This window comes from Pinus tabuliformis, chromosome 8 (assembly GCF_031772625.1).
Source record: "Pinus tabuliformis cultivar Carrire ecotype Pingquan chromosome 8, CPIR1, whole genome shotgun sequence".
Classification (NCBI taxonomy): Eukaryota; Viridiplantae; Streptophyta; class Pinopsida; order Pinales; family Pinaceae; genus Pinus; species Pinus tabuliformis.
In genome coordinates this window covers 160011863-160300220 of record NC_142294.1, presented here as the reverse complement: position 1 = coordinate 160300220, position 288358 = coordinate 160011863, and the positions used below count along the sequence as shown (strand labels likewise).

Sequence of the window (288358 nt, the reverse complement as noted above, 5' to 3'; positions counted from 1 at the left end):
GATGACGTGGTAGGACTCTTCAGCGAATGGGGAAGCGCCAAGTGGCAGGTCGCCATTGGCCCCCGCATTTCGCAAATCGCATATCGGAGGCAGGTCGGCGTTAAAGAATCATCCCTAGAGCAAGCCAGGGTGGCGATGCGATTATCGCAGAATGGAAGTGTTACAAAATCGGCCCCCAACGTATCGAGTTGCGATGTGATATCGCAGATGGCAGCGTACTGGGTTGCAATGCGATATCGTAATCGCACATTGTAGACTCTCGTACATATATATATATATATATATATATATATATATATATATATATATATATATATATATATATATATATATATATATATATATATTACCTCTGATTCTCGCCGATTGCGATTTGCAATAGAGCTGTCGGAACCGTCGTCTTAATCGTCGGACCTAACCACCTTGCTTGTGACCACTCAGTCTTAACCGCGAGATTGATGAGGAAGTTGGCGTGACCGACAATTTCGGCAGATGAATTTAACTAGAAGTTAGCCAGATTTGGAGGAGGAAATTGTGGAAAGACTGGCAGAAGTCATAACTAAGGCAGTTTTCGACCAAATGAGGAGGAAAAAGAGGCTAGGGTACCATTTTTGAGTATTTTGGACTCATTGGAGCAGGATTCAGGAGCATTGGAAAATTGTACACACATCTTTTTACACTTTTGAGCATAATAGAGAGGCCTAAGCCATTGGAAGCTGGACCAAGGAGACGTAGCCCAGGAGGGGTGAACTCCTTTATCATGTTCTTGTTGTAATGTGTTTTTGATGATGTTCTATACATGTTTATGTTATTGTTCAGTCTCTTATTTATGTTAAATTGCTCATAAAATTAACATAAAAACTCATCATTTCACTTGCAAAAATTCATGAATCCTTAAGAACAATGAAAGCATTTTGTTTCTAATATCAGGAGTATCTTAGCACAACAATCTAATATTCTAAATCAGATCACTAGGTGTGGGGAGTTTTGCTACTGCAATACCCAGTGTCCTCTCGAAAAGAAGGACAAGCAGGACCAAGCAGTAGCACATGCTGAGATAAATAGGTTGTCCTCTAGGTTAGAGGAAGACTTTGCAATGATGGTAGCCATACTTCCAGGATTGAGGTGGGCGACATGGAGTTGTAACCCCAGAGAGCTATAGAGATTGGGCAGGGTCCTTAAGGAGTCCACCTTATGGATCACTACCTGGCTATGGGGGACCACAGTATTCAGTAACAGGATGGGCTAGTGGTAGTTGATGCAGTCAGTACCAGAGTGACAATTAGCAGTTAGATGCTAAGGAGAGTAGTGCAGTGTTGACAGCAGAGCAGGTGGCTCAGTGTAGAGTTGGTAGCAATGCAGATTCTTCAGTGACAGTGTAGATGTTAGTAGTAGTCAGAGACTCGAGAGACATATGCATCATACTGAACATAATTGATTTAGTATTTTGGATGCTTCTTAGTTGCAGATGCAGTTGCAACAGCAACAGATGAGAAGGATTTGTAGAGCTAGCAACAATATGGTAGTGCTAGCAACACCACAGATGCAATATCAGAGTTGCGCAGTGGTTGGAGGGCAGTATGGCCAAACATCAGTAGCGTTAGTGTGTTTGAATTATTGTTGAACTATTGAGAAAACCTAAAGTGTGTGAGAAATTGATGAAGAGGTGAAATGTTGATTATGTAACAACAATCCTTATTGCATGTGTGAAGACATAATTATTTTGTTATAAAGATAATATATATTGATTAATAGAATGAATATGAATGACATTACAATAACCCTCGTGATGGTTTACTTATAGCATTGATTAGTCACGAGGTGAAAGGGTGCATACCCCTTGACATTTTTTAATCAATTAATTCATTATAATTTATGTTTATAATAGATTCACTAATTTTTTTTGCATGGTGGGCATAGGCCTAGACCACACCAGTTGTGTTTTTAAAAAAATCCCAGGACAATAGTTTGTTGTTAGTAACCAACCAAAAATATATTTTTCAATTGAGCTAGAATGAATCTTCCACAACTACTTCCACCACCCTTAGGTCTCGTCATTGAAAGAATATTTACACCACACTTATAATCCACTTTCGTTGTGTGGTCACCATTGGTCGCAATTTTTTTACCATATAAGAGAATCTTCGTCATAATCATGGAGAATGTTATAGCTTGAAGCCACTCAATTTACATATGCCTTACATTCCTCTACTAGATGACCCTCTAGCCTCGACAACCTAAGAGATTTCTAGCCTACTCGGCCAAAATTCTAAGGGACTAGAGCCTTTGCATTGACCAAAACATAGATGTCACCATTGTTCAGGGCCCTTCTGAGGTTAGGGAGAAACTTGAAGAGTTCCTTGGCTCTCGTCTAAGGATATTCCCCAGTTTTGATACTATTACCATTTTGAAATTTCCAAACCACCCAATTGCCAATGAGAGGAAAATATTCTACCAAATACTTCCATACTACTGACCCTTTTGAAGATTTTTTTGGGGTTCTAAACCAATATACAAGTGGGAGGTGTTTCAAATACTTAGTTTTCATAACATGACCCCATAGGAGCTCGTTTTGAGAAATTCTCCAAAGGCTTCTAGCTGCCAAAGCTTTAGCAAAGAGGAAAGTATTCTTTAAGCCCCAACCACCTCGAGGTTTAGGGGAAGAAATCTTGTCTCATCTTGCAAGTGGAATAGCAGAGTCCCTAAATTCACTCCATATGAAATGAAAACTCACTTTCTTGATCTTAGTGAGTATAGTTTTTTGAATGGCTGTGATGGAAATCCAATAGAGAATGATGCTCTCCAAGATTGATTTTAAAATAATCATCCTACCCCCTTGCGGAAAAAAATTGATTAACCCACAAAGTAATGTGAGCTTCCACCTTTTTAAAAACCAAGTCCAATTTGAAATCCTTTAACCATTCAACTTTAAGTAAAATCCAAAATATTTAAAAACCATATCCAAATATATTTGGGGAAAGGGAAAGTAATCCTCCAATGGATCTGGGCATGGCTCTGGAAAACTAGAGTGTGATAAGCAAGACTTTTCCTGGTTGATTTTCATACATGTGGCTATGCAAAAATGAGTTGAAGTAAATTTAATGATTTAATGTCCTTTAAAGATCCAGCTATGAAACATAATACATTATCCATAAGGAGAATGTGTGTAATAACCTCATTGGAAGTGGCATCAACTCCAAAGGAGAAGTTGATCCTTTTTTCAAGGCCAGTGAGTTTGCTAAGGGATTTTGTAGTTATCTAAAACAAGAGTGAGTATAGAGTGTTGAAATTGTAACTAGGTTCGATCTTCATAATAATGATATTGTAAAAAGTCAAAAAGAACATATTTGAGTAAAAAGAAAAAGATATTTTTATCATATCCCATTTGAACATTCAAAAGAAATAAATTTATATGTATGTTTTATGTCTCCAAGTTGACCAAGTCGGCCCTCCAGAAGTCAAGTCAGCTCAGCTAGTATTCACACCTATTCAACCTCATGAAGTGACTATTAATAAGAGTTATTCATCCTCCTCCAAAATCATATCGTCTAAGCATACAATAACAAAGGCTTTGAGGCTTCTAATGTCTATAATACACAAGCGATCTAAGAATCTTTGTCTATGTCAATTTTAAGGCTGTATTTTCTGTGATACAAATTTCTGATGTTATATTTCTTTGTGATGTTGTGAGTTCCTGTGGCCCCTTTCCCTGTGATGATGTGATTTCTTGTGGTACCTTTCCCTATGATGATGCAAGCTGCCCATGGCACGTATCTCTTTGTGACATGTGAGCTACTTATGGCACTGCACTTTTGTAGTGTCCGAGTTTTCTATAGCACTACACTCTTGTGATATTTGAGCTATCTATGGCACTATGCTTATGAACTAATATGAAGTTTCTAATGCTTTCTATCTTTGTGACATGGCTTCTAAGGACAAGCATGTATAAATAGATTGGTTGACAAAAACATGGCAAAGTTTGAAGGGTTGACTTGGCACTTGGATCACTAGTTAGTTTGACTTGAATTTCTCTTGATGACAAAAGTTCTATAAAGAAAGGATTGATGGGTTTTCCCCTTGTGGGTTTTTCCCTAGCCTCTGGCCTAATTTCTGGTGTCTCTTGTCTCTTGTGCACTGTGATCTCTATTTGAATGAGTTATATGTTAATGTGTAATTGTTTGATGACATGACTAAATGAAGTCAAAACTAAGAGAAAACTTATATATCAGTCACAAGTAATTATCATGTTTAGAAATTATAGTTTACAAACAAATTTTAACATGGTATCAGAGTTATGGATTGAAGGGCAATTTTATCCTTTTTTATTTGAATTATCTCTATGATAAAATGAAGAAGTACAGGAAGTCAAAGGGCTAGAAGATAATATTTTCGTCCCAGCTCCATCAATTTGAAGAAATCTTGTGAAGTCTAGAAAAAAGATCCCAAAGTTTATTATAGAATTTCAAAATTCTCAAGCTAAGATTCATCTTTGTATTGATCTAAATTATATATGTAAAGTATGATCCAACTTCTCTGTGGTGACCAAGCTAAGCCTATTATATCTACAATGATTTGAAATAAGCTTTGAATTGCATTATCTCTCTGTGGCATCCAAGATAAAATCTCTGAAATTTCTCAGTTTTGAAGTCTTTTAATTCCTCTATGTGATTGAAGCAAAATGATTCCAAGCTTTTGTGGGGCAGTGACATGACTATGCCTCCCCTTGAATCAAAGCCAGGTCTACATGACTATGATCCCTGTGTGTAAAACCAAGTCCCTGTAGTAGATTGAAGATTTGTAGTTGATATTTGAAGTGGCGTTGTTGTATCTCAGTATTGTTTAAGCACAATTCTACTCGTTCCTAAACAGGTCTAAGCTCTCTCATCCTATAGAATGGTCAAATTTGAGAACGTTATACGAATTATGTAGAACAAACACATGGAATCCAAATTATGGCAGAAGATATGTGATGTGCAAATAACCATAGAAGTATTTCTTCTCACAAAAATGAAAATACCAGATCTAAAGTCTGAAGTTTGTATCTCTAAAGCAAAAGGCGTAATCTGAAGCAAATTATCTTGTTCATGTTCTTGCTGACAAATGTATACCAAAGGCCTATACCTATTTCTCATTGGAAGACATGTACCTCCTATGCTTGTGAATATTTGTATCACTTGTTTATGTGAATGTTTAAATCCTTATTTCACACGATGGACTGTGACACTTGTGCAAAAGTATGTAACTCTTGTTCATGAAAAGGACTGAAACTACTATTTGTGGATAATATGAAGATCTATGGGACCTTCTACTATGATTTATTTGAGGATAAAAAAGAGGTCGATGTTCAGATTAAAAGGAAATCTTAAGGAAAAAATTGAAGAGTTGACTTGAGCTACCATGATGAGAAGTTTGAATTTGTTGTGAGCATATATCTTTGTATTAGCCCAAGGAAGTTATAATATGGCACCATACTCAAAGGGGAAAATGGAGAACAAGTAATATTGAAATAATGCTTCTTAAGAGGTACGTACAATTTTCTGTTTGTATATCTCAAGAACTAGGATAACATAAACTAAGCATAGATCTATGTTATAAGTCCATTTCAAAGCTCCCTTGCATTCAATATCCACTATAAGCTAAGGTGTATGCTCTTAGAAGACTCATCAATCACAATTCTAGAAGGAATCACATTTAAATGTTATGGACATCTAATATAGTATGAGGTTATGTATCCTCTCTCGAGGACAAAAACATAGTCAAAATTAATAAGGTGTTCTCCTCACGAGTATTCAAACCTATACATATGAAAGTTAAGTTTATTTTTATCAATGTTAGAACGAAACTTCAAAGCTTGTCAATGGCATTTCTAGGGTTTGTAAATAACATATTAGTATACATGTAGAACTTGCAATTTGAATGTTGACAGGTCTTGAAGAATTTGATATTCAAGCATCTAGGGTTTGTGAACCCTAACAAAATTCTGAACTAAGAAAGCCCTAGGACTAATTGTTTCCACTGAAAAAAGAAGCCCTAGCTCTTGAGAATGATAGAAATGACATCATGTCGATGTGAGGATAAGGATGATTATAAGGAGTACAAGATTAAGAGGGAGTTGATTCTCTTCTCAAAAGATAAGTACTCTACATCTCCTTTATTCGATTAATGTTGTTTTTATAGTCTTATCTTTGGATAGTCTTTTCTCTATACACCTTGCTTAATTGTATTTGTTCTTCCATAGCCTCCTAATAAAGTTTGCAAGACAATGATAAGAGTTATCTAGGCTTTTATAACAAAAGAAAGAAATGGAAGAACGTAGCAAAGCACGAGGAATTTCTTGAATTATGGAAGAATGTGAATGAAGAAAGAAGAGAGAAGTTTGAAGTATGCATTAGAGAAGTCAAATCTAGAATGCACCAAATGGCAACATGAAAGCAAGAAGGTTCTCCTGGTGAGAGTGAGAGGATCATACTAAGATGATTTCGTCAGCTAGAAGAGTTACCCTAGATTTGAATGAGCCCCATGATTAAATAAGACCTTGTATTTGGGGAAAGAATGACGCATGAATCAAAGGAAGAAACACTGACTTTGGAGGAAGTTGGAATCAAAATTTGACATGAAGGATCTTACACTACAACTTGGGACTTGAGCATACATCAATTGGGTTTGCCGTGTTGATAATGAGTAGAGATACTATTGATGGTTGGGATCTAGTGTGACTTCTTGGAAGAGCATGAAGCAGGATTTTGTTGCACCGTGAAGGTAAAAGATCTAGAAGTTTGTACAATTAGTTGTGAAGCAATTTGGCTCTATAAGTAATACCCTATAAATATTGTCAGAGAACCTGGTTTTTTATGGAAGGTTGCAACACTTTATGATTTTAGAATATGGTGCAGATATGAGCTGAGAAACTACAACAGATATCTACAGATGAACAAGTAGCTTATGTAAGGGAAGTGTGAATACTTCTGAGAAAAGCTTGGGTTTGTGGATAACTCTTCCCATATTGAGAGGGAGTGAGAATGGACACTTAGTTCTCCATGTGTCATGTATTGTGACCATGACTAACAGTCGTAAGTCAAGTACATGGACATGGATAGGGAGAATAGTGGATTGGAAAAGCATCTTGGACAAAAATTGTATTGTGGCTAGGATTAACAGTCGTAATTCAAGTACATGAACTTGATTAAAGAATGGTCCGGTGGACTGACATTTCCTTATGCTTAGGAGGAAATGGTCTGGTGGAGGACATACTCTGGTGAACCTAGGTGACGTTTGTTCCTCGAAGAGGTGGTGTGGTGTCCTACTAAATACCTCCCAACACTGTGCTTTGATTTAGTTGAGAGATAGAGCTTACTTGTTAAGGCCTTAGTAATTCGACAATGCTTGTTATGATGATGTTATCATAAATGATGCTTATCAATATGGATCATTTCTTATATGAATATTTCAACTTGAGAATATCCCAATGAGTCGTTATGAATACCTCCCTAGTTAAGAGGGAGTGTTGAAATTGTAACTAGGTTCGGTCTTTATAATAATGACCTTGTAAAAAGTAAAAAAGAATGTATTTGAGTCAAAATAAAAGTATATTTTTATCATGTCCCATTTAGACATTCAAATGAAAGAAAATTGAATTTTTATAAGTATGTTTCATGTCTCCAAGTTGACCAAGTCGACCCTCGAGGAGTCAAGTGGGCTCATCTAGTATCCACACCTATTTGACCTCATGAAGCTATATTTCTCTGTGATGATGAGAGATCTTGTGGCACCTTTCCCTGTGACGATGCGAGTTCTTGTGGCACCTTTCCATGTGATGATGTGAGCTTCCTATGACACTTATCTATCTATGACATGCGAGCTACTTATGGCACTGCACTTTTGTCCTATCTGAGCTTTTTGTAGCACTACACTCTTGTGATAGTTGAGTTATCTATGGCACTACATTCTGAAGTAATGTGAAGTTCTAAGGCTTTATATCTCTTTGATGTGGCTTCTAAGGATAGGCATGTATAAACAAATTGGTTGAAAAAAACATGGGAGAGTTTGGAGGGTTGACTTGGCAGTTGGATCACTGGTTAGTTTGACTTGGATTTCTCTTGATGACAAAGATTATATAAAGAAAGGATTGATGGGTTTTCCCTTTGTGGGTTTTACCATGGCCTCTGGCCTAATTTTTGTTGTCTCTTCTACACTATGATCTCTATTTGAATGACTAAAGTGTTAATGTGTAGGTGCTTGATGACATAACTAAATGACGTAAACACTAAGAGAAAACTTATCTATTGGTCACAAGTAATTATCATGTTCGAAAATTATAGTTTACAAATGAATTTCCACATAGAGGTCATCCCTGCCTCAACCCCCATATGGCTCTAAAGAAACAAGAAGGAGCCCCATTTATCATGATAGAAAATAATATTGATTGGAGGCATCCCATAGTCCAATTTACTACCGGAAGCTCAAAACCCATTTTTAACAAAAATAATCTTAAAGAAGTCTAGCTAACCATGTCATATGCTTTGGACAAGTTAATCTTGAACACTATTGATGACTTCTTGGATACCTTACAACATGAATAGTTTCTCGAGTGATGGCCACCACATCATAAATTTGTCATCACAGTTGAAAGTCAATTTTTTGTTCAGAAGCGCCTTCACCTAGCATTGGCTTCAAATAAATAGCAATGGTCTTCACAATACTTTTGTAAATCACATTGGAGCATGATATGGGTCTAAAATCGACAAATGAGCTTCCATATTTTTTCTTCATAATAAGAGTAATGTGAGTCTTATTAAGGGCGCCTAGGACTTTTCTGGTGCTCTGATATTCTCTAATCGTCATCAAAATATTAGATTTGATCAAATCATAAAAGCTAGTGTAAAATCGTATTGACCAACCAGCTGGCCCTAGGGTTTTGTCTTTTTACATAGGGGGAATGGCATATTAGACCTCTGCTTCAATTTTTTTTTTCTAGTTAAGACTAACCTAAGTACCCACGGGGGATTTGAACCGGTGACCTATCGCAAGGAGTGCCTTAACAGCGCACCCATTCACCGTCAATCCAAAGCCCCGTGGGCAGACCTCTGCTTCAATTACCTCTACCATCATAATCAAATTCATTTCTCCTCATATCACAGAGGGGAAAGGTTTACAACTTCCAAGATCTTTTGTATGGGGGCAACATGTAGGTTCCTTAAACATTATTTTGAAATACTCTACTCCTTCCTCCACCATATCAAAGAAAGAGTGTAGTAAATCTCCATTACTCAATTGTATATGCAAGATAGTGTTTAGATTCTTCCTACAGTTTGCATACTCGTGGAATAAATTCATTTGTTGTCACCTTCGTTTATCTAGATAGCTCATCTTTAAATTACCATTTCAACTCCTCATTTTTCGGCATAGGTTTACCTGGCATCTTCCACACTGTGGAGCTAATTGATATTTGAGGCTTCTACGGAGGCTAAGGCTTTCTCTGGATAAAATACTACAATCTTCTCTTCATTATCCTTTAGGGTTTCTGTAGATCTGGCGTTGGGTATTTTTGCCCAATTTTTCAACATTGCATGCCTTCTTGTAATGTTGTTTGCAAATTACATCATAAATGGAAGGGAGGAGGTTGGAGAGGGTGGTCTAGAATAGTTCCACCTCTCATCAAATGACATCTATAGAAAATAAGTCTTGGTTGAATTTGAAAGCAGACCGAGGCTTTGGGCTACCCTTATTGACATGAAGAAGCATTGGAAGATGATAAGATAGATCCCCTTAGATACCCATGACTTCAAAGTGTAACTTCCTATCATTGACCAAAAAAAAGGTCCAATATTTTGGCCACCACCTCTTCTTTAGTGTAGAAGTTTCTCCAAGTGAGCACTAGCTTAATTGGTTTAAGATTAAGAAATTGTTTTTTTCAAAGAAGGATTTAAAGAAGACGAAGTGGATCTAACTTGGACATAGCACCCCCACTTCAGCACCCCCACTTCACTATGTGGCAAAGTAAAATTCAAATTTCCTTTAACGATAGGAAAAGATGCATATAACACATATGAATCATCCAATTTTTCCAAGAAATAAGAATAAGGCCCATATACATTCAATATATTGAAATGAGAACCTGTGCTTTTTTGTTTGTGTAACAATGGTAGAAGATTGAGCAATTGGGGATGACAAAGTGGATTAAGTGAGCTAGTCCACGTGACATGCCATCTGCATCCAACGAAGTAAAGGACCACTCTTTTAGCTTCGACTAGAAAAGAAGAACTCGCTTCATTTCTTTCCACCAATAACGTACTCATGGAGTTCCTTCCTTAATCCAATGTGCCACTCGGCTGTCGGCCTTGCCGCCATGGAAGCCACGTCTGGAGACCATCTCTGAACCGCACAGCCCGCTTGGCGACTCATAAATATCTAGGAAGATCTTGTGCACTCAGATAATCTGCAACGCAATTTGTATCTATTTACTCAACATTTTATTGTGCTAGAATGCAAGAGATTTTGTTTGTATTTATTCATCATATTTTGTAATATTGTGAAATCGAACATCTATAACTATCATACATTCAAATCTTTAATCCAAGAAGTGGAAGCTACCAATGGTGCACATGTTTTTGTCGGAATTAAACTTTAGTTTGCAAATTTTTGTATAAGTATTGTACCCTATGTCGTTTTTTCAAATAAAGAGTTACTTTACAATCCCTTTGTCAAGGGAAATTTATATATTTATTTTTCAATAAAATATATAACTCTTTTAAATATTCTATACTTCTCTATGGCGAAGCATATTTTAACAATGGAAACTAAACAATTTAACCATGGAAATTAGATTAATTAGCTAACCTTTAGGGTTGTTTTGACCAATTCTATTATACTGATTGAGTTTTGAAAATTGAATTTTGTTTGAAAATCTCTTAATTTAAAAAAATATTCATTTAGTATTGAGAAAAAATATATATATATAATTTCTATAATTTAAAGTGAAGTTGAATATTTAGTTGTTTTTGTTGTTATTTTCACTCAATTGGCAGGAAAAATATTTTACACATTACCTAAATGTTTAAGGATATGATAAGAAAATGGGAAAAATAATTATCTAATTTATTTTTAATATAAATTGCATTTTTATTTATAACGAAAAAAATCTTTAATTTTATAATATAAAAATTATATTTTTATATTATAAATAAATTTTAGATAATTTTCTTAAAAACTTATCATAATTTAATTGTAAAATTGGCTATGAGGAAAACAATTATTAGGTGTTAAAACCAGGGCTTTAAACATTTTTACTGGACAGGTTTATATTTATGCATAATGCTTTTGATATTAGGTTATAATATTTTCCCTTACCTCAAACGAAAAAAAGTTTTAGATAAATTAAAATTTAATTTTAGTTCAAATTTCAATGCCACAACCTACTAGATGTTTTCCACCACACCTAGTATATTAAAACATAAGGAGAAAAAATATTTAATAATTCTTCTACCACCTTTATAAGCTCTCGCTGAACTGTTTCTAGTCCATATAAAATATAAAAAATCTAAATCCATATATATATATATATATATATATAAAAGATAAATTTCATGAAATTTTAATTAATCTGAAGACTTTGAATATTGTGTAAAAAAAAATATTATTAATTGTTTTTAAGTTTTGATTTATAACCATATCAATTATTAATGAAACTTTCAACATATTTGCTTAAGTATTTAACTTTTAAATATGCGGAATAAATATTAATGATGATGATTATTAATGTCCACTAAGACCAATGCGCTCTATTAAACCTTAAGAAGAAGAAGAATTTATTGTAATCCTTGAGAATCTTATTTCTATGCTCAAAAAGAAGGGAAAGAAGCGCACCAAGATCACTATAGTTTGTTTGACTTAACAAGTCAATAAGATTGGAAGTGTGATAGATGTTAGGGACATGAGAGCGGATGTGAGTAAGGACCGAACAATCTAAAAGAAAGTGATTTTCATCCTCCACCCTCTTAATATTGCAAAGCTGACAAATTCTATCATCCCAAGGAGTATTGAGAGTAGACCATTGCCCAATTTCACTTCGAAGCTCATGAGAATTAGTTCTAATCTTAGCGATGTTCTTCTCTTTCTTCAAGCTAGTCAAAACAAAAAGATAATTCTGGTTCTCAAGGGTGGGGTTGATCACCTTCTTATAATATCTAAGCTTCCTTTTACCCTCCAGCTCCTTATCATCCCATAAAAAATAAAGGAATTTTTTTTAAAATTAAAATATTGTGAAATTATTTGTGCCATGTCTTTAAGCCTTATCACAATAATGTATTTTTAAATATATTTATTATTTACATATGTATATGCTATATTATTATGATAATGTATAAAAGAAAATATTAGTCTTTAAGTGCGACTTTTTGGAGTTTTCGACGGATTTATGGCCGAAATTTGACAGAAAAATTGTGTCGAAAACTTGATTTGTGTTGTTTAAACTGGTTCTTTTTTGTTGTATTTATGGATTTAGCATCCTCAAACACCCCTGGGGTACTTCGATTGTGAAGAGTTTTCCTGTCAAATTTGTGATTCAATGAATCCCTGCCAGATTTTAAACAAATTAAATCGGAGAATAGACCAGAAAACTTTCCAAAAAGTCTCACTTAAAGACTACTCATAAAACTATAAGTTTCGTGACATTTTAATTAATTTCAAGATTTTGAATATCTTGTAAAAAAATTATTATTAATTGTTTAAAAGATTTTATTATTAATCATCTTGATTATTAATGAGGCATTTAGTATATATTCTTAAGTAGTTAAATTAGAAATATGAAGAATGAAAAATTAAATTAAAAAATAGTGGAGTGTACTCCCAATCATCCACCAAGTTAGATCACAAATTGATGTATGAGACCCCTTTGTTTATGGGATAAGTGACCTATCTCCGTTCAAGGTGTATCACAAATATCATTTCAATCAAATAGACTAAAAATAATATGCACTATGTGCACACAATTCATGTATACAAATAAACAGTGACATGCCACCACGTGGCTCTTGTTACATATTCTAAACTTTGAATTTGATCAAATTCAATGAAGATTATGCCATGAATAAAACTATTACAAAGTACAATACAACTATTTTAGTAACTATGACCATTTTCATATCTATAATATAAGTTCCTTAAAATTTAGTTACTAATAATACAAATAACTTAATATATTACAATTGTAAGAAAATTGTAAGTTGGGAGATTCAATTGGCATGGAACTAAGCTATTTTTCAGGAAAAATATTCAAATCCTGGTCATGTGGTAGCTCAGTCTTTGGCTATCATTGACCTCGTTTTTATGAGGATCCCTGTCAGAGGACCCGAATTATCATACCTGAAGAAGTAGACAAATCTTATTCATGGGCTTCCTCTGATAATGTTGCTGAAATAGGGGGTGATTGTGGGGAGGAGCAATATTTCTTTAGAGTGAAAATCATTCTTTCAAGCTTCAAAATCGTTTGGGTCGTGGCTCAAACAATTACATATAGTTGTTAAGCTTCAACACTCAAGATACGCACGTATACGTTTTAGTTGTTTAAGCTTGTTAAAATTAGATGTTGAATTGATAAGGCCCTAGAGGCTTGTCTTTATTAGTTTATTTTTGGTTTTTTGTCTCATGCAAACGGTCCTTATTATGTACCTAATATCAGATCTTGATCTATATAGGCACACAAGTTTGTTGACATGGTTCATTTTGTTGGATGGTTGTCATAAAACAATCCTTTTTTAAATGCACAGTAGTCCATCTACATCATGTAATTTTCACTTTTCTTTAATGAAAATTATGATTTTTCCTTTGGAAATATATATATCTCACGTTTCTATATATAGAAATGTTCTTATTTTTAAGTATATCTTCATTAACGATATAGATTCATGTTAATCTCAAATCTATCGAGCGCCAAGAAAGATCAAATCTCCTTAGATGCAGACCTTTTCTTAGAGTGCAAAACTTGGTCCTTCTCAACATTTGATAGATTTTGGGTTAACATGGATCTATTATGGTTATATTATATATATATATATATATATATATATATATATATATATATATATATATATATACACAGACACACACACACACACACATACACACACACGTGCACGCATTATTTGTCAAACTCCATGTTAAGTATGAAAGGAATTACACATCTCCTTCATATTGCACTAAACATTAATGAAATGTTTTAACCATTTTTTTTATTTGCTTTATATAACGTATATAGTCTCTCTCTTTCTCTCTAGATAGATATTTACATTTTATTTTTTTGTTATTGATAAATTTTTTAAATGTCACATGCCAACCCCATATTAAGCATGAAGGAACTATAAATCCTCCTCATTCCATGCATTAGAATGCACTTATAAATGGAATAAGAAATCTCTTTCTTGCTCTCCCCCCTCTCCCTGTTTATAAAAATATATATTTGATATTGATTTTTTATTTATTTAAGGTGCATATTGAATATTTCATTTATAAGCCTCATTAGAATTTTTAATAAATTGCAAATCTCCATCAAAATGGAAAATTAAAATATAAGATTACGTTACTTGACATTGGATATTGATATATTTTATTTAACACAATACATTTCAACTTAACATAAAACAAAATACACATCTTCTTCATAGTGAACATGTTAATTCCATATTGAATAACAAAGGAATTAGACATGTCCTTTGTATAAAAAAGTAGAAAGCAATTTTTCACATGAAGAAACCCGACATGGAGTAGCTCTTAGGTGTACATAGTCCTGCCCAAGATTGGACCATGAGACCTGTGGGGACCAAACCTTCCCAACTAATGATTGGACCACATCCTTGGGACTAATAAAAAAGTAGAAAGCAATTATACATAAAGTTATAAACTTTTTTCTTTCACTTACTATATATCTTAGTATCAATATTATTTTTATTAGGTCTCACCTCCATAACAAGTAATAAAGGAATTACACATATCCCTCATATTAAAGAAGTATAAAACAATTATAAATGAAATTACAAATATTTTACTTTCAATTACTTTATCTCTATATAAAGTTGTTGTATAGTTAAGGTGGAAAGTGAAGTATTCTATTTATGGTTGAAAGATTATGTTGTTATTACTATTTTTTAATTTGTTAATATTATCATTATTTGGCACTGTTGGAAATATTAAGAGGGGTAGTGAATCAACATTTCACATCAATGAGTTAATTTTGAACTTACAGAGTATTAAATACCATTAGTATCAAATCAAAACATAAGTCGACATCACATCACATGAACACTACAAAAGAAATTTTTAGGTGGAAACCACTCTAGGAGAAAAACCATTGAATGGTTTCTAATATATATGATGAGTACAATAATTTATCAACACCAATTGAAGGGAATCTCCAATGTCCTAGTACTTAATTAGAAAAACATTATGTTTTATCAGGAAGCCCTGACTCTTTGAAACGATGCTCCAACACCCTTGTTTTACCAACTCCAGCTGGAAGGATGATCCAACGCCCTGGTTTATCAACTCCAACTGGAACAATGCTATAATACCCAACAAGGAACAATTTGTTGCCCTAACTCCACCCTGTCACCCTGAAGGATCCTTAGGCTCCAACCTTAAGGAGACTTCACTCTCTGCCTTACACCACCTTTCCACCATAAAATTGAAAGTTAGAAAAATAAATGTGGGCTCACGTACCAGGGATAACGACTCACTCACAATGATATACAAATAAAACTTTATTGTTGCCTCTGTTAATATATATAGCTAGTGGTCAATGTGTCACTACTCATGTAAACAAATATATGCAATGGGTGTTCTAGTCAACAACATTTGTCAACCTATCAAGTTGTTATCGTCCAAGGCCTTTAGAGATCAAATTTCAAGACTGCTTCTCGTATACTCTTGTAGGTCTTATATCCAAAATCTTACCTCAATAATCAACTTAAGTATTTTAAATACAAATTGAACAATTTACATACCTCAAATTAAGTCTATTATTTGCCACTAATTTATTCACATTTTGTCAAGACATTTTCCCTTGGAGATGCTCCAAATAGATGCTCAACAAGCCATAATACAGGATTTATACAGGTTTCACCTTAGCCCTTAACAATGCCAAAACAGATCTTTACTTCTGCTTCAAATTGCACTGCATTTTAAACCAGCCCTTGAGTTAAACTAAACAAGCCTCAAAAGGTCAAATCTTTGCCCTCAAATGATCTTTAAATTCAGCCTTAATCTTCTGTAGTTAAATCTAACTTGACTTTGGTGCTGCTTTTGGCCCTAATTTGTATAAATATAAGCTTGAGTTGCCCACAAACTTACGGTCTTAACATACCATAATTAGCAGTCTTCTCCTATAGTCTACCAAAGTAAAGAACAAGGTATTTCCACGCGGTCTGAGAATATTGAAGTGTCTTGAAACATACCTCAGAAATTTAGTGCAAGATGGTCCTCAAAATGGGCCTCGGGAAGGCCGCAAATAGGCCTTAGAAATGGTGTGAAATTTTCTTCAGTTCGGGCCTTAGAAGTCTGAAAAACGAGTCTTAGAAGGGGCTTCTGTTTAGGCCTTAGCAAGGCCAAAATTTGTGCCTCAAGGAGGCCAAATTATGCTACAAATAGGCTGAAAACTTCTCAGTAATGTGCATCAAGTACCTTCACACACAACTTTTGAATTAGCCCTCAAAAACAATCTTTTCCAATGAAACACAAAACAAAGAAGATAAAATAATAAGCCCAAAACACCCTCAAAACTCATCATTCTTCCTTAGATATGTGAGTTTCCCTAGCCTTAGAGAAAATAAGATAAACTTACTTGAGATAAGCATGATAATTGGTTGCCTTTTAAGTGGAACCGAAGCCCATGTTTATACTTGAAAGAGGGGATCAAGAAGGGGGACTACTTGCCCATAAATCCATGGAGTTGACCTGACTTCACATAAGAATTTAACTCAATAAATTCATTTTTTGTAGGCTGACCTTATTTTCTTATGAAGTTGATTTCAAATTGAATATTTTCACTTATGGAGGGCCAACTTCGTTAACATAATTTATCCAAGTTTCTCTTAAATATTAATCCCAATTTTTTTACCAATTCTAAAGGTCTTTGTTATCATTAAATTTGGCACCATGACCACACTTTTAGGGCTTCATTTTGAGATGGAGTATCTCCTCAATCGTGAGGATTTACGTGGCGTGCCCACTACTGTTGGAAATAGCATGACGAAAACTATCAACCTATGATGGTCTTCGTGTCAAACCCCTTCTTGGGCTAAGGTGATCGTAAGAGTTGTTTATAATATATAACATACAAATAACCATTATATTATATAGCATACAAATAGTCATGCATTCACATAATTGTGATATACTTCAATTTTGTTTATGGTGAAAGTATACTCACATATTAAGATGTTAAATATGAACAAGCTTGACTTCGTTGAAAAAATCTTATTTAATTTTCTTGTGACCTGTTGTGCAATTATAAATGGCTATGACTGATGTATGGAAAAAGGAAAACTTTGGCTACTCGTGTACCCAATAAGGGGAAACGTGGCCTAAAACACTAACTGCACCGCCAATCATAAGTTTGGAAAACACCATAGTTGTTGAAACTTAAAATTTATGCATGTTGAGAGTGGCATAAAGATAAGAATGAACAGTGTTCTTCATTTCACAGTCAAAGAAAGTACTTGGTTGGTATACATACAATTTCATTGCAACATGCATATGTGCACGCCAATTTTGTGATATGTACATAGAAATTAGTTAGCCTGTGGAAACAATTATTTCTTTTAATGTTTATTAAAAGTCAAGCTTGTTTCATATTTCACATCTAAATATGTGTGTATACATTCACATTAACATAATTGAAGTATATCACAATTTTGTGCATGCATGACTATTTGTATGTTATATATTATAAACAAATCTTATGATCACCTCAACCCTAGAAGGAGTTTGTTACAATCTTGCTAGCAAACTCATGATCACGTGCCCTAACAAGGGTGGAGAAAGTGAGGCTTCTTTTGGATGTTGCTTGGATTGACATCAATGACAACCAATATTTAAAAGGGACAATATCTCCCTCACACTGGGATGGAGAGTGTCTCTCAACACAATTTTTTTTTTTAAGTTTTTATATGTTTAATATGTTATTTTTTTCTAAAGGAAAAAAATCGTAATTTTATGTCAACTTTTGAAAAAAAGGAACAAAGTTACATTTTGTACATGTTATCGCCATTCAATAAGAGTAACCTTTTGGCTTATATGCATATGAAAAATTGAAAATATAAAAGAAAACTGAGAAGTGTGATATTAATCACTTAACTTCTCTTTATTTCCCTTTTTTCTCTAGACCTTTTGTTGTCCCATTGAGTTGGGTTCAACTGGGACCATTGTCAATTCACTCACGGTCATTTCTAATGGATGTTCTTTGTTTGAATATGAACTTTCCGAAACATGAAATCTCTTTGTGCACATCGTCCCATCCTCTTTGTGTGCCACATTTTTCTATTATTATGGTTCAAGATCACTTCTGATTCTATACCATTGTGTTTGTGGGTTTCATTGTCATTATGGGCCTAAGTACCTCCTTCGTCTTGGTTTGGAGGGTTCTCTATGATTTCCCCTTCTTCTTCCTTCGTGAGGTACAAATCAAAAGTTTGCCATCCCTTTCTTTTGCGGGCCTGCCACTTTTTCATTTTTAGGTTCTTTTTTGCCTAAGCGCATGTGTCCTACAATGTCGGGTTTCGTAGCAAAATTGGCATCTAAATGTCGTATTTTCATAATCCATTAGTTGGGTCCACTAGAGTTTTTTATGTTCCAATTGAATGCGATCAGGTAAGCCTTTACTTATATCTATTTCTACACATATTCTAGCGAATATAACTAACCATTTCTTTGTTCTCTCGAAGTCTATCTTTCTAATGACCCCTGGGTGTTTCCAATTTCCTTAAGGACCTTGTGATGCCAGAAAGGAAGGGGAAGATTTGGTAGCTTCACCCATATTGGCATTGTTGAGACCACCATTTTTGTGGCATCAAAATCTAATCAAGGGGTAATGAAGAGCCCCGCACTTCCCCAAAACTAGAGCCCTTCATTCAATACTCTCTCCAAATCTTCCTAAGTATCGAGTTAAACAATGAACAAAAAATACCTTTTGAGCATAGGTATATGGCATAGTTATTTGTCCAATTTGTTAAAACCCATTGATGTAGAGGATCAAACATGGGCCAAAAACCATTATACTTGTAAATCACTATCCTAGATTGAAGTAGAGAAAAATGTTGACTTACCTATGTTAGGTTTACCTCCATGGTAGACACTTATTGTTATTGTTCAATGATATAATGTCTAGGATTGTATTATGGCAAATATGATGGATTAGGGCCTTTACCCTGCATCATGTCCTTGTAGGAGGCTGAGCCTCTTGGGTTCCTAGATCCTGAGGCACCCCCATGAAACCTGAATATCAAGATAATGGTAGAGTTTCTAACAATTTCATAATCCTTCAGCTGGGTAGAATCCTTCAACTATCTCCCTTTACGAAGAAGTCACTACATGGCTACAATAACCCCCAGTCGATTCTCAACAATCCGCTTTAATTCTGCCCCAAATTGGTCTAGAGACCTAGATTTGGATCATGTTTTCACTAAGGGTCTTGATAAGAATTTGAAAGCCTACCATTTGAAATGGATCTTCAAGGCCCCCTACTAACCCTGACAAAAATGAATCATGGGGCTTCTCAGTTAGTTTTACTCTAATTTGAGTAGATTGAAGTTGAAATGGTAGGCACCAGAGGTAATCTAGCTGAAAGTTCAAACATACTTTCTAGAGATGCAGTAGAATGAAAGTTGAACCCATGAAGGACAAGGAAAACCCAAGCATGGGGATGGAGAAAAACAAGAAAATCAAAGGGTAATGCCCCTGTCTTGGCAACATGAGACGACCCCCTCGAATCCAAATGAACACATGCCACAAACTCATAAAAAAATAAAAGAAGGGGATTGAAGAAAAGTGGACTATGTCACCCATCACTCTGCAGAAATCCCTCCACACCCAATCCACCTTACGATACCATTGTTAATTGCCATTAACACCATAGGGAGAGAGGAGGAGGTTGTCACACCTTGCAAACTTTGTGAGGCCCCAAGCACATCAAATTGATAAGATATGGTGGTTACTAATACAAATCATTATTATTTAAATTCATTTTCAACTAATATGCTTATTATGATTTTTTAATCAAATAAATTGTTTGCGATTTTATTAATAAAAACAAAATTAAACCAATTGAAATGAATAGATTTATTATTTTTTAATTTTTATTTCTCTTTTTATTAAGCCCAAATTATTTTCTATTATGATTTTTTTTTTATATGCTTTATTTTATAGACCACTCCAACTTTTTTTGCCACATCGAATTTTAGAGCTCCTTCCTCACAATAAAGATATAAAAACTTATTAAATTTAATTAATAAACATATAATAAAAAATAAGAATATATGGGTGGCATGTGGGGGAGGGGTACTCTATGACCGCGAGGAGGACAAAGTGTTCATGTATTTATGGGGTCTTTTTCATATGAAAATAAATTAAGCAGAGATATATTTTGTTAGTCGATGAACACCATGCGAACGCTCTTACTATGGGAGATTCTCTCCTAATCGTCCATCATTTGGTCGAAGACTCCCTCCCATAGGAGAAATCTAAGGAAAACATCATGAAAAGAATTAGGAAATTTGTGGAAGATATCCCATCCAAAGCATATTTCCATGTCCTAAGGGATTTCAACGGAGAAGCAAACAAGTATGTTAACGAGGGGTGTAGATTGAAGATAGATGAATTAAAGATTAATGGCTAAAACAGGCCTGTTATAATTCCCTAAAGGGTGATGAAGTCTACTTAAAAAGTATTCCTAGATGATTTATCTATTGTAATTTATTTATTTATATTTTGTTGGGGTAGTTTTCTAAGGTAGTCACCTACAAAACCCTCTTTTTGTTGCTTAGATATGGTCTCCTCAAGAAAAGCATGTACTCTTATTGGAAAGGAGAAAACAAATGGAAAATTTCAATGAATTCGCTTTGTAATGCCCAGTGTATTTAAAGCAAACTAGGAGCAAAATTATATATTACAAATACTCTTTCAGTAAAAAAAAAATTAATATTTCTATACACAAAGATGTTATGTGTGTGTGTGTGTTAGGTATTAATTAATATTCATTTTAAATTATAAAACGTGCCAAAGAAAAACGTTTACATATATATATATATATATATATATATATTGCCAACTAGTCTCAACTTGTCTTGTGGGAAATTGGATCTATTGACCATTGCAAATTTTTAACAACATAAAAAATTGCATTGTCACAAAGGAGTTTATATCAAAATCAAGGCATAAAACTAAAATTAAATGCGTCAAAAAACTAAGATCCAAATGAGTTCACAGGGGTTGGATCTCAATAAAATTAAAAATAAGAATATTTATATTTAGATGTGAAAATTATATGAATAAATAATCACTCATAGACATGTCTATTTTGGAATAAGTCTTCGAGAAAATTAATTATATGTGCTTGGAGATTTCCACAGTTTTTCATGTTGATAATATTTTATGGGATTAGAACTGTGCAGAAGATTAGTCCGTCTAACATTTCTAGTGGACACTCCACCCGTCCAACATTTCTAGAGGACACTCCACCCATTATTTGGGACCAAAAAGCTAAAATACGACTGAGTGAGTGACAAAGAGTTCATTAAAAGATAAGGTTATAGTATCTATTATATGAAACTAATAAACTAATTAAGATTAAGAGAGAGAGAAAATTAAATGAATAATTATAAAAATGAATATAACCGAAACTAAATGGGAAAATAAATGAATTAAAATAATAATTTAAAATAATTAGGTGTAAAGAATTAATAACCAAAGGAGGGATAGGGGAAAAGGCAAGGTGAGGGGGAGGGGGGTGTGAGGAACAAAGAGAGAATAAAGGCCAGGGAAATTTAATTAGGAAGGGGGTTCGACAATAGATCAACATAATCTTAGGAAAGGAGGAAATTGGGGGGAGGGCAAGAAAGAGAAAGTAAAACAGGGTAGAATTACAAAAAGAAATTAATAAGTGGTCCGATGGATAATAGGCTTCCAGGATTGGCTTAGCTTATAGCCATCTTCCATATTAAAGTTGTTTTTGATATTTTGAGCCCATAATTAATTCGATGGGAAGCAAAAATGCACACAAAAACAAGAAATTGAATTCATATAGTGACACAACATATATGTGGTAAAAACCTATAAGTGTGTCAAGGAAACCTCCACAGGGCAAGGGATTGGAATTCTTTATTATTCAAGGTCAACATTGACTCTCCAATATAATAGGCCTCTCATGATACAACATTTTAATAGGAAGACACCATTTGAAAATTTCCTATCGTTATACAATTTTCTCATTAAGGTAAAAAAAAAACATTTACAAAATCTTTTAAATTGTTGTCATTCTTACAAATATCCACCTTAAAAACAATTTCCCTAATCCCTTTCCCATGCCCATTCATCATATTTTCTGCAAGCCAAGAGAAGCCAAACACCACCGTGACTTCTCTAAAACCAATTTGCCAAAACCTTTTTGAGAGCTACTTCGCCGCCATTAATTACATGTCTTACAAAATGATACTTTACATCAATATGTTTAGTCTTGTTGTGATAATCTGGATCATTAGCCAAATGAATAGCACTCTGACTGTCACATAATACATTCACTTTCTCTTTCATCCTTCCAAGCTCACCCAGAGGACCCTTCAACCATATTTCCTCTTTACAAGCATGTGAAGTAGCTATATATTTTGTCGTAGTAATGGACAAAGCAATTGTTTCCTAAAACTTTGACATCCAACTAATCCCTCCACCTGCAAGAGTAAAGACATATCTAGTAGTAGATCTCCTCTTCTCCAAGTCACCAACATAATTAGAATCAACATATCTGCAAACTGAATCATTGTAACCACTAAAGACGATACAATGGTCACTTGTGCATCTCAAATATCAAAGAACCCATTTCATTGTTTTCCAATGCTCTTTTCTTGGATTTTCGATGAACTTGCTAACAACTCCAACTACATGTGAAATTTTAGGTCTTATAGACACCATCACATGCCTTAAGTTTCCTACTGCATTTTCATGCAATACACGAGACATGTACTCCTTTTCTTCATAAGTACTAAGAGTTAAACCCGAAGAAAGCCTAAAATGTGAAGCTAAAGGAACATTAACAAGTTTCACATTGTTCATACTGAATTTTGCAAGTATTTTCTCCACATACTTTTGCCAAGATAACCAACGCTTTCCATTTTTCCTGTCTATGTGTATCTCCATGCCCAAGATCTATTTTGCATCTCCAAGATCCTTCATATCGAACGTCCTAGCAAGTTGAACCTTTAACCTATTGATCTCTTCCATGCTTTTGCTTGTAATAAGCATATCCTCAACATACAAAACCAAGATCATGAATATGCCATTGAAAATTTTAAAATACACAAAATGATCATATTCACTTCTAGTGAAGTAATGGCTCACCATGATGGAATAAAACTTCTTGTACCATTGTCAGGATGATTGTCTTAGGCCATACAATGATTTCCTTAGCTTGCAAATTAATCTCCTATTGTGACCTTGTACAAAACCTTATGGTTGTTCCATGTAGATCTCCTCATCCAAATATCCATGAAGAAAAGTTGTTTTAACATGTTGTTCTAACTCAAGGTCAAATAATGCAGTTAGTGCTAACATCGTACAAATAGAAACAAGTTTTATAGCTGGCAAAAAAATATCATGAAAGTCAATAGCTTCTATTTGAGAGTACCCTTTTGTTATCATCCTTGCCTTATATATTTCAATATTTCCATCAACATTTCTCTTCAATTTGAAGACCCATTTACATCTGAAAACACTCTACAAGATCCCAAGTTTTGTTCTTGGCTAAGGAATCGATTTCCTCGTCTATAACCTTCTTTCATTTTTCACTAAACACATCATTCATTGCTTCGTGATAACAAGAAGGTTCCCCGTCCTCAGTAATCAAAGCAACATATGAAGCATAATCCCCATACCTGGTGGGTGCTCTTCTTTACCTTGTAAACCACCCAAGAGTGATTGGTTGATGAACTTCTACACTTTCCTTTATATCTTCTTCACCTTTTTCTTTAGAAGTTTCTTCTTCCTTCTGACTTTCCGAGAAAGGTTGAGTCTCCAACTAAATTTTTTGATTCCACAATACCTAATCTTGTTCAACTTTTTCAACATATTCTTTTAGATGAGAATATTCATCAAACATTTTGTGTCTATTGATTATGATCTTATGCATAGGAGGATCCCACAACCTGTATCCTTTCACAACATTGTCATACCTAATAAAGACATAATGTTTTGTTTTTGGGTCTAACTTAGAATGATGATTCTTTGGAATAAGAGCATAGGCATTACATCTAAAAATTATTAAGTATGAATAATCACAAGACTAACTCAGCAAGCCCCAAGGGATAGCTCAATTGGTCGAGTTCTCGTTGCTAAGTACCTTGCCAATTAGGAGGTCATGGGGTCAAATCTCCTCAATGCCCTTGGGGTTAGGCCCAACTAGATAAGTCGACGGGTAGATCCCTTTGAGTGGATTTGCCTGGATTATTACCGTTGGATGTAGTAGAGACTCATTGACCATGAACCAAAGTTGAAAAAAAACAAGACTAACTAAACCCAACTTCTTCAGGAATTTTACAATTAATAGCAACTGAAGGTGATTTATTCACCAAATAACAAGTAGTGGATAATGCTTCTGCCCACAACTCCTACAAATTACCATTGTTGATCATGCTCTTGGCTCTTTCCATAAGAGTGATCCGAATTGGATCCATAAAGAACTGTCAAAGAACCATGATTGTACCAGGTCGGGACAAATCTCTAAAGAATTCCAAAACAGCGATCAAAAACACCCCTGAACCAGTGGCAATGGCAGCCAGCATGGAACGAGGAGGACGTCGGTCAAAGCGCGCTGACCGAGGCCCATGGAGATTACAAAGGACGCTGAATTAGCCCCTGGGAGCCCCGGATCAGGAAGATAAGGAGGTTTTTGATGCGCGATCGCTGGGCAAACAGGACCAAAATGGGGGAAGCCCGAGCACACGGACGCATGGCGAACTGGAGAACCATGGGCGGAAATGGCAAAAAACACTAAACGTGCAAAGGCGAGACCCGCACTCTGGAAACCAGTGGTATTGATCGAGGCACCCTCAAACGGTAAGAGGTTTTGGATGAGAGCGGAGCGATTCCATACATCGATCGATGCGTGGCAAGTAGAGGTGAGAGAAAACAACCGTTGATCGCGCGCTATCGGTCAAGCAAGTCAACCGCGTGGGACGTGCGCATGAAGTTGGATTTGGGGGACCCAGATCGGATGGCTAAGATCACGCCTGATGGAGGAAGTGGAATCAATGAAGGAATATGCCACGTTTTAGAAGGATTTGGAATCCGTTTGACTGCCACGGTGGAGGAAAGACTTCATCCACGATGCAACTGAAGAAACGAACCAATGAAGCAGGATGGCGCCGTTTAGAGGAGGACATGTGGCCACTCCCTGAGCGTTCATGATGACGCCAAACAGGGAACTCCAAGCACGGTTGCAGAAGGTGAATCGACAAAGGCAGCAGAGGAACTGACAGGCATGAGAACGAATGGCTAAAATCCATGAACAGAGACAGAATACACAATTTAGTTAGTTTTTGGAGTCAGTCAGAGTGAACCCCGAGAGGAGGACTGAACACTGAGAGACAGAAACCAGAGAAGAAGGCAGTAAAGCAAAAGCAGAAAGAGACAGAGGGCCAAGCTGACTAGCAGCAGCATCAAGCACCAGAGAGCTTGAGAGATTCAAGCCACCCCATAGAGGAATATGTCCGGACTAAGCACCACATTTGGCTCTTTCCACTGTAGACCAGAAGGTCACAGAGCTGGTAGGAAGAAGAAGAGTCTGTGTACTCCAGTGGCTTGGGGAATCCAAGAACCACCCTGCCAAGAAAACCTGCTTCAAGAGAACTCACATTGAGTCCTTGCATTGTAATTATCTGCTTAAAGACACAATAAAACAAGGCCACCACTGAAATCTGGACCGGAGACGTAACCCTGGAGAATAGGGTGAACTCCTTATTAAAATTCTTGTGTCTTTATGTTTGCTTACTGTATTTCTCTGTTGTCTTTCCATTTAAATGTCTGTGTATTGGCAATCTGATCGATCCGTTGCTTAAATAACACAGAACACACACTAGCACATGAGTCTGTAATACCTTTGTTTAATAAATCTTCAATTGATGTCACTCATAGGGTGATTATCAGATCAAAGAGTCATGTTCATGCTATCGAAATTCAGATGGATGATAGAATTTATTATCATGGTAATTAGTTGTGACTCATATGCACTCTTTTCTTACTATTTACTTGTTTAAATATGTCATCAATCAATTACACATTAGAAAAATATAGAGAACATAATGCACAAGAGAAAAGAGACATAAAAAATTAGGCTCCAAGCCAGGGCAAAACCCCACAAGGGGAAAACCCAACAATAATCCTTCTCTTATAAAATCATATCAGATTGAGATATCCAAGACCATGACCAAGACTAGAATCGCCACCAAAACTCAAAGTCCAGTCCTCCTCTAATTCACCCCTAAAGTCAAAGTCAACATAGGTCAAACTGGTCAACTTCCTAAAATCTCGGCCTTGAAATTTTGAGTCGACAATAGAGGGGCCGAAAATATGTTTGTAGCTGCCTCAGAAAGTCATCCTCATTCATAAAAATTATCCTCAACATGTGCTAGTTTCTCTCTCCTTTAATTCAACTTCTTTTCTCCTTTTGTTCAGAAAATGCTTGTTGTATTGTGCTTGATTGATGCTCCAAATAGGTTGAACTGCCTTCTCTCTCTCTCTCTCTCTATGAAAATTTCTTTTTCTTTTCTTTCAAAAGTCCAATTGGGACTTGACTAGTTTGCATTTTCCTTTTGACTCATAAAAATTTCTTTTTGGATCTGTAAGCATGAAGAACATGCTTTGACCAAAAATAAAATAATAATAATGAATATAATAAATATGTCAAAGATAAAAATTACATTTTATTACATTATGAAGACGAAAACTGGTTACATTTTCAACACTCCCTCTTAACTAGGGAAGTATTCGTAATGACACAATATGATATTATCAAGTTGAAATATTCATATAAGAAAGGATTTGGATTAACAAGCATCAATGATGATTTTCATTCTCATAGCCAACATTGTCAAAATATTGAGGCCTTGACAAGTACATTCTATCTCTCTGCTAGATCATAGCACAATGTTGGAAGGCATAAATTTGGACACCACTGCCTCTCAAGGCACATACCCCAACTAAGTGTTCACCAAGGTATGTCCTCACAAAACCATTTCCTAATCCACTGTCACAATTATTGACACTAGGAAATGTCGGTCCTCAGGACTATTCTCATCTTAGATCAATGTACTTGACTTATGGCAGTTATTCCTAGTCACAATACAAATCCTCAAAGAATATTGGTCTGAGATGCATATCCAATCCACCATTCTCCCTACCAGTTTTCATGCACTATTCTTACGGTTGTTAGTCCTAACCATAGTACGTGACACATGGAGAACACAGTGTCCACTCTCATTCCCTTTCAACCAAGGAGGATATCCTCGCTCCCTCTCAACCAAGGAGGATATCCTCACTCCCTCTCAACCAGGGAGGAGATATACACAAGCCTAAGCTTGTATAAAAAATACTCATCCTTTTCCATGAAAGGGAACTTCATCAATACATCGACTACCTATTCTTCTGTGGACATATTTTCTATCTTCTTGGCTCCTATATACATCATACTCTCGAATCATAAAGCAATTCAACCTTCCTGGTTCTCTAACAATCTTCACGGAACTTTGATCAATATAATTAAATCCCACGTGCCATCAAATAGTTCATCAAACACCTTATGGAGTCAAACTTCTTCACAATTGATTGTAAAATCCTTCACATATTCTATCTCTGCATTGCAACAGAATTCTGCTTCACGCTCTTCCAAGAAATCATATAAGCTCCCAATCATCAATAGTATCTCTATCAAAATCAACCCAATCGATTGCCATAAATATGTCACCTGTCCTTTTAGTCATCAACTTCTTTGTCAAACTTCAAGTAGTATTATATCCATCCAAGATATTAAGGCTCCTCTTTCCAATTGAGGTACGTGAACTTCTTCCCTTTTATTAAGTCTCACTTTTATGTTTCCATCGACTTCTTTGATGCAAATTTCAAACTATTCTCTCCTTCTTCATTTACATCAATTAAGATTCAGATAAATCTTCGTGCTTTGTTATGATAATTATTCCATCTACTAACAAAGCTTAGATAGTTCTTGATATGACTTGCAAACTTTATTAGAAGACCATGAAAGAACAAATATCATAGCAATGATTAGTAATCAAGGAAAGGAGATGTGGAATACTTATCCTTTGAGGAGAGACAAACCCCACTTAATCTTGGACCTATTCATTAATCTTGTCCTTACATCAACATTATGCCATCCATGTCATTCTTGAGAGATAGGGTTTTCTTTTTACAACGGAAACGATTAGTAAGGGTTTTTGTTCCTAAGGTCTTTTTTCCTAATTCAAACCTATGTTAGGGTTTATAAACCCTGGATTCTCCAAAATCTTCAAGATATGCCATTTAAGAATTGCAAATTCTACATGTATACTAATGATTTAGTTGCAAAACCCAACAGATGTTGTTGTGAATCTTTCTATGAGATGGATATTATTTCATTCATTGATCACAAAAACCTAGTCTTCATATGCAAGGAAAGAATATGAATGCTAGCATATCAATTAAGTCATAATTTCTAATGTTTTTATGCAAACCCTTTTATAGTATGTCACTACCTTTCAAAAGATCATTAGCTTACTCTTTATGTTAATTCCTATATATGACTTCACCATTACCTAGAATGCTTGATATCATGTGCAATATACTTGTCATAGGTCATTTGCACGTGAACAAAATTGATGCCACCATTACCTAGAAGGCTTGATATCACGTGCAATATACTTGTCATAGGTCATTTGCACGTGAACAAAATTGATGCTTACCTCTTTAATTTTACAAGTCCATCCTTTCAAAGATCTAATCCTTTGCAACATAAATCGTCCTTTTCCAACACAAGTGCCTCAAATATTCAGCCATCGAACTAGGAAATGAACCATAAATTTATCCTTTGTAATGTCCTTTATTATTATTTTTGGATATAACTCGAATCACAAAATTTGTATACATACAGTTCACAAAAATATTATGAAGGGGAGGTTTAAACTCTGCATATACTTAAGATTCTTTAAAACATTCCTTTTAGACTTCATAGACAAGTAAACTCCATTCGAAAAAAAATTATTTATTTTATACATGAGTGGGGAATCATGGATATTTCATAAGCTTGTGTTATAGACTTCCTATGCCTTTACAGTCCCCCTGACAAGGAGATATAACATTGCTTCTTAAATTGATAATTCAACTCCTCGATAATTTGAATATGTTGATGGGTTGGAATGCTCTGCCAATAGCAAGGGGATCTCCCTGGTGTAGAATCCCAATTAGACTCTACACTATTTGGTTTAGGAGTCCCATTAAGTTTGTAGCCCTGATTGTAATTACGTTGGTTGAGATTCGCTTTGGACAAAAAGGAACTAACGTTAGAGAACAAAAAAAGCTTTAACAAATGCAAGTAAGCAATTTATGGAAAATCAACACATAAGACACTGTGAATAGCAACAACATACTATTAAGACGTGAATCTCAAAAGAAGTAGTGTTAGCAAATATTAAAATGAAACCCATGCATGTTACAAAGATAATTTATTAATCATGAAAAAGTTCATGATCAATTACATCGTGAAAGCATAAGTAAGCACACAATCCCACAATGGTACAATGCTTAGATAGATAAAAGAATTTATTCACATAAATGCAAAGTAAACACATCATATATCGTCCATTCACCGCAAGAGAAATCCCATATTGCTTGATGACACATGAAATAATTGCACACTAGGGATTATAAAGCTTGAAATGTTAAGATGAAATATCCATAACACCATCACATGAGAAGTCCATCAAATCCATGAGTGGAAACATGAAATCACTTCTTGCATTTACCAAAATATCTATTAGTTCTCAAACAATATGCACATATTTGTAGAAAATTAGGTGACCTTTTGTATACCCCTATGACTTTTGAGTTACCCCATGACCTTTCACATTCCCATGTGACTCTCTACTCTATCCTAGTTTCTATTCTAGAGTGTCATACTAGGTGAAATAAATAAATCATCCTACTCTACTAATCTAGTTATAGAGAGATTTGAGATATCTAGATACAATTCTTGTACAAGATATGTGTGCCAAAGTTTGTACCCCTTTACGACATTGATAACTTTATGTTGTTGCTTGTCTCCATGTCTGTGAAGACATTCTAGGGCATCTGGCAATAGAGTGTTCTTCTGCACCTTTATTTGATTTGATAGGGTCATGAGCTTAGCGTATATCCTAACATGCTCCACCACATATTCGGCAATTGTTTCCTTTGTAATCTATAAGTTCTCCATGATAACATCTTGTTTAAAAGGATTTAAAAATTCATAGATTTCTTGTTGAACTTATTCTTGTGCCTTCATTTCTCCAACCAATCCAATAGAAGGGACTTTATTCACCTCAATTAAAGATTATAGCCCACTCAACAACTATTTGTATGAGGCTAACACTTTGTCTAAGTCCTTTGTTAACTTGTCACATGAATGGACCTTGATGTGAAGTATAATTTTATCATCTTCTGCAGTTATCCAGTCTTTTCGTGGGAGTGCTTCTAGTGCATCTGAATAATGAGTGGTCCACTCATGTATATTATCAATAATTGTTGTGGCTTGTTTGAGAATTGTTCCCTTTTCTTTAGATTCTACCTGTATGGTTGGAAATGTTGGTATAGTCTGATGTAGCTTCATCATTTCTTGGTAGACCCTAGCCATAACACCCTCGAATGTTGCCACTTCCTCTTGAATGGATGCTTGCAATTCTTTGATGCTTGAATGATTCATACACAAGGCTTGATTCTCACTTTGTACTAGTGCAACTCTTTGTTCACAAGCAACAAGCTTGGCCTGTAGATCAGCGACCTGTTTGTTCAATCTATTCACGTTCATCTTTGTTGCGGTCACAAAGGCAGTTCTAGCTGAAGCAATCATATTGGGGTTCATGATGGTATTTATGACAATCTTCTTCCCTCTGACCAATGATATAGGGTTAGATAGGTTCTTTGCATAACACTTTATCCTTTCTTGCATTATTTTGCATTGTATTTGGTTGAATGTTAGCCTTGTGATATCCAACACTTCCTCTTCTTCTTCTTGTGGGATGCCCAATTCTTGTAGAGGAAAATTCCCACTAGTAATTGGAGTGGAAGGAGGATTGTCCAACAAAGGCAAATCTTATTGCATCTCAGACCCTTATAGTTGTTGATCATCTATTGTTTTTCCATGTTGCTCTCTGAGTAGATCTTGTTCAATTTGTTTAGAAAGAGCCTCCTGTTGTCTTTTGGCCTTCTCTTCTTCTTCTTCTTTCATGTCTTCTTCGGCCTTTCTTCTTTGTTCTTCCTCAATTTTTCTTTTTAATTCTTCTTGTTCTAACTTCTTCCTCATTTCTTCCTCTTCTTGTTTCTTATTTTGTTCCGCTTCCTGTTCTCTTATCTCTTCCACCATTTTCCTAAGCTACTCTTCCTCTTCCAAATTCCTCTTCTTTTCCTCATCTTGTTGTTTCTTCAGAAGTTCTTCCTCTTGTTTCCTTTAGTATTCATCTTCTTACTTGTGTTGTTCTTCCTCCTTTTTTCTCTTCATTTCTTGTTTTCTTCAAGCTATCACAATGTTCCTTTCTTCTAAGTTTTCCCTTTCATCACCTTCTTCTTGTTGATCCTTTGGGTTTCCTTGTTTGTCTGGTCCTTGATTGGTTTCCTTTTGTTGGTCACCCTTTTTTCTTTTCTTTCCAATTCTTGTTTAGTTTTCTTTTTTTTCTTTTGAGCAAAGTTCTTTAGTCTTCAAGATCTATTCCTTCTATGTCCTTTCCATCTGATTGTTCACTTTCTTCCACTCATTGTTCATTCAAAACCAATGTCCTAGAAGCATTATAGAAGTTCTTGACCTTATATTCTTCGTCTCCTTTACAATGTCAATAAGACCATCCAAAGCCAACTACTTTGCAATGTGTTGTTGCAATACCTCTTGGGTCATACTTTCGGACACTCAAATCAATGAAAAAGAAGCCTTTTATTTCATCAACTTTTGCCTCTGCTTCTTTGAAATTTTCAAGGGAGTATGCTCCAATTGTTAAAGGAAACACAAGTCGCGGTCCTTTTTTTCCCTTTGACAATGTTTTGCATAACCCACACTGACTTCTTGCAAGAGCACTCTTTATGTCACTATCGTTGGGAGAGCATGAGGAGGCTTGTATGTGAAAAAAACCCTAATTTATGTCACCTCCCTAATAGGGAACCAATCTTCCACCTCGATGAGGGTATTATGGGCTCGCTCTAACATACAAGGCAAGCCATGACAAAAGAGTGCCTGATATATAGGACCAATAAAAGATTTTGTAGTAGTTTCAAATGAAGCATTATAACTTGGGTTCCAAAAACACTTATAGTAAATATGTACTGGCTTCGGTACCTCTGGGGTCCATTTCAAACTCCATCGTTTGAATTGACTCTTTTTACAAATTGCGTCAAGAATATAAGATGCCATGTAAAATTATGATGGTCTACCCCTTTCTAGATCCTTAGCCGCATGAATGTTTGTCTTGAGTGGAGGTGCCTTATGCTTGCCCAATTGAAAATGGTCCCTTTGGTGGAAATTGTGTGCATCAGAGGTATCCATGATCCAAGGAAGGTATCTATATCGACTCTCCCGTACAATATGTTCATCATAACAACTATCAATTGATAAACTTTTCTAAGGCCTTCTGTCTTATAGATTTGATCTGCCTTAACCCTGAACTTGGTGGGTTCCTGCCACCATGATTTAAATATATATTTGGTGTCTTTGGTAGTTTCATTAAAAAAATCAGTCCTCTAGTGTTGAAATCTATTCCCATTCAAGTACCTTGTAATAACTAGCAATATCGGCAGCAACGAAAGATGCCAAAATCTCTCCATTATGCCTCATGATTGCCTAATGACTCTCATCTGCACATTGCAATATCCAATCAATGGTTTCGACATATGGGAATACCAATGGGTGTGCAACCACCTTATGCAACCAATATCTTTTAACATTGATATATACTCTAAAATATTTATTTGTCTTTAGGGATGTCCTAGTTGGAAAACTCTGAATAAATTTCCCACCAAGTTAGCTTTGTCTTCTTATTGATATTGCAAGCAGTGACTCCATAAATTGGCAAGGTGGGTGGGTTGTCTACGACTCTTATATGTTACTTTCTACTTTGGTTGAACCCTTGCTCGAACCCTTGCAAGAACTCTTCATCACCGATGGTGCCATCTCTCCAGAGAAGGATGAAATGTTGATGCATTCCATATTGATGTCCCCAGACATTTCAAAAAAAGTGTTCCCAAGACAAAGATGTTAACGTGAATAGGCACTGACTAAAAATAAAATGTCACTTTAAAATTTTTCGAGTGTCGAGGTAAAGGGTTTCTCTAGGTCACAATTCAACTTGTAAAGGAGGTTGCAATTTTTAAAATTAGGACAGGTCACAAGGTCGCTTCTCAGGGAAAGTCGCAAGAAAGGAGAGGAGTCAGAGTACGGGGTATAGGTCACCAGGTCAAAAATATTAGGAGGTCACATGAACTACCAATCATTTGAGTTGCAACTTTGTGGCTTAGTGCCTCAAGGAAATAACTAGGGTGTGTGGTCACAAGGTAGTTGGCGTTGTAAGGATGGTAGACCGTCTCTGATGCGACTATGAAATTTTGCAACCAAGAAGTGGGTTTGGTTCATAAATCGTGAATGGTAGTGAGGTTTTAGGGTCGCAAAGATTACTCAATATAGAGATGCAACCCTACAAGATTTTTGGGCTCACGACTTATGTTCAAGATTCCATAGGATTTATGCGAGTATGTGAAAGAAGAAAGGCTACTTTGACTGATAATATACTTGACGGTTGCACTATGGTTCGAATGGGTGACTGCTTTTGTTGTACTTGCAATTTGCGACTTGGGAAAATGAATACCATTAAGTGGTAGAGCCCTATGAGGGAGATTCATACTCCTAAGGGGCGACAAGGGAAATTCAGGGCTCCAATGCAACTGTTTCAGCATGTGAATGATTTGGAAAACGCCAAATCGGCATGCCTAGAATTTGGAGAAGTGAATGCTATGCAGGGTGCAAGTTTCTTTAAATCCATTGATAAGATGACATAATATGAGGGCACGGGTAAGTTGGCATGGCTGAAGAGGATGGACATTAGTTCAAGTGGGGAGAAAGGGAGAGCGTAAGGATGATGAGGGCATATAGATTTCGAGCGAGGACAACCAAAATGAAGATGTGATTGTGACCACAACGACGAGGTTTTGAAGGCTTTGGGAAGGGAAAGGTACAGGGCCAGGGCATGGAGGGAATGGATAAGTGGCATAGTTAGAAAAAGATAATGATTAGAGGGTAGGAGAAGAGTCACTTACTGGAGGAGAGATCATGCGCACACCAAGTTTCTAGAGGGTGCTCACTCCAGGGCTTGGAATCAAAAAAGGTGAGAGTCAAATGAAGAGGGGAATATTATATATAAAAAGGTCGCACATGTAAGGGAGAGTCGCAAGGGGATAGTGTGTTAAGGTTGCAAGGTTGCACTTCAGGAGAGGTCACATGAAGTGAATCAAAATATGTTGCGACCTAGTGACCTATAAAGTGGCATGGGATTGGTCTAGGCAATCACAAGGTCGCAACTTAGGAGGGGTCACGAATGTTGCATGGTTGCTTCCATTGTGATCATGCAACCGAGCGACCAAAAGATACGAAATTGTAGAGAGTGAGGTCACATGAGAAGGAAGGTCGTAAAGTCGCAATGACAATTATCTTAGGGAATTTCTACCTAGCAATTTCGAGCAATAGAGGCATTAGAACAAGGTCGCAATTCACAACATTAGGTTAGTCTAGTGTCTCTCAGTGAGGCTAACGACCTAGAGGAAAAATCTAGCCTAGGTCTAGTAGGTTAGGATTTCCTCAAGTCCCAAAGATACCTAGAGATGCAAGAGAGCATGAAACCCTAGGATGTCGTAGACAAAGGTCAACAAGTTTAGCATGGGGGGGTTCTCCAAAATTTGAAATGGGTCAAATTTTGGGTTGTTGTAGCTGCTACAACAAAATCTTCACCATACAAAGTCTTGACCTATAACTCTAGAGATGATGCATTACATATCACAACAAGATGACATGTCTAAGATATGTTAACTCTTTTTCTTTGTATATAAGCCCCGTCCTTTGCACATATCATGGATATGACAAACTCTTTTACATATAAATGTGGCAATCTCTGTTTTATGCATATATTATAGATTAACATTCCTCAAGTTCCAAAGTATAATCATAGAACAATCATTCCTCAAGACTTCACATATAGTCATAGAAGACGCATATAGGAACTTGTATCAGCATGAAGAGAAACTCACATTACATAGACCATTGAAGCTTCTAGTATTGTAGACAATAGGTTCTTGAAATCCTCATTTTTCCATAGAGACAAAACTTCAGATCTTTCGCTTTTCATAGATATAGTTTTCGATAAACCTTGTATCGTTGCTTCTTGATATAATCATGGATGCCTTAAATCTTCAAAAACATGTTGCCACAATAGGCTTTGGATGTCTTTTCACAAGGAAGGAGTTTTAAAACTTCGCTTACATTAAATTTCTGGATGGACTTTGATCTCACAAACTAGAAGAAGAGATAGATCAACAACTTCAAAATAAGACTCTTCGAGGGGGTAACCTCCTTTACATTACACAAATGAACAATTCTTTTATGATACAAATGAAAAGACCTAATTTATATATATAGGAGTATAAGGGATCACAATATAATTAGAGTCGACATAACAATAATATTGTAAGTGCACAACAATAACAATAGTGGGCTTCTATGGGGCACACTAATAACAAAATGGGGACTACATGGGCACAACAATACAATAAGGGGGGTGCAATAATAATAGTAAGGGGCTACACTAGTAGTATAGGGACCTAACATGCCCCTCTCCTCCAAAAAAGTGTTGTCCTCAACGCTTGAGTAGACATGGACGCTTCTGTATAAAATTCTCATTCTCCCATGTGGAATCTTTAGCGGGTAAGCTCTTCCACTTGATGAGATACTCTGAAATTGATCGATTTCATAGCTGTGGGGTTCTTGATTCCGTGACTATTTCAAGTTCCAATATGATTTTTCCTTCATCGTCAAGTTCCAACAATTTTGTTTGAACTAGGAACTTGTCACCTCTAACCTTCTTTAAGCATGAAACATTCAAAACTAGGTGCACTCGGGAAGATGGGGGAAGCTCCAATTTGTATGCCATAGTACCAATGTTTTGCGGCACCTTGTAAGGACCATAGTACTTTGGTGATAATTTGTTATCCTTCTTAGCTTGCTTGAGAGACATTTGTTTGTATGGTTGTAGCTATAAAAATACCCAGTCGCCTACATCAAAACTTCTTTCATTGCGTTGTTGATCTGCATGTTGTTTCATTCGATTCTACACCCAATTGAGGTTATCCTTTAAGAGTTCGAGAACTTGTTGTTTATGCTCGATGTGATCTTCCACTGCTTGAACCTTATAATTTTCTCTTAAAGATGATGTGGTGGATAGTGGATGATATCCATAAAGTGGCAATAAATTACAAGATATGGTCAGATTCATTTCTTCTTTCTCTGGGGTTGGTTCCTAGTGTATATCCTCTTCTTTTGACATTTCTTGATCCTTTTCTTCCTCCTCTTTCACAATCTTTGTAAAATAATTTCTTCTCAAAACACTTATGACCTTTAGTGTATTTGCTATCACAACTATAACAAATCCCTTTTGATCTTTTTTCCTCCAACTGTTGTGGTGTCAACCTTGTAGTTTATGGAGGGCTAGGAGCAGCAACACTTCCGTCTTTATAGCTGTGGTGGTAGACTTCCTTGTTGCCATAATTTTGCTTTCCACATTTTTGGGCACCCTGGATGCCTTCTCCAATGAATCAGGTTCCCAAAGGTGAACCTCGTGTTGGATGTTATCCTTTAAAGTCCCTATGAAGAAATCAAACCTATGCTCCTCTAGAATATCATTTACCCTTATATTCAATTTTTGGAAGTCCTCAATGTGCTCTACCATTAAACCCTTTTGTTTGAGATTTATTAATTGGCTAAAGAAGGTGTTGCTCTTTGTATCCTCATAATGTGCTATCATTTCCTCCATAAAAATGGACCAAGTGAAAATTTGTTTACGAGAGCAAAGTCATTGATACCATACAAACTGATTGGTTCTAAATACAAAGTTTCAATATGTACCTTTTGTGTGTTTTGCACATTATGGAGATCAAAATATTGTTCCATCTGTAGTATCTAGGTTATGAGATCTTTGCCATCAAACTTCCTCATATCGATCTTTGGAATATTTTGGGTCTTCAATCCAACGTTAGGTTCTATGAAATCACGATTAACATTTCTTTTGTTCTCATCATACATTTCCTTTACTACCTTTCTGCCATTAGGAAGCCTTTCTTGTAGCGACTTTGGTCCACCTTCCTTCAAACCTTCCATGTCTTTCTTCAAATATTCCATGTTGCCATTCAATTTTTATTCTATACCATTTATCTTATTGATCATATCTTCGATCACATTCTTCAAATCGTCCCTCTAATTTTTCTTACTAGGTGTTTCTATTTTCTTGATTCGAGTCATTCTTTTTCTTGCTTTTAGGAGCTCAATCTTGAATCTATTATATCTCTGTAATTTTGGATCTCCAAGGTGTAAAATTTCATCCCGTGGTACCTATCTGAGTCCTCTTTCCAAACCCACAAGTTTAATCGAGATTGGATTCTCCAAGAAAGAGTTACACCCAATCTCCTACGATGACATGATTATAGACAGGTTTAGTATAGCGAACTTGGACGATGTGACACGTGTCACTGTTTCGACCTTCGGCCCTGAAAACGATACCCAACAAACTACAACCCGTCCTCTTTCTGTCACTTTTTATGAAATTTGAATCTGATGCTCAGAGAGAACGTTATGATGATTTTCCCAATGTCACCTATTTGAGATAAAATTTTGGAGCTTGCAGAAATCCTAACTTCCTCAATCCATATATCCGAAAATATAGTGACACAATATATGAAATTCGGTCAAAATGTTCATAAAGATTTCGAATCAAATGGGTTTTGATTTCAACATCTGAAGCTTTGTAGAAAAAACGTTATGGAAAAAATGTTGCGATGTCTCGTTTGAAGCAGCGAAACCCTAGAATCCAAAGGTCTGATACCAAATGTTATGGAACCAGCTCACAAAATAGAATAAGAGATAGATCAAAGACTTCAAAATAAGCCTCTTTGAGGAGGAAATGTCCTTTACATTGCACAAATGAACAATTTTTCGATGATACAAATGACAAGACCTCTTTTTATATATAGGAGTCTAAGGGGTCACAATATAATCAGAGTCGACATAACAATAATATTATAAGGGCACAAGAATAACAATAGTGGGCTTCTATGGGGAACAATAATAACAATATGGGGACTACATGGGCACAACGATACAATAAGGGGGTTTCACTAATAACAATAAGGGGTTACACTAGTAGTGTAGGGACTTAACAGTCTTATAAAGTCGTCCTTCAACCTTGAGCAAGATTAAGCTAGAACAAATGGCTAAGAGGCTTCAAACTCTGCTATTTACTCTTCGCCTTCCTTCGTGAATCACATGGAACTAGATGTATAAGATTGGATATTCTACTAATCACCAACATAGTAAAATTGGGTTTCCACAAAATTCTTATCTTTGTTATACCACAAAGAATTTGGACTATTGTGACACACATTTTCGATCTTTTATCACACCACAAATAATTTAGATTACTTCCAAAGCATCACTAGAAATTTAGGCTGCTTCATAGATTTGTATCTTTTTCAAAGTATCACCACAAGCTACTACAAATTCAAACTGCTCCTTCTTATGCTTTGATTTCGAATTTATCCCTACTTAGGGTTACTTCATTAGTGCTCATGTCTTCACCATAACTCTGATACCATGTTGAAATTCAGATAGATGACATAATTTCTTATCATGGTAATTACTTGTGATTGTTATGCATTCTTTTATTAGTATTTACTTTTTAGTTATGTCATCAATCAATTACACATTAGCAAAATATAGAGAACATAATTAACAAGAGACACCAGAAACTAGGCTTGAAGCCAGGGGAAAACCCAACAATAATCCTTCTCTTATAGAATCATGATTAAAATGAGATATCCAAGACCAATACCAAGACCAAGACCAAGACCAAGACCAAGACTAAGGCCAAGACCAAGACCATAACTGCCACCAAAACTCCAATTCTAACTCTCCTCAAAGTCACCTCCAAAGTCAAAGTTAACATAGGTCAAACTAGTCAACTTCCTAAAATCTCAGTCCTGAAATTTTGCCTACAAGAGGGGCTGAAAAAAATGTTTGTAGCTATCTTACAAACTCGTCCTCATTCACAAAATTTATCCTTAACATGTGCTAGTTTCTCTCTCCTTTAATTCAACTTCTTTTCTCCTTTTGTTGTTTCAAAAAATGCTTGTTGTATTGCGCTTGATTAATGCTCCAAATAGGTCGAATTGCCATATCTCTCTCTCTCTCTCTCTCTCTCTCTCTCTCTCTCTATATATATATATATATATATATATATATATATATATATATATATATATATATATATATATATATATATATATATATATATATATATATATATATATATATATATATATATATATCCAAGAGGTCGAATGGGTGGCTCTTGGAGGCCCAGGCTGAGTTGTTCCCAAGGAGGGTTGACTTGACAATTTTGATGGACTTTGAATTAATATAAAAATTATTTTTCTTATCTTTCAAAAGTCCAAATGGGACTTAACTCAAATACATTTTCCTTTTGTCCCACAATTAATTCTTTTTTTACTCTTTTGTGAAAATTCCAACACCAGAATCCTATTGCAGCTACTGATGTTATCTCTTTTATTTGTTAATTTAATTAAACAAATTACTTGTTGTGTGCTACGACAAATATCGAAATCAATACACTGCAACCTTCACAAACAAATCTTGCGGAAGAAATAAAAACGATGGAAGAAATAGATGCACACACACAAAATACACGTTATTTTTGGACTAAGTCCCTTGAAAAACCCAACTCGAGAAAACTGGTTCAACAGTTCAGGGTTTTAATATTATGCAGCGATGAAAATTTGAGTACAACACATGGATGCTTAAACCAGCAATCTAAATAGAGAAATAACTGGCAATAATAACTAGTGAGAAAAATTTCTCACTCCACAGGTGATCCCACATTGGCCTCAACTTGAATTGAGTTGCTCCTTGCTTCCTCTGCGTAGTCATTGTGTCAGCCTACGCAATTACTGCATCCCACAAGCTTGGAATCTCTCACTACTTCGAACTCACTGAATCACTTCCGGCAACACACAACTACTACTCTGGAAATCAATTTCTCAGCAAAATCGAATTTTGCAAGTGTATTCTCCAAGCCCCATCGACGTTCTTCTTATAACCCTCTGTTGAGATTTCAAGAACGACGATGAAATCTTAATCGATGGCTAGGATTAACTAGAAATTGATCCATGTACTTTTCTAGAACATTCTCACCATAACTTAATTACTTTTGATTAATTAGTCATATTCCCTAAGTTTAGACTTAGGAAATATTTAAAAAATGACTAATAATCTAATTAAATCGTCTCTAGGTGGAATTTCCAAAAATGATTTATGGTTTTGGATATCTCATGCATTCTAGCCTTTGCAAAAAATTTCGTAGCTAGAACACATCTGATGCTACAAAAACTAACACTCCCTCTTAGCGAGGAATGTGTTCTAGTGTTGCTGCCCCTGTAGCACCACCCTGTCTCTGCATAATCTCCTGTCATGCTACTGATTTCTGGCCATACTACCCACCAACCACTACACAACTCTGATATACGCAGCATATGTGCTGTTGTCGACCTTGCCAACTCTGCATCTGCACTGCAACTCCTTCTCATCTGTTGTTGCTGCAACTACAACATCTGGAACGAGAAAACATCCAAAATACTAAATCAACTATGAGAAGTATAATACATTTGTCACTCGAGTCTCTGACTGCTTTTAGTATCTATGTTATCACTAAGGTATTTGCGCTGCTACTGAATACGCACTGTGCCAACTACACTACTGCCAATTATGCACCATGCTCCCCAACATCTCACATGCAACTAGACTCTGCATTTGTCACTCTCGCATCTGACTGCATCTATTGCCACTGATCCATCATGCTACTGAAATATTGTGGGCGCCCGTAGCAAGGTTTTGATTCAAGAGGTGGATCTCCTCAAGAATCCTACCCATTTGTAGCACTTTGAGGCTACAAAACCAAATCACCCCATTTCACTCCTGGGGTATGTCAACAAACATGGAGAAGTCTTCCTCCAGCCTGGAGGAAAGCCTATTGATCTCTGTTGATGTTGCCTGTTGGTCCTCCTTCTCCTCCTTGTCCTTCGTCCTGAGAGGACACTGGGTGTTGCAATGGCTAAGCTCACCACATTTGAAACACTTGACCTTTTATATTTCCTTCTTCTTTTTCCTCTTCTCCCCCTGTCCTTGACTGGGACCCTTCGATGTGAGGGCCACATTCTCCTCCTCCTTCACCTGCTTCGACTCACTGTTGCTGCCACCAATGGAGCTCTTCACTAAGTCTCGCCTGAACTCCTCCTGCTGCAAATCGACCCACATACTGTCTCACCTTGGCAAGGTTTCTCTACCCAAAATTATCTGGATGAATACTTGCCACCCCTCGAAAACATTGTTGAGCGCCAATCGTATTAGCTCTGTGGCTTGAGGTGTTGCTCCAATAGTTGACAGTTGATCTCGGATCTCCTGAATTCTGGTGAGGTAGGAGTCTATGCGTTCCCCTTTCTACATGCTAATGCATCTCAAATTTTCCTCCAAGTACATCTTCCACTGCTTGTAAGTGCCTTGGTATAGCATGGAAAGTGTATCCCACATCTCCTTAGTCGTTCCTTGGCTTGTTATGTGTGATACAATGTTATCTTGAACACTGTCAAGAATCAACCTCTTTTCCCTCACCATCTCCTTTCGGTATTCCTTCAGCTGATCTGCATTCGTGGGGATAGATATCACTGCATCTATGAATTGCTTCAGGCCATATTCATCGAGAAAGAAGGACATCCTTGCCTTTCAAATGACATAGTTGGAAGCACCGTCCAACCTATCCTGACCTTGTAGTCTGAAAATGGCCATTTCAGCAAAATAAGTTGAAATCCTCTTCTTCTCTTTTGCTTAACTATTGCTAAGCTCTACACTCTCCGTGCTGGAGTGATAAATCTACTCACACTGACTGTTAATCAGCAAGAGAAAAATGAACTTCTGAAGCTAGAAGTTCCCCGAGGAAAATTTCCCTCATTGTGTGCTCTTTCTTCCTCTTGACGTTATTTTGCACTAGAAACTGCTACAAATACTACATTTAGCTAGAGATCTGCTCTGCAAGGAAAATATTGATTGCTCCCTCTGCCTTTGGTAATCCTCGAACTGGAGAAATCTGATTTCTCTGTCTCTCTCTTAGAGAAATATATTTTTCTTCAAGAAATTGACCCTCCTAGCCAAGAAAATGTGCTACCTCTGAGGGTTTCGAACTGCTACTTACACAGGGCTACAAAATTCCTTTTCTCTTCTGCTACTGAGCTCTCTGACTTACAAATTGCACTATGATTCCATGTGAAAATTCCAATACTCGAATCCTATTGCAACAACTGATGTTATTTCTTCTAATTATTTGTTGTGTGTTACGACAAATATCAAAACAAATACACATCAATCTTCACAAAACAAATACTGCAGAAGAAATAAAAACGATGGAAGAAATAGACGCACACATGTAAAATACATCGTTATTTTTGGGCTAAGTCCCTGGAAAAACCCAACTCGGGAAAATTGATGCAACAATTGAGTGTTTTAATATTATACAGTAGTGAAAATCTGTGGACAAACTATGGATGCTTAAACTAACAATCCAAATAGAGAAATAATTGGAAATTAACTAGTGAGAAAAATTTCTCACTCCAGAGGTGATCCCACACTGACCTCAGCTCGAATTGAGTTGCTCCTTGCTCCCTCTGCGCCATCATTGCTTTAGCCTATGCAGTTACTGCATCCCATAAGCTCAGAACTGCATCTCCTCTCACTGCCTCATCAACTGTTGTTTGGGAAACTGATACTCTTTGCCTTTAGACCCTCTGCTCAGCTTCTGGCTTAGGATCTCGACTTCTCCCCAGCTAAACGGAAATCTCCCCAAAAGGGCTTTGCGCTGCCTCTTTGCAATGTACTCACTGGAACTGGAAAATCTTCCTCTGACTTCACTATCTCTGCCCCTCCCTCACTGCTTCGACCTCACTGCATCACTTTTGGCACTGCTACTCTACAAATTAATTTCTCAACAAAATCAAACTCTCCAAGTGTGTTCTCCAAGCCCCATCGATTTTCTTCTTATAACCCTCTGTTGAGACTTCAATGACCACGATTAAATCTTAATCGATGGCTAGGATTAACTAGAAATCGATCCATGTACTTTTCTAGAACATTCTCACCATGACTTAATTAATTCTGGTTAATTAGTCATATTTCCTAAGTTTAGACTTAGGAAACTTAGGAAATATTAAAAAAACGACTAATAATCTAATTAATTCGTCTCTAGGTGGAATTTCTAGAAACGATTTATGGGTTTTGGAGATCTCATGCATTCTAGCCTCTCCACAAAATTTCGTGGCTAGAACACATCCGATGCTACACAAATTAACATCTTTGACTCTATTAGCATGAAGAACATGCTTTGACCAAAAATAAAATAATAATAATGAATATAATAAATATGTCTATAATCAAAATTACATTTTATTACATTATGAAGACCGACACTAATTACATTTTCAACACATACACTCAACAACACCATTTTGTCGAGGAGTATAGACAATGGTTTTATGCCTAACGATCATTTCATTCTTGTAGTACTATTCAAAGTCTAAGGAAGTAAATTCATCACCATTGTCAGTGCTTAAATATTCAATTGTATTGCATGCTTTCTTTTCTACCATAATTGTACATTGTTTAAAAGCATTAAATACACCATCCTTTCTTTCTAACATATAAACCTAAACTTTCTTGGAGTAATCATCAATACAAGTTACAAACACATGATGCACCTCCATAAGACACTATAAGAGATGGTCCCTTGAGATCAGAATGGATATAACCTAAAACTACTTTACTATTATGACTACCAACATAAAATTTTTGTCTACATTGTTTTCCTTATACACACTGTTTGCAAAATCCAAACTCAAAGATTTGAAATTAGGAAGTAGTTCTCGATTCATCAGTACCTGAAGGCCCTTCTTGCTCACGTGACCCATTTGTTGATGCCATAAGCGAGTAACATCTTTTGTTTCCTTAGATACAATCATTGCCTCATTTACCCGAGTACTTCCTTTAAGTTTGTAAAGGTTTTCGATCTTCTCTTCCTTCATAACAACCAAAGCGCCCTTTGAAACTCTTAAAACTCCACATTGACCTATAAATTTGTAACCAATGTAATACTCCCAAAGAAATCAACTTCTTCTTCAACTTAGGTACATTTCTAACATCAATCAATGCTATTATCGTTCCATCATACATTTGTATTCTAATATTTCCCACCCCAACAATTAGACAAGATAAATTATTACCCATAAACATAGGACTACCATTCATAACTTGTTATAAAGTGAACTAGTTTATGTGTGAACTCATGTGATGAGAAGCGCCAAAATCTAACAACTAATCTTCAAAATGCTGAGAAACATTGCACATAGACAAAGCTTCATCTGTCATACCTCATTCAATAAACAAAACATCATCTATCATACCTGACTCGATTTGATTTTCCTTATTCTTTGGGGTTTCACCAAATTCTTGTCCTTTCCAACATTCCTTCTTGAGATGCCCTGGTTTGTTGCATAACCAACATTTGGCTTTACACTTCTTGCCTCTTGATTTTGATTTGGAAGAACTTCTTGATTCCCTCCTTTCTCCTTGGATCGACCTCTGGCTACCATAACTTTTGCCGTGAAAGTTTCAATGCTATACTTCCTCTGTACTTCTTCAGATAACAAAACTCCCAAAATGCATCAAACTCTAGAGATTGAACTATGCTCAAACTGATAAAAGTCACAATATGGTCCCAAGACTTGGGCAATGAACACAACAATATAATAACATTATCTTCTTCTTCAAAATTGACCTCTATACTGGTCAAATTGCAAATAAGGATATCAAATACATTTAAGTGGTTTGCAATCTTATTACCCTCCTTCATCTGTAGGCTATACAACTGTCTCTTGAAGTAAATCCTGTTGGTTAGAGACTTGGTCATGTATAAAGTCTCCAATTTACTTCACAGACCTACTGTTGAGGTTTCTTCAACAATGTTGAAGAGAACATCATCGGCCAGGGACAACCTAATGGTACTAAGAGCTCTTGCATCTAACTCCTCCCATTCCAAACCTTTCATGCCAACATATCTCTTTCATACCCCATCTAAAGCTTTATTCAACCCTTGTTGCACCAACAAATCCCATACCTTCATCTTCCACAATGCAAAATTATTTTTACTGGTGAATTTCTCCACCTCAAACCCGACGTTAATCATTTTTGCCATTTTCCTTCTACATGGGATCCTTTAATAATTGAAAAAAAAAATTACTGGGTTCATTCAAAGTTATGAAATGAATATTTCAACTAGGATTATTTATTGTTTATTTAAAAGTTATTGCTTCTTTGTTTTGAGTTTTTTCACTAGGCTTATTATTTTTTTAATAAATAAAAAATTTATGTTTCCCTTTTCCAGAGTACCCAAACGATGTTGTTTTCTTTTCTTCAAGCAAAAAAACCTTACTACTTTTTGAGGAACCCAAAATTCGTTCATAGAAAGTTATTCATAATCAATTTGTCTTCCATAACAAATTCTTCATAGATTATTCATTGTTTGAAAGAAACTCTGCTCGGGTGTTAAGTAAAAATTACTTGACTAGAGTTTATGGGGAGACTTTGCAGGTCCTTCATAATGCACATGAGCCAGGCTCATTTCTTCAACTAAAAATGTGAAGGTATGTGTTGCCTTACATACTTCACTACACCATCTCTTTCACGCGAAGTAACCTTTCTATCATGTGGACAATTCATGGCTTTCATGGCTACGAGGCTTCTGCCTTCCCTCACTTCGTGGTTCTGTTTTCAGTGGCTGTTAGCCCGCCTTCTTACTAGTTGCAAATTTCCTTCACTGGCTCAATAAAAACATGGGTTCTGATTTCTTATGCAGTTTGGGCTTCAATTTATTATGCAATGGGTCCAAACCGAAAAAATCCAAGTAGTGTCGATGAATTTCCTTGGCGGCTAGAGAAAATGACAATGACCTTTCTTTGCTCACTATCTGACGACGACTAGGGCTTCACATGTTTTTTTTTCGTCACACTAACTTCCCTTCACAGATGATGAAAACTTCAATCTTGTTATTTATCTCATGACCGCATTGTTCTAATACCACTTGTTGGTATTTTGAGCATGTAATCAATTAAATAGGAAGGAAAAATGCACACAAAAACAAGAAACTGATTTCATACAATAACATAATATATATGTGGTAAAACCATGAGAGTGTGTCAAGAAAACTTCGACTGGGCAGGGGATTGGAATGCTTTGTTTTTCAAGGTCAACAATGACTCTCCAATACAATAGGCCTCTCAAGTTACATCATTTTAATATATGACAACATTACAAAAATTCCTAACGTTATACAATCACATGTTAAAGTAGAAAATACATTTACAAAATCTTTTAAATTGTTGTCAATCTTAAGAGTTATTTGAGTGCTTGTCGATCTTGAGAGCTTCCATGATGATACACAAATTATTAAAAGGAATAGTAGATGCTAGGATTTGAGAGCTTCCATGATGATACACAAATTATAAAAAGGAACAGTAGATGCTAGGATTTTAAATTGGTTAAAGCACATAAAGTGCTTGGAATTGAAAGAGTGCTCAACGATGGTAGACTTTGATAGTCGATGATGTATTGTATCTTCCGATAGACATGCCTATTATAGAATAGGGCATCTAAAATTTTAATTTAGTTATTAATAATTATTAGGTGGATGGTATAACTTCAATATATTCACGTTGAGATTATCTCAAAAGTAGTTATGCCCTTTTTGTCATTTTAGCTAAATGGATTAATTGAAAAAATGTTATATGAACATGTGCGATATGAACATGAGTATGAGTTGTGATTTTTGAGATGATATTAGTAATCCATTGTATTGGCCCATGGTATTGTGACAATAATAATAATAATGTAAACATGTTATATGAACATGCGCCATATAGACATGAGTTGTGGTCTTTGAGATAGTATTAACAATTTATTGTGTCGGCCTAATAATAATAATAATTTAGTTAATTTTATTGTTTTTAAAAATTTTGGCAATATAAGATGTATCAAAAAGTAAGTGTTTGATGAACATTAACTATTTAATTTATATGATTGTGACATGAATTATTAATTAACTATTTAATTTATATGATTGTGACATGAATTATTAATTAACATGATTGTGACATGAATTATTAATTAACTATTTAATTTATATGATTGTGACATAAATTATTAAGAATCAAAATAGATTTATATAAACTATAAATCTACCGAAAATCCAAAAAAAAATTAAATCTCTAAAAATATAATCTTTCCCAGGTTTTACGCTCAAAATAAAATTTATATTTTTGAATTTTTTTTATATGTCTCCATTGTTTGGCAAATCCGAAATTAAACAAATTTAGAGTAAATAATTTTTTAAGTGACAACAAAGATTCCAAATATATCAAATTATTATTGCCATTAAATTACAAAGTTAACTAGTATAATGTTGATAGTTTATTAACAACTAACGGTGCTTTTCAAATTTTACTGTAGGTTCAGCTTCCACATGTAGTAAAAAACTTTTACCATTTTTGGCGACTGATTTTTAACCGAGCCTGCAGGGGTTAACTTTTGGACCCTGTTTTGATTATTTTCCTATGCGCTGATCAAATCCAAAAGTCAGATCACAGATAGACCAATAAAGAGGAGGGAAAAACGAAGTGCGCAGCACAAGGCCCGCCGCGAAGCAGGAGGAGAAGGTGTAAGAACACAGTTTTACAGGGCTGTTCGAAGCTTCTATTGGAGCTGTTGTTATCGACAATCATACTGGTACGTAAAGAGCTATGTTTTCATTATTTTCACTTACTTTTAGCATGATTTTATTATGATTACCATCTTATTTATTTATTCTTTTCCATGGCGCCGGGGGTTTGAGCACTTGTTTTTTGCCCCATTGAATTCGTCTGTTTTGTTTAATCTCTGTATGTTCTCTCTTCAAAAGCGTGATATTTTCTCTCCCCACGCTTCTTGTTCTGTAATTTATGATTTTTTCTGTTTGCGTGGTCTCTTTCGTGGAATTTGTACCTGTTACAGAAAAATGCTTGGATCTCAAGGAATTCATGTCAGTTATAAAATAATTTGGATAAATTTTCACGTCATTAGGCCCTATCCTATATAAAAACATTGCTCTGCATATTAGTTTTCTTTTTGTTTTAAGAAATGAGCTCATCGTATCAGGAAAATTAGAATATAAACATAACACAAGCTGGCCAATATAGGAGAAAAAATTCAAAAGGGAAACAGTAAAAGGGCTTTCAGGTATCTGTGACATTAAACACTCCTAGTAAATAAACCATAGAATCTAAGTTGGACTGCCAACAGAATAGGGGAAAATGGAAACTATCAGATATGCTTCATGAATACTGGAAGTGTCAAGCACCCAGCACCTATCAATAGGTGGGATACTGTTCATCACTGTAATGGCAAATGCCGTGTCTGGCCAGACTCAAAGGTCATGATGGCCCCGCTGTTTCACAGGGGTGAACATACCACACTTTGAGGGGAACCGTTGCTTGACCAGTCTGTCAAGATTCCCTGCTGGTAGGGGAATCAAACACTGGTATCACCAACCTTGGTTGACCAACATGTCAATGCCCCCTGCTAGTGGAAAAATATCTGGAAAAATTTGGAAACATCGGCAAAAGGGGAAAACCCCAAAAAACAATAAATTATATTTTCACGTTGTTAAACAGGCAATTATGGTAACAGTACACGATAGCGAGAATAGAAGCCTAGTGGAAGGCTTAAATCTTTAGTGAACTAATTAATGTATTAACGGCCCCATTAGCAAGCTGCTAAAGCTGGGCAATATACAAAGCACGGCAAAACTTCGAGCATAAGAGCGTTGAGGAAACAGTTCGGATACTGCCAGGCAATAAATCACAAACAAATTACCCCACAACTGCCCATGGATATAAATCATGAAGAGACTACAAGTACAGACCAAAACTGCTGCCACAGGAAAGATTGGAAGCTGGCTGAGAAAGGCAGCCCTATCATGGCACATGGAGCACAAACAAATTACCCCACAACTGCCCATGGATATAAATCATGAAGAGACTACAAGTACAGACCAAAACTACTGCCACAGGAAAGATTGGAAGCTGGCTGAGAAAGGCAGCCCTATCATGGCACATGGAGCACAGCTTAGATGAACTTCATACTGGCCAATTTCAACTTCTTACTCGCATTGCCAAAATTGGGTCAATTAACTTGGAGGTAACCTTCCATAATCTCAAAACTCTGGCTGTTGTAATCACTATTGCCAACACAGATCCCATGGAGACGTCGATCTCATACTCACCCAAAAGTTAAAACATTCGTTGGAAGGGTTGTTCCCATGCTAACCTAGATGGATGGCATTACTTCCCTTTTCATGCAGTGATGTAGGGGACAAAGAAGCCGTCTTCCAGAAAATGCAAAGAGCCACATTGTGCTCTCCAAACCAATGTTGTGAAAAGCGCGATCGGGATTAAATCGGCGCGGGGAACGAATCAGAAAAAATCGGGAAAAAATCGGAAAAAAGCGGGAAAAAATTGTTTGGTACAAAAATATTCATTTTTTTTTTTTTTTTTTTTTTTTTTTTTTCAATTTTTTTAATATCTAAACCATCTACAACATAAAATAAATACAGTGACACATAAATATGATTAAAAAACTAATATATAAGATGTTCTATATCATTTCTAGCGCTAAAATCACACATAACATTGAATCATGTCCTGAATAGTAAGTCCTGACTCCTGAGTCCCAACTCAGCCTCAAAATATCAACAAAAAATATGATAATGTATCTCATCATGTCATAATGTCATATACAATAAAATGAAAGTCTAATCCTATTGATTTCCTCTGCCCCTCTTGCGAGAAAATGCTACAACTTTCCCTTTCCCTCTAGATATAGACGCTGGTGCCCGTGCTGGTGGAAATGGCAGTGGAGTCTGATGTGCTCTAGAAGCTGAAGAACTAGAAGTAGGAGCTATAGGAGGTAGACCACGTCCTCTACTGGTGGCAGTGGTAGCTCGGGTAGGCGGTGTCACCTCCTCCTCCTGCTCCTGCTCCTCCTCCTCCTCCACCTGCTCCTCCGCCTGCTCCTCCTCCCCCTCCCCCTCCACTACATCCTGCACTAACCGATCATCAGTAGAATCCATGAGAGGCCTCTCGGCCTCAACCCTCCATGCAGCAGTGGTGTCAATCCCATCCAATGAAATGGCATCCACATCAGGTGTCCTCTCAAGTTGCCTCACCCACAATCGAAGATTGTAGTAGACGTAGACCATGTCATTAAGTCGCTGGGACTCCAACCTGTACAAAGATCATGAAATAATAATTAATAATTAATATTATAAAAAAATATTGTTTAATGAATTCAAAAATTTATTTGGAAATTTGCAATATTTTAAATGTTTAAGTGTTAACCTGTTGCGCTTCTTGTTGTGTATTTTTTCAAATACACTCCAGTTGCGCTCACATCCTGAGGCGCTGCATGTTTGGCTGAGGATGCGAATGGCAAGCTTTTGCAAAAGGGGTACCCTGCCACCATACATTTTCCACCATGCATCTACAACAAAATTACAAATAAAATTTTAAATAAACATAAGAAAAAAATGGAATTTGAAGAGACAATGAAATTTGAAACAAAGTTACAAACTAAAAAATACGTGGCATTTTAATCGTCCTATCAGTGATGGCCATCTCAAAGCCAAATGTGCCACCTGCCATCTTATATGTCTCAATTTGTTTAGAGATCTCTATATGTTGTTCTGGAGATCGCACCATCTTCTGGACACATGATAAGAATCCATCCATGATCTCAGCATCAAAATCAAACCCACATGCATAAGAAAATGCAGGGTTCAGGAAAAGCCCAGCAGCATGAATGGGACGATGGGGTGTGTTGTTCCATCGCTCATCAATCACTCCCCATAGAAGGAGTTGTTTCTGAAACCCATCATCTCCCTTATCATCATAGTAGGCCCGGATGGCTTCTTTGGCCCTGTCCATGGCTTCATACAAATAGCCCATTGTAGGCTTCTCACCATCAACCAACCGAAGAACCTTTACCAAAGGTTCAGTAACGGCGCACACCTCCTGCACTCCCGCCCAGAAGTCTTCTTGGTATGAAACTAGTCTGCATACGGCCTCTCCTTCTGGTTTGTGGCTCATTGACAAAGCACGCCACTCCTCTGAAAGAAACATTCTCTTCACATCCCACATAGAATTCAAGAGGGATTGAAGAGATATGAAACTTGTGGCAAACCATGTAATGGCGGGGCGCACCAACTCTTTGTTGTTGGTGAATCTTCTCATCAAGCTAAGCACAGATGTATGATTATATATAAATTTTGTGATGCTTTTTGATGAGTCAACAATATCTTTGACAAAGGGAATTTTCCCTATGTCCTCTAACATCAAATCAATACAATGGGCAACACAAGGTGTCCAAAATAAAGTAGGATGCCTGTCCATAAGCATTCTACCAGCAGCAACATAATTTGCAGCATTGTCCGTTATGACTTGGACAACATGTTGTTCACCCACCTCCAAAATAAACACATCTAGCAAATCACATAAAGTTCTTGCATCTTTGATTTGATGAGATGCATCAACAGATTTGATAAACATAGTCCCCTTGGGACAACTAACCAAGAAGTTTATAAGGGTTCTCCCCTTTTGGTTAGTCCAACCATCTGACATAACAGTGCATCCTGTTTGTGCCCATGATGCCCTAAAATCCTCCAATCTTTGGGTGCAGTCACGCTTTTCATTTTGAAGAATCCGGCCTCTGAAATCATGATAAGAAGGGATTTTGTACCCCGGGCCAACACTGGCAATAACATCAACAGTAGGTTGGAAAAATGGATTATTCCTTACAATGCTGAAAGGAATATCACTCCAGAGGAGAAATTTTGCCATCAACCTGTCAGCTTGTTCTTTATCAGTTCTTTTTAGCATTGAACCGATAGATGGTTGTGAACCAGGTGTGGTTCGAGGAACAAAAAATGATGATGCAGCTACCGGATTGACTGATGCTGCAGTAGAACCAATGCCACTTGGCCCACTTCATTCAACTGACCTTTTTAGTTGCCTTTTGAGTTCTTCTTTGGCCTCTCTAGTGTGCTCTAATTCTTCCAATGCTCTCATGGCTCTTTGGATAATTTCAGGATTTGTATTTATACAGGGCCCCACATCATGTCCAGGGATTTGTGCAAGGTGAAACTTCAACCTGTACACCCCCCCGTATATCTCCTTTCCACACAACTTGCAACTCAAGTTTTGTCTATCATTCGGAGCTTTAGGTTCACCATATTCCCAGAAAGGATCCAATTTCCTTGGCATGTTTGTTTTTGAACTTTGAATTTGCAAACTTGAAGTCTTGAATGGTGTTTTGGTGTAGTTGTGAACCTATGGGAAAATAAGGATTACGATTACAATTTAGCATTTACAAAATTACAAGTTACAAATTTACAAATTACAATTTAGTATTTTAATTTTTAATTTTTACATTGATGATTGTACAATGAAAATCCAAGTTACCCATAACCCAACCTAAAACAACCATTCCAAAGTTCAAAGTTTCAAACACAAATTACCCAACCATTCCAGAATCCAAACCCAAGTTACCCAACCAAATGGCAAATGCCAAAAACAATGAAAAAAACATAAACAATGTTTAAAAAAATGAGAAAAAAATGGTTCCCATAGTCATACCAAGTTACCCATCCCAAATCAATAAAGAAATACAATTTTTTTTTTTAAACAAAAGAAAAATGGTGCCCATACCAAGTTTCCCAACCAAAAACAATGAAAAACATACAAAAATAATGTTTTTAAACAATGAAAACAAAAAAAATTAATCCTCATACCGTTTCTATGGAGAAATCGGTGGTCTTATCTTGATTTTCTCCTCTAAGCACTTAGATTTGGCTGAAAACCCTCTTCAATGGTCTCCAAGAGCTCCTCCTCCCTCCACGCACGCGACTGTCCAAATGACCAAATGAAAAACCAAAAAAAAGTTTATAAAATCGTGCTGCCCCGAGCCCCCACGATTTTTTTTCGAAAAAATCGCGATTTTTTGAAAAAAAGCGCGATTTTTTTTTCAGTAAAAATTGGCAAAAAAAAGTAGCCGATTTTTCGTATAAAAATCGCGATTTGATCGGCAAGCTGAAAAAATCGCGATTTTTTCATTAAATCGCGATTTAATCGCGCTTTTCACAACACTGGTTTCAGGACATCGCGTTTAAGACCCTGCCAGGAGAACCTCTCCCTAACGATACAGTATGTCTTGAGGAAACCTGGGTGCCCTGCTAGTGGAGAATCATGGGTTGCTTGCATGATCCTCTCCTTCAGCTGAGATCCTAGCACTAAATAAATCTGGTCCTTGTAATAGATCACATCGTCCATCACCCGGAATCGGTCATCTCGGTGCATGCCGTCCAAAATGTCATTGGCCTGCCTATCCTTGGAGTACTCAACCAATAGTTGAGCCTTCCAATCCTGTGTGACATCCATCAAAGATAGAGCTGTGGGTCTCCTGGAGAGGGCATCAACTACCACGTTGTGCTTTCCCTTCACATACTCTATCTCAAAATCGTAAGCCTGGAGCTTACTCACCCATTTCTGCTGCCTCTCCTCTAAGGACTGTTGCTCAAGGAGGAAGCGAAGACTATTGTGATCCGTCTTCACTTTGAATCGGTTGCCCACCAAATACTGTCTGAATTTGGCCAATGCATGCATCACTGCCAACATCTCCTTGTCGTACACAGAGTACAACCGCTCGTGAGGCTGCAATTTCCTGCTCTCAAACGCAATAGGATGGCCCCCCTGTGTCAGAATGGCCCCAATCCCTTCATTGGACGCATCGCACTCCAGCACAAATGGCCGTGTGAAATCCAGCAAGGCTAAGACCGAACAACTGCTCATGACCCTCTTGAGGCGCGTGAATGCCTCCTCTGCCACCTGCGTCCACCCAAAAGCTCCCCTCTTTGTCAAATCTGTAAGAGGTGCCGCAAGCTGTGAGAACCCTCTCACAAATCTCCTGTAATACATACAAATGCCCAGGAAACCCCTCAACTCCATCATGTTCCTAGGTGTGGGCCAATCTAGAATTGCCCGAATCTTCTCCTGATGCACCTTTACTCCATCCTCCCCAATCACATGCCCTAAGTACAACATCTCTGTTAGCCCGAACTCACATTTGGACAACTTCGCATACAACTGCTGCTCCTCAAGTATGCGGAGCACCTCCTCCAAATGCTGAAGATGCTCCTCCCATGTTCTCTTATAAATGAGTATGCTGTCGAAGAAGACTAGGACAAAACGTCTCAGTTGTTTACAAAACACGAGATTCATACAAGACTGGAATGTGGCCGGGGCGTTTGTTAGCCCAAAGGGCATCACCAATAACTCAAAGAGTCCATAATGGCAGCGAAAGGTAGTCTTCGGGATATCCTACTCCCTCATGCGAATTTGGCGGTACCCTGAGCGTAGATCTATCTTAGAGAAGTATTTAGCTGCCCTAAGCTTATCCATCAACTCATCTATGTGCGGAATGGGTTACCTGTTCTTCAAGGTCTTTTTATTGCGAGCCCGATAGTCTATTCCCATGCGCAGCGTCCCATCTTTCTTCACCAGCACCACAAAAGAAGCAAATGGACTCGAGCTAGGCCTGATGTGTCCCAACCTCAACAACTCCTGAATGGCCCACTCTATCTCATCCTTATAGGCCTTTGGGTGCCTATAAGGGGTGGTGATGACTGCGTTCACCCCCTCCTCTAGCTCAATGGTGTGCTCAAACCCCCGGTCTGGTGGTCTACCTGGTGGGACATCCCCAAAAACCCCTTGGTGCTTCTCCAACAGGGCTAGTATATCTGGATGTGTGACCTGTGTCTTTGTCCCCAACTCTAAAATCCGTAGCTCAACTACCCACTCCACATCTCCATGGCGCAGATCTGCCTCCATCCGGTGGGCTGAAACTGTCTGAGGGGGATAAGAGTGCATGCCCCTCAGTATTATCGGCTTCCCATCTGGACCCTGGAACTCCATCTCGAGTTTCTGCCAATCAGTCGTGACCTTCCCCAACACATACAACCACTGGACACCCAACACCACATTGGTGTCTGGGACATCAACCACAAAGAAATGGTCAGTGAGTGAGTAGTTCCCCATCTTCAAGGTCAACTCGGGCACATACTTGGTACACTGCATGGTCCGGTCTCCGGGTACCAAAACTGAGAACCCCTCAAATGTAGCTGTCTGGATGCCCCTACACTCCACCATTTGGGCATCAATAAAATTGTGGGTGGCCCCACTATCAACCAGGACTGACACACGTTGCCCCTGTACAATCCCCTTGATTTGGAGTGTCAAATACTTTGGTACATCCCGAAGTGAAGCAAGGACTCCCCCGGTTGGGGCAAACGACCCTCTTCTAGGTGGTGGTGGTGGTGGCCCTCCTACTGATGCCCCCCCTCATCTCCCGACTCCTCTTGTGCCTTGGCCTCCTCCTCCTTAGGCTCACTGTCCGAAAACACCTCGATGAAATGGGCTTTGCCGTTGGTACACTTGTGCCCTGGTGCCCAAGGCTCCTGGCTCGTGAAGCACAACCTCCTCCTGAGGTCCCTCCGGGTGTCATTGTCCAGCTGGCTACGTCCTCCATCTCTCTGTGGTGGCCTCACATCTCTGTTCCCCGACGAAGCTGTGGGTCTTGTGGGGACAAAAGCCTAGTTCTTGGGCATTGTGTCAATCATGTCCTGGGTTCTAGAAATGGCATCTTGTAGTGATGCGGGCTTGTAAGTTTTGACCTAGCCACACAGAGGCTCAACAAACCCCGCCACAAACAACATGATCAACCGTGCCTTCGAAATATCTGTCACCATCACTGCAAGTCTCTGGAACTCTGTAATGTAGACCTCTGCGCTGCCAGTCTGTCTCAAGTGGGCCAGCTCCCGGAAGTGTAGCTCCGGGTCCTTCCTTTCAAACCTCTCCAACAATCTCCTGGTGAACTCCGTATAAGTGGTGATGTGAAGGTGCCCCAACGTGATCAACCCATGATACCACCACTCTTGGGCATCACCCTCCAAGTGAAGGGTGGCAAAGCGTATGGCATCAGGTTCCCTCATGGGATCAGGTGAAAGTATGTATCGAGTTTTTGGATCCATGCCCTAGCTGAGCTCTTTACTGACCCATCGAAATTTGGGAGCGTGATCTTCCCCGATAGTTTCTGCACATCTTTGTTGGATGCTCCTCCTCTATAGTGGTCTCCAGCCTTAGTAGTGTTTCTCTCCTTGAGGTGAATGTACTCTCCAAAAGACATCACCCTCTTGATTTGACCATCCAACCTTTCGTACTCATCAATTCCTGATGCGACAAAATGCACCAAATCCGCAACTGGGTCCGACTCTCTCTCTAGCTCAGCCTCCTCCATGAAATGAGGCATTGTGGGGCGGTCAACTTGCCCATGCTGTGGGGTGTGTGGAGGCTGATAGGTACCACTGTCTCCTCCCGCTCTGGAACCCCCTTCACCTTGAGGTTCTCCCTCTGGCCTTCCACTCATCTTCAAGCCCATCACCTACTGCATCATATCCATTATCAACTGCCCTTGCCTCATCATCTGTTGGTTGGCCCTCAGTAGCTCCTCTAAGACCTGGTTCGTGTTCCTCTATCTGGGCTGCTCATTCTCCTCCTAGTTCTCCATCCGGCCTCTGATGTTATCCACTTCGGTGTCTGAAAATGGGTCTGGCCCCTCTTCTCTACCTCGACCCTTGCCTCTACCTCTACCACAACCTCTCTGGAAAACCAGTCCCTGGTATCTTGGTGGCATCACTAGTTGTTGTTCCCCACTCTAGCCAAGAACGTGCTCTGATACCACTGTAATTTTCCAAAGTAGAAATTTACAGAGATAACAAAGACATGCAACAATTACAACACATAAATTTACTTAGTAAACACACATGTAAACAAAAATTTGCTCGGAACACCAAATTGGCCAATTTTTATTAATTATAACTGTTGGAGTACAATATGAGATGGAAGGAGTGCACCTGGGCTTGCACAAGGCAAGCTACAAGCCTCAGGTGGATGATAAAATAGTGCCTAGCTGCTGTAATCTTTGTTGCCTCCAAAATATTGCGCTGTCCCCTGAAAATTGCTCTTTTGGCTGACTTCTAGCTTTGATTTACCCCCTCAAAACAACCCATAAATTTCTGTAACTTTGGGGATGTACTCCTCTCCAAAAACCCAGAAAGGGTTTTGCCTGGTTTTGACTTGCCAATTTCGACCCCTTGGGGATTGGCCCTCCTCCAACGTTGGTGCTCACTGCCTGCAGCTGAAACTGCTGTAACTTGCTGCTATAAGACTGCAAACCATCCCAAATCAGACTCCCAATAATCTCTCCGCAACCTAGCTCCCAAATCCTCCTGCTAAACCTCCAACCAAGATGTCCCTCTCTAGTGACTGCGCAGTCCAGAGTGGGGATGACGCAGTCCCTCCAACCTGCAATTCGAACTAGGTGTATGGCTGGCTCTACTGCTGCAAATTCTCCTCCAAAAGATGACAATTTGATGTGGGCAATGGAAGCCCTCCTAGGGTGGCACTCGAAGTCCACCGAAGAGGGGTGAGCTTCACTCCTTGGGAAGCTCTTGTGCTGAACAACACTCTGTAGCTTAGCTAAACAACCAAAGCAACAATGAAATTCTTCAAATGATCAAAAAGCCCCAAATGCTGCTCACTTCATCTTATTTATGCTTGCTCCCTTGGGCCCCACGTGGGTCCCCATCAAATATTTCGAACCCCACTTAGGAAATTCGAATTGCTTGCATGGGATGCATATTTTTGGGTGGGTGAGTGGCTCCCACAATCCACTAAAAGCACATTGACCCCCTTTTCCTAAGGTTTCCCCACGTATTTGCCTAAAGCCAAAAATATCAAAATTGCCAAAATTGATTTTCTCCTCACCTTGGGAAAATTATTAGGAAGGGACATAACACATTTGTCCAAAAAAATATTTACATGCGAGTTTTCACAACACAAATAACATCATGATGCACATACAATAATGAAGTTCTAAAAAATTAATATGAACAAGGCCATAACTGTCCCCAACAAAGCGAGGCACCTGTGTTTAGCAATGTTATCAGAACGGACCGCTCCTCGAATTAGTAGACCCCCCGGATTGAGAACCATTGAGAATGAGATGGAAACTGTTAAGAAAACTGGACCAAAAAACTGCTCAACCAAAATCGTATAAAATATTTAAATTTAAAACCATATAAATGCAAGTAAGCAAAAGTTCTCATTTATAGACATGCAAGGGTGCAAATAACCAAAATAACACCGAGTGCAATCCATATTTGAACAGAAAATACATTAAAAAACAAGACCTAGATGGCCTCTAGCATCCAAAAAAATGGTGCTGCAACGAATACCTACATATCATCAAAATCTTTGCTTATAATGAGATCTTTGTCATCAATATCACAAAAGTGATGGGTACATTTTTAGTAGGATCATGATAGATGAGTTCAACAAACAATGCCACTAACATCAAGGCGCATAGAGGAATTGGTGCTTTTGATTAAATGCTAGTTTGATCCACCGAAGAGGGGTGAGCTTCACTCCTTGGGAAGCTCTTGTGCTAAACAACACTCCGTAGCTACAACCAAAGCAATAGTGAAATGCTTCAAATGATCGAAAAGCCCCAAATGCTGCTCACTTCATCTTATTTATGCTTGCTCCCTTGGGCCCCACGTGGGTCCCCATCAAATATTTCGAACCCCACTTAGGAAATTCGAATTGCCTTCATGGGGTGCATATTTTTGGGTGGGTGAGTGGCCCCCACAATCCACTAAAAGCACATCGACCCCCTTTTCCTAAGTTTTCCCCACATATTTGCCTAAAGCCAAAAATATCAAAATTGCCAAAATTGATTTTCTCCTCACCTTGGGAAAATTATTAGGAAGGGACATGACACATTTGTCCAAAAAATTATTTATATGCAAGTTTTCACAACACAAATAACATCATGATGCACATACAATAATGAAGTTTGAAAAAATTAATATGAACAAGTCCATAACCATCCCCAACAAAGCGAGGCACCTGTGTATAGCAATGTTATCAAAATAGACCACTTCTCGAACTAGTAGACTCCCCGAATTGAGAACCGATCAGAGTCAGACGGAAACTGGTAAGAAAACTGGACCAAAAAACCGCTCAACCAAAATCGCATAAAATATTTAAATTTTAAAACCACATATATTCATGTTCATCCATATTTATCGAAGTTTAAATACAAGTAAGCAAAAGTTCTCATTTATAGAGCATGCAAGGGTGCAAATAACCAAAATAACACCGAGTGCAATCCATATTTGAACCGAAAATACATAAAAAGACAAGATCTAGATGGCCTCTAGCATCCAAAAAAAATGATGCTATATCATCAAAATCTTTGCTATATCATCAAAAATCTTTGCTTATATTGATATCTTTGTCATCAATATCACCATCTAAGGATTAAAATAAGATAAAAAATGCTTAGCATGTCAATTCAAGATTTTGTTTGAGTGATGGGTACATTTTTAGTAGGATCATGATAGGGGAGTTCAACAAACAATGCCACTAACATCAAGGTGCATAGAGGAATTGGTGCTCTTGATCAAACGCTAGTTCGATCCACCGAAGAGGGGTGAGCTTCACTCCTTGGGAAGCTCTTGTGCTGCAACACTTTGTAGCTTAGCTAAACAACCAAAGCAATAATGAAGTTCTTCCAATGATCAAAAAGCCTCAAATGCTGCTCACTTCATCTTATTTATGCTTGTTCCCTTGGGCCCCACGTGGGTCCCCATCAAATATTTCGAACTCCACTTAGGAAATTCGAATGCCTGCATGGGGTGCATATTTTTGGGTGGGTGAGTGGCCCCCACAATCCACTTAAAGCACATCGACCCCCTTTTCCTAAGTTTTCCCCACATATTTGCCTAAAGCCAAAAATATCAAAATTGCCAAAATTGATTTTCTCCTCACCTTGGGAAAATTATTAGGAAGGGACATGACACATTTGTCCAAAAAATTATTTACATGCGAGTTTTCACAACACAAATAACATCATGATGCACATACAATAACGAAGTTTGAAAAAATTAATATGAACAAGGCCATAACCATACCCAACAAAGTGAGGCACCTTTGTACAGCAATGTTATCAGAACGGACCGCTTCTCGAACTTGTAGACCCCCGGATTGAGAACCGATCAGAACCAGACGGAAACCGGTAAGAAAACTGGACCAAAAAACCGCTCAACCAAAATCGCATAAAATATTTAAATTTTAAAACCACATATATTCATGTGTATCCATATTTATCGAAACCATTTAAATACAAGTAAGCAAAAGTTCTCATTTATAGAGCATGCAAGGGTGAAAATAACCAAAATAACACCAAGTGCAATCCATATTTGAACCGAAAATACATAAAAAAACAAGACCTAGATGGCCTCTAGCATCCAAAAAAAAATGATGCTACAACGAATACCTACATATCATCGAAATCTTTGCTTATATTGGGATCTTTGTCATCAATATCACCATCTAAGCATTAAAATAAGATAAAAAATGCTTAGCATGTCAATTCAAGATTTTGTTTGAGTGATGGGTACATTTTTAGTAGGATCATGATAGAGGAGTTCAACAAACAATGCCACTAACATCAAGGTGCATAGAGGAATTGGTGCTCTTGATTAAACGCTAGTTTGATACCCTCATATAGGGCAAAATCCAATGGAAACATTGCAATCTCCCCAATCCTGAAATTCTGAAAAACTGTTAAGTCTATTGGATTTTGAGTGAGATCTAAGATTCTACTTTCTCCATATGAAATCTAATGAGGTTGGAACCACTCTCAAACATCTTGAGTCAGTTCATGGTAATGTTAAAAATTTAAGTAAAATGATGAAAATGAAAGATAAAAGGGAATGTCACTTTTACCATGAATTGCACAGCAATAGTAGGGCCATAGGCTTGAATATTAAACACCTATTGTGGACTAGTGCCCAGCCAAGACAAAAAATAAAACAAAAAAAACAAAACAGGTCCCACCTGATGCGTTCTACGTGGCTTTACTGAACCAGTATCGAACCGGCAAAAAATGGTTCAATCACTGGTTTTAACCGATTTTTGCCTCAAAACGGTTGGACTGGCTGGTTCAGATCAGTTCCATCCAGTCATGATAACACTGGTGTATAGTAGAGAAAATATACATGCTATTATAGATTATGTTGCAAATGTGACATTGTCCACATAGTATCTCATTGAATCTGTTTCCCTAAGACCTGTTCTTTAGAGAAGCAATAACAATATGATGTGTTAGTGGCAAGGAGTGGCCATCTTGGCATGTTAGAAGAAAAAGGCTAAGGAAGGATTCCCAATTTGTACCTCAACCAACCAAGAGAAGACCAATGCCTTATTTGGGGTCAAAGGATGGGGTGGAGGAGTTAATTATCATGTGCCCTACTGATTTTGAGTGTAAATTTGCATCAAAAACTTAAAACCAACAAAATGATACACTTAAAGGTACAATATATAGCATATAAATAGTCAAAATGAGTGAATAGAAAATATTTTAACCAATTCTAAAGTTATTTCCGAGTTTAGAGCAGTGGTTAGTGGGGTTGTAGAACAAATATGCTCACTGCCTTTTAACTGTAGACTGCAAAATTTGTAGTGAAGTATAGGGACAACAATCAAATTCCCCTTGAAAGACCACCCAATAAGTGCCAAGGCACTCTAAATCGAAGGTCTATGGGTAGTGAGGTCAAAAAGGGTTAGATTGATCTCAATGGATAACTTCCGAGCCTTTGAACAATCGAAAATCACAATTTCTAGCAAGCTGGAAATTGACTTTCTGACGTTTTATGATCCAATCCCTCTGGGTACTATGCTTGGAAAATTTCCAGCCAGGAATTTATTTAAGGAACAGCTGAAAATACTTATTATTTGGCTCTATAATAGCAGGATAAACAATGTATTTGCATTATAGAACCAAAGCGTGAAGTCCCAAGTTAAGATACTTACCTTTAGAGTGTTGGCAACCTCCAAAAGTTTGCAGATCTGATGTATAATAGTTAGAAAAAATGCAGATATGCAAGATAAAAACTTGATAGTGTAAAATATATATGCAATAATGACTCAAACTCAATGTATCATACCTTTGTTAAGCTCTAATTTCTTTTCAATAACCCAAGGTAAATGGACTTGCTTTCTTATGATAGAACTCTGAGAAATCAATAAGCAAATTAATTTAAAGTAAAATAGATAATAAAAGATTCTGGCTTTTAATAAATAAAATTGTTGCTGTACTTTCTCACCTTATGCGAGAACAAAATTACCGCACAAGCTGGGTTGTGAAACACACTTGCTTTAAAGTTAGCCTTGAACTTGATTAGGGAAGTAAGATTCTTTGAATAGAAATTGGCCCCACTTTTGACTTACAATGATGTCTACCTTTCAGATCCAATTAGGAGCGGCCCCTAGTGTGGCATTCTCTTATCTTTGGTTTATTATATGATGAAATACAAACCTTTCTCGCGGTTGAAACTCCCTACTTGAATAATCCAACCTTTGTCTTAATGACCCACCTACAACAAAGAAATAAAGTGGGCTGGCACCCTAGTTTATCTCCTCCACATGGCTATGTGCCTCCTTAATGGATCAATCCTCCAATTTTTATGTAATCTTACTCGATGAAAATGATTTTAGATTTAGCCTGGTTTCCACAATTAGCCAAGAAAAAGTAAGATAGTAAAATCCAACCCACACAGGGTAAAATAAAACATTGGCATTGATTTCACATAACAACAACTCTAGAGGAGAGATTTATAAAATTTTCTAACAGCTAGATAATGGCACTAGTTAACGGCTAGTTGGATGAATCCATTAGAAAATAATATTTATTAGTCATCCACATTCAAAAGCTTGGTAAATTTATTAAAATATTACATTATATTCATGAATTTGCCCATTAAAGTGGTTGAATTGACACAAATTTCCCTTGGAGGTCCATATTCCCTTTGATTACGTCCCTAGAAGACTAAAGATAAAGAATAATAAACTTTGGAGGCCCAATGCCCCACTTGAAAACATGATTCTGTCCTTTTAGTATTCAATATGGTTGAATAGAAGACTCTCGACTTTCTAACGCTACATTTTTGTCCACTCATTAACTTCTTCGTCGTATAACACCCCAATGTTCCATTTGGCTGTCCATAATGATGAGTTTGAAGCTCTAATGGTTAGTTGACTTGACCATTAATGAATAGTAAACTTGATTTCACCATCTTTTTGCTTGATCTCCAACGCCTTGGTGAATTTGATGATTTTGCCATTGGGTTTCCTGTAACCTGCCTTGATTTCACTTGGTCTTGCTCTAATTTTTCATATGATGCCTTGTGTTGCTGCATCATCATTGCAACTAGGACATCATCATGGCTTTGTGCTAGATATCTGTTATGTAAAAAATTAGTTTATTTTAGGTTATTGTTTAATTTTAGGTTTAGTTAGATGAAAGGGCACGATCATAAGATCATGCCCTTTCCCAAAGGGTGCCCATGGCGGTATATAAGCCAGGCAACCCATTGTAAATCATCATCATCTATCTATTCATCATTTTTAATAAAATATTTATATTTATATATTATGCGTATCAAGGTTTTTCCGCTTCATTGGTATCAGAGCGGTCGAATCCCACACCTGTGGTTTCCACCTGTGTTTCTCCCACACTATCCTCCTACCATTACGCGTATTCTTCCACCTCTTCCCTGTGCCGTCGTTCCACTACCTCCTCTCCACCGTGCTCCACTGCTTATCGTTCCCCACTGTTGTCGTCAACCCAGCATCAAAAAAAATACGCAAATGCTGTGGTGGATTCGCTGTTGGATTCATTGCTCGACACAGACAGCTGCCCCCAGTCCCCCGTCCGTCTTATCCGCTGCCCACAGCCACCACTGCGCTACGTCCATCCGCTGCTCAAACCATCGCACCATTCTTCCGCTCGTCCCTGTCTCTGCCACCCTCTTTGTCGTTAACCGTTTTTTCTTCCACCAATCGCACTGCCCCAACCACCGTCATCCATCAATCCACTTCGCTCGCCGGCTATGTTACGACTTCCGCTAAATCGACGGCTGCCAGCTCTGTGTTACGGTAATAGTCGATACAATTTTTTTAAAAATCAAAAGGGTTTATCGACGTGCTGCAAGCCTGCGGTGTTACGGTAATATTCGGTATTTTTTTTATAGTCAAGGGGTTACGCCAATAGACGTGCCGATTAAAAGTTAAATGATATATATATAAAAAAAAATTATAACGTGATTTGGTTATATATATATCATATTTTAATTATATATATTATATATATAATTTAATTAAAAGTTATATAATTTATAACTTTAAATTTTATATATATATAATAATTAATAATTATAAATTATAATTATTATAATTTATAATTAAAAAAATATTAATTAAATTAAATTATTAAAGTAATTTAATTTAATTTAAAATATATATATATATATAATAATTAATTAAATTAAATTATTAAATTAATTTAATTTAATTATTTAAAAAAAAAAAGAAAGAGAAGGGAAGAAAAAATATTTTAGCTGGCAAATAAATACACGCCTTCGCAAACCTGCTCAATGTCGACAATGACAATGGCGGATTTCCAGAAAAGGTTGTTGGATGCAGAGCAAAAGATAAATAACAACCACAACGAGGTCAGTAAAAGATTAAATGAAGTCGAGAGCAAGCTTGGGGAGCAAGCGGACAAAATAAAAAATCTTGAAGATACGACAAATCGAATAGAGATAAAAATGGAAAGTCAACACGTCCAAACAGAAGTAAACTTCAAAGAGGTCTTAACAATGCTAAAAGTTCTGTGTAAAAGGTCGAATTGTACGCTCGAACAACTACTGAAAGAAGGTGAAGAGAATCAAGAACACGTCTCGTCGGATTCAACTAAGTCAACAGACTCTCATGACAAGGTTGAATCCCCAAAAAAATCAGCGACACACCACCACGAAGCAAGTAACACTGCCTTTACAAACAAGCAACTTTGGGATACCCTTACTAATCAACACCCTCTTTTTGCTCAACCATTAGCCACATACCAGAAGAGGGCAAAGGTTCGAGATGCCTAAATTCGATGGAAACGAAAAAAAACAATGTTGCATGGATAAATAAAGCAGAAGAATACTTTGAGATATATGACATCACTGACGATGACGAAAAGCTCAGACATGCATCCATGAAAATGGAGGGAGAAGCATATAACTGGTATATGTGGTGGAAAAAGACAACACATGTCATTAGCTGGAGGAAATTTAAAGATGCATTCTTCAAAAGATTCCAAGGTGTAAAGGAAGAAGAGTTCTTTTCAAAACTCATCAAACTACGACAAAAAGGAAGTGTCGATGAATACACTCAAGAATGGGAGACCTTAGTAACACGAGTACCTGGGTTATCAGAATCTCGTCTAATTCAGTCATACATCTTGGGACTCAAAACCTATTTACAAGCAGAACTTGAGATGCATGATATTACATCTATAGAAGAAGCAAGACGAAAAGCAAAAACAGCCGAAAAGAAATCCGAACCAATATTTTGGTCAACAGCGGAAAAAGCTTATGTAAGACGAAGGATACCCCAGTATGCAGACTCAAATAATACAAGATATGTTCCGCCACATCGTCGTGAAGATGAAAAATCTAATGTGGAAATGCAAAGGATAAAAGAGGGTAAATGTAAACGCTGTGGTGAGAAATGGGACCCCAAACATAGATGTGCTAAAGGAAAAGAACCAAAGAACCTATATAGTTGTGAAGCAACCAATGATTCAAACAGTGAAGATTATGACGTAGAAGACACAGAAGACGCCCCAGAATTCTCACCAGAACTAGATGATGGAAGTATTCCACAAGTATCATTATCAGCTATGACAGGTATATCACAACCTCAGACTTTAAAGTTAAAAGGACACATAAAAAAGAACAACATAGTGGTTCTCGTCGACTCTGGAAGCACACACAATTTTTTAGATGCAACAGTGGCAAAGAGACTCAATATCTTTTCGTTTCCCTTACCAAACATGAAAGTGATGGTAGCTAATGGTAAGAAGATTGAAAAGGTAGGGAAATGCCATAAGGTCAATTTGCAGATTCAAGACTTTAATCTAGAGTCTCCATTCTTCACGGTACCGTTAGGAGGAGTAGATGTAGTCTTAGGTATCCAATGGTTACGAACTTTAGGTACTTATGCCGCCAACCATCAAGTACAATTTATAAAATTCAAATGGGGAGGTCAGAAGTACAAGCTACATGGATTCCAAGCACCAGAAAATCAAGTTGTATCATCATCTCAGATGAGGAAACTAACTCGAAAAGGAGCACCTGCTTATGTAGTACAATGTCACCAGTTAGAGATGTTATCTGCAAATATGACCAGAGAAGAGTCACCAAAGATACAAGATATGATTAGGAAGCATGAAAAAGTATTTCAAGACCTACCTATGAAGATGCCACCTAATAGGGAAATTGAGCATACAATAGAAGTCAAGGAAGAGTCAGACCCTATCAACATCAAGCCATACCGATATCCACATCACCAAAGAACGGAATTAGAGAGATTAATCCAAGACCTTTTAAAGTGTGCGACCTTGATCATCTTAGAATATCTGATCAAGTGGAAGGACTTACCCGAAGAAGACGCCTTATGGGAGAATGAATCATTCTTCAACAACATCCGTCGTTACTTATGCTTTGAGGACAAAGCATTCTTTCGAGAGGAAGGCAATGTTATGTAAAAAATTAGTTTATTTTAGGTTATTGTTTAATTTTAGGTTTAGTTATATGAAAGGGCACGATCATAAGATCATGCCCTTTCCCAAAGGGTGCCCATGGCGGTATATAAGCCAGGCAACCCATTGTAAATCATCATCATCTATCTATTCATCATTTTTAATAAAATATTTATATTTATATATTCTGCGTATCAAGGTTTTTCCGCTTCAATATCTAATGCCTTGAAGAACTTGAAAAATCTGAGACATGGGTTTTTTTACTCTTTTCTTGTAGACCACTTTTGACATAATGCGTGTCCAAAACTTTTCAACACCGCCTCTCTTCTGCCACTTGGAAACTTGTACCTATTGACCAACTTTGACCAGCCATATCCCGACAATGCCTTCATTGTTTGGAAAAATTCAACGTGGCATGTCATCCTCTCATCAAACTGAACGATATTGGACCAAGTTGACTTTTTTATTTATGGGACCACTTGCATTGGGAAATGTGAACTGCCTCGGGAAATATCAAAAGTTGACTTTGTGAGACTGCCATGTATGAGAACTATTTGAGGAATATTGCACCAAGGCCAAGGCCACATATAGACTCAATAAACACAATGTGAAAATTTCTAGCACGAAATTCTACTACAGTAATTGATTTATTTCTCCTACTTATTTTCCACAATAAGTTATTTACAAAACCCTTCAGTAAACATTAAAATAAATTCTACTACAGTTATCACATAATAGCATAGAGAAAAAAAAACAATGATATACAAGCACAAGAATCAATCACATCAACACAATTAATTTTGGACAATTGTCCCTTGAAAAACCCAATGCGGGAAAAGTGGTGCAGCAGATGAGGGTCTATTTATTAATCTTCAACCACAATTTCTTTACAAAGAAAGATTCTATAGAATACTGAGACACTTATGAGAGAAAGACCTGAGACAAATTTTCTCCTCCTCCTGGAGAAGTTCTGACACCCTGGAGACCCTCTACTCTCCTCTACGTCACTTCTGCGTGAGCCCGCATCTCCAGCTGCGCTGTCTCACTGATCTTCCCTCTGCGTTGTCTCTCAGATGCTCCACGTCACCTCTTCCTTAGTCTCTGACTGATGCTGATACCCTCCTCTTCCTCCACCTTGCTACTCTCCCTCTGAAATCGAATTTCTTCTTCTTGAGAATCGATTTTCCTCGGGTTACTGAGTATTTGCTCGGTGTGTCTCCAACTCACTCTTAAGTCTTCTCTTATACTTTTCTTGTTGATGAATTAACGACTGAGATTAAGTCCCTAATCAATGGCTAAGATTAAAGTAGACTTGATCCTCGTCTCTTAGAAGCTTCTCACCCATATCTTTATTAATAACCATTAATATTTTTATTTTCCTAAGTTTAGACTTAGGAACCCTATTAAAAATATTAATTATTTTAATAACTCATCATCCGGGTGGAATTTCTCCAAATGATTTCTGGGTCTTGGAGATCTCATGAATTTTAGCCTCTCCACAAAATTTCAGAGCTAGATTACATCCGATGCTACCCAAAATCAACACTCCCTTTTAGCGAGGAATGTGTTCTAGCAATGCCTCCCAATAGAAGCATCACACTGATCCACGTCATCGGTCCTCTGCGCTGCTGATGCTCGGCCTACTACCCCTCATCTACTGCGCTGCTGATGCTCGACCTGCTACTCCTCATCTACTGCGCTCCTGCACCCTATACTGCTGCCCATGACACTAAAACTATCACTGCTACATCTGTACTGCAGCTCCCTCTGAATATGCTGCATCATGCTGCCCATAGCACTGCCACTACTAACTGCTGCACTGCAACTCCCTATACTATCCGCTTCTGCTACTGAAACGGATTCTTAACCATCCCCATCTTCTCCCTGAAATAAACAAACTTTGTTCTTCCTAGAGCCTTGGTGAGAATGTCTGCCACCTGTTCTCCTGTCGGGGTGTACCTCAACTGTACGACCCCTCGTTGGACACAGTCTCTGATAAAGTGACACCTGATGTCAATGTGCTTTGACCGATCATGAAAAACTGGATTCTTAGAGAGCTTGATGCAACTCTGATTATCACACAAAATATTGGTCGCTTCCATCCTTCTCCTGAATAGATTCACAAGCAATTTCCTAAGCCATATGGCTTCACACGAAGCTGTGCTAGTTGCCATATATTCAGCTTCAGCTGAGCTCAGAGCTACAGATTTTTGTTTCCTACTACACCAGGAGGTCATTCCTGATCCAATGTTGAAACAGTACCTAGTGGTACTTTTCCGATCTACTGAACTTCCAGCCCAATCTGCGTCAATGAACCCACTCAGCTTGATGTCATTGCCTTGGGTGTACATTAGTCCATGCTTGACTGTTCCTCATATATATTTGAGAACATGCTTGGCTGCTACCCAGTGTGGCCTCTTTGGTTCCATCATGAACTCACTGAGGGTGTTAATAATGTAACAAATGTCTGGCTTGGTATTGACTAGATATGTCAGGGACCTTATGAGTTGCCTGTACAAGGTGGGATCGACTTCTTTATCCTCGGATCCATAAATCTTCTTCCGGTTGGTAATCATTGGAGTAGCCATAGGTCTACAGTCTTGCATTCTGAACCTTTTCAAAATCTCTGTAGCATATCTCCCTTGTCCAAGGAAAATCCCACCCTTCTGCTGCCAAACTTCCAACCCCAGGAAATAATGCATTCGTCCCAAATCCTTCATGTCGAATTTTGTAGCTAGGTTTTCCTTGCAATCTTTGATGAGCCTGTCAAAAAAGATCATCCACATATAACACTAGGATTAGAGGCTCATTCTCTACAACCAGATAGTAGAGGTTAGGATTTGCGTCACTCTTGACGAATCCCATCTTTTGCAAGTAACCATCAATTCGACTGTACCATGCTCTAGGTGCCTGTTTAAGCCCATACAAGGCTTTCTTCAACCTGCATACATGAGATTTCTTCTCATGTGTCTCAAAACCCTCTGGTTGTTCAATGTATACTTCTTCTATCACCCTGTTCAAGAACGTTGTCTTGACATCCATCCGGTGAATCTCCCACCCCATCTATGCTGCAAGGGATATCACAGATCTAATAGAAGTATACCTGGCTACTGGGGTGAAGGTTTCTTCATAGTCTATCCTTCCTTCTGAGCATACCCCTTAGCCACAAACCTGGTTTTGTATTTTTCCACACTGCCATCTGCAGCGTATTTGACTTCGTAGATCCATCTCGAACCTACAACTGACTTGTCTTAAGGCCTAGGTACTACTTCCCAGACATCATTGGCCATTATGGAACTGTATTCCTCCACCATAGCATCTACCCATACTTGATTCTGAACGACCTCCTGAAAACTAGAGGGTTCTCCAACTTGAGCCACTAAGGCTTGGTATCTTTCTGGCTGTCTACACTCCCTTTTCTCGTTCCTAGGCATACCGACGAAATCCTTTGCATCTCGTAGTATCTGTCGAAGTTCCCGGCTTGTTCTTCAACTGGTAGTGGGTATATCTATCTCCTCCTCCTCTTCCTGAGACTCCACCTGTTGTGATACCTCTGGAGTTTTGCCTTTAGGAGAAATATTGGTGCTAGTTTCTACTGGTCGAAGTGGCTGGACCAATGGATCATCCTTTGACTACTCTTCGGAAGGCATTTCTGGGATTTCCTGAAAGCTTTGCCTCCATGAAATTTACATCCCGGTCGAATTATGATCTTCCTATTCCCCGAAGATAGACTCTATATGCCTTAGCATTCTCGCTATATCCCACAAGATATCCTTTCTCTGCAGTCTGATCCAATTTCTTCCTCTTTTCTTCGGGTATATGGCAGTATGCCAAACTCCCAAATATCTTGAAATGACTCACCTCAGGCTTCTTACTGGTGAAGACACTCTCCGGCATAATCTTACTTAATGCCCCGGGGGAGTCCTATTCTGGACATAAACAACCGTGCTGCATGCTTCTGCCTATAGAAACTTGGGTGTATCCTGATCGTACAACATCGCCTTGGCTGCTTCAACAATAGTCCTGTTCTTCCTTTCTACTACATTCTGCTCTGGATCATAGGGAGCTGTCCACTCTCTTCTAATGCCTTCCCTTGCGCAAAAGTCAGTGAAGTCCTTGTTGATGTATTCTCCACCATTGTCTGAGTGCAATATATTTATCCTCTTTCCTTTTAGATTCTCAACTAGAGCTTTGAACTCTTTGAATCGACCAAAAACCTCATCCTTGGTTATTAAAAAGTAGACCCAAGTCTATTTGGAATGGTCATCAATGAAGGTGACGAAATATTTGGCACCTCCAAGAGCTTTTGTTGACATGGGTCCGCAGATATTTGAGTGTATCAATCTGAGAACACTCTTAGCCCTATTGTTACTTCTAGAAATTGCCGCTTTGGCGTAGTTGCCTAGTGCGCACCCTTTGCATACATCATCTCGTTTGGTACTCAACTTTAGAACTCCTGTTACTGTTCTTCCGCAAAGTCTTAGAGCCCCATGGTGTAAGTATCCCATCCTCTTGTGCCATAGTTCATTCAAATATTTTTCCCCATTGTTGCCTATCAGTGCCATTGGAGATTCTAGCTGTAATTTATACAATTTGTTACTTTTGACTACAATCTGGGCCTTCGTTTTCCAAGTCGAGTGTTTGACATATACTTTCTCCTTAATGAAGAAAACATCATAGCCCTTGTTTTGAAGCTGAGATACAGAGAGTAAGTTCATCCCCAATCCTGGCACATGCAGCACATTGGTTGCTCGAAGCCGATCCCCTGCTTCTGTTTGAAAGACTATAGTACCTCTTCCTATGAGGGTACATTTTGACTTATTTCCCATGGTGATCTGGAAGTTCATCCTTTCTTCTTGATAATTCAAAAAACATTCTCGTATTCCTGTCATGTGCCAGGAAGCTCCACTATCTATATGGAAAACCTCATAGGAGGCAAAACTTGCTAAGCAAGCGACTTCTTCCAGTCTGGAAGCTAACATAGAATAATCATGATTCGTGTTCTTCGTGCTTTCTTCTTTCTATGGAGATCTGCGTGAGTCCTTTTGAGTTGATGCCCCGACATCATGCCCTTGACTCATAGCAGATTCTTTAGTCCTGTTGCCCGATCTCTGCTTTGATACCACATGAAAAATTTTAACACAAAATTCTACTGCAGTAACTGATTTATTTCTCCTACTTATTTTCCACAATAGGTTATTTACAAAACCCGCCAGTAAACATTAAAATAAATTCTACTGCAGTTATCACATAATAGCATAGAGAAAAATAACAGTGATATACAAGCACAAGAATCAATCACACCAACACAGTTATTTTTGGATAGTTGTCCCTGGAAAAACCCAATGCTGGAAAACCGATGTAGCAGATGAGGGTCTATTTATTAATCTTCAACAACAATCTCTTTACAAAGAAAGATTCTACAAAATACTAAGACACTTATGAGAGAAACACCTGAGACAATTTTTCTCCTCCTCCTGGAGAAGTTCTGACACCTTGGAGACCCTCTACTCTGCTCTGTGTCACTTTTGTGTCAACCTGCGTGGGGACTTCGTCTCCAGCTACGCTGTCTCACTGATCTTCGTTCTGAACTGTCTCACAGATGCTTTGCGTCACCTCTTCCTTAGTTTTTGATTGATGCTGATACCCTCCTCTTCATCCACCCTGCTACTCTCCCTCTGAAATCAAACTTCTTCTCCTTGAGAATCAATTTCCCTCAGGTTATTGAGTATTTGCCTGGTGTGTCTCCAATTGACTCTTAAGTCTTCTCTTATACTTTTCTTGTCGATGAATCAACGACCGAGATTAAGTCCCTAATCAACGGCTAAGATTAAAATAGGCTTGATCCTCGTCTCTTAGAAGCTTCTCACCCATATCTTTATTAATACCCATTAATATTTTTATTTTTCTAAGTTTACCCAGGAACCCCATTTAAAATATTAATTATTTTAATAACTCATCATTCGGGTGGAATTTCTCCAAACGATTTCTGGGTCTTGGAGATTTCATGAATTTTAGCCCCTCCACAAAATTTCGGAGCTAGATCACATTTGGTGCTACCCAAAATTAACACACAACCATGCGGTAAGACGTAGGTGCACCCTGATGTGGGTTGAACTGGTCCATGCACTGGTGATCACCTCTATAAAAGCAAGCTTCTTTAAAACCTCCTCAATTAAGTGTAGAAATTTGCTTTGCTAGCTGGCAACCCTTCCTAGTTTCAAGTTTTTTAGCATATTTGTTTAATGTCCTCACCCCAAATAGTTAGGAGATATATACAACATTTAAAGCTAATTCATTCGAAACATTAAAGACTATTTCTTCTACACTTCTTTTCAGTTGATATGTAAGAAAATGCAAGCAAACAAAATCAGCAAAATCAGAAACCTTTACACAGTGATTTGGTGTAATGACCCTGGAAAAACCCACAAGGGAAAAACCAGTGAAAGGAGGATTTTACTACTTCTACTTCACTGAGTAATTTACACAAGAAGTAATATTTAAAGGTACTTATCTCCCCTATAAAATCTTCTCCAGTCTTCCTTGAGATTTGTGCCAAAGCTTCAACACTAAATCTGGAAGGTTGAACCACTGTTCCAGTCTTCTAGCATTCTGCACCATTGTTAAATCACTGGACAGATATTGACTGATATACAGAAGTATCCTCCTTGCAAATGCTTTCCAAAATTGAAGCAGACTATCCTTAAAATTCTGTTTTGGTTTGTGTGTAGGAAGTCATTGACAAACTCCCTACAAATGCGGTCCAAAATCTGAACTGTGACAGGAAAAAAAAGATGGTTCGAAGAACTCTTTTTTCTTAACATGAAATACGCTGAGACTCACTCTCAGCTACCCCATAGATCAGCGCAGGTTTAGGCGTAGAATGTTGGCCTACAAAACTCCTCAAATCTTGGCCTGGAACCTCCTTAAATTTTGGCTTAGAAACAATCACAGATTTCTTGGACTGTGTGTTGTACAGTAAGCTGGAAACTCAGGTTTTTGGAGCCTTCTTGCTATTCAAGCTCTCTTTCTCAGATCTGCAATCTCAACCTCCTCGCCTTCTCTCAAAGCTCAATAATGAATGGAGAATACTCTTCCTTTTCCCTTTTTGTCTCCTAAAGTGAGGAGAACCTTAACCCTTGAAATCAAGGGCTAAGATTAAATCTTAGTCCATGAGATCAAGTCCTCCACTTGACCCCCTCCCTCGTGTCTTCCCCCTCAATTAATGAGCCTCCTAGTATATTTGAATGTTTTGTACCATGTGCATTTTTTCTCTCATAAAGTCATTTTTAAAACATAAAAGTCACTTTAATACTATAAAGTGTACTATGTACTTTTCTCATAAAGTCACTTTATAACACTTGTGACTTCAATATATTAAAGTAGATAGTACATCACCCATAAATAGTAACTATGCTTCATGACATTAATAAAACTCATAATGCCCCTAGACAAAAAGTCATTAAAATGCCTTCTTAGGCCAAAATGATAAATGCACTAGGAAACACCTTTTTGGTACCCTTATTTTCAATAGTAAGTCCATATCCAAGGTCCTCCAATCCTAGCTAGGATGAAAGGAGTCAAAGATGAAGCCAAAGGGATTGGCTGTGGTCTGACCAAACACAAGTTCTAGGACACCTAACACTAGGCCTCACATGGTTGTTACAAGGTTTTAACTTATGACCTTGGGCTTATGGTGGCAATGAATGCACTTAAATCGACAAATTAATATAAGATGCACAAAATTTATTAGGGGTCGCAATTGAAAATCTCATAAAAAATTCCAAAATACGATGGCTATAATTAATAAGAATGAGAAACAATGATAAGGAGGAAGCATCGAAGATAACTAATGATCATAGAGAAATCATTGACCAACTTATTGAAAGGTTACATGAGGGAACAATGAAATCCTTGACATACCAAAAATCACTAGCAAAACCAAACTCGTCGAACTCAAGTCACCATAGAAATTGAGAAAGCATTGGTTATCTAAATAAAATCAAATTCAAAAGGCCTAAATATGATGGAGAAGACAATAGAAAGCCTATCAAGTGTCAGTTGGGTATCTTGGGTGGTTAAGTGGAATGATTGTTATCCTCTCCACCTAGGTTCAATTCCCAAAAATGACATGTTGATCTCATAATGAGTATATTGTTGTAATGGCTTGGATCCTTGTTATTGATTGGCCTTCTGCCCTAAAGAATTTAGGGTTTAGCCTTGGTAACATCCTTGAAATGAGGGGAAGTACTTGGGGGTTTTCCCCAGGACTTATAACCGAGGAGGAAAAAGAAAAAAAGGAGAAGAAAGGCCATCATGTGAATTAATAAGATCAAGGGAATTTTTTCTATAAACTCACTTGTAAATGAATTAGAAAATATATCAATTGCATCCTTACACTTTAGAAGGTGGTCCTTAAGATTTGTTCACTTAGTGGTCAAATAAAACTAGAGGTTTCTCATTAAATTGCCAACTATTTATATAATATTTTCTTAAGAGGTTTCACAATGATGAAGAAGATGACACTTTTACCAAGTTTACCCTTTTACACCAAATGGGCAGTTTATGATTATGACCATTAATGGGAAGTTCTAGGGACTGGATTTCTCGATCTTATGAATGATCCATTGCTAAAGAGGTATAATGCAGGATTAAAACCTTGCATACGTCATTGATCTTAGGCTTTCAAGACTTTAGAAATTGGTCGAAGCTAGAGCATAACAAAGATGATCGAATGGAAGGTCCTTAGTCAACAAAGGGTAGCCTTTGAACCATCATAAACGAGACCCAATTTTAGTCCACAAAGCCATTACAATGATACTAAATATTCACCTTTTAGAAAGAGACAAAAAAATGAAAACAATATTCACAAATGTGGTAACATATGGATTCCAGGACATCAATGTGAAGAAAAGTCTCTACGTTGTTTGAGAATAGTGGATGGAAAGAAGTAGAAATCTTAGACCTAGGAAATGAAATCACTATTAGGTACAATTTATATATGATTATGATGAAGCAATGCCAAAAAGTTACTTGGCGTCAATGTCATGTACCCAACATAATATGAATGAATAAATTGTTAAATGAAAAGAAGAAACAAAAGAATTGACTACAAAATGTATTCCACCTCATCTAAGGACTGTTGATAAGACCTAGGACCCAAGAAAATAGGAAAGCAAATTTACAATTTCACTTGCAACCATGATAGGAAAATTACAACCTAAGATCCTGAAGCTCAAAAGAATAATAAAGAAAAAGAGGGTAACAATAATAGTAGATTCAAATAGTACTCATAACTATGTAGCATCAATTGAACCTTTTTGTATACTTCACCAAGGACCTCACAGTTACAATCCTTGATAGACAAGATGTCAAAGGACTAGGAAGATATCATAAACTCTATGTACACTACAAGATTTAGAACTACAAATAGGGCTCTACGTGTTACCACTTAAGGAGATGGATATGGTAGTAGGCATTGAATGTTTGATTCAATTGGGCACTTATACCACCAACCTCCAAGAATAATTCATGAAATTTAATTGGTAGGAATATAATTATATATTAATTGGGGTTGGAAGTTCCTTAGAAGAAAAGTGATTTACATCTAATAAAAAGGGAAAAGAAACATATATGGACATGTAATAATGACGTAAAAGAAAACCAGAAAAATAATTCAAAAATTCTAACCTTAATATGAGAAGAAAGTATTATACCAAGAAGCATTGAGGTTTAACCTAAAGCATTTACGTCAAAAGAGAAGAATATGATGCACACACTACAATGGAGCATTTTCAATACTCAAATTAAGAACCAAGATAAACTTGTACAACCAAACAAAGATGTTGCTGTTGAGAAAACATGCTCAATTAATCTTTTAAGGGGCTGAGATGTAATAAACGTATTAATAATAAATAATAATAATAGTAATAATAATAATAAGGTTAAAGAAACATCAAGAGTCACACACCCCTTCACCTTGTGATTAGTCAATGTATGTTTATACATTGTCGCTAGGCTCATTGTAATCATCATTCATTATTCAATCTTTATTACATATTGCAGATACATCTTTGTCAATTTCATAATAAACAATCACTGTTTATTATAGTTACCTAGGTGCTTCAATGGATGGGAGCTAAATCCCTATATGGTCTTCCCATCAACAATTTTTGAAAAATTCTCAAATTGTAAAATATTGAAGTTTTCTAAGTAGGGAGGGTAAAGCGAATTTTTTTTTCATGTTAACAAGGGGTCTTATAGTAGTAACAATCAATAAATTTATGTTTAGGAATGATTAATTTGATGCCACATAAAAGGTTTATTTGAGACTTGTGATCTATTATTACAAAATCTAGCACCTGGTGCAAAGCCTCTCTATGACATATGTGACCTAGACAATGCACAACACACGAGTGTTGCCTCAACAACTACTTCGCTGTCTTTAGTGAATGACATAATCTGACATTAGGGAGGCTTTTCTAATAGGGCTTAGGGATCAAGTAAACCAAGGATCTTAAGCAAAGTGAACCTTGAGGATCCCACAATAAAATTATCCACTAGATTAGTTTATGACAAACTAGGGTTTGTAGTGGATTAATGAGTAAAGTCAATGCTCAAGTTCAAGGGGGCTATGGGTTAATCTAAAGCCTAGGGTTTAGCCTAAGGAGTCTCAAAGAGGTTACCCGAACACATGAAACCAAAAGAAAACTCAAGGCTGCTATAAACTAGGATTTTAGGGTAGTAATTTGCAACAAAACTAAAGTTTTTATATATTTTTTAACCGGAAAGAGTAGGAGATGTATATTAATCCGCACCCGTATGCGGCCAAAAACCGGGATATTTACAAAATAGTGTAGAGCCACCAGAGGGCCTCTAAAGTTACATTTTGTTCTACCCAACCCAGATTTTTCTTTCCCAAAATTACAAAATTCTCCCTTGAAACTTGCCGATAGCTATAAATCCTGCAGAACTGGTTCAACAAATATTTACATGTGTAATTTGACATCAAAAGCTGGCAAAAAAGGCAGAAGGAACTGGTTACTCCTCCATTGGCGCTGGGTTGTTAAGATCTATTAGAGTGTTTTCTTCCTCTGCCTTCGGGCTTTTCTCTATCAGCTTAAGTTGTAGTTGCTCAATTTGCAAACGCAGAGCGTCATCTTCGTCTTCCAACTTATGAATTCGATCGTTTTTCTCTAGCTGCTGCTCCTGCATTGCCACAGTATCTTGTTGCCGATGGATGCACCTTTGCATAATTGCCAGCCCTTCCTTGATTTCCACGTGTTCTTTGTCACATTGACCACAAGCTTGATGGTGCCTCCCACGATCCAACACACTGCGCCCAGGCATGCGGTCCCACTGAGGCCGACGACAACCCCATGAACTCGACATCGAGCCCTTCTCCTCAGGAATGCTCACCATGTCCATGATGACAACGAGGGGGAGACACGAACAACTGTTCAAGGAGAGAAAGAGAACAACCGACCTGAAATTGAACCAGACACACTTCTGAAAGACTGCAATTTCTAACTCAGAAGGACCACTGACCGTGACAAGCAACTTGACAGACACTTTCTTGCCAGAAATGCCTGTGTTGCCACCCTCTGAAACACCCAGATTCTTCACACGACGACCCTCTGAAGCCACTGTGCTATATACCACGACTATGCGAATAACACTGACTTTGTCATTACATAGGCAACTCAAAATCCCCAGACTCTGCCACTGGGCCCTTAAGAACTCCCCCAGGATAGAAGCAAACTAGCTCATGAGACGAGAGATCTTACCGTTACTGCTCATTATAAAGAGGATGATGGACTGAATTCTGATGCAGAGTTGATGCGAGGTACTCATTTTGCTGAAATCCCAATGTTCGACCTTAATTCCTCTGCTCAATGAAACGTCCATCAACTTGTCCCTCACCAACATCCCTCGCGCGAACTAACCTCCCCAGACCAGAAGGATTAAATGCTCCTCACACTCCCCTTTATTTCGCATGGTTTCTACTCGGTTTTGCCGACTGCTGCAACTGGTACAAGGAGAAAAAACTAGGGATCTCACGCCGAGACTTATCCAATGTCCAAGTGTTGTACGAGCCAGAGGACAACAACCACGCTGCATCAGGTGCCAATCTTCTTGAGAGCCACTAGTCAGGAGGATGGGCCAGGGGAAATGAATGGCGATGGGACAGGGACGAGGAGAAAAGGGATGGGTGGCAACCTTGGTGGCCAGGGGGGAGGGATGGGGGATGGGGTGGAAGGGAGGGAGAATGAAGGGGAGGGGAGGAGAGGCGTGTTGTCCTATAGAGTGTCGAAGCACCGCGACAACGCTCAGACGGGGGCTGTCACCCTGATCCCCGATCTCTCCGTTTAAGCCATCTCCCTAGGCTAAGTGGGGTAGGCCCTTTGGGATAAAGGAAGACCAACTAGGAAACAGCTGGGTTGGGAGACACAACGAGGCAAACAAGCACTTGAAGATTTTAATGATGGATAACTTGATGGATTTAAATGATTAAATCAGATAGAGTAAATGCCAAAACAAGACACAACCACAAGATATAAATAATTTTAGACCAGTGCCTTCATTAATAAAACAAGCTATCCAGATCGATTTTCAATATGTAATGAAAAAGTGATGATAATCCACAAATGCCCAAAAAAGGTTCCAGATTTAAAACAATTATCGTTAATGACCAAGATCTAGAATTAATAAATTTTTTCCAACAGTCAATATAGCTTAAAACATTTATCGTAATTTGACCATAGGAAAATCATGCATTTAATGACCAAAGGAACTTTAAATTTACATTTAAAATTATTCCTTAGGCAATAATGCTTAATGGTAACTCAAAAATTTAAAATCTTTTAAGGTGATGGAAAAACGAATTAAAAGGGCTAAAAATAAAATTTTTAATGGGCCATAGGCCACATTTAATTTTTTCAAACATTAAAGCGTAAATTCCTTTTGCTTAGTTTTCAATAACCAAAATTTTTATATCGTTTTTTAAATGTTTAGGATTTTTTTATAAATTTTTTAGATTTTTCAATGATTTTTTTAAATTTTATAAATTTTTGTATTTTTTATTTTTTAATGTTTTAAATGATTATTTAACAAAACTAAATTTATAAACCTAAAATTTAAAATCTATCTAAAACTTTAGACTAAATCCTAAACTAAATGAAATAAAAAATAGAACTAATGAAATAAAAAATAGAACTAACACCTGACCATATATATATAACAAAAATGAAATTCCATAAAATCTAAATCCTAAATAAAAATCAAAATAAAACAAATGAAGAGGAAACTTAAATCTGACCCTTTTTATTATATATTTTTTTATTTAAAAGAAATCAAACTAGAATGAAATCTAACCAAATTAAAATAAAATAAACATCAAACCTAAAATCTAAACTTCAAAAATTCTAACTTACCCTTCTAAACTAAAGAACATAAACAACAAACCGAAATAAATCTAAACTATTACCATACGTGAACTCAAATTAAAAAGTCTAACCCTAATGGTAAACATAAACAAATGAAACATAAAAAAAAAATAGAAAATGCTGATTCCTTATTGTTTCAGGTTAGACGGCAGCAGAGGAAGTCAATGGGCAGGAAGATGGAGCTCGACGGACAGGCAAGAAGGTTTTCGAAAAGCCTTTTGGATGCAGGTTTGCGTGAGAGCTCAATGGCGGCACTGTTTGGAGATGGTTGCGTGGAGGAGAGGAAGATGCTTGGACGCGCAGGGGAGGAGGCAACGTAAAATTTTTTTAGATTTTCCTTGCAGATTATAGTGTGGGAAGGAGAATGCATGTATGGAGGCGGATTTGCCTGTGGTTTTGCAGGGTCAGGAGTTTGCTGCGGATAAGATGAAGGGCGAACAGAGAAATAGGCGCAATAAGGAGCCACGGGAGGGAGGCTTGTGTGGAGCTGGTGCGATGGCTGCGGATTGACTGTGTATGGAGATGCCGCAGAGGAGAGGTGGGCAGCACGCTACGTGAGGTTTTTGCAGGCTTTGCAGCCAGTGTTGAAGGCTGTGGGAGCTGCGGAAAGTGTGGAGAGAAATAGTGGCGTAAGGAGAAGGTTGAGGTTGCCAGAATGCGTGCTTTTGACGGTGAACGCTGCGTGGGAGGGTAGAAGTGAAGAACGAGGGGTATGGCAGCGTGAGGATATGCGTAGAAGTGTTGCGGATTTTTTGTAGGTTGAAGACAACAAGGAATGGCTAGAGAAAGAGAGCTATGGACAACAACATATGGAGGGGAGAGACTGCGAGGCAACCTGCAAGGTGCACCAACTACAATAGATGGATGGCGTGCAGATCAGGCGAGAGGGTTTTGAGTGGGAGACGCAGAATTGGTGTGGCAACAACACAAGACTGGCCAGTGGGAGAAAGCTGCGTGGAGGTGAGGCAACAATCCCACAGCCTGCCTAAAAAAAATTCAATATATATATATATATATATGACACGTAGGATTCGGGATTCGTGGTGTCGGATTCGGGACACGCTGACCCCCGGAACAGGACACGTTATATATTATTTTATTAAAATATATATATATATATATATATAATATATTTAAAAATATATATGTATATATATATATATATATATATATATCTATATATATATATTAAAAATTAGATATTATCATATTTCTTACACAAATTTTAATTAATGATACAAATTTATTGATTTCAAACATAGATCTTGAGTCTTCATCTATAGCTATGCCTATTACTAATTAGCATGCATAGTACATACAAAATTCAAATAAATGTCAGTGGTACTGGTCACATAAATGATAAATTTATTAAAAATTTAAATCATGATTCATAATTCATAACTGAAAGACAACTTAGAACTACAAGATAGTAAGATAAACACACTGACAACTGTAGTTTTCTCATTAAGTCATCAAATCAAAATCTGTTACATAGGTAGTGTTGCTGCAATGCCAATGGCAAATAGAAATAGAAAATATAAAACAACTATAGGTATACAAGCCTCAAGGCGTCCATCAACATCAGAATCAGCATCACTGTCCCCACCGTCATGGTCCCCACTGCTCTCCTCTGCATCCTCCTCCTCCCCTGTATCCATAGTTGCCTCTGCATCTGCTGGTATGGAGGTTGACCCCTCTAAGTCATCAAATCTAACAGGCTCAAGCACTGGATCACTGAGATCCATGTTGGCCAATGCCAACTCAACAGTGGTATCGAGACCCATATCATCAGGAAAGACATCCCACATCTTTGTCTTTCCCCTCAACCACTCTTCCCTCTGCCTGTAAATAAGACGAAGGTTGGTGTGCACATACACCATTGGACTGTTCAAGCCTGCTCTTCTTCACATTATGCAAATTCCCATATGTGCTCCAATTCCTCTCGCAACAAGAGGATGAAGTCACCTGAGAGAGGAGCCTCATGGCTAACTGCTGAAGAGGAGGGCTTGTTGCCCCATGATTTGCCCACCAAGAATAGGGCTTCTTAACCCCCCTGTCTCTAATCACATCATAACCTCCAAGTCGACCAGTGCTAGTGGAAAACTCTGCAAAGGCATCCTACACCTCAGCAAGCAATGCACTATCCTGATAAATCCGCCTCAATGCCTCTTTCCTCCCCTGTGAGATTTCACCATCCATGTGAGGAGGGAATCTGCGGGAAGGTCCACCATTCAGCCACTCATGGCTGTAGTATTTGGGGTTCAATGATTGAGCCAAACAATGTAAAGGTGTACAATTCTTGTCCCATCTGCAGACAAGAATATCATGTATGGTATCGCAGAAGGCCTCTGGTGATGTCTCATACTGGGGGCACTCACTCTGTAGAATAATGCTCCTCACATACTCAATCATGGAATCCCATCCCTCATAAACCTCTCCTAGGATGGGTTTGTCTGTATCTGCAACTCGAAGCAAAGAGATGATAGGGTCCATGATCCGAATAATTAGATCTACCCTCTCCCACCAAGCATCATCTAGTACCGTGTCCTTCACTCTTTTAGAGGCTGCCTGATCTGTCTTTCTCCAAAAAGACCAAAACTCAGAAATAACCATGGACCCAAGAGCAGTCTTGACCTCCCTCAACCTATTCAGCATCATGAATGAAGATGCAAACCTTGTATCAGCAATCTTCAACAATGATAGATTGCTGTACTCCTTGTAGATAGTGAGGGCATTTGTATGATTTTGCACAAAGTTACGGATATGTCTTGCATCCTCAATAATGCTTCCAATCCAAAGCACATCAGAAGCAATGGATTTCAGTGCTAAGTTCAATGAATGGACAATGCAAGGTGTCCAAAACACTTGTGGATATTTAGCTTCCACAATCATGCCAGCCGCCTTGCAAACAGGTGCATTATCTGTAATGATTTGCACATAAGATTCAACACCTACATCTTCAACAACTTTAATAAATAACTCACCCATAAATTGTGCATCCTTGTATTCGTCAAGTGTATCCACTGCTTTCAGGAAAACTGGACCATTCAAGGAAGACACCATGAAGTTGATGATTGGGTGTCGTGCTAGATCTGTCCATCCATCAGAAACAATGCTAACCCCAGATGTTGGCCATGATGCCATAATAGGCTCAAGCATTTTTTGCACCTCTTTTTTTGCCTTCGTCAACAATGTGGTTCTCAGCTTCTCTGACCCAGGAGGCACATAACCTGCTGGAGCCCCTTGAGTTAGAGCTCGACACATCTCAACAAATAAAGGTGAACGTGCAACATTAAATGATATGAAGTTTTGATAAAAGAAGAAGGCAATGGTGAGATCAAGCTCTTCCCGTCTCTCTTTTTGGAAAATCCTGTCCATTGGACCAAGTGATCTTCTTTTTATTGCTTGTCCCCCAGTAGAAGTAGAACTCTCAAATGGAAATTTGGTGGTGGCTTTCCTCAAAAATGGAAGGGGGTCTTCATTCTTGCCCTTGGGTGTTTTTGATTTTGAAGCCAGTGCCACATGTTCCATACCAACATTGGCCTCCTTTTCCAATTCTTTTCTCTTTTGTGAAGTAATAGCTCTACAAGATCCAATCCCACAACCAGGTATAGCCAACAAATGTGATTTCACACGGTAATATGTGCTTTTGAAAGAAATGTTACAAAAGTTGCATTTCCATTGCACATTGCCTCCTCCCTTTCCCTTGTTGTTTGGCCCATCCTCTCTTGTGACATATTTCCACAATGGATATTTATCATTGTCTTTAAGTCCTCTTCCCTCAACATTACTTGCAATAGACTCTGATGATATTGGGGGAGGAAGGGCATCTCTACCCATGACATTCTTGCCGTTCCTTTGCCCCCTAACTGCTGCCTTTGATTGAGCCATGAACACTGTTACCTCAACCTCTAAAAAAAATGAACACACTGCTGTAAAAATTTAAAAATGCAAAAAAAATGAACAAGAATAAACACTAATTTGAATTGTAATTTGTTACCATTACCAATTTATTGCATAGATGATGTGCAACTGAGTTTTCAGTGGCACATTTCATCAAACAATTTATAAACACACTGCTGTAGGTGCTCTTCTTGTATTTATTTCAAATTTCAATGTATTACACTGACAACACTTAATGAAAACATAGAAAAAAATTGCAAGCACATAATTACATGTCTTAAGTTGGTAACTGCAGCCCTGTTATTTATAGACAAGAAGGCAGCTTCACCATAGATGTTGAATTCAAAGATATCACTCACAGACTTCATTACTTAGCTAGAAAGTTGCAACCATGATCTCGATGATAACAGGTGTCTCAAGGCCTAATGAAAAAGTACATTAGGTGTAACTCCATTTTGTTAATGAGGCAGATTAAGTGCAGAATCCAGATAACACGTTTAGAGAACAAAACGATAACAGGTCTAGAACAGAAGTTTTGAAGGGTGTGAACTGCTATGAGGGAACACATGTTCTCATTTTTGAATTTCATGAAACACCATCCAAAATGATTCTATCTTGTCAAATTGTGCAATGACTAGAACAATAAACTGTAAAACCTTACCACGCTTGAAAATCACCCCAATGTATGCATAGAGAGTCGAGACTTTAGATGCAAACTAGACTAAGAAAATCTAAAAATTAGCGTGCAAGCCCACAGTGCAGGAAGAGGAACCTTGATGGAAATTATGCCATATAATATACACTCAGTGGTGTCAGAGGATTGAAGTTCCTCTTACAAAGGGACGAGTTGCATACAAAATAGAAGGCCGAGTTTTTTCCCTTCCTCTGGCCGAGTTCACACCATAAAGAGGCTGAGTTTGTGACCATAAGGAGGGCCACATTCTTCCTGTGTATAGCTGGGTGAACGCACTTCAGTATGGGACTGAGTTGAAGAGTTGCCTAGTGTATTTGGATGCAGAACAAGGAGACACATTTCTGTGCATAATGTCAGTCCATTGTCTCACTATTTTTTGATCTGCGTGGGTTCTGAAGAGCCAGTATAACCACTGATACAAAGAGATAGGACGCTGGAGCCTTCATTGCTGGTAAAACTCAGAGATTTGGGTTCATTCAAAGGACCGTGTTATAATTTATAAACTCACTGCGTTATCTGGTGGACCACTTACCTCAGACCTGGTGGACTGTGGATGTTTGGTGGTTGATTCTCCTTGCTGAGAGTCTGCTCCTCGCTGCAACAGCACAATCCCTTGCCAACTGACTTGCAAAATGAGCCGTCAACCGAGCAGACACGCCCCTTTAACCTAGCAGCTGGAAACGAGTCCCAAAAACAGGACACGTCCCAAAAATCGCGACACGCACTGCAAATTCGGGACACGTTATAGGACACGACGTGTCATGAAGTTTGGACACGAATCCGCAGAGAATCGTGTCGGATTCGCTGGATTCGTGATTCGACAGGGCTTTTGGACGAATCCGGTATCTTATATATATATATATATATATATATATTTTGTTTGTCTCTGTAAAATGAAAGCCCAGGCAGTAGCAGAAAGATGGACCAGAAAACCCTTCAAATTCTCCAATAAATTTTAAATCAGATTTGTCTAATGAAAACCCCGAAAAAATTTCAAGATCTGTACTTGCAAAAATGCCCAGACAAAATATACAATAATGAAACCTTAAAAACCCTAACTAAATAATTATAGTATTCACAGTTTGAAAGCTCTAAATAGCCAGATTTGTCAGTATGCCACAGAAATATTTTCAAAATTTTAAGGTCTATATGAGGTGCTTCAGAAAACCCTTCATGCATCCGCAACAAAAATTCTAATGATAAGCCCAGGATCAAAACCAACTGGGTTCTTTAGAAAACGCAATTCGGGAGTTGGCTGGTTCAACCGAGAACTTCCCCGAACGCCCGGTAAACTCGAAATCAAGGATATCATGCACAACTTAATTCAACAATTAACAGAGGGAGAAAACAATACTAAAATCCAGATCTAATGGAGATACCTGCCATCATATTCAGAAATTTAACTACCATTCAAACCCTAGTGACTAAACAAGATACCTGTGTTTAAAATCACTCTTCATAAAGTTATCATCAATGGTTGAAATTAAAATCATGCACAGAAATAAAACATCTTACAACATTTCCTGAAGAGTAACACCAACAAGATTTCAACCCCAAAGTCTTTCTTTATTGCACATGAAAAATGACTACAAGAGAGCTTTCTTTAGCACAAGACACCCAGGTCGAATGATCTCAAATGACAACTGACACCCTATTTGAAGAAAAATTTCCCAACGGCTAATTCGAGTGATCCTTGTCAAAGCAATCTTGACCATTGATGAGGATCAAAAAATCTTTTAATCTCATCTATCAAAATTAAAATAATGAGGAAATTCGAAATTATCATTTCCTCAAAATTTTGACTTTTGACTTAACCCAAGGGACTAAGGGCCTAAAGTTTAGCAAAATAATCATTTAACCTTAGTCCCTGGACCTCTTAAAATTTAATTCTTTAAAGGACCCTCGAACATAAGTATTGGGAAAATTACTTAGGACCTGGGACTTATGAGGGGATAAATGATTTTTCTAACCCTCAAGACACTTTACATCATGATTTTTATATTTTTACATCTCAAGGGGGAAAACCCATTTGACATAGACCCTCATAGACTATCCAGTTCTGCGACACAATATAATCTAGCAGATCAAGCAATTTGTAATAAAATAATCTAACCAAATATTTAAGATTATTCCCAAATCACTTTTACATGGACTCGACTTAGCACACTAGGACTCCCCTAAGATTCTAATGACAAAATCCATTCCGACTTTGGGGTTAGGTTGAAGGAGAACTTTGCTGACCATGGGTCGTTGAGACAAAAGACCTTTTGGAACGTAGATCATCACTAGAAAATTAGATTTACCTAGGTAATTACATACATGACACGGATTTGCTAAGATTATTTACAATTTACACATGCAGACTGGGTTTACAAAATAACATGATCAAGCTGATGATGATAGTCGAATGGCATGGACTCGTCGATCAAGCGCTATCCCTTTTGCGAAAAAGGGGGTGTACTGCTATGGGTAGTTGACGCGTAGTGGTCAACAAGGCGAAAGGGAAGAAGGGGGGAGTAGGGGAGAACAAGAGACAATCTAGGAGAGGTGGGGTAGTAAATTTTTGACCAATTGCTACTATTAAAATACTTGATCCTTCGAGAAGCACACTCAACTGTCAATATATTGAGATTCATAACTACTATTAGGGAATTCTAATCGAACCCACAATGCCATTCACTTTGTTGCTTTACTCATTCATCTGACAAACCATATTGGCTTGTTTGTCGGCGTCCTTATTGTTACTTCTTAGAATATGGAAAAAATTAACTCGATCAAAGAGAGGGATCATGCCTGGGGATCTCTTGATGATCTGGTTCAAATTGATGTTTTGAGCGGTTGAGTTGTAATTCATATGCTTTATGATCAACATGGAATCCCATAGAATTTGCATATCCTTCATGCCCTTGTTTTGGGCCAGAGAAAGCCCTAGGAACAACCCCAGGGCGTCAACTTGATTATTGGTTTTCATTCCTAGGCCCCATGCATATTTATTTTCTATGATTCCTTCGGGATTAATGAGAACCCCTCCCCCTCCTGCCACCCGAAACAAAACTCAAGTTTACAACAACAAATTTAGCTGTAAAAAATTTATAAAAATTAGGTGGAATAAGGCTAGATTTAAGATCAAATTAGGGATAGTTTACAACAAATTTTGATGGTTAGAATAACATATAACAAAAAATAAAAAATGAAATCAACTCTTGAAAATCTATGAAAAATGCATGAAAAAATTTAAATTAGCTCCTCTATTGTAGTTTTAAACAAACCCTATCTCTAAACATACATTAACAAGTCATTAAATGCTAGGAACACAAGATTTTGCGAGAATATAACCCTAATTTACCATGAAATAATATAATTTTTTTTAGGGGTTCAAATAAAATTCCACCAAGGATAAATACTAGTGCCTTATTAATCTAGGGCGAATGGAGTTTGTTAATTTTTCATCAATTGTTCTATGCTGCAACTATTACTTCAACGATATCCAATAACATCCAATTTTACAATTTCCACTTCTTTAATTTAACCAATGACAGTAGAGCAATAGTAGATAGAACAATTATTCCAATGCACAATGAAAGACAACTAAGAGACAAGAGACACAATATTTGGTTGATGACTAAGGAAAAACGCCACTAGGGGGTGAACCCTTGCAAACCTTCTTATATTAGATTGTCTTCAAATGTTCAACAGAGAGAGTACATCATCAAGAGTCAAAGAAAAACTTTGACTATCCAATATCCAATGTCAATATTCAATATCCAAATATGCCAAACAACTATTCAAATTAGAGACAAAGGAGAGAGATGAAGTGAACAATAATAAAATCTGAGTCTTCTGTAAATCTATTTCGTCAACAGTAGTCAAAAACAAGAAAGTCAGCCCTAACTAGTCAAGTCAACAACAGTCACATCATGGACAAATATGCTTTGATTTAATTTGGTTAAAGCCCAGTAAATGCGGCCTCTTTTGCTGGTCAAGGATTAGTCAAAACAACTCCAAAAACTTTGGTCAAACTTGGTCAGAAGAGAGAGAAAATGTACAACTCTCTTTTGTGGTCAAACCTATAGTCAACAACAATCAAACTCCTCAAAATGCCTCGGTCTTAGTGCCCAAAATGCGGCCTGATGGGACAAACCTTCTCTAAGAAAATCGAAGTCAAAAGGCTCCTTTTGACCCTTGGTCAATGCTAGTCAAACATCAATTGCAGAAAAGTCAACATAGGTCAAAGGTGGTCTAGCTGCTTCAGAATTTCGTCCTTCATTCTTTACTGAATTCGACCTCCTTGATCAGATCCAAAACCCAAGAAAACCAAGCCAAACCAAATGCCCAATCATCAAAAGTCAAAGATACCAAAGGGAGAAGTCAAAGATGCCTCCAAACCCTCGCACATGTGAAGAAGAACAGGTTGCTCCAGATCTGTATGAACCAACCAAATGAAGAGAGAGAGGAATGTGAGTTGTGTGATGTCCAAATGAGGCATGAGGGCACTTATATTTATATGCAACTTGAGGGGTGCCATTTTGTCCATGGGATGTGTCATTTGACCCAAGGCTAACCTTGACAATTTTGAATTTGTGGGCTTGACCTCAAAAATCCATTTTTCCTTCTTTGATTTGAGTGAACTTTAGGTCAATTTTGGTCCTCTTGAAGAGAAGAATTCAATGCAATGATTGTCTCCATTAAATGAGTTGTCCAAAGTGGAATTTGACCCTAGTTGCATAATTTAACAAAGTTTATGGTGCAAACTAATCTAGGGTTTCTTTAGGAGCAATTATAATTTCAAACAAACGAGGGCAAAGAAATTGACTCACCCTAGGTTTTGCAATTTAGGTTTTCAAATTTTCAGATGATTAAGGGAAAGAAAAACCTATCTTCATTCCTCAAATACTTGGAGGAAAGGGTTAGCTAAACAAGGGATAATGAAACAAATACCAAATAAATTAACCTAGCACAAGAACATACATCCAATGGAATGCCATACCAAAATAAAGCAAATAAGCCAACTTGCTTCATCATGCAACATACAAGATCCACCATAAACATTCATGCAAACATATCACATCACATTCCGGATCCACCGAAGAAAAGTCGCTCTATTAAGTCTCCATTTCGCACTAGAGAGAAGATATCCAATGTTCCACCGAGTTTCTAGAACTGGGAAACATGACAGCATGGATACGCACAAGGGTGACGTATAAAAGAAACCCCAAAATTTAGGGAAATTTCGAGGAAATGGTCGGACGTCAGAGTCATAAAAATTACAAAATTATTAAAAATTTAATATATAAAAATAAAAAATAAAATCCCAATAATATGTCAATAATTAAGTTAGTAAATAGTAAATCTTAATAATTATGAAATGTACATCTAAATATGATTATCATTTCGTATTAGACTATTATGAATCATAATTATCATTTGACTTTTCTGCAACTATTAATGTAAAATTGTAAATCTAAAGGTGAATTACTAAATTGCATCCATCATTTGACGTTATGCAATGTTCCATCTAAATTCATCATTTGGCAATGCACATTAATATTATGCAAGGTACATCTAAATTAAATTAATCATTTGACAATTCAAATTACACAATGCACATTGAAAGTAAATTCATCATATGACAATGACATTATGTTGAAGTCTAAAATAACCATAGAATACTAAACTAAAAGTAAACATAGAAAGTAGTGAAATACTAGTAAATTTCTCAAAAAGTACTAAATAATAAATCACAGCTCCAATCTGGTGGCTCCAAGTCACAAAATGAAAATCACAGCTCCAAGTGACAAAATGAAAATCGCAACTCCAAATATCTCAAGCCCCCAGTCGATGTTAAATCTGAATCACAATTGTAGATGGAAAATGTTGAGCGACGACAACAGGAGAATCTCGGGCGACAAGGTGAAATGTCGAGCGATGGTAGAAGGAAAATGTCGGGTGGCAAGGTAAAATCGTAGGGTTAATGAGAAATGTGAATGATTATGTTTTAAAGTTTTAATTTATCCTTTAGTTTTTGTTTTCATTTTTTTTTTTTTCAATTATATTAAATTTTGTAATTTTTTATGTTTTTAATTGTTATTAGCAAAAATATTTGGGGGGATGCGAGGGGGCGTTTTTCGTCACTAGGAAAAATCTCCCCCGAGTTTCCTTAAAAAGGGGACTTGAGGAAATGTTTCCCCATCTCGGGAGCCCGGGGGAGCGAGGAAGCGTGTCCCCCACCTTGGGGGGCATGTTCCTGTGGAACACTGAAGATATCATTGAATGAGCAAGTGTAATAATCCAAGTATGACAATGATCCAAGGGAAATTGACTCCCCTCTATTTATATGAGGGTAGCCAAGTCAATTTACCATAAAATAGGCTAAAAAACACTAAAAGATAATTAAATCCATGATATAAGGTGGATAGGTCACAAGCTGACCCCAGATAGCCAAATCGATGAAATGACATAAAACTAAGCCTCAATTATCCCACACATGTGAGTCTAATGTCCTCCACAGCTGATGTAATTATCAAAAGGGAATGTCTCTCCATGAAAAGGTGCATAAAAAAACTTAAGGGGTATGTCTTATTCCCTAATTCATTTATCTCCATCAAAATGAGGTGCCTTATCACCAAAATAGCCCAACAATGCCCATGTCATCCTCAACAAGGGCGTCATCATCAAAAGAAGGACTAGGATGAGGTCCTTGTCATCAAGGTAGGGGGTGCATATACCACTCCAAAGGAGTCCCAAGTGATCAACGCCATCAATCATCTTCGAGCAAAGTGCAACGTCCATCAAGAAGAATGATATCCTGGGGGCGTGCAGTCAACTCAGGGGCACAACATCTCTCAAATCAATGACTTAACTCTAATACTTAGTGTCCAAGGCCTTGGGGTTGGAGGACGGTCACATTATCAACACAAAGTCATCATCCAAGTCAATGCCAAGGCTCCAATATCCTCTATAAGGGGTTTTGTGTCATCATGGAATGGGGCTAGAAATGCCCTACAATGTGTTGGAGAAGCATCATTTGTCCCTCAAGGGATTCAAATGAATGCTTTAGAATCGAATTGATCGACCCCGAAACTAGGAACCAAAGGAAAATTAGACAAAATACCAGTCGACTAAAAAATAACATAAAATATTTAACTTTGAAAGAAAAACATATATATTCATGTGCAAACCATTTATACACAAATATGCAAAAGTGCTTATTTATGTAGTAAGTAAGAGTGCATATAACCAAAATAACACTTAGTGCAATACATTTTTAAACCAAAAATACAACAAAGAGGCTCTAGATTGTCTTTAGTGTCAAAAAAAATTCATGCTACAACAAATATCTACATATCATCAAAATCATTGCCTATATTGGTATTCTCATCATCAATATCACCCTCTACGCATTAAAAAAAGATAGAAGAAGCTTCACATGTCAAATTGAGATTTTGTTTGAGTGATGGGTACATTTTTACTAGCGTCATGATAGAGAAGTTGAACAACTAATGCCACTAACATCAACGTATGCAGAGCTTTTGGTGCTCTTGATTAAATTCTATTTCCATACCCTCATACATGATAATCCAATGGAAATGTTGCAATCCCCCCAATCCTGAAATCCTAAACATTGTTAAGTTTGCTGGATTTTGAGTGGGGATCTAAATTTCTACTTTCTTCATATGAATCCATGAGGTCATAAACACTCTCAAACATATTGAGTCAATTAATGGTAATGTTAAAAATTTAAGATAAATGATGAAAATTCTCCATTACTTGTCATTTTCATCCTTTTACATTAAGAATTTAACATTACCATTAATTACATAACATTAGTAGGGCCCTAGGGTTGAATATTAGGGTGCCCCACACATAAATTATTGTTTTCTTTACAAAAAGTTGCATTTGGAGGGTCCTTGGTTGCATTGTATAGAATCGGTCGATTCCATACAAAACCGGCTAATTCAGTGAAAAAAGGCTTGTTAGGTATTGAACTGGCTGATTTTGTACCGAACCGACCATTACCAGTTTCATTTGCTTAGTCAGGTCAAATTGGGGCTAAAAAACGACAAGACCGGCCCATTCAACTGGTTGACAACATTGATTTACACTGCCCCTATAAGATTCATCTAGCACATACTTAGGGAATCAAGTGACATCAACATCATGGGTACAAGAACTATAAAAGCATCAAGGTGGGCCATCTTCAATGCCAAAGCCCTCAAAGTAATTCACACAAGCATCATTTTTAAATGTCCAACTAGCTTATGATTGTGTACGTGCTACCTCACATAAATATGGGAGAGTTATCATATGACCTTCTTAGATGCTTCCAACACTAAGGGGAGGAATAGTTCCTAGGTGGACTATTTTAAATGATAGGTGTAATTAATAGGTGTCATGTCTTGGGTTTTACTTCATGAAAGGTGTCATATTCTTATACTAGGTTATAAAAAACTATTTTCCATGAGCACCTTTGTAGAGGGAGCGCTTAATTGCTCGAGTTACCTTATCTCACCTTTCTTTTTCCAAGCCCCAATACTTGCATTTTTATTTCTTGCTTTGATGTAGCTTGTTTGACGAGCTCTATGACCAACAACTTACGATGTGATTAATCCAAAAGACATTATCAAAATAATAATCATCATAAAATCCCCCTTTAATAATGGACAATTTATTGCTTCATCAGGGTTGAGATGTTTATAGAGATTTCCTTTTACTTTGACATGTGATATGCATTGATATTCTTGAGGATGAGTGGCTATATAAGTGGGGGTAGAGCACAAGCTAAAACTGGCTTTTACTTGCTTTATATCCCTTGCCATTCTTTTGCATTTTAACACTTGGCTCATGGTCTTTCTTTTCTTACAACTGCATCAACCTCAGGTATATTCAACCCTTTCTTCTTATAGGACAAGGCCAACATTGAACCAGTTTGAGTGATTTGACAACAATCAATCAAAAGATGGGATAACAGATATAGGGGAATGATGACAAGTGTTAAGTATGAATTACATGGAGCGCTACCACCATCGGAGCCTCCTATTGTGCCCCTCCTAGACAGTGAAAGAAAAGACCCCAAGGAAGGTCACATTGGACTAGGGATACATGATAACAACCAAGGGGAAGTACGGGAACAAGCACATAGCCAATAGCGGTATATAATACAATTCAACTTGTGTTCCATACTAAAATAACTTAAACATTAAATGAAAACACTTGAATGCAAAAATAGTTAAAATATCTCAAAATAGATGATCCACCTTTATTGGATTAGTACGCTGAATAAATGAATATATTGACCGGATCATGGATGAGAGGCATTTGAGGTTGGCTAGTTGTGGATCATGGCAGGGCTGCTCTTTGGCAAGTTGCAATGTGGGAGAATTTTTTTTCCTATGCTTACCCATGTATCTGGATGGGTAACACAATCAATGCAGTATAATATTAAATGTTGATGTTAGAGGTTAGTTGGTTTGATATAATTATGTGTCATGTGCAGAATCATGGAATGTGAGTGATGTGATGATGCAACTCCATTGATAAATATTTTACATTCCTTCTCCATCATTGTTATTCATAAAAGTGTGTGCCGTATCTCGTACAATAACTAGAAAATGTAAATCCCATATGATTATCAATTTGCTAATGTGCAAACTTATGTTAGTTACCAAACCTTAATATAAGGAAACCGACTCAGCTACATCACTGTTATAATGACTAATTTGCATGAAGTACATTAAGACTATACTCCAATTCTCCTTATCAATTGTTCTTTCTATCTCAACCTTTCAAGTATTACCTTTTCCGGCCCCATCATATTCATGCAGAGGCATCTTGGTGGGATTTTAAGCACTTCAAATTACAAAACAAGGGGCTAGTGCCTAAAATTCCCAAGGGGGGAGTCCAAAGCCCTTAATTTGTGATTGCGATTCTTTTATGTTATATAGCCTTGTTAAGTCTCGTGAACTAAATATCAACTTCCCTGAAACTTGCAACAACCTGAGAATACTCTATATGAAGAAAATACACTTTAGTCGCTTTTTAGCATTTTTGTGAAAGGGAAAAATGTTGAGCTATTGTATCTCAATACCAAATGGGTTTTGTCTAAAATAGATACAGTTCGTTTTTCGTGAAATAAACATCTCTAATGACTTCCTTTTTCTCTTCTGTCTACCATTCTTCCCTCCAATGATAGGTGAGCTGCAAATATAGAACCACACTAGAAAGCCGTGTTGTTGAAGTTAGCTTTCACACATGTTGTAATAGCTGTAGTAGCTGTAAAGAGTGGAAGAAGGTAATGCAACATAATAAAATTAGAATAGAAACAAATAATCTACAATGACTAATTTGATGGCTTATGTTTTAATCCAGTGTGGAAAAAGTTGCGATTAAATTGGCAAAGCCTGATTTTTTGGACTAGCTGATTTAATCGGCTGATTTTTTGGCGATTTTTTCCTAGTTGAAAAAGTCGGGATTAAATTGAGAGTTTTTCCAAAAAATCGTGAGTAAGGTAGTTTTTTTAACGACTTTTTAACTTTTTTTTTGAAAAAGTCGGGATTTTATCAAAAAAGTGGGGATAAAATCAGGAGTTTTTCCAAAAAATCGTGAGTGAGGTAGTTCTTGTAACGACTTTTTTAAATTTTCGTAAAAATGAATATTTTTGTATTTTTTTTTAATCTTGCGGACTTTTTCAAAAACCTTCTGACTTTAACAATTTTTTCAATTTCTAGACCCTTGCCGATTTAATGCTGATTTCGACTTTTTCCACATTGGTAAATACTCTAATAAATGTCTTTTTCTTATGACATGTTCCTATTATAGGTCTTCACCTAAGTTACCGGATCTGGCAGGGGGAGGGCCAAGATCCCCGGATTCGCGGATCCGGATCCGCCAAAATACGCAGAAAATACGGCATGCAGGGGGATCATTGAAATTAGGAAACGGATCCTTGTCAACTGAAATGGATCACAAGCCTTGAAATGGATGTTTGGAGTTAAATTGAAATTCTGTAGTGGCTGTATGGTAGCCAGACATGTTTTCTTGTTTCATGAAAAAATCCAGTGCTCTATGCTTTCTCGATCATTTGTCATGCCGGCAGAAACAATTACGGGAACTCTCATGAGCCATTTTAATTTTGATTTAATCGATTCTTTTCAAGATATAATTTTATTCCATTGATACGAATTTTGATGGGTTGGTATGGCGTTTTTTTCAATTTTATACTAAAAGTTCAAAAAAATAACAAAACAGTGAAATTTTGTTGGAACTCCGAAAGTGAAGAGGTAAAGCACTCTAATAGGGGATAATTTCTAGTGTTCCACGGGGGCTCGCCCCCCCCAGGGTTCTAGTTTCCTAGCTCCCCCGCGGTCCGGGGACTTGGGGACGAGAAGGGGTCGTTTCCCCACGCTCCCAAAAAATAGGGTACGCAGGGGGACGTGCCAAGGGGTCGTTTCCTTGTGTTGAGGGGTCGTTTCCGAAAAAGGGGTCGTGAGGGGTCGTGGGGGGTCTAGGGGGGTCGAGGGGGGACGTGGGGAGTCGAGGGGCCCAATTTTTTTAAATAAACTTTTGTTTATAATTAAAATTTAACATTAGTTTTAATACTTTAGGGTTTAAATTCGTTTTTTTATAAATTTAATTAATTATTCGCCTTGGCCCCTCACTCCATTCGCAAGACGTTCCTATTTCCTCTCCAGCAAAGAGGAATTGGTCCACATGTAGCTTCATCCACTCTATCAACTTTCAAGAGGGACAAGCTTACCTCTAAAAGAGCGGAGAAGTTAGTTGTTGTGCACAGTGCCGTACGTCTTGAGCATAGGAAGACACCTGAGTCTTTGAAGGGACCAACAACATGATGGGATGTTGATCCAGAGGATGATGCACAGGTAGATATGGAGGAGAGACTTGATGAGAGACAGATGGGGCTGGTTGGTGTGCCACTGAGCATGTTTGAGAATGCTAGCGATTCAGATTCAGATGGTGATATATGGTTGATCCTGATTTATTCATGCAACAGTTGGATGTAGAGACTAGCAAGGCATTACCTTGAGGCTTGAGCAAAATTATGCTTGTTTATCTTTTGATATGTTGATGTTCTTACGTTATTTATAAAATTTTGACTCTTGATGTATCAGACTTGACTTTAGTCTTTTATAATTCTATAAAATTTTGACTCTTGATGTATGATGTATCAGACTTGACTTTTATAATTTTATGTCAATATTCACTGTTCAGTAGTCAATGTTCATAGTAGGAAGTGGAATGTCAATATGGTTTAAACTTTAATCATAATGTATGATGTATGATTATAAATTAGAATTTTAAATTTATATGATATTAGATAATGATATTCATGTCAATGATCATGCTTTGCAGCTTTTCAATTCAAACCCAATTGTCATAGTAGACTCAATTTATAAATTATATTTTATATTTATAAGTTTTTAAGACCCTGACGTCCCCCCACGTTTCCTAAAAATTGGTGGGGAGTTTTTGCATAGGCCGCTCCCGCGTATCCTCGCTCCCTCGCCCCCTCATCCCGGAACCTTGGTGGAACATTGATAATTTCTGTACTCCGAAAGGTAAGTGGATATGAAGTCCGAAAGTGAAGTGGTAAAGCACCGCGATAGGGAGGTGTACCAAAATAGAGATAGTGAAGGGGTATGAACTGCGATAGGGAAGTGGTTCTTATTCCTTCTCTATTTTCTGTATTGCTCTTCTTACTAGCCAGGGTCCCATCCTACCCCTGGTCAAGTAGATAGAATAACCAGAACGAGAGTGATCGTGGCTGCCAGAACACCTTCCGGACGAGCATTCGTTCCATCGGCTGGGCATGCTTTCATTTTCTTATCCTGGTCTCCGTGGTAACTAAGCTGTGATGATACATACTACATATAAGAACCAAGTTATAATTTTATTCCAATTGATACGAATTTTGACGGGTTGGTATGGCGTTTTTTTCAATTTTAAACTAAAATTTCAAAAAAATAATAAAACAGTGAAATTTTGTTGGAATTCATGAAGACTTACCCAAAATATAAAGAAAATCAAATCCATTAACTTAACACGTGATGTAAACCAATAGGCAATAAGCTGATAAAAATAAAATTACAATTTTATTACAACATTATATTTTATATATTAAATACAGTAATTATAAATATTTCATTACAATGAAAATATATATTATGTTTATAAAATATTTGTTTTTACACACATATCATTTAAATTAATTATTTTTCTTTTGTTTTGTGGGATAAACACCCACAAATTGAGATATCTTAGTAGATATATCTTACTTTATGGATTACTTAGAAAGTAGTAAAATGTGGGTTTTTTTGGAAATTTTTAATTTTCATTTAAATTACTCAATCTTTGAGTTTTAATTTTATGTAGTAGTCTAATTGTTTAATTGTTTTATATTTTCAATATATTTTGGTGAATTTTTTTGTTTAAATTTTGATAAAATTTTGTTGGAATTGTTAATTTGATTTGTCACTTTTATAGAGTATTAGTGTTTCATAGATTTTATGGGATTGAACTTATTTAGACATTTAGAAAAGCATTTTAAACCGAAATATACCTCTAACCAAAAAAATATTTTATCTAATTCTAACCAAATTTTTAAAACATATAATAATTAAACAATACATAATTTTATTGAGGGAGTATGCATCATTTCAGTGTTTCAGTCTTCATATTTATAATATATTTAATGGTTTCAGTTCCAAAAGTGTTTGATGGTTTCAGGGAGTATTTGATTTTTGAACTCTAAAGTGTTTTTTTTTTGAAATATTATTATATATATATTTTTTGTACTTGACGTATCCTTGCCGTATTTGGATCCTGGATTTTCAAAAAACTAGAGGATCCAAATCTGTATCCGTATCCAAATCCAAATCCTGGTAACTTAGGTCTTCACATATGTTTTATCTTTTGTCCAGGTTTCATGCAATGCAAGCAATGACTGGTGCCCAGAAAGGGTTCACATTTTCTCCTCCTCATGGTGAGTTGTTGTAAATGTCTGATCTCCTTATGTATGATATTTTTGTAACAGATTCAAATTTAACTTGAATTGTAAGTTTTTGTTCTCTGCTATACTTGCAGTTATTCGGCACAGAGCTGAACAACTAGAGATGGATGAAACTAAAAAATTACAGCTTGTTCCATCATCTTTAAGTTTTCTTGGGGATCTATTTGATGAAGTCTATACCATGCTTCAACCAAGTATACAAGATTATGAAGCACGGCAAGCATTGATTACTTTTGTTGACAAAATTGTAAAGCTAAAGATTCATGGTAAGGTCATAACTTTGTAAATTCATTTCAGTGTTTTGTCTTTAAATGATTTGAAACTGCAAGCTTAGACTATATAAGTAAAATAGAGAACAAAAGGCATTCTTCCAAAAACATATAAACCCTTGCCAGAATTGAAAGAAGGATAAGTAAAGCTTCTTGAGCTTAACAAAGTGCCTATTGTTGAAACACTGTCCACAAGAGTGAAAATGAAAAAAATCAAATCGAGAGATTATGGAAAGTCAAATCTATGTCTTTAATTTGGGTTAGGGTTAGCAGGGGTGTTATTTATTTATTTCGTATCTGAAAATTGGTCCTCTTCAACCATGCTAATATTTGGAGCACATCCACCAAGTTTTGAATGTGAGTGATCATTGCCTTAAGTGCCCCAACTAACTGCTTGACAACAATTTGATGGATGGTGTGCTTTTTAATTTTAAATGTGTAAAATTCCCTTTTTCTAAAGTGATTTTGTGGCTACAGTCGTACCTTTGTTAAAACTGTAGCTAGGTTGTGTCTTTCAATAGGCCGTATGTCCAGGCATGTAGAAGGTATCTTGAAAACTTACTTATTCCAGCATTTTTTAATTTCTTTTTAAGTCTAAACCTAAGAAGATGATAATTAATTTAATTAATTATTATTGACTTTGTAACTCAGATTTCTAAAGTTTATAATTTTGGAAATTAATATTTCTTTTTTGGTCTGATCAAAACATAGTGATAGTGATTTTTTCTTTAAAGATCTCAAGGAGAAAATAGGGTTATGAGAGAAATTATAAATTGCTGGAATGAGTGGGTGAAGGACGAGATTTGCAGATCACATTGAGTGAGAGAGAAGCGGGCTGATTTGGTTGAGAAGAAGGAACATCGAGTGATTGAGGAGAGAGGGCCGATTTCGCAGAGAGAGGTGCTATATTCAGGTCATCATCTGCTGAAGAGGGGCCGTGTTCAGGCTGTCATCTATTGAAGAGAGGGGCCGTGCCCAAGCCGAGTTTGTAGGAGAGAGAGGTTGAGTCTTTAGGGCCAAGTTCTTTGCTGGAGGAGCGGCCGTGTCCTGGGTTGAGTTCGCTTAAGAGAAAGGGGTCATACCGTTGCAGAGGGAGAGGCTGTTCGCTGGGCCTGTAATGTTCCCAATTTTTGTGAGCGCAAAATTCACTAAGGAGTTCTGCCAATTTTTGGTGAAAAGCGGAAATTATTATTTTAATGAAGAATGGCAGCAAAGTAATATTTTATTGGGAAAGGGAGGCAAAGTATTATTTTAATGGAGAATGGTGGCAAATTAATATTTTATTGGAGGATGGAGGAAAATTATTATTTTATTGGAGAATGGCAGCAAAATAATATTTTATTGAGAAAGGAGGCAAATGATTATTTTATTTAAAATGGTGGCAAAAAGTCTCCTAGTGGAAAATGGGCCCCACCAATAAAATAATAGGGAAAAAGGAGAATCTAGAAGCTACAAGGAGGCTCAATGGAGAATTATAAATAGAGGAGGGACTCAATTGCAAATCATTCTATTTTATCATCTCTATTCGACATTTGAGAAGAAGCTCAAGTAAGTTTCAAACTAAACTCATTAGCTAATTTCGATGGACTTCGAGTGCCACCCTAGTTAGCTCTTTGGGAAGATTACTTCAGATCTTCCATTGTGTTAATGCAGAGATCTAATTATCATTGTTTGCAGGAGGCTCCGACATTGCGATTCCAATTTGATTGCATGCCTATATATCTTCTCCAAGGGCCAAGTTCACTTCCACAATAGGGCCGAGCACCAAAGGTTTTGGATAATCATTTACCAAGGCCGGACTTGCATCCAACTTCTCCTCAGATCAATAGGGCCGAGAAGGATTGGCTAGGGCCGAGTTGCTCAAACCAAAGGAGAAATCTTGCTTATAATCTTCAGATTTCATTACGCCTAGATATCACGAAGTGCCAAGGGGAGATTTGCATTTCTCTTGAGCCTAGATCGAGTTCTTCTCTAGCAGGGCCGAATGTATTTTCTTCTAAAGAGGCCGAGTTCCCAGAATTGAAGATCAATTCTTCAAGAGTCTTGTCAAGACCGCATACACCATTATTGTTGTTTGATTTCTATGCTATATCAGATTGCATTCTCCTCCATTCTATATTGACTTTCCTAAACTCAGAACTAAATTTGTCTTCACTTGAGGAGGTTGCCTTTCATAAAAAGGAGAAACATCAACAGTTAGCAGCAGAATTGAGTTTTTGCCTTGAACCGAATCCATTTCTACCATAAGTCCAGTGCTGTAACAGCTTGTTAAAGGAGGCCAAGTTGTTCCCTGTACATCCAAATTATCAGATTAACAAATCTGGTTCCCTTATCAGTTTAGAGCTTGTTCATATCAGCTTGGAGCTTGGAGCATCTAGTGTTGATTTTCTTATGCTGATATGACTGATATTACGGAGGTTATTCATTGGAGACAATCAGGTTCCACTGTTCTATTTGTATATTGTGATCTTAAATGTAAATCAGAAATCCATGGCTTATGCTTTAGTTTGTTGGGGTCTGAACCTTGTATCAGCATTGTACACATTTTGGGTTTAACATAAGTCTATCCAAGTCATCTACATCAGGTTCCATTACCTTGTTGTTCACTGTATATAATATTTGGCAAGCTGATAACAAGTCTGTTTACTTAAGATTTCTCTTCATTTATTCTTGTATCAGCATCGAATATCATTTCTGAGTGCCATATGGTGATTTTGTTGCTGGTTTGAAGCTGGGTTTCCGTAGTAGTGCCATTGCATGTTTATCTTCAAGATAAACAAACAAAATTACACAGTATGCTCATGACTTGTTTGACAAAACACCTCACCTAAAGACTCATTGAGAAAAAAATTTAAGTGCAAATTGGGAATTTTCCAGTTGGGAACATTACAGGGCCATACTATGCAGAGGAGAGTGGCTATTTTCTAGGGCTGTTCGTGGCTGTAAATTCTTGGGAACTGCTGATGTAATGTTTTCCTGATTTATTCTCTGAAGACTAATTAAATCCCTCTTCGCTGGATTTTCCCCACACTGGGCTTTTCCAGGGTAAAGCTGTGTAAAGGTTTATGTGCTTTGATTTCTTATTTCTGCTGTGCATAATTTGTTAGAAGCTCATCTGTGTTAATTTTGTGTAGATTTTAGATCTAAAATTTTCTGAGTTTTCAGTAAAAATAAATTTCTGGGTATAAAAATTTACTGGCACTTTAATCGTTTGGATGGGCTTAGAGAAACTAACAACCCTCCCAGGCTAAGTTACACGAAATGGGGAAACGGGTACGAGTTTCCAAAACAGGCACGGGTATGAAATGTGACCCCCCCAAATTTTGGAAACGGGGAAACGCTATATATATATATATATATATATATATATATATTAGGACATTTAAGAAATATGTGCAATCATAAAGCATATATGATACATTTTAATTTATTACATTATGATTAAATTGTCAATTGTCAATGCATAAACTATAAGTCTCTAAATTTACATCACATTTACTCGTGAATGATCACATAATGAAAATAGCAATATCCAAAATCAACCACGAGAAATTTCTAATTTCTTGTCTCGTGCTTGATTGGGAGTCTCCTCCTACATAGTCGAACGAACTTAGTGCTCTTGATTAAATACAAGTTCCATACCCTAGTATCCTACGTGCTCTTGATTATTGGGAGTCTCCCCTGCATAGAGGGCTTGGTTCTCTTGATTAAATACAAGTTCCATACCCTAGTACATGACAAAATCCAATGGAAACATTGCAATCCCCCCAATCCTTAAATCCTGAAAAACAGATAAGTCTGCTAGATTTTGAGTGAGATCTAAAATTCTACTTTCTCCATATGAAATCCGATGAGGGCGAAACCACTCTCAAACATCCCGAGTCATTTCATGGTAATGTTAAGAATTTAACATTACCATGAACTGCATATCAACACTAGGGCCATAGGCTTGAACATTAGGCTGCCCCACTAAAAAAAATCCTCTTTTTTATAACTTGAGAGGCATCTAGAAGATATTTTAGTCGCCCAATAAAAAATTAGAAGCGAAAAAATAAAAATAAAATACAAGAAAAAATTATAAGAGGAAACTCCGTCGTATGGCCTGGAAACGCGTTTCCGGCCGTACTGGCCACGTTTCCTCCTTGAGGAAAGGGCCAGTATGGCCGGAAACGCGTTTCCAGGTCGTATGGTACGAGTTTCCTCGTTTCCGTTTCTTTTCCGACCGGAAACGGACCCTTCTCCAACGTTTCCTGCAACTTAGCTCCCAAGGATGTCTCCCAAAATTGGTGGGTGTGTTTCATGCCTGTTTTTGGTGTAGCCAAGGCAGGACATCCAAACTTTTAGGTATTGGTCCTTGGCTACTGTTATCACCCTGAATCTTGTTTGCTGAAATTATCACAAAGGACGCTGGGTAACTCCAGGAAAAGAGCCAATCTCACATCACTTGTTTCTTCTTGCTCTGGGTTGGTGCTTTGCCAACCACATGGTGGGGTGGCTGCTTCATTGCTGATTCAAGGTGTCAAGCATGGTTCTTGGGAGTAAGGATGACATCATATCAATGGATAATAACTGCTGTTCTGCACTAAATAAATCTAAAATCTACATGTACAGTATCAGGATGGCAAGCTAAAAATATTAAATTATAATTGTAGATCATAGTAGTCACAAATAGACAATAACCTCTCCTTGTTTCTGCAATAAAAGTTGCAGATCAGAAAAGTAAATACTCCAAAAAGTCGAGGAAAACACATTAAAACAATGAAAATTCAAATATATGTGAAAGTGCAAACTCAAAATTATCTTCAATATAAACTACAGATCTACAAGATAAATTAGCTGAAATTGATAAGAAAGCAAACATAGTGACACTTATAATAATGATAATCTATTAAATAACTAAAGATCACATGTCTATTCATGTATGTGATGAAAATTCAAATCTGTATGGTCGGATCTATAAAATTGGGCATGTCGGCCCCTCTAAAAGACCCCTCCATTACTATATATATGGCTCGGATTTCTCCATGAAAAGTATTAATTAATCAAGCACACATCTTTCGTTTATTTGAGATTCTGAGGCCCAACATTGTCACACCAATTTGTGAGAGAAGGCCAAATTTTAAGAACTTTCATCTCTGATCTATTCATTGGAAGGACAGATGTATGGAGAATTGTCTGAGGGTCAAATCTCAGTTTTTATGTTTAATCTTGATTGGGTTTGAGAGAATTTCAAACGAGCAGATTTATATTATGTTTCTTTGAGTATGGTTTGTGTTTTGATAACTGTTCATGATTTGATATTCTTGGCACTTGCAGAAGACCAAGTTCGGTCTTTGATCATTTGTTTAACACAGGGCGAGCATTCATTAAACATGTTTCGCTATTCTGGTTTTGAGGACATATGCTATGAATGATGAGCATCTCCAAAATTTGACACGTAACGCGATTGGCTCCCATAGACTCATCGATGAGCGATTCGTTACTATGATTCCTGTGGTGCTTCGATGAGTTGGAAAACTCATTGGAATAATTGAATGGACCTTTTGCTTATGGCTCTGGTTCAATGAATATTTCTATTGGAAGCTATTGAAGCAATGATACAATGTTTCGATTGTGACTTGTGAGACTGTTCGCAGTGGATCGGAGGTGATAGTTTGTAATTATCCATAGCATGTCACTGGCATTGATTCACGTTATTTTTGTAAATGAGACCCCAAGAGAGCTAAAATAATGAGCGAGACCCGTGGAACCCAGTGCATTGCTTCCGGCTGAAATGTGATCCTTGTTGAATTACCGAAATATAGATGTGTGGTAACAGGCATGCGCACTTTCCTTAGCAACCGAAGGTTTCAACGAATTGATTCTGGTTCAAGTTCCGTGTCAAAAAGTTTCTGGTTACTTGTATTTATTCTAGCTCGAAGGAAGTTCTGAGTTGTCTGTGGTTTCGAAGTTCATCTACAGTTTCATAATTTGACTCATAACCTTGAATGGCTTCATGGCTACATAGATTGATGGAGTTTCAAGCTGTCACAAATGATTAATACACAGGATCGGTACACCGTGGGTTGATGTACGTAGACTCTGGTTGACAATTGATGTGATGCAACATATTGAAAATAAAAGGTTGGATGTGGACCATGAGTCTCACCCCTTTTGATGACTTGTTCTTAACAAAGCTAAGCCAAGAATACGATGCAACAAGTCACTATATTCAACGCAGTGGCAAGGCATGTGCATACTGTGTCTATGGTTACAGGTTCAATTTCTCAATGGACAAAAGGCTAGTCTATTTTTTAATTTTCGGTCAAAATTCATTTTTTTAGTATGTAGGTTTTCACAGTTATAATTGTGGGTGAAGTGTTCACTTGAAATGTTGGGCACCTCAATGATACTACACAGTTTTCCAGAAGAAGCTCACATCAACATAAAAACCATTTTGTCGAACAATTTTTAAATTTCGGTGGTTGGGGTTGGAATTCGATAACTTATTGAAGTGCTCCCCGAAAAGGACAAATTGCAGAGCATCAAATCTCATATATAGTTTATTATGGTGATTTTTGATTTCTGGAGTCATTATTACCCAAATTGAGATCCAGCAGAAGCTCCATGATCAGGGTTCTCAGGAGGATGAATTAAAAGGCCTGAAAAGTTTTTTTGACACATATTTAATGACTAGAATTTCCATTGCATGATCTTGAGGGTTTATGAGCAGGCAGTAGTGGCATTGATAGTTCGTGGCACTCTTCATATCAAGCATCTTGAGGTATGAGACATATTGTTTCAAGTAGCTGAGGCAAGAATTTGTTAGGAGCAGATCTTATATATAATCAGGGACATAATCAAATTGTTTTTGATCATTCTATAGTAGAGCTAATGACCACTTGTTGCTGAATCATTCTAGAGGGTTTACCTTGTAAAATTGCCTTGCATTTTATTACTATACATGGTGATTGATTGAACACGTGTTGTGAAGTTGTCTTGATGACATGCCATTGATCAGAGATTCTGTTGGCTATATAGTACTACCATTGTCATATGATGTTGTCAGGATTCAATGAAGTGTTGAGCAGTTGGAGTATTTTGTATCATTGCTGGTCAGATTGCTACCAAGAAGTTGCTAGGTTTTTTAGTTCATATGCTGCTGACCATTGCTGATGAGAATATTGTTGAGCAAGGCTGTTACCTAGGGTTTGAACTTTGATACTGGAGTTGAGCAGAGTTGTTGAATGAGTGTGCCGAACAGAGAGATATTGAACAAGATTGATCTTGGATGCTGGTCAGAGTGGGATTTGCTGCTAGGGTTTGATCTTTCTAGTGAGTAGAGAGCTGGTGCCAGTATTGCAGATTGACGAGTCAATAGGTTGTTTTAAAGTTGTTTATGTTTATATCTGTTGAAAAATGTAACTAGGTTTGGTCTTCATAATTGTACTTGAGTCAATTGTATTTCATGTAAAAGGAAAGGAAAAGAAAAGAAAATTTATTATTTTTCTAGACAAGGCATGCATTTCATGCCCCTAGGTTTATTGAGTCAGTAAGAAAAATGATCATGAGTCAAAGTCCCATTGGGACTTCGTAAAAGAAAAAGAGAAGTATTTTATTTATGTTAAACAGAGTCAAATTATCCCCAAGACCAAGTCGCCCCTCTAGATGGTCAAGTCAGCTCATGCAATGGATGTGTCCTTTCGCATGTTGAAACGTTTATATATTGGTATACGTCCTCCAAGTTTGGCAAGCAATTTCAGTGCTCCTTCTATGATGAGTTCCGCGGTAGAAATGCGAAGTTCAAAGGCTAATTTCTGTGAAGAAGTGCGAGCTTCCTAAATCTGAGATGATGCAAACTTTTTTGTGGATGACATGCGAAGTTGCAGAGACATAAATGCGAGTTTTCTGTGGAAGAAAAGCGAGCTCCTCCTGTGGTATGAAGGAATGATGAACCTGCTTTTCAGAGTTTCTCTCATGGACAAAATTATGACATCTAGTGGACACAATGGAGAGTTGACCTGGTTCTTGTGGGACATTGGTTTTTGGTCTTGGATATCTTACTTTGATCAGATTCTAGAAGATGAGAATTTATTTTCTGGGTTTTATCCTTGGGAAGGGGTTTTGCCTTGGCTTGGAGCCTATATCTTGTGTTCATTATTCTTTTGTGATCTTCATGATGTATGGATTTGGTAATTGTTTGATGAAGAAACATAATATACAGTAAAAAGAAGCTAATAACATTCACAAGTAATTATCATTGAGAGAAATCACCTTAATGCTAAGCTTCCAGACTTCTCAACATGGTTTCAGAGCTTAGGTTTGAAGTAGGAGGCTTGAAGATCACTCTCTTGGCTTTGGAATCCAAGTTTTGTGCATTCCTGTAGGTGTTGGATAAACTCTGTTATAATGTCTCTGAATGTTGAACGAGGTTCTGGGCATGTCAAGAAACTTTACCTTTGTTAAGAAGACCCTGATCTGGCTCGGATTAATGTACAATGGTTCGATCACGTCCTTGCAACTCTGATTGCTCACTAGAAATGAAACTCGCATTACTAGATCCTGAGATGACTTGTATATATGATCTTGCTGGCACTGAGGTGGCTCATATTATGTACAATGATTCACTCTTATAATCTGTAGGGATCTCACACTATCTAGTAGCACACTGTAACTATATGTGACATGATCTTGGATATGAATCATGTGACTCACCCTATGTTATAGTTCATAATTCTGTGGCTCACATATGGCCGTTTCTGAGGCTCGCTTGACAGAGATAGCATAGCTGTGATCATCATGACTTTGTGGATCTTGATAGACAGTGATTCACACATACTACGCTGGTTTGCATTACTCTGTGGTTTGTTCACATACACTGTGGCATATATATTGTTTATCCCGTAGATAATAGCACACTCTAATCATTGGACAATGATCTTTTCATGATTAGTATGAACAGTGAGTCTATGACAAATGGCTCTGTGATTACTCTCTGTGATGACTCATATACAGTTATAGTGGCATTTGTATACTCCTCTGAAGCATTGTCAAATACTCGCATAACAGTGACTCTGTGTCTTGCACTACAGTCCCTCGCTCTGAAGTGGCTCGCTCTTGCCTATACAAAAGCTCGCATCTTGTTTTTATTTGTGGATTTGTGGACTGAATAAACTTGCACTATGTGGATCGGAAAATACATAGGCTTGCACTCCATTACAGTGGTGACACAATGATTCTCATTAACACAGTGACAATCTTACTCCTTCTACTATATCTCTGTGGTAACTTGACACACATCTCAAAAGCTCTCTATTTCAGTATAAACAATGTGAAGGATCGCTTGACTGCAGCTCATGACTTGTTCTTACAATGGCTCTGGTTTGCATCTTTAATGGTGTCACTATACTCTGCATTATACTGTGGCATTGGGTTCGATAACATGTGGTGGCATAGTCTCATATGGCAGTGACAAAGACCCTTGTATATGATGACCTTAACTCTACAGTGAATATACATTGGGCTGTGGTTTGTAGACAGGCAACTGGACATTGCCAAATTACTCAGTGGCTCGGTATCCAACGTGGCTTAATGATAAACTTTGTGGCACACTATATATTCGATGACTTGCAGAGGTTCTCTCATATACATATTAATCTCACTCTGTGGTGAATATTGATCATAGATGAAATTACAGTCTTCAAACATGACTTGGTCAGGCACAATAATGCGACTAATGATTTCATGAATTACAAAAACTTGTTTTGGTATTAGCTGGAGCTTGATACACCTGCTATTTAAGGAGTAGAATGTATGACAGGGGCATCAATTTAACAGTTGAAGTCACAACTTGTGTCTTGCATATGATTTAGGTATAGTTCAAGTTCTGACTGTATGCAAAGCAAAGTCTGAGAGTGGAAATTGCAGAACTGGCAGAGGATACCATATGTAGCAATAATCTCTTGTGGAGAATGAGAAGTATAACAAACTCTCTATCGTGATCTCTAAGCTTGTATCAATAGTAGAAATGACAATAAAATTGAAACACAACTACAATGTTTTGAATTATGAAGATGAAGACTTTAAGAAGCATGTTTTTGAAGAAGGCATATTGTGGCATAAATCTATGACAAGAAGTGAAGGACAAAATGTTTTGAAAACTAAATGAAGTTCGAATGACTCTTTCAAGAAGCTCCCCGTAATCAAAGAAATCAAAGGTACATATAATTCATGATCACTTGCAATCTAAATAAGTAGTGATGCTATGACAATGATACATAGTCCCAATATATGAGGTTAGGGTTTTGCAATTCCTTTATGGTAGGTCTTGATGACTATGGAGTTGCTAGGGTTCTAGGATCTTGGTATTTAGGGTTTTTGAACCCTAGATTGAATTAACCCTAGGAGCAAAAACCCTGACCCTAATTAATTGTTCCTTCTAAGGAAACCCTAGCTCTTGGAAAATGTCATCTAGCATAATCTAGGGTATGCATTAAAACCCTAGCAAGAATTGGAACAAGATAAAGCCTAGGGGTTGAAGGCAAAACCCGAGGACTTGGTGTTTCCGGCGAAAGTAAAAACCCTAATAAGGGTTAGGTCAAGGAATATCTAGGGTTTGTAACTAGAACCCTAGAAGTACATTTTTGAGTAATCATGGAAACCCTAGATTGATAGAATTGACATCATGCTCGTCTTTGTATATTTTGCTTGGTTGTACTTGCTAGTGAGAATTGCAGGCACATAATGAAGGTTGTCAAAATTGTGAAAGCAAGATGAGAAGGATGGAAGAACAAAGCAAAGCAAGACTTGTGCTTGATGATGACTTCTTGATAATGATGAGCATGATGGAAAGAGGGAGTTGTAAGGACCCTGATGGATATGATATTAAAGCTTCCAGCTAATGAGTTCATTCTAGAAACACATTGATGATTGAAAGCATGTTGACTTCAGAGGGAGCAAGTAACAGAATTTGACATGACACTTTGACTAGAGGATATTATAATTTGGCAACTTTGATATTGATGATCTGCTAAGTAACCTGACACGTGGTTTCGGGATTTGTTGGATACAGGGATTCGAATGTCGGATTCAGACACATTGACCCCCTGGAACATGACACATTCGGATACGTTATGTTAAAATTTTTATATTTCTTACACAAATTCTCATTCATGATACAAATTCATTGATTTCAAACATAGATCTTCATCTAGATGTAATTTTAACTGTTTACAAAGTAAGTTAGTAACATTATAGCATGCATAGTACATACAAAATTCAAATACATGTCACATAAATGATAAATCAATGAATCATAAATTCTAAATTCATAAATGATAAATCATAATACATATTCAATTAATCAATGATCCAGTAGGAGAAAGACAAGATAGTAAGATAAAGACACTGACAGCTGTAGTTTTCTCATTAAGTCATCAAAATCAAAATGTGTTACATAGGTAGTGAAATGCCAATGGCAAATAGAAATAGAAAATACAAAACAACTACAAGTATACAAGCCTCAAGGCAATAGGTAGCTCATGACTCATGAGTCATCAATCCTCATAGTCATCATCAAAATCAGCATCACTGTCCTCATCATCATGGTCACCACTGCTCTCCTCTGCATCCTCCTCCTCCCCTGTATCCAAAGTTGTCTCTGCATCTGCTGATGTGGAGGATGACCCCTCTATAGTATCACCATCATCAAATCTAATAGGCTCTAGCACTGGATAATTGAGATCCATGTTGGCCAATGCCAACTCAACACTGCTGCCCATACCCATATCATCAGGAAAGACATCCCACATCTTTGTCTTTCCCTTCAACCACTCTTCCCTCTGCCTGTAAATAAGACGAAGGTTGGTGTGCACATACACCTTTGTCTCTACCCTGCACTGCTCAAGCATGCTCTTCTTAACACTATACAAATTCCCATATGTGCTCCAATTCCTCTCGCAACAAGAGGATGAAGTCACCTGAGAGAGGAGCCTCATGGCTAACTGCTGTAGAGGAGGGCTTGTTGCCCCATGATTTGCCCACCAAGAATAGGGCTTCTTAGCCCCCCTGTCTCTAATCACATCATATCCTGCAAATCGACCAGTGCTAGTGGAAAACTCTGCAAAGGCATCCTCCACCTCATCAAGCAATGCTCTATCCTGAAAAACCCGCCTGAATGCATCTTTCCTCCCCTGTGAGATTTCACCATCCATGTGAGGAGGGAATCTGCAGGAAGGTCCACCATTCAACCACTCATGGCTGTAGTATTTTGGGTTCAATGAGTGAGCCAAACAATGTAAAGGTGTGTAATTCCTATCCCATCCGCTGACAAGAATATCCTGTATAGTACCACAGAAGGCCTCTGGTGATGTCTCATACTCGAGGCACTCACTCTATAGAATAATGCTCCTCACAGACTCAATCATGGAATCCCATCCCTCGTAAACCTCTCCTAGGATGGGTTTGTCTGTATCTGCAAATTGAAGCAAAGAAATGATAGGGTCCATGACCTGAATAATTAGATCTACCCTCTCCCACCAAGCATCATCTAGCACTGTGTCCTTCACTCTTTTAGAGGCTACTTGATCTGTCTTTCTCCAAAAAGACCAAAACTCTGAAATAACCATGGTCCCAAGAGCGGTCTTGACCTCCCTCAACCTCTTCAACATGATGAATGAAGAGGCAAACCGTGTATCCGCAATCTTCAATGATGATAGATTGATGTACTTCTTGTAGATAGTGAGGGCATTTGTATGATTTTGTACAAAGTTACGGATATGTCATGCATCCTCAATAATGTTACCAATCCAAAGCACATTAGAAGCAATGGATTTCAGTGCTAAGTCCAATGAATGGACAATGCAAGGTGTCCAAAACACTTGTGGATATTTAGCTTCCACAATCATGCCAGCAGCCTTGCAAACAGGTGCATTATCTGTAATGATTTGCATTCAAGAACAAAACCTACATCTTCAATAACTTTAATAAACAACTCACCCGTATATTGTGCATCCTTGTATTCTCCAAGTGTATCCACTGCTTTCAAGAAACTGGACCATTCAAGGAAGACACCATGAAGTTTATGAGTGGGTGTCGCGCTGGATCTGTCCATCCATCAGAAACAATGCTAACCCTAGATGTTGGCCACGATGCTTTAATAGGCTCAAGAATTTTTTGCACCTCTTTTTTTGCATTCATCAACAATGTGGTTCTAAGCTTCTCTGAACCAGGAGGCACATACCATGATGGAGCCCCGTGAGTTAGAGCTCGACACATCTCAATGAATAGAGGTGAGCGTGCAACATTAAAGTATATGAAGTTTTGATAGAAAAAAAGGTAATGGTGAGATCAAGCTCTTTCCGTTTCTCTTTTTGAAAAATCTTGTCCACTGGACCAAGTGAAATTGCCTTTCTTTTTGTTGTTTGTCCCCCAGTAGAACTCTCAAATGGAAATTTGTTGCTGCCTTTCCTCAAAATGGAAGGGGGTCATCATTCTTGGTTTTTTTTTTTACTTTGCAGCCACATTTGCCATACCAACAGTGAGCTCTTTTTCCATTTCTTTCCTCTTTTGTAAAGGAACTTGTGTACAAGCTCCAACTCCACAACCAGGTAAAGCCAACAAATGGCCTTTCACACGAAAATATGTGCTTGTGAAAGTACTGTGGCAAAAGTTGCATCTCCAATTCACATTGCCTCCTCCCTTCACCTTGCTTCTTGGCCCATCCTCTCTTTGACATACTTCCATAAGGGATATTTCTCAATGTTACCTTTAGGAGGAAGTCTTCCCTCAACATTACTTGCAGCAGACTTTGATGAAGTTGGGGAAGGAGGGGCATCTCCAATGGGGACATTCTTCCCCTCCCTTTGCCCCCTACCTGCTGCCCTTGATTGAGCCATGAATATTGTAAAAAAATAAACAAAACATGCACAAATTTGTAAAATAAATGCATATACAAACTGCTGTAATACAAATGCAAAAAAATAGAGAGGAAATGCACTTACCTCCAAACCCTTGGCTCCTTGCTCCAAACTCCTCACAGCAAACCCACAGCTCACCTATTGCAAAAAAAATGACAGCAAATGATGCAAATAAGAGGCATTTCCACCCTTTTATGGCCACGCAGGTCCCAGTTTGCCAGATTCGTTTCTGGATTTCAGGACACGATGTGTCCGATCGGGACATGATCCGGATTCGATCATGTCCCAATCGGACACGACGTGTCACGAAATCTAGACACGATTTAGGTCGAATCGTATTTGATTCGACGGATTCGGACACATGGCCCTCTAAGAGCAAATCCGGTTTCAGAGATGATCTGCATGGGATATGACTTGGCTCCCTAGTTGGACATATTGCAAAAACATGTGAAAAGGCTGGAAGGAGAGCTTGCTTGATGATGTTGTACTGAAAGGTTCTTGATTTGATTTGAAAGCACATGAATTGAGTGAGCAACATTCTTTATGAATTGGAAGAGCTTGAAAACAGAATTGACATTTGGAAAACTGATGCGACTTATTGATGAATATGAAGCAAAACTCTGTTATGAAATTGGCATGTGCTAGCGACTGTGAGAAGTGTTGCAAATACAGAGAGTGGGGTGAATCAGTATTTCCTTAATTTTACAACGGGTTAATTAATATTTAAACATTCAGAGCATTAAAACAAACATAAGAACCATCATCACATCAATGAACATTACACAAGAGTTTCGTCTCAACCAAATGCTATGTTATGTATGATGTACATACAAATTTACCAGATAAATCTGGAAGGAAGTAAAAGACTCCTTAAGGGTTTTACCAGCAAGCTGGAAGGAAGCAAATGCTTCCTGAATGGTTTGGGCTCCTGTACCAGGGATAATGGCCCAACTACAATCAGGCTGCAGCCTTTGCTGCTGCACCTTGCTGCCACTGCTGCTGCTGCTTCCACTGATTCCACTTTTGCCACTGCCTCACTCTTGCCACTGATCTACTACTGATCTATTGCTCCCCCTGCTCCCACTGTCCACTGCTGTCACTACTTCCCACTGTTGTCAACTGCTGCTACTACCACTGCTCACTCATCTGTCCTCTGCTACCTTTGCTGCTGCCATTGCTTCCACTGCTGTCACTGCTCTACTCACTGCTGACACTGTCCACTACTGCCACTATTGCAATTGCTTCCACTATTCTTGTACTTCACTACTGCCACCGTATTATTGTCATTATCACTGTCATAGTCTCCAAGTCACTGACACAGTTCATCACTGTCATGAGATCACCGCCATCCATTTACTGCTATATCAAGGGTCACTGTTATGTTCACTGTTAGAGGGGTCTGCCAACACTCAGTCAAGTCTTCCATATATTGTCAAGACATCCACACAAAGTCACCAGGTTAATGTTGTCATCAAAATCACTACTGCTGTCATCAAGAGCACTGTCTCACTGTTATTGCAACAATAATTCATTGTGATCATAAGTCCTGTAGAGTGTCATGCGTTGTCATTCATCATACTATCATTAGGTAAGTTCATTGCTATGTTATTAGTAGTTACAACCATATGTCAATGTTTCATACTATTATGCATAAGTATCTCATTGCCATGCTAGCATTTCAAGGATGTTGACTCCTGTCATGTTATCTTATAGGCCACTGTTAAATATGAAGAACATTGTCATATAATGCTTGAACAACATAAAAAATTTCCAACAACAGATGAGCGCAAGCAACTTCTATATTCTACATATGCAAGACATTAATCCCTGTAACAACAATATTAACCATAAATATTAAAAACCATTCAACAAATGTTTGGGAAACTTTGTCCCAGGTTCAAAAATCAAGCTATCTACTGGACAACTCAACACGCAGGTCTGCACAATACTTTGTCATAGGTCTCATGCACAAACAATCATCGACATCCTCATTAACTGTCAACTTCAGCCCATACAATGTTTCAATAAAACAGAGTTCCAACAAGTCTTCTCATTAGGGGCAATGTTGTGACTTCATGTCATAAACTATCATAAAACTTCAGGATCACTGTCATATAGGAGGCTACATCAAGTTGCACTATCATATATCAAGGTTCTTTGTCAGGATCAAGGTGAGACCCTCAGAACTCACTGTCAGATGCCAATGTTGCTACCATCAACTGTTATACATAGAGGTTCCTGCCTTGACTCAATTTGCTGCCACGCAAGAGTACTATCTTAGAATGCTCAGAAATTCAACATTAGATTGCTTGCCAGGAGATATCAAGGTAACAGTCTCATGACCTTCATTACTGCTCCAGGTTTTACCTCAATTCATGCCACAAACTTTTGAGGGACTTTACCATTCACCAAAAAGCTTTGAACTAGGTCAAGATACTGTTGAGGGTTGCAGGTATATGTATGATTACTAATGCACAAGAGAATAAGTGCGTATAGAGAATGCAAACCACTAAGACTGTGATGCCAATTAATATGGTTAACAAAGATACAATGCGAGCCTGAAATAAATTTTCTTTATAGCATACTACATGAACTAGATTATCTTCAATAGGATGCACACACCAATTTCAGGGTATCGTTGAAGTTACATACTAGGAGCAACCCAATTAGGAGATCGAAACAATAAAAAGGCTTCACTAATTTCTTTGTTGTTGGATTTATTGCTTTAGAGATTCTGTCTTGAAGAGGTCTACAATTTAGTTCAACAAATAATTTTTTTTAGAGTGCAATGACCAAAGCATTTCTTGCACAAAATTATAACTAGAATGAAACCCTTTTGCTTGCAAAAAAAAATGCAACGAAATTCCCAAGCAAGATCCGAAGAAGATGGGCCGTAGGGGTTATAGTGTTTCAGAGAACAAGGCTGAAACTTCTATTGAGGATCAAACCAGTGTTTTACGAAACGGCCGTACCGAAACGGAAACGGCCGTTTCGTTCCGTTTCATAAAAAAATTTGCTGACCCGGCCTTTGACCCGGCTCGGCTGGCCGAGTCAGCTATGACTCGGCCGAGTCAGCCAATGACTCGGCCGGGTCATAGCTGACCCGGTCAACTCGGCCGGGTCCCGTCAAAAAACGGCCGTTTCGTTCAGGTGCGGCTGGGCAGCGTAATTACCAAAAATAAAACACTTTTTTGCTGATTTTTGGCTGAGTTAGTTAGGGTTTGTGGACCTGAAAGGGTTATTGTGATTTGTTTAATGCTTTTGGGGTCCATTTCCCCCTCCCAAACTCTATTTAAGACAGCCAAATGCTCTCATTTCACTTGAATGAAAATCTTTAAAATTATGTTTAAAATATTTAAAATTATGTTTTTTTATAAAAAAAATAAATATTTAATGTATTTTTTACAACGACCGAGTCATTGAAATCGAGCCGGCCGAGTCATTGCCGTTTCCGAGTCCGAGTCCGAGTCGATCCTCGGCCGAGTCCGAATCCGAGTCCGTTTTGTAAAACACTGGATCAAACCCTCATGATGAAATAACAAGACATAAGTTTAAAAGTCATGAATTAGGGCTACGCTAGATAAGTACTAGACAAAAAAACCTTTGAGGGCCGCAAATGCTCAACATACTGCTTTAGAACTACATGCAAGAAAATTCAACAAAGCCGCTTTCAAGAATGCAAATTATAATATATATCCCCAAATTCCCAGTAGTTCGATCTCAGTGGAATCTTATAGTCACAGGCAAATCAGAGCCAAGATCGCTTCATTTGATTTTCTTTAGATATGCGCGGGCCGCAGAGGTAAGAAACTTCATGAGTACATAAGATAAGATAAGATAATTTTATTAATGTCCAACAAATGACCATAATAGGTCAACGAGACTGTTGGTTACACTGATTACATCATGCAAGTCGGTGGACCAAGCGGTCCCCTTTAAAATTTCTTTAAAAAGCAGGAAATACATCTAAAATGTAAATGAAGAAGCAAGAAGCTCATGGCTTCGGAGCAAGGGAGAGGAAGGAGAAGAAAAAGAAAAAGGGGGGGAGTCCCTTGACTGGACCCTACTCCTAACATCCGAGGTCGAGTTTGTAGTCAATTTGCTCATCAACTCAAGATTGTAGTCAATTGAGCAAATTTTCTCAGTACATTGGAGAAACCTAAGTGCATTTATATACTTGATGGGCCTTCATAAAATGTAGCTGACATGACTTGAGGAGGAAAGTATTTTTGAGATTTAAATTAATTGTAGGGAAAAATATTTTATTTAAAATTCAATGTTGGAGCCATAATATTTGAGGTCGACTTCAAATTTGGACCATATATCCTAAATAAATTTGATAATTAATCTTTACCCTTCCAACATTTCAAATTTGGACCATTAATTAGTTTAATAATTAAACTTATCCATCTTTGCCACATCGTTCAACCAATGATATGATGCCACCTCAACATCATGGGGTTTTGGACGACTGGTTGGGTAAACCAAGTTTGATTGGGCATATCTCACAAATCGTGAGGGCCCACGAGATGATCCACATACCACCAGAATCGACCCGACGAGGAGAATCCAATGGTGAGAGTCTTTGAGGCAAATTCATTGATTAGCCGCTTCAAAATTCCAATCGAAGGTGAGGTATGAACATCGTCCAAAGAATCTAAACCCTAGGGCTAAGGTATCATCACTACATCTTCTACATCCTCTCATTCATGACATTGTTCAACTAATGATATGATGCCACCTCAACATCATGGCGTTTTGGACGACTGGTTGGGTAAACCAAGTTTGATTGGGCATATCTCACAAATCGTGAGGGCCCACGAGATGATCCACATACCACCAGAATCGACCCGATGAGGAGAATCCAATGGTGAGGGTCTTTGAGGCAAATTCATTGATTCACCGCTTCAAAATTCCAATCGAAGGTGGGGTATGAGCATCGTCCAAAGAATCCAAACCCTAGGGCTAAGGTTTCATCACTACATCCTCTACATCCTCTCATCCATGACAACTAGCATATCAAGGACATCAATGACGACATCTTGCACCTATTGCATTCGCTTTCACATCCTGCACTTGCTCGACATTCGACATCTGCTCAACATCTTGCAACTGCTGAACATCCTTTGTTAAAATTTGGGTACCAGAGGACAAGTGGTTCCCTAAGGCTTTGATCTTTGGCCTAGGGAAAAGTGTCCAAATTTATTTTTTTACTTTTCTCCTAAAGTGACTTTATAAGTGGTAAAGTCAATTTAATTTAAAAGTGACTTTATAAGTGGTAAAGTTACATTCTAATTTAAAAGTGACTTTATAAGTGGTAAAGTTACATTCTACTTTAAAGGTGACTTTATTAAAGTGAATGAAGAATTAGAAAGTGAAAAAGTGACTATGGAAATAAAAGGCTAAGTGGGTCTTTATTTAAGTGGGTGAGTTAAAAAATAGAAAGTGAGAATTAAATGCACATTTATTCTCATCCCTAGATCTAAATGAATCTCAACCATTAGATCTTAGGGTAACCCAAAAGGTCATTTAGAGAATAAAAGGAGAAGAGAAGAGGAAAAGATCAATTCATTCTTTCATGAGCATTTGAGAGAAAGAGAAGAGAGAGCAAGGAGAAAATTTCTGAGCAGTGAGGAAGTGAAGGAGAGCAACAAGAAGACATTTCAGCAAATCTGGGCAATAGCATTTATTGGCACGCATCCCAAGGAAAAATCGTACAGCAGGAGAAAGGCACAGAAATCGAGGAAGAGGGATAGCAAGTTCTAGGCACATTTTTCAAGGTTGGCCGTACAACATTTAATGTTGTTTTATTGCTGTAAAAATTTCTGTTTTGGCTATTTGCTAATTGGCACGATTTTCGAGGTGGAGTTCAAGCACGAAAATCGAGATAAGTTGTAATTTGTGGTTGCTGGAATTTTTACTGTGTATTTCAGTTTCTTTGTAAAATCATTTTCAGAAATAAAGAAGAGCTCTCAAACTGGTTTTCCCCAAGAGTTGTAGGGGGTTTTTCTAGGGTCACATTGACCAAAAATCACTGTGTTATTTTCTGTGTGTGGCTGTCATAATTTTGTTGTGTTTTATTTCTACAATTTTAGCAGTTGTGAAATTTCTAAATTTATGTTTTTAGAAAAATATTATCATTTCCAGATTTTAGAATTTTTATCATGCTTGGATTCAAAACTAAATGCATGGAGTGATAAGGAAAACTGATAACTGGAGTGGGAGTTGAAATTTCTTCATCCTTCACCTGCTGACCGCTTTGACATCAATGCCAACATACTCAACAAGAAGTTTGGGTCCTTGGAGAGAATGAAATATTGCTTGAAGTTTGTCAAGATTCAAGAAACTTGTGATTTGATATGGTAAGACGCTGTTAGGAGCCAAGAAAACCCTGTCAAGGAATGTAAAAGAATGTTTTGATATGATGATGCAAAGGAAATGAGGAGCTCTACAACTACTATTAAAGATCTCCATGGAAGCGGAAGTAGTTGATGTATTGATGAAGTATGAGACAAGCTCAGACTTGTGGTTGTGTCTCCCTAGTTGAGAGGGAGCTATTCCTTGATTGAGAGGGAATGAGGATATCCTCCCTCGTTGAGAGGGAATGAGGATACTCTTTTATCATGTGTCATGCACTGGGCCAGGATTGATAACCATACGTCTAGTGAAGGGCATGTTAGGGAGAATGGAGGATTGAATAAACATTTGGGACTAGTACTTCTTGAGGATTGGGAATCCAAGATAGGAAGTAGTCCCATGGACCGACACTCCTTGAGGATTGGACAGGGTGTCCAAGACAAGAGTGGAAGGATCGATATTCTTTGAGGATTGGGAATCCAAGGTAAGAATAGTCCTGGAAGGACATACTTGGTGAACATCCATATGGGGTATGTGCCTTGAGAGGCTATGGTGGTGTACATGGGTATGCCTCCTAGCATTGTGCTCTAATCTTGTGGAGAGTTGGAGCTTGTTAGTCAAAGCCTTGCTATGTTGGTATGTTGACAATGCTGGTTGTGATGTTGATGCTTAAAGATGGCTTATCAATTCGACTCTTCGTATGAGAATATTTCAATTTTAGAGTATCCTTGTACCGGTTGCGGAATTATGAATTCCTAGTAGTTAAGAGGGATGGTTGAAAAATGTAACTAGGTTTGGTCTTCATAATTGTACTTGAGTCAATTTGTATTTCATTTTAAAGAAAAAGAAAAGAAGAGAAAGACAACTTTATTATTTTTTCTAGACAAGGCATGCATTTCATGCCCCTAGGTTCATTTAGTCATTAAGAAAAGTTGTCATTAGTCAAAGTCCCATTTGGACTTCCTAAAAGAAAAAGAGAGAAGAATTTTATCTATGTTAAACTATGCTGCATGGGTTCCCGAACCTGGGGGTGGGGTTCTCGAACCCGTCCCAGGTTCTCGTCCCCAAGTACCGGATTTGGGTTCGGGTGCTTCTGAGAAGAACCCATAAGAACCAGGTTCTTCTATGAAGAACCGAGTTCTTCATTAAAAAAAATTGGGTTCTTTTGTCTTGACGGGTATGGAGAACCCTGATGATGGGTACTTGGAACCCCAAAATCAAGTTCTTTGGGGTTCATTTTAGTTTTTATATTTTATTTTTTAATTAATTTAATGGGCTTCCCCTAATATTCTAGGTAGCTAGTTCTTCATCTTGTGAGAGGAATTGGAGTACTTATGCCTTTATCCATTTAGTAAAGAGAAATATGTTGGGTTCAAAGAAGGCGGAGAACTTAGTGTACGTTCATAGCACACTTTGTCTCATATCTCGAAAAGACCCTGGATACGAGGGTCCTTTCAAGAGATGGGACCAATACACAAACGATGCTATGTGTGTGGATGAGGAGATACAACCAGATGGCCTTATTGAGCTACCTCCAATTGCCATGGATGAGCAAGAGCCTCAAGATGAGAGTGATCCCTACCTGGAGAGCATGCTAATTGAAGATCTGAGTGATGTTGATGACATCGCTTGAGGAAGCCATTGTTCACTATTAGATACTTTTATTTTAGTATACTAAAATTTCCCAGTTCTTGTTTGGAGATGCCTTAAGACAAATTTTGAATGTAGTATGATGATGGACATATATCATGATTCTTATTAATATCTAAACTCCAATTTGCACTTGATATCTAACTAGAAATTTTGAAATTTCATTGTGAATGTTGAATGTTCAATGATGTGCATGTTTAAATATTTAAAATTTAAATCATAAATATTTTAGTTTTCTTGTTTAAAGTTGAAAAATATACAAATTCATATATATTATAATTTATAAAATATAATATTTATATTATATATATATATATATATATATATATTATAATATACCCCCGACAAACCCACGCACCCTGTTTCGAAAAATGACGTACCCGTCCCCGTCCCCACACTCGTACTCGTCCCCGAACCCACGTTTCTTGGAAACATAGATGTTAAAAAGAGTCAAATTATCCCCAAGACTAGCTTGGTCCTCCAGATGATCAAGTTGGCTTACCCAACGGATGTGTCTTTTCGCATGTTGAAACAACTATATATTGGGCATACGTCCTCCAAATTTGACAAGCAATTTCGATGCTCCTTTTGTTATCAGTTATGCCGTAGAAATGTGAAGTTTAAAGGCAAATTTCTATGAAGAAGTACGAGCTTCCTAAATCTAAGATGATGCAAGTTTTTCTGTGGATGACATGTGAAGTTGCAGAGACATAGATGTGAGTGTTCTGTGGAAGAAAAGTGATCTCCTCTTGTGGTATGAAGGAATGATGAACCTACTTTTCAAAGTTTCTCTTGTGGACAAAATTATGACATCTAGTGGACATAATGGAGGATTGACTCGGTGCTTGTGGGACATTGGTTTTTGGTCTTGGATATCTTACTTTGATCTGATTCTATAAGAAGAGAATTTATTTTCTAGGTTTTCCCCTTGGGAAGTGGTTTTGCCTTAGCTTGGAGCCTATCTCTTGTGTTCATCCATGATGTATGGATTTGGTAATTGTTTGATGAACATAATATATAGTAAAAAGAAGCTAATAACATTCACAAACAATTATCATTGAAAGATAAATCACCTTAATGCTAAGCCTCCAGATTTCTCAACAATGTTGAGCACAGGTGGATCCAGTTTTAAAATTGTGAAATGTGGTCCATTTTGGTGAATTGAAGGTCGGAGCCTTTGGGGCAAGTGGTGGCTTGCTGAGTAGGGTTGCATGGTGGTGCAAGGCGGAGATTGGAGTCCCCTTCAAGTCAGAGCCTGAGAACATTTCATGGTGGTAGGGTGTTGTTAGGGCAGGTTGGAGCCTCCTAGTTGTTGTTGGAAAATATTGAAGTTGGAGCTTTCTGTTGATGTAATCATTAAAGACCGATATTAAAAGATTTCGGTCGTTTTTCTCCTAGAAGGGTTTCCACCTAAAAATATCTTGTGTACTATCTTTGATGTTGTGCATTGTTGAATGGTGTTGTTGATTTATGTTTTGATCTAATGCTAATGATAATTAATGCTCTATGAAGTTAAAATTAACTAATTGAAGTGAAATATTGATAAACCTCCATCTCAGTATCTCCAACAAACAACACATGCTTTTGTAATCATATTTCAACCATTTTATATATTCAAGACATTATAGATATTGAATTGAATTCAAGAATTTTAATGACGTCTGCGAGACCAAAACGGTTTAAGCGCCCCAGATATCCAACCAAAAAAATGTTGATTTTGGGTAGCATCGGATGTGATCTAGCTCCGAAATTTTGTGGAGTGGCTAATATTCATGAAATCTCAAAGACCCAGAAACCGTTTCGAGAAATTCCACCCGGATGATGAGTTATTAGAATAATTAATATTTTTAATGGGGTTCTTAAGTCTAAACTAAGGGAAATAAAAAAAATATCAATGGATATTAATAAAGATATGGTTGAGAAGCTTCTAGGAGACGAGATCAAGTCTGTTTTAATCTTAGCCGTTGATTAAGGACTTAATCTCGACTGTTGATGCATCAACAGGAAAAGTATAAGAGAAGACTTGAGAGTCAGTTGGAGGACACATTGGGCAAATATTCAGTGACCTGAGGGAAATCGATTCTCAAGGAGAAGTAGTTCAATTTCAGAGGGAGAGTAGTAGGGTGAAGGATGAGGAGGGTATCAACATCATTAGAGACCGAGGAAGAGGTGATGCAAAGCATCTGTGAGACAATGCAGAGGGAAGAGTAGTGAGACAACACAACTGGAGACACAGTTCTCATGCAGGTTGACGCAGAAGAGACACAAAGGTGATGCAGAGGAGGGAAGAGGGTCTCCAGGGTGTCAGAACTTCTCCAGGAGGAGGAGAAAAATTATCTTAGGTGTTTTCTCTTAGAAGTGTCTTAGCATTCTGTAGAATCTTTCTGTGTAAAGATATTGTTGCTGAAGATTAATAAATAAACCCTCATTTGCTGCACCAGTTTTGCCGCATTGGGTTTTTCCGGCGATAATTGTCCAAAAATAACTGTGTTGATGTGATTGATTCTTGTGCTTGTATATCATTGTTATTTTTATCTATGCTATTAGGTGATAACTACAGTAGAATTTATTTTAATGTTTACTAAAAGGTTTTGTAAATAACTTATTGTTGAAAATAAGTAGGAGAAATAAATCAGTTACTGTAGTAGAATTTCGTGTTAGAAATTTTCACATGGTATCGGAGCAAAGTTCGAGCAACAGGATTAAAGAATTTGCTATGAGTCAGGAGCATGATGTCGGGCATCAACTCAGAGGGACTCACGCAGATCTCTAGAGAAAGAAGAGAGCACGAAGAACATGGATCATGATTATTCTATGTTAGCTTCCAGACTGGAAGAAGAAGTCGCTTGCCTAGCGAGTTCTGCCTCCTCTGAGGTTTGGTATATAGATATAGGAGCTTCCTGGCATATGACAGGAATACGAGAATGTTTTTCGAATTATTAGGAAGAAATGATGAACTTCCAGATCACCATGGGGTCAAAATGTACGCTTGTCGGAAGAGGCACTGTAGTCTTTCAAACAGAAGCAAGGGATCGACTTCGAGCAACCAATGCGCTGCATGTGCCAGGATTGGGGATGAACTTACTCTTTGTATCTCAGCTTCAAAACAAGGGCTATGATGTTTTCTTCATTAAGGAGAAAGTATATGTCAAACACCCGAGTTGGAAAAAGAAGGCCCAGATAGGAGGAAAAAGTAACAGGCTGTATAAACTACAACTAGAATCTCCAATGGCACTGATAGGCAGCAGTGGGGAAAAAGATTTGAATGAACTATGGCATAGGTGGATGGGTCACTTACACCATGGGGCTCTAAGAATTCTCGGAAGAACAATAACAGGAGTTCCAGAGTTGGGCACCAAACGAGATGATGTATGTAGAGGGTGCGTGTAGCATAAAAACTATGCTGAAGCACAAAAACTGATAGCTTGAAAATTTGAATGTAAAATACACACAGGTATTTGTAATAATAATTTATTATTATATATATAATTGTACAAGATGATATACGATGATTTGAATGTTACAATGAGGCCCTACTTTTATACCTCAACAGGTGACCTTTCGTGAATGGGCATGTCTTTTAGACATGCCTGTTCACTTAATTGATGACTTATTTAACCTAACCAATATTTAATTATTTAATATTTATTTTTATTTTATTTATTTAATTGTTATGAATTATATTCATAACATAACCTCTTTCATCAGAAGCTTTGTCCTTAAAGCTATATTGCTGGCAATTGTCTTTGCGGTGGTTGTCGTCTTGGCATATGTGAGGCAGAAGGTCTCTTGTGGCTCAACGTCTATAATTCGCTAATAACTCTATTTTTGAGTCCAAGGTTGTCTTCTTTTGTTCCCGTCTCTCTTTTCTTCCTTTTTTTATAATAATAATAATAATAATTTTTTTTTAATAAGTTCAATTTTTTTTTTAATAACTCAATTTTTTTTTTGATTTATTATTATTAATTTTTTTTTAAATAATAATTTTTTTTAATATGTGTAAATAATTTATATATCAATTTTATAAGAACATGGAGATTCAAAAGAGGATGAGCTATTCAACCGACATGGGTTTCGGGTGTCTAGACATAAAATGGAGAAGGGTTATTGAGGGTTAACAAAATGGAAGTTGGGTGCGTGGAGAGTGGCTACGTTGTGGTGGCGGGACGAATGGCAGCAAGATGTGTTTAGGTTAGGGGTAACGGAAGTCGATACAGCAGATAGTTGACGACAGTGGTTAACAGTAAACGTGACCAATAGGTGATGAGCCACAACATAGGAAGCATGTAGCGATCGTTGAAGCGGTTTCGGCTCATCCCATTTTTTTTTCCGTCCTTTGCCATTTGACAGTAAGCGTAGAGAAATCCATTGCAGAAAACAAGCCTGTTGTTGAAGTCATACTCAACAAAGTGGCTTTAAATGACTTGGCATACCCACTAAACCGTTTGACCCGCGATTTGCAGCGTTTGACCTTCGATCGATGAACGACCTTGACCACAGTGTATTCTGTGATATTACTGCACCATTTAAATTCTACAAACCGCATGCTATGTGAAATGATGCTAGTAAATCGTAAACCGCTGTCGGCCTTTTGACTATGAAGACGCTTGACAGCAGGGGCAACATAAAACCGGTGGGATGCCGTCGCTGAAAGATAAATCATAGCCGACCTTGGAGATAACTGTGGAGTGAAGGTCACTCGCCATGAGCTGAACCTCGTCCACCTAAAATCTGACTTACAGGCAGTGAAATTTAGCGTTGGCAGAGTTTTGAATCTTCTCACGACTGGGGTCTTTGACAGTGAAAACCCTACCCCAATTTTCAACCTAATCAATGGAGTGTCTTTCATTCTTAAAATTGCTTCCCTCTTTCTACCTGACAGACATTCGTAGCAATTTCCTGAATATACCATCGATATCACCAAGAACATATATCATGATTTTGTTAAAAGTATCGCTGTTTATAATTGTCAAAATTGAAAAAGAGTTGTATCTTCCTCCATCCCCATAGTGACATATAGTTCTAAAAGCTTGCAGGAGACAACAGAGAGATTGTATGTTGTGTCTCTCCTTTTTTTTCTTGACACCCAACATTAACATGAGAAGCCATGAGGACCTTTTTTGATGAAGGCTTCAAACTTTTGTTTCTTTTTAGAATCCCTAATATATGTATGATTGAACTGAAGAAGTTCCTTTTCATGTTCCTTTAAAATTTTCAAAGATTTAGGAACCTTCTGTTTAAGTATCTCTAACTATTTTCTGTGCTCATCAATCTTTGACTGCAGTGCCTTATCTTGATAGGCATTACCAACATCATCTTCTTCTTTTGAATTATCTTCCACAACTTTAGTTCTAAATATATCTGAGAAGTCCTCTTCCTCCAAAGGTAGACCATCACTTTTTGACACTGTGTCCTTAATGGGGGTATCATCTTCAGTGCTTTGTTCTTCCATCTTAACCTCTGTCACAACTGCAACATCTTTGACCTTACCTTATGAAATTTTGGTTCGAAAACCTCCTGCAGGTTCCTTCTCCTGCTTACAATCAGGGGAGGACTTAGTTTTATCAAACATATCGACATTGTCTTCCTTTGCATAACTTTTCTTTAGACATGCTGAAACTTCTGCACATGAGTTTTCTAAATGCTGAAATACTCCTTGAATTTTATTAAAATTTTCCATGGATTCAAGACGTGAATGTAATGGCATATTGTGTGGCGAACTGCGTTCAAAGACTTGATGATTATATCGTGTGCCATGGCTCTGATACCACTGTAGCATAAAAACTATGCTGAAGCACAAACACTGATAGCTTGAAAATTTGAATGTAAAACACACACAGGTATTTGTAATAATAATTTATTATTATATATATAATTGCATAAGATGATATAAGGTGATTTGAATGTTACAATGAGGCCCTGCTTTTATACCTCAGCAGGTGACCTTTCGTGAATGGGCATGTCTTTTAGACATGCCTATTCACTTAATTAATGACTTATTTAACCTAACCAATATTTAATTATTTAATATTTATTTTTATTTTATTTGCTTAATTATTATGAATTATATTCATAACAGTGCGCACTAGGCAAGTATGCCAAAGCAACATTTTCTAGAAGTAACAATAGGGCTAAGAGTGTTCTGGGATTGATACACTCACATATCTGCGGACCCATGTCCACAAAAGCTCTTAGTGGTGCCGAATACTTCGTCACCTTCATTGATGACCATTCCAGAAAGACTTGGATCTACTTTCTAAAAACCAAGGATGAGGTTTTTGGTCGATTCAAAGAGTTCAAGGCTTTAGTTGAGAATTTGACAGGAAAGAGGATAAAGATATTGCACTCAGACAATGGTGGAGAATACATCGACAAGGACTACACTGATTTTTGTGCAAGGGAAAGCATCAGAAGAGAGTGGACAACTCTTTATAATCCTGAACAGAATGGAGTAGCAGAAAGGAAGAACATGAGTATTGTTGACGCAACCAGGGCAATGTTGTATGATTAGGATATGCCCAAGTTTCTATGGGTAGAAGCATGCAACACGACCGTTTATGTCCAGAACAAGACTCCTCACAGGGAATTAGGTAAGATTACTCCGGAAAGTGTCTTTGCTGAGAAGAAGCCCGAAGTGAGTCATTTCAGGATATTCGAGAGTTTGGCATATTGCCATATACCCGAAGAAAACAAATTGGATTAGACTGTGGAGAAAGGATATCTTGTGGGATATAGTGAGAATGCTAAGACATATAAAATCCATCTTTCGGGGAATAGGAAGATCGTAATTCGAAGGGATGAAAAGCTCATGGAAGACAGAGCTTTTAGGAAATCCCGAAAAATGCCTTCCGAAGAGTAGTGAAAGGCTGATCCATTGGTCCAGCCACTTCGACTAGCAGAAACGAGCACCAATAATTCTCCTAAAGGCACAACTCTAGAGTTATCACAACAGGTGGGGTATCAGGAAGAGGAGGAGCAGGTAGACATACCCACTACCAGTGGAAGAACGAGCCAGGAACTTCGACAAATACTACAAGATGCAGAGGATTTCGTCGGTGCGCTCAGGAGCAAGAAAAGGGAGCGTAGACAGCTAGACAAGTACCAAGCTTTGGTGGCTCAGATTGGGGAACCCTCTAGTTTTCAGGAGGTCGTTCAGCATCAAGTATGGGTAGGATGCTATGGTGGAGGAATACAGTTCCATAACGGTCAATGATTTCTGGGAAGTGGTACCTAGGCCTCAGGACAGGTCAATTGTAGGTTCGAGATGGCTCTACAAAGTCAAATACGCTGCAGATGGCAGTGTGGAAAAATACAAAGCCAGGTTTGCGGCGAAGGGGTATGCTCAGAAGGAAGGGATAGACTATGAAGAAACCTTTGCCCCAGTATCCAGGTATACTTCTATTAGATCCGTGATATCCCTTGCAGCACAAATGGGGTGGGAGATTCACTGGATGGAAGAGGGTTTTGAGACACATGAGAAGAAATCTCATGTATGCAGGTTGAAAAAAGCCTTGTATGGGCTTAAACAGGCACCTAGAGCATGGTATGGTTGAATTGATGGTTACTTGCAGAAGATGGGATCATCAAGAGTGACGCAGATCCTAACCTCTACTATCTGATTGTAGAGAATGAGCCTCCAATCTTGGTGTTATATGTGGATGATCTTTTTCTGACAGGCTCATCCAAGCTCATCAAAGATTGCAAGGAAGGCCTAGCTACAAAATTCGACATGAAGGATTTGGGACAAATGCATTATTTCCTGGGGTTGGAAGTTTGGCAGTAGAAGGATGGGGTTTTCCTTGCACAAGGGAGATATGCTACAGAGATTCTGAAAAGGTTCAGAATGCAGGACTGTAGACCTATGGCTACTCCAATGATTACCAACTGGAAGAAGATTGATGCATCCGAAGACAAAGAAGTCGATCCTACCTTGTACAGGTAGCTCATTGGGTCCCTGATGTATTTGGTCAATACTAGGCCAGACATTTGTTACGTTGTCAACACCCTCACTCAGTTCATGGTGGAACCAAAGAGAGCGCACTGGGCAAATGCCAAGCATGTTCTCAGATATATACGAGGAACAGTCGAGTATGGACTAATTTACACTCAAGTCAATGACATCAGGTTGAGTGCATTCACTGACGTAGATTGGGTTGGAAGTTCAGTAGATCGTAAAAGTACCACTGGGTACTGTTTCAACATTGGATCAGGAATGACCTCCTGGTGTAGTAGGAAACATAAATTTGTAGCTCTGAGATTAGTTGAAGTTGAATATATGGTAGCTAGCACAACTTTGTGTGAAGCCATATGGTTTAGGAAATTGCTTATGAATCTATTCAGGAGAAGGATTGAAGCAACCAATATTTGGTGTGATAATCAGAGTTGCATCAAGCTCTCTGAGAATCCAATTTTTCATGATCGGTCGAAGCATATTGACATCAGGTGTCACTTTATCAGAGATTGTGTCTGAGGGGTTGTATAGTTGAGGTACACCTCGACAGGAGAACAAGTGGCAGACATTCTCACCAAGGCTCTAGGAAGAACAAAGTTTGTTTATTTCAGGGAGAAGATGGGGATGGTTAAGAATCCGTTTCAGCAGCAGAAGCGGATAGTATAGGGAGTTGCAGTCCTATGGGAAACATGATGCAGCATATTCAGAAGGAGTTGCAGTATAGATGTAGCAGTGACAACTGCAGTGTCATGGGCAACTGTACAGGGTGTAGCATTGCAGTAGATGAGGGGCAATAGGTCGAGGATCAGCAGCGTAGAGGACTGATGACGTGGATCAGTGTGATGCTTCTATTGGGAGGCATTGCTAGAACCCATTCCTCGCTATGAGAGAGTGTTGATTTTGGGTAGCATTAGATGTGATCTCCAGGGGAGAGGTGGGGTGATCTAGTATTGTAGTTCGAAATAACTACAGATGGGCATGATCCTTGAGGGATCCACCCCTTGGGTCAATACCTTGCTACGGGAGCCCATATAAAATGCAGCAGGATGGACCAGTGTCAGTTGGTGCAGAGGAATTCCAGAGTGACAGTTGTAGTGGCTAGGAGCGCCAAAGACTGAGCAGCGCAGAGCAGAGTTGGCAGCAATGCAGTTGGCACAGTGCCGAGTCAGAAGCAACGTAGAGACTTCAGAGGGTTAGCATAGATACTAGCAGCAGTCAGAACTCCAACAACAGATGCATCACGTTGAACACCTATGGTTTAGTATTTTGGATGTTTTTTTGTTGCAATAACAACAAAATTGCAGTGCAGATGCAGTTGGCAGCAACATGCAAAGTCAACAGAAGCACAAATACATCATTTGCATAGTAGTTGGTGGGCACTGATGTCAGACATCAGCATTGCAAAGGGAGATGTTACAGAGTCAGGGTGATGCTTCAGCAATTTGCATTAGCAGAGCACATTCCTCGCTAAGAGGGAGTTTTGATTTCTGTTAGCATCATATGTGCTCTAAGCCTCAAAATTTGCAGGGAGGCTAGGACACATGTATTCTAGAATACCCAGAAATCGTTTTGGGAAATTCCAAATTTTATTAAAATAAATAATTATTTTTAATGGATGCCTAAGACTAAACTTAGGAAATTAAAAGAATTTCAATTAAATGATATTAATAAAGCTAGGTGTGAATATGAGCCAATATGATCTGAGCCATTGATTAGAATTTAATCTGGGTTGTTGATTACTCAACGAGAAGATTATAAGGACTTCGATGGGCATTTGGAAGGCACATCGAGTGGGATCAAGAGATCGATTTCTCAAGAGAGCAGTGCAGAGCAGCTAGAGAGATCATCGAGGATATTCTTGTAGTGAGGGGCAGGGATAGTTTTTTGGAGGAAGTTTTTCTGATTTAGAGAGTGTAAGGCAGAGAGGGAATAGAGGGCTAAGAGTAGTTTGGAGAGGCAGCTCAGTGCCACGCAGAGGCAACATAGAGCTTCAGAGGGAGTTCACATTTTTGTTGGGGAACAGTCGGGATCTAGTGCCGGAGCCGGGGTGTGAGACTGGGAGGCTAGAGGGCCAAAGTTTCCAGCTAGCAGGAGATCAAGAGGAGGTGCAGTGCAGTCCCAACAGTAGTGATGCAGTGACTGTGCAGAGGCTCATGTCTAGTGCAGATCAGTGCCAAATTTTCCAGTGACAGCGTGAGATCATCTCACTATCTTATCGAGTTAGATCTCTATATAGGATTGCCAGTTTGGGCATCCGAATAATTATATTCACAAACTACTGCATAATAATACAAACCGTCAGCTGCTGCACCGATTTTTCCCGCATTGCGTTTTTCCGGGGACATTTTTCCAAAAACAACGGTGTTACTTGTGTGTGTTATTTCTTCTTGCTCAGTGCTTGTTTCCGCATATAATTTAGTTAGTGAAGATTGCAGTCGTATTTACTTCGATATTTACTGTGTAACACAGTAAATAACTTGCATGAATTAACAAGTAGGAGAAGTAATATCAGTTTGCTGCAACAGGGAATTTGGGTCTCCAAATTTTCACCCTAGAAGCAATTCAAACATATATAGTTCTACAATGCATTTAACGACTTTAGAACTCATATGTTAGACTTCCCCTAGAATTTAGTACAATATCCTAGATTTCATACATAAGTCAACAATTAAAACCAATCATAACTAAAATTTAGATTTCAACAATCTTACACAAATCTCAAAATATCACATCGTCATCATATATTAGAGTTTGAACTTCTATTAAGGTTTAGTTACAAAACCCTAGAATTCATAAACACTATCATCCTAGAGAATCAAACTTTGACTAGGGCTTAGTTCCAAACCCTAGGACTTATGATCATCAATAATTTGGTCAACACATCTATTTAGGATTCCATCATCATGCACACACATATCATAACATGTGTTAGTCAAACCTAATGACACAAATAAAAGTTAGACATATAACAAACTTGATCAGACTAGGGTTTGAGCGAACAATTACACATATACCTAGGACTTCTAGGACATTATCTAAGATAAGGGTCTTGCTTATACTCCTTACCAAACCCTGATGATCTAGGGTTTCAATACATGACATAACAAACCCTATTTTGCTAAAACTTCAAACCTTTGAGATTTTAGTCATCACCATTCAACCTTAACAAGTTAGGGCTTTTCATAACCATACCAGAACCCCAAACATGACATGATTAAAGCATCAAATATTTTCTTTAGACTTTATCAATGAACCTCAGTAGGCTAGGGTTTCACACATTATCATCGACATACCCTTAAGTTAGGGTTTTTCACAGAGAACCTTTCTAGGGTTCACAAGCGTAATCAAAGATATGAGGAGGGTAGATTTTTCTAATGATGAATCACCTAATCAAGAATCTTTAAGATTCAAGAAAGCTAGACACAATGATGTTAGTAATGTTGAGAAATCTAGGGCATAAATAGTTAGGTTATTTCTCAACTTATGATAATTGCTTGTGATAGTCTTTTTACTTCTTGATTACAATCTTCTCTTCTTGAGTTATTATTGTGTTCCTTTCATCAAGATAATCACCAAATCATGAACAATAAAGAGACAAGAGACACAGTATATAGGCTTGTCAGCCAGGGCCAAAACCTCTCACTCTTTGAGAGGAAAACCCAAACTAAATTCTTATTATCTTCAATTGACGAATACCAAGGCCATGACAAAGACCCTTAACACTAGGGCCCTCCCAAGACCAAGTCACTAGCCTCCTCTTCAATGCTGCTCTTCCTCTTCCTCTTCCTCTTCTCAACTTCCTTCAGTAGGTCTGCAACGCGACAACATAAACCCTAGATGACTTTTGCTCCTTGGATAGTCTCCTTAAGAGGGAGACTCCTTTCACTTCCTTACTCGGCTTCCTTGAGCGAAGCCTTTTCTCAAACTCGATCACCCTTGTATGACTGCAAATCTTTGGTCTATCCTTGCCAACTTCCGACCTGCAATTTGTTGCATGTGTGAGGGTATTCTGGCCCAAAAACAATCCTCTAATGATGACCCTCTCCTTTGCTATCCTTCCTTCCTTCCTCGTTGGCTTTAAGGCTCTTTCCAAGATGATTTGTAGACTTGATGTTGGAGACTTGCTTCACTAGATTGATTACCTTCAAATGAAGCCGAGCGCTGCTATATATACTTGTTTGTCCATGTGCATTAGACCAACATGATCTCTTGAAGTAGGCCGACTTTACCTTTCTAGAATAATCCTTCCTTTGTAGGCTGACTTGATGAGGGTTAGTGACAAGGTCTTGGTGGGTTACTTACAAAGATAAATATGACTCTTTACAATGTGTAACATGCCTTCATTTCATGACAATGACTCTTTAGACTTTTATGACTAGATGACAATATTCCTAAGGGCTCTCAATGGGAGCCTTAACTAAAAATAAAATCTCTTGCTCATGAAACCCATGATGCAAGCATTACAATAATTTTATTTTTCTTATTTTCATCTATTACATAAAATCATAATTACATGTCATTATGAATACCAAACCTAATTACACTATTCAACAAGTAATAGTCTGTCAAGAATGAATATGAAGAGAGCAAAAAACTTGTAGTTCAAAACATACCTTTTTGTTTCTTAACAAACCTTGCAATTCCAATGCTTTGTTTTGTGAGGTCTTCTTTCATAATCCTTGAGTCTTCAACAAGTTTTTCCTAAACAAGGAAAATATGAATAGAAATGTGATTAGCATTTAATGCAAACAAAACTAGATAAGTAAGGAAAACTAAAAATGAAAAGGTAATAAGATACTTATCTTTGGAGGTTGGTGAGGGATCCCTCCAAGCTCGAGGGATACCTAAAACAAATCAAAAATGCTTTTCCAAAAATATGTTAAACTTACAAATACTAGAAATGAAACAATAAAATCATTGAGGCTTAGATCAAAGGACTTAGTAGTGTAAGTCCCTTATATCCAGTTCTTTGGGTTTATTCTTCTTTGGAGATCCTTCTTCAACAACATTAGCTTGGTCTCTATTTCTTTTCTTGTTCTTTGGATTGTCAGGACAATCACTTCTATAGTGACCCATTTTGTGACATTGGTAGCATTCTATTTTGGACATATAGCCTTCCTTCTTGGCCCTTTTGACTTCTTGAAGTTTCCTTTCTTGTGAGAAGCGGAGTATGCATTTGAAACCTTTTCTTCTTCATTGTTGGATACTAATGAGATTCTCATTTCTTCTTGGTTGCAAGCATTCCATAATTGCTCGAAGGTAGGAGCTTCTTTCCAGTTGTTGAGACTTGAAGCAAAAGAACTCCAAGTAGGTGGCAATCCCAATAATGCAGTAATTACTAGCTCCTTTTTCGGTACAATTTCATCTATGGCTTGAAGTTCATCTCTAATTCTAGATATCCTTACAAAGAAGGAAGCCATAGTGTCATCCTTTGTCATTTTTGTAGTCCTTAATTCATTCTTCAGACTTGCTACTTGACCGATGTTCTTGATAGTGAACAATTTGGATAAGGCTTCATACATTTCTTGAGCATGGTCTATATTGGAAATGTATGGGACAAGATTGTCCTTTATGCTTTCTACCATTAGTGTCATAGCTAATATTTTTGACTCTCTAAACTTCACTTTATCGACATCACTGGATTCTTCGGTAGGTTTCTTCACAATTCCTTTGACCAAATCCAAGACCTTGTTCTTTTCAAGAATGAGGTCAATTCTCTTCTTCCATGCCTTGTAATTTGATGCTCCTTCTAATTTGTTCTCTCTTTACTGTGTTAGACATTGTCCTTGAAGATAGTGAGCTTCTTCCCTTATAAGAGCTCCTTATATGATCCCTTAAGTATGCTTTACACTCCTTCTAGTAGATTCTCTAAACTACCTTTTTCCTTCTTCATCTTAGCTTTGATACCATATTAGAAAATCAGAAAGGCAAAAATATTTTCTTATATAGATAATTACTTGTGATTATTTTATCTTTATGTTCTTCTTTTATCTTTTAGTTCATCAAGCAATTACCAAAACAATAGCAAAAGGACAACAGATGTAGGCGGACAACCAAGGCAAAACCCCTATCTAGGGGAAAACCTAGTCAACAATTCTTCCTTCAATAGTTTCTCGAGATAATCCAAGACTCTTGACCTAGACATAGACTTCTTCCACACCAAGTCATCCCTCAATCCTTCTTGTTGATGATAACCCTTCAATTGCAACTTCGACCTAGTAGCATCAACTTGTAGTAGCAGCTTCGACCTAGCAACAGGCAACAACAGTGGCAGCATCAGTTTCTACTAGACAAAGGAAAACTTTGATCTCCTTAGATACTCCTCCTGAGTGAGAGATAGATGGCCCAAAATTTTGATTTTGATGCCTTCTTCCTTCCTCCAAAATTTCACTCTTTTTCAGCCCCTTTCTAGCTCTTCTTCAACTTCGCATTTCCCATCATCTTCCTTTTGGATATCGAACTATGAGAGAGAGAGTGAATTGCTCCAAATGAATTCAAAATGCGTTGGATATATAGCGTTCCAGTGAGGTCGAATTGTCCTTGTTGAAGTCGACTTGATCTCCTTGAGGCCGACTTGGTGTGGAGGGGACAAATAATATATTTGACTCAATATTAATTTTTTGACATGGTTCAAAGGCCCAAAAGGGTCTCTTTTAATGGAAAATTACTCTAATGAGTCGGAATAAATCCTAGAAGTCCTCAATTGGGACTTTGATCTAAAACAAGATGACCCAAGCATGAAACCCATGCTTTAATAAGTCATAATGATAATAATAAAAGTATTTTCTTCATTCTTTTAAAAAATACATTTTATTGCGACTCAAATACATTTATGAAGACTGAAACTAGTTACATTTTTCAACAAGAAGTTGTGATGATGAATTTTTCAAAATGAAGTGTGACATTATGTATTTATACAAGTCAAACGAGTTTGAATTTTGACCAGTGGCACACCATTTTATGGTGGGGCCAACTTGCCCTCTTTTGAACCTACATGATGCCCAAAAAATAAAATTTTAATTTTAATTTTCACAATTCGAGGTTGACTTAGGTGACCTCTTGGCATGTGGGATTACCTCCCAATGCTACACAAAAAAATCAACACTCCCTCTTAGCGAGGAAGGTATTCTCCTTGGCTGCAACATATTTCCCCATAGTTGAAATTTCTCCTTCATAAGAAAAGCTCATGAGCTTGCTATGTAGATGCATGTCTATACATCATTCCATCTTGGAGTATGGAATTGAGTGTCCTAGGCCATTTACCCCTGCCCAAATCAGCGTGGCCTAGCCAAAGTCCTTTATGGCTTCTCAGATAAATATATCAATCTCCTTTGGTCAAATTAACATGACCCAACCAAGTATGTCTTACTTCTTAGGAGAGTATCTGCCCTTAGACCATTCACCCCTAACTAAATGGCCCAACCAATGTTCTTTGTGGCTTCTCAGTTGTATTACATTTATCTCCTCTTGTCAATTCAACATGACCCAACCAAGTCCTTTTGGCTTCTGAGGAGAAGATCTGTCCAATCTGTATTGCCTTGGGCCATTCACCCCTAGTCAAATTAGTATGACCTAGCCAAGTCATTTTGGCTTCTTAATTGAATGTAGCCATCTCCCCTTGGTCAAAACAATGTAACCCAACCAAGTCCTAGCATCCTGAGGAGATGGTCTGCCCGATTCTGCAAAGACATCAACACTCCCTTTCAACGAGGGAGACATTCTAAATCATGCCAAGCTTGTCTCTAAAGTGTACAAACTTCGCTCTAGATAGAGGCTTGGTGAGAATGTCCACAATTCGCTCACCTGTGGATATGTACTGGAGCTCTATTGCTCCTTTATGCACCATGTCTCAGATGAAGTGATATTTGATCTACGTCTGATAAAAACGTCTTGCAAGTAGCTTTTCAAGCCACATTGCTTCCTAATTTGCAACACTGGCTGCGATATACTTTGTCCTTGCTGTACTGAGTGCGAATGAAATCTGTTTCGTGCTAAACCAGGATAGGTGAATGTTTCCATGCTACCTTGGTCAAATCAACATGACCCAACCAAGTCATTTTGGCATCTCAGGAGATGGTCTCCCGGATCCTGCAAAGACATCAATGCTCCCTCTCAATGAGGGAGACATTTTGTGTCATGCCAAGCTTGTCTCTGAAGTATGCAAACTTCACTCTAGACAGAAGCTTGGTGTTCATGCCCGCAATTTGCTCATCTGTGGATATGTACTGGAGCTCCACTGCTCCTCTTTGCACCATGTCGTGAATGAAGTGATATTTGCTCTCTGTCTGATCAAAAAGTGCTGCAAGTAGCTTCTAAAGCCACACTGCTTTTGATTTGCAGCACTGGCTGCGATATGCTTTGCCTTTGCTGTACTGAGTGCAACAAAAGTCTGCTTCTTGCTAATAAAGATAGCTGATCTCAAGGTAAAGCAACACCCCCAAGGTGCTTTTTCTGTCCTCTGCACTCTCGACTCAATCTAAATCCGTATATCCCTGCAACTTCACTTCACCACCCAAGACATATCTCAAACCATATCCAACTGTAGCATGCAAGTACCTCGACGCATGTGTTGCCACACCTAATGTGTTTGCCTCAACTCAACCATATACTAGCTTAGGGTGTTCACTACAAAGCAAATATCTGGCTTGGTTTTAACTAGGTACATCAAGGATCCAATCAACTACTTGTACATCGTGGGGTCCACCAAATTTGAATATGAAACATAATCATTCATCTTCTTCAAATTTGTCACTATAGGTGACCCATGGACTTGTAGTCCATCATATCGAATCTCCTCAAGATCTGGACAATGTAATTCCTTCATCAGATCTCTGCCGCACCTCTAGTCCAAGAAATAATGCATCAGGGCAAGATCCTTCATCTCAAACTCTGAGGCCAATTGCCTATGACACTAAAGCATATCCATTTAGGCTGCTTCCTCTGTAACATAAGCAAGTCCTTTTGTCTGATATGGTCCCTTCATAGAAGGCATACAACTCCTAGAGATCTCCTATCTTGAGCATCTAACAAATTCATGACATCCTCTGGGAAGGTTGCTCCTTCTGCCCGACTGTCTACTCCCTTGGAATTGAAAGCTCTTCTGGTCATCTAGCACGGTCTTGGATGTTTTGACAATTTGTACAATCCTCCCTCTCAAACATCAATCACTCTTGTTGAGTCTATCTTCGAGCCCAGGGATCTGACCATCTGGTGGCTGGAGCAAAAATATTCTCGTAGTCCACTCCCTATTTTTGGGAGAACCCTCTTGTCTCAAACCTTGTCGGGTACTTCTCGATGCTTCCATCTACTGCATGAGTCATTGCTTTGGACTGCTCTACAATTTTTCCTTTCTGCAAAAACTCTGCTTAGGAGGCCATGGAAGAAAAAATAGAACCAAGCAAAAAATACAAGGAGAAAAGGTTGATTTAAAAAATAAAGATAATAACAATAATCAAGAAAAAATATGAAGTACTTATCTCTTGATTAAGGAAGAAAATTGCTGAGTATTGTTAAATTTCTTCTGACAAATCTCAGAAACTTGTCATGTGCTTGCCACCCACAACCAGTGGGTGGCCCCTATAGGAGAAATTTTATCCCAGATGTGTCTTCAACTGGTAATCATTAGCCCCTTGTAGCCGCTTGATAGCTCGATGTGCCACTATTCTTCGCCACTTGAGCTAGGCATTGTGTGCCCTCGCACATTTGTTATGATCGTATGTTTGAAGGTGGGCCTTCCAACCACGAAGGTATGACTTTTCATTATGTAATTAGGTGTTTAAGCTTGCTTTTCTTGGGCCCATTTGAACATGGATTAGTGGGGGGATTTGGCAGAAAGAATGGGCTTAGACTATACTCTTGTTCCCTTGCCTCAACTTGGGGGGTTAATCTTGTATCCTAGTCTCATGGGATCTCCTCTACTAGCCATTAAATTTAGGAGTGGCACTACATGGGAAACCCTAATTTTGGTTGCATGGTCTCGCTTCCCGATACCATATATCTCACTCCCCTCTCCTCATTACAAACCCTTTTCACATTTCCCCATCTTGGTCCACATTTGTCCATTGAGTCCACAAGGTGTTAGCCTCCCCTTCCCCTTGTCCACACTTTAGGTCGGACTTGGAACGATGCCTCAGGGGTTGATGCAGCTAAAAAGAAAGATAAAAGCATAATTCGGCCACTTACAACATGAAATGTACCATAAAATGCAAAAAATTGTCGAGACATACAAATTTAGCGTGTGGGCAAAATCCAAGTATGAGCTCTACCCCCTATCACTATGGTCATCACCATGGTTCCTAGGGCCCCTATGAGTGCCCCTTACATCATTTTGGAACTCATGATTGTCCCTACCCCTGGTGGGCGATGAATTGCCCAACCTTAAGGGGTTAATTATTGTTACGTCATACACATCATGCTCTCATCCCTTGGAGGCCCGAATAGTAAAAGGAAGAAAAATAAATAAAAGACAAAAGGCATATGAAGAAGGGTGGAAAAACGAAGGTCGGGGGTAACTCATGCACCACAATTGCTCCCTCCTACATTCATACACCCAAGGTGTGGGCTTCGCTCATCATAACCACCCTTTTACCATGGCATGTGGCTTGTAGCCTTCCCTCTTGCCTCCATTCCATTCCATCCTTATATCACATGACACTTGCCATTTGACGGATGTACCATGGACCTCTCACTCCATTAGAGGTTGAAACCACCTAATAGGGTCCTTCATTAACCTCTCTTGTTGATCAAGATAACATATGTACATCTTAAAGCCCATTTGTAAGGGCATGCCACTATGAAGTGTCGACTTCTGCCCTTGATTGCCAAGCTTATTTACGCAATTGCACTAATGATTAATTGTACTGGAAGGTGAGGAGACACATTATATCTTGTACAAGATTGTAGGTGGGTCTTCATCTTTGACATGGTCTCCCTATATGGGGTCCAAGCCCTCTATGTTTAAGAATCTAGGGCAAACAAAATTAAGATGATTCTTCTTATCATGATAACAATTTGTGAAGTATTTAAGCAATTTATGTTAGCTTGATCTTTCATTCATTATTAATGTGTGTTTTTACTTCATCAAATTGCTACCAAAACCAAAAGAGACAAGAACACAAATATTTGGCTTTCTGCCAGAGCCAAAACCTCTCCCTCTTGGAGAGGAAAACCCACGCAAAATTCTTCTTATAGAGATTTGTTAAAATTGGCAACTAGGGACAAACTCCATGTGGGTCATCTTATTAATGGAAGCTGATATTTTTGTTGGATCCCTCTCATCGAGAGGTGTAGGATTGATCTAAAGATCATTTGATTGTGATAAGTATTCATGGAGATATGGATTTATTTGTGTTGTGGGACAATTCGTCAAGGTCGGCCAGCAACCAAATATACCCCACTTGTGCTCAAAGTTTTACTATAAAAGGAGGAGGTATTCAAGTCATTTATACACACACTCTTCTTGTGATCTCTTCCTCTCCATGTCTTTGGGTTTTGGTGGGAGGAGAGATACTAAGAGTATACACTGGCCTAAGTCTTATGATGCCGTAGTCACAATAAGGAGGATGCCCTAGCAACAACCTAGCTGCAGTTAAAGGAGGAACATCTAGACGCAGTCAAAAGAGAAGGCTCTACGCAGATCTAAGGAGCAACAAGAGGAGGATTCTAGCTGCACCATTTAAGGGTTCCCTAGGCCGCAGTCAATGAGGGTACTTATGCAGCAAGAGGAGGCACTTATACGCAGTAAAGGAAATACCTTAATCCGTAGTTGAGGGTGACACTTATTCACAGAAAGGAGGTCTCTTGGCCATACTTGAAGAGGCCCTAATCAACAACAAATGAAGGCCTGAAACAACTGCCACAAGAGGCTTCTATCTGGCCCTAATCCACAGTTAGGAAAGGTCCTAATCTGTTGTCCAAGAAGCACTTATATACTATCCAGGAGGAGCATTAATATGCTATGAAAGAAGCCCTCAAACCATAGTTAGAAGAGCCCTTATCACAACATTAAAAGGAACCCTTAGACGCAGCAAGGTAGAGATATCTAGCCGCAGAAAAAGGAGGTATCTAATCGTAGTTTGATGTATGATCTATCAACTATCCAAAGGAGCTTCAATACGATGCAAAGGAGGTCAACTAAGGAAGCCCCAACACATCAAGAAGAAGCATGATCAGATTGCTGTAGGTGACAGCTCATTGTTGTAGATGACAATAATGTGATGGAGGTTGTTCCAGGTATGAGACTGTTTGTAGAAGTGAAAGCCACAGTCATAAGAGGAAACAGTGTGATGATGAAGTCTGCCCTCAGACTTAGATCATGTTAGCGCTTGAATTTGGCCTCAGGCTGAAAAAGACAAAATCCAAGGCAACATCAAACCACTTAGCCTCGTAGCTAGCCCTACGGGGACAGGAGAGGGCTCTCTCCGGGTCTATCTCGGCAAAAGGTCTTCAAAGGGCTGAGATGACCAATAGAGAACACTGATTTTAGGCTAGTAAACTAATAGGGAAAGTTTGATTTTAAGTTTTTAGAGTTTTGTTGGAAAACTGAGCACAACAATTTTGGGTGCGGAGATGAGACACAGTTTTTGCAGAGGTCTTTTTGGGGCAAGGTAGGAGATTGTCTTGATGCCTTTGAATTAAGTGAATGGGTAGGAATGACCGGTGAGGAGCTAAAGAGAGCAAGAAACTTTCGAGAGTTCTCTTTAGACAGATGAAAACATAGATATTAAGCAAACTTAAAGGCAGAGCATAGAAACCATGAATTCTACCTTAACACTTCATTTACTTAATGTGCAGAAAGAGAAGTAGGAAAATGATACACATAACACACTTACAAGTACATGAGAGAAGCACACCATCAACACAAAACACCACAGGAATCCCAAATAGTGTTGCAAAACCCTGGTCTTTCCTTTGCCAAAATTGCAGAGATACAAAGAGTAATACAGTCTAAGCTTATCCCTCAAGAGTCCAACCATGAAAATGACTAAGAAAATACATAATATAGGCAAGCTAACACACTTCCTTGCCTCTAGGGGTCGAGCTCATCATCCTAGGAGCTGTTTCAACCAATTCTAAACTGAGCACTACAATCTAGGCAATCAAAACAACTTGCCTCTATAAGTTAGGAAACCAATTCATTCATTAATTTTTTTGCCATTTTATGAATGAATCTTCTAGAATAGGTAAAAAGTGGCATGTCAATCATGAAATTACATCAAATACATCAAGGAGGATGAAAAATCCAACCAAAAAGTCAAAACTAGTCACTGCTGCGTTTTCCTGTGCTGAAGATGCAAATCTGGCAAATTTTCCCAACGCGTAGCGCGCCATTTCTCAACGCGTAGCGCGCCTTTCAGGCCACTTTTGAGGCACTTCCCGGCATCCAAATGAGGCACAAGTGGGCTTGCTGGAAAGGTCTGGATGTCTACTCTCCAGCCCAAGTGGAATTTCTCAATTTGGTGGCCATTTGCCCCTCCAAAATTGCAATCTCCCAAGACTGCTTCCTGTGTGTCCAAAAAGTGGTAGAAGGTCATTTTTTGCTTGTTTTTTGACCTTTTGGGACTCAAATCTCCATGAAACTTCTTGGCAGTGGCTGAGCAAGTGTATTTTGCCATGACAAATCCAAAAATGCTGAGTTTTCTTGAAATGGACCTCCCCAACTTAAGGGCAGCGCGCGACGCGCTACGCGTTGAGGGCAAAAACCTGTGTTTGGCACAAAAAAGTTAAAATTGACCAAAATTGCTCAAAATTTCCTGAAATTTGAGCTGGAGGTGTGTCATTGAGCACCATGCTCCCTCAAGGTGGCTTCAGCCAAAATTTGAAGTGGATCGGGCCTTTTCCTCCGTTTTAGTGCCTTAGCCAAGCGTGCTTTAAGTACCTTCATTTTTGCTTTGCACACATGTATGTGGGCCCAATAATGGTTATTCATGTGGCGGAGCATGTCTTTGTCCCTGTTTGCCTTTGCTATCAACCTCTCTAAATGTGTGTTCACCTGAATGAGCATAGAGCTTTGCTCCTTAGGTGTCAAATCACCGGGTCTCTTGCGAGCCAAATTCCGGTCTTCTTGGATCCTCCACAACTCATCAAGAGTGTGTTCATCCTCTAATTGCTTGTTGCGCTGCTCTAAGTAGGTGATTGTCCAATTTTCCATCTCCAACTTTTGCTGCAACAAGTCATTTTTAGCCCTTAGTTGCTGGATGATCTCCTTTGGCTCTAGGCTAGGAGAATTGATATCAAGGTCAACAACATCTATGTCTGGATCACCTGATGGCCCCTCATCAATATTGGGCTGCTTGCCTTTCTCTTGTACCTGTGCTGCTGTCGATAGCGAGGCCCCTTCCACCTGATGTGGAGATAACACTCGCTGTGCTGATGAAGAAGGCGAGACCCCTTCCACCTGATGTGGAGATAATACTCGCCGTGCAAATGCAAATAAGGCCCTGTGGCCTCTCTGATATGTAACATAAGGGGGAGTGCTGACATGCTCTGGCTCAGGAATATCAAACTGCTGTGAAGGCCCTCCCTCATCATGGACAACCTCGGGAGGTGGCTGTGGCACCATGAAGAAGTCGCGAGAAATGAAATCCTCCCAAGCAATACCCTGCTGTGCCAACTGATGCATCAACACGATCTCGATCAATGCATAATGATATATACTTTTGAGCTGCTGTGCGAGATTCTTCCTTTGCACTACGGGCACCATCTTCTCTATATTTCGGCACATGAAAAATGGAATGTTCATCATTCGTACCCGGGTGGTTTGCATCAACAAACGGATATGGTACGAATATAAACGTGAAAATCTGCCCTCACGAGTGAAATAACGCATAATGAGCCTCATCAAGGGTGCATACTCATCCCTTAGGAATCTGAAAGGAAAAACAACAGTAAGGTGCCTCATGCATCTGGGTTTGATGTATGGTTGATAATGAAATTTGTCCAGTAGCTTGTGCTTGGTCCATTCTTCCCCAACATTTGGTATCCCGGTAGCTTGAGCAACCATTTCAGGTGATAAGGTGAAATCCACTCCTGCAAGGTTCACATGGCCATTGTGCAAATGTAGGACAAACAAGCGGACCAGCTCTCTATGGTGTTGAATTTGTGAGATCCTCTCACAATATCCAAAGCATGATTGATATCGAAAACATGACATTGCAAGTGGACAAGCTTGCAAATGAGCCAATGAAGTGGGCTCCTCTCTAACATGCCGACCACCCTTACCACCCTTATGATGCCTCCCTGGCACTTCTACTTCTGGTGTTGAATCACTGTCATAGCTCTGCTCATAATCTGATTCGGTTTCTGACATGGTTATGAAGGCAAGATGACTGAAATATATTGCTGACTTGGCACCCAATTAACTGCTTTTTGACTTTTTCAAATGCTGCCACCAAGGGGACATAAATACAAGGGAACTGTTAGGGATAGGGGAACATGTGGGAATTAGGGAGAATAAACACAAAGAAGGAATTTAGGGAAGACAAGCATGGGAAATTACAAAATTGTGGGATTTTAAAGTGTAGTAGGGTTTAGGAATTAAGTATGCTTTTAGGAATTTTAAAGAGGAGAATGATGAAATTTCAAGGGAAAATTTGAGGGAGAAAGATGATGAAAATGAGGGAAAAGGGATTTACAAATGGGCAACCTTGGACAGCAAGAGCAATTTGAAACCCTAGTGCCATTGAAACTTTAAATTTTCCATAACAAGGGAGGGTTTTGATTTATCATTCACATAGCATTTGAACATATTAATTCTCTTTTCAATTTGCAAAACCAAATTTAGGCATAGAGGAGAAGCCTACCTGCACTTTGCCTGAGAGAAAAATCGTTTTGATGACTTGCTGGCAGTTTTTTGAGCTGAATCCCCAACGCGTAGCGCGCCCTGCCCAACGCGTAGCGCGCCTCTGACGCGTAGCGCACTTGTAAAATAACACTGGAAAAGTCTGCCTGACGCGTAGCGCGCCCCTGACGCGTAGCGCGCCTCTCCTGACGCGTAGCGCGCCCCTGAAACTGCTCGACTTGCTCAAGAACTCCTCAAATCGACTTTGCAAGGATTCACTTAGCTTGTAAATGGAAAATGAGTTGTAAATGAGGAGTGATGTGCTTTTATAGTTTTCCTTTTGATTTTTACTTGCCCAAAACCCACTTTGTAATGTTTTGAGTGTTGACACTTTTTGAATTAATTGGCTCTGACCTTTGATTTCTTTTCTTTGAAAAATTGGTTGAAATGATGATTTCTTCTGAAATTTTTGCAGGGATAGCTTCTAGGATGCTTTGGCAAAGGAGACCAAGGCTGCACTTCGACATTTGAAGAATTTGAAATTTTGAGAATTTTTACAAAAATGAGATAATGACCTTGTTTTCAAAAACAGAGTTTTTGAGAACAAGGTGAAAATTTAGCTGTACAATGATAAGAATTTTTGAAATAATATTCAATGAAGGACATCCCTCTGGCCTACTGGTCCTTTATGACCTCTCAAGACAAAAATGGACTCAACCCTAGACCTAAGACCTTAAAACCTAAAGCAAGATGAATGACCCTTTGAGGATTTTATTTACTTGAACAAACCTGAACCAACAGTGCCAAACAAGAGGGGAATAACGACACCAACTCCCTCCACCAGGATTATGGCATGCCTAACGGAATGCAACATGATCACACTGATGGGACACCTAATCATGAAATGCAAAGAGCTTTGATCTCTGGTGGAGGGCTACTAGACCGACTCTAACAGATCAGACCTAGTAGGACTTGTTTCATATGCAGATTGGGAACTGATATACTGATGCATTTATAACTGTTTTGAGCTCTTGTACTTCTCTGTTGCTATGTGCTAGGCCACAAGCCATAGCACCATAGCAAAGGTTTCTTTGGGGCTGCTCTCTCTTAAGTTTGTTTTGAAGATCATATAGGAAGCGTTAGACAACCTCAGATATCCTCATCAAATTAGCAAGCTTATACATGGGTCAGCGGCAAGCATGAAGAATCATGGACAACAACAAGTACAGTGCAAGAAGTACATTGGGACAGTAGTAAGCATGGTGCAACAATGGCACTATGTACAACAATGATAAACACTGGGACAACAACTGCATGAGGTCCAACATTGTGATGATGGGTGCAACATGGTGCAACACAGTGAGTTGCAGCACATGGACGAGATGCATCACAATGATAGGTGAAGGAGTCACCTTGGAGAATCAGTTGAAGTAGCATGTCTTCAACTGATCTCATGTAGAGATGATCTATTCTCTTATCTAGAAAGTCAAAGTGTTGACTTCTGTTGTAAATGTACTATCTCTCTCTCTCTTTGCTGAACTTTTGAAGAACATAGAAGAAGAATTGATCAAGGGTTTCCCCACATTGGGGTTTGTCCTTGGCTAGTGCCACACCTTGTGTCCTCTTGTCTTGGCTTGGCTTCTGTGATTTATGTTTATGTTCTATCTGCTGTTTACTTTAATGCTGATGTGATTGCTAATCTAGAAATGATATTGAGCTAACTATGAAAATTGAAATAAATTGCTCTAAGCATAGAACATACCTAAACTTAACATGGTATCAGAGCTGAGGTGAAGACAATGCCCAAGCAAGAGTGAAAGAGCAATCACTAAAGACAGTTGGGAAAGGACAAAAGGATCAATGGATTCCTCATCCCTCTTCAAATTCACTAAGGGTGAAGTCGAAGTAGAGACAATTATCTGAACGGCGCAGTGGAAGCTTCTGATGGCCTTAAGATCACTTCATTGGGAAGACCGGATGGAAGGATGGAAGGAAAGGTAGATAACTAGTTCAACCATTATGCGAAGAAGTGTCTGAATGGTAGGGACACATCACTTGATGATGATAACAATCATTCCAGGGACATCTTCAATGGTCAGAGGAATGACAAGTAATGCAGGTCATCAAGGAAATTACTGACTCTTCAGAGAAAGCAAGAAATCCCAGGTATGAATAATCAAATGTTGTTTTTGATAAGATAAAGAAGTGCTATCTTGTATTGGCCCTCTCCTTCAGATTCTTTGGGAATCTGGCTTATTGATTGCAGTGCTTCAAGGCACTCCATCGAATAGAAGGGCGCTCTCTCTCTAATTTGGTAGAGATGGAAACATTTGTGGGATTATACTTGCAGCCGATGCCACCTCTCCTGGAAAGGGTGTTACCTCTTAATTGAATGAGGGAACTTGATTCATTTACAAGAATCTCTTTTGTGTACCTGATTGCAAAAAGAACCTAGTGTCCATTTCGGCAATGGAAGTCAAAAGGTTTCAGGGTGGCATTCATCGTTGGAAAGGTACGTGTTTGAAAATAGAATTTTCTAAGATGCTTTTACTCATGGGTTAAGGGTTGGAAATTTGTATCAAGTTGCAGGATGGTCCATTGGGGATCATGTCAATTGACATATCGCATCTATAGCATTGGAGGTCTATGAGTTAGATTGTGACAGGGATGCCTGAAAGTACATGTCTAAGTTGTACCGAAGGAAAATCTTACAAGGGGACCATTCCCCTCATATAGCATGTCCACAGGTTTGGAACAACCTGAGGAGGTTTGAGATTCATGATCGGAAATCTCATGTGTGGCGGTGGAAGAAAGCCCTCTATGGCTTGAAGCAAAACACCCCAGGCATAGTATGAGAGGATTGATAGCTGTCTGATGAAGCTGAGATTCACTAGGAGTGAAACCGATCCAAACCATTACCCGAAGGTTGTGGATGATAGACCTCTCATACCAACATCTTATGAGGACGACCTATTTCTGACAGGTGCAGACCCTCTCATTTGCAGAAGTAAGAGGGAGTTGGATTCCAGAGGTGGAATGATAGACTGCAAACCTGTGACTACCTCGAGGATCTTAACTTAGTTATATGGTAGTGATGTCGAACCGGATTTGGGAAATGTCTCTAAGTTTCATAGACTCATTCGCGTTGATGTTCATGGTGAACTTCAGTCCGAACATATGTTTTGCAGTTAGCATGGTGAGCTCATATTTGGTTGAGCCTCACTGGATTGGTGCCAAGAATCTTCTGAGATATCTTGGGGGCACAATCTCTCATGGATTGAGATACACTGCCAGAAATATGAAACTGCATGATTATTCGAATGCTGACTGGGCAGGGAGTGTGGAGGATCACTAGAGCACTTCTCAGTGCCGGTTCTCTTTGGATTCTGCTTTGATATCATGGATGAGCAGGAAGCAAAAGTTGGTTGCCATAAGCACCACCGAGATTGAATACATAGCTATGAGTATGATCTTGTGTGAAGTTTCCTGGTTGTGGAAGCTCATTAGTGAGCTATTTGTACACATGTTGAATACCACTATGATTCGTTGTGACAACCAGGGGGGATTCGATTATTGAGGGATCCTGTGTTCGATGATTGCTCCAACAGATAGACATTAGATACTGCCTTATCTGGGATATGGTAGGTCGATTGAGTGAGGAGGCTCCATCGCATTGAGATTGATGTACAGGGCGTAGACATTTTGTCAAAGCCTCGGGGAAAGGTCGAATCTGTGACTTTCCCGAACGACTTGGATTCGTTGAGAGATCCTCTTATGAGGGTTGAGTATGATGTATTGAGCTCTGGGAGCTCCAGGGGGTGTGGGGTACTTCTTGGAGTGACATGTGACCACAGGGTGACTCACTATCCCCTGGTGGTGCACTATGTACAAGGTAAAAGGTTCAACCTTCCCCTGTGACACCCAGTGGCGACTGTGGAACAAGATGATTAATTCTGGGCCAGGATGATTAGTTCTCCATGGCGACTGTGGAACAAGATGATTAGTTCTCTTGTGGGCCAGGATGATTCATTCTTCGTGGCGACTATGGAACACCATGATTAGTTCTCTTGTGGGCTAGGACGATTAGTTCTCTGTGGCATCCATTGGACATGATGATTCATTCTCCTGTGGACAGGATGATTAGTTCTCCTATCGAGGCATCTTACCCATGCAGTCTGGGACTCATGGGAAGTACCTCTCATATGATCAATGAGCAGGGAAATGAGGTTAGGGACCATAGTAGTACTATCGATGGACGCATCGTTGTATCTACGTACTCCCTATGCTAGGATGACCTCCATTGATCTGGAATCAATGGAACTGATCTGGGATCAGTATGAGTGGTTTGAGACACTCTTGTGATATTGATTTGGGATCAATAAAACTGACTTCGGGTTAGTAAGAGTGATGTGACACACTCTCTTCAGATGAAATTGACGTCGGGTCAGTAGAGAATGGTATGAGAAATTCTCGATCAATTCTTCTCCTTCATGGTTCAGCAGAGCAGAGCAAAGCAAAGCAGAGCTTAGCAGAGCAGAGCAGTGCAGGGCACTGATGGCAGAGATAGTACAGTGAGACATATGGATCAGCAGATGGAGTTCTCCCTAGTTGAGAGGGAGTGTTAAAATTGGCAACTAGGGCCAAACTCCATGTGGGTCATCTTATTAATGGAAGCTGATATTTTTCTTGGATCCCTCTCATCGAGAGGTGTAGGATTGATCTAAAGATCATCCGATTCCGATAAGTATTCATGGAGATATGAACTTATTTTTGTTATGGGACAATTCGTCAAGGTCAGCCAGCAACCAAATATACCCCACTTGTGCTCAAAGTTTTATTATAAAAGGAGGAGGTCTTCAAGTCATTTATACACACACTCTTCTTGTGATCTCTTCCTCTCCACATGTCTTTGGGTTTTGGTGGGAGGAGAGATACTAAGAGTATACGCTGGCCTAAGTCTTATGATGCCCTAGTCGCAGTAAGGAGGATGCCCTAGCAGCAGTCTAGCCGCAGTTAAAGGAGGAACATCTAGACGCAGTCAAAAGAGAAGGCTGTACGCAGATCTAAGGAACAACAAGAGGAGGTTTCTAGCTGCACCATTTAAGGGTTCCCTAGGCCGCAATGAATGAGGGTATTTATGCAGCAAGAGGAGGCACGCATATGCAGTAAAGGAAAGACCTTAATCCGTAGTTGAGGGTGACACTTATTCACTGAAAGGAGGTCTCTTAGCCGCAGTTGAAGAGGCCCTAATCAACAGAAAATGAAGGCCTAAAACAACTGCCACAAGAGGCTTCTATCTGGCCCTAATCCACAGTTAGGAAAGGTCCTAATCTGCTGTCCAAGAAGCACTTATATGTTGTCCAGGAGGAGCATTAATACGCTGTTAAAGAAGACCTCAAACCATAGTTAGAAGAGCCCTTATCACAACATTAAAAGGAACCCTTAGACGCAACAAGGATAGAGATATCTAGTCGCAGAAAAAGGAGGTATCTAACCGCAGTTTGGTGTATGATCTACCAGCTATCCAAAGGAGCTTCAATACGCTGCAAAGGAGGTCAACTAAGGAAGCCCCAGCACATCAAGAAGAAGCATGATCAGATTGCTGTAGGTTGTTCCAGGTATGAGACTGTTTGTAGAAGTGAAAGCCACAGTCATTAGAGGAAACAATGTGATGATGAAGTCTGCCCTCAGACTTAGATCAGACCTAGTAGGACTGGTTTCATATGCAGATTGGGAACTGATATACTGATGCATTTATAACCGTTTTGAGGTCTTGTACTTTTGTGTTGCTATGTGCTAGGCCACAGGCCATAGCACCACAACAAAGGTTTCTTTGGGGTTGCTCTCTCTTAAGTCTGTTTTGAAGATCATATAGGAAGCATTGGACAACCTCAGATATCCTCATCAGATCAGCAAGCTTATACATGGGTTAGCGGCAAGCATGAAGAATCATGGACAACAGTAGCATGGTAAAGCATGGACAACAGCAAGTATAGTGCAACAAGCACATTGGGACAACAATAAGCATGGTGCAATAGTGGCACTATGTACAACAATGATAAACACTGGGACAATAGTTGCATGAGGTCCAACATTGTGATGATGGGTCCAACATGGTGCAACACGGTGAGCTGCAGCACATGGACGAGATGCAACACAATGATAGGTGAAGGAGTCACCTTGGAGAATTAGTTGAAGCAACATGTCTTCAACTGATCTCGTGTAGAGATGATCTATTCTCCTATCTAGAAAGTCAAAGTGTTGACTTCTGTTGTAAATGTACTATCTCTCTCTCTCTCTGCTGAACTATTGAAGAACATAGAAGAAGAATTGATCAAGGGTTTCCCCACATTGGGGTTTGTCCCTGGCTAGCGCCACACCTTGTGTCCTCTTGTCTTGGCTTGTCTTCTGTGATTTATGTTTATGTTCTATCTGCAGTTTACTTTAATGCTGATGTGATTGCTAATCTGGAAAAGATATTGAGCTAACTATGAAAATTGAAATAAATTGCTCTAAGCATAGAACATACCTAAATTTAACAAGATTCCATTGACGAATACCAATACCATGACTCGACACATTTTGCCTCTCCAAGACCAAGAAATCAATCCTCTTCCTTTCACACTATTGAGATCATCATGATTGCTGCACGATTGAAGCTGTCACTAAGATCTTCTAATGTCTGCTCCATGATTGATCTTTGATATTGCCACCGAGGTGATCTTTGCACCATTCATCAAGATTATGATATTTCATAACAAGATCATGACAACATCTAGAGTTGATGTGTTACATCATGTGATCATGAGATTGTTTATCCTTGTCATCTTTGTCACAACTCCCTTCTTTATGACAAGGCTGTAACTATCATGGTTTCTTACTACTCCCTTTGAGTATACCGAGACTGTAGCTCTTGACTTGATTGTCACTGCTTAGATTGTATTAGACACAGTCATCACTAAAATTCTCTTCAATGTGATTATATGTCGAGACTGAGATAATACCTTCAAGATCACTATGAGTTCTATTAGGCTGTGACAGTGAGGACAACAAGGATTCTGAAGCTTACATTGATTGCTCATGAAGTAGATCCACCAAGATCTACTTTCTATCTAGGCCGAGAATACATGTATATCAGATATATATATGACGAGGTGGATTCATTCACATGTATGTCGTAAGGGAGATCTCTGCTCCATCTTCCATTCGAGATTCATCTTCAGGTATGCCGAGATAAGATATAGCCTAGATCTTAAGTCAATGCGAAGTTTGCCAAGACTGCTCCTTGTCATGCGAGGTTGGTCTATCTTTGATGCTGAGATTGTCATCATGAAGATCAAGTCTATGCCGAGAATGTGTTGAGCCTAGACTTCAACTCATTGCTGCGTTCTCATCCGAAGTTATTTCTGCTCCATACAACCGAGATCATGACTGCACCTAAACCCCAAACGAGGTGCAGTCAAACCCTACTGCGGCTCTGCTCCTATATGCAAAATTTCAGAGTCATACAGAAATTTCCTTGTGTCATTTGCGCTGACCCTTCGTGGGTATTTATAGTAGTGTGTGCTCTTAATTTGAGCTGACTTGAACATATGAATTGACATGTCTTTATGCCAAGCCGACATGACTTCCATTTAATTCATTTTTGGACCCGAAATTAGGATTCCTTTGATGTTTTGCTTGCAGACTTCGGTAGGCTTGCTTTTGAGGTATTGATCTTGGTCTTGGACGGTTGTTACACAACTTTGAGGACATGAATACATTTACATAAACTCTTGAAGAGTTTCTATACACATGACATGACTATTTGACATATAAATAAATCCTAAAGACATCAAGAAGAAGTCTTTCACCTAGTGACACTTGTTGCTCATGAAACCCATGTAGCAAGGCATAAAAATAATTTATTTCCTTTTATTATATCGTTTACAAAGATCTTGTTACTATGAAGATCGAACCTAGTCACACTTTCATCAACACTCCCTCTTAACTAGGGAGGTATTCATAATGGTACTTGGTCATTCTCAATCTGAAGAATTTCTCATAAGAAGAATCAAATTTGCAATCCATTTGTTATAGCATCATTTCAACCAACATTGTTTCCATGTAGCAAGACCTTGACTAACAACTCTATCTCTCAAATAGATAAGAGCACACAATGTTGGCGAGGCCAATGATTGATAGACACACATCATCATTGTCTCTCTTAGGGTCATACCCACTCGGGTGTTCTTCGAGTATGCCCTACTAAGACTATTCTCATCTTGGGTTCCTAACCCTCAAGAATAACGATCCTCTTGCCCACTCTTGTCTTGGATGCCTTACCACATCCTCAAAGAGTGTCGGATGCCAGATGATTACACAATCTTCCATTCTTTCTTCCAAACTAAAGACAAGAATGTCGTGTCTAACTCTTCCTTTTAACTAGGGATGAGTTACAAGTTTCTCTTCACTCGGAAACTTGCTCGAGTTCCTTTTACTTATAGGAACCTCCCAGAGCTCCCTCTTACCCAGGGACTCTATCATCAGTACTTTATAGGGTCTTCTAGTTGACTGACGATCCAAGACTTCGATGTCATCAATTTCTTCACGTGTAGGGTTCAGCCATCCATCACTTTCCTCCGTCATGTCATTCCTTCTTTCCCGGAAAGTATCCTCCTTGGCTTTGCATTTGGGGCTTCCTTCATAAGGCCATCTATCTTCACCCTTTTCTTCAACGGTGATTTACAAGGTACATAGTTGTGACATCCTTCACAACTCTCCTTACCTTGGCCCTGCACACATACCCAGTCTTTTCCAAGAGGTCAGACATCAAAAACAAATCACATGTTACCTTTTGGTGATGGCCTTCTATTAATGACATCTTCTTGTAGGCATCAACATCTTGCATACGTGTTGACACATCTCCCAACGATATCTGTTGTCAAGGGTCTTCATCTTTTCAGACTTCTATCAAAGTCTTCACATCTTTCTGGGAGATTTCCTGGTCAAGTCTTCCTGATCTTCTGGATGTTGATTGCCTTCATCAAGGTTGCATACTTCACGATCTCTTTCATCCTCACATCTTTCATTCCTAGGAGCTCTCAGAGTTCTTCAATTGTAGTCAACTACCTCATACTTCATATGAGGACATATTATGTTGATTTCATCTAGTTAGACTTATGTCTTTCTGCATCCTTTCAGAGGAGGAGATCCTTTCCCTTTTGATCATTCTCGATCCATTTTACTTGCAACCATATATCATGACATTACAACATCAAATACAAATACAAGCATACATACCTCATTTTTCCTTCAGGCTACTTTCAGCAGCTTTCTTGATTGAACAGATCTTCAATCTCTTGGTCTGCTTCATCATGTCATCAGTCCTTCATCTCATGATTTCCATAAGTTGGAAATCCTGATGAAACATTTGCTGCCTTCCCGGACTAGGAGATCCTCCGCTGAAATTTCCATCAGAGATCCTTCAGGATCTAGTATGTCCCCATCTGGCAAATGTTTCCTTTGTCCTGGATGACTTCTTCCTTTCCTTTGATATTCAATGAGATTCTCAAGAGCTATGTTCTTCTTGATTCTCATACAAGCTCTTGTTTCCATGATGCCACGATGCATCTTCTTACCATGATCATATCTGCAAAGACTTCTGATAGGATCCTTTTGAGAGGGACACCATCTCACTCATAATGGAGATCTACTATTCCCTCTTTCCCTGATCCCTTTCTTCAGCTTCCTCCATCCTTCCGGTGATATGAGCTTTTCTTCCATAGTACTATTCTGTCTTGTCAACTTTCCTTTACTTATCTGCACTTATTTGAGTCCTATCAGCTTGTCTTTCTCTATCTAACATAGAGACCACAAACTGTTGATCGAGGTAACCTCCTTGTCCATGGACATTTGTTACCTTGCTTATCAATATCAATATCAATGATGTTTATTTCATCATTATTCCCAGATCTCGTAACTGAGATCTCATGAAGATGTTTCTTCATTCTTCTTTACTGTATTTCAGATAGTATATCCTCTAGCATTTCATGTATCCTTCTTATGTCTCCTTTCTTACTTTATAGAACCTTAAGAGCTCTCATGACTTCAAAGGAGACCTTAATGTACTGACTTCATTTTTTTTATAAGGATTCTGTCAATCCTACTGCAAGAACTTTTGATGACCCATCTAACCCATAGATCTTCTTGCAATGATGAAGTCAATGAACCAAACTTGATTATAGAATGAAAAGATACTTACTTGATATGTGAAGATGAGATCTTCACCTTGATCATTTGATGCTTCCTCCGGATAGGATCCTTGTTGAGGCTTATCTTCAAGTCTTCAAATTAATTGACTTGAATATCTGATCCTTGCAGCATTGACTTGAGGTTGCTTGCCATGATGTAGAGATCCATCAATTAGTGTTATTATGACTGTGGCAACGAACACCTTCATTCTACATCGAGTACTGTCCATACAATTCATGTTGTAGATGATCTGCTTCTTTGAGTAGGAATCCGAGTTGTTCTCTATTGAAAGGATCAATCATTGTAATGTTGAGGTCATGCCATGATGTGGATTGTGGGAGTCATCAAGGCTGCTGCTATGCATCTTGAGATCTGACTATTTCATCCTCTGATTAATGTCTTTTAAGACCTTTGTTACGAATAAAATATATATAAATAATAATATAATATAAGTAACGAGGATAATTGTAATAATTGTTAGTTAATTAGTAATTAGGTTGAAGAGGCATGTCTAAATGAGACATGACTCTCCATGAAGAGACACTTGCTTGACATATAAGCAAGCCTTTCGTTCTCATTGTAATTCATCATTCTTATTTTTATTCATCTATTTAATATAATATTTGTATCCTCATGGATATCTTGATATTCTAAGTCTTTTGGAGTAATTACTTTATAGAAGGAACTTTGTTCGCTTCATGTGGTATTAGAGCAGTTCGGTCCTCTAGGTTGTTTCACTGTTGCACAAAGCTCGTTCTCCGATCCAAGTCTTTGGCTATCGACTCTTCGTCAAATTTATTGCTGCTGCAGTTCAAGTGTTCCGCTAAATATTTGGGGTTTCTCCATCTCGCTACCAGGCCTTTGGCTATATATATATATATATATATATATATCTATATATATATATATATATATATATAACAAAAATAATAATAAAGATTATTAATTAAAAAAAGTCATATAAAAAAAAAGAGATTAAAAAAATATAGAAAAAAATCAAATTAAAAAAAAAAGAAAATAAAAAATAAAATAAAATAAGTGCATAATAAAGATAAGAGGGAATCTTTCCAAGTATATTTAAACTTTTTACGTGGAGAAGCCCGTGGTTTTAAAAACAACCCATGGTAATTGCCCATGGTATTTTAAAAAGTAAAAAAAAACAAAAAACAAAAGGAATACGTTTTACTTTTTATGTGGAGAACATTTTAATGGAGGTTTTAAAAACAACCCATGGTAATAGCCCATGGTATTTTAACATCGTGACCGTGTCATATGAAAAGACGTGACCTTTATATTTATTAAGTGGGGTGACATTAAAAATTTATCAAGGGAGTAATTAAGTATATAAAAAAAGGGACCAATTTATTATTAAAAAAAAGAAGTGAAACTATTACTATTATAGGATAATAAAGTTATTTTGGAAAGGAGTCTTAATATAAAGAAAGACATACATATAGAGAGGGAAACAATATAAAGGAGTATTTAAAAAAAAATATTCAAGTTTTTAACAAGCCACATTAAAGGAGAATATTTGAAGTAAAAAAGTGATTAAAAAAATATTTATTATTCAAGAAGAAAAATGGAGTCTAATACAGAAATGAAGACCAAAAGATTCCCAAAAACCTTACCCAGAGATGGTAAAGCACTATTTAACATTAAAGGAAATTTAGCAGGAAAATATGTTATTATTTCTATTTCTCCGGCAGAAGATGCAAATTATATAACACCCAAAATCGCAAACCAACTAGTGATCCCAGAGTCGAATATAACTGAAAAATTAGACTTTTTTCGCAATAAAAAATATGACATAGCCAATTTACAGTTAAACATTGAAGATTATACTTTTGTATCGCAATTCTCAGTTCACGCCCTATGGAACAATCAAGGTGACATTATTGTCCTGGATGGAAACGGTAGGATCTGTCATCTTAAATACGAAGAAAAAGTTTTTAACATTTTCTTACAAGAAGAAGAAAATAACACTCCAAGATGTTACACTGAAACCAAATTTAGTAACGCTAGAAGATATCTCAGATATTTCAAAAGTAATTTCTCAAGAAGGTAAAAAAGTATTACAAAATATGCAAAAAGAAATTGACAAAATCACTGTTGACAAAAATGAAGAAGTTTCCCGACTTAAAAACCATAGTGAAAATTTCCCGACACAAATTAAGAAACTTAAGAAGAATAAGAAGTCATTAGAAAACTAGGTACAACAACTTATCAAGAAGGAAGCATCAAATGTAGGAATTCAAGTTCATGACAAAACAACAAATATCGATTCAGTGAATGTCACAACTCAGGAAGAAGACAAGCAAGTTGAAGAAAAGACGCGCTTGGATGTTGCAGTTCAGACAATGGGCATCCCAAGTGAATGTTCCATAACCAATTCAACATCTTCACTAAAGGAAATCTAAAAACTTTATGCCGGCATCTGAATCACGAGAGTAGACAAATCAACCAAGCTACATATCAGGACCATTCAAACCGTAGACAACAAATTAATGTTTCAGAGAATAATAACATAACAACAATCCAGTCTTTTGCTAACGAGTCATTACAAAATTCCAGTGATCAGAATACTATACAGAAGATTAATTTAGGATGGTCTGATCCCTTCTCAGTGCGACAATTTTGTTTGTCACTTAGAAGATCATATCAGCTTGTATCGACGAAGATGACCGTTCTGAAACAGAAAGACATTCGAGGCCGAAAAAGAGATCAAACCTTTTCATCGACAAGCTTTGAGGACAAAGCTTTTTGAGGAAGAAGGCAATGTTACGAATAATATATATATAAATAATAATATAATATAAGTAACGAGGATAATTGTAATAATTGTTAGTTAATTAGTAATTAGGTTGAAGAGGCATGTCTAAATGAGACATGACTCTCCATGAAGAGACACTTGCCTGATATATAAGCAAGCCTCTCGTTCTCATTGTAATTCATCATTCTTATTTTTATTCATCTATTTAATATAATATTTGTATCCTCATGGATATCTTGATATTCCAAGTCTTTTGGAGTAATTAATTTATAGAAGGAACTTTGTTCACTTCAACCCTTTTCTGTAGACATGATGATGTAGACTGCCCCTTAGATCTAGGTCTTGTTCCTTTAGCTAATTTGCTGCCTTGACCTCTAAATGTCTCTTTTCTGCCCCTTTCCTTGGCTGCTAAACCAACCCTCTAATACCATGTTGAAGAATCTAGGGCAAACAGAATGAAGATGATTCTTCTTATCATGATAACAATTTGTGAAGTATTTAAGCAATTTATATTAGCTTGATATTTCATTCATTATTAGTGTGTGTTTTCACTTCATCAAACTGCTACCAAAACTAAAAGTGACAAGAACACAAATATTTGGCATTCTGCCAAGGCCAAACCTCTACCTCTTGGAGAGGAAAACCCACACAAAATTCTTCTTATAGAGATTCCATTGACGAATACCAAGACCATGACTCTTGACACATTTTGCCTCTCCAAGACCAAGAAATCAATCCTCTTCCTTTCACACTGCTGAGATCATCATGATTGCTGCACCATTGAAGCTGTCACTGAGATCTTCTAATATCTGCTCCATGACTGATCTTTGATATTGCCACCGAGGTGATCTCTGCACCATTCATCAAGATTATGATCTTTCATAACAAGATCATGACAACATCTAGAGTTGATGTGTTACATCATGAGATCATGAGACTGTTTATCCTTGTCATCATTATCACAGCTCCCTTCTTTATGACAAGGCTGTAACTATCATGGTTTCTTATTACCAAGACTGCAGCTCTTGACTTGATTGTCACTACTTAGATTGCAGTAGACACAGTCATCACTGAAATTCTCTTCAACGTGATTATATGCCGAGACTGAGATAATACCTTCAGGATCACTGTGATTTCTATTAGGCCGTGACAGTAAGGACAACAAGGATTCTGAAGTTTACATTGATTGCTCATGAAGTAGATCCACCGAGATCTACTTTCCATCTAGGCCGAGAATACATGTATATCAGATATATATATGATGAGGCAGATTCATTCACATGTATGTCGTAAGGGAGATCTCTGCTCCATCTTCCATGCGAGATTCATCTTCAGGTATGTCGAGATAAGATATAGCCTAGATCTTAAGTCAATGCGAAGTCTGCCAAGACTGCTCCTTGTCATGCAAGGTCAGTCTATCTTTGATGCCGAGATTGTCATCATGAAGATCAGGTCTATGCCGAGAATGTGTTGAGCCCAGACTTCAACTCACTGCTGCATTCTCATTCGAAGTTATTTCTGCTCCATACAAGCAAGATCATGACAGCGAAATTTCAGAGGCATACGAAATTTTCCTTGTGTCATTTGTGCTGACCCTTCGTGGGTATTTATAGTAGTGTGTGCTCTTAATTTGAGCCGACTTGAACTTATGAATCGACATGTCTTTATGCCAAGCCGACATGACTTCCATTTAATTCATTTTTGGAGCCGACATTAGGATTCCTTTGATGTTTTGCTTGCAGACATCGGTAGGCTTGCTTTTGAGGTATTCATCTTGGTCTTGGAGGGCTGTTACACAACTTTGAGGACATGAATACATTTACATAAACTCATGAAGAGTTTCTATACACATGACATGACTCTTTGACATATAAATAAATCCTAAAGACATCAAGAAGAAGTCTTTCACCTAGTGACACTTCTTGCTCATGAAACCCATGTAGCAAGGCATAAAAATAATTTATTTCCTTTTATTACATTGTTTACAAAGATCATGTTATTATGAAGACTGAACCTAGTTATAATTTCTTCAACACTCTAGAGGGTCAGAATCGCACTTGTAGGGTGAGCTTTGAGAGCCATGGGCCTCCACCATTGCAGAGCATTGATTGCCACACCATGGGCCTCTTCAACACTCACATTGGTTGTTCGTGTGTCAGCCATACAGAGATGATGATGCACTTGGACCACGTTGCCTAGCACATATTGACACCCAACACTTGGAAGCTGATCCAGAGCCTAGATGAGGTTTTGTCTCACTCGGAGAGACATAAGAGGGCACGTGTCATCTTCTAGTCCTCATTGATGGAGCATCGACATGATTTTGAGGCATTTGGAGACCCATGAGACCCATTTGGAGATGTTTGGTAGCATTTGGAGTGCATCCTCCTCCTTACCATCATGTTTGAGGCCCTCGGGCCTCACCCTCATTCTTGGCACATGAGGCCTCAACTCTAGCATTGGAGTGCACTTTGCATTAATTACATGGGTTAAAGAGTAATTAAATAACAATTAATGTTAAAGCTATCTTGGTTGGCTTGTAACCAAGTGTTTGTTACATCGTTTTAACACTTTAGGGGCTTCCTCATTAGGAAATTTGAATTCATTAGGATCATATAAATAAGCGAGAGTACTAGGCTGAAGATGTATGTCGCACAAAGTTGATCAATAGGCCAAATATCAAAGTGATACACAACTGATCAAGAGGATCATAGGACCAGATATCTAATCACAGAGATGTCACAAGCCAGTCCTGAAAGTCTGTGCTAACAAGCTGATCAAAAGGGCCAAATATCTTGCCACAGAGATGTCACTAGACAGTCCTGAAAGACGCCGAAGGTTTGTGTTAATGAACTGATCAAAAGGGCCGACTATCTAGCCACAGAGATGTCACTGACTCACTAGATAGTCCTGAAAGAGGCAAAAATGCCTCAGAAAAGCTTCAGTGAAGAGCCATAACCAAAGCATAAAAATAAACCCAAAAACCTTCCTTCAATCCTTGACCTCCTATTCAGCTTGGCATGACTACACAAGGCCGCAGATAACCTCAGAGATATATCAGTCTGTTTTTGCAAGTTAGATCGAATGAGGGCCAAACGAGCTATATTTGTACTTGTTGAAGATGCTTCTAGAAGGGGCCAGCTGACTTGACAAAGGAGGGATCTGACCTCAATTTAAATTTTCAAATTTGGAGCCAAAAATAATTCTTCTTGGAGGCCGACTTGACTACTTGGAGGCCAAATTTAACTAGGAGACCCAAAATAATTTAATTAAATTGATCTTGACCATTTAGTAAGCAAAAATGATTAGGATAAGCCCATCATTAATTAATTTTGAAATAAAATTGCCACCATGCTAAGGCTGCTTGTAGAGTCATCTTTGGGGTTTTTAGCCACAAATGGAGCTTCAACTTTCAAAGAGGCATATGTCCTCAATCATAAGGAGTTGTGAGACGTGCCACTTATCGTTAGAATCAGCATGACGAGGGCCATCAAATGAAGACGATCTTGAGCCCAAGAACCTTGACCTTCCTTGTCATTTTTGTCATTGAAAGTGGGGCTTCTTCTGGCTGCTGCTTGAGTTGACATCAATGACAACCAGATTTCAACATTATGTACTTCTATTATATGAGTACCATTGATCCCTGGCAGGCTTCTCCACGTTGAACATTATAAAAACACAACTTTTCTGGTATTTTTTATGATGGTATGAACGCTTGTTCATTGTCAATAGGAAAGATTGTAGGATTATGATTCAGTTTTGCACTTTCTGTTTTATTTTAAGTTACACTTGTATTCTAATTGGCCAATGCAGGGTATTACAATTTTCTTAGTCAGTATTCTACAATTGTGATTGAGTAGTTCGATTTACAGCTGATAATTTGTGTAAAAAACTTTTATCTTAAAGGTTCTTATTTTTCTTTCAATGTTTTTGTTCAGGTAGCAGCGTTAGCAGTTCTGGACCCTCTGTAAGGGCATTTGGTTCGTTTACAATGGATTTATTTACGGCAGAAAGTGACTTGGACTTATCTGTAAGTCTTGGTCATACTGGGAATGCTTTCCCGAGAGAAAATAAAATTCAAGCTCTCAAGAAGTTGGTAAAGGGACTTTATGGTCTTCAAGGTAGTAAGGGATCTGTTTTCCGATTTTTGTGTTGTCTATCTGTTCTTTAGTGTGCTTTTGACAATGTTAGTTGAACCTTAGTATTGCTATGTAGCACATTGCTTATTTTTTTGACATCTTATTCAGGATTTATAAGTGTTATTGTTGTGCTACAAGATTAGCCTTTAGGGATTTGCCTTTCAATCTTGATTTTTTTCACAAGGAAGAAGAAAATTATATTAATTACAGTAAAATTACAAAATCTCGTATATTGCCAAGAACACATACATGCAGAAAACATGACTCATGAGTCTTGAAAGTCTTTGCACTACAACTAATAGATGCTACGCATTATACGAACAGCAGGAATACTTAAAACTAAGTACCATTTCTTAGTCTTAAACTATGAGAAAACCCACCTATAAAGTCTTTTAAAGCAATGGCTATTTTAATTCTTAAATAAACCAAGTTTTCCTCAAAGCGAACAACCTTGATTCTCGTTCCTACCCTAAGAATCTCCCCTCTAGTGCCTAAGCCTCTTTTCGCCATATTCAAGGAGTCAGATAAAATCTCTGAAGTCCTCATGAAAAAGAACGTTAAAACCATTTTCAGACCCTAAACTACTCATAGTTACATTTTTGATAATGTTTGGTAGAAATCTGTCCCTTTCCTTCAGAAAGGTGTATCGGAGATCCATTATCCCTGTGGGGTTTCATACATATGCCAAATGCAGAAATTTCTGTGTTGTTTGACCTTCAATGCAATACAGAAATTTCCACCTTTTTCCTAGGGGTTTCCTGAATATTATCCATGTGAATTCAGCCTTATGGCTATTATGAAGTATAAATAAAACAGTGGACAGTATTTCAACTCTTAACAACCCCAAAAATTTTAGTACTAGACAGAAATTTCATCTTTTCTCCAATGAGTTCCCCAAATCCTTGCCATGTGAATTTTCATCCTTAGTGCCTGTTATCCCTTCTTCTAGCAGGGGTAGCTATGGCAAATTTTTTGACTTGCATTTGGTGAACAAAGCTGGATACAAACAGGATGGGTTCAAATAACGTTGGCTGGCTGCTGAACTATGCTTAATTTTCTGTAAGTATTGCAATCAAATCCACAATCCAAAGCTCTTCAGCAAATTTTACAGCTGGAAGTTCCAGTTTTTAGAAGAGTCTGTGGCATCTGATTGTGAGCTGGAAGAGTGTCTGTGTTGCCTTTGCTGAAGGCACTTGGTAAAGTTGGGCTGGGCTATTCACAGTTTTGGATTTATTTCACAATTCTCTTTGGAGTCAAACCATGCACAGTATACAAAAGTATCTTGGCTTCAAACAAAAGGGTTTCGGTTTGGCATTGGATCTGTATGATAACCAATTGGGAGCTATTGACCACTGGAGTGGCACCTGATGATTATATGAAGACTCCATGCCCAAGGATGATTCAGAGGACACTTGTACCATTAGATATCATCAGTCAACATAGTTTTTTAACTCTACCTCTATTTCTCATCATCTTTTTTGTACCCAGATTCCACACCCTGCATGGAATTGTAATAAGTGGTACTAGTAATGATGAGTTTTGAGTATGTAACAAGCCAAGAATGTTGGGACTCGATCAACAAATGAGTACACCTTGGAGTGTTTTTTTTATCTAGTTAATTATCCTTTCTTTTTTGGAGGCAGATAATTTTCTGGGTTTTTTCACTCACTTTTTACGCCAAAGCCAAGGTGACGGTTTGAAGGTTGAGCCCCAAACACATCTTAGTGTCTAGAGTCTATGTATATTACCATATTAGATCGCACAAAATATTTCGTGGAATTTGGTTAGGTCTAGGTAGTCATTTTTTAATTTGTTAGATTTCCCGCAGGTCAAAAACTGCAAATAAAATCGTACTTGTAATGTAATAAGTGATGTCTAGAAAAGTTGTATGGGGTATGAGTAATGAAATTTACACTTCTTACCCTCAACTTTCTACTATGACACACTTTGATGGGTTAAAATGTGTTTTGAACCCTCAAAACCCTCTTTTCCTAAGTGTAGTGGGAAATCTCGAAATTAATTGAGCTAGAAATTAAATAAATGGAGAAAAACAAATATCCACACATGTTAAATGTTGTGGAAATGAGGTGGAAAATTGTGGGGGAGTTAAAGTGAAGTCCCAAGGTGATGTGGACTCCTAAAATCAAGGAAGTGACATGTGCTCAAATAAAATCGAATTTTTTGCATTAAAGGAGAAAGTTGTTTACTTGGAAATTCGAATTTATGAAGTTAATGCATATTTGGGAGGATTTGGGGGAATATTTGGTGGAGATTTTTGTGGTAAATTGTCTCCACATCGGTTACCCATATACATTTGTCATTTTATCATAAAATTCGAATTTGGCACGTAAGGGAAGAAGAAAATGATGTCCACTTGCCAGAATTCGATTTTTACACTTGGCATTGGAGCTCCATTCAACAAATTCGAATTTCTCTTTGGGATTATCACCTCATGCCACTTGTTTAATTACTTCTACATTGGGATTGGCTTTAATGCCATTTTTCATTGTCATTCTTCATTGGAATTTGCTCCCAACTCTCTATATAATAGAGCCATGGGTTTTCATATTGTATCATGTAATAAGCTATTGGGCTTGAGGAAACTTTGTCATTTTGTACTTGCATACTTTCTTAATATAATCAAGACTTTGGGGCTATCTGACTGGTGTTCTCTTGGCGTTATGAGGTGATGTCTTTTCATACTACTGTTATTGTGTTTAATTTCTTTCACATGTTGAATTAATATTAGTTTATGCTTGTCATCTTGCTTGGATTGATGTGTGCAAGCTATCTTGCACATATCATTGATTTAGAGTAGTATTCTAGGGATAAACTTGCCAATTCATTTTAGGAGGAATGCTTGGTTTATTAAATTTATTCATTATATTGCTCTAATCTTTTGCAAACTAATACGTGTTCAAGACTTCAAGTGTGTAGGAAAGATATTTTGTATTGTGTGTAGGGATACATTTGAAAGTTGAAGAAATCTCAATTAGATCAACTCACTCCTGGAGTCACAACGATCCAAGACTCGGCCATTTTTTCGCTCCAAGTTTTCCATCCAACGAAGAGCAAAAGAGAGTTTTCTTAGTCTATAACTATTTGATCATCTATTTAAAATTCAAAATACTTCTTTGGTTCTAGTTATTTCAAAGTTATATCTTCTATTCAAGAGTCATTTCTAATTCTAGGCAAGTATGGGGGTTCATTCCCATTACTTGAGCTAGTACTTTGTAAATTAAATTCTAAGTTTAGTTTTGGTTTCCTTTTCCTAATTTCACACCGACAATAGGTATTTTTTTGTGTGTTTTGCAGCCCATAGGCTTGAGCATTGGGCAACAAGGAGTTTGAGAGAAGCTTTGGAAAACTACTCACTTGTGTGTATGTAGGACCCCCTTATGCCGCCCAAAGACTGATTTCTAGGGAGGCCATAAACACTTGGGAGAGAGTTGCAAACTCATCTAGACCGTGGGCCTTTTGAGCCTTGTGAATCTTTTTTGGAGAGTTTTTTCCATCTTCAAGTTTGTTGTTGCTATATTTTTTGGCGAGAGAGTCTAGCTTTGTTAGAGTCTCATTTTTGTAAAGATCTCTCTCGTATTGTGGGCTGCCCTCTTAAAGGCATTTTTACCCTCGTTAAGCGCTAATAAAAGATAATAAAAAAATTGTTGGAGGGAGCTTGGGATTTTTCCCATGGCATCCCCCTTCCTCATTTAGAGGAGGGATTCATGTGGGTGGCTTAATCTTGTTTTTAGTTTTTTTTAGCTTTCTAGTTTTAAATTTCATATTGTGCATGCTTAAAATCAACACATTTCACTCCACTTGCAAATTTTACTAATCTTATATTTAAATTCCCACATGCATATGCTCTCAAGTTTTGCAAACTATTTCTTTTTGAAGCATTTGCATTTGCATTAGTTAAATTTGAGGAATTAACACAATTTGCACTTCATCTAGGCATTTTAGTAAAGGAAGGCCCCAAGCCTCATTAAAACTTACCTCCAACTTAGGTTGGTTGAATAGACTTTTAGGGACCCTCTACCTCTACTGACTTCTCATTGTGAGATCCAAACATTTGGGCGACGATGAGGTCTGAGGACTAGAGTTCAATTGTAACGTGGACTTAGCACTAATTAATAAAATGAAGCAAGAACAACATTTCATCACATTTGCTTTGGTTTAAAGTCTCACATGCAAATCTTATTTCAAGAGGCACTTTGGATGCAAGCATTGTAATCTCTTTTAATTTTGCAACAAGTTTAATTTTCTTGTACTTGGAAATTGACTCATCTTTTGGTTTAATTGCATATTGTCATGAATGGTTGATTTCACTTTCAAGTACTATTATTTTGGGTTGCAAACTTAATTGCATGTTGTCATCTTGGTCTAACATTTGAGTTCTTTTTGTATCCTTTTGAGCAAGATAGTTTCCATGCTTTGATTTGTAGACTTATTCATCTTGAAAGCATTTATAATATCTTGTGCTAACAATTTATTGTTTCACTTTTCAGGATTATTTTGGCTTTCCATTTGAAAGCATTTCACTTCATTTTAAGCAAATACAATTTCATTTCTTAAAGAGCAATACTTTGAAGGCATTGGTTGTTTGTATTTTATGCTTATCTTATGTATTTATGGTTATTGCTCATATTAGTTTTGCTTATAAATCTTAAAGAAATAATCTATTTAACTCTAACAATTCTCCTAAAAACTCACATCTTTTTAACTTAACTTTTCATTAGGGACCAACCTCCTTAGCTAACCTAGGAGATAGCTCAAACGGAGAGAGTCAGGATTAGTGTGACTACCCCTTCTCTGACTCCCCTGCCGCTGACCACACCTTGTGGGGTTAAAGGCTTTTCTCACTGACTTGTAGGTAGGTGTAGTCGGCAGGGTCAACAGGAGCAAGTGTTCTCCTTTCGATTTGCAAATGTTCTGTATCTGTGTCTCGGCTTGAAGTGTTAAATCTGTTTAGGAATTACTTGATAGATTTCTGCACTTGCTATATCTCTATAGTTGTAGAAGGATGCAAATTATTTCAAATCTTGAACGTGGAGGATTGTGCTGTTACTAGCAGAACAAGTAGGAGCATTGGTCACAATGCCTCTGGAGTCTCAGCTTATGAAATTATCAATAGGTTGCCCAGTCATAACAAATGAATCTGTAAGTACTGAGACATTACAGCTACATAGAGCTCATTGCCTAAGGTTGGATTGCAGTAATTATATGTGATGGAAAGAATGAAAGGGCATCGTTAGTTGTCGGCTAGCATTTTTCCTATGTAAAACTCTGCAATTATTTTGCAGCAGTCGTGAGAGCAACAGTTGCAGAAGACCTTGTAGATGGATATCGAGAAACAGGCCCTAAGGAGCTCCGTCAAACGTTAGTGAAATATGTGGGAAATAATATGTTGTTTCCTGAATATTCACCTCTTGTGCTAGAAAAGTTTATATGTAATTGATTGGAAGAACTAGCTCCAGTTTCTCATTCTCGCTCACAGAGTCGTGACTTTCATCTTTCTTCAATTGCACCCCAGACTCTACGTCTAAAGAACACACGTCAAAAAAATCTTGGGAGAATGTTTATTCAAAATGTGTCCCTTTTTGGTTATGATTTATGGTTTTGATTGAAATTTCTCATGTCTTTACGTGGGTCCAGTACACATATTCCCACCATATCCCTAGGTTTTTTCCGTGTTTCTCTCTAAATTTGTTACCTCAGGAAAACTTAAAACCAGTCCGATGATGAATTATGGCATGATTCTCACTAAAATCCGGTGGACGAATAGAGTTTCACATAGAATTCTAATTTGCTCATATTTTCACTATGTTTCAAGGATTTTGGGGACCTCTGACTCGATCAAAACCATAGTTTTCAAAAACCGTTTTAAAAAACCGGTTACCGGTCTAACCGCCGGTTAGCAAGGCCGCCGGTCTAGACCGGCCAAAAAACCGGTTGGAAGGCCCCCTTCGCCCAGTTTTTGCCCTAATCGGTGAAAAACCGACCGGTTTAGGACGGAACCGGCCGGTTTTTATCAAACCGGCTGGTTCCGTCCTAAACCGGCCGGTTTTAGGCATGCTCCATGACAAAGTCCAAGAACTTGAAAGACAGATGATCAACAGTCAAACCTCCTGTTCTGATAGTACCATTTCAGTGGCTATGCGAGTAGGTTATCCCATTTACATCCAATCTACATCTCCAGGGTATTTAATTTGGATTATCCTCCTGAAATCACCAGCATTCCAATAGATTTTATAGTTCTCATTTTACTACAACAGAGATTCACCAATTCTCTCGTTTAACAAAATAGCACACCATAAAATAAGACAGGGAAGCAGGTCTTTAAGAGAGGGTTGGTTGTGCCCTTTACCTTCTATAATTCATGAATTGGTTTACTTTGCCCCTATATTTAGGTATCAGTAAGGCTTAAATTTCCCATCTATTTAGTTATTAGTAATAATTCCTGATCATCTAATTTCCAAAGGTTTCTGATCAGTAAAGTTTGACCTATGAAGTGAAATTTTAGGAGGGGATCGGTTGCTTCCTTTATCTTCTATAGTTCATGAAACGGCTTACTTTGCCCATGTATACAATTATCAGTAATAATCCCACTCCTCTGATTTTCCAAAGGCTTCTGATCAGTAAATTTTCGCCTATTATTCAAGTACAAGAAAATGGACCACTTTCACTAGCATGCCTTTGGAGAAAGCACATTGTGGTAAAGGGAGTTCTATCACAGTGGAAATGAGACCAAGTACTTCTTCAGTTGAAACTTGAGAAATCAAAGGTCCTCCCTTGAAAAGGTCAAATCTTTTGCAGCAGGCCAAAGACATAAAGGACATGTTGGATTGAAGATTGATGCCATATGCATTTACTACTATGAACACTTAGGTTCTGAAATCTAATGCTAAGGCCTGAATAATGAAGATCATTATTTGCACAAAATGTTGCTACAATGATTTGGAAGCAGTGATGGACTTCATCACATGAGCAAAGGCTCTAGGGTTTTGACATTTGGGTGTGAAAAAGGAACTTGTGAAATTGGAAGGACTGTAGGCCAATGGCCTCATAGCTTGCACCATTGTTTTTGGACTTTATAGGCCATTTAGAGCCTCATTTCTTATGTATTTTGCTATTTTGTCGATGATATGTATTGCACTCGGTGCCATTTTGATATATTCACCTTTACATGGTATATAAATGAGCAAACTTTGCATATTTTGTCTCTATTGGCTTGGAATCATGGTTTTACATCTTAAAAATAGTTTTGTTTCATTAAAAATTAATTATTTAATGTTTTTTAAAACCGGTTCGTTTAGACCAAACCAGTCCCGGTTAGACCGGTTCTGGTCGGTAAACCGGTTCATTAGGTGGACCGGTCCGGTCACCGTTCCGGTTTTAAAAACTATGATCAAAACCATGAGAGTTTATTTTGTTGGATTTCGGCGAGGGTTTTGAAGGATTTTGAGCGTAGTTCGAGTTTGGATCAAACCTCGAGTTCGGTTGGGTCCAAGAGGGCTGCGTTTTGGCGGATTTCTTTTTTCAAAAGTTGTCAGTCGTGGTTATGGCTGGTCGGACCAGCGGAAGCTAGGGCCGAAGATTGTGCCGTTGCATGCTTTATTGCATTCGACAAAGGACATACCCCACTAGTTGTTTTCTAGAAGGGTGGCACTATTCTTGATATTCTAGATTGCTTCATTTGAGGTCAATGGACTCGTAGAAAAGATTGGGTGCATGGTGGAATTAAGATAAGCAGTAGTTGGACAAGCAGAAACAATGATAGTGGTTCGTCATGGCTACGTTGGAGGTTGTGGCTATGATGACATCAATAACCATGGCAACCGTGACTATGGCAACAACATTTTGAAAGAGTCGACGGTGATGGTCTTGCTATGTTAGTGGCTTGTTTGCATAAATTGAATGAGTAGCCACTGGATAGGTCGCGGTTATAATGGATTTCAGCGTGGCTTTCTATATGAAGAATACAACTCCAACATTTGTCATAGGAGATGGTGAATGTCGTCCGCTTGGTAGCCACAAGGTAAATGTGAAGAGGGTCAGTACATGACACATAGAGTTAAATTCCATGTCAAAGATAAATTAATTTGTTCCTTGAGCTTTCATGCCTAAACACCAGGTTATTATATTATTTTCTTGTGAGTGAGCCCTTGTCAAACTAGACGTTAATGCCTTTGGGTCAAGTCCTTGGTATGGATGTGGTCAAACAGAGTGCAATGTGATCTCCAACAAAAAGAGTACATTGGAGCTAACATTCCGTGGAGAGCAAAGATTCTTATTGCTTAATTAAGAACTAACTCACATCAACTTTGGTGTGAAACAGGACGGTGGAAGAGGCCTAAAGAAGCTTTGGAAGAATGGGTGTGTACTTTTTGCACTTCTGGGGCAGTGGAATCGAAAAAGCATTTCATTTTGGAATGTGATGCTTTCAGAGACATTAGGGATAGTTATGGCAGTATGTTAGCATCAATTCCTTGGCATTGTCTTTTCAGTGAGGGGACTGTTAGAAGGTTGGGTCAGCTCATCATCAATTTGTGTAAGGAAAGGATTGAATTGCAAAAGGCAAAAAACAGGGAGGCTGGTAGTTCCATAGACTATTTTTAGTCTTGTGGACGTTAAAATATCATTCATTCATTCATTCATATATTGAAGGTGGTCAAATTAATCAAGGAATCATTGGTGATGAGTAATGATTTATGGGCCTTTTTCCTTATTTTGAAAACATCTTTATGGGTTATTTCTAGAAGTGGTTAGATGTGACTAGATCTAATGTGTTAGCTTCATAATAATAATATTTTAATGTAAAGCAGTTACAACCTCCTTCTATAAAGAGATGCACTTTCCTCATTTGTAATCATGGTTGGATTGTGAGAGCATTCATCTCTTTGAATGTTAGTGAAGACATCTTTTGAGTATATTTTGTTAAGGGTTTTTCCTAATGTGGTTTAAGTGGTTTTCTCTCTCTTGATATATTTCTTGATGCATATTCTTCTAATCATTCTTGGTAACTAATAATATTATGCTAAGGCTAACAATTTCTGCCATTGATGAGCTGAAATGCTACATGGAAGGAGTCAACGTGGGGAGTACCCTGCTTGAGTTTCTTTTCTTGCAAGTGGGTCGATCCAAGCAACCAAACAGTCTCTAGAGAGGAGCTTCAAATTGTGTAGGATTTTGTATTTCGCTGCACACAAAGATCGAGTGTTGGTGACATCAGTCAGAAGTAAGGCCACTCCTATGCATATCAAAAAGTTATGAGGAAGCTTAAGAAACTGTGGGGGCAATTTCTATCCTAGATCAAATTGACTGCCTTGAATTTAGCTAGCGAAATTGATCTAAGATGATCTAATTTAGCCATTTGGTTCACCTTGACTCCATCACCCATCATCTTGGCATTGATCTTCAACTCTTTCCATCATCTTCCTATGTCCTATATAGAAAACCCAAACCCCGTTTCACTAAGGCTATTTATGGCATTACCTTGCACTCTTCTGTCCAAGCCCTAATGATCCTAATATGGGAGCCTCCCTCGGAGCCGGAACGAGAGCCAGCCAAAAGAGAGGTAAAGTAGGTTGTTGAGGTGACAATGGATGACTCACTGAGGTTCCATTGGGATTGTGCAGTGTGGTTTGGAACTTTTATCATTTGAATGCACAATTTGAGCGATAACAGGGCAGCTATAAAATATAAATAAAACAACAACAACAATGGACAATATTTCACCTCTTAACAACCACAATCCATTAGGCAATGCTAAAATTTAAATACTAGGTTTGATTTATTTTACCATCAATTATTTATACTCAGAAAATTAACATATTACGCAAATAAAATTATGAATTGTTGAAAATATATACTCAAGTATTTCTTAATTCACAAATAAAATACAGTGGAGAAATCATAAAAGAATTCGTCACAAGAACATTAGAAATTTGACCCAAATTGGTTTTTCTTCACTTATATTAAATCTGGAAAATGTTGGGTTTTTGACCCATAGAAAATTACTTAGAGAAATAGCAGCTGAAGGGGAACCTGTAACTCAACTCCTTGGAAATTATGGCTGCTTGGAAACTCAAATGTTGAATTGGAATCGACCTTAAGACAAACTCGACCTCCTTGGAGTAATCTTGGCCCTCTCTTCTTGATCATGGCCTCTCCGGCAATCGTACGATTTGCGCACCTATCAAATTGGCCTAAGGGAATAACTCAACCTCCACAACAAATCGACCCCTTAGCTTGGTCCTTCTCTTCTTGCTCGACTTGCCTTGAATTTATTTGGAAATCCCTCCCAACAATTCCTTGTCAATCTTCTTCAATCAATTAAAGCTTCTCACCCTCTTGTTGAGAAAATCGCTTTCTCAATGTGCATAATGGCGTCTTCACCTCTCCATTAGATTCACTTTATCGTTTCATTAAGCAAATAATTCCTAACGCTAATCTAAATGGGTAGGATTAGATCCTAAGCCTCTCTTGAGATCAATGGCTGAGATTAAATCCAAGTCACTTAATTAATTTTATTGTTTATCCTTAAAACTTTTGCTTAATAGTTCACAATATTTTTTTTTGTTAATTAAGGTCTTCTATTAAATCATAAACACCGACTTATAGAGATCATTGCTTTGCTTGCTCTCTGTTAGGGTCTGCCACAAGGGAGACCAGACCAATGACAGTGGAGGCGACTTATTGGTTTTTTGTTCTTTCAAAATACTCAATAATATAGATTCAGTGTTAGCTATCCTATGTTATAGACATTGTCTAGAAGGCTTATCAGAATTATTACATATCATCTGCTAGGTGTAGCTGTGTATCCATCTAACTACGAAAATGAAAGAAAGTTTCTGAAACTAAATCATAAGCCAAGAAAACTGGGCAAGCATCATTTACGAGAGGATGTTACTAGGCCAGGTCTTGTGCACTTGAGCCCACTAGAGTTTGGTGACCACATTGAAGATGACCCTCGATATCTACTAGATGGGCTTCGAGGCTGACGAAACAAGAGCGTTGGTGAAGTTGGACCCTGTGGGTTTCGTTGTGGCATGCAATTATCTCATTGCGATCCTCATAATTTCCTTTGAGGGCATGACCCAAAAGTCTCTTCATTTGCTAATGAATATTGATGGAGTTAAAGTGTTGACTTCGCCATGCCTTGGTGTGGCAAGGGTTGGGGACCCAACTAGCAACTTCAATTTGGTTTCAAAGTTTGAGTAGGCTTAGTGGTCATTGGTGGTTAAAGCTTCATATTGTTGAATTTTTGGTGGGTTAGCAGAATGTAAAATTGCGGCAACAAATCGGATTGGGTTTGAGCTTGGTGCAAGCTCGAAGAGCCTCGATCCCCAGACCCTTGGTGAGAACGCATCCTCTGTTGTGGCATGGTATTTGAGAACAAACAAGAAATGGAGTTGGTGAACTTGTAGGGCTGGTGCGGAAACCAAGAACAACTAAATGAGAACAATGTTGTGTAGAAAATGAGAAACTGCGCGTACCACTGGCTGTGGCGATAAAACGACAACTGGGGGAGCAGCTCAAGGGGGAAGCTTTGGACGTGAGAGTAAGCCAAAACACACCAGGGATTCTCAAGGCCACCAAGACGCCTCGTATACCAAACACAAAATTCCACCATGCAGAGAGAACTAGACTAGAAAATTTGTAGAAGTTGGTGATAGGAGATATCAACCACTTGGCTAGTGTCCCGCTGGGCTTTGTGTTGCTATAACTGCAACTCTCCCCATTATTGGACGACTATTTTCTTGGAGTGTCTTCCTTTGCCACTGCTCAAGTGACCCAGGTTCTAGACTTTGCCAAAGGATGGACGCTGTAGGGGTCCAAGCTAGGGGGACATGGGCCTTCACTCACCAACTTACTAGAAAATCCAACACAACAAGGGAAATATCCCACTTGCAGTTGGGAATGAATGGTGGTGTAGCAAAAAAGGTTGGAGTGATATTGGCCATGGTGAGAAAGTGTCGAGGATGTGCAGTGTACCATCCTAATGTTCTTGAAAGCCGAGGTTGGTGGCATGTGTGTGTGCATGGGGGGAAATGGCCATGCCATCCCATGCTCTTTAACGCTGGGAGAAGTGGCAGGGTGGCGGGTTTCCTTACCCCTTTCCACCGGCTCACTTTTCCATGTGACCATTGGGGAAATAGTCCACAATATTCAATAACTCTAATTATTGTACTTTTCCTAAGGTTAACCTTAGGAAAGAAATAATGAAGTCACTTACTCCAACAAGAAAGCATCTAAAGAGGCAATCATACTTCTTCTACATGCCAAGATACCAAACTATTGTAGAATACCTTTCATAGCTAGAAAACATCAACAAGTAATTCAATAGAAAATATATCAAAGCATGCCAAAAAGTTTCAGCCCTCTAGGGCAACTTATGATGTATAATAAACCAAATCAGAAATTTACTTATGAGAGTTGTAAATGCATCAACAAACTTGCCCTATCGTCTTCAATATAAATGTTAATTCACTTAACAGTTGTCATCTTAACTAATGTAAAATCAGCAAGAGATACAAGTGATGGAAAAGCCATGAACAAATAGATGATTGAAAATCAAACTTGCAATTAAGAAGTATTGAACAGCTGGAAACTTGATTGATATGTGTAGAGATGAAGTTGATGTGCATACCAAAGTGTTATTTCAAGGCTAATACAATCGTCTAGCATTCTAAAACCCTAGGTAAGGAAAACAATGAAAACCTTAGCTCACAGCAAGGAGCTCCAACAAAAATGTTGATTTGGGGTAGCATCGGATGTGCTCTAGCCATGAAAACTGGTGGAGAGGCTAAAGCACATGAGATCTCCAAGACCCAGAAATGGTTTGGGCAGATTCTACTCGGTTTGGGAGATAATAAAATAATTAATATTTTTAATGGAGTTCCTGAGTCTAAACTTAGGAAAAATAAAATATTAATGGGTATTAATATAAAACTGAGTTAGAAGGTTCAAAAGGATAACGATCACGCCAAATCTAATCTTAGCCGTTGATTATAGATTTAATCTCAGCCGTTGAAGGACCAACAAGAAAAGTATAAGAGAAGGCTTGAGGGTCAGTTGGAGAACACACTAGAATGATCAGTCATTCGATTTACTAGAGCGGGGTTTGCTAAGTAAAGTCGAATCAGTGATCAGTTTGCAACGAGGGGCAGTGAGTACGAGACAGAGAGGCAGGGATAGTGCTGAGAGACCAGTGCAGAGGCAGAGAGGCAGACGCAGAAGCCAGAGCAGACCATGCAGAGGCTAGCTGGGACAACGCAGAGGCCAGAGGGCCTATATCATCCACTGCAGAGGACAGCAGGAGTGATGCAGAAGGCCGTAGAGGCTGTGCAGTGCCTCAGAGGGCTGACACAGAGGGTTTTGAGGCTGATGCAGAGGGTTTTCAGGCTGATGCAGAGGCCAGGAGGGCTGACGCAGTGCTTCAGTTGTGCTGGAGAGGGTTTCATGGGGCAGATTTTATGAATATCTTTTTCCGTATAGAGAGGTATTATTGCCGGTTATTTTTCTCTGTCGGGTGAGCGAGTTTGGCACCTAGTTGTACTCAAGGATAGATTGCATAATAAAATAAACCCTCAGAATTGCTGCACCGGTTTTCCAGCATTGGGTTTTCCTGGGGATGAGTTGTCCAAAAATAACAGTGTCACTTGTGTGTTTTCTATTATGTTGATCTGTAGATGGTTGAGGCTGTATTGTGTTTATTTCGATGTTTATATGTTTATAATTAATGAGTACGAGAAATAAAGCAGAAGAATACAGATAAACTTTATAACGGGTAATACTTAGAAATTTCAACAAAAAATGTATGACAAAATCATTTGCTCCAAGGCGATATGTCTCTTCCTCTTCAAATACAACCTAGGTTTCATCTCAAAACCCTAATTTCCAAGTCTCCAAGGGTTGAAACCATAACCCTAGTATTTAGAATGTTTAAGAAGCTTCAATAAACCCTAGCAACTCGAAGATGAGAGATAAATTACAAATGAAGAAATAGGAGAGATAGGAAGACTAGTGTGCTCCTACTGTTCACATCTCTAACACAAGATGAATAAGAACGAATACCATAAAACTATCATCTCCAATATCTCCTATGGTTTCCTCATGAAACTTCGTGTCTCACTCACAAAAGACAAGCAAAAGGAGATGAGTGAAATGATTATGATGAGAAATGACTCTCTCCTCATTGTATATATGAGAGGTGAAGGAGGCCAACAATATATATGTGGGCCTCTGCCCTTACAAGTGTTGAAAAATGTAACTAGGTTCGGTCTTCATAAAATGTATTTGTTACAATGACTTATTAAAGCATGGGTCTCATGCTTGGGTCACCATTTTATTAGTCAAAGATGAACTATGTGACCTCCACAACAAGTCGACCTCAAGTGTTGATCTGGGGTAGCATCGGATGTGCTCTAGCCACGAAATTTGGTGGAGAGGTTAGGGCACATGAGATCTCCAATACCTAGAAAGGGCTTGGGCTGATTCTAAACAGTTTGGGAGATATTAATAATTAATATTTTTAATGGAGTCCTTAAATCTAAACTTAGGGAAATTAAAATATTAATATGAATTAATATAAAACTGTGTTAGAATGGTCCAAAAGACATGGATCAAGCCAGATCTAATCTTAGCCGTCGATTAGGGACTTAATCTCGGCCGTTGATTTGTCAACGAGAAAAGTATAAGAGGAGGCTTGAGGGTCACTTGGAGAACACACCAGAGTGATCAGTAATTCTATTCTCTAGAGCGGGGTTTGCTAAGAGATATAGAATCAGTGATCAATTGCAGCAAGGGGCAGTGAGTACGAGGCAAAGAGGCAGGGACAGTGCCAAGAGACCAGCGCAGAAACAGAGAGAGGCAGACATAGAAGCCAGCAGGGATGATGCTGAGCTTCAGATTGTGTTGGAGAGGGATTTCGTGGAGCAGGCTTTTCGAATACCTGTTTTCGAAGAGAGGTATTGCTGCCGAATTTTTTATCTCTGTCAGATTAGCCAGTTTGGCACCCAGTGTACTCAGAAAAGAGCTGCTTAATAATAAAACTCTTAGATAGCTTCATCGGTTTTACCGCATTGGGTTTTTCCGGGGACATTAGTCCAAAAATAACGGTGTCATTTGTGTGCTTGTTTCTGTTTCCTTCAGTTGATGATCTGTAATGTGTTGAGGATGCACTTGTATTTATTTTTAGTATTTACATAGTAAATAACTTGTTAATTAATAGAACAAGTAGGTAGGAATAAATCTATAAAGTGCATGGAGGGTTTCTAACTGCTAGACTTAGAAACTTCAACATGGTATCAAAGCATGGTTGCAGACCACAGGAGAACTGAGGACATCAGCAGAGCAGAGCAGCAACAACAAAAAACAGCTATCCCAAGTGACAAAAGTTGTTCTTAGCAGCAAAGAAGCAAGGAAGGGGTGAGACAGTGCTGGTGTCATCAAGTTCGAGCCAAAAAGAGGTTGCGTAGAGGCTGAAGGAGGCAAGGACAAGCTCACGTAGAGCCACACAGAAGCCAAGAGGGCTGACGCAGTTGGTTGAGAGAGCTAGTTTGCCAGTGCTGGGACTGTGCAGAGCCTAGTAGCTCTCACCTTTAGGGTGCTGGTGTTTAGGAGGCTGTGGGTAAGTTGCAGAGTGGAGCTGGTGGGGTACTGTAGTCAGAACAGTACCTAACAGGGCAAGGCCAAGGAGGAGGGAGTTGCTACTGAGGGTTTCTAGCCGAGAAATCCAGATCAGTGGTGCAGTTGCACAGACGATCAGAGTAGGGGGCATCTCGACATCGACAGAAGGGTTTCCAGGAGGGAAATCAAGGCTCAGAGGGAGTCAAATTGAGAACTTCCAGGAGGGAAGTAGAAGAGCAACATGGCACTACACGGAGTAAGAGACTAGGACAAACTGGACGGAGCCTCAAACTTCGCAGTTTGGAAGGCCAAAATCTTATCCGTACTTGACAGAAATCGTGTCAAGCACTTCGCCTTGAGGACGATAGCAATCCCAGTTGACCCAGCTGATAACGACAAGTACGAGGAGGCAATGGCGAGGGCCAAGAGCATCATCCTTAACGGGATCAAGGACCATGTAGTACCACACATTGCCGAGAAGGAAATGACAAATGAGATGTGGGAGGCCCTAAAGAAATTGTACCAACATACTTCTATGCAGAGAAGGATGTTACTAGAAAATCAGTTGCGGTCATACCAGATGAAGAAGGGAGAACCGATCGACACCTTCCTCGGTCGACTGAATGAGATTCGGGATCAGCTGACTTCCATAGGGGCCACGCCGGATCAAGAATTGATGGTGAGAACAACCTTGAATGCAGTCTCAGATCACTGGGAGGTATTTGTCCAAAGTATACTGGGTAGAGCGACCCTTCCACATTGGGAGGAAATGTGGGCGACTCTTCGCCAAGAAGAGATCAGAAGGCTAAGCAAGATGGGAAGCAACGGCAAGGGGATTAGAGTCAAGCAGGAGGAGGAGGATGTTGCCCTAGCATTTGAGGGAGAGCAAAAGAAATGGAAGAAGAAGGACCTCTCCAAGATCAAATGCTTCCATTGTGGGGAGCTGGGGCATTATGCGACCCAGTGTCCAAGGAAGAAGAACAAGGGAGAGGCCTTCGAGACCAAGGCAGCGCCAGCAAGGGCAAAGAAGGAAGTGGAGACAGACGATGGCTGTGCCATGAGTTCACACACGCCACTTGAGCGGAAGTGGGGAGACATCGAGCTGTAGTCAGACGGACTATAGGCAATGAGGGGCATGATCCTTGAGGTACCCAAGCTATTGGATTATACCTTGCTATGGGAGCCTCGAAGAGGAGTAGCAGGATTGGCAGATGTGGTTAGAGACAGATGCGGATGAAGCGGCAGAGAGAGCTACAATGCATAATTCCCAGGACAACGTGAGGCTAGCAGACTGCAACAGTGTGAGAGGCACGAGAGTGTTGCACCAGTGCAGGATCGCACAGAGAGTTGTGCAACAGTGCGAGATGCAAGGAGTTGTTGCAACAGCGCAGAGGTCAGAGAGGGAGCACTTGTCAGTGGCAGAAGGAGCTTCAGCATCAGGAGTACCCTTGGTATTGCATCCGAAGTATTGAACCCAGGTTTTGGGTCCCTAGTATTGGTTTTCTATGGTTTTGGACCATGGTTTGAGTAAGGCCTAAGATTATAAAAAGGAGGAGATCATTTGGCAAAGGTATTGACTTAAGGATTGAATATCTTATGAAGAGCAAGATCTGGAATACTGGTGATCGGTTTATGGTGCATAGCTGAATCTGAATCAAGGAGGAACCTAAGCACAAGAAGACGGATAAGTTCTATTGATGGGTCAAAACTCAAGTCTTGAATAGTAGTATCTTTGTGTGATTTTGATTTGTTATATTTGGCGCATGACTTGATCTATAAATCTGATAATCTGGGTATAACTGATGTTTGAATATTTGAAAGAGTGAATTATCTTTTATAGATCTGTACACAGGTTCGACACATCAGAGGCGCGCATACACGCTATCAAAACAACGTATATGCTGGTTGTCCTTAATACAGAAGCGTATGCACGCAGGTTTCTGCATATTGAAGTAGCGTACGTCTCTTGAAATATGTTTTATCTACTTTTGTTTATTGCTACAGTGTTCTGGGTTCAGAATTGGTGTCTGGTTACTGTTGCTATTTTCTGGGTACATCATTCGGAGAAGTGATTATTTGATTCAGTCTGTTTGGTGCAAAGGAGATTGGTTGATGCCGATATACTTGATGTTTGATTGATGTTATGCATGGATCCAGTCTGAAAATTTATGAAACGTGGTCTCTGGAAGAAAAGAAAAGGTTGTAGCCTTCTGTAGGTCAACACCTATGTACTAGTACCTCAGCTTGTATAAGAGCTAAGGGGGTTGTAGCTCCCTTCCAGGAGAAGCTGGAGAACAAGAGAATGTTGTAGCCTTCTGCAGGTAGAAGCCTTTGTACTAGTATAACACTGCACCAGTATAGATCCATTGTAAAAAGAAGTTTCTAATTGAAAGAAGATAGAGACGAATTGCAGCAGGTGGTTTTCACCCACATTAGGTTTCCACTTTATATCTTGTGTTCTTGTGTGTGACTGTCTGATCTGTTTTTACTATTTCTGGTTACTGTTTATATGGTTCTGACACACGGATTAATGATCAACATCAAAAGAATAAATTAAATTTCAAGTCTGCAAGTTATACGCAAATTTCCTTAACTGTAGTTGCCTATATACGCTGTTTTCACTAACTGAAGTAGCGTATGCAAATCTGATTGTAAAATGAAAAATAATTGACCTGATAATACTGATTCACCCCCCTCTCAGTATTATTTCCAACACAAATAAATAAAAGAGGCCAACATAATTCACAAGTAATTATCAAGAAAGAGAAATCTAACTCTAATTCTACTAGCATTAATTTCTCAACATGGTATCGGAGCTAAGGTCAAAGAAGATTGAAGATCACTTCGTTGGCTTGAAGGAAAATGATTACTCCCTCTATGATAAGAATGGGATTCAATACTATAGGAAGCTGTATCAAGAAGATCTTCTACTACTTATTCAACAAAGCCAAAAGTCAAGGGTTCTTGGCTGCACTTACAAGTTCACTTAATGATGCTAATGCATGGATTATTGATATGTAATGACCCATCATTAATATTGAGAGCACAAGAATATTAGCATGCATATGATGCATGCATATGATAGCTACATATGCATGTATTGCATGCACCGCACTAGTAACTATATTCTAAATTAACTAAAAATATTAAATACTCCTTCAAATTCTGTAGTCGCATTCACCCATCAGGACACATATTACTTAATGCATCATGATTAATGAGCAATTACCAATGATATTAAGTTAAATAGTATAAAGTAAAAGGGTTATAAAAGAAATAGATGTAAAAAATAAGTGAATTCTTAAAAAAAACGGTTATATAATTATCTATCCTAGAATTTTAATAAAGTATATTAATAAATTATTAAAAAGATAAATTAAACCAAAATAAAGTTCCTATGTGTGAACTTAAGAGATTTTAATTAAACAAATAAAATCTTTTATCAGGACAAAAACACACATGTCAATATATCTTTAAGAGAAAGATAAGACTCACGTTATATTCAAGAGGTGTCATTGAGAAAGGAAGCGGTGGGCTCGCTGGTAGAGAGAGCGACCATCGCCAAGGAACAGTACATAAGGAGAGGCCGAAGCTGAAGACGGGGAGGGGAGAAACAGGAGGAAAATTTGTACACAGAGTTTATCATCAGGAACAATTGAGCCTTGCTTGTTCTGAGGTTTCTGGGCACGAGGGAACAGTCTGCTTCAATTGAGAAGCTTACTGGACTGAGTATCGAGGTTATTGCTCAGTTTGGCTGGGTGGTTTTGGTCTTTTGGTAACAAAAGCGGGAGCAACTTGAGGCATCATCAATCGCAGGAATACAGGTAGATACTCTCATCAATTCTGTCAGTTAGATTTGTAAAATTTTATGAAATTTTATCACAGGTTCATGATGATTTTAATAATTCCTTTACTGTCTTTACAATGGCTGTTAAATTTTTTACAGTCCTTACACTAAATTCTGTATAGCCCTTACATGATAGTGAAGCATCTAGGCATATAACATAGAAGAGTAAACAACTTCACACTCTATCAAAGGAATCATCTTCTCATACAGTGGAATTGGGAGACAAAAAAAGCCATGCTATTAGAGGCTTGGGATCAACATCATTGAAACTGGAGAATGGAGCTAATGTGAAGGAGGAGGAAAAAGACAGTTTAAGAATCTATTGAAAGGAATCTAAGGAACCTCTAGAAGTTGATTAAGGATCATATAAGAGACCTTATAAGGAAAGAAGCTTAATATCTTCAAGGACAATGTCTAACACAATAACGAGAGAGAACAAATTAGAAGGAGAATCCAATTACAATGCTTGGAAGAAGAGGATAGATATATCCTCGAAAAGAATAAAGTCTTGGACTTGGTAAAAGGAAAATGCGAAGAATTCTACAAAATCAAGAAGTCTAAAGGGCCAAAAAAGAAGAAACAAGGATCAAGCAAACTTTGCCAAAGAAGTTTCACCAAAGAATAACATGATGGAAGGACCTAAATTCGGGGACCTATTTGCTAGGAACTCCCAGGGACTCTATCCCTTGCATGACCTTCTACTCTAAGTATCCCTCAAGCTTGGAGGGATCCCTTACCAAACTTCCAAAAGATAAGTATCTTATTACCTTTTCATTTTTAGTATTTCTTACTTATCTAAGTTTGTTTGCATTAAATACTAATCACATTTATATTCATATTTTCCTTGTTTAGGAGACTTGCTGAATACTCTAGGAACATGAAAGAAGGCTTCGCAAGACAAAGCATTGGAATTACAAGGTTTGTTAAGAAACAAAGGAAAACCTTGTTGAATACTCAAGGAACATGAAAGAAGGCTTCACAAGACAAAGCATTGGAACTACAAGGTTTGTTAAGAATCAAAGGTATGTCTTAAACTATAAGTTTTTGCTCTCTTCATGATATTCATTCTTGATAAACTATTACTAGCATCATTGTGTCTAGCTCTCCTGAATCATAAAGATTCTTGATTAGGTGATTCATCATTAGATAAATCTACCCTCCTCATATCTTTGATTACACTTGTGGAACCCTAGAAAGGTTCTTCGTGAAAAACCCTAACTTAAGGGTATATCGATGATAATGTGTGGAACCCTAGCCTACTTAGGGTTATTGTTGAGGTCAAAAAAAATCTCTGATGCTTTGATGATGTAATTTTTGGGGTTTTGGTAAGAGTATGGAAACCCTAACTTGTTAGGGTTGAATGGTAATGTCTGAAATCCTGAACCTTTAAAGTATTGGTAATTTAGGGTTTTCTATGTTTTGTGTTGAAACCATAGATCATTAGGGTTTGGTAGGGTGTATAAGCAAGACCTTTACTTTAGATAATTAACCTAGGAATGAAATCCTAGGTATATGTGTGTTTGTTTGATCGAAGCCCTAGTCCGATTGATATTTGTGTCTTTGGGTTTGACTAACACATGTTATGATATGCTTGTGCATGATGATGGAATCCTAGATGTATGTTTTGTGTTGAAACCATAGATCATTAGGGTTTGGTAGGGTGTATAAGCAAGACCTTTACTTTAGATAATTAACCTAGGAATGAAATCCTAGGTATATGTGTGTTTGTTTGATCGAAGCCCTAGTCCGATTGATATTTGTGTCTTTGGGTTTGACTAACACATGTTATGATATGCTTGTGCATGATGATGGAATCCTAGATGTATGAGTTGACCTAATTGTTGATGGTCATGAGTCCTAGGGTTTGGAACTAAGCCCTAGTCGAAGTTTGATTCTTTAGGATGATAGTATTTGTGAATTATAGGGTTTTGTAGCTAAACCTTAGTATATGTTTTGACAAATCTGGGATTTATGAAATGTTGATAAAAACCTGAAATTGTATTGTGATCAGTTTGATTATTGAAAATTAGTAAATGAAAATCTAGGGTTTACATCAAACGCTATTTGAAGCTAGTCATGTTGTTGATTGAATCTCATGTATGAAATCAAGGGTTTGTATGAGATCCTAGTAGGAAGTCTAACATATGAATTCTGAAAGTTGTTAGATGCATCATCTACCTCATGCATCATCTACTTAGAGATGATCTATGCTCTTATTTAGATAAGTCAAAGTGTTGACTTGTGTTGTATATGTACTATCTCTCTCTCTCTCTTTGCTGAACTATTGAAGAACATATAAGAAGAATTGATCAAGGGTTTCCCACGTTAGGGTTTGTCCCTAGCTAGCGCCACATATTGTGTCCTCTTGTCTTCGCTTGTCTTCTGCGATTTATGTTTATGTTCTATTTGCAATTTACTATTATGCTGATGTGATTGTTAATCTGGTAAAGATATTGAGCTAACCGTGAAAATTGAAATAAGTTGCTCTAAGCATAGAACATATCTAAACTTAATAGGAGTCAAGTGCATAAGATGGAAGAAAGCTTTGGATCAACATTAAAGTCAAAACACACTTATATTACAATGATTCCCTCACTAAACTAACTCATATGAGCTGATTTAATGAGTGGAAAAGTTGGGGATTAAACCCAACACTTAGCCTTCAATGCTATATAGAATCACTACTTGCACAAATAGGAAAATAAAGTATTTTTTGATTTTAGAGATGGAAAGAAGCACGGGCTCGTGAAACCCCCTTTCAATTTCGTTTGATGAGTCTTTGAGAGCAAGCTTGCTTGAGAGGGAGTTCTTACAATCTTCGCCTTGGGAGGGAGTTCATTCAACCGAGAACTTACCCCACGCTCAAATTTCTTTCCAACACAAAAAATTATATTTACACACTTAAAGGAAATGTTAGCATCACAAGGGACTAGATTAAGCAATGAGAGAAGAGGTTGGATGTTCAATCGAGAACATTCTAATGCTCTTCAATGTAGATCATCTCTCTAAGTCAATGATCAATGTAAGATAGCTTACACAAATTAATCCACAAATATGGCAAATGAGCTAACAATTTTGAATTTAAGGAGTGTAGAACATGAAGAACATAAATGGAACAATATTACCTCAAAGGAAGAAGAACAACATCACATCAAATGTAAACCCCCAAAGGCTTTTTATTATTTGAGTAAGAATTTCAACATAATAACCATAAGGACAAACGTCCAAGCATCGTCAACAATGAGAGCTGGGTTACATTTATAGAGAATTGGAAGGAAATCCCAATGTAGAAGAGAAATGCCAAGTGCCCAAGAAGCAAATCGAACCCTCCAAGTCTTACGCTGCTAAGACAAGTGTGAGATTAAGGGAATCGCTTTACTGGTGTTGAAAATTGATAACTAAAAAATGTTTCCAACGATCCCAACCCGGTTTTAATTTCACCTTATCACTCCCATTCAATTAAATGCCCTTTCCCATAAACATACATTCAACATATAGAATTTTGGAAATGAAAATTTCAGATTAAAACACATAGGACTGTTAACACATGCTGAAAATAAATATGGACATAAACATACCAGCAACACACATAAAAATACATAGATTTTTGGTCAACTTAGACCCAGGAAAAGAAGGAAATCCCAATGTAGAAGAGAAATGCAAAGTGCCCAAGAAGCAAATCGAACCCTCCAAGTCTTACGCTGCTAAGACAAGTGTGAGATTAAGGGAATCGCTTTACTGGTGTTGAAATTTGATAACTAAAAAATGTTTCCAACGATCCCAACCCGGTTTTAATTTCACCTTATCACTCCCATTCAATTAAATGCCCTTTCCCATAAACATACATTCAACATATAGAATTTTGGAAATGAAAATTTCAGATTAAAACACATAGGACTGTTAACACATGCTGAAAATAAATATGGACATAAACATACCAGCAACACACATAAAAATACATAGATTTTTGGTCAACTTAGACCCAGGAAAAGCCCCTTCAATTTTCTCCGGGTAAAACCTGTTAGAGAGCTCTTCAAGGTTATTTATCTTACAAGTTCATGAAAAATACATTTGTAGACAAAACAAAACAACAAAATACAACTTATCTCTTCAGCCCAAAAATCCTTGAAAACTGTGCCCACTTTGCCTCGATTTCCTTGCCCAATTGAAGCTAAAGATATGTAATGTATGGATACGATTGTACAGACTATACGGATTTCTGTACCGCTGTATGAATTGTACGGATTTTTTTTCAAAAACTTCTCGCGAATGGTGTGCAACGCACAACATTCAATGCTGTTTGTACGGTACTTTTTGCCGTCTTCTAAACATTGATTTCCATGCCCAGCTTTGCCCAGATATCACTTCTTCAACTTGCTGCAACAAATTTCTCCTTTAGAACTTTTCTCCAGCTCTTAGCCTCCTTTCTCCAATTTACTCATGAAGAATCAATGCAATCTCTCTTTTCTTTTCCCACTTTTTTTTTTCCTTAAATGACTTTTGGGCAACCCTAAGATCTAATGGCTCAGATTCATTTACATCAAGGGATGAGAATAAATGTTGTGCATTTAATTCTCACTTTCTATTTTTAAACTCACCCATTAAATAAAGTACCCACATTGTACTTTATTTCTAAAGTCACTTTTCACTTTATAATTTAACATTGACTTTACCACTTATAAAGTCACTTTCACTTTATAAAATCACACTTATGAAAATAATTATTTTGGACACTTTCCCTAGGTAGAGACTAACCCATGGGAAACAACTTGCGCAAGGTACGTCAAAAATCAATAGCTGGTAGGCATCTCCAACTAGCTGTGCATTCTTCCTGTTCTGGCCAACGTATTCCCTTTCTTCATGTGCAAATTTTTGGTGGCTGCCAAGTGTGAAATGCATTGGGTTAGAGGAAGCAAATATCCCATGCAAATTTCCAACCAAAATCTCATGTATGTGACACCTATCGCAAGTGCTAATGAACTCCCAAGAAGACTGTGCAGGTTGGACTTGCGTATCCTCTAATTTTGCCTGCGTTGATTGTATGGTGGAGACATACTCCACAAAAGTCTCAATTAAATCTTCCACGTGATCCTTAATAATGCATTGATCTCCCTTTGCTGTTGCGTGGAATCCTTGCTGGGCATGTGCGTATTTCCTTGGAGCTATACGCTGTTCCTTTGTTGACTTATGTGTAGACCATGGAGAGTGAGGTGGGGTCCATTCTGCACTCACTAACTTTATCCCATATTTTAATTTCTTCACATTTGAATTAATCAAAGTTGAAATTTTTTCCATACGTGATGTCTCATGAACTTGACGTGATGCCTTGTTGACTTAGCACTTGTAACCTTTGACTTGTGGGCCTTAGGTGGATGCCACATCACCTTTGGCTTCTCCTTAAACTTCCTTGTCATTTGCTTGACTCCTTTTGATATTGGAAAAAAATAATAATTTTTTCCAATATTTTTTTTTTTTGAATTTTTTCTCACTTTTGCCACTAACATTAGGAAAAGCGGCTTTTGAGGGGATATAATTTGTTTTTTAACTCTCAAAGTCTGGGGCTCTCATGATGAATTTCGAGTAGTCACACGCCCCAAACATTTCCTAGGACCACTTATTTACATCATTGCATAGAAATTAATTAAAAAATCCCGTTTTGCTTGAAATTTTTAATTATTAAAAAATCCTACTTAGATTTCGTCAAATCTGTGAAATTTCAGAGATGACCTAGCATGGTAATATACATTGACCGTAGACACTAAGATGGACCTAAGGCATGATCTTGAAGCCCTCGCCCCGGCTTTGGGGTATGCGGTGAGTGAAAAAACCAAAAAAAATATTTGTCGTTGAAAACTAGGAGTAATTAACCAAGTAAAAAAACACTCCAATGTGTACTCACTTGCTGATCGAGTTTCAAACATCCTAGGTCTGTTACATAGCTTAATTCATCATGCTAGTGCCATTTATTACAATATCTATTGTTACAATATCCCTGCAGGTCGAATAATTTGAGGATTGAGAGAAGATAGAGAAGATAGAAAGGGGTTGGAAGGCCCTGCAAACGTTTGAACTCTGAAAAATTTGACATAGTTTTTGTCATGGGCTATGGAGTCTTCACAAATATTGCTAAGTGCAATCTAGTAGTCACATGAATCTCCTCAAGGATGTTGGGTTTCCGTCCAACTCACAATAGTAAACCTGAGGGTTTCCATCATGGGGCTTAGCTGACGCTGCAAACTCTATTCTCCAACCCTCACTACAACAATGATCAACCAAACGAAGATATCCCCAAATGGCCTGCTCCTCCTCCTTTATAGATTTGATAGATTCTTTTAGAAGCCTTTATTTTATTATTGATCTTTTCCTCCATTTAGATCTTTTCCCTCCTTTTATTTAATTAACTAATTAAAGTCACTTCTTAATCTGGGAAAATGGTAAATTAGCCACCATCCTTTCTCTGGCCACTGAAATCCACTTTTCACCATTCCATCTTATAGATCTTCTTGTTCTGGTTCCAACAAGCTATTACAGTAAGGTGTTTTGTTAAATATACCTCCTTGGAATGACACCTTAAGCACAATTAATTTAAACAGGCTCAACAATAACCCCATTTTATGGGAATTATCGGAATGCAACAAAACCAGAAGGGAATTGTGTGAAGCTGATCCAGATGATGAAATATGCCAAGCGAATGCCATTGGGCCCCATAAAATTCCTCAAAACCCCTCAGGGACCCCTTATGACATGCTCCCTGTCTTGTGACCGGCCCATCACATACCTTGGAAATCCATCTTAGCTGTGCTATAGAGAAAACTGAAAATGTGGATATTACATATTTGCTAGGTACATTTGGTAGGTAACAGAAGGCAATGTTAAGAACATAAATATATCAAATAATATAAATAAATTACTCATAATTATATAGTAATTAGTATTAAGAAAGGACATGTCTAAAAGGATATGATTATTAATGGAAAGGCACTCCGCCTAAGTATATATATGGAGCCCTCATTTGTAGATCATATTTTCGTACATTATTCTTTATATATTATTTCTAAGTGGATTTCTTTAGTATTTTGCAAATATTTTGAATAGTTTATTATTTGATTATCACAGAACATTGATGTATTTGCTGGAATGTTGTTCCAATGTGTCTGTGCATTCGTCCCATCCACAAAACATCTCTTTTGGGTCTTGCATGCCCAGTGCCTCTACACACACAAAGTTATTAATTTAGGTGATTTATAAACGGATATAACTTATGTTCTGTGCTTTTCCTTTTACTTATATATATTAATTTATATTTTATAATATTGTATATTAATTTATATACTATATTGATATTTTATAATATTGACTTAATTTTGTATGTTGATTTGTAGTTTAAATCTAATAGATTTAATATTTTTTTTTGACTTTAACGGTTATGTTTTTTATTGAATGGCGGCAAAACAGCTACCGCGTGCTAGTTACATTGAAAAGGATCCTCAAAATTCTTGACCCTCAGAATTCTTGTTACCTGGTGAATCCATGGACCTGCTTTGTTTCTTAAACGTCTTTTAGGGAAAAAACGCCGAGTCTCTGCCTGAAAGTTCTGGACATCATTAAAGGAGCGATTTTCCACACAATCAATGGCTGTTACCTGTTGCCCCTGGGAGATTGCAGAAATTTGAGATGCTGACCTCTAACTCGGCTGCCAGTGAGACAGTTCGGAACTGAGTTTCTTCAATCTGGCAAATGAAATGTCGATTTCCCTCTCTAATCATCAATCACATGTATTCCTCAGGACATTTTTGAAGAATTGTAATGCAATTTCCTTGGGCAAACAACTTGCTGTCTCTGACTATTTAATCTGATGCTTTATGAGTCTCGATGTTTAGATCAGCTTGCTCTAATACTTGAATCAAAATTCCCTTTGCAGAAGACCGGACGGTGGAGCCGATGGAGATGGAACAAACAGTCATAAGATCCTCTTTCTAGATTTATTCTAAGTTCTGGAAAGGAATGCGTTGCTAACAGACTCAACAAGCTTGAGAGTTGACAGGCAGAGGAAGGATCCGAATTTTGCTGCCATTCTTGGCTTTCTTCCGACAAGTGGATGGGGAACCAGAAAAAGACTCTTTTAGTTCTTCCAGAAGCTCACCTGTACCGTGCATTCAACCAAACAGACACGCAACGTCCAAGACAGAGCAGGATTCTGCTGGAAACAGAGCATAAGAGTCTGCTAGATACAGAGATTCCAAAGTAACAAACTTATCATGAATTCCTGCCCTTGGAGCTTGGTATAGTTGAAACCTGGAAGCTAGAACAGCAAAACCTGATGGGAATCCAAGATTGTTGTCTCAGAAGCTGATCCCATAAACATCAAATATCAATTTCCTAGGAAAGCCTATTGAGGGATGAAACAGAGAGAATCAACCGAGATGACTGAAAGGGTTCTTTGGCTTTGGGCTGAGCCTAGAATCTGGAATCAGTCTTGGATTGTCGGATTACAAAATTGATTGAACAGGGAGCCCTTATTTCAGATAGGAAAGGAGGATCGAGCTGGAGATTTAAGGAATGGAGCAAGAAGATTCTGTTGAGTTAATTACCAGGGATCTTCGGGAACAGAGGACACCAAGGTTGGCCTCAGTATCAGCTTGGGAGTTGAGGTTCCTTAAGATATGAAAGAAGGATATTTTGTTAAATTTGGGCAGCAGAAGTCTGATTTTCCTGATGATGGAGGCTAACTGAACCTGGTGAGAGTTCTTAGGACGAAGCATGGCCTGGATGATGAGTCTTGAGTCCCCGAAGACTGAGAGAGAAAGGATATTTCTTTTGATCGCCTGTGTCAGCCCTTGCCACAATGCCAGAGCCTCCGCTCTATTGTTAGTTTCAGTTCCTAGACCCCAATGGAATCTCAGTTCCGGAAAGCCTCCAGGGCTCAATAGAACTCCCCCACTGCCAGCAACCCCAGGGTTTCCTTTAGAAGCCCCATCGAAGAATAAACAGTGATCTTCCAAGGCCGATCTCCACTTGATAAACTCTTGTTCTTCCAGCCTAATCTCCCAACTGGAATGAACGGGAATAGATTGAGGGGGCCTTTCCTTCAACTTTGGAACTAATTCTTTGAACCAATTCTCTTCTTCTATGAGCAGTCTCGTTTCGTTCCTTGATGAAGTGTTGGCTTCCAGTGCCTCGCCCAACAATGCTTTTATTTTAGAGATAACTCTTATTGTAGTGCAACTTTCTTCTCGAAAAATTCTGTTGTTTCTTTCCAACCATAATTTCCAGCAAATAAACTTAGGGATCCACATCCAGCTGGTTTTAAGGAGACTTTTATTTTTAAGGCAGAAGGGAGATAAGCTGGCCCAAGTTCTGAACAGGGCAGGGATGTTGTCTGGAAGAGCAAGGATAGAGGGCTCTAACAGCAGCACTCCCCTCCAGACTTCTTGAGCAAAGGGGCATAGCAGCAACAGGTGATTGGTAGTTTCTTCATCAGACCTACAGAGGGGACATCTGGAAGGTCCTTCCATTCCTCTTCTTCTCAAGTTATCTCTGGTGAGGATGCTTTGGTGTGCCACGGTCCAACAGAAGAAGTCTATTTTTGGGAGAGCTGGAAAGTCCCATATAAATTTCCATTGGGCCGGATTTGGAGGAACATGAGGAACAGCCGTAATTCTTTTATAACCTTCAGAAACAGTATATTGGCCAGAGATGAACCCCCAGCCTCTTTTGTCTTTGGCAGTGGCCTTTGAAGGAGATTTTCCTTGGAGCATATCTAGAAGTAAAGAGGCTTCCCCCTGCAGCATTATGGGGACCTCCCCCAGATTCCACCCATCCCAGGTTCTATCAGGAGCTTCTTTCCAGTTCGAAATGTCCCACAATGTGTGCAGATTGCGAGACTGAAGCCAATCTTTGATGTTTGCAAGACCATTCACATGCTTCATTGGCTGGTCACCCAAGATCGGATCATCCCAGATATTGATTTTCCTTCCATTACCAGGGATCCAATATAGGTGTTGGCTGAATTGCTCCCTAGCAGCATTGCAAAGATTAAATATTGGTGAACCTTTTAGAGTTCTTGGAGGTTTATCCAGGCATCTCAAACGCTGCCCATGGAAGTATTTCTTCCAAATGACTCTTTTACTCCAGCTAGTATTTCCAGAGACTAAATTCCAAAGGATCTTGGATCCCAAAGCAAGGTTTTGAGCAGCCAAATTGCGCAGCTGGAGGCCTCCTTCCTGAAAGGGACTCTTGAGGATTTCCCAGCTCACTAAATGGATTCTTCTATCATTGTTGTTCCCACCTTCCCACAGAAATCTTCTCAACAGGCTATCTAACTTACTAAGAAAGGTTTTTGGGGCAAGGAGGATTGAGTTTTGGAATAGAGGCATGCTTATTAGGACCGATTTCATGAGGATGACTTTCCCTGCATTGTTCAGCCATGAGGCACCCCAGGCTTGGATTCTATTCTTTATTTTGTCAAGCAGAGGCAGCCAGTGAGCAACTTTAGGCTTAGTTTTGAAGATTGGGATCCCGAGATATTTAAATGACTCCCAATTTCGGATTCCTTCCATTTCTAAAAGTCTTGCTATGTCAGACAGTTCTTTAGTCGAGCAATTCCAGCCATAGATAGAGCATTTTCTATAATTGATTTTGCTGCCCGAGATCAGCCTGTAAATGTCCAGTTCCCTCTTGAAATGTCTGGCAGAAATCAAGCTGGCTCCTCCAAGCAGCAGAGTGTCGTCAGCAAATTGGGCATGATTAATGTCTTTCACCTTGTGAGTAGTTCTGAGGCCAGGCAGTGTTTGAATTTGCTGATTATGATCTAGTTGGAAACTTAACACCGAGGCTTGGACAGCATATAGGAGCGGAGACAACGGGCATCCCTGTCTCAGGCCCCTAGAAGCTTGGAAGAAATCAGTAGAACGGCCATTAACCAAAGGCGCAATCCAAGGCGAGGCAATACAGGCTTTCACCCAGTTGATGAAGTTTGTTGAAAAGCCTAGCTTCTTCATCACGGCAAACAGAAATTCATGTCTCACCCTGTCAAATGCGTTAGCCAAGTCGAGCTTAATCACCATGCCTTTCTCCTTTCTTTGGCAACTAGAGTGGACTGCTTCTTGGACCAGCACAATGTTATCCAAAATCTTTCTGCCTTTTATGAAACCGCCTTGATTTTCAGGGATGATGTCTGGCAAGATGTTTTTCAGCCTGTTGGCTATTATTTTGGAGACCAACTTATAGCTGGAATTGCACAAAGATATTGGCCTAAATCTACTAAAGTCAGAGGCGCCTTTCTCTTTTGGGATCAGAGCTAGGAAGGCTGAGTTGATGCCACCACCTATCTTTACACAATTCTGGGATTTTCTGACCATCCTCAGTAGATCTTTTTTGATTATTGACCAGCAAGTCAAAAAGAACCTGACAGAGAACCCATCTGGCCCTGGGGCTTTATCAGGCTCCATGTTGTTCAGTGCCTCCTCAAGCTCTTCCATACTAATCGGAGCTGTCAGCATATCATTGTCCGAGTCCTTGACACAATTGGGTATTAAATTGATCGGATAAGAGTGGGGATCAATAGCTGGTTCTTCAGGAGCCGAATACAGATCTTGGAAGAAGGAGTATGCAGCTCTCTTGATGCCTTCGAAATCCTTAATCACTGTATTTTGGTGTTGAATCTCTGAGACTGATTTGAAGTTCTTTCGGGCTTCCGCTTGCTTATGAAAGAAGCTGGTGTTCTTATCGCCGGATTTCAGCCAGAGAATCCTAGACTTCTGCCGCCAAAATTCTTCCTCCTCCCTGCTAGATCTATGAACCTCTTTTTGGAGCTCGACTTCTTTTAGTAGCATACTTGGAGAAACAGGATTATGCTCCATTTCTAGTTGATGAGCAGCAAGCCTATTTATATTTTCTTTTCTTTTGGATGTTGGGGTTTGCAGTCTTTTAGCCCAGTCTTTAAGATTTCTTTTTAGAACCCTGATTTTCTCTTCCCACACAAAGAAAGGAGAACCATGGACGGGCCTATTCCAAGAGTCGGAGACCACATCTTGAAAGCCTTCTTGCTGGATCCACAGAGGGCTGAACCGAAAAGGGATGGGGCCAAGATTGCAATCAAGGGAAAGCTCGAGAAGAATGGGCTTATGATCAGAGGTGAGATTTGGGAGAATTTTAGAGGATGCCATAAGACCGCTGGTTAGGAAAGAAGAGTGGACAAGAAATCTGTCTAGACGGGCAGCAATATGGTTGGGGGCTGTTCTTTTGTTGGACCAAGTGAATTTTCCTGAAGAAGGTTTAATGTCCTCCAGGTCCCAGCCCAGCATTATGTCTTCAACCCATTCTCTGGCAGGATCCCTGACAATGGAACCTCCCTTTTTCTCATTAATATCAAGGGTGACATTAAGGTCACCTGCAATTATGATATTCTCGGGGTTTTGCTCTAAAAGAAATGAATGAAGCGAGTTCCAGCAGATTTTTTTCTCACTTGGCAAAACAGGAGCATACACATTAAACATACTTACTTGCTGACCAGAATCCTTGTGGAGTAGCTGAGTGAAGAGCCAGTGAGCGCTGCTTTTTTCTTGCATAAAGTCATATATGGTGCTGTTCCAGAAGGTGGCTATTCCACCAGAGGCACCTCTTGCACTAACCGCTTTTCCATGACCTTTGTTCCAAAAAACTTTACTAGAATGGAGGAGAGAAAGATCCTCCAACTTTGTCTCCTGGATGAGGAGGATTTCAGGCGAGTATATTCTCACTAAATCTTTCAGGGCTTCCTCTTTCGACCTGCTGCCTAAACCTCTGCAGTTCCAGGAGACGTATTTCATTATTTACTTTTGTGGGGAGAGGAGGCTCCCATTGGAGCCTTGTTGCTTTTGCGCCCAGATCTGGTATTCATCATTGATTTGAGAGTTTTTTGGGATCCCTGGAGGACATCTTTGTAAGTTTCTTCCTCTCTCTGTTTCTTCTTTGATTTCCGCCCTCTAGTCGTCTTGATTGGAGTGGCTAACGAATTGTCAGATTCAGAATCTCTCTCTTCTGAATCGCCTTCAGAGTCTGAGGCTAGACTAATGTGTTCTTCATTGCCTTCATTTCCTCTCTGACATTCCTCGGGTGAGGGAACTGTTGATTCTGCTTCATTTGTTTTTCCTTTTTTCTCCATATTTCCGGTTTCTTCTTGGTTCTCCTTATCATCCATCTTTTCTCCAGAGGGAGATCCGTCTTTAGAAGCAGCAGCGGCTTTTGGATTGGTGTGGGGCTTTCCCGATGGGGCGGTAGTTTTCTGTCCGGGAGGCTTTGGAATAGCCTTTCCCTTTCTGATTTCTTTCCATCCTTCTTCTTCAACTGTGTTCCCTGTTGGGGCTTTTGGGCAGTTTCTCTGGAAGTGTCCATGCTCATGACAGGTTCGACATTTGAAAGGCAGCTGCTCGTAGTCCAATTTCTGGTAGTGCTGCCATTCTCCAACTTTGAGTTTAATCGCTTCTGGAAGCCCGGCTTCCAGATCGACTTCTACGCAGATTCTAGCACAAGTATATTGGCCCTTGTGATCAGCTTTGTCAATGAATCGACCCAGCCCATTACCAATCTTCTGCAGAGATTGATAGCTCCAACAGTGAAGAGGGAGATTGGGTAAACGAACCCAGACCGGCGCCTCCTTGGGGACATCAACGGATGGATCAAAATCAGGACTCCATTTATTGAGATACAGTCCCTGATTTCCCATAAAGTACGGCCCGTTTCTGAAAACCAGGTCGCGATCTTCCTTGGTGGTAAATTCAAAGATGAAATAGCCTCGCCCTACAGCATAACAAATCACATTATTTTCCAGCTGCGGTCTCCAGTTTCGTTGTATCCAATCGTCCGTGGTCTTAGTGGACGGCCATCGGCCCATAAACTGCCCTACCAGGCCTCTGTCAGACAACGCAAGAGCGATTTTAATCGATTGCTCCTCTGGGAGTGCTATCTCTGGTATTTCGTCGAGCTTTTTAATGAATTTCGGCACTTCAACGTGCTGATGCTTCTTCCCTTTCTGCGATAACAGTCTTCTGAAGGCATCTGCAGTGGATAATGGAGGGGTGGGAGCGGACTCCCCACCCCCGGGACCGCTCATGGCAGCGTCCAAGAGCTTGGCGGCGGCAAACCTACAGTCGGCTTCAGAACAGCAGCGCGCGTGGCAGAAAAAACTTACTCTGTTTTTTTACCTGAATGAAGATTAATAGATTTAATATTATATAAGTAGTTTAAGGCGATATATTTATAATTTTCAAAGTTAATGGTGAATTTCATCAAATGCTTTTAGCTTGGTGATCTCCTTTTAGAATTTGATTGATGCTGAATTTGGACATGAACACGAATCGCATGACTTTGACATTTTTCATTCATAAAGCTTAAGCTGCATTGTAGTATGCTATAATTGTTGTCGGTAAAGCCCATCAAATATGGTATTCGGGGCAGGTCTCAAATAATGTGTTCAGGATAACTGTTTAAGATACGCAAAGTGTCGGAAAACATAAACCTCACATTGTTATGTAGTTTTATTTCCAATTGAAGGTTCAACTAGTCTTTATGGTCTTACGGTCAGAATCTGAAATTTTTTTCTTTCACTTGTAGGTGGAGGAAAGATCCGTGCTGTTCAACCAGTATTGAGGGCTATTGTGCCTATTGTGAAATTTGTGGATAGCAGAAGTGGAATTGAGTGTGATATTTCTATTGAAAATAAAGATGGAGTCTATAAATCGGAGCTAATCCACATTTTTTCTTCAATTGACAAGAGATTTCAAAAGCTTTGCTATCTGGTAAGACATTCCAAGCTCTCTGTGTATTCTCTATAGAGACTTTTTAATGCACAAGAAATGCCATTCATAAATCCTTAATATTAAATCAAACTATTCAGGGAATCACGTTATGGATTCCTTGTATTTCAATGCTTGATTAGAAGTTAAAATTAAAGTACTTGGTGTTTGTACCCTGTCTAACTCATAGTTATTTTTGGTTTGAACTTAATGTCATATGGTAGGTTACTTGATCAACCCAAAAATTTTGAATATTTGTTAGGTTTGATAGGCTTTGAGCAAATTTGTCAGGGTATTCTATCTTTTTAATAGTTTGACTCAATCCATCATATACCATATGGTAAAGTGAAAACATCTCATACTCAATGTTGTATATTACAGATGAAAGCTTGGGCAAAGGCACATAACATCAATAGCTCAAAGGATGGAACACTAAATTCTCTGTCAATAATTCTGTTAGTTGCTTTTCACTTGCAGGTAAGTCATGTTTTTTGTTTTGAAATCTTCTTTTTTCGTTTCGCCTGGTCATTACTTTCTGACTAACTTTTAAGGTCGTGAAATGCAGTACATCTTTTCCGTTTTTTTTCTCAACCAGCTATATCTGCATCATTTCTTTGTTCATCATCAACCATGGAATATTCAGGCATTTAAAAGTTTGAAATACAGTATGCAAAGACATTTATATATATATACTAAGGAATATATGCAAACACCAAAGAGTTTGTTGGAAATCGGATCCTATCCATGTTGGGAATCTCAGAACGCTGAACTAAGTAGATAATGGACTCACATTTTTTTCCGTATATGCTGTGTTTCTTTGTACTTTGGTTGTTTCAAGGTAGGTCTAAGATAATATTTTCCAGTCCTGCTGAGCTCACTAAATTCTGTTTCCGTACATCATCCTAATGGAAATGCCTTTTCTTTGAGGGGTGACAATATTTCTATGGATCTTCCCAAAGAAATGCAAGTCTGCATGAATTTCTGTTATTGATTGATGGTTGGCATTAAGATTATTGTGTAGAAAAATGGTCAAGATGATGTACATATGGATGACATTGGAATAGTATTTTGAAGTATGGTTTTATTCATGAAGGTGGAAAATTAATCTGTTCTATTTGCTATAGAAATTTTGGATTTTAATTGGTTAACATTATAATGAAGTTGCCTCATGTGATTAAAGATATTAGTACCCTCAATAAGAGTCCTATCTTGTAGTGGGACAAGAAAGTTAAAATTTTGGTGAGCAAATTGATTGAGAAGACCATTTTGAGAAACAATGGTATTTCAATGGAAATTATTGGCAATGATATGTAATTCATTGGTGAATTTTTCATTATAAGATAGGAAAAAGATTTTAGATCACTATATGTTTACTTGACACACATTAGAATTTAGAAGTTTATGTGGCAAATGGAGAGAGTGAACTTGGCATATCATGAAAGACACAAGTTCTGTAAGTTGACATATCACAATTGAAGCAATAATCAGAGGCATGGTTGAACAACTTGATGAAATAATTCCATCAAGAATCATTAAAATGATATGATAAGTGTGCTAGATTTTGTGGGCACTAGACTCAGTGCATGCACACACACACTAGATATGGTAACAGTCTCAAAGTAACTTTAACCAAACTAATTAATTGAAGCACACTGATTTGCCCAATCAACAGTTCATTAAATTCTTTTCAGAACCTACTCATGCTCCCTTGCTGGGATAATGACTCAACTGAACAATTACATATACAACAATAAACCTGGAGTTGTCCATCTAATCAAGCCATAGATCTGTCCTTCGAACTTCCTCGACTGATCTGCATGTGCCTCCCTCACTGCTCCTTGCACTTTCGTTGGACCCGACACATTGGAGTATCACACTCCTAAGGCTAGTGCCGTTGTATGTTGTGTCTTCTCCTTGGACCCATCTTGGCCTCCTTCTAGCAGAGCTCAAAGGAACATCACACTCCTCCACATCTACAGGCTGTGCCCCTACTGCTAGTGTTGTTGCTCCATACTCAACCTTAGGAGCCTCTTGCTCCTGATCCTCTACCCCTATTTGCTGACTCGGCCCACTCAGCCTTGCTCGACCCTCTCGACCCTTCTTGGCCCTTCTAGCCCTCTCGGCCCTCTTGACCATGCCATTGATTTGAGGCCTACTCATCCCTTCCATTGATTTGAGGCCTAGTTGGCCTTGCCCCAAATCTGAGGCCTAGTCGGCCTTGCCACAAATTTGAGGCCTAGTACAACCCCTCTTGGCCCTCCACAGATCTATGGCCTACCACATGCCCTCTCGACCCTCCATAGATCTATGGCCTACCACATGCCCTCTCGACCTTGCTCATCTGTCTCGGCTTTGCTTGGCCCTCTCGACACCGTCAACCCTCTCGACTCTACTCAATCGTCTAGGCCCTGCTTGGGCCACTCAATTCTCTTGCCAAGCCTCAAGACGACATGAATGAATTGCTCACCCCTGTACTTATACTTTTCCAAAGAGTGCAATACCATGGGTCTATGGGTGCAAAGTCCCATTACTTAGCCGACTTGCCCCACACATGAAAATACTCCCGATGCTACCCAAAACATCAACACTGCCTCTTAGCGAGAGATGTATTCTCACATCACCACTTGGAAGTGGTTCTGCGGTATGTTAGTTTTTGTGCATCAGATGCTTTTTGGCCACAAAATTTTGTGGAGAGGCTAGAATGCATGAGATCTCCAAAACCCAAAAATCGTTTTTGGAAATTCCACCTTGAAATGACTTAATTAGGTTATTAGTCAGTGTTTAAATATTTCCTAAGTCTAAACTTAGGGAATATGACTAATTAATCAAAATTAATTAAGCTATGGTGTGAATGTTCTAAAAACTCACACGAATCGACTTCAATGTAATCCTAGCCATCAATTAAGATCTAATCTTGGCCATTGAAGTCTCAACAGAGGATTATAAGAAGAAGTTGATGGGGCTTGGTGAAATCACTTGAGCAATTCGATTTTATGAGCAGATCGATTTCTTGAGTGGTAGCATTCAGTTGTTGGAGAGAGCGAGAGAAATCAAAGTAGTGAGAGAGGGGCAGGGACAGTGAAGCCAGAGGAAGGATTCCAGTTCTGGTGAGGCTGACGCAGAACAATGCAGTAGCCTTTAGAGGCAATTGCGAGTTTGCTGGGGAAAAGTAGAGTTTCAGTGCCAAAAGTTGGGCAGAGGTTCCAGAGGCTAGGAGAGACATTTCCCAAACAACAATTTACCAGACGGCTTGAGGAGAAGTTGTTCCGAGTTGAGTGCAAAAGTGTCTGTGCTAGGGTGACACAGTGACTGCGCAGAGCCAATTTGGACAACTCAATTTGAGCTGAGGTCAGTGCCCAGATTTGCCTGTGGAGTGAGGAAATTCCTCACTAGATTTTTCTTGCCAGTTTTTCTCTGTAGGATTGCTAGTTTCGGCATCCAGTTGTACTCAGATTATTTCATTGCTGCATAATAATAAAACCCTCAGCTGCTGTATCGGTTTTCCCAAGTTTGTTTTTTCCGGGGATATTGGTCCACAAATAATTGTGTTATTTATGTGTGTGTGCTAGTATTTCTTCCAATGTTTATTCTTCCGCAGTTTATTTGTGTAGGTTGCATTATGATTGATTCGGTGTTTGCTATAACAAACAATAAATAAATTGTTAAAAATTAATTTAACAACTGGGAGAATTATTTCCAGTTGCTACAATAGGATTGGGGTTTCTGAATTTTCACGTGGTATGACAAAGACCCTTCCTTGAAGACATCCTACTCATAGAAGCCTCCAACTCTTGAGCATGCTGCATGGCCATCTTGTACCATGTCTTCCTGAATGATCCAAAAATGGATCTTGAATAAACCTGTAAGTCTAAAAGACTTCACATAAGAGGTAAAAGGTGCTGAATGGCACAAATCCTTTGTAAATCAGAGGAAAATGAAAATCACAGGCTGCTCCTAGAAATAGTCTCATTGCAGAGATCTCCTCATTCTGAATCCAACGCAACTTGAATGGACGAAAACGGACTCCCGATGAAGGAGTTATTGTAAAATGAAAATTGCCCAATGTCCTTAGAAAAGGAGGCAATTTCATTAAATTTTGAACTATTTTGAAGATTTTGATATAGGCTCACGGGCCAATCCACAGCTGACACATGGCAGGCTGGGATTGGGCCACGTGGCCCTGTTTGATTGGTCAAAGAGGAAATATCGCATCGCAAGCATCCAAAGGGAGGACTTAAGCCAAGGGCATGAAGGTTTAGCAATAAGCGATGAACGCTTTATCGCATCGCACATAACCAAAGGTGATGGACCATGGCCCATGGTACTATGAAGGGCCGATGAGCGATATGCGATAAGGGCCGATCGACGATTGGCGATCAAAGGAGCAGAGCCACAGACCCATGTTGATGCGATAGTGCGACTTGCGATTGCGATCGCCGATATCGGTGGATTGCAATTGGCGTCGGCAGTGGGCACACCATATGGCTTACCCCGGGTCCCCGCGATACGCGACTTGCGATATATATATATATATATATATATATATATATATATATATATGCGGACCCGACGGGGCTATGAATGCCAACACATAATATTTCAGATCCAGACCAAAGCCATTTTCACGGGATTTTGCAATATTTGCCATGTTTTAATGTATTTCTAAAATACAAAGGGACAGACCCTTTTGCGACTTGCGACAACGACTTGTGGGCGGACCTGATGGGAGTTTAGGGTGCATTTATGAAAAATTGAAGTCCGGGAACTGTGTTTTTTGCGGACTTTCCCATGTTTTCACAGCGTTCTCTGTGTAAACAGAGAACAACTATTACTAAGGATTCCAAGCGCCGATAGTACCATTCCATTACAGAATAGGTGGCCACCTGCCCTAAAGGCATTATGCAATGATTATTGAACGCCAGAAGAGGGAGTTGAGCGGACCGAAGCCAGAAGTTGCAGAGCCCGAAAGGGAAAACCAACAGGCAGCCCCATTTGGCTTTTAAGCCATGAATGTCAAAGACTGTGGGGTTGGCTGAGTTGGAGAGCATGATTAAGAGGCATAAGCAGGCAGCACAGAGACAGAGGAAGCTCCAGAAGCGCAGAGAGGCTTGGACGTTGAGAATTTGCCAAGAGGGCAGTGCACATCGTGAAGTGAATGCGTGGGCAGAGTTGGAGCGTTGAAGAACCCATTGGGAAGCTCGGTGTACCAGAGCGCTTTATAGGAGATAGCCACCAGAGGTTGGAGAGGCAGAGCCAGAGAGCTCTAAACTAACTTCTACGAGCCATGAAGCTACAAGGAAGTTGTAGAACAACAAAGAGACCAAAATGATCTAGTTGTTGCTAGTGTTGTTTGAGTTGAAGACAGAAGGAGGAGTCCAAAGACAAAACGATTCTGAGGGAGTCAGAGAAGCCAAAAGCTCAAAGGAGCTCGGAGCACTGACTGAAAGAATTAGTCAAGATAAGCCTAGATCTGTTTGCAGCTAAAGGACAGCCAGGGGTGAGTTGGTATTCTGAGCCCATTGGTTTATTTGTAAACCATATGGAGTTAAGTCACAGACTTGTAAAAGAATTTAGCCATAATCCCAAAGAGCTTAATAGAGTTGATTAGAGCTCAAGGAGACATAGTCCAAGATATCATGGTGAACTCCATATTACATTGTTGTCTCGTGTTTGTTTTACTGTTGCTTTATTTATTGTTATATGCATTTATATATTAGTTTCAACACATTAATTTACTACACATAATCAGTTTAAAACAAATACAAGCATACACCTATATTTTCAAGCTTTTATTATTTGTGCATTGGTTAATCAATAAGACTTGGGAAAATTTAAAGCTTTGGAAGTGGGAGAGGTTCTTGTAAGTTAGACAAGAAGCCTAAGTGCCCCATTTTCAGATCACTGAACTTGAAGGTTGTCTTCCTTTTAGTTGTTGATTCCCTCAGAGCTTGCTAACTCCCTTTGAACATTGACCTGCTCTTGAGCTGGCGCATTCCTATTGATTTGGGGTAGCATCAGATGTGCTCTAGCCATGGAAATTGGTGGAGAGGCTAAGGCACATGAGATCTCCAATACCCAGAAAGGGTTTGGGCATATTCTAGACAGTTTGGGAGATATTAAAATAATTAATATTTTTAATGGAGTCCCTAAGTCTAAACTTAGGGAAAATAAAATATTAATTTGAATTAATATAAAACTGTGTTAGAATGGTCCAAAAGATTTGGATCAAGCCAAATTTAATCTTAGCCGTCGATTAGGGACTTAATCTCGGCCGTTGATATGTCAATGAGAAAAGTATAAGAGTAGGCTTGAGGGTCACTTGGAGAATACACTAGAGTGATCAGTCATTCTATTCTCTAGAGCGGGGTTTGCTAAGAGAGAAAGAATTAGTTATCCGTTGCAGCGAGGGGCCTCTGCCCTTACAAGTGTTGAAAAATGTAACTAGGTTCAATGTTCATAAAATGTATTTGTTACAATGACTTATTAAAGCATGGGTCTCATGCTTGGGTCATCATTTTATTAGTCAAAGTCCCCATCGTGGACTCCTAGGATTAATAGAGTCATTAGAGTCATTGTATATTTTATGAGACCTTCTTGGGCTTTCGAATGATGTAAAAGTAATAATTTTTGAGTCAAAGATGAATGATGTGACCTCCACACCAAGTCGACCTCAAGTGTTGATCTGGGGCAGCATCGGATGTGCTCTAGCCACAAAATTTGGTGGAGAGGTTAGGGCACATGTGATCATCTGATTCCGACAAGTATTTATGAAGATATGAATTTATTTGTAATTACTTGACAAATTGTCAAGGTTGGCCAGCAGCGAAGTGTGTGGCACACATGCCCAGTGTTTCATATAAATATAAGTGAGGTTGAGTCATTATCTCATCTCATCTCATCTTGTCTTCTTCTCTCTCACACTCCTTACTTGATTGGGGTTAATAAGGAGCAGCTAACGTGGGAGAAGAAGGATGCAACAAGGAGGCAAGGAAGACGCAACAAGGAGGAGTACACAGGTTTGTTCTGCGTTGACTTTCGTTGACCTGGGTGCAGCAAGCAAGAGAGTTTTGCATTGACCAGCGAGGGAGCCATTTTGACTGCGGCCTAGTGTGGGGAGTCTCCCTCAAGCAAACTGCAATCCTGATTTGCTGCCCGTGGAAATGATTTGACTCACGAAGTGACCAGCGTTGACTGGTTAGGGCTGACTGCAGGGTTGCCTAGACGTTGACCAGTTTTGACCATTTCTTTTGGGCTATTTTGGGCTGTCCTTCATTGTTGTTGAAGGCTGAGTTGACTAAGGTTGACTCTAGGCTATTTGTGAACCATTTGATCCACTTTGCAAGTGCTAGTTAGGGCTTCTATTACTGCTGTCATAAAAATTACAGCTCTGTACTATTGTACTATTTCTCTCTATTGAACTATTGAAGATTAAAGAAGAATTGATTAAAGGGTTTCCCCGCATTGGGGTTTGTCCCTGACTAGCTGCCACATCTAGTGTCTCTTGTCTTGGCTTGTTTTCTGTCGATCTATTAATGTTCTATCAACATTTTACTTTATGTTTTTGTGATTGCTAAACAGTGGCTAATAAGAAGAAATTGAAGTAAATTGCACTAAGCATAGAACATACCATAAATTAACATGGTATCAGAGCTGAGGTGAAGACAAAGCCCAAGCAAGAGCAAGAGCAAGAGCAACCACTGAAGGTTGTTGAAGCAATCTCTAAGACTTTATGGGTCCTCATCACACTTTCTCGCTGAAGACAAGCTCCGTGAGAAGTCTAACTATCACGGATGGAAGATGTATCTCGATCTGACATTAGAAGAGCAGGAAGTGTTGGACCATGTGAGAGGCAGAATCGTTGAGTCTCCATCAAATGCATCTGCTACTACAAGGAACAAGTGGACTAGGGGAGAAGTCAAAGCAAAGAAGATCATCCAAGTCTCTATCGACAAGCGCCTGGTGGCCTATGTTTCCGAATTGACCACCTCCAAGGAAATCTATGATAGACTGGTAAGCTTATTTAAAGTTAATGATGTAAATCAAGTTTTGTTCCTTAAGAATAAGGTGAAGGAAATTAAGAAGGGAAAAGATGAGAGTATGCAAGCATACTTCTTAAGGATCATTGAGATCAAGAATGATCTCCTATCAGTTGGTGAAGTCATTCTTGACAGGGAACTGACCATCACAACTCTCGGAGGGCTCCCATCTGAATGTTATATATTCAGAATCACTCTTCTCAACAATAATGTAATTCCTGGATTGGAGGAATTGATGGCGAGATGCATTCGAGAAGAGACAAGGATGGAAGAGTAGGAAATGCCTGCACTTAGAGGCCATCCCACTGCTTTCTCCTCTCATGCTAAAAGGAGAAACAATTCCGGGTCTAAATCTAAAGGAAAGGCTAGACCGAAGGGTGGAAGAAAAGGAAGATGTTACATTTGTAACAAAATTGGGCACTATGCAAGGGAGTGCCTTGATAGAAAGGACACACATCATGATGACGATCAAATCACTCTCGAGGCAATCAAAGGAATGGCAGGTTCAATGGCAAAGGAAAGAGGAATGCCAGAAATCAAGGAAGTGGTCAACCCTCCAAGAAGGAAAGAAACTCCATGTATGAATCTAACATTGTTAACAATAAGCAAGATGAATATTATCTACCAGCGGCCCTTTGTACCACTGCTACCCTGGGCTTGCTGGGAAATTGGCTTATTGATAGTGGTGCCTCAAGGCACTTCACTGGCTACAAATAAGCTCTCTCTAATCTAATAGAGAAGGAGACCACCTTGGAAATTGTTCATGGGGACAACTCCAAATGTCCAGTGAAAGATGTAGGAAATGTTACTCCACAATTGAATCAGGGTAATACAATTCATTTGCAAGAAGTCCTATATGTACTTGATCTAAAAAAGAACCTGGTGTCCATTTCGGCAATGGAAGACAAAGCCTACAAGGTGGCCTTCATTGATGGCAAGGTACGTGTATGGAAAAAGAATTTTAAAGATGCTTTCACTCTTAGGTTTCAAGTTGATTCACTATATCAGGTCGGAGGAAGTCCACTGGGTGTCATGTCTTGTGACACATCTCTTCAGTCCGAACTATGTCATCGAAGGTTTGCTCACCTTCATTATAAAGCTCTACCCGATGTGAGACAAATGGTGACAGGGATGCCTGAATTCAAAGTAGAGCAAGAAGGTGTATGTCCGGGATGTGCCGAAGGAAAGCTTAAAAGGGGACCATTCCCCTCAAGCCATAGCAAGACCTTCGATATATTGCAGTTGGTTCACTTCGACATATCTGTTATGATGCCTGTGAATTCTTTGGGAGGATATTTATATTACCTCACTTTTACAGATGATTATTCTCGCACGACTTGGATATACTTCTTGAAAAAGAAGAATGAAGTGTTCTCCTGGTTTCGTCACTTCAAAGCCTTGATCGAGAATCAAACCGAAAAGATCAAGATCTGAAGGACTGATAATGGGATTGAGTATGAATCCAATGAGTTCCATGACTTTTGCAAAGATGTTGGCATTAAGAGGGAGACTGCAACACCATATACTCCCGAGCAGAATGGTGTGGTGGAAAGGAAGAATCGTACGATTGTGGAAGCTGTTCGTGTTATGCTCCATGATCAAAGGCTTCCTAAGTTTCTATGGGCCGAAGCTGTGAATATTGCCGTATATGTACAAAACCGATGCCCTCATCAAGCATTGGGTTCCAAGACTTCCGAAGAAATGTTCACTGGTAAGAAACCTGACGTATCCCATTTTAGAATTTTTGGAAGTCCTATATATTTTCATGTGCTGAAAGAGAAAAGGAATAAATTGGGTGCATCTGGAAAGAAAGGAATCTTTGTGGGCTATAGTTAAAATACTAAGGGCTATAGAATCTATGTGCCTGGTTAAAGGGAAGATGAGATTAGCCATGATGTCACCTCTGACGAAGATATGGCTCTTAGCAAAGTTGACAATCTTCCTATACATTGAAATTCAAAGAAGCTGACACTAGGAAACCAGAGGAAAAGGAAGATGAGACGATGCCCGATGTAGAAGAACCTATGGATCCTATTGATACCCCTCTGCAAGAACCTTCCTCTTCTAGGAAGAGGCCTTCATGGCTTAGGGGAACACTTGATGATGTCGAAGGACACATTGCACCTAGAGGGACTTTCTGAGCAAGCAAGAAGCCAGCTAGGTGTCAGGGATACTTGACCCCCATGAGCACGATCATTCAAAATGAGCCTTCATTGTTTGCCGAAGCTGTCAAGCATCAAGTATGGAAGCATGCTATGACTGAGGAATACGATTCCATCATGAAGAACGATGTTTGGGATGTGGTTCGCAGGCCCTAGGACAAAGCAGTTGTCACTTTGAAATGGCTTTACAAGATAAAGCATGGAGCTGATGGAAGTGCTGAAAAGTATAAGGCTCACTTCGTCGCTTCTGGGTTCTCTCAGAAGGAAGGTATAGACTATGATGAGATATTTGCACCTGTTGCCCGATATACCACCATCCGCTCGATCATAGCCCTTGCTGCTTCGCAAGGATGGAACCTACATCAGATGGATGTCAAGACCACATTCTTGCATGGTTCGATCAAAGAGGAAGTCTATGTGGAATAACCTGAAGGATTTGAGATTCATGATCGGGATTCTCACATGTGTAGGTTGAAGAAAGCCCTCTATGGGTTGAAGCAAGCACCCTAAGCATGGTATGAGAGCATCGATAACTACTTGATGAAGCTGGGATTCACAAGGAGTGAAGTCGACCCTAACCTTTACTTTAAGTTTGAAGATGACAAACCTCTCATACTGGTGTTGTACGTTGACGACCTCTTTCTGACAGGTGTAGTCCCTCTTATTCACAAATGTAAGAGGGAATTGGCTTCTGAGTTTGAGATGAAAGACTTGGGATTGATGCACTATTTCCTAGGACTCGAAGTCTGGCAAAAGCCAGGGGAGATTTTCCTATCTCAAGGAAAATATGTGGTGAAGATATTGGAGCGATTCGGTATGGTGGACTGCAAGCCCGTGACTATCTCGATGGAGCTTGACTTCAAGAAGTTAAGCGGTAGTGCTGCCGGATCTGTTTTACAAAATGCTACCAAGTATCGTCAACTCATCAGAGCATTGATGTTCTTGGTGAACTTCCGTCCGGATATATGTTTTGCAGTCAACAGGTTGAGTCAACATATGGTTGAGCCTCACCACACACATTGGATTGGTGCCAATAATTTGTTGAGATACCTTCGTGGCACAATCACTCATGGGTTGAGATACACTACCGGAGATGTGGGACTACATGGACATACCGATGTTGATTGGGTAGACAGTGTGGTGGACCGAAAGAGCACTTCCGAGTGTTGTTTCTCTTTGGGATTTGCCTCGATATCATGGATGAGCAGGAAGTAGAAGTCGGTGTCTTTGAGCACCGCTAAGGCAGAGTATATTGCTGCGAGTATGGCCTCTTGTGAGGTGGTCTGGTTGCGGAAGCTCTTCAGTGAGCTGTTTGGATTTACATTGGATACTACTATGATCCTGTGTGACAACTAGAGCGGGATTCGTTTATCAGAAAATCCCGTATTTCATGATCGCTCCAAGCATATCGATATTAGGTACCACTATATCCGGGATATGGTGCAGCGGGGAGCAATAAGGCTCCAACATATCAGTACAGATGAGTAGGTCACTGACATTTTGACAAAGCCCCTAGAAAAGGTCAATTTCTTGACTTTCCGAGAACGACTTGGTGTCGTGAAGAGCCTTTTATGAGGCTATTGTATGATGCATGCATTGAGCTCTGGGAGCTCCGGGGGGCTTGGGGTACTTCCTGGAGCGACATGCAACCACAGGGTGACTCACCCTCCCCTAGTGGTGCACTATGTACAGGGTGAAAGGTTCAACCTTTCCTTGTGATTCCCCATGGCGACTCAGGGACAGGATGATTAGTTCTCCTGTCGAGGCATCCTACCCATGCAGTCTGGGACTCATGGGAAGTACCTCTCATCTGATCATTGAGCAGGGAAATGGGGTTAGGGACCATAGTAGTACTGTCGATGGACACATCGTTGTATCTACCGTACTCCCTAGGCTAGGATGACCTCCATTGATATGGGATCAGTGCGAGTGGTATGACACACTCTTTGGGATTGACTTCGGGTCAGTGGAGGATGGTATAATACATACTCGATCATTTCTTCTTATTCATAGTTCAATAGAGCAGAGCAGAGCCGAGCGGTGCATTTGATGGTAGAGATAGTACCGACGGCCAAATGGATTAGCAGATGGAGTTCTCCCTAGTTGAGAGGGAGTGTTAAAATTGACAACTAGGGCCAAACTCCATGTGGGTCATCTTATTTATGGCAACTGATATTTTTCCTTGATTCCTCTCGTTGAGAGGTGTAGGATGGATCTAACGATCATCCAATTCCGACAAGTATTTATGAAGATATGAATTTATTTGTAATTACTTAACAAATTGTCAAGGTCAGCCAGCAACTAAGTGTGTGGCACACATGCCCAACATTTCTTATAAATATAAGTGAGGTTGAGTCATTATCTCATCTCATATCATCTTGTATTCCTCTCTCTCACTCTCCTTACTTGATTGGCTTAACAAGGAGCAACTAACGTGGGAGAAGGAGGACACAACAAGGAGGCAAGGAAGACGCAGCAAGGAGGAGGACACAGGTCTGTTCTTCATTGACTTTCGTTGACCTGGGTGTAGCAAGCAAGAGAGGACTGCGTTGACCAGCGAGGGAGCCATTTTGACTGTGGCCTAGTGTGGGGAGTCTCCCTCAAGCAAACCACAATCCTGATCTGCTGCCCGTGGACCTGATTTGACTCACAAAGTGACCAGCGCAGGGCTGCCTAGACATTGATCAGTTTTGACCATTTCTCTTGAGCTGTTTCAGGCTATCCTTCATTGCTGTTGAAGGCTGAGTTGACTAAGGTTGACTCTAGATTATTTGTGAACCATTTGATCCACTTTGCAATTGTTGGTTAGGGCTTCTATTACTGTTGTCATAAAAATTACAGATCTATACTATTGTACTATTTCTCTCTCTGCTGTACTATTGAAGATTAAAGAAGAATTGATCAAAGGGTTTCCCCGCATTAGGGTTTGTCCCTGGCTAGCCAACACATTTGGTGTCTCTTGTCTTGGCTTGTTTTCTGTTGATCTATTAATGTTCTATCAACATTTCACTTTATGCTTATGTGATTGCTAAACAATGGCTAATAAGAAGAAATTGAAGTAAACTGCACTAAGCATAGAACATTCATGCACTTTGCTCTCGCCATTGCATGCTCAAACTTCTCACTTTTCGCTGGGTTGACCGCGATAGCCACGGTTCTCAAGGCAAAGTCCTTGATGCGATGTCGATCCAGGACTGCTAGGATCCTGGCCTTCCAGATGACAAAGTTGGAAGCCCCGTCCAACCTGTCCTGATCTCTCAGTCCGTTCACTGCCATTCCCGCTCCTCTTCTGGACTTCCTTTGAGTTTCGACTTCCCTCCTGGAAATCCGCCTCTAAGCCTTGATTTCCCTATTGGAAATCCTCCTGCCAAATGTCGAACCACTCCTCTCCAATCCTCCTTGCAACTTTGACTAGGATCTGGATTTCTTGGCTAGAAATCCGTCAAGGTAGCGACTCCCCCTACCTTTGTTCTGTCCCCTTAGGTACGGTTTTGCGTCGACAGAAACAACAGCTTACCAACTTCTCAATCACAATCTCCCTATAGCTCCCCAAGCCTCGACAACTGAAGAAATTGAGCCTTTCAGGCTCTGCGCAATCTCGACAATGGTAGAATCTGCTCCTCCTGGCCACAACGTCGATCCTCCCTGGCCGAGAAAGATGACTGGGCATTGCGTAGGTCTGATCTGCCCCTCTTTGCCTCTGTGCTAACCCTCCTCCTGGCTCGAAATGATGACGTAGGCCCTCTGCGTCCATTCTTCTCTATTGCTTTTGCTCTGGAACAACGCTGTCTTCTTTGGACAACTGCTACTGTTGCAAATTCTTTTGATTTCTGTTGGTGCCTATAGTTCTCCTGTGTTATGCAATGCTTTGATACCATGTTGAAATTTCTAAGTCTGACATGTTAGAAATCCCTACTGCTTTATCTGGTTTATTTTTTCCTACTTGCTCTGTTTATTAACAAGTTATTTATAAATATAAATACTGAAAATAAACACAAATGCAACTTTAACTCATTTGCAGATTAGCGACTGAAATAACTGAGACAAACACACTAGGGACACCGTTATTTTTAGATAATCGTCCCCAGAAAAACCTAATGCGGGAAAACTGGTGCAACAGATATGGGGTTTTTATTATTATGCAGTTTCTGAATACAACTAGGGTGCCAGAAATGGCTCACCCAACAGAGAATGCCCTCGGCAATAGTACCTCTCCTTGGAGACAGATATTCCGGCTAATCAATCACTGTATGAACGATCCCACAACAACAATTGCAGCGCCTTAGCTGGACAACGAAAGCTGCTCCAAGCTTCTTTGTTGCTCTGCGTCACTCTGCAAGGACTACATTAGCTCTGCTGGCCTCTGCACAGCTACTGAAGCCTCTGTGTTAGCCCCTTGGCTGTCTGCGTCAGCTCTCAGACCCTTTGCGTCACCCACGCTGGCCTCTTCAGCCTCTGCGTAGCTCCCAACTGCCTCTGCGTCAACCTCTCTAGGCTTTGCGTTGTCTCTCTGGTATTATCTCTGCCTCTCTTCTATGTATTCTCGACCTCATGCTGAACTGCCCCGCGTTGCAACAGATCACTAGCTTGATTCTCTTAGTGAAAACCCGCTCTAGAAAACCGAACTCACTGATCAATTTGGTGTATCTCGAATTGACCCTCAAACCTCCTCTTATACTTTTCCTGTTGAGTCTTCAACGGTCGAGATTAAGTCCCTAATCAATGATTAAGATTAGATTTGGCTTGATCCATGTCATTTAGAACATTCTCACCCAGTTTTATATTAATACCCATTAATATTTTAATTTTCCTAAGTTTAGACTTAGGAACCCCATTAAAAAGATTAATTATTTTAATCTTTCCAACCGGGTGGAATTTCCCCAAACCATTTCTGAGTCTTGGAGATCTTATGTGCCTTAGCCTCTCCACCAATTTTCATGTCTAGAGGACATCCGATGCTACCACAAATCAACAGAGTCTGTTCAAAATGCTCACAGCCTTGATGAAATTTTGTCCCAAATGTTTTAAGGATTTTCAAAACAAAGATTAATAGTTCATCCTTCTCGCTTTCCTTAAGACTGCCATCATAAAGGGTGAGTGAAATCCTCAAAACAAATCTGATTTTTCTACAAACAACCCTCAAAGTTAGCGAAAAAGTGCATAAGAAAAGGAAGTGATTATCTACAAGTAATATACAAAAGCTAAACCAAGGAATGAGATTAGGACTTTCTCCCTTAGCTATTGACATGCCCTCAAATAGCAAATGAAATCGATATAAACACAACTGTTTAAGTTGAATAATTTGAATGAGGAAGACTTGATTACATGCCCAAGCCAAGGAGCTTGCAAACACAGATCGAAGGATGAGACTTCAGGAGACAACAAATGTGGGCTCTTCCATGTGCATGCTCAAAAGTGGGATGGTTCCTCCAAAAATTTCCCCTCACGCTTGAGGCTTGATCCAAGAAATAATTTTTTTACACAACTTCAAATACGCATTAGATCCATATGGGTTTAGCAAAATACAATGATAAAGAAATTTTAGAGATTTGTTGGAAAATCAACTAAAACATTTCGTATCTAGAACAAATTTTCAAAACCAAATGCCAATGTAAGGTTCCTCTACTTTAACAAATCTGTAGAAGCATAATGGAAATAATAAGCACAATAGCACAAGTAGAAAGATAAAGCACAATGATCAAGATATTACCATGCCCAAGAAGAACAACACTTCAAAAGTGAACTCCAAAGTCTTTTATTGCAAATATAATGTGAGTGTACAAAAGCGCAGAGCTTCCCCAAGCACAAGAGTTCGTATCAAGATTGCATAATGAGAGCCAAAGGCTCGTTTAAATAGAACTATGGGAGAAAATCCTACTGAGAGATTGATGACAATCCCAAGGTAAGAGACATGCAAATCGAATCTCCTTGAGGCTCCACACATTTCTTGAAGAGGAACATGTTGAGGAGGATGTGGACATGTGGATCGGTGAACTGGAGTGGTAGGAGACCACTTTCTACTTCACTCGAGTGAACTCAATCAAATCTCAACCAAACACTCAACTCAACTTTTGGAACTCGAGTTCACATCTTTAATTCGTGGGATTTGTTGGAACTCGTGGTACCTCCTCTAGATGTTTGATTTGCACATATGCTCCTCATTCTTGCCTTAGGTGGAGTCCACCTCATTTTAGAACTTGACTTGAACTCATGGTGAATTTCCACTTTATTTTTCAACATCTTTGACTGGGAGAGAATCTTTATTTTCTCTCATTTATTTAATTTCTTGCTATTTTATTGTCACATTTTCCCCTAGACTTAGGAAAAGTGGGTTTTGGAGGTTTATAATCTATTTTTACCCCTCAAAGTGTGTCTTAGTAGAAAGTTGAGGAGGAGAGGTCCAATTTTGACCACTCATACCCCCAACAAATTCTCTAGATATCACTTATTATAATTTACATACACAATTTATTAAAATTCCCATCTCATGGGAAATTAAAAAAAAATAAAAGTTGACGCTTAGACCTTATCAAATTCCGCAAAATTTAATGAGTGATCTAACGTGGTAATATACAATGACTAGAGACACTGGAAATCACTTAAGGCCTAGCTATCAAGCCACACTTTAACTTTGGGGGTCTATCTGAGAGAAAAAGTTCAATTAATTATTAAGTGCTGAAAAGTACCAATAATTAACGAAGTAAAAAAAATTCCCTAGAGTGAACTCACTTGATAATAAAGTCCTGAGCTACCTAGACCTATTACATGACTCTATTTCATCATGCTAGCATCACTTTACAATACCCTTGCAGGGCTTGTGAAATTTGAGTACAATAGAGAAGAAGAATGAGAAGAAAGAGCTTAAAAGCTCTGATGATACCAGAACTCTATAGGTACAAGAAGCCTCTGACATATCCTTGGGCATGGAGTCTTCAAGTATACTTAAATGGTCAACATGATGCAAAGGAGGTGGAGCCATGTAGCTAGTACTTGAAGATCTCCATGAAGAACTAGTAGCTGATATATTGATGAAGATACGCTTAAGATCTTGTGCTTATGCCTTCCTAGTCGAAATGAAGTAAGGAATCTTGTCTTATGCTTTAGAGGGAGTAAGAAGTCTCCTTAAATGCTTGAGAAGGAGTAAGGATTTTTTCCCTTATCAAGAGTGAATGAGGATCTCCTTTCTGCATGAGAGGGAGTGATGTTAGACATCATATTCTCAATGTGTCATGCACTGGACTATGACTAATAGTTGTAAGTCTTAGTGAAGACGCTAGGAGGTGTTGAATTTTCTAAGTCTATCCATTAGAAAACTAATATGTATTCTGTTGGTTTATTTCTTCGACTTGTAAATTCTGAACAAGTTATTTAAAACAATTAAATACCGAAATAAACACAATACAGTCACAACATCTACAGATCATCAGCTGAAAGAAAACAAACACACAAGTGACACCATTATTTTTAGACAAATGTCCCTGGAAGAAATCAATGCGGGAAAACCAGTGCAACTATTTTGAGTGATTATTATTATGCAATATTTCCTTGAGTACAACCGGGTGTCTAACCGGCTCACCTGACAGAGAAAAATACACGACAACAATACCTCTCTATACGGAAACAGGCATTTAGAAACTTGTCCCACGAAACCCTCTCTAGCAACTCTAAAGCTCAGCGTTGGCCCTTCTTGCCTCTGCGTCAGCCCCAGGACCCTCTGCGTCAACCCTCTGAGGCACTGTGCAACCTTTGGGACCCTTTGCGTCACTCCTGCAGCTTCTGCGTGGTTGACATAATCCCTCTGGCCTTTGCGATGTCTTTGCTGGGCTCTACATGGCCTGAACTAGCTGCTGCCTCTTGCTCTATGCTTCTGTGCTAGTCTCTTGGCACTGTCTCTACCTCTCTGCCCAATACTCACTGCCCCTCGTTGTTGATCACTGATTTGATTTTGCTTAGCAACCCCGCTTTAGCAAAACGAATGACTGATTACTCTGGTGTATTCTCCAACTAACCCTCAAGCCTCTTCTTATACTTTTCTCGTTGGTCCTTCAACGACAAAGATTACGTCTCTAATCAACGACTACAATTAGATCTGGCTTGATCCATGACTTTTGGAACCTTCTAACCCAGTTTTATATTAATACCCATTAATTTTTATTTTTCCTAAGTTTAGACTTAGGAACTCCATTAAAAATATTAATTATTTTAATATGTCCCTTACTGGGTACAATCTGTCCAAACCATTTCTGGGTCTTGGAGATTTCATATGCTTTAGCCTCTCCACCAATTTTCATGGCTAGAGCACATCTGATGCTACCCCAAATCAACACTCCCTCTTAGAGAGGATTGTGCTCTAGTAATACTCCAGAGTCCATACTGAGTATCACACTAATTATTCGGCACCGGTACTTGTGCTGATGCTAGGCCTCCCTGCCCAACATCCTCTGCACTGCTGCATCCTGTACTGCTACCCATGGCCCTGCCACTGCCACCGCTGCATCCGTACGGCAACTCCCTCTGCATCCGTGCTGCTACTGGTCCATCCTCTCGACACTGCATCTGCACTGCATCCCCCTCTCATCATGCTGCATCGTGCTACTGCAAACTGCTACTGCACTGCAACTCAGTTACTGAGAAGTAAGTAAGTGATCCACCCAACTTTTGACATCCCTGTCAGGCTAGAAACACTCTTGACGTTGAAGCTCCCTCTGTCGCTAACAAATGCTCCCTCTATTGACCTCTGCGCTGCTACAACAACTCCCTGCATCTCACACTGTTGCACACCTCTTTGTGCCATCCTGCACCGTTGCAACACTCTTGTGCCTCTCACATTGTTGCAACACTCCCGTGCTGCCTCGGGACTCCTGCATTGTAGCACTATGCCGCTTCATTCGCATCTGTCTCTACCAACATTCGCCAGTCCTACTACTCTTCTTTCGGGGCTCCCATAGCAAGGTATAATCCAAGAGGCTGGGTACCTCAAGGATCCTGCCTTTCATCGTTTGTAGTCCATCTGACTACAGCTCGATGTCTCCCCATTTCTTCTCTAGTGGCATATGAGCACTCATGGCACAATCGTCATCTTCCTCGACTTCTTTCTCCGCCTTCCCTGGCGTTGCCTTAAAGTCAGAAGCCTCTCCCTTACTATTCTTCCTCGAACACTAGTTCGCATAGTGACCCAGTTTCCAACAATGGAAGCTGTTGACCACTATGTGTCAATGATCCATAGCAGTACACCCCTTTTTTCGCAAAAGGGATAGCGCATGAACGATGTGTTCGTGCCTTACAACTATCATCATCAGTTTCACTTCCAAGATGTTATGTGAACCCTTTCTGCATGTGTATAATGTAAATAATCTCAGTAGATCCGTGTCGTGTATGTAATTGCCTAGGTAAACCTACTTTTCTGGTGACGATCTACATTCCGGGAGGTTTTTTGTCTCACCGATTCATTCTCGGATGGTCGGCAGAGTTTTCCTTCAGTCTTACCCTAAAGCCAGAATGGATTTTGTCACTGGGATCTTAGGCGAGTCATAGTGTTCTAGATCGAGTCTATGTAAAAGTGATTTGGGAATAAACCTAACTATTTGGTTAGGTTCTTTTATTGCAAATTGCTTGGTCTGTTGGATTATATTTGTATCGCAGAAATCAGTAGTTCGTGATGGTCTATTTCAAATTTGTTTTCCCCCTTGTGATGTAAAAGATTATGAAAATTGTGATATAAAGTGTCTTGAGGGTTGGAAAAATAATTGATCCCCTCATCGGTTAATTAATTAAATTTTATGGCCAAAAAATTAATTAAAATCTTAAGCCAGAAATTTAATTAATTCTAAGTCCTAGGTGATTTAAATTCTCCACAGGCAAAATTCGTCGGTCTTTAAAAATTAAATTTTAAGAGGTCCAGGGACCAAGGTAAATTAATTATTTTGATAAATTTTAAGCCTTTGATCCTTGAGGTTAAATCAAAGTCAAAATTTTGAGGAAATTAATTCAAAAATTAAATTTTTGAATTAATTAAAATGCATTTAATTGAAAATTTTGAATTTCCTCAAGAATTTAAAATTTCGACGGATGAGATTAAAAGAAATTTTGATCCTCATCAACGGTCGAGATTGCTTTGATAAGGATCACTCGAACTAGCCGTTGGAGGATTTATCTTTAAATAAGAAGTCATTCGTCAGCCAATTCATTTGACCTTTGAGTTGTGTGTTAAGCGAAAATCTCTCGTGTAATTTTCATTCGGATAATAAAGAAAGACTTTGGGGTTAATTTTCGCCGGTGTTACTCCTTATGGAAATACTGTAAGATGTGTCGTTTTTCAAGCATAATTTTTGTTTTAGCCATCGATAATAGCTTCTGAAGAGTGATTTGAGTACAGGTATCTTGCTCAGTCGTCGAGTTGAAGTGATAATTTAAATTTTGAAGGTAATAGCAGGTATTTCTATTTATATAAATTTTATTATCATTTTCTCTCTCTATTTTAATGGCTAGAATGAGTTTTGTGGGAAAATCTTGATTTTTAGATCATCAGGCGTTAGTTGAAGTTTTTAGTTGGACCAGCGAACTCCCGACCTGTGTTCTCTGAAGAGCTCAACTTAATTTGATCCCGGGCTTATCATAAGGATTTTAGTGGTGATGCATGAAGAGAGAGAGAGAGATTACTATTTGAAAAAAAGTAAAAAAATAAAAAAGTCAAAAGTTGAAAAAAATAAAAATAAAAAATATATATATATATTCAAAATATATATTAAATAAAATTTAAGAAAGAAGAAGATTATATATATATGAAACTGCGTGTGTGTATTAAAACAAAAAAAACAAAACAGATGGCCAACACTGTCCACTTACTGTCGCCAACGACCATTCAACATCACATTAGTGTTGAAGGAAAGTGTAACTAGGTTCGGTCTTCATAAATGTACTTTTGATATTTGTACTTATTCAAGAAAAGAAATATTATTTTTATAATATATGTCAAGGAGTTTCTTGCTCATCGAAGTAGGTCTAGCACATGTCAAAGTGCTATAGGTGAGTCAAATAGTCAAAAGGAAATGTTGAAGGCCTTAAGGGCATGTTACACCATGTATAAATATGTATTAAAGTTAAAGGGAAAACCTCCAAGCAAAGTCAAGTCCACTCCTATGTTATGGCACCATCAAGAAGCTCCTTCAAGCATGCTACACCACCATGGAAACTATCTGAAGTCTGCTCAGCAAATCAACCACCAAACTGCCCTCAAAGTCGGCCTACAATTAAGAGGACTAGTCGGCCTTCTAGTCGGCCTAAATGGAGGGATAGTCCTCTATTTATAGAGGCTGTCCACTCCAAATAAAACACACTACTTGAGCTCTGAAATCTGCAAGGGAAAGAGGACAAGAAGAACGAAGGAAGCCAAGGAAAAGGGTCTACAAGGTGCAGCAAAGTAAGAAGAAAGGACAATGAAGGTAAAGGACTGTCTTCTAGGGTAAACACAGTCACATGTGTGAGGAAATGAAGGATGGTCTGCGGCCATATCAGCAGTAAGATCACAACTTTATATTCCTCCTTGTTTGGGCTAGTAACTAGGCCTACAAGGCCTCCTACTCCAGCGTGGAAGAAAGACACTAAAGCGAAGAAGAGAAGGGCAGATAACACCCAGTAATCCTCCCACACGTGCGAGAAACTAGGGCAGCAGAACAACAGAACAGTCATACACTCAAGAAGGATTTCGGTTGGTCAAAGTTGAAGTATACTTGAGCAAGGGATAGAAGAGGAACCACTCATCTAGAAGACTCACTCAAAGGTGGTCTATCTCTAGACAAGATTCATAGTAAGAGAACGAAGTGCCGGAAGAAGGGTCACGGAATAAGGTGCAGAAAGAAGGAAGGACTTGACTTGTGTTTGGAGGATAATCTTGTCAGGGGTCTAGGGTTTGGCATTGAATAGAAGCTTCAATAACAGAAATTCACTAAAGGGTTTTCCTCTCAAGAGACTTGACTTGTGTTTGGAGGATAATCTTGTCAGGGGTCTAGGGTTTGGCATTGAATAGAAGCTTCAATAAGAGAAATTCACTAAAGGGTTTTCCTCTCAAGAGAAGAGAGGTTTTGGCCTTGGCAGAGAGCCAATATCTTGTGTTCTTGTTCTTATGTTTTGGTAGCAGTTTGATGAAGTACACACACATGCATTAATAAGAACAAGAAAAAGATTAAGCTAACAAGAAAAAGTAAAAAGACTCCACAAATTGTTATCAAGTAACGAAAAATCACACTACACTACTTTGCCCTAGATTCTTCAACAATTAGCCCCGACAATGTTGTACAATCTGCCGTACATAGCACCAAAAGCATGCTTGTGCAGTTTCCATACAAACCATTTTTTTTGTTCCCGATATCGTGTATGTTCTCGATTGAAAAGCATTCAACTGTCATATAGCATCATACCAGCCTAATCTGTACCATTCCTAGTGCTATCTGCATTCACTGATTCTGCTGTTTGCATTCATTGCCTGTGCCTTTGTAATGATAGACTGCTCCAACGAAAGGTCGTGTCATCACTTGCTCTTGTGCCCACAACTGGCCAAGAACATGCTCTGAAACCACTGTAATGTTCCTATTTAGGAATTAACAGTAAATATCAAATGCATGCATTAGCTACAGCAAAATAAAAATTTACAACATAGCCACAAATTAGTGCACACATAAAATGGAGCCAAAAGTCTGAGCCATTGTATTAAATCTGGAAATATGAGTACATCAGTGGAAGAAAAATGGAACCTGGGCTTGCCACTGCAAGCATGCAACACCCAGGTGAAATAATGTGCAATCCCCAACTGAAAATAACTCAATCTGGCAATTCGCTCTACCCAGGAAATTCTGCTGCTGCTTTTGGAGGTGAACTGTGATTTTTACCCTCAAATCTGCTCCAGAAATTTTGAAAAATTAGATGTAGGCTCCTCACACCCAATCCAACAAAACCCAATTTTTTCGGGCTAATTCCAGCTGACCTGAAATGCCCTAAAAAATGTGAATTTCCCAGCCAATCAGTTATGCGCCCAACAAGAGAGAAACTGCTAAGAAATGAAAAAATCCTCATGCAAATAGTTGAGAAATTGTGCACAAAATATCCTCTAGAAAATAGCAATTTTTCCTAGCTGAAAAGTTAAAACCCAAGAAACCACCAACTCCAAATCTCCAGGAAATTCCCAGTCTACCAACCCTGCTTAGACGTTGAAAAAGGAAATTCGGCCCAGCCAAACAACATTGCTTCAGCTTTGAAATTAGGTGCCAATCTCCTCCTCCGACGAATCCGCTGAGTGGAATCATTGCAATAAACTCCAATCGAAGTCTTGAAATAGACTCCCCCAAAGCCTCACTAGGGAGGCACTCGAAGTTCTCCAAGATGAGCTTAAGTTTCACTTGAAACTCTTGGGCTAAACAGCTCTGCTCGTCTTGTGCTCAACATCCTCTATCCTCCAAGAGAGGGTTCGATCTCAGACAATAGATTGACAAAAGATGCAAAAATGGAGCCCCCATTAGCTATTTATAGATGCTGGTCCCTTTCTCCTTGGTGGGTCCCCCTTTCTCCACAAGTTTGAACTCTTTCTATTTCTTCTCTTGCTCCTAGTGCAAATTTCTCAAGGGGGGATTGATTCCCTTTTTGATGGTCCCCACATTCCAGTTAACCAAAAATATTTGATTTTTCTCTAAAGCTTATTTTCTTCTTTTCTCTAAAAATAAAGTGTGTGGATCCTCAAGCCACTTTCCTAAGTTTTATCTGCCAAAATACTTTATAATGCCAAAATTGCAAAATTGAGGATCTCAATTAGCAAAATTATTTATTGGGGACAATGACACTTCCACAACTTCCTCAAGCTCAAACCCTCTCAAATGCTCTTAATCTCTCTTTCTCACAAATGAAATGGTGATAACGAGGGAGGGGAGGAGGCTTTTTATTGTTTTGCCCCTCCCTTTCGCCTCCAAAAAAGTTGCCCCTCTTGTCTTGGCCACACGTATTTTGGAAAGGCGGGAGTGGTTTTTTAATGGGAGCAATTAGGGAGTGATCGCTCCCATATTGCTCCCCATGGTTAAAATTTGCTCCCGGAGTGATGGGGAGCAATATAAAAGTGATTGCTCCCTTTCCAGGGAGTGATTTTTTCTTACTGGGAGCGTGCTCCCAAGATTCGCACGTGCAGGGGGTGGGGGACACTCCCTGCAGCCTTTTTATAAAGGGCATGTCTTTATAATTCCCAACATAATCACACCGCCATCATTTCAGTCGGTGTCATGTCGAAATAAATATTATCTCATATCCAAGGGCTTCAATCTGCAATTGAATTAACATTTCTTCCAATATGTCACTTTGAAGCCCCGGAGCAATAAATTTCAAGGGAAACGAAGACAATATCCTCTGTTGAAATTTTCTCTTTCAATGTCAATAGAAATTGAGATCTTTTGAATAACAATGTAGCGCACCTCTGCGAATGTCTGCGAAGAAGCATAAAGACACATAAATGACTGTTGAAGAAAACTCAGAGGAGAGAGGGTATGCGTTATAGTTCTGTTGACACCACAAACCTCAGATTTTTTCATGACAGAAAGAATGCAGGCAGTTACAAAGACAGCAACGTACACAGATTCATGTATCATCCGAGTGTTACAATTCGCATGCAAGAACCTAAAGTGCTCAGAGAACACACAGAGATGTCGCGTCAGTGTTGGCAGGCTGACCAGAACAGCAGAAGACATTTCTGTTCGTTAAACAAAAACAGAGATTACAGGTATCTGTAATGATTGACAGAGCAAACTAACAGCAGAGGGACAGTCACGTTTCCATGGGCATCAGAGAAACAGTGACAGGCTTGAAATGGCAGAAACATTTTTGATTTAAACCTAGAACCATTGGGCAGAGAAACAAGTGAGAAATAATAAAAGGTAAGAACTGTTAAGAATCGGATCTGGCATGTTTCTGAGCACAACTCTGCTCTGATATCACTGTTGAACACACACAAAAGCAATATATTAATTTGGATAATTGGGTGATACATATTATTAACAGAATATACATATTAATACACATTTTCCTGACCCTTTGTTTCCATCTTCCAATAGGTTTTTTGGACTTCTCATGATTGTTGGTCTTCACTTGAGGCTTTTCACCTTCCTCTCAAGTGAATGTGCCAAATTCACTGTTATGAATAAAATATATATAAAAATAATATAAATATAAATATAAATAATGATGATAATTGTAATCATGATTAGTTTATTAGTACTGAAGAGGCATGTCTAAATGGAACATGGCCTTCCATGAAGAGGTACTTGCCTAGGGTATATAAGCAGGCCCTCACTCTCATTTGAATCATCATTCTGATTCATAAATTTTAATAAATATTTTTGTATCTTCAATGGAGATCTACATATTCCAAGTCTTCTGGAGTATTTAACTTGAAGAACGAACTTTGTTCGTTCCATTCACATACCCTCAAATTACTATGTTTCCAACACAGAATATTGATGTTAGTACAATTAAGTCTTATGATAACAATTTATCTTTTGAAGCCTATAAGTGCAAAGTTCGAGACATGATTGATTTGTGATGGTTAGAACATTTTACAGCCCGACGATTTTTCATCACAATTAGAAGTTCATATCATCTTGTATCATCAAAGATGAAATGAGCGATTTGTATAATGAAAGAATTGGTGTATACTAGATATTCATACTATATGTAATCTAAGACAGCATAAGATTCATCCATTACTTTCATGAAGCATTCAGGCTTCATGCTGGAGAGAAGAATTAAAATTATGTTTTTCTTTAGTCTACGTTTAGCACACAAATAAATAAGAGCACATGCAGTCAGCACAGTTTCTGACTGCTATGCTTTTTATTATATGGTCTTTACAGTCTAGTGGTATTTTATGTTATGCCGCTCATTAGTAATGAAAATGTCATGTTTAAGCATTCCTTGGGATGATCAAACTGATTGTTTATGCTGTTTTTACTTGCAACAGACTCGGGCTACTCCAATTCTTCCACCATTTTCTGTATTTTTGGAAGGTATCTTTCTGCTCTTGATGTTGAGAAATCTAGGGCATTCAAAATTAACAATTTCTTTGCTTGATAATTGCTTCTGATGCACTTTTACTTCTTATCTTTTAGTCTTTTCTTCGTTAGCTTATTAATGTGTTCTTTCATCAAGTCAATTACCAAAATGCATAATAAAAAACAAGTGACACAGTATGTAGGCTTCTCCAGCCAGGGCCAAAACCTCTCACCTCTTGAGAGGAAAACCCGATCAAAATTCTTCTTCTAGATCTTCAATTGATAAGTACCAAGACCATGACACAGACCCTTGACTCTAGTATCCTCTCAAGAACCTTGTCACCAACCTTGATGTTCTGCCTCTTCCTTCCTTCGCCTTTCTTCTTGATCTAGAACTGCTCATTTTCAACTTCTTCTAGAGAAACTCGGTCTCTACTTTGATTACCCAGAAGTGTCTTTTGTTTGCTTACCTAGAAGAAACCCTTCTTCGTACTGCCCAGAAGATACTTCGTTGCCCCAGAAGAAAGTCACTTTCACTGGCCCAAAAGAAACCCTAACTTCGCATTACCTAGAAGAATCCTTTTTCTCCCTTCTTTGCACTTCTATTCTCTTCCTTCTTCGTAATACTACCTTTCACCCTTTCTTCACACTTGTTCAAGTTGAGTTGCTTGTCCGAATTGTGTGTCTACAAATGAGGTCGAGTTAGGCTATTTATACACGTCTTCACTGGGTCTTTAGGCTGACTTGACAGTTGGATATTAGGCCAACTTGTTCTAGCATATTCCTTCATCATTGTAGGCCGTCTTGAAGAGGATAGGTGACAAGTTCTTGGAGGATACTTTTACATAGACAAGATGACCTTTTACAAAGTGTAACATGACTTCATTACATGACAATGACTCTTACATTTTATGACTAGATGACAAATAAATCCAGAAGACTCTCAATGGGAGTCTTGACTCAAAAACAAAATCCTTGCTCATGAAACCCATGAAGCAAGTTAATAAAATAATTTCATTTTTCTTATTTACATCTCATTACATAAAATCATATTTACATGTCATTATGAAGATCGAACCTAGTTACACTTTTCAACGCTCCCTCTTAACTAGGGAGGTATTCATAATGGTACCTTGGACTTTCTGAATTTGAAGAATCTCCCATAAGAAGAATCCGGATTTATAACTCATTTGTATTGTATCATATCAACCAACATTGTTATATAGCAAGGACTTGACTAACAACTCCATCTCTCCACAAGATATTGAGCCCAATGCTAGTGAGACCAATGATTTATAGACACACTCATCATTGTCTCTCTAGGAACATATCCCACCCGGGTTCACTCAGGATATGCTCCATGAGAACTATTCTTATCTGAGACTCCCTAGTCCTCAAAGAATATTGGTTCTCCACGACTACTCTTCCATGGGACGCCCTATCTCCTCCCTAAAGAGTATCGAATGCCAAATGATTAAACAATCCTCCATTCTGTCTTCCTAGGTGAAGATCAGAACAACATGTCTATCTCTGCTTTTCAAACTAGGAGGACATATTCCAATAAAGGAATGTACTCATTCCTTATCACAAAGGAGTGTACCTAAGCTCCCTGCATAGGAATTTCCAAGTTTCCTCCAAGTAAGAAACTTCTTTTTAGGCTCCCTCTCAACTAGGGACCTACCGCAGCTCCTCATGTGAAGATCTTGAAACAACCAGTTGCTCGAAGAGCTCCTTCCTTCAATGTCATGAATTTATTTTTCATCAAGGAGTCTTCATCTTTGGGAACTTCTATATAGGGCACATATCATCCATCACTTTTTAATATTTATCCATGAGTTAGTCATGTCCTCAACTCATCAGAAAGTGATCCATCAGATTTTCCATCTGGCTTTGCTTCATGTCATTCTACTTTCATGCCATATTTCGGAATCACATTACTTCTATATGATCTAATTAGAAGTCATTTAAGGTCTTCCCTTCGATAGTCCTACATAAGCCCAAACATGTGTTAGTTCAAAAATAATCAATGAACACTTCAACTCAAAACTACCTTTGTGATGATCTTTCACCATGACATCTTCGTGTAAGTATCAACATCTTGCATGCAGATTGACACATCTCCCACATATATCCATTGTCAAGAGTCTATCTTTTTCTGACTTCCATCAGAGTCTTCACCTCTTTCCGGGAGATCTTCTAGTCAAATCTTCTTGGACTTCGAATGTTGAATGCCTTCTTCCTTTGTTGCATATTATTCCAATATCTTCCTTTCTTTTGTCACACATTTTATTCCCAAGAGCTTCCAATCATAGTTCCTTGATTGTAGTCAACTTCCTCATGATTCATATGAGAATATATATTATGTTGATTTCATCTAGTGCGACTTGTGCTTTTGCTGCAATCTTTCGGAGGAGGAGATCCTTTCTTTTCTTGATCATATTTCCCAGGATGGAAATAGTGATCCATATTATCTGCAACCATATGACATGACTTTCATAATAATTTATGCAAGCATACATACCTCATCTTTCTTTTGGTCATTCAGACTTCCTGCAACAACTTCATTCAAAAGGAATTTATCCTTTAGACTTGCTTTCCTGTTATGTCATCATACCATCATTCCTTGAATCTCACGAGTTGGAATTCCTGATGAAAACCTTTGCTTCCTTTCTACATCAGTGAATCCTTTGATGAGAATTCTATCAGAGAAACTCGAGGATGTTTCATATCCTCACTTGACAGATGTTTTCTTCTATGATGATCCTAGTTGATGATGGCCTTTGCTTCTATACGTATTAATGAGGTTATCTAAGAGCTTCCTATTCTTTGTAATCAGTAGGATTTGTACCACATATACTTTTTGCTCCCTATGTCACGAGCTCTTACTTTTAATGCTTCTATCACAATGCTTCTTTCTAATATGATGCATCCTATCTTATTTACATTGCTTCCCATCTATAACTTACAAGTGGAAGGAACCTTCTAATGAAGAAGATAGTCTCAATCATCTTTTTGCTTCTTAGTCTTAGGTTCTTTTACTTCCTTAGTAAAATAGTCTTCTTCCCTGTCCCTCTTGCGATTAGGACAATCTTTTTTGTAGTGCCCAAAATTATGACAACCATAGCATCTTTCTTTAGCCATGTTCTTCCTTTTCTTCTTTGGATTACTAAACTTTCCAAAATTTCCCTTTCGTCTTGTCACTATTTGTTCCCTTCTATTTGATATTTCATCACTTTTATTCTTCATCCTGTCTTTCTTTGCTTTGCAGTGAGACCATAATCTAATGAATGGGATAGCTTCCTCTTCCCTAGTAGCAATGAGGTTACCTTGTTCATTAGTTAATGCATTTAGAATAGTGAAGATTATTTCGTTATCAGATACCATCTCTCCTAGATCCTTCAATTGACCTTTTATTTGAGATGCTTTAGAGAGACATGACGATATCCCTTCATCCTTTGATACTTTCAATTTATGAAGATCAGATCTAAGTGATAAGATCTTTTCTATCGTGCTTTTAGAGAAAATTTCTCCCAGCTTATCATATATTTCTTTAGATGTCTCCAGCTTGGCTACATAGGAAATGAGTGAATCTTTGATGGACTCCTTGAGAATCTTTTGAGCCTTGAGATCCCTTTCCATGTATTCAGACAATGCTTGTTCTTCGGATGGCTTGGAGACCTTCCCATCGACATGATTGTTGAAATTTCTAAGTCTGACACATCAGAAATCCCTACTGCATTATCTGGTTTATTATGTCCTACTTGTTCTTTCCATTAACAAGTTATTTATAAATATAAATATCGAAATAAACACAAATGCAGCCTTAGCACATATACATATCAACAACTGAAATAATTGAGACAATCACACAAGGGACACCGTTATTTTTGGACAATTGTATCTGAAAAAACCCAATGTGGGAAAACTGGTGCAACAGATATGAGAGTTTTATTATTATGCAGTTTCTGAATACAACTAGGGTGTCAGAAATGGCCGACCCTTCAAATATTTTCCTTGTTAGAACTTAGAAGTACCTCTCCTCGGAGACATATTCTGGCTGATCAACAGCGGAATGATGAACCCCACAGTGACCACAACTATTACTCAGCCGAACAACGAAAGCTGCTCCAAGCTTCTCTCGAACTGCGTCACCCTCCAGGGACTACGTCACCCTCTACGGCTCGGCGCTGTCTCTCTGACACTTTCTCTGCCTCTTTGATATGTATTCTCGGCCTTCTGCCGAACTGCCCCTTGATGTAACTGATCTCTAACACAATTTCTCAGAAAACCCTGCCCCAGAAAATTGAATTCTTGATCAACTTGGTGTGTCTCCAACTAACCCTCAAGCTTCCTCTTATACTTTTCCTGTTGAGTCTTCAACCACTGAGATTAAGTCCCTAATCAACGACTAAGATTATATTTGGCTTGATCCATGTCATTTAGAACATTCTCACCCACTTTTATATTAATACCCATTAATATTTTAATTTTCCTAATTTTAAACTTAGGAACCCCATTGAAAATATTAATTATTTTAATATCTCTCCAACTGGGTGGAATTTCCCCAAACCATTTCTTGGTCTTAGAGATTTGATGTGCCTTAGCCTCTCCACCAATTTTCATGGCTAGAGCACATCTAATGCTACCACAAATCAACAAGTTAATGCATTTAGAATAGCGGAGATTTTTTCGTTATCAGATAACATCTCTCCTAGATCCTTCAATTGACCTTTTATTTGAGATGCTTTAGAGAGACATGACGATATCCCTTCATCCTTTGATACTCTCAATTTATGAAGATCAGATCTAAGTGATAAGATCTTTTCTATCATGCTTTTAGAGAAAATTTCTCCTAGCTTATCATATATTTCTTTAAATGTCTCTAGCTTGGGTACATAGGAAATGAGCGAATCTTTGATGGAATCCTTGAGAATCTTTTGAGCCTTGAGATCCCTTTCCATGTATTCAAACAATGCTTGTTCTTCGGATGGCTTGGAGACCTTCCCATGGACATGATCAATGACTTCATTTACTTCGAGGACAATGCCTATCCTTCTTTTCCAGACAAGGAAGTTTGATATCCCAACTCGCTGTTTCTCTCCATTAAAACATGAAGTCATTTTTACTAGATTGCATTATAATAACATGTACTTGAGAAGATCAAATTGTCAACTTGATGATGAACTTGCTGCTTCTTACTTCAAATCTTTTGGTGAGGGAGGACTACCTTCTATGAGATCTTTGCTTCAATAGAGAGAGGATTGACTTTTGATTCAATCTTTCTTAGATTTGAAGAGCTTCCACTTTCTTTGAAGTGCTTCTAGGGTTTCGGTTTTTCTTCCTGCTTCCTTCTTCGATCTAGGGTTTCTTTGATGTAGATCTTGATCTTGTTGATAACCTTCGACTTGCTTTGATGCCTTCTATGAAGATCGATTCTTGTGTGTCAGCTTGTTTTGACTACCCCTTCTTGCCTTCAGCACCTAAGCTCTGATACCATGTTGAGAAATCTAGGGCATTCAAAGTTAACAATTTCTCTGCTTGATAATTGCTTGTGATGCACTTTTACTTCTTATCTTATATTCTTTTCTTCGTTAGCTTATTAATGTGTTCTTTCATCAAGACAATTACCAAAATGCATAATAAAAGACATGTGACACAGTATGTAGGCTTCTTTGGCCAGTGCCAAAACCTCTCACCTCTTGAGAGGAAAACTCGATCAAAATTCTTTTTCTAGATCTTCAATTGATAAGTACCGAGACCATGACACAAACCCTTGACTCTAATATCCTCTCAAGAACCTTGTCACCAACCTTGATGCTCTGCCTCTTCCTTCCTTCGCCTTTATTCTTGATCTAAAACTGCTCCTTTTTAACTTCTTTTAGAGAAAATTGGTCTCTATCCTTCTCCACTGCACCTTCACAACTTCCCTAAAGAATCTCGGTCTCTAGGTCTTCTATAGAGAAACTCGGTCTCTACTTTGATTACCCAGAAGAGTCTTACCCTTGCTGCCCTAGAAGAAACCCTTCTTCGTACTACCCAGAGGATACTTTGCTACCCTTGAAGAAAGTCACTTTCACTAGCCCAGAAGAAACCCTAACATAGCATTACCCAGAAGGATCCTTTCTCTCCCTTCTTCACACTTCTATTCTCTTCCTTCTTCGTAACACTGCCTTTCACCCTTTCTTCACACTTCTTCAAGTCGAGTTGCTTGTCCGAATTGTGTCTACAAATGAGGTCGAGTTAGGCTATTTATACACATCTTCACTGGGTCTTTAGGCCGACTCGTTCTAGCATATTCCTTCATTGTTGTAGACCGACTTGAAGAGGTTAGGTGACAAGTTCTTGGAGGATAACTTTGACATAGACAAGATGACCTTTTACAAAGTGTTACATGATTTCACTACACGACAATGACTCTTACATTTTATGACTAGATGACAAATAAATCCTAAAGACTCTCAATGGGAGTCTTGACACAAAAACAAAATCCTTGCTCATGAAACACATGAAGCAAATTAATAAAATAATTTCATTTTTCTTATTTACATCTCAATACATAAAATCATATTTACATGTCATTATGAAGACCAAACCTAGTTACACTTTTCAACGCTCCGTTCTTAACTAGGGAGGTATTCATAATGTTACCTTGGACTTTTTGAATCTGAAGAATCTCTCATAAGAAGAATTCGGATTTGTAACTCAGTTGTATAACATCATATCAACCAACATTGTTATATAGCAAGGCCTTTTCTTGACTAACAACTCCATCTCTCCACAAGATATTGAGCCCAATGCTGGTGAGACTAATGATTTATAGACACACTCATCATCATCTCTCTAGGAACATACCCCACTTGGGTTCACTAGGGATATGCTCCATGAGAACTATTCTTATCTTGGACTCCTCAGTCCTCAAAGATTATCATTTCTCCATGACTACTCTTCTATGGGATGCCCTATCTCATCCCCAAAGAGTATCAGATGCCAAATTATTACACAATCCTCCATTCTATCTTCCTAGGTGAATATCAGAACAACATATCCATGTCTCCTTTTCAAACCAGGAGGACAAATTCCAATAAGTGAATGTACTCATTCCTTATCACAAAGGAATGTACCTAAGCTCTCTGCATAGGAATTTCCAAGTTTCTTCCAAGTAAGAAACTTCTTTTCAAGCCCGCTCTCAACTAGGGACCTACCACAGCACCTCATGTGGAGATCCTGAAACAACCATCTGCTCGAAGAGCTCCTTCCTTTGATGTCATGAATTTCTTTTTCGTCAAGGAGTCTTCATCTTTGGGAACTTCTATATAGGGCACATATCATCCATCACTTTTTATCCATGAGTCAGTGATGTCCTCAACTCATCATACAATGATCGATCAGATTTTCCATCTAGCTTTGCTTCAAGTCATTTTGCTTTCATGCCATATTTCAGAAGGACATTACTTCTATATGATCTGCTTGGAATTCATTTACAGATCTTCCCTTCGATAGTCCTACATAAGCCCAACCAGATGTTAGTTCAAAAATAATCAATGAACACTTCAACTCAAAATTACCTTTGTGATGATCTTTCACCATGACATCTTGTAAGTATCAACATCCTGCATGCAAATTGACACATCTCCCACAAATATCCATTTTCAAGGGTCTCTATCTTTTTCTGACTTCCATCAGAGTCTTCACATCTTTCTGGGAGATATTCTAGTCAAATCTTCTTGGACTTCAGATGTTGAATGCCTTCTTCCTTTGTTGCATATTATTCCAGTGTCTTCCTTTCTTTTGTCACACATTTTATTCCCAGGAGCTTTCAATCATAGTTCCTTCCTCATTGTGTAGTCAACTTCCTCATGATTCATATGAGAATATATATTATGTTGATTTCATCTAGTGTGACTTATGCTTTTGCTGCAATCTTTCAGAGGAGGAGATCCTTTCTTTTCTTGATCATATTTGCCAGGATGGAAATAGTGATCCATATTATCTGCAACCATATGACATGAATCTCATAATAATCTATGCAAGCATACATACCTCATCTTTCTTTTTGTCATTCAAACTTCTTGTAGCAGCTTCATTCGAAAGGACTTTATCCTTTAGACCTGCTTTCCTGTTATGTCATCATACCATCATTCCTTGAATCTCACAAGTTGGAATTTCATGATGAAAACCTTTGCTTCCTGTCTACATCAGCGAATCATTTGATGAAAATTCTATCAGAGAAACTCGAGGATGTTTCACATCTTCACCCGACAAATGTTTTATTCTGTGATGATCTTACTTGATGATGACCTCTGCTTTTATACGTATTAATGAGGTTTCCTAAGAGCTTCCTATTCTTTGTAATCAGTAGGATTTGTACCAGACATACTTTCTGCTTCCTATGTCACGAGCTCTTACTTCTAATGCTTCTATCACAATGCTTCTTTCTAATATGATGCATCCTATCTTATTTACATTGCTTCCTATCTATAACTTACAAGTGAAAGGAACCTTCTAATGAAGAAGATCATCTCAGTCATATTTTTTCTTCTTCCTTCTTACGCTTCTTAGTCTTAGGTTCTTTTACTTCCTTAGTAGAATAGTCTTCTTCCTTGTCCCTCTTGCGATTAGGACAGACTTTTCTTTAGTGCCCAAAATTATGACAACCATAACATCTTTCTTTAGCCATGTTCTTCCTTTTCTTCTTTGGATTACTAAACTTTCCAAATTTTCCCTTTTGTCTTGTCACTATTTGTTCCCTTCTATTTGATCTTTCGTCACTTTCATTCTTCATCCTGTCTTCCTTTGCTTTGTAGCGAGACCATAATCTGACAAATGGGATAACTTCCTCTTCCCTAGTAGCAATGAGGTTACCTTTGTTCATCAGTTAATGCATTTAGAATAACGGAGATTATTTCGTTGTCAGATACCATCTCTCCTAGATCCTTCAATTGACCTTTTATTTGAGATGTTTTAGAGAGACATGACGATATCCCTTCATCCTTTGATACTTTCAATTTATGAAGATCAGATCTAATTGATAAGATCTTTTCTATCGTGCTTTTAGAGAAAAGTTTTCCCAGCTTATCATATATTTCTTTAGATGTCTCCAGCTTGGCTACATAGGAAATGAGTGAATCTTTGATGGACTCCTTGAGAATCTTTTGAGCCGTGAGATCCCTTTCCATGTATTCAGACAATGCTTGTTCTTCGGATGGCTTGGAGACCTTCCCATGGACATGATCAACTGTGAAAATTCTATCGCTGCAACAATTGATTTATTTTTCCTACTTTTTCCATAATAAGTTATTTATGAAATTACTTCAATAAACATTAAAATAAATACTGTTGCAGATATCACATTGTAATACAGAACAAACATATGCACAAGCATTAACACGTTGACATAGATATTTTGGACAACAGTCCCCAGAAAAACCCAATGTGGGAAAATTGATGCAGCAAGGGAGGATTTTATTATTCAACAATTCTTCAGTACAACAGGGTGCCAAACTGGCTTACCCACAAAGAGAAATAATTCTCCAGCACTTCTCCCAATCCCTGCGTCAGCTCGACTGACCTCTGCGTGGCTCTCAAACCATCTGGGTCAGCCCTGGGCCTCTCTGCTTCCCCCATGCAGGTCCAACTAGTGGCTATGCAGTCTTCTGCTGCCTCTGCGTCTCCCTGAAAATCCCTGTGTCTACCTCTCCTGCCTCGGCACTGATCTCTAGTGGATGATCCCGCCTCTCTGCTCCATACTTGCTGCCTCTTGACTGCTCACCAAACCACTAGTTCAATTTCTCAGCTAACCCCACTCTAGAAATTGAACCGAATGATCTCCCTCAGTGTGTTCTCCAAGTGACCCTCAAGCCTCCTCTTATACTTTTCTCATTGACAAATCAACGGCCGAGATTAAGTCCCTTATCAACGGCTAAGATTAGATCTGGCTTGATCCATGACTTTTGGACCCTTCTAACACATTTTTATATTAATTCACATTAATATTTTATTTTCCCTAAGTTTATACTTAGGGACTCCATTAAAAATATTAATTATTTTAATTATCTCCCAAACTGTTTAGAATCTGCCCAAACCCTTTCTAGGTATTGGAGATCTGATGTGCCTTAGCCTCTCCACCAAGTTTCGTGGCTAGAGCACATCTGATGCTACCCCAAATCAACACTCCCTCCTAGCGAGGATTGTGCTGTAGTAATACTCCTCACTGAGTATCACCCTGATCATCCGGCATCGGTCCTTGTGCTGATGCTAGGCCTCCCTGCCCAACATCCTCTACACTACTGCATCCTGTACTGCTGCCCATGGCTCTGCTACTGCCACTGCTGCATCTGTACAACAACTCCCTCTGCATCTGTGTTGCTGCTGGTCCTTTCTCCAAACACTGCATACTGCCCGCAACTCCCTCTGCATCCTTGCTATTATCACTCTCGTTTCCGCTACTGAAACAGGTTCTTTACCAGCCCCATTTTTTCCCTGAAGTAGTCAAATTTTGTCCTTCCAAGGGCCTTGGTGAGGATGTCCACCACCTGTTCTCCTATAGTAGTGTAACTCAACTGTACAACTCCTTGTTAGACATAGTCCCTGACAAAGTGACACCAGATATCAATATGCTTCGACCTATCATGAAGCACTAGATTCTCAGAGAGCTTGATGGAACTTTGATTATCGCAAATGATCCTAGTCGCCTCCATATTCCTTCTGAATAGGTTCACAAGCAGTTTTCTAAGCCATATGGCCTCACACAAAGCTGTGCTTGTCGCCATATATTCTGTCTCAGATGAGCTCAGAGCCACAGACTTCTGTTTCCTACTGCACCAGGAGGTCATTCCTGATCCAATGTTGAAACAGTACCTAGAGGTACTTTTCCAATACACTGAACTTCCTGCCCAATCTGCATCAGTAAATCCACTCAATCTGATATCCTTACTCCTGGTGTACAATAGTCCATAATCGTATGTTCCCTGTAAATACCTGAGAACATGTTTGGCTGTTGCCTAGTGCGCCCTCTTCGAGTCCACCATGAATTGACTGAGGGTGTTGACAGCATAGCAAATGTCTGGCCTGGTATTGACCAAATACATCAGGGACGTGTTCATTCACCTATTAAGGCGAAATCCTTCGTACCCCTGCACCACTTCTTCCGTTAACTTATGTCTTGTCTCGATAGAAGTGTGCACTTACTCCGAAGTTCAGTGCATGTGACCTCATGCCAATAGGTGTCCGGGTAGGCTAAGTGATTATCGATCCCGTAGTTGGCCAGATGATCTGCCACTACGTTCACCTTTCTTCTCACTGCATGTAGTATGATTCCATCAAGGCATGAGAGGTGATCAGCTATGAGCTCTGTGACCTTGGCAAGCCTCCAATGCTTCGTGACCTTACTCGGTTTGGCTCCCGAATACATTCTTCTTGCTGCCGTGATCGCCAGTTGAGAATCCCCTTCCACCACGGTGGCTCCTGTTTTCAAGCGCCTGAGAATTCTTAATCCTTGCTCTAAAGCTGCAAATTCCATTTCATTATTAGTCCCTTCACCCAACGATTGACTGTAAATATGTTGAATTTCTCCTTTGTTGTCCCGAAGAACACCGCCAATACCTGCAGGCCCCGGATTTCCCCGAGAGGCTCCGTCAAAGTTGAGTTTATGAAAGCCTATCGGAGGAGGAATCCAGGTATTCACGTCGGTGCTTTGTTGCTGTCACTGATTTGATGATAACGTGATGGTTCCCATCTCAATACCAAATGCCTTCAGAATTTGTAAGTCCGAGATTGAGATGTTCTTGTCCTGTTCTACTTTCCCTTTAGAGATAACTGTTTCTCTAATGTTTTGCAGAATTGTGTCTTTAATAAAGTTTATGTCTCTGGTTTCATTTAGGAATACTCTCCTATTTCTTTCTTTCCATACCGACCATGCTATAAACCTTGGGATAAGTTTCCATATTGTATTAACCATTTGGGTTTTGGAGAAATTACCTCTCCAATTCTCTATGGTTTCCTGAATTGAATTCCTTACCCTATCCGTTCTCTTAAGAATGGTTTCCATCCAATTCCAGAGGCTGTCTGTCCATTCACAAGTATTGAGGAGGTGATTCATGGTTTCCTCCTCAATTCCACACAGGGGGCAACGTGATGGGCCTATGAACCCTTTTTTCCTAAGGTTCTCCCAGGTAAGCGTTCTTCGGTGCATCAAGAGCCAGAGGAAAGTTTTAATCTTCGGCCAAAGTTGAGCATCCCACACTTTATTGTGCCAATTTACTTTTTCTTCATGTTCAGTCCCTTCTATATAGATTCTTGCTTCTTTGAGTGTGAAGTTTCCCCCCTCGAGCTTGCCCCAACGTAATTGGTCAGTCTCCCGTGCTTTCCTTATCTTTCTTTTAGCTAGCTCTGTCTTCAGTGCTCTTAAACTGTTGCTTTCTCCTTCCAACTGTTTTGTCTCACTGAATATCCACATTCTCCATGCTTGGTCATTTTCATTAGGTTTCCAGTAATGGTTCACTGTTGTTCTCCCTAGCTCTTGGTTTCTTCTTTGGATATTTAAGAATTCAGGGCTTTCCAGCTTAGGTAGTTGTTGCCACGCATCTTCCCAGAACAGGGCAGTCTTTTCGTCTCGAATTTCCCAAAAACTCTGCTCCTGAATTATGTGCCGGTTAGTTCTAGCCAGGTTCCAAATTGGAGAGCCCTCAGTGGTTTCTTGCATTCTGATTAAATTCTGCAGACTGTGATTGTGTGCATACTTCTCTTTCCAATGTTTGGCCCATGGTAAGTTGGGTTCCTTCAGCCACCTCCACCATAACTTTGCTCCACAAGCCCGGTTAACTGTGAATGGGTCCTGCAGATTCAACCCACCCAGGTGTTTGGGTTTGCAGATCTTATCCCATGCCATTAGAGACCATTTCTGCTTCCCTGAATTACCCGACCAGAGAAACGCTCTTTGGATGACTCTGATTTTCTGAAGTACCCCTTTAGGTGCCAGGAGAATGGAAAGCATGTAATGCGGAATGGCCTGGAGGACAGATTTGGTGAGGACAAGGCGGCCTGCAAAGTTGAGGGTTCTGTGTGTCCAATGATGACATCTTTTCTCTAGGTTGGCTAAAATTCTTTCCCAGTGCAATTTCTACCAAGGTTTGTCAGTCAGCGGAATGCCTAGGTATCTTGAAGGGAGGTTGCATCTTTTGAAGCCTAGGATGGATGAGAGATTTTTCTGAACTGCTAAGTGCGTATTGAAAAAGAAAATGGAAGATTTTGTTAGATTTAGCTCCATACCTGAGGCCTTACTGAAGCGATTGAGAATACTTCTGAATCCAAGAGCTTCTTTAACCGAGGGCGTGCCGTGCAGCATTGTGTCATCTACAAACTGTTGATGTGTTGTTGCAGGGCTAGTGGGCAAGGGTTGGAGTCCCTGAATGATTCCTTCCTCTTTTGCTCTACTGATTAGTCTGCTTAAACCTTCCATTAGAATCACAAACAGAAAGGGGGATAAGGGATCCCCTTGCCTTAAACCTCGGGATGGAGTGAACTGGTCTGTTGGGGCTCCATTAACCAGGATTGAAAATCTTGTGGATTTAACCAAGGCTAGGATCCAGATTATCCATTGTTTAGCAAAGCCGAAGGCTTCTAAAATAACTTTCAAATAGTGCCAGTTTACCTTATCATAAGCCTTTGATAGGTCCAACTGCATTAGCATGCCTGCTTTTTTCTGCGTTCGGAGAGTGTGAATCATCTCTTGTGCTAGTAAGATGTTGTCCAAAATCTGTCTCCCCTCTACATAGCCTGATTGCTCTTCCGAAATGATACCTGGAAGAATTGGTTTTAGTCTATTGGCAATGACTTTAGAAATAATCTTGTACAAGACATTGCACAGCGCAATTGGTCGAAACTTCGACGGAGTATTGGCTTCCTCCTCCTTTGGAATAAGGGCAAGGAATGTAGAATTGAGGGATTTGAGGATTGAAGAGGAATGCCGGGAATCCTCCACCACTTCCCATACCTCTATCTTGACTATCTCCCAACACGCTTTGTAAAAGTCGATGGTGAATCCATCTGGCCCAGGTGCTTTACCATTAGGCATTTCTTTTACAGCCTCTTCCACTTCTTCCAATGTGATTTCTCGATTTAAAGCTTTGTTTTGATCCTCCGTGATGAGCTTGGGGATAGAAGTTAGAAGCTCCTCAATGGCTTCCTCTCTGTCAATCTCCGGTTCCCGAGCAATCCGGCTGAAATGGTTTATGAGAAGGCTTGAGATTTCCTGGTGAGTCTGTACAGAGGTTCCCTGATCATCTTTAATGCTTAATATTTTGTTAGCCCCTCTGTGATCAATGGTAGATCTATGAAAAAAATTTGTGTTCTGTTCGCCTTCCTTAAGCCATTGAATTCGGGACTTTTGCTTCCATAGTGTTTCCTCCTGTTGGCATCTTAACTGCCAGTCCTGCATTAGCTTTTGTTCTATGTTCATAGTCTCTTGGTCTATGTTGCCTTGGATCCATCCTTTGTGAATTTGTTCCATTTGCTCCTCCAGTTTCTTTTTTTCCTTAAATATGTTACCAAAAACTTCTTGATTCCAGACTTTAAGTCTGGCTCTGATGTGTTTAAGTTTAGCCTGTAGAAGAAACATTTTGGTTCCTCTTATGCCTAACGGTTCCTTCCACCATTGATCAATCTTCTGAATGAACTCGGGATGACTGAGCCAAAACTTTTCAAATCTGAATGGCTTATTTCTGGGTGTGCCTTGGATGGCCGCAGTCATTATTATGGGCTAGTGGTCCGACCCTCCACTGGGAAGTATGTCCGAATCCACAGTGATCCCTTCCAGGAGAATAGTTTTTGTCACTAAAAATCTGTCCAGTCGGGAGGCTATTTTCCTATCACCCCCCCTTTTGTTGTTCCAAGTGAAAGTGCCACTCTTGGGGAAGACATCTACCAGCTTGGCCGATTTAATGAAGTCTATGAAAGCTTCAGTGTCCCTGTTGAGCATTCTAATACCTCCTCTCTTTTCCGTGAGCGAAGTGATCATATTGAAATCACCTCTGAAGATCGCTTTTGCTTGTGGATATCTTAGCTTCAAGTTGGATAGAGATCTCAGTAACAGCAATTTGGCCTCTAGTTTCTGAGGGCCATAGACATTGGTGCATAGATATGTTTCTGGATTCCCTACTATTTGGACTTCTATTGATATGTGAGATCTGGCAGCTTCAGAGGAAATGAGCTGGATGACCTGTGGATTCCACAGAATGGCCATGCCTCCTTCCCAACCATTGCTTGCTGTTTCTAGGTATTCCATTCGTTTACCCAGTTTTTTACTGATATTGACCATCGTGTTGCTGGAACATTTAGTTTCTTGCACAAACACTATGTTTGGTTGTTCCTTTTGGATCTTTTTCTTTAACAAACACTGTTTTTTTTCGCTATTTAGCCCTCTAGCATTCTGTTAGTGTCAGTCTTTCCAGCCTTCCTACAGTGATCAAATGTGCTCTTACAAAGTGATTTTGAAGTGTCAAGGTCAAATTTTGTCATTTCAGTGAGTCTTCAAGCAAAATTTGGTCACTAGGCATTAGGTCTAGGGTTTGCCCAAATGTCAGTCCATGTCATCATTCAGCTGAGTGTATCATCATTCAGAGGGTTGTCATCGTCATGTCAGTATCTAATGGGTCATTTTACATCTTGTTCATGCTTCAGTTGTGCCTAGGCAAGCTCATTTCCCTCTCCTAGGGTTTTGGAGGTAATTTCTCTTGGACGGTCAAATCATCGGCAAAACTTGTATCCAGATGTTCATACACCTTCCCCTATCCTTAAAATACCCTATCAAATGCTTCCCATCACTCAGATCCCCCAAATTCCTCATTTTTGCACAAACCCTAGTTTCTAGCTACAACCTGGCAATTTTCTAGGTTGGGCCTGTGTTTTGCCCTTTTGTACCCCTTCCCCTCACTCAATCTCTGAGATTCCACTTTCCCCTGCTTCCTAACATCCCTCCCTACTTCCAAAAATTTCCCCAAGAATTTAGAAGCCCCTTATCCCCTTCATTTCGGCAAAATTCCTTGTTTCACACATCGGGACAAGTCGCACTCAAATGATGTTTCAGAGCAATAAAAGATGAATTTTGCAAAACTGAGAGAGGTTTTTGTCCACAACATGCCAAGGAAGAAAAACCTCTTTCACTTTTTACACAGGTGTCATGGTTTGAGAGAAATGTCAAAAATACCGGCGAGAACGAAGGTGCTCCAAGGACGGTTGGCCAAAGCACAAAAACGAAGGAAAACGCCCGATCCACTCCAAATTTTGGCCAAAGCCTCTTTGATTGAGCATGGTACTTGATTGGGGACTCCCAGCCCAAATTTCAAGAAATTTGGAGAAAATTTTGTCATTTGTGAATTTTTTGTGCAATTTACACGTTTTGGCCATTGGAGTGGTCTCACCCCGCGCGCGACCACTCGGGAGGACTGCTCAGAATCACAAAAAGTTGACATTTTTGGAAAGGGCATGCAAAAACTAGAATTACCTATACTTGGGGTCAACTTGATTTTGAGATTTGGGCCTCCAAAAGCTCAAAATACATCAAAATTTTGACTTTCTGCCCACTTTTTGAGTTGCAGAAAGTGACCTTGGGAGAATTGACTTTTGAGGGGTCAAATCAACTCCAAATCTAGAAATTCCACTTGGGATGGAAAGTAGACACACAGAGCTTTCCAATGAGCCATCTTGCACTTGATTTGGACAACTGGAACCCACTCAAAAAGTGCTGCAAAGGGGCGCGACCACTCGAGCTAAAATTGCCAGTTTTGACTTTTCAGGCCTGCAAACTCTGTTTTTTACCTTGGTTGATCATTTGTACTTGTAAATGATGGATGTATGGATAATTTTCATGGCACATTGATAGATTTAATCTCTCTTAACCCTTCTAGAAGCTTCCTTGATGTAAATAGTGAATATTTAATGCATGGATGAGTTAGCTAAGTTTTAGAGGCAAGTTGTTTTGACTGCCTATTATCTAGTGCTAAGTTTAGAATTAGTTCAAACTGCTCCTAGGAAGCTGAGCTCGACCCCTAGAGGTGGGGAAAGGAGTTAGATGGTCTATATTATGCCTTCTCTTGCTCATTTTCATGGTTGGACTCTTGTGGGAGAAGCATTATTGTATATTGTACATCTATTACTGCACTTTAAGGAAAAGGAAGGCCAGGGTTTTGCAGACATCATTGTGGATTCTTGTGGATTCTTGTGTTGATGGTGTGTTCTCTACATGTTATTGTAAGTGTGTTTATTTGTTCCATCTCTTTCTTTGCTGCTAATTGAACAGATGAAGTGATAAAGTTTGAATTCATGCATGCCATGCTCAGCTTTTAATTTTGTTCAATATCTATGTTTTCCACTGTCTAAAGAGGATTCAAAGTTGTTGTTTGCCCTCTTTAGCTCCTCCTCTATCATTCCTGATCATCCATCTCAGATTAAGGCATCAGCACTCACTCCTACCTTGCCCCAAAGATCCCCCTGCAAAAACTGAGCCCAATCCCCGCACCCTGAATTGCACTCCCTCCAATTGCCACCAAAAACCCCAAAAATCTTTAAATCAACCTCCCTTATCAATTTACTAGCCTAAAATCTTTATTCCTAATTGGTCAGCTTATCATATTGAAAGATCTACCGAATCTGACCCGAGAGAGCCTTCTCATACCTCGTAGGGCTAGCTACGAGGTGAAATGGTTTGATGTAGCCTTGAGAGTTTGTCTATCTCAGCCTAGGTGAATTCCAAGCGCTAACACATTCCATGAAAGTACTTTCATAATAAACATTGTTTAGGAGGTTAGTGAGAATGCCTCAAGGGCTTTCATCTTACCTGAATTTAGGAGCATTTGTCCCAGTTCTTGTAATGCCTCATTGTTGGTCCTTCTTCCTCTTTTTTTCCGATGCTTGGAGTTGGTGGAGGTTTGATGCAGTCCCTGCACTCTTACCCCTAGCCCTTTTGCTGTTCCCAGGCTCTTTCTCTGCAACTCTAGCTCTGCTTGTTGTCTTGCTATGAATAAATTGTTGATTCTGTTTACCTCCTCTTCCGATATGTGTTCCATTCCTTTCTTTTTCCAGTCTTCTACCATATTTGGTAGATCCATACCTTCTTGCTCAAGCATGTCGCTTAATTCCATATCTTCGAGCCCTATTTCGTTGGTTAACATCTCTGAATCTTCTTCTACACCTTCCGTTGGTCCCTGAGCATGAGGGATGTTGTTTGAAGGCTTCGACACTGGTTCTTTCATTTCTGGTGTGGCTGTGGGTTTGCTTACTTTCGATGATTCTTGCTCTGGGATGTTGTCCTCTGACTCCGTTTCTGATTCTAACACCTCAAAAGCATTGCTTGTATTTCCAAGGGAAGTGCTTGCTTTAGTCTGTCGTTTTTTATTTGCTCTCTGTCTTGCATTCGGTCGTACAAAGGCTTCCTTATTCTTATCTCCTTTGTTTTCCTTGGTTTTCTCTGCCATTTTGTTCATTGGGCATTCTCTGATCAAATGTCCATGCTCATGACACTTCCTACAACGGAACGGGATCTGCTCATAGTCTATGGCTTGAAAATACACTTCATCTCTGTATTCCAACCATAGGCCCTCATGAAGTGCTCCCGAAACATCCATCTCTACACAGATTCTAGCGCAAGAGGTATATCTTTTTTGTACCTTGATGAAGGTGCCTAACTTGTTGCCTATCTGTTCCAGTGCTGCATGTCCCCAATAGTCAATCGGAAGAGAGAATAGGCGAATCCAGACCGGTACCTGTTTGAAGGTTTCCTGTTCTGGTGCGAAGTTGGGTTTCCATGGTCGCATGTAAAGACCTGCTGAGGCAAAGAAATATGGTCCTCCATCAAATATTCGATCCTTGTCTTCCAGATTGGAAAAAACTACTGTAAAGAATCCCTTGGCTCCTAAGTGTAGCCTTACATCCCCTTTGGGTTTCCATTGCTGCTTTATCCACATGCACAATGCTCTTTCTGTTGGCCAGAACCCCATGAACCTACAGATCACTGCATGTTCAACCATGTGGTCACGGTACGCTTGAAGTTCCGGGTCAGAAATTATTACCCTTAGGGTGTCAGTGGCTTTTGGCTTGCACGGACCCTGGGTTTTTTTCCTAGTGGCTGCTGACGTTGTTCCTCCCTGTTCTGCCTTGTCTTGGTTTAGATCCTTCTCCTCTTCTGTTGCTTGTTCCTTCTCCGGCTTGTTTCCTTGTGAGACCTGTGCTTGGGAAGGATTCGTACTGTCTCTGTTTGTTGTGCTGTTACTTCCAATGATTTCTTTCTATTTCTTGGTATTTTTGCCCTCATTAGTCCTCTTCCCCTTGTTGGTCAGATTCTCCTTACCTGACTTCTCAGACCCTGATATCTGCACCCCGTCCTGTGCAGTCTTCTCCTTGTTCATCATTATCTGTTTGTATGATGGGGTCCCAATGGACCCCGCGTTTTCCATCTGTCGGGTCAGAATCTGCCCTCTTCTGTGAAGCTCTGCCGCTCTGGCTCTGTTCTTCTCCAGAGTAAGTACTCAGGCTGCAGATGAAGCCGCTCTCCTTCAAACCCTAGTCCAGGATGCTCGTGTTCTGCTCCCTTATCCTTCCCTAACACAACATCTTTATAATAACATGTACTTACTTGAGAAGATCAAATCTTCAACTTGATGATGAACTCGTTACTTCGTACTTCAAATCTTTTGTTGAGGGAGGACTGCCTTTTATGAGATGTTTGCTTCATTAGAGAGAGGATTGACTTTTGATTCAATCTTTCTTAGATTTGAAGAGCTTCCACTTTATTTGAAGTGCTCTAGGGTTTTGGTCTTTCTTCTTGCTTCCTTCTTTGATCTAGGGTTTCTTTGACATAGATCTTGATCTTGTTGAAAACATTCGACTTGCTTTGATGCCTTCTATGAAGATCAATTCTTGTGTGTCAGCGTGTTTTGATTGCCCCTTTTGCCTTCAACACCTAAGCTCTGATACATAATTGCTTGTGATGCACTTTTACTTCTTATCTTATAGTCTTTTTTTCATTAGCTTATTTATGTTTTCTTTCATCAAGACAATTACCAAAATGCATAATAAAAGACAAGTGACACAGTATGTAGGCTTCTCTAGCCAGGTCCAAAACCTTTCATCTCTTGAGAGGAAAACCTGATCAAAATTCTTCTTCTAGAACTTCAATTTATAATTACCAAGACCATGAGTCCATGACACATAACCTTGACTCTGGTATCCTCTCAAGAACCTTGGCACCAACCTTGATACTATGCCTCTTCCTTCCTTCGCCTTTCTTCTTGATCTAGAACTGCTCCTTTTCGACTTCTTCTAGAGAAATTCGGTCTCTATCCTTTTCCACTGCACCTTCACAACTTCCCTAGAGAATCTTGGTCTCTAGGTATTCTATAGAGAAACTCGGTCTCTACTTTGATTACCCAGAAGAGTCTTTCCTTTGCTACCCCAAAAGAAACCCTTTTTCGTACTGCCCAGAAGATACTTCACTGCCCTAGAAGAAACTTTGCTGCCCTAATTTTGCACTGCCCAGAATAGACTTCGCTGCCCCAGAAGAAAGTCACTTTCATTGGCCCAAAAGAAACCCTAACTTCGCATGACCCAAAAGAATCCTTTCTCTCCCTTCTTCGCACTTCTATTCTCTTCCTTCTTTGTAATACTGCCTTTAACCCTTTCTTCGCACTTCTTCAAGTCGAGTTGCTTGTCTGGATTGCGTGTCTACAAATGAGGCCGAGTTAGGCTATTTAATATTTATACACGTCTTCACTAGGTCTTTAGGCTGACTTGACAACTGGAGATTAGGCTGACTTTTTCTAGCATATTCCTTCATCGTTGTAGGCCGACTTGAAGAGGTTAGGTGACAAGTTCTTGGAGGATACTTTTACATAGAAAAGGTGATCTTTTACAAAGTGTAACAGGACTTCATTACTTGACAGTGACTCTTACATTTTATGAGTAGATGACAAATAAATCCTAAAGACTCTCAATGGGAGTCTTGATTCAAAAACAAAATCCTTGCTTATGAAACTCATGAAGCAAGTTAATAAAATAATATGATTTTTCTTAGTTACATCTCATTACATAAAATCATATTTACATGTCATTATGAAGACCGAACCTAGTTACACTTTTCAACACTTGAGAGACTGGTATATGTCCGTTGAGCCAATTTTGCAATTTATTGAGTTGGTAGTTGTGGGTTTTGATTTTTGTGCCAGTAGAATGATTTTTGATGATATATGTTTATCTCTGACCATTTTAAGCTTTTTTTAATTGAAGGCAGTAAAATTTATGGAATTTGTTTATCATCACTTATAGTATTTTATTGCAACAACAGACGTTTGTGTTCTCCATAGGAAAGTTAAAAAATTGTTTACAGTGACCAATTTAACTTATATTGAAGATTCACAATCAAGAAAGTGTTGAATTAGAGTTCAGCAAATTGTAGGTCACTCAGCCTCATAACTTATTCAAACATGGAGCATTCGTATTAATGATATCCTTTTTTATAGAGAGGTGCATCATATAATGTGGTGATCCTTGCATTTTGGGATAATCAATTTGGAAGGATTTTAAATCTGTTGCCATGGAACTTAATCAAAGAAGCAAATCAAACAGATCAGAAGACACTGCTAGTAACTTAGACAATGTCAATGAACATAGTAAAAAACTGGCAGAATTTGAGAATAGGCTCAGCAAAAGTGACGAGAACATTAAGAAGCTCCAGTGTACAATATATAGTATAGAGAATCAACTTCAGCAAAATTATGATGGCCTTTGAAAGGACCACACAAACCTTTCAAATCGGGTTGATCATAATCACACTCAATTGATGGCGATGTTGAACCTGATCTTTCAAGGAATGATAGTACAACTAATCTACAACATCAGAGTAATGAAGCTACTCAACAACCAAACTCTTCAAATACTTCAAACCTGTTAGACTCACATCACAACCCTAAATCTCCACACACATCTTTCATACCCAATCCACAAAACAGTGCACTGATTTTTCAAAATATTCAAATCTCAACCCAAATTCCATTCTTCAATCCACCGATTGCCACATATCAACGAAGAGCAAAAGTCGACTTGTCCAAGTTTGACGGTAATGAGAAACACGGTGTAGTATGGTTCTCTGAGTTAAAGGAGTAATTCGAGATTTACAATATTAATGATGACAATGAAAAAATCAAGAATGCATCCATGTAATTGGAAGACGAAGCATACAATTGGTATATGTGGCAGAAAAAGTTGACACATGCTATCAGTTGGAGGAATTCATAGATGCTTTCTTTACAAGTTTCTAAGGTGTCAATGAAAAAGTGTTCTTCACGACGCTCTCTAGGCTAAAACAAAAAGGATATGTGGATGAATATACTAGAGAATGGGAAACTCTAGATACACAAGTACCTGCATTATAAAAAAAATGCCTTATTCAATCATACCTCATTGGACTTAAACTATATCTCTAGAATGAACTTAAGCTTCATGACATTACATCTTTAGAAGAAGCAAGACAGAAAGAAAAAGCTATAGAAAAGAAGTTCGAAAGAATACAACTGCCAAAGGATGAAAGAGTATATTCAAGATGAAGGTTTCCCCAAAATTTTGATGTGGAGATACGTTCCATCACATCTACATGAAGGAGGAAAATTTAATATGGAGGTGCAAAGAGTAAATGAGAGTAAGTGCAGACATTGTAGCGAAAAATGGGATCCCAGACACAAATGTTTTAAGGGAAAAGATACCAAGAATTTATACAAGTGTGAAGCAACTCAAGGTTTGGATAGTGAAGAATCAAATACAAAGAAGATGGTGATTTTCTATAATTTCCCCCAGAATCAAACATTGGAAATGTTCTACAAGTATCACTATCATCCATGACAGAATAGCCCAACCCTAGACTTTGAAGTTAAAAAGACATAAAAGAACAATGTAATTGTTCTAATTGATACAGGAAGCAGTCACAACTTTTTTGATTCAAATCTTGCAAAAAGGCTCAACATTTTCACATACCCAATGCCTAACATGAAAGTAATGGTAGCAGATGGAAAGAAAATCTAAGGAGTGGGAAAATGTTATATGGCTAAATTGCAAATTCAAGATTACAATTTAGAATCACTGTTTACACTGTACCGCTTGGAGGAGTGGATGTGGTTCTAGGTTTCCAATGGATACAAACCCCTAGGCACTTACTCTACCAACCATAAACAACAATTTATAATTTTAAATGGGAAGGACAAAAGTATACGCTGTATGATTTTCAACTACCCAAAAATTAGATTTGTGTCATTCCATCAAATGGTGAAAATGATCTGAAAAGGAGCTCCAACATATATGGTACAATGTCGAAAAATGGAAATGATGGCTTCAAAGTTAACTGAAGAAGAGCACCTTGAGATTCCGGCATTAATTCAAAAGCACCGGAGAGTATTCCAAGATTTTCCACTGCAGCTGCCTCCTAAAAGAGAAATTGAGCACATAATCAAAGATAAGTGAGTGCCAAACCTTGCCAACATCAATCCATATAGATATCCACATCATCAAAAGTCTGAAATTGAAAGAATAGTCCAACTTCTTTTAAAATGTGGTATCTTCACAAACAGTAGAAGCCCTTATGCTACTCTGGTAATTCTAGTTTGAAAGAAGGATGGATCATTTAGATTCTGCGTAGATTACAGAGGATTGAACAAAATAACTATTAAGAACAAGTTCCCTATCCCCTTCATAGATGAAATGTTAGATGAACTTCATGGAGCCAAATATTTTTCAAAATTGGACTTGAGATCTGGATACTATCAAATCAGAATAAGATTAAAGGACATTGTGAAGACTGCCTTTCGAACTCATGAAGGTCATTATGAGTTTAAGGTAATGCCTTTTGGGTTAACTAATGCTCCAACAACCTTCTAAGCCATGATGAATGAGGTATTTCAACCATACTTATGAAAGTTTGTACTAGTTTTCTTTGATGACATTCTAGTCTATAGTACGGGAAGGATCATCTACAACACTTGGAATGTGTCCTTACTATGTTAGAAGATAATTAGTTTTATGCAAAGATGTCTAAATGCACTTTTGGAAAAAAGAAGTTTAGTACCTTGGACACATAATATCCAAAGGAGTTAAGGTAGACCCTAACAAGATCAAGGGAATTAAAGAATAGCCTAAACCTGTTAACATCTCCAAATTAAGAGGATTTATAGCATTGATTGGATACTATTGACGATTTATTCAAAATTATGCCAACATAACCGCTCCTTTGACGAATATTTTAAATAAAAATCATTCATATGGGATGAACAAGTAGAACAATGTTTTGAATTATTAAGGGAAGTCATGTCTTTGGCACTAGTGCTATCAACTCCTGATTTTTCAAAACCTTTTATAATTGAATGCGATGCTTCTGGGTTTGGATTAGGAGTCATATTAATGCAAGATGTCCACCCTATAGCTTTTGAAAGCATAAAGTTAAATAAAAGGGAACATTTGAAATCAACATATGATAAAGAGATGCTTCCTATCATGCATGCACTAACCAAATGGCGACAATATCTTCTAGGTAGCAAATTTTTGATACGTATGGATCACAATAGCCTGCAATACCTTTTACAACATAAAACACTTTCAATAGAGCAACATATATGGTTGGAGAAAATAGCTATCTTTGATTTGGAAATTCTCCATAAGGGTAAAGACAATGTTGTAGTTGATGCTCTATCTTGAAAAGATGAAGATCCATCATTATTTGCAATCTCAACTATAGTTCCAAAATGGTTAGGTGAAATTTGAAGTGAGTATGCGAAGAATCCAGATACATGTAACTTAATCAATAATCATATTCAAAACTCAAAACTCGAATGGAAGAATGACATCCTTGGTATAAGGGACAAATTTATTTAAGTCCCACTTCCAAATTTAAAACCAAAGTTTTGAAGGAGTGTCATGATTCACCAACAGTTGGACATGTGGGATTCTTCAAAACTTACTATAATATACACCAATCCTTTTTTTGGAAAGGGATGTACAAGGAAATTCAAAAATATGTGGCAAAATGCGATAAATGCCAAAGAAACAAAAATGAAAAGAGTTTGACACCAGGATTGCTCCACCCCCTACATATTCCAAACCAGAAGTGGGAAGAAATAGCGATGGACTTCATTGATGGGCTACCCATGTGGGAAGCATAAAATCCTTGTAGTTCTAGTCTGACTCACTAAATATGCACATTTCATGGGTGTAAGAAGTTCAGATTCAACAAATCAAATTGCTGAAATATTTTGTAAAAATATTTACAAATTGCATGGGTTTTCAAAAATCATTGTTAGTGATCGAGATGCCAAGTTTAAGGGAAACTTTTGGAAGGCGTTCTTCAAGCAAATTGGGACATCCCTTAACATGAGCTCAACATACCACCCCCAGAGAGATGAGAAAACAAAAATTGTCAATAAATGTCTGGAAGCATACCTTCATTGGTTTGTAATAGAGAAGCAAAAGTTTGATTGGTTACATATGGAAGGAAGGTGTTATAACTCATCACATTTCAACAAAAATGACACCATTTCATGCTCTCTATGGTTACGACTCACGAGCCTCCAAAATGGAAGGAATTAGCAATAGATGATATAAAAGTTCCAACCATAAAAGATCAACTAGAGGAGAACCGAAAAATCAATCAAAAACTAAGGGAGAATCTCAATATTGCAAGGAACCGTATGAAATAGCATGCTGATCAACACATATCAGAAAGGGAATTTAGTTTAGGAGATTGGGTATACGTCAAACTCCAACCTTATAAACAATTATCATAAAACATTGAGGGAAAAAAAAGCTAGCTCCTAAGTTCTTAGGACTATTTCAAATCATCAAGAAAATCAGTCAGGTAGCTTACAATTTGAAATTACCGAAAACAAGCCACATCCATAATGTTTTCCATGTTTCCTATTCAAGAAAGATGTTTGGAAAACATCAATCTGCACAAACAACACTTTCTACATTGAATAATGAAAGAGAAGCTGTAGTAGAACCAAAAGCTATAATTGCCACAACAGAAGAGCGACTACGTTCTAGAGTAATTAAGGAATATCTCTTCAAGTGGAAGAGTCTACGGAAAGAAGATGCTTATTGGGAAACAAAGGATTTTCGTCAACAACATCCCTCATTACCCATGCTTTGAGGACAAAGTATTTTGTGAAGGGAAGACAATGTTATGTATAAAAATTATGTATAATTATGCTATGTAAAACTATGTTATGTGTAATTAAGATAAAGTTAGGAAGAAGGGTCACGATCAAAAGATCATGACCCCTCATGCAAAGGTAGAAGGTTATATTTAAGCCAAGAGCCATCAATTGTAATGACATCATTCAATTTATCCATAATATAATAAAAACATTTATTTACAGATTCAATTCCCCTGTAACACTAAACTAACTAAGATCTAATCCCAATGCTGTTGAGTTTTGGTTTTTTCTTTCAAATTGTTGTTTGTTTTTGGATGAGCTCCTTTTTTTGATAAGCCAACAACAACAACAATCCCCTCTAACTATCTCCCCAAAGCACCTTCCCCCTTCAATTTCTCCCTCAATGTGCCAAGTCATGACCCATCTCTTGCTAACTCAAGAGGTACTGAACTAGGCTATTAGAAAGGATATCTACATATTGTACATTCAGGTCACTTTGACCTCACCTCCAATGTGCTTGGGTTCAAATATGTCCTTTTACCTAGAGCACTTTTTAGACCTTTCAGGATGGCATCATAGTCCACCCCCTTACACATGCTGACATTGTATGCAATAGCTTAGAATCTCATCGGGACAATTCCATGCTGGTTTTGATAGACTCCGGATAGAGATGGACCACCATATACCACGATAGGATAGGATCTTCCAACTGTGTCACCTACGGGAGCCAGCAATAAAGAAAAACCTAATTTTAGATGCTCCCTAAACTATGACATCAGAGCATGCTATCGCTATCTATATTGAGATTGGGGAGGCTCCCTTTCTACCTTCTTTAGGTATTAGCACTAGTTGCATAACACTCTTCATTAGGAAGATTTTCAACCACAAATCTCAACCCTACACACCTTTGCCCACCATGGGATGACCATAACAATCACCTCATACTTTCACGTTCATTCATCAGACTAAGGCCACAAGCGACATGCAGAAGGTTCAAAATGCTCCAGACAATAGAAGGGCGAGATCTCAAGTCTCTTCTCAGCCTTCCAAGAGATTGACAAATGTCATTGAGACCAGTTCGACGATGCCATACCATACATGAGTTCTTAGATTCTCAGAGCACCAGAGGGACCTACTCTAGATAGTTCTAGAGAAGGGTGCCCCAAATATGTTTGACTACTTCCCAATCCCATAGGAGCAGCCAAAGATCTATTTAGAATTTCTTCCTTTCAACCTTGGGTGATGCGAGTATCCCTTGCTCATACACCCCCCCCCCCCAAGGATCATATAGTCGGATCCTTTGTTGGCCCCATGGGACTCCGATAGTGAATCTATACCCAGTTTGCCTTCGTCGCCATCAGTCATTAGGCTTAGGAGCCCTTGGCATCTCTAGCTCCATTGCCAAACCTTACCATCTCACTCACTTATTCCTTTTTAGTAGGCCATTATTATTTTGTATCGTGTTGTAGACAATTGAGTATAATGTATTATACCATGGTCTCTTATATACATGTCGCTACAACAATGTATTGGTTTCTTTCACTCTATATGTTATTTTTAGCATTTTTTAAAGAGATGTGTTTGCACTCCCGCATTATAGTCATATTGATTGTACTCTTCTTTAGTTCCATTGACTTGCTTTTATGGTCATTAGTTGGACATTTATAAATTTACTTACTACTATTGTTATGTGTTTTGCACTAATCCAAATGAGGTCACTAGCCAAGGGAAACATAGGGCAAGAAACGGTCCTTGAGCTAGGGCTTGCTATATCTCGAGATGCCACTGTCATATTTGCTTCAAATTTGGAGGGCCTCTAGAGCAAACTTCAATGCAGTTGTGGACCAAAATTCGAAGTGTTTGGATGTGGCTAGATTATGAGATAATTGATGCCCTAGGTGACCTATGTAGGCTAGGCCTAAAAAAGGAGGGAGGTGAAAGAAATATGCTTTTAGGTGATCACATATGGAGGATCAGTGCCTAATCCGTAGGGAGAAATGGAGTCAAGGATGTTTTAGTGCTTGGAATGAATTCACTTAGTCAAGGAGGCCCCTAGAACAATTTCGCACGACAATTAGGGCATGTACAATTGCTTCAAGGTCTTTACACTTCGATATGCAATATATGATGCAAATGACTTATCAAGATAAAATTTCGACAAAATATCTCTAGGAACATTCACTCATTAATACATGGCCCATGGCATGATGCAATGCTATAAAAGGACAAATTTCCACAATTTCGCATAAGAAAAGCAGTAAATTCAACCTAGTATAGCAAAAATCCCCAACAACATGCATGTGACATATGAAAGTAACAAAATAGCATTAAAAGAGTACTTACATGTAAGAAAGAGTATATCCAATCATCATTATATGCCAATAGTGAAGCTCCAAGACAAAAATGAAGAGATCCAAACATCAAAATTCATCCATTCATCCAATTTCATCCTCCAAAAAAGAATAGCGAAAATCTCACAAGAGAGAATGATCCAATCCAAGTGATGATGATCAAAATGATTCATCACACTTGTATTTATACCCTTCCTAATGAATTCGATTTAGCTAATTAAGCCAAATTTAGCCTCTAAAATAAAATAATGTGCATAATAACAAAACTTTTAGTGACAAGCGCACCAAATAGCTCAATAATGTAATAATGATCAACAAAATGAGTTGTTGGGCCTTTGAGGAGGCCTAATGAAGTCCAAGGGGTGCCATGATGTAGAAGTGGACTCCAAACATAGTGGACAAGGGGTTGGCCCCTTGTTTTCCAATCAAGAACCTGTGATTCTCCCAAGTGGGTGTGGGGGCACAAGGAAATCCTCATGGGTCTCCAAATGGATCAAATATGTTTGTAGACCATTTGTCAGGGTTGGAGTAATGACCTAAGCCTTCCCTTTGGAGTGGGAGGCATCTTGGAACATTTGCCAAGTGTATGATGCAACTATGGAGACTATTGGGCATGGTGGACCAGGTGCATCATCTTTATCCAAAAGGTGTAATACGAGCAATTAAGGAACGTTGATGGGGATCCATGAAGTAATATCTGCTATGGTGGAGGCCCATGGCTCTTAACGCTCACCCTATAAGTGCCAATGTGGCCCTCTAGAGGGCTAGTATCCCGTATAGGGAGACCAAGCCCCAAATGAAGACCTACCTACAATCCTGCATAAGATCCAATGTGTCCCTTTGCCCTCCAATACAACAAATCATTAGAATAATCAATTAATAATGCTTACAAATCATGGGATCAATGGAGCACTTTAGTGGGCTTTGTCATGTATAAGTGTCTCCAAGCTCAATAGGGGGTTAACCAAGGACCCTATTAGATAGTTTCAACTTCTAAAGGGGTTGGCATGTCCATAGTACATCCTTTAAGAGGTAGGTGGCAAGTGATATAATAATGGAATGAAGTGGGGGATTAGGGGAGTCATCCAGACCACATGTCAAGGTGCATGGGTAGCTATAATAAGGGAAGCCCACACCTGGGTATATGAGTGTCGGAGGGAGAAAATTGTGGTACATAGTTACCTCGGCCTTTGTTTTTCCACCCTTCTTCATATGCCTTTTATCTTTGATTGATTTTTCTTCATAATTGCTTGGGTCTCCAGGGGATGGAGAGCATGATGTATAATATGTAGCAGTGGATACCCACTTAATGTGAGGCAATTGTTCGCCCACCAGGGGTTGGGACAATCATGGGTTCCTTAATGATGGAGGGGGGCTCATTTGGGTCCCATAGGAACCAGGGTGATGGCCATAGATAAGGGGTAGAGCTCATGTTTGGCTTTTTCCCACATGCTAAACTAAGAAACTAGATTTGTCCTAAACCATCTGTGTGTCCCGAATCGGTCGAATAAGAGATGATTCAGTGGGACACGTGTCCTCCGATCCTGTCCGGTCGTTTTCTGATCATGTTCGGTTGTGTCCGGGGAATGAGTCCATCGTGTCTCGATTCTGGGACACGTGTCCCTTGATTTGATGTCCCATAAAGGCCGGTTTTGGGTCATTTCTGCCTCACTTTTCTTTGTCTCTCTCGCTGTGGGTGTGTGGGAGCGAATATCAAAGGGTTTGGGAGCATTTTGGAGGCAATTCATCTTATTTACAGGTAGAGGGATGAGTGGTTGAAGGGAAAGACAAATATGTGGGATGTCTTTCTAGATGATATGGGTTTGGACAACAATGTTGAGTTAGCATTGGCCAACTTGGATCTTAATGAGCCAGTGCTAGAGCCTGTCACTTTTGGTGATGGTGATACTGTTGAGGGGTCATCCTCCACACCAACAGATGCAAAGATGACATTGGATACAGAGGAGGAGGATGCAATAGAGGAGAGCAGTGGTGACCATGATGATGACAATGATGCTGATTTTGATGATGATGATTGATGACTCATGAGCTACCTATTGCCTTGAGGCTTGTAGTTGTTTTGTATTTGTTATTTCTATTTGCCATTGGCATTGCTACTACCTATGTAACACATTTTGATTTTGATGACTTAATGAGAAAACTATAGTTTCTTGTCTTTCTCCTATTGGATCATTGATGAATCTGTCGTAATTTTATTTGTATGCATAATGAGAAATATCTAATTTTTATTATATATATATATATATATATATATATATAGATATAGATATAGATATATATTTTAATAAAATAATATATAACGTGTCCTAATGTGTCTTGTTCTCGGGGGCCAATGTGCCCGTGTCATACACTTGAATCCTCATGTCCTGTGTGTCTTGTGTCCCCGTGTCAGGTGACTTAGGTGCTAAATTTGTATGTCCCGACCATCTTTTGCATTTTGTGGTACATTTCTTGTTGAGAGTAGCCAAATTATGCTTTCTTCACTTCCGTTGGTTGAAGAGGCATGACCAACGGATCCTCTTTTGACTACTCCTTGGAAGGCATTTCGCAAGATCTTCTGAAAGCTTTGTCCTCCATGAACTTTACATCTCGTCGTACTACTACCTTCCTGCTCTCTAGAAGATAGATCTTATATGCCTTAGCATTCTCGCTATATCCTGCCAGATACCCCTTTTCTGTAGTCTGATCCAGAGTCTTCCTCTTTTCTTCGGGTATGCGACAATATGCCAAACTCCCAAATATCCTGAAATGACTGACTTCATGTGTCTTCCCAGTGAAGACTTTCTCTGGAGTAATCTTGCCCAATGCCTGATGAGGAGTCTTGTTTTGAACGTAGACAACTATGTTACATGCTTCTGCCCACATGAATTTTGGCATATCCTGATCATACAGCATGGCCCTAGCTACTTCTACAATAGTCTTGTTTTTCCTTTCTGCCATCACTTTTTGCTCTGAATTGTAGGGAGTTGTCCACTCTCTTCTGATGCCCTCCTTAGCGCAATAATCAGTGAAGTCCTTATCGACATATTCTCCACCATTATTTGAGCACAAGACTTTTATTTTCTTACTTGTCAGATTCTCCACTAGAGCCTTGAACTCCTTGAATCGACAGAAAACCTCATCCTTGGTTTTCATAAAATAGATCCAAGTTTTCCTCGAGTGGTCATCAATGAAGGTAAGGAAATACTCGGCACCGTTGAGAGCTTTGATGGACATAGGTCCGCAGATATCTGAGTGTATCAATCCTAGTACACTCTTGGCCCTGTGGTTGCTCCTAGGAAATGCTGCCTTGGCATACTTTCCTAGAGCACATCCCCTGGATACATCATCTCGCTCCATATTCAGATCCGGAACTCCTGTTACAGTGCTCCTGAGAATTCTCAGAGCTCCATGATGCAAGTGACCCATCCTCCTATGTCGTAGTTCGTTCAAGTCTTTGTCCCCATGACTACCTATTAGTGCCATTGGAGATTCTAGTTGTAATCTATACAACCAATTACTTTTGATCCCAATATGCACTTTCTTTTTCCAGCTTGGGTGTTTGACGTATACCTTTTCCTTGATGAAGTAGACGTCATAGCCCTTGCCTTGTAGTTGTGACACGGAAAGTAAGTTCATCCCCAATCCTGGCACATGCAGCACATTTGTGGCACGGAACCGCTCTCCCGATTTTGTCTAAAAAACTATGGTACCCTTTCCTACTGGAGTACACTTTGCCTTGTTCCCCATGGTGATCTGAAAGTTCATCTTCTCTTCTTGATATTCTAAGAAACACTCCTTGATTATCGTCATATGCCACAAGGCTCCACTATCTATATACCATACTTTTGATGATGTAGCACTAGTCATGCACGCCACTTCTTTTTCCAACCTGGATGCCAACATAGAGAAATCAAAATCTCTCTCTCTTGTGCAATCTTCTAAAAATCTGCGTGAGTCCCCTGAGGTGGATGCCTTTGCATCGTGGTCTCGACCCATAACTGATTTTTCCCTTTCTGTCTCTGATTACTTCCTCTGATACCATGTGAAAATTCTATCACTGCAGCAACTGATTTACTTTTCCTACTTATCTCATCATAAGTTATTCATGAAATTACTTCAACAAACATGAAAATAAATATTGTTGCAGATCTCACACCGTAATACAAAAACAAACATATGCACACATTGACACAGTTATTTTGGACTAATGTCCCAGAAAAAACCAATGTGGGAAAACTGGTGCAGCAAGGGAGGATTTTATTATTCAACAATTTTCTTGTACAACAGGGTGCCAAACTGGCTTACCCATAGATAGACAAACATCCAGCACTTTTCTAAACCCACTGTAGGCCCTGCTGACCTCTGCTATAGCATGAAACCCTTTGCGTAAGCCTGAGACCCTCTGTGTCAGCGTATTGAGGCTCTGCGCAGCCTCTCTGGGCCTCTGAGTCATTCCTGTAGCCTCTGCGTGGATGGCGTAGGCCCTTCTGGCTCTGCGTAGTCTCTGCTGCCTCTGCGTGGCTTCCTCTGGCTCTGTGTCTGCCTCTTTTGTGTTGATCTCCCGTCTCTCTATTCCGTACTTGCTGCCTCCTAATTGCTCTCCAGACCACTGGTTCAATTTCTCAGCAAACCCCGCTCCAGAAATTGAACTCACTGGTCTCCCTCAATGTGTTCTCCAAGTGCCCCTCAAGCCTCCTCTTATATTTTTTCTGTTGACATCTCAACAGCCGAGATTAAGTCCCTAATCAATGGCTAAGATTAGATCTGGCTTGATCCATGTCTTTTGGATCATTCTAACACAGATTCATATTAATACACATTAATATTTTATTTTCCCTAAGTTTAGACTTAGGGACTCCATTAAAAATATTAATTATTTTAATATCTCCTGATCTGTTTAGAATCTGCCCAAACCCTTTCTAGGTATTGGAGATCTTATGTGCCCCAACCTCTCCACCAAATTTCGTGGCTAGAGCACATCCGATGTTACCCCAAATCAACAACTTTCAATCAGGTCTAAGTGATATGACCTTCTTCACTGCATTAGCATTTCATATATCTCTTCTATGTCTCCTCTCCAGCTACATAGGGATGAGAGGACCTTTGGCTGATTTCATAAGAATCCTATGAGTCCCTTGATCCTTTTTCCATGCATTCAAACAATGCTTGACCTTCAGAGACTTTTTCCATAGATATCAATGACTTCTCTTCCGGGGACTATATCTATCCTCCTTTCTTATGCAAGGAATCTTGATGACCCAACCGATTTATAGATCTCCTTGCAAACACGAAGTCATTTAACCAAACTTGATTATAAAATGAAAGATAATTACTTGGAAAGAGAAGATGGACTCTTCATCTTGATCATGTTGAAGATGCACTAATGCTTCTCCGGGTGATCTTCTCCAAGGGTAAGGATGAGATCCTTGCCACAATGTAGAAATGTTCCAGGATCTTCAAGTTATTGCTTTACTGTAATGCCTATTCAACACTTTAGAAGAAACCCGAGCACTGTGGTTACTTGTAGCACTAATACTGAACCTGCACTGTGATTACTTGGATCACTGTGACCACTGAGACTGAAATAAATGTCATCTGACTGTGTATATCCGAACTGGACTGCTGTATGAGCTCTCCTAACCGAGTCTTCTGCCTGTGATAATTTGCATCTTTTGTCCGAGCTTCCTGAGGCTGAGAATCCGAATATAGGCCATCAAGCTGTGGGAGACTAATCCGAAATTGCGAATGTGGTCCAAGTTGTGAAAGAGATCCGAGTTTATCTTATCAAAAACATCATGGGGAATGCTTGATGTACACTGTCTCCTTGATTATATAGACAAAAGGCCTTTGCCATTGTATACTGCTGTTGTAGACTGATCCTTGAATGTCTCTTTACTGCCCTTCCTTTGATTTCAGCACCTTAGCTCCAATACCATGTTGAAGAATCTAGGGCAATCAAGGTTAATAAAATTCTTCTTGATATGATAACTATTTGTGAGGTGTTTTTAATTTTTCTTATTAGCACAATCTTTAATATTAGAGTGTGTCTTCTTAGATCATCAAATAGCTACCAAAACAAAAGAGACAAGGACACAAGATGTTGGCTTTCTGCCAGGGCCAAAACCTCTCACTTTTTGAGAGGAAATCCCGCACAAAATTCTCTTTATAGAGATTTCAATTGATGAATACCTGTGTTGCATGGGTACCCGCACCTGAGGGTGGGGTTCTCGAACCCGTCCCGGGTTCCCACACCCAAGTACCGGATTTGGGTACGGGTTCTTCCCAGACGAACCCAGAAGAACCGGGTTCTTCAAAAAAAAAAATTGGGTTCTTTTCCTTTAACGGGTTCTTGGGTTCTTGGGTTCTTCGGGTTCTTCGGGTTGGGTTCTTCGGGTTCTTTGGGTTCTTCATAAAAAAAACTATATTAAAAATTTAATTTTCAAATAATTTTTTTTTATTGAAATTTAAAAAATAACTTATAACAAAGGTAGAACTTATAACAAAACCTAAAAAACCCTAAATCAATTCTTGTAAATCAATTTGGAATGAAACATTCTTCCACGGTCCTTACCATCAAAACTTGTGTTGCACGGGTACCCGCACCCGGTTTTTTAAGTTTTTTACAAGTCTTGTTTTTTAAGAATTCTTGTAAATCAATTTGGAAAGAAACATTCATTCCCGAGCCAAATAAGCATCAAATTATAAACTGTAAATGCACACATACAGGTTCAAACATTTTCGGTCAAATAGAAAGTAGGATTGAGACCAGCCATAAGCTGTAATCAGCTGATGCTGTTAAATGGCGAAGGGCTATTTTGGACAATGGCTAAATTAAGTATCAAAATCTGCCAATTTCTCACAGCATTCTGATAACATCATGTTAAGATTAAAACTAGGAAAATATGCCTAAATCATATATGGTCTCTACAGACTTGTACACCAAGTAATCTCTAAAAACTGCGAAGATGTTTTATGTTTAGATAATTAATATTCAGGCAGAGCTTCGCACTCAAAGACAAACTATCCCTCAAGCCATCAGATGGCTGTTGTGCATTTTATTGGGAAACAAAGACTGATAAACATGTTTTGTGGAAGGGTAAGGCTGCCACTGTTTTTGGGATTGCTTTACCACAGAGCACACCATGCATGGGGCAGGTGGATGATTAGACATCAAGAAAATTCTAGACCACTATCAAGTTGAGAAGAATCTCCTATGAAAAAATTGTGTTTTTATATGGGAGAGACTAAACATTCAAAGCAAAGTTACAAGCTCAAGCTCCAGCCAGAATGAGCAATTTCAATAAGGAGAGAAGCTGCCTTGAAATTAGAGTAGGAGGCAGAAATGCTAACACTCCTTGGCTGTGTAGGAGGAAGGGTCTGTATGACCACAGCCTGATTCATTGATAGGCATCCTTGCAAATGAACCTAAGCTGCATAGTTATTTTAAAGGCTGTGTGTGACAAAATCTGTCCCAAGTTTCACCAAAATAGCTGAGTCTAGTATTTATCCTAGTATGTATTTTGAATTTGCAGTTTTAGTAGTGGCCTTGAGCTCTCTCACATAGCTGTACAGTGTCATGGTTACACAGAAAAGATTCAAAAGAACAGTTTTTTGGTGATAAATTTTGAAATTTCAATGTCAATGTTGAATGTTCAATGATGTGCATGTTTACATGATTATCATTAAAGTTTTCTTGTTTAAAGTTGAAAAATATACAAATTCAAATTTCATATATATTATTAATTATAAATTATAAATTTATAAAATATAATTATTAAAATTTAATATTATTATATTACTCGACGAACCCACGCACCCTGTTTCCAAAAATGCCGTCCCCGTCCCTGTCCCCGCACCCACGTTTCCTGGCAACGTAGATGAATACCAAGACCATGACCCTTGACCTATTAGGCCACTCCAAGACCAAGACACCAATCCTCTTCTTTGTCACTGCTGAGATCATCTTCATCACTGCTGCTTCACCGAGGTCATCATTATTGCATTACAGTTGTACCATTGTTGTACCTTCACCTAGATCATTGCTGCACTCTCACTGAGATCATCACCATGTCAACAAGGTCTCTATATGTATGAGAGCTGCACCGAGATCTACATCTAGATCATGACCTTGTCACTATGTCCTCATCATGATTATCATTATGCCGAGATCATGACTGCATTTAGAGTGGATGCCGAGACAGAGTGTGTTACTGTGGGATCATCACAACTATGCCGAGACTGTGTTTTTCTTCCTGCACTGAGGTCTTCTTCATCATAGGTATGCCAAGACTGTTATTGTATTTTCTCCATCATTAATTATGCCAAGTGTAATACTGAGAGATCTTTATCACACATATGCCGAGACTGGGACTGCATCTTAGTATGCCGAGACAGTGCTCATTAAGACTATGAGACATCACCGAAAAACACAGAGATCCTTCTCCCTCCGCAACACTGAACTACTGTACTCATCCGAGATTTCTGAGCCACTGTACTTGTCCGAGATTTCAGAGGATCCGAGTTCCTGTTCTGCTTGTAATGCGGATTCTTTGCACACCTATATATAGTGGTTAGTCTTGTATATAAGCCGACATGACAGTGAACTGTTGTGTCTCCTTACTTGAGCCGACATGACTACCTTTTATTCATTTTGTAGGCCGACATGACGAAGAGGATTGTGCTTGTCATTTGGAGGGTTTCTTGACATTTCTATAGACTTGTATATGTTAAAGATAGGCTCAAGAGGAGCTTCTTCATACATGACATTGACTCTTTGACTTAATAATAAATCCTAAGGCTCTCAATGGGAGCCACTAACAAATAAACCACTTGCTCATGAAACCCATGCAGCAAGGCATACAAAAAATAATTTTATTTCTTTTATTTCACCATTTACAAAAATCATGTCATTATGAAGACCAAACCTAGTTACCCTTTCTTCAACACCTCTTATCACCTATTTAATCTTCCTCGTGGTTAGTCTTCTCTATCATTCTAAGCTTTTGGTTGATTCCCTGATTATGGATAGAGCGTCCACTCAAATGAGTCGTAATTTTTCAAAACCAAAACAGTTTAGATCCAGAAATTCTTCCATGATAATTATGAGAAACTGTTATACCTACATTCCAAGATATGTACATTATTTGTTTAATCTGAAAGGTTTATGCTTTGATCCAGCTGGAGGTGGCCTTCCAGAGGTGGAGAAAAGAGTGTTGCGCTACAAGCAGTTTGGTAATAGTAATCGAGAAACTGTTCCTGAGCTGTTCATCTCTCTCATGTGTAAGGTATGCTTCTTAGTTTCCAGTTTTCTATTTGCTGTGTTAAATATTTCTGTTAATGATAGCATTCTCGATTTTAGTTGCTGTATCTATAATCCAATTACTAATGTCCTTTTGCAATCATGTGCTTTGATATTTAAACATCCTTTTTCCTTAGCTCTTGCTTTTATCGTAGTAGATACAGGACTGATTCACCATTTTCTTTTTCCTTCCGTAATTTATTTCCATGAGTAGACAGCATAAGACATACTCTTAAGGGATGGTGACCTAAGTCACGTAGCACGATGAAATGAGACACAAATACAATTGTCTGACACGGGACATGGCAACCCCAGGATCAGGACACAAAGGACACATTATATATATTAAACAAATTAGTGAATCATTAAACAGAAAAAATGGAATATAGACAAAGTTTCAGATCTCTTTAGAATTTAGAAACTAAAACATTTACAATTTTACTTGATCATGATTCAAAGGCAATCATAAAACTAGAACTGCAATTATGATAAATGACAAGCACACGAGAAATTAGAAACATAAACTACAGTTTTCTCATTAAGTCTTCAAAATCAAAATGTATTACATAGATACTAAGTCACTGCTACTGTAGGTGAGAAAGTCAATTGCAAATACAAAATAGGGTGGATACTATATACTAGAACTGTAGATGAAGGTTTATGATTTTAATGGTAAGATCTACCCTCTCTCACCAACCATCATCCAAAACTGTATCCTTGACATTTTCTGAAGAAGCTTGATCTACCTTTCTCCAAAAACACCATAACTCCTCCCTTTTGACGTACCAGCTGCCCTTGATGATTGAGCCATAATCTGTGCGTAATGAGAAAGACATTGGACTGTTGTAGGAAGAAAAACTTAAAGATAGGTTGACAAATCCACTCGCTTAGCACTTTGAATCCCCTAAGTTCTAACACTGCACAATATTCCTTAGCTGCACTCCAAATTGCCTCACAGCTCCAACTTGTTGAGTGAAATGACAAAAAAATTAAGGCAAAAGCATGATTTAATGCCGCTCACATGGAGTACACGTGTCCAATTTTTGAGACACGTTAAGGGAAAGTGTTGGACACATGTCCTCACATATTGGTGTCCAACACTCAAAATATGGGACAAGACCCCAATTTGGACATGTCCAGACTCCAGTTACTTATATGGTGACAAAATAATAGAGTTATAAATGAAGACGAACATTTCCTCGTTAGATGTATTCTCTTTAGTTGAGGATGGGAATGGGCTCAACCATGCCTTTTGCAACTTTATTTTAGTAATCGCAAAATCATTCTGTGGCCTTCTCAATATTCTGATGTATGGATATTGTGTTGATATTTAGCTTATCTGCTCAAGGAGGAAACATATACTAGAAGAAAATTATGTCTGGAATTAATATCTCCCTGATGTCAGCCTTCTACCAGCATCCCAAACATGTCTATTATTTCTATGCACCTGGCATTGCCCTAGGAGGGTAGATGAATGGTAAGTTCTCTCAGGTTCCAGGGTCAGGCAGGGGGATAAGGAATCTAGAGGTGGATGGGTGAAGAGGTACAAAGGTACCTACAAGGGCTGTTGAAAATCGAGATCACAGGATAGAGTATGATGAAATACTGTTAAAAATGAGCTCCTTGTTTGACAGTAATAACTTGTAAACGGCTCTCTAATCTATTCTTCAAGAAGTAACTTCCACCAAATGTTAGAATCGAAACAGTTAATGAATGTGCTCTTCTTGTCATCTGCATCCCTTGGCATCCTTTTCCGACATGATTATCTTATTCAGTATATTATTGAGCAATGCATTGTTCTTTTTTGACATTTGCATCCCCCATTTTTAACATTCTTTCTTGAAGGAATCACTATCAGAATTCAGCTACCCCTTGCAGTTAAGTCTGCCATGCACTGTTCCATAGCGTTAATACAGCTGGAACTTTATCTGAAGTCAAAATCATTCTCTATGGTAAATATATTTGGAATCTACATTGCCATTCAAACCGTTGTATTGGCCATGTTGAATTTTTGTAGCTAAGGTCGGTATTCAAGTCAACAAAGTCAAATGAAATTAAAATATTATTTTTAAAGTTCAGATCGGCCCCAGACAGTCAGGTTGGCCCCACCATACAAATGGGTTTGACTCTTGGTCAAAACCCTCCTTATTTGACCTGTATATATTGACCAATCGACCTCCTCCATTTGGCATCAATTCAGATCATCTATTCTTTTGTTTTTCTGTCCACACATGCGAAGGAGAGAGAGTAAAGACCAGCAAAGTTGACCAGAAGTTTGACTTGCTTTGACCAGTGTTGACTGAACCTTCTTCTGCTCTGTTTGACCACAGTTTGACTGAGGCAGTTGACCAAAATTCTGGGACAGTTGACTGAAATTCCTGAGGCAGTTGCAGGGACTGAAATTCGGCATGTCAACCAGAATTGACCAAAAGTTGCAGAAGCTGAAATTCAGCCTGTCTGACCAGATTTGACTGGCTGTTGCAGAAGACTGAAATTCTCTCTTTTGACCGGGTTTGACCTATATGAATTTATTGGTCAGGTTGACTGGGATATTCAGATTGTACATTTGTTGAATTGGACAATTTCTCCTAAGAAATGATTGCTGGGTTTTTCCCAAGGTTGGGTATTCTTAGGGTGAAAGTTTGTCTCTTGTGCATGCTTATTTAACTGTGATCTCTACTGTCCTACTGCATTTATGGTTGAGTTTTTTAAGTATAATTGTTTGATCTGAAGTGTGCTAAAATATATACAATAAATTGGAAGTAATTATCTGTATCAGAAAATTGTGCTTGTCTATATTGCACTTGAAAAATCAACAGGCCATTGATTTGTTTTGGGAAATGTTCATGCTAATAAGGCTTTGTTAGTAATCAAATTCTCTATTTTATGTTGAGAAGCTGATCTATGAAGCAATACCATGAATCTACTTTTTTGTTAAATTGTCATAGACCTGACTGTTTGATTTGGAATATTTTTGAATGCTTGTCAAAGATTTTAATGAGATAATAACAAAAAACCTTTGCAGTTTTTATATGTGCAAAAGATTTGTATGTGGATAACTTTTACTATATGTTGCTTGCAGCTATTATCCGTCGAGTCTCTTTGGAAAGAAGGGCTATGTGCAAGTACTTATGAAGGATCTTGGATTTCCAAAATGTTCAATAATAACTGTATGAATGTATGTCCATCTCTCTCTACTTATACCCAATGGGAAGTAAAGGTTTTTTTTCCCTCTGTTTATGCAAGAATCTATGAACTTGAAAAGTCTTCTGTGAGTTTTCCAAGAACGCTAAGTTTGCCTGTTGTCCTGTCATGAGGAAATTATGCAAAAATACATTCAAGCATTTCACAGTTTTCTTTGTTCATGCAAAAATTACTAATTGAGACTACAATAGTTCATTCCTGAATAGGAAACATCATTGTGATTATCAAATGATGGTAACTGAAATGATCATAGAGGAGAGTTTGGCAAGTGAACATGCATTTGCTATTTGTTTGTTGAAGAAGCTAGAAATGTAAAATGTTTTTTCCCAATTATATTTGACATTAGTCCAATCTTTATAGACTGATGGTAACTTCAAGACATACAGGTGGAGGATTTCGCCGATCGCTCTCAGAATGCTGCGAGGTCAGTAGGGATGAGGGAGTGTGAAATAATTTACGAGTGCATAAGAGAAACTCTATCTCTTCTCCAGAAACGTTTGACAAGTTTGTCACAGATCTCTGATTTGAAGGCATTTCTCTTTGAACCGCATTCTGAGTCAAACATTACTTCAGGCCAGTCACCAAAGACAAGAACGCACCAGAACTTGGGAAAGAGAAGAATGCCTTTTGAAGATATAGTTGGGCAAAAGAGGATGCGCAATTTAAAAGATAAGGAGAGTGAAGAATCCTTTCACAAGTTCCCACAGATGCAATTTGGAGTTGAAGGTTCAGCTCCGAGTGTTGTAGAAAGTATTGTCAGAAATTCAGTTCCTCCTGTACCTAGATACGAAGTTCCTCCCATACCCAGCAAAGTTCAGTCACGAGATCAAGAATGGAGAGAAAGGCATCAGTCCCAAGAACAAGCATGGGGAGCAAGGCATAGGCAATGGCAAGACCCTTTGCAAGGAGCAAGGTTTGGCCAGTCACCAGATATTCCACTAGGAGTAAGGTATGGGCAATGGCAAGATCCAGGATACGGACCAAGATACAGTCAGGGGCATGATCAAGGATATGGTCGAAGGTACAGTCAGGGGTATGATCCAGGATTTTCACCAAGATACAGTCAGGGGGATTCTCCAATCACTGGTCGGCCAAATTTAACTAGGAATTCTGCGGCATTTCAATCTCAAACTGTCTTGCACGGGAGCTCACAATCTCATATAATAGACCAGATGCGGATAGGCAGCTTGCTGTCCCATCTCGATCATTTAGAGAGTTATCGAGGGAAGCCTAATGCAAATATTGTGGGTTCATCTCAAAGTAATAGGAACCTTTATAATCAGGGCCATGGTAATATTCAAGGGCGTGGAAGGTATTAGGATACAGTTTGTTTTGGCAATACCACCATACAATATGAAAGAATGTTGGACTCCAATTTCAGTGTCTGGGAAACGAACTGTGATTGCCAAAAATTACTTTTATGACCTTTGTTGATATAGCTTCATTTTGGAAAAAATTGCATCTCCTGTTGCCTATTGAAGAAACTTGAGCCTCATGTGGAGAATGAAATATTGCCTAACCTTTAACCTTGAGTGCTCTTTTGTTAATGTGCACGGCTGTTGAGATTTGAGCGAGCAATGATTAGGACCTTTCTTTTGTTTGCTTTCTCTACCTATTATAATATTTCATAGAAGCTTACTATGCATAATGTCTTGAAAATGTGTTTCTTTGTGAAGAGTCTGATGATTGATATCCATGTAGTTTGTGGTAAGATTAATTTTTGAATGATCGTTGAGATTTTTGGTGTTGGAACTTATGTTTTATGAATGTGTAGTGACTTTGTTCAATTACATAGACTTTTACAGTTATCATAGTTCAGTTAGAATTTGTGGATTATAACTGTGCAAAAGTTCAAAATTGTTCTCAATGTTGAGTGGAAGTTCCATTTATTATTAAGGATTCACTTTAGCTTTTGAATGGTAGAAAAATATGAGCCATTGGATTGATTAAATCAGATCCAAAGGGTTAGGTGTTAGAAAGGTAACTATAAAATATTTCATAATGATGATGACTCGAAAAACTGAATAAACTAGAAGTAAAAGGATTAACAAATTTATTAGTCCAAACATAGCAAAGAAAAGTTAGGTAATGGGATTAATGTTGAACTAGGTTTTCAGAGGTGGTTGAGTTTATCTTCACAATTGAAATTGTTAGGTTTCCTTTTTTTCAATTTCTAGGGCTTTTGCGATGCTTTGTTTGAACTAATTAATTTTAATCCAACGTTAAAAGACCAACATATAATTATGCATGAAGTCTCTAATTTGAAGCCACAAGTGTGGCGGCAATAGTTTCATTGGTTGTAACGAGATCCCTTTGGTTGTCGTTCTATGCAAAATCCCTGATGTAGATTGCACAAACGAAATTTTGGTATATCAATCCTATCAATTTGATTCATACATCCCCGGAAACTTTGTTGCTTCAGCTAAGTGAAGCAAGAATGGTGGGGAAGCTTATTAGCACTATGGGCCTAGATCTAAACTTGAAGTGAAGCTTGCAGAAACTACAAAAGCTACAGAAACTATCTTACTGGTTCGTTTTATGAGTGTGTTACTGTAAAAATGCAAGCATTATGAGGCTAAGCATTCTGTGAGTTCTCCATCAATTGCACATGCATTCTCTCCATCACAGGCATTCTTCTCTATCTCGATTTTTTTCACCCCTTTCAGAGAATAGTAAATTGTGATACAATAGTATAATATTTCAGAGAATATAGAGAAGAATACACCAGGGTTTTCAACGGATATATACAGACAGACTTCATTAGTTCACAAGTTATCAGCAGAGCTTAAATCTCAGTTGAATCTATATACAACAGTTGGTCACTCCTTCCTCCTTCCCCTCCTTTCGCACTGTGGCGGTTGCAAGCGACTGTTTAGAGCATTTTTGTTCTGCATAATAAAAACCTTTGGTAGAGGTTCCAACTATGCTCTTGCATTTCCAAGGTCCACACTTCCCTACAAAGACTACAGAGAAGAATACACCAAGGTTTTCAGTGCCAATGACTTCAATGGATATATACAAGCAAACTTCATTAGTTCACAAGTTATCATAGAATACAGAGAATACAATATTGCCCTACAAAGCAACACTTCCCTATAGAGAAGAATATACAAGGGCTTTCAGTGCAAATGTCTTCAACAAATATATACAGTTCACAAGTGCAAAGTATTAAAGTCCCAACTTCAAAATACTATACATTGAAGTTAAATTTCAGTATTAGTGCCCCTTATTCCGACGAACTTTCACTTAAATTTACATCCCAAAATGGAAAACAATGAAAACAATAGCAAAGAAATCTCAGATTTTGTGGAAACAAATCACTTAGGCCAAGTCAAAATTGCTTCAGCAAACAAAACAAGGAAGTGGATTTGGGTAAATGCAAAACAATATCGAGGCATTTTAAAGCGCAAACTTACTCGCTTTAAATGGGAACAAAGAAGAAGAAAACAGTCCCCCCCAAAAAAAAAGCAACAAAAATTAAAAAATAGTCAATCATTTACAGTCCCACATCTGCACCTATTATTTGGTCGTCAGATCTCTACGTCCAAGAATTGATGAAGGCCAGGGCAAGGTTGGAAATTTTGGAAGCCAAAGAACAGGAAAGGGACCATAAAATTTCAGAGATTACACTTGCAAATTGATCTTTAATGGAAGGTAATAGGATTCTAAAAGAGCAAGTAACAATGCTACAAGAGGCTTTAGAGACAGGAAAACAAGAATGGTAAAACATGAAGACAACATGACAAACCATGAAAGAATCAATGGCAACAAACAAGTGATAATCTCTAAAGCAATTCAGGTGGATACACAAATATCTCAGTAGGTAGTCATTTCCAAAAAAAAGGCAAAAGAGATCAAGAGGAAAAATATTCCAAAAGAAATCAAAACCAGAGCTGAGTACACTAATGGTTACATAAGGATGGAGGAAAAAGATGTAAGTGTGGAAAGTGAACACAGACACAGAAAAGATAGGGAAACAAAGTTTATTATATGATGAATAAGAGACTATGGAAAGAAGGACAACACTCTCAATTTGACAAGAGACTTTTTGAAAGATAAATTACATTGGGGAGGGAAAATTTTTCAAACAAGAAGGGTGGGAAAAATATGTGAAGAGAGGCTTCAACCCATAAAAGTCATCATAGTAAGTGTGCAAGACAAACACTATCTCTTAAGCAAAAAGAAACTCTTGAAAGTCTCACACTTCTTAGATGAAGATCTAACTAGTGAACAACAAGAGGAGAGAAGAGAAGAAGTGGATAAAATTAGAGCATCGATAAACAAAGGGAAAAGAGCATGGTTGTACAATGGTAAAGTGGTTATTGCAATGTTTGGGCCTCATGACAAAGCAGGGCAATAATTTCGCAGTAAAGTAAAAACAGTTAATTCTATAATAAGGAGGAAAACAATAGGATCAACATGGATGAAAAGGGGTGAAGACTCAATTGAGTCTTGTGTGCAAAGCTGTGTAGCAATCAAATCCTACCCAGGTCTACTAAGTCTAGTTTATTGGCAGTGTAGAGGTTACCCTTGGAGGAGGGGACTCGTGATAGGGCCTATTGCAAAAGGTAGAGACATAATTTGTCTCACAAAAACACAATAACATGATGGCTTAAAAAGTCGTATGTTCGATGGTTATTTGAAATTAGCAGTTTGGAATGAGGTAGTAGAAAATGGCAAAGGGTATGGAGGAATATTTGTTTTAGTGAAAGAAAAAGAAGGTCATCACATATAGTTTGTGAAAGAAGATACAAATAAACAATATTTATGGTTCAAAATAATAGAGAATGAGAACCACATAAAAATTGCAGTGTTATTTTGCACCTAAAGTCTCAAAAACATACAAAAATAAGGGGTTAAAGAGCAAAGACCCATATGTAGCTTTAAAGCAAGATATTGTTGTATATTCTCGGAGAAGTTATTTTAGTGGCAGATTTCAATGCTAGAACAACAAATCAACAAGCTAGTATGTTTTGTTGCAAAGATGATCACAATCCTATCTGGCTTATTGAAGAGGAGAATCCCTAATTTTACGATGTTCAAAGGACGAAAAAATTAGCAATCATTTTGGAGAGGAGTTGTTCACGTTGTGTGGTGCTTTCAACTTAATTATCTGCAATGGTCTAGATAAATGGAAAAGATCTAGGAAGTTCACTTGTAGTACATACAATGAGGCAAGTGTTGTTGACTACATTATTTGTTCACAAAGCTTGATAGAAAGGATAGATGAAGTTAAGATTGGAGAGCATATGTGGGACTTAAAATCAAACCATAACCCAATTTATATAAAGCTATTTTGGTTAGAAGAAAGACAACATAGAAGGAAAACCCAATGTTCTCAACAATCGATATCAAGGGGCAAAATTCTTCTAACACAAGAAAATTGCACCATCTTCAAAACAATGTTGGAGAGATCAATTCAGAAAGGGAAGAGTGGTTCCCAAAGCCTCAATAGTCATGAGTTAAAAAATATAATTCAAATTGCATTTGAGAAGTGTAAAAGAACAAAAAATAGGAAATCTGAATCAAATTGTTTTCCTGTAAATCCCTGGTTTGATGAGGAATGCAAAATGGCAAGGAAAACCTTGAAAAAGGAAGACAAGGAGAAGATGAATGTAAAGCTATATACACAGATTTTAAAAAGGAAAAGAGATGAGTTCATGCAAACAAGGCGAGAAGAGTTTATATATCTAGGCAAGAATAACCCAAAGCTTTTTTGGCAGGAACTTCAACAAAGGAAGAAGAAAATTGAAAATAATATTACGGCCAATCAATGGTTTGGCCATGCAAGACAACTTTATGAGAAAGAATCAGAGGATGAGCCTCCTCCCAGGATCAACACAACTACAAAGCTTTTCACTTTATAGAAAGTAGAGACAAGAATTAAGAAGTTGAAAATAGCAAAGGCAAAGGACTTGGTTGAACTTCAAGCAGAATATCTAAAGTGGGGAATGGACATTCTTGCATCACACATCATGAAAATATTCAACAATGTCATTCGGCAAGGATTCCCAAGAGATTGGACAACTAGTCTAGCAATACCCCTTTTTAAAAGTGGATGCATTAATAATCCTTCCAACTATAGAATCATTATGATCAATCCTTGGTTTGCGAAGCTCTTCAGCAGCACGGTAGAAAATAGAATCAGTAAGTGGGCGGAAGTCAAAGAAAAGAGGGCAAAAGGGCAAACGGGTTTTAGGCCGAAACATTCTATAGTAGATCATGGTATCACATTGAGATACATTATTGAAAAGGTTTGGGATGGCAAAGAAGAAGTATTTTGCTACTTTGTTGACTTCAAAAAGGCATTTGACACGATCCCTAGAGATAAGTTGTGGAGTAGAATGAAATAACTTGAAATTCCTCTTCATTATAGAGTTGTTGTACATAGGCTTTATGAAGAGGTGAAAGTCAAAATTAGAACTTCAACAGGCATTTCAAAAAGCTTTAGAAGTGACATCGGAGTCAAGCAACGCTGCCCTTTATCCCCTACTATTTTTGGTTTATATATTGATATATTGGAAGAGTGGCTAAACTTGCAAGGTGGGGATGGTGTTCAGTTGGGGGAGTTTGTGAAAAAACTTATTTTATATGCTGATGGCCTTGTATTGATTTCTAAATTGGCCCAGGGTTTGCAAATGCACCTATATGCCCTTAAGCATTTTTGTAAAACAGTGGGGATGCAAGTCAATACCAACAAAGACCAAAATAATGTTTTTCTCAAATAAAAAGAAGCAGAGCCAGCATACGTTCTTTGAAAGAAACATTTTTGAAGAAGTAAATGAATACAAGTACCTTGGGATTGATTTCAACAAGAAGCTTAATTGGGAACATTGCAATAAGAAGATAATTTTAGGAGGGTGGAAAACATTATATGCTCTTCAAAACAAATGTAGAGAAGCAAAGTTGTGGGATTGGAAAAAAATTAAAGTGCTTTTTGGGCTCCTAGTTTGTCCAGTGATATTATATGAGTGTGAATTGTGGGCTAGCATCCCTATCTCAAAATGGAAGCAAGTTGAGAAAATCCAAAAATTCTTGATCATGAGCAAGTTTAAAATAAAAAGTTTGGTTTCTTATGAGATAATGCTGAGTGAAACAGGGGCAACTTCCATCAAAGCAATTGCTATAGTGCGTCTCATAAGGTATCTACAAAGAATTGAGCAAATGGGTGAAGGTAGATAGCCTAAAGTTATCTTCAATGAAGGAATGAGTGAAAAAAAGAAATCATGGATGAGACAAAACAACAAAATGATGCAAAAATGGAATATTTACCTCAATGCATGTCCCACAAATAACAAGGATTTAAAGAGATTTGTTGTGGAGAAGTTTCGTAAGCGTATATGGGGAAAAGAGTTGGGCAGAAAGAAGTACTATGTTCAAGAATTCAATCCCACTTGTGATCTCCAACAAAAAAAGTACATTGGAGCTAGCATTCCATGGAGAGAAAAGATTCTTATTGCTCAATTAGGAACTAACTCACATCAACTACAGTGCGAAACAGGTCAGTGAAAAAGGCCTAAAGAAGTTTGGGAAGAACAGGTGTGTACTTTTTACACTTCTGGGGAAGTGGAATCGGAAAAACATTTCATTTTGGAATGTGATGCTTTTAGAGACATCAGCAACAGTTACAATAGTACGTTAAGATCGGTTCCTTGACATTGTCTTTTCAGTGAGGGGACTGTTACAAGGTTGGGTCAACTCATCATTAATTTGAATAATAAGAGGATTGAATTACAAAAGGTAAAAAGCAGAGAAGCTAGTAATCCTATAGACTATATCTAGTATCGTGGACGTTAAAAATTCATTTTATTTCATTTCACTAGATCAATTGAAATTGTTCTCAATGTTGAGTGGAAGCTCCACTTATTATTAAGGATTCACTTTAGCTTTTGAATAGTAGAAAAAAGTGAATGTGAACTGTTGGATTGATTAAATAGGATACAAAGGGGTAGGTGTTAGAAAAGTAAAATATCTCATAATGATAATGACTTGAACCTATAAGTAAAAGATTAACAAATTTATTAGTCCAAACAAAGCTAAGAAAAGTTAGGTAATGGGATTAATAATGAACTAGGTCTTTAGAAGTGGCCGAGTGTATCTTCACAATTGAAATTGTTAGGTTTCCTTTTTTTTTTTTCAATTTCTAGGGCTTTTGCGATGCTTTGTTTGAACTAATTGATCTATTAATCCAAAGTTAAAAGACCAACGTATAATTATGCATGAAGTCTCCAATCTGAAGCCATAAGTGTAGTGGGACCATTGAAGTCACAATCAAAAAGTTTGGAACCCCAGTGAAATGCTTTAGGAAAGCTTTTAATTAATTGAACGCTTAGTTTCACAGCTATAGAACGGATGTTAAAAATCAAGGTTAGAACCCTCGTGAAGTTATAAATTTATAACTTGGTTCCGATGCGTGCGCACACCAGGAAACAAAAAGGTCTATAAGAGATGGAGAAAGCGATAAACCTGGTTACAAAAAGGATTGGAAATCTTATATATTTTTTCAGGGAGAAATTTTTATATGGCCGAAGCCCATAGAAATTTACATATTTTTTCAGGGAGAAATCTTTATATGGCCTAAGCCCACAGATTTTTACATTCAATAAGCGCACAGATTTTTACATTCAATAACGCCGAAGCCAACAGATCATTACAATCAATATGGCCGAAGCCAGCAGAATTTTACGGCCGAACCCAGCAGAATAGAATTTTACGGCCGAAGCCAGCAGAATACGGCATAGCCGTTACAAATATCGCCGAAGCGAGGGGGGCCCAAGACTTGATGGGAGAGCGTCGCAAGGGGAAGAGTCTGGAAATGGAGAAAAACCTATTGCCGAGAATGGAATGCAAGTGTATGATCAATTGTTCTTCTTGGGGCGAAAATGCAACGCGTTTGGATTCTTGCAGGTCAAGCTGAATTTCGATGGGAGAGGCAATGGCAACACAAGCAGAGTTGTGAACGGTAACGATGAAGGATAAGTTTTATCGCAATCTGCGATGATTTGCATATGGTAACTCTGTTTTGGGCATTCTGAAGCTTTGGCGGTGTTTGAAGGTTGGAGGTCCGCTCATACTCGGGGTTGGTTTCTGTTTGAAAGGCCACAGAGTGACATCCTCCTGTTCCTGTTTGGATGGGCCCAGAGATTCGGTACTCTGTATAGAGGGAACTGACCGCCTTGGGTAGCATCTTGGGGTACAATCTCTGGTTTTCTCTTCGGCATATAGATGGTTTTGAATGATATCTAGCAGGGAAGGAAATTTGTCGAGAATGATATCACTCCTTCCTTCTCCAACAATGGATGGTGATGGAGCTTGAATGGTTAACCAACCCTGTGTTGTCTACACCAATAAGGTATGCTCATGGAGATTGACTACCCTTGATATTCGACTATATTTCGACTATCGGAATTATATGTGTAGCAATCTTTATTCTATCAATGACAATCATAGAAACATGTAAAGCTCATAAGATGCAGGCAAGCAGGAAGTCTAAATGATTCCACATCACACAAAAAAGAACAGTTGAGCACAAAATGTTCTGCTCTTGGTGGGTGGAGCCATCAAAAACACAGGAAGAATATCCAAAAGACTATCGGTTGGAACTGCCGCTATTGTTGGATATGGATTAACTTAAATCTGGTGCCATATTTTCTCTTGGTGTGCGGATAATCCTATGGAAGGCTATTGAGATTTTGATCAAAACACACCAGATGCTCTGCTACCTTTCTGAGGTTTTGAACCCGGGACCGAAGCTGGTCATACAGATTCAACTAGCAGGTACAAATAATACAATGTACAGATTCAACTAGCAGGTACAAATAATACAATGTACAGATTCAACTAGCAGGTACAAATAATACAACGGGCTTCAGGCGGCCATTTATTGGTTAGTTGTTGGTGTAGCGCATTGGCTGCAATTAAGGGACAATCCATTGCCCGATCTGGGATGTCAGGGCCAGATCTTTCTGATTATATCCCTTTTGCTGCTCACATCGATGTGGAAGACATTAGGTACTCTCCCCTGATTTCTCGGGTTCCGTCTCGACCATTCGGACTTCCATTTCCCTGTCTACTGGCGTCTGCCATTAATCCGGGAGGATTTCAGGCATAATCGGGGGATCCTTAGACGGTGATCTGGGTCTGAATTTAACGGGGAATTTTATTTTATTTAAAAAATTCAAAAGTCACTGACATACCCTCTCTCGCCACCTGACAGCCATTCACTGGGGATTTCCGGCGCCGTTACATGATGGAATTGGATGGCCCAATTGAATGAAGACTTGGCATACAGATCCACCAAATTTGATTGGCCAAGTGAACATGACTGGGGATCGTTGCTGAGGTGTTGCGGGTCCACCAGCTGAGCCCCTACCATCGTGCTCTGTGCGCATTTTGCTCTTATATACATTAGGCTGGTCAGTTTTGACGCAAACACATCGACTTTTTCTGATTTCGTTCAAGTGCACTCTGGCACTTTGCTCTTATTGTTATTATTGTTATTAGTACAACCCACTTATTATATTGATGTACCCATGTAGTGCCTATATTGTTATTATTGTGCCCTTACATTATTATTGTTATGTCGGCTATGATTATGTTATGATCCCTTAGGCTCCTATATATAGAAAGGAGGTAATTCTAGTCAAAAAGGGCCTAGTTTTGACTAGAACACACTCCGATTAACTCTGATTTCGGTCAGCTGAACTCTCAAGCTCATTATTTTCAAACTCCAGCTTGAATGTTAGCCAAACCCCCTCAAGCGATCCACAAGAGATGTTCCATATCGCATTGTTCGAATGCTTATTTAGCATTGTATATGTATGGTAGTGACCACTTATCAACAATATGCCTTTTTTGTGCTTCAATAATCTAGGTTTTGCTACAATTTACACACAATTTTCAATTACAACCTGCATGTTGTAATTAAATCTATCATTTGGAGAAGTTTGCTTCTAATTTTAATCAAAGAACAGTGGATTTCGCTTTCAAAATCGGTCAACTTTGTAGATGCACAGGCGATCGTTTACTTCTTTGTGCTAGTGAATTGTTGCTACAGGTTGCATCTTAAAACCCGGTTTAGATATTAGTGTTTTTGCATTTGTGTCAGCTGGAAAGTATGAAAGGACGCATCTTTAAATTGCAGACCCCATACACCAAATGGAGAAAGGAACACCATGATCCCTCACAGTCGGAAGGCACACGCAACAATTAAGATCATCACTCGCCGAGTTCAGTGGGAAAGTGACACTGTGTGAATGCCTAACAGTCACGCTCGTGTGAAAAAGGAGGTAACACGATCTCTGTTTTTGGCATTTCTAGAGCTAAAACAACAATATATCGGTCAAGTATTGACCTCCCACTACGCAGTGTAGCGAGCAGGGAGCAACTTGTAGCTTAAGCAGGGAGCAACGATAACTTGAACAGCGGGGAGCAGTGCGAAGTAATCTTGGCATTTTATAGACCTATATCTTTGTCGGAACAAGTTGGACGGCAAATGCATTAAAACATGACAACGAGACAAGAAATTTCAGAACATGTGGAGACAAATGATTTAGAACAAGTGAAAATTGCCTCATACGCTAACGCTGGGAAGTGGGTTTGGGTTAATGATGGCAATCCCAAGGAGGGACATGTAGCAACCACCGTTTAACTCTTGTCGATTTTCAAATTAAACAGTGGCAGGGTTTTGGTGTGAGGTTTCAATGCGATTTATGTTTTCGGCCTGCCCTTTGCACTGGCCTTGGGTTTGAAAACACGGACTTTTCACACCTGCCGAGGGTATTTGGAGTTCATTCTTGTATTTGTCGTGGTCTGATTCGGCTTTGTGGGTGCGCTATGCCTTCGCTTGGTTCTTGTGATGGTTGGTTAGCATTGTGCCTTGCTTGTTGTGTATGGTGGTTTGTTAGCGTTGTGCCTTGCTTGTTCCGTGTGGTGGTTTGTTAGCGCTGTGCCTTCGCTTGCTCTTGTGGTGGTTTACTTTGCTGGTTCTTGGAGGTTTTAGGTCGACTTTCAACCTGCAAGTTGTTTCATCTCTGTCACTCGGCTCATGCTTTGTCTCTGCTCTGTTCGTGATAATTTTTTTCTTGATGTTGGTTCTGGTCTGTGTAACCACAGGTTCTTTCCTTGCTACTGCGGTGGACGGCTCAGCGAACTCGATTTCAGGTAATTTCTTGTTCCGGTTTCATTTCCGCATTTCGTTTTTATGTCTCTAACCCTCTAGCTCCTTGGTGAGCAGGTGAGTTTCTCCTATGGCGTTCCTGTTGAGAGAAACTCTTTGGCGAGAGTTTTGGTTCTCATCCTCTGTTGCGGAGTCAGGCCTTCTCTAGGTAAGTTCCCGCTCCCTTCTTGGTTTATTTTCTTACTGTATTGTTGGTCTCATTGGCCCTACTTAACTGTTGCCTTGTTTTTGTGGTGGTGTGCAAGTCGTTCCTGGGGAGCGCTGCTCCACGACCTCGTCCTTGGGAGTCTTCGCAAGCTTAGGGAAAATCTGGGTAGGGTCTTTCCGTGGATGTATCTTTCCTTTACTTGCTCTGTTTTTAGTTGGGTATAACCCTTGGGGTTTCACTTTCTCCGTGTATCTGTATAGTTTCATGGGTATTTATACCCTCACTGCTTGACTAGTCTAGGCTTGTAATTTGTGGTTCTCGGTCTTCGTGGATTTCAAAACCCTCTACGGTTTTTGGGTTATATAATTTGTACAATGAACTGTTAAATTGGAAATGAAATGAATGCACAGGTGTGCTTGAATGTTGAATATAAAAGTACTTGGTTTTTTTGTTGAGGAAAGAAAAAAAAGGTATTGTCTATGTTGGCTTTGCCTTTCTCTGGTTCCTAGTCTGAGATGCCTTTTGTCACAAGATTTTTGTCGATGTCATTCGGCTTCTTAATGAGTTATTTTACTATTTTGTTTTCAACACAATGTTTGAATCATTAATGCACAGGAAAAGAAAAATTGTCTTGCTTTCTTAATGACAGGTTCTAGATTCATTTGCTTCCATAGATATTCAAGAAAATTGTAAATTACAAATTCTGTGCCCTCTCTTCTCTTTGGATGGCAGACCCTCCATGAGGCTCTGGTTTTTCCTTTTCAATGCCTTACTAACAGTTTCTTACAGTTGAGGAACTATTCCTCAGTTACCTTTCAGTTATCTAATAGTTTTTTTAAACATGCTCTTAACTAATCCTATCTTTACTTGCTTGCTTAATTTTAAAAGAACAATGGCTGTGTCAGCCTTAATTTAAATAAAACAGAATTCAAAATGTTTTTCTTTCTTTCCAACAAAAATAAAAATAAAAAAACCATTTCCCAGTTGTCGCCTTTTCAGTCGAATGCTCCTGCATCAGGCTCCTGGGGTAAATTAAACTCATGGTTCTTATCCATGAGCTCTTCAATAGAGTACCCGACGTTTTGAATTTGGCTAGCGTCTAACCAAGAACTATCTTCAACAGGATGGCCCTTCCACTTGATTAGGTACCGCAAATATTCTTTTCTTCAAGTTCGTCTGGCCACTTGGGTGTCTAGGATCTGTTCGATCTCTAAAGGCTTTGCTGGGGGCATTTGTTTATTCCACGAGTCGTTTTCATTCTGAGTGTCCCATGTTAGTCTTTCCGAACTGTCTTCTTCACTTACTGCAATGTATGGGTACAAATCTGCCACATTAAAAATGGGTGAGATTCCTATACCTAGGGGTAACTGCAATTCATAAGCGTTCGCAGAAAACTTTTGAAAAATCCTGCAAGGCCCAATTTTTTTCCATTTTAACTTGTTGTATTCGCCTTTAGGAAACCTCTCCTTGCGTAGGTGTGCTAATACCAGGTCCCCTACGTTGAATTGTACCTCCCACCTTTTCAAAACTGATTTCTGTTTGTATCTTTCGATGTTGTCTTGTAATTTTAATTTCACCTGTTCATGAAGATCGTTGATTGCCTTTGTGAAATCTTCACCATCAGCACTCCTGCGCTTCCACTGCCCAAATCCAACTCATGTACTCCACATGGGTGCATTCCATATAGGATCTAGAAAGGACTACTGCCCGTGCTTCTATTGGGCGAATCGTTATAAGCAAATTCCACTTGTGCAAGCACACGATCCCACTGTCGAGAATTTTCTCCAACCAAACTCCTTAATAGATTTCCCAGACTTCGGTTCACCACTTCAGTTTGGCTGTCGGTCTACAGATGATAAGCTGAGCTAAAGTTCAGTTTGGTGTTTAATTTTTTCCCTAAGGTCCGCCAAAAATGACCTATAAACTTTACGTCTCGGTCCGAAATAATAGACTTCAGCAAGCCATGTAATTTGACTATCTCTGTGAAGAACAAATGTGCTACATGTGTGGCATCACTGGTTTTCCTGCACGAAATGAAATGTGCAATTTTGGTGAAACGATCCACCACCACCATGACGGAATCGAATCCCCGTTGTGTCTTCGGCAGACCTAAGACAAAGTCTAAACTGACTTAGTCCCATGGTCTGTTCGGAATAGGTAAAGGTGTATACAACCCTGTGTTCTGGTTGTGTCCCTTTGTAAGCTAACACACTTTGCATCTAGTCATAAACCTCTGTACATCTCTACTCATCTTCGGCCAATAGTAAAAGTGGCTCAACTAATCCAAGGTCTTGTCTATGCCAAAATGCCCGGCTAAACCTCCATTATGCTTTTCCTGGATTAAGTTCTCTCTCATAGAACATTCCGGAATACACAACTGCCCTCCTTTGAACAACTACCCTTCCTGCAAATTACAGTCCAGCCATGAACTGCTATCTCTCAACAATGGATTTTGGCAAGCTTCATAGGCTTCCTTAAAATCTGCATCTGTTTCATACAAGTCCTTAAGATGTTCGAATCCTAATACTTGTATCGTACTTTCCTGTAGGATCAAATTCCTCTTGCTTAATGCATCTACCACTTTGTTGGCTTGACCGCTGATGTGTTTCAACACAAATGTAAAACTTTGTAGGTACTCCACCCACTTCGCATGTTTATGGTTCAGCTTATGCTGCTGCATAATATACTGTAATACAAAATTGTCTGAAAATAAGACAAATTCATTGGCCAATAGATAATGTCTCCAATGCTTTAGCGCTTGAACCACTGCATAAAATTCTTTGTCATAAGACGTGTACTTCTGCCTACTTTCATTTAATTTCTCATTGAAATAGGCTACTGGCTTGTCTTCTTAGCTGAGTACTGCACCAATGGCTGTTCCACTGGCATCACAACGAACTTGAAAAAGTTTGTTAAAGTCTGGTAATCTCAAAATTGGTTTTTCAGTAATCTTTCTTTTGAGCAGTTGAAAACTCTTCTCTGTCGATTATGTCCAATGAACATGCTGATTTGCCTTCTTAATGGTGTCCACCATGGGTGCACAAATCCCTCTGAAATTTTAATAAACTTTCAATAAAAACTTGCCAATCCATGAAAACTTCGTACCTCAAACAAACTCTTGGGAGATGGCTAGCTAACTATGGCTGCAACCTTTTCCGGATCCATTTTTAGTTCATTTTCGAAAATCACAAATCCCAAATAAATTAATTTCCTTCTTAAAGAAAAGAACATTTCTTCAAATTTATTAGTAATCTATTTTGCTACAATTTTTCCAATACATACCTCACATGTCGAAAATGCTATTTCTGTCTCATTGAATATAAGTATATCATCCAAATATACAATCACAAATTTACCAATGAATTCCTTCAGCATCTCATTCAACAAACACATGAACATTCAAACGCATGAACGTGTTGGGGGCATTGCTCAATCCAAATGGCATAACCAGCCATTCATATAAGCCTTCATTAGTCTTGAAAGTTGTCTTCCACTCGTCACCTTCTCGAATCCTGATTTGGTGGTAGCCGCTTTTTAGGTCTATCTTTGAAAAGTACGCTGCTCCACTCAAAAAATCCATCATATCATCCATCTGAAGTAAAGGAAACATGTACCTGATAGTGATCTTGTTAATTGCCCGGGAATCAGTGCACATCCGCCACTCACCTCCTTTCTTGGGAGCTAAAACAGTCGGAACCGCACAAGGGCTTAGACTTTCCCGAATCAGTCCTTTATCCAACAACTCCTACACTTGCTTCCTGATTTCTTCATTGTCCTTCGGACTCATCTGGTAAGCAGCTTTGTTTGGCAAATTGGCTCCTGGAATAAAATCAATATGGTGACTAATGCTCCGCTTTGGTGGTAATTTGTCTGGTAGATCGTCTACCACAATATCACTAAATTCATGCAGCGTGTCCTGTATCTCTTTAGGTAAGTCAGTGATTTCAGTGTGGATCAACACTGGTTTTGGCCTTCGCACAACTGCATATTTTACCTCATCATCCTCCATCTGTTGCAGAAACTCTTTTCCACCTAACAGTAATGCTTTTGTTCCACTGGTTTCTGCAGCATCCTCTTCCTTCATGGGCACTAGCGTATGCTTTATCCCATCTTTAACAAACTTGTAACAATTTGTTTCCCCGTCATGGACGACCTTCCTATCATACTGCCATGGTCTGCCCAACAGAATATGGCACACGTCCATAGGCATGATATCGCAAGTCACCTTGTCCTTGTACTTGCCAATATGAAACTCTACTTTGCACTGCTCATCGACCAGCAGTTGGTGACCTTTCTGCAACCAAGACACCCTATATGGAGTTGGGTGCTTCAATTTCTTCAAACCCAATTTTCCCACCATTTCAGTAGCTACCATATTATCAGTACTTCCACTGTCTATGATTAATTTGCAACATTTCCCATGCGACTTGCACACAGTCTGGAACAATGCTTTCCTCTGTGTCTGATCAGCTACTTCCTTAGTTGGTTTCAATAATACCTTGTTCAACACCAAGGCTTCCCCGGTTTCAGGCATATTTTCCACCTCCTGTGGTGGTGCCTCCGCTTCATCGGGCTGAGCAACATATGCTCCCCTCTATCCAGTTTGTTCATTTTCAGGACATTCAAAGGACCTGTGTCCCCACTTGTGACACTTGTAACACTGTAAGCACTTCCTCTGCCTCTGCCTCTGCCTCTGCCACTACCTCTTCCTCACTGGTATGACCTTCCTCCTCTGGTGTTACCTTCCCTTTCAGTTTATCCCGAAGTCTTCGAACTACTGCCCTCTTCATTGTTGTTGGAGTTCTACCTCTGCCAAAGGATTGTCCCCTACCTCTTCCAGAACTATGTACTCTTCTAGCATTCTGTTTCCTGGCAATCTTTTCCTCCGCCTTCAAAGCACTCTGATAAGCTTCCTCTATGGTCTTAGGGGAAAGAATATTAATTTCGTCTAGGATCTCCATCCGTAGACCATTTACAAACCTTGCTATTTTTTCAAGGGTATCTTCAACATAACCAGCTCTCAGGTTTCCTTTATAAAATTCTTCAGTATATTCCTTTACGGTCATCATTCTTTGCCTCAAGTTCTGTACTTGTCTATAAAGGGAAATTTGGTAATCTTTAGGCAGAAATTTGCTCTTCATTCTAGCAATCATCCTGTCCCATTTTTTAATCAATGGTTTGTTCAATCTTCTCCTTCACAGTGCTGCATGTCCCTTCAACTTGGTGACAGCAAACCTGATCTTCTTATCTTCGCTGATTTCTTCATATTCAAAATATTTATCTAGCTCATTTATCCATTCTAACAATGCCTCTATGGACAAACTGCCATCATAATTAGAGAGCTCTGGTCTTGGCTTGCTACTAGCCAACAAAACTGACCTCAATAGTTTAGTCTCTGGTCCTTCTTCATCTGAACCATCTGTCATGGTTGTGTTTTCCTCCTCACTGTCATCCCCACCTTCCGGATCTCTACGCCTTCCTACTTCCACTGCTGCCAAACGTGCAGTTAAAGTCCTAATTTCTTCTCATAACCCTTCATCTACTTCTCTTCTAATGGCTCTACCTCGACCCCTTCTTCCTACCTCCATCTTTAGTGAGAGAAAGGAACAACTTGCTCTGATACCAAAAATTGATGACAATCCCGAGGAGGGACACGTAGCAACGACCGTTTAACTCTTGTCGATTTTCGAATTAAACAGTGGCAGGGTTTTGGTGTGAGGTTTCAATGCGATTTATGTTTTCGGCCTACCCTTTGTACTGGCCTTGGGTTTGCAAACGCGGTCTTTTCACACTTGCCGAGGGTATTTGGAATTCATTCTTGTATTTGTCGTGGTTTGGTTCGGCTCTGTGGGTGCGTTGTGCCTTCGCTTAGTTCTTGTGATGGTTGGTTATTTTGCTTGTTCCGTGCGGTGGTTTGTTAGCGTCGTGCATTGCTTGCTCTTGTGGTGATTTACTTTGTTGGTTCTTGGAGGTTTCAGGTCAACTTTCAACCTACAAGTTGTTTCATCTTTATCACCCGGCTCATGCTTTGTCTCTACTCTGTTCGTGATGATTTTTTTCTTGATGTTGGTTCTGGTGATGATTTGGCTCTGTGTAACCACAGGTTCTTTCCTTGCTACTGCGGTGGACAGCTCAGCGAACTCGATTTCAGGTAATTTCTTGTTCCGGTTTCATTTCCGCATTTCGTTTTTATGTCTCTAACCCTCTAGCTCCTTGGTGAGCAGGTGAATTTCTCCTATGGCATTCCTGTTGGGAGAAACCCTCTGGCGAGAGTCTCGGTTCTCGTCCTCTGTCGCGGAGTCAGGCCTTCTCTAGGTAAATTCCCGCTCCCTTCTTGGTTTATCTGCTCACTGTATTGTTGGTCTCGTTGGCCCTACTTAACTGCTGCCTTGTTTTTGTGGTGGTGTGCAGGTCGTTCCTGGGGAGGTTTTTCATTGATGATTTTGGGTAGGGTCTTTCCATGGCTGTATCTTTCCTTTACTTGCTCTGTTTTTAGTTGGGTATAACCCTTGGGGTTTCGCTTTCTCCGTGTATCTGTATAGTTTCGTGGGTGTTCATACCCTCGTTGCTTGACTAGTCTGGGCCTATAATTTGTGGTTTTCGGTCTTCGTGGGTTTCAGAACCCTCTACGGTTTTTGGGTTATATAATTTGTACAATGAACTGTTAAATTGGAAATGAAATGAATGCACAGGTGTGCTTGAATGTTGAATATAAAAGTACCTGGTTTTTTTTGTTGAGGAAAGAAAAAAAAATGTATTGTCTATGTTGGCTTTGCCTTTGTCTGGTTCCTAGTCTGAGATGCCTTCTGTCACAAGATTTTTGTCGATGTCATTCGGCTTCTTAATGAGTTATTTCACTATTTTGCTTTCAACACAATGTCTGAAACATTAATGCACAGGAAAAGAAAAATTGTCTTGCTTTCTTAATGACAGGTTCTAGATTCATTTGCTTCCATAGATATTCAAGAAAATTGTAAATTACAAATTCTGTGTCCTCTCCTCTCTGGATGGCAGCCCCTCCATGAGGCTCTGGTTTTTCCTTTTCAATGCCTTACTAGCAGTTTCTTACAGTTGAGGAACTGTTCCTCAGTTACCTTTCAATTATCTAACAGTTTCTTTAAACATGCTCTTAACTAATCTTATCTTTACTTGCTTGCTTAATTTTAAAATAACAATGGTTGTGTCAACCTTAATTTAAATAAAACAAAAATAAATAGAATTCAAAATGTTTTTCTTTCTTTCCAACAAAAAAAAAAAAAAAAAATCCATTTCCTAGTTGTCGCCTTTTCAGTCGGATGCTCCAGCATCAGTTAATGCCAAACAATGTCCGGGCATTTTAAAATGAAGACTAGCTCGTCTAAACTAGGAGAAAACAAGGAAAAAACGGTCTCAAAAAGAAAGAAATTGAGCCCGTCACAATAAGCACTCAAACAAGTCCTCTCTACAAGCACTTGGCAACAAGAAATCCAGAGGAAAATTCATTGATGATTATGCTTTATATAATCCCACATCCACACCTCTCACTTGGTCATCTAATCTTTATGTGAAAGAATTGTTAAATGAAAAGCAAAGGTTGGAGGTTTTAGAAGCTAAAGGGCAGGAAAGTTATCATAAAATTCATATAATAACAGCTGAGAATAAGGCTTTAGCAGAAAGCAATAAAGTTTTGAAAGAAAAAGTGGCATTGCTACAGGAAGCTCTCCTGATAGGAAAGACAGAATGGCAACGCATGAAGACGGATGTAAAAAATATAAAGAAATCTGTAGTGGAAAGTACAAAGGTGGTGAATGCGAAATCATCCCAGGATAAAGGGGATTGATTGCGCAAATAGACAACCATGAAGAGAAAATAAGAGAATAAAGGAAATGAGATTCCACCAAAGTCTCCAAAACTTTGGCTCAAGTTATTAGCAATTCTGCTAATAAGGAAGGAGAAACAAACATTCAGGTTGACAACATGCAAGATAGAGAAGGAAAGAAAAGACAAAATAGAGCAACAAACATAATTATTAAAGGGGTGAAAGACTATTGGAAAAATGAACGTACTCTTGACCTTGCAAGAGAATTCTTGAAAAACAAGTTGTTATGGCAAGGACAAATATGCCAAGCATGAAGGGTGGGTAAGTTTAACGGTGAGAGATCCAGACCCATAAAAGTCATCATGCCTAGCTTGCGTGATAAATATATCATTCTAAGTAAGAAACATCTCTTGAGGGATTCTCGCTTTTTCCTAGAAGTAGATTTAACTATAAGACAACAGGGGGAAAAAAGGGAGGAGATGTTAAAGGTTAGGGCAGCAAGAGATGAAGGCAAGAGAGCATGGATTTATGAAGACAAAACTGTGAAAGTATAATTTGGACCTCCTTCCAAAACAGAGCAACAAGATGGTAATAAAGAAGAGGCAACAAACTCTTCAACAGGAAATCAGGAAGCAAGGTTAGTATGGGAAAGCAGGGATAAAGACTCAAATGTGAGTCTTGCATGTCAAAATAAATAGCAATCAAGTCATATCGAGGTTTCCTTAAGATTAGTTTGTTGGAACTGCAGAAGTTACCCATGGAGATGAGGACTTGGGTTAGGGCCTATTGTGGAAGATAGACACATAATTTGCCTCATAGAAACACATGTGCATGAAGGGTGAAAGACATATTTGTTTGAAGAATACTGAAAGATGGCAATGTGGAACAAGGCAGCAAGGAATGGCTTTAATGAGGGAGAAAGAAGGTTGTCTCATTTATTTAGAAAGAGAAGACTCAAATAAGCAATTCATTTGGTTTAAAATATCAAAAAATGGAAACCACATTAGAATTGCAGCATGTTACTTTACGCCGCAAGTTTCAAAAATCTACAAAGGTAGAGGGCTTGACCACAAAGTTCCATTTGCAGCCTTAAAAGCGAATATTGCAACATATTCTTAGCTAGGTGAAGTCCTTATAGTCGATGATTTCAATGCTAGGACTGCAAGTGAACAAGCTAGCATTCTTTGTTGTAAAGAAGATTGTGACCCTATTTGGCTTACAGAAGAGAGTAATCATCAGTGGGAAAGAATTTCATAGGACAAGGGCTGCAATCTCTTTGGTGAACAATCGCTTAATCTATGTGGGGCCTTTGATTTAGTCATTTGTAATGGCTTGACTAGATGGGCAAAGTTTGGTTATTTCAATTGCAATACTTACAATGGAGCAAGTGTACTAGATTATGTAATTTGTTTGCATGGTTTGTGTGAGAAAATGGAGGAGTTTTGATTGGAGATCAGCTGTGGGACTTAAAATTAGATCACAAGACAATTTATTTAAGTTTCTCTTGGACTGTAAATAAACAATTAGAGTAAAAAATTCAGCATGTCCAACAAAATCTCCCACAGGGCAAAATTCTTTTGACTCCAAAAAATTGGAATACCTTTGAAATAACGCTAGAGAGGCTCTTCGAGAAGGAGAAAATCACAATTCACGGCCTTCATAGTCATGAATTAACACATTTAATTCAATGTGCACTTGCAGAGTGCAAAAGAGCAAAAATTAAGAAGTCTGAAACAAATTGTTTTCCGATTAATGCTTGGTTTGACGAGGAATGCAAAAAGGCAAGGAGAATGTGTAAAGAGTCAAACATGGATAACATAAAGCTCAAAGCTTACAAGTAGTTATTAAGCAAGAAAAAATTGATTTCATGGTTTCAAGAAGGGAAGAACTAATCTTCCTTGGGAAAAATAATCCCAAATTATTTTGGAAGGAGCTCCAACTGAAAAAGATACAAACTGGAAATAGTATTACAATTTCTAAATGGTTTGACTATGCAAGACAACTCTATGAGCATGATCCCAAGGATGACCCTCCCCCCTTGGTCAACACTAATACTGAACTCTTCATGGTGCAAGAGGTAGAGATGGGTATCAAGAAGTTGGGTGTTTGTAAAGCAAAAGAATTTCTGAACTCCAAGCAGAATATCTAAAGTGGAGCTCAAAGATCCTTGCACCTCACATTACAAAAAATTTCAACAACATCATACAATAGGGGCTCCCCACAGATTGGACAACTAGTATGGAAATACCTCTTTTCAAGAGCAGTGATGTCAATAATCCCTCCAATTATAGGACCATCATGATAAACCCTTTGTTTGCAAAGCTATTTGGAAGCATGCTAGAAAATAAAATTAGTAAGTGGGCAGAAGAAAGAGATAAGCATGCTAAAGGGCAAGCAGGTTTTAGACCTAAACATTCCACATTTGATCATGGTATAACTTTAAGGCACATCATTGAAAAAGTTTGGGATAAAAATGAAGAAGTATTTTGTTGCTTTGTTGATTTTAGAAAAGCGTTTGACATGGTTCCTAGTTGGCACAGAATGAAGGAACTTGGGGTTTCGTAACATTTGAAAGAAACTGTGCATAGGCTGTATGAAGAGGTGAAAGTCAAAATTAGAACTTCAACAGGCATTTATGAAAGTTTTAGAAGCGATATCAGGGTCAAGCAAGGTTGCCCACTGTCTCCTACCCTTTTTGGTTTATATATCGACAAGCTTGAGGAGTGGTTAAATTCGCAAAGAGATGATGGTATCCATTTGGGCAAGTTTGTTATAAGGCTTCTTTTGTATGCAGATGACCTTATTTTGATTGCTAAATCGGCTCTTGGTTTGCAAGAGCACTTACTATCCCTTGAGCATTTTTGTAGAAGAGTGGGGATGCAAGTCAGTATCAACAAAACGAAAGTAGTGGTTTTCTCTATTAAAAAAAACATAACCAGTATAAGTTCTACTTTGAAGGCAACATTCTGGGAGAAGTTGCGGATTACAAATACCTCGAAATTGACTTCAACAAAAATCTAAGTTGGGATGGTTGTAGAAAGAAAAGAACTTTGGGGGGTTGGAAAGAATTTTATGCCTTTCAAAATAGGTGTAGAGAGGCAAAGTCATGGCACTGGAAAACCACTCAAACTCTTTTTGGGTGTCTATTGATTCCAGTGATTCTCTATGGTTGTGAACTATGGGCCAGCAGTACATCTGACATGCAATGGAGACAAATTGAGAAAAATTAGAAGCGTTTGATTACAAACAAATTCAAGGTTAAAAGTGCAGTTCCTTATATTATCTTGTTAAATGAAACAAGGGTTGCTCCTATTGAAGCAATTGCTATGGTGTGAGTCATAAGGTATTTTTTAAAAATGAGAAAATGGAAGAGAGTAGATGGTCTAAGGTTGTCTTTAATGACATATTGTGCAAAAAAAAAAACTTGGAAGCAACAAAATAACAAATGGTTTAGTAAATGGGGTATTTGCTTGAACACATGTCCCATAAACAACAAAGAGATAAAATCTTTTGTCATGGATAAGTTCCACAAGCGTACTTGGGATAAGGAGTTAGGAAAAAAGAAAAAGTACTATATTGAAGTGTTTAATCCCACTCATAATCATCAACCAAAAGCATACATAGAGGCCAATATCTCTTGGAGAGCCAAAAATCTTATTGCTCAATTAAGGACTAATTCTCATCAACTCCATTGTGAAACAAGAAGTGTGGGAGGAAAGAGTGCATTTTTTGTTATTCTTGAAAAGTCGAAATAGAAAAGCATTTCATTTTAGAATGTGAGGCCTTCAAAAACAACAAGGAAAGTTATGCAGATATGCTAGCAACTAACTCTTGGGATAATCTATTTAGTGAGGGGTTTGTCGAGAA

At 38.7% G+C, this 288358-nt stretch overlaps 1 protein-coding gene and 1 long non-coding RNA gene across 2 annotated transcripts; both read left to right on the top strand.

The window, feature by feature from the left end:
• Window positions 1-48515: 48515 nt before the first annotated feature.
• LOC149234631 (protein HESO1-like) lies at window positions 48516-265899 on the top strand. The gene is made up of 10 exons (XM_089371892.1): window positions 48516-48679; window positions 99730-99791; window positions 99893-100084; window positions 162660-162842; window positions 196933-197117; window positions 197496-197591; window positions 223301-223346; window positions 261043-261149; window positions 264246-264341; window positions 264754-265899. The coding sequence occupies exons 2-10, from the start codon at window positions 99740-99742 to the stop codon at window positions 265684-265686; spliced, it is 1890 nt and encodes a 629-aa protein (XP_089228018.1). The 5' UTR covers window positions 48516-48679; window positions 99730-99739; the 3' UTR covers window positions 265687-265899.
• A 6832-nt stretch (window positions 265900-272731) lies between these two features.
• Window positions 272732-275117, top strand: LOC149234630 (uncharacterized). Its single transcript, XR_016246095.1, has 2 exons — window positions 272732-274179; window positions 274215-275117. It is a non-coding gene; the product is annotated as an uncharacterized LOC149234630 (long non-coding RNA).
• Window positions 275118-288358: the final 13241 nt, after the last annotated feature.

What these genes read in the sequence shown, in the direction of transcription:
- LOC149234631 (XM_089371892.1), top strand. Translation starts at nt 99,740, where the DNA reads ATGCAAGCAATGACTGGTGCCCAGAAAGGGTTCACATTTTCTCCTCCT. An exon ending in TTCAAAAGCTTTGCTATCTG is followed by an intron (nt 197,118 to 197,495) that starts GTAAGACATTCC and finishes TGTATATTACAG; the next exon opens with ATGAAAGCTTGGGCAAAGGC. An exon ending in TCAATAATAACTGTATGAAT is followed by an intron (nt 264,342 to 264,753) that starts GTATGTCCATCT and finishes CAAGACATACAG; the next exon opens with GTGGAGGATTTCGCCGATCG.